We start from the raw sequence: 244,776 nt of genomic DNA on the forward strand, positions 1-244,776 counted from the left end.
AGATTCCCAGGCCTTGCTACTTTCAGAGAGTGAATGAACTTGTCTAGAATGAGTCTCTGAAATCCTTGTTTTTAAGAAGCACCCAGGTAATTATGATACAGGGGGTTCAAAAACTACACTTTGAGAAATACTGGCTTATACCAGATATACATTTTAACTAAGTCTTTTAAAAACATATTCAGAAATATTCATAGATTATAGAAAACTGTTTTAAATAATAGTATTATATATGGGTTAAGTAGAAAACATATTTTCTTTATTCAAATCATGTTGACTTTCAGTATATTTTGAAATGACACACAAAGTCATAGCAAAGCTATATTTTAATTTCATCACATTCCACTCTAAATTATTTACCATTTACCAAAAATAACTTTTTATAAAGCTTACTATTTTGTCTAATATTATACAGACTATCAATCTACACCTTTTTCTGTGTTTCTCTGAAAAATTAGAATAGCTTATGAGGATATTATACAAAACTAATTGGTATATTACACACCAAACATAAGTACAGATTCTGTACAATGCAATTGTATACATATATATTACAAGAGACTAAATGCCTTGTTAAAAGTAATAGTTTAAGAAATCTTTCATGGAAAAAATCTGCATCACAGACTGTGGTGGCTTAAGGATCAGCTGCTTTCCTCTCGTGAATTTCTTTCAAGTGGGCATTAACTGTCCATTTAGCTTGATTAACAGTTTTATCACGAGGCCAGCCTACAAAGTAAAATATATGTCAACAATAAATGTGAAACATGTAAGAATGTATAAACGACATACATGACAGTGGGTAGTTCCCTATCTATTTGAAAAGGAACTTTCTCCTCAGGAGGCAGCTTATCAAGAATAGAGGGTATTTACTCAGGCTTTTGAAGGGATTTAAGAAGCAACCTGCTGGATGCAACTAGTGGCTCAGATTAGAAACTGGTCAAGAAGAGGTAAAGGACTACCTAATACCTTGATAGAAGAGATAGGAATACTGACCAGAATTAAAGGAAATGGTAGAAAAAAAGAGTTTCATTGTTATAAGACTGAAATAAATTATTCAGATAATTTCTAAAGTTTCTGGCTTTGGGGCTGGCCCCGTGGCCGAGTGGTTAAGTTCGCGCGCTCCGCTGCAGGCTACCCAGTGTTTCGTTGGTTCGAATCCTGAGCACGGACATGGCACTGCTCATCAAGCCACGCTGAGGCAGCGTTCCACGTGCCACAACTAGAAGGACCCACAACGAAGAATATACAACTATGTACCGGGGGGCTTTGGGGAGAAAAAGGAAAAAAATAAAATCTTAAATAAATAAATAAATAAAGTTTCTGGCTTTGTTTGCTTAGGAAAGGCCTTTTTTCCTTGGTCTTAACTATTTCAATTTCATGTACTATTAGAGGTTTTCCTTTAAGTAAAATGGATTGCCATATTTTTAAAAAGAAACAACTTTACTAATACAGTACTTCATTATTAGAAGTCCAGAATAATTGATAATTACTTACCTGTTTTGTGTGTACTATAAAGCTCATTTTATTTTCCATACTGTGGATCTGAAAACACGTATCAGCATCTCCCAATTGCCACATAAAACAACCATACTTAAGGCTGAGAAGTAAAGCCTGCAACATAATTAGAAATCATTATATTGAAATATATATTAAAAACAACACCTATCTTCTCTTACTATCCACATTTACCTAGTCACGTCTAAACATAATAATTTTGAATGTTAGAATAAAACTTAATCAAAGCGCCCACACTAACCTCACAAAGCCCACAGTACAGAGCCACATATATGGTAGACTCTCAGGAGACCACCTTAAGCAATGATATTCTTTTTATCAGAGTGACAAAAATTTTTAAAGATACTCATTTTATGATGTGTATGTGTATGTATGTATACACACACACACAGACAAATATTTAGCCATGAGAAATAAGGAAATCCTGCCATTTGTGACAACATGGATGGACCTTGAGGGCATTATGCTAAGTGAAATAAGTCAGACAAAGAAAGGCAAATACTATAGGACATCACTTATATGTGGAATCTTTTTAAGCCAAACTCAGGGGCTGGTGGGTGGAGAAAATCAAGGAAACGCTGGTCAAAGAGTACAAACTTTCAGCTGTAAGATGAGTAAGTTCTGAGGATCTAACGCACAGCATGAGGATTATAGTTAATAATACTGTATTATATACTTGAAAGTTGCTAAGAGAGTAGATCTTAAATATTCTCACCACAAAAAAGAAATGGTAATTATGTGATGTGATGGATGGAGGTGTTAGTTAACGCCATGGTGGTAATCATTTTGCAATATATATAAGTGTATCCAATCAACGCATTGTACACCTTAAACTTACATGATGTTATATGTCAATTATATTTCAGTTAAAGCTGGGAGTAAAACGATGCCCATTCTATGAGTGACTTTCAAGAAAACGTAAATGTACTACAAGTTTTTACTTTCACCATGTTAAAAACAATTCCTTTTACTTTATTCAATACCTTTTGAATATTCACATAGGACTTTCAGATCTGAAATTTATGTAATAGGGGTAATATGTTGACTTAGGCAATTTCATCTCACTGAAAATAAGTACACTGATATACTTACTGTAAAAATAAGCAGAATTAAAAAAATTAATAATATATCCTTCATAAATTCAACAGAACTATTTAAAAAACAATGCTAGAGTAACCTATTCCTATACTTCTCTAACATAATGGTATATTTAAGTACACATTCAATATATCCTTTTGATTATTTTTTAAGTAATTCTTTCCTAGCAGTAACTTGTATTTTCTTGCCCTAAAAATATATTCTTTGTAAACATATATACAAAGAAAGTGTTCATGCTATCCTTTAAAATATGTATGTTTAGAAAATATTAGCTTTCTATGACTAGCAATTCTTAACATATTGATTATAAATAATAAACTAAGGATAAACCCAAAAGATAAAGGTTTAGGGCATTTTTTAAGTGAGGTTCTGTAAATGACACACTATAATTAATTCACATGATTGTATATCATGTATAATGGGAAACTAATAACATCTTGTTTAAAAATAGCTAGTTGGGGCTGGCCTGGTGGCCAAGTGGTTAAGTTCGTGCGCTCCGCTGCAGGCGGCCCACTGTTTCGTTGGTTCGAATCCTGGGCGTGGACATGGCACTGCTCATCAAACCACGCTGAGGCAGCGTTCCACATACCACAACTAGAAGGACCCACAACGAAGAATATACAACTATGTACCAGGGGTCTTTGGGGAGAAAAAGGAAAAAAAAAAAAAAATCTTTAAAAAAATAAAAATAAAAATAGCTAGTTATATTTATATTGTAAAATAAAATTCAGTAAAGAGGATATGCTAAAAGAGCTACTTACCAAGGTACACACTGAAACACTGAGTCAAGATATCGTTAATACCTTACACTGCCTATCTTTTGGATCAGTCACTTCAAATTTGATTAATCAAGAGGCAAGAAATAGTCTATTAATATGGCCTCAAAACAGTTTAATATACAGAAAAAATACATGTGTAGTAACAGCAACTTCTCAATTACACGGAGGCCAAATTACCCACAAAAGTAGAGGCCATAAGTTAAAAATAAAGATTTTATTGTTATAGGACAATATGCACAGAGGAAGGAATTCTTGAGAAATCTATAATAATGAAAACAGCTGAATGGAGCTGAAAAGCCAAAGAGTTTACCTGGTTGTTTTGAGAGATCAATCTGCTCCAGAAGGAAAAAGGAGCTCTCATTAGAAGGTAAAACCTACAAAGGGCAAGGTGCTTAATGCGGGAAGTCAAAAAACACAAGAGAAATGGCAGAGAGAGTTGAAAACGGAAAATCAGAGTCAGAAGCAGCATACAGCTGACCAGGAGAGACGAGAAATAGTGATGTTGACAAATGATCACGAAGAATGGCACTATGTGGGTATTTAAATAACCAGTTTTATTTCAGAAGGGCATTATGGTCAACATGAACTGATATCAGCAAAGAGTAATCTATTGCCTAGATGTGGCAGTGTTACCGTAAGGTTGAAGATACATCAACAAGTACAGTTCAATTATGAAGACTGCAATACTCTCACTATAGTAAAACAATGAACCACAACACAGCACATTTATCTATTCAGAAGTGTCTACATTGTGTGTAAGTAGAACAGACAAGTCTCTGATGAGCATATGAAATTGGCTGAGCTATATTTTCTGATGGTAACTTTCATTATTTCAAATAGAAACAAAATACAGAAGATAGAAGTAATTGAAAAAAAAAAACACAGCTGTATTCTATGGCTTTACCTGAGACTAATCTCTGAGGCTAATATATACCATGTAGAGTTTTAAATGCAAATGAAGGTATTTTGGCAGATGAAGATGTTTATTTAAGCAAGCTTGTCAAATTCAACCCTAACAGATCCTGGTGAATCTAAGACAACTGAGGACAAGCTGATTGTTCCCATCTCTGATGATCCAAAAATGTAATCATCTTAGAGCTTTTCACAGGTGCTATAAATTTATCAGTGGCTTACAGAGCACAAGATAATGAATATACGGACAAAAACTATCATTACCCTTGGGTTCAATCACCTTTTTATATATCTGAAGATAGCATTTTTATTTCTATTTCTAGAAATTGAACATCTTATCCTGAAAAAGCACACCATTAACTAACAATATTGTTATCATCCTCTACCTGTTACTGCTACCTCACTTACTTAATTCCTGGACTAGAATGTTATTCATAATATGAAATGTTATGAGATTTTGAACCATCATTTGAATATTACATAAAACTTTTTATTGTTGTCTAAACTTGGAATGCTACCAAAAGTCAGACATAAAATTTAGTTTAGAAAAATGGCTCAGTGTTATACCCACAGCAGCACCATTCAGTTCAATGAAGAAAGATTTGCAGATAAAGGTATAAAATGCTCTGAAACAACAGAGGAAAAATTTCTTAAAATGGTGAGAACTTCTCCTTCATTTCCTTTAAGAAACTTAGTACAACAGAAACAGAAAAGTGTTTACAAGCTAATAAGAAGTAGCCTATCTTGTGAGTGTGAAATACTTTAAATAGAAAATAGTAAGAAAACGACCCAAAGCAAGCTGACAACAGAGACTTCAAAAAATCAAGTTCCATGGTGCCGACCCCGTGGCCGACTGGTTAAGTTTGTGTGCTCTGCTTCAGCGGCCCAGGGTTTCGCCGGTTTGGATCCTGGGTGCGGACGTGGTGCCACTCATTAGGCCACGCTGAGGCAGCATCCCATATGCCACAACTAGCAGGACCCACAACTAGAATATACAACTATGTACTGGGGGGTATGTGGGGAGAAAAAGCAGGGCAAAAAACAAAAAGAAGATTGTCAACAGTTGTTGGCTCAGGTGCCAATCTTTAAAAAGAAAAAAAAATCAAGTTTCAAGTCAATTAGTGAAGTCAGTCCCTATTCAGCCCTATGTCCCTATACATTCTCTATCTCCATTAACAGGCATATCTAACAGCATGGTAAAACAACTGTGGCCCCTAAGGAGGATCCTGAGGTGTCATGAAATGTCAAACCTGCAACAGGAATACTTTCATAAAGACCTCTAAAAATGATGAAAATAATAACTAGGCTTATGGGGCTGGCCCGGTGGCATAGTGATTAAGTTCGCATGCTCTGCTTTGATGGCCTGGGGTTGGCAGGTTCAGATCCCGGGTGTGGACCTAGCACTGCTCGTCAACCCACACTGTGGCAGCATCCCACATCAAACAGAGGAAGTTTGGCACAGATGTTAGCAACTATCTTCCTCAAGCAAAAAGAGGAGGATTGGCAGCAGACGTTAGGTCAGAGCCAATCTTCCTTACCCCTCCCCCCCAAAAATTAAGCTTATGATGAAATTTCCTAATCTAAAATCCCTTTTTAAATGCAAAAGCTTAGTTACTTTAAGTGATTTGGAAAATGGTTTATTCTTGACAAATCTGAATGAACAAAATAGATTTGATTTTTTATTAGCTTATTACAAACTAGAAAGCTGTTTACCCTGTAAAATGTGCTAGATATGCTAAAAATAATTGATAACCCCATATTTTATATTATAGTGACTTTGATTAGAAAAAGGAGTACAACACAGTAACAAGCCTCTGACTGAAAAGTTCTGAAGTATTCTAATGGGTATTCACAATCCCTTCCACACTTCATCCTGCCCCCCAAAAGGTTCTTGTAACTAATTCTAATTTTCAAAATGAAGCCTTTGTGTCAGCTATTTATTGTATATTTGCATTTTTTTCATTTAAATCGAATTGATTTTTTTTCTTTTTTTTTTTTCCCTTTTTCTCCCCAAAGCCCCCCAGTACATAGTTGTATATTCTTTGTTGTGGGTCCTTCTAGTTGTAGCATGTGGGACGCTGCCTCAGCGTGGTTTGATGAGCAGTGCCATGTCCGTGCCCAGGATTCGAACCAACGAAACAGTGGGCCGCCTGCAGCGGAGCGCACGGACTTAACCACTCAGCCACGGGGCCAGTCCCTCGAATTGATTTTTAAAGTAAGTTATATAATCACAGTTAAAATTGTTTTTAAGTTGTAAAATGGTATATATGAAAAGTCTCCTTCCTACTCTGTTCCCAGTTACCTATTTCCCTTCTCTAAGGGCTTCAAGAGACATTTTATGCATACACAAGCAATACCTAATTATGTAAATACAGTCTTCACTCACCTCTATTTTTTTACTGAGGTATATTTTAACATATAACATTACATTAGTTTCAGGTGTACAACATGATGATTCACTATTTGTATACGCTGCAAAATGATCACCACAATAAGTCTCTAGTTAACATCTGTCACCATACATAGTTAAGAAAGTGTTGTGTGTGATGAGGAACTGTAAGATCTACTCTCTTAGTAACTTTCAAATATGCAATACAGTATTATTAACTATAGTCACCATACTGTACATTACATCCCCAGGACTTATTTATTTTATAACTGGAAGTTTGTACCTTTTGACCCCCTTCACCCATTTCACCCACCCCCTACTCTCTGCCTCTGGCAATCACCAATCTGTTCTCTGTATCTATGAGCTTAGTTTTTTTGTTTCTTTTTAAAGATTCTACATATAAGTGAGATTATATGGCATTTGTTTTTCTCTGTCTAACTTATACTACTTAGAATAATGCCCTCAGGGTCCATCCTTGTTGCAAATGGCAAGATTTCTTTCTTTTTTATGGCTGAACAATATTCCATTGCATATATATACACAGAGAATCTTTATCCATTCATCCACTGATGGACACTTAGGTTCTTTCCGTGTCTTGGCTATTGTAAATACTGCTGCAATAATCATGGTGGTGTATATATCTTTTTTAGTGTTTTCGTTTTCTTGGAATAACTTCTTCTCATTTTTATACAAATGGTAATATGTTATATATGGTTCGGCACTTTGCTTTTTCACTACATATACCTTGGGAGATCATTCTACACAAAAATATTCTTCATTCTTTTGTATGGCTGCAAGGTATTTCAATGTAGAAATGTATTATAATTAATATGTTAACTCCCTACTGATAACCATTTAGTTTTTGCCCCCCATCCACTGCTATTATAAATGAAACTGCAACGAATACTTTTGTATATAGGCCATTTCTAGATTTTTCATGTAGGTTGGTACCATTATTTAGATATTACATAATGTGACTGGTCAAAAACCAGGGGAAAAGCTGAAAATCTACCTTAGTTTCCATGTTTAGGAGATGAAGTCCTTTTATATTCACTCCTACATACACAGGGATGACTTTATGATTGCTGGGGCTTGCCTTTGTAAATATCTGTCCTGTGAAAAAAGCTGCTCCGTATGTAGGAATTTCCCAACAATTCTGTAAGAACATGCGCTGAAGGTGATGCATTTCTTTACTGACACCCTCACTTGTACTAAGATTCTAAAAACAAAGTAAAATAGAGATGTGAAAGGAGAACATACCTTTGACAGTCCAAATAGGTCAACTAGGCAGTTTTTAAAATCAAGGCTGCCCCCAAAGAAGAATAAAATTGTGTGACATTATCTCAAGAGCAATTTTAATTTTGAGATCTTATATAAAAGAAATATCAAGGGCTAAAAATACTGTCTATTCTATTAAGTTTTTTAAGTGCCTCTTGGACAGAAATAGTGTATTATTTCATATTTTTAAAATCTCTAGCCCTTACCATAATATCCAGCATATAGAAGGTCTGCAGCAAAAGATTCTACATTATTAAAAATAAAAATATCTTGCTACTTTGTTTCAGCTATGTGTGAACTAAAATAACCATTTTTAATTTCAAGACTATATATTTAATGTACCTATGTTTAAAATATTAATCATAGCAACACAATTTCAACAAGCCTATAAAATGTCTTTGTATTTCTATGAAATAGCTTACCTTGTATTCATGAAGTATTCGGTTTGTCCAGTGAGGTGCCTTACTTTTCAATTTGGTAACAGGTACAATAGATTTTAGATTTTCTTCACTGTAAGCAAACATGCCGACATCTTTTAAAACAATCATCTTTAGTAGCTAAAGTAATATAATCATTTAGACACAAATGGCTTTAAGGTAACATGATTTTTAGCTGAAAAATACTAGGTTGTAAAATATCAGAGAACTCTAAAAATTTAAAGCAAAAAGCCACAATGCTAACAATGCTCTACTTAGAGAAATATTTCTTCTTTCAATAATCACAAAATATTTTTGAAAATTGAAAACCACAAAAAATAAATTTCAGTGTTTTCTTTCAACATGAAACATGAAACTAGTTTTTGTGGTGGGATTCTTAAATGCATCTGCCTTACAAATAACATTTTTCTACTTATTCGGGCCAGGTTTTAGTGAACTTATTTAAACAAATAGTTAAGAAAGAGAAACTTTAAAAGTATAAGGTATGTCAAACTACAGTCAAATATAAGAAAAAGAATTTTGGAGAGAGTATAACTTAAAGAATGCTTTGCCATAGTTTTTTTTTTCTTTTCTCATTCCATGTCTTATATTATTTAATTCCAAACCAATGTATAAGTATTTCTTAATAACATATTTCTAAACTTTCTTGGTTAAACTAAATCTTGAACATAGCACAAGACCATGCATTATATTAAATACTTACTTTAGGAAACCTTGCTTGTGTTTCTTACTCTCATAATTTCCATAAACTATTTGCAACAGTAGACTTGCCAATGTTATTAGTTTGGCATCAGGAGCTGTATAAAAGCCCTTCAATAAATTATATCTGGCTTCGTCGAAGAGAATAAGAATAGCTAGTGGGTCTTCAATCTTAAAAAGAAAAAGTATAATGTGGTTATTAGGCTACAATTTCCTGTTACAAATGTACAACTTGTCATTATCTAACATGGAAAAGCAAAAGCTACATATTTATATAGAAATGAACTGTTATTGTTTTAGAGCAGGGATTGACAAATTTTTTTCTATTAAGGATCAGATAGTATTACTTTAAGCTTTGTGAGCCATTCAGTCTCTGTTACAACTACTCAACTCTGCTATTGTAGCGCAAATGCAGCCACAGACAATACATCAACAAATGGGTGTAGTGTTGTTCTACTAAAACTTTATATATGGATACTGAAACTTGAATTTCACAAAATTTTCATGACATGAAATACGGTTCTTTAGAACTTTTTCAACCATTAATAACTTACAGGATATACAAAAATAGGCAACAGGTCAGATATGGCAATAGGCCATGGTTTGCTAACCTCTGGTTTACAGTCTAATAAAATTATCATCAGTTTATGGATATGGATAATTTCTAGTACAATTTTACCTGAATTCTTTATATTCCTCAAACATTTTTCTATTATCTATGCTTCATACAATATAGTAGTGAACCTCAAAGAAGATAAAAGTGTATCAATTCCCAAAAGGGCACATGTAATTTAAAAAAAGCTTATTTTAAAACATTTTTTATTTGACTAAAAATACTTTGCACCTCCAAATAACATTAAAGGAGAGCATAAGGTTTTTTTTTAAGTTTTAAAAACTTTAAAGTTTCACTTCACGTGGTAAGATTAACAAAGTTTGAAAAATGCTAGCCTATAGAATATATTTCTACTTGGAAAAAAATCACCAATTATAGAGTTTCTGAATGAATACTTAAAGTATTTCTAAATATAATCCACAATGATCCAAATTCTTTATGGTAAAAGTTATTTTGACATACTAACTAAAATAATCTTATAATACTCCATATGATATAAAAAAACAGAAATAGGACTTCCTAGGGAAAAAAAAAGATGAGGGGATTGTTCTAGATTAAGAGACTAAAGAGATCAAATGCAAAGCATGAACCTTGACTACATCCTACAGATGGGCGCTACAAAAGACTTTGAAGCACTTGAAGGAAATCTGAATATGGATCTGATATTAGATGTTATTATGAAAATATTAATTTTATTAGGTTGGAAATGGTACTGTAGTATGTAGCTAAATCCTTGTTCTTAAGAGGTGCATGTCAAATAGGTAGGGATGAAGCGCCACGATGTCTGCAGCTCACTTTTAAATGGTTGACAAAGAGAAGGTGGAACAAATGTAGCAAAATGTTAACAATTAGCAAATTTAATGAATGGTGTATGGTATGAATTTTACTACTTTTTCAAGCTTCCTATGGGTTTTCAATTTTTCAAAATAAAATATTGGGAAAAAGAATGAAAGAACACCTATTTTTCTAAAAAAAAATTGACAGTGAATTTGAAGAATCTGAGAATAGTTATACTTCCTAATAGTATGTTCAGTGAATAGTCGTCAACAATTGTTATTTTTTAATGAAATCAGGCTATTTTCATCCTAAAAGAATGATGCCAACCAATAAATGCAATTTTTCTATTTCTCAGACAGTACAAATAGGAATTTCTTAATTACATAATGAGTGAAAGAACACTACTTTATCAGACTATCATGATATTCTGATTTACCTTAAGTACTTACTAAGCCTTGCTTCTTTATCACGTAAGCCCACTTTACAATACTTATAATTATGCAATTTATTGTCCAAGCAATATCATTATTGCTTTTTCTCTACTAGCCAACTTTTAAAATACTACTTGAGGTAGAGAAGGCAGAGAAGGAAGACAGACTGAGAACACAAATTATTTGCAGATTTCATGAACCTAGTACATTTTTTAAAACTGTGATAAAATACACTTAACAAAAAATTTGCGATTTTAACCATTTTTAAACATACAGTTCAGTGGCATTAATTACGTTCACAATGTTGTGCAACCACCACCATTATTTCCACAACTTTTGCATCACCCAAACAGAACTTCTATAACCATTAAGCAATAACTCCTCATTCTCTCTGCCGCCGCACCTGTGGTAACCACTAATCTACTCTGTCTTTACGAATTTGCCTGTTCTAGATATTTAATATAAGTAGAATCATACAGTATTTGTCTTTTTGTGTCTGGCTTATTTCACTTAGCATGTTTTCATTCATGTTATGGCATGTATCAGAACTTAATTCCTTTTTATGGCTGAATAATATTCCATCGTATGTATATCCTACATTTTGTTTATCCATTCATCTGCTGATGGACACTTAGTTTGTTTTCACTTTTTTGGCTATTATGAATAATGCTGCTATGAACAACGGCGTACAGGTATCTGTTTGACTTCTTGTTTTCAATTCTGTAGGTATATACCAAGGCATGGAACTGCTGGATCATAGGCTAATTCTATGTTTAGTTTTTTTGAACAACCAGTAAACTGTTTTCCACAGTGGTTGCATCACTTTAAACTCCTACCTTGCAATGTACAAGAGTTCCTATTTCTCTACATTCTCACCAATACTCGTCATTTTCCTTTATAAATTTTTATTATTACAGTCATCCTAGTAGGTGTGAAGCGGTTTCTCAAGTTTTGATGTGCTTTTCCCTAATGACTACTGATGTTGAGCATCTTTTCATGTACTTGTTGGCCATTTGTATATCTTCACTGGAGAAATGTGATTCAAATTCTTTGCCCAATTTAACTGGGTTGTCTTTTTGTTGTTAAGTTGCAGGAGTTCTTTATATATTTTGGGTAGTAAACCCTTATATGATTTGCAAATATTTTCTGCCATTCTATAGGTTGTCTTTTCACTTTCTTGATCATGTTCTTTGATTTACAAATGTTTTTAATTTTGATGAAGTTCAATTTATCTATTTTTTTTTATTCTTATGTTTTTGGTGTCATATATAAACATCCACTGCCAAATCTAGGGTGATGAAGATTTACCCATATGTTTTCTTGTAAGAGTTTTATGATTTTAGCTCCTACATTAAGGCTATTGATACATTGAGTTAATTTCTGTATATGTTGTGAGATCAGGGTCCAATTTCATGTACCATCTTTTGAAGACACTAGATATGGACTTGAGTATCCTCAGATTTTGGTATCTGTGGAGGGGTCCTGGAACTAATCCCCTGTGAATATTGAGGGACAACTATATTCTTTCTTCACTGGATGGACTTGAAACCTTTGTCAAAAAGCAACTGGCCATAGATACATGGGTTTATTTCAGGACTCTCAATTCTATTTTGTTGGTCTATATGTCTATCTTATGCCAGTACCACATTGTTTTCATTACTGTAGCTTTGCAGTAAGTTTGGAAATGGGGAAATGTGTATCCCTCAACTTTGTTCTTCTTTTTCAAGATTGTTTTGGCTATTCAAGGCCCTTTGCAATTCCATATGAATCTGAGGATTGCCCTTTCCATTTGTGCAAAAAAGACTGTTGGAATTTTGTTAGGGATTGCATTGAATTGGCAGATCACTTTGTTAGTACTGACATCTTAACAATATTAACTTATCCCTGAACATGGGATGTCTTTCCAGTTACTTAGGTCTTTAATTTCTCTCAGTAATGTTTTTGCAGTTTTCAATGTACAAGTCTTGCACCTCTTTTGTTAAATTTATTCCTAGATATTTTATGCTTTTAGACGCTATTTTAATGTATTTCTTAATTTCCTTTTTGGGATTGTTTGTTTCTAGTTTAGAAACAACTGATTTTTGTATTTTAACCTTATACTCTGCAACTTTGCTAAACCCATTTATGAGCTCTAGCAGCTTTCTTGTGGATTCTTTGGGATTTCTTATACATATAAGATTATGTCATTTGTGAACAAAGATAGTTTTATTTTTTCCTTTTCAATTTGGATGCCGTTTATTTCTTTTGTTCTTTCTTTTCTTTTTTTTTTTTTGGTCTAATTGCTCTGGCTAGAGCTTCCAGTAGTATATTAAATAGCAGTGGTAAAAGCAGGCATCCTTGTCTTGTTCCAGATCTTAGAAGGAAAGCTTTCAGTCTTTCACCATCAAGAACAATGGCACCATCAAGTACAATTTATGAAAAATGGTTTTTCATAAACGCCATTTATCATATTGAGGAAGTTTCTGTCTATTTCTAGTTTTCTGAGAGTTTTATCATGGAAAGGTATTGAATTTTGTCAAATGCCTTTTCTGTGTCAATTGAGATAATTGTGAGGTTTTTTCTCCTTCATTCTATTTACGTGATTCTAATACATTTTCTATGAATAACCAAGATCTTAGTTTTTGGTAAATTTCATACAAATTTTTATATAACTCCCAACGTATCTGACTGAGAGGATCATATCTATCTTTAGTTTCATAATATTAGAGGGACAATATGAATAGTCAGACAGAAAACATTTACCAAGTTTGGACATGGTCACTGACATTTTCATGCACTGAAATTTGCTTAACCTTGTCTGTTTAATATTTCCTTGAATAAAGAATCAGGAAATGCATTAGGTATTTTTCTTCACCAAAGTTATGAGATCTTGGAACTCCCCCCGACTCCCCTCCCAATTTTCACAGCTACCACTGTATTTAGATTCTCATACCTAGTCTAACTTGTAATATCTCCCTTGGGTTTCTTCTTTGTCCATTCAGCCTTCAGATGTCATTATCTCACCTCTCCTCTAACATTTACAGTAACTAAAATCCAAACATACTTGTTTGGAACAGATCCTTCCATGAAATGTAAATTCTATTCTCATTTGTTACTGTCTATATGATTCTTTGCTTGAGTTGAGAACAACTACTAACTGACTGTTGAGAATAACTTTTTATGTCCTTTTTGCAAATACAATCTTTTCTACCCAGAATGTTTTTTCTGTTTTCCCTCCAGACCAACATATCTCTTTGTTCCTTTGAAATTTACACAACTGATTAGCCCTTTATTAAGTTTATCTTTGACACTACACTTCCTTTAAAGCTATTCTAAAATTTTCTGTATAATCTGTCTCTTCTCTGCTTGCAAATTCTCTTTACGATCCATTCTTTATTTCTTTTATATTCTAAGACAATGGAGGTGGAAATGGAATAGCCAATCAGGGGCTCTGTAAGTAGACTGACTCAAACTCTACCACTTACACCACAGGGATGTCAGGATTGAATGGAACAACAGAAGTAAAATTCCTCTATACAGGAAGAGCACAATTTCTGCCTCTAGTGCCTACAACAGGAAATCAATAGATTCTGTACATTTAAATGACTACAAATAAGATTTCCAAGCAAACCTTTTTTTCAACTTCCAAAGGAAGTCTCACATCTCTTCTTAGGAAAAGCTGTGGTGTTTCCCTTTGAGGATCCAAATTAGTCAATTCAGCAAGTATTTCTGGCCAGTCACGAACATGTTGTAAGGGTTTATGATAAGGCTTGAGTTGAAGGCCTGAAAAACATCTTTCCTTTTATTAATGATAATGTAAAAATAAATCAATTACATCAACACAGAAACTCTGTATCAAACTCTCTGCACTTAGGTAACTGAGTACACACAAATTAAAGGTCTAAATTTAAAACAACATTAACTTTAGTTAATATTACTACCCAATTTGAGGTTAATTGCTTTTGTTTTTAAGAATATAAGAATTATGATGGGCCGGTCCCGTGGCTGAGTGGTTAAGTTCACACCCTTTGCTTCAGCGGCCCAGGGTTTCGCTGGGTCAGATCCTGGGTGTGGACATGGCACCACTCACCAGGCCATGTTGAGGTGATGTCCCATATGCCACAATTAGAATATACAGCTATGTACTGGGGGGATTTGTGGAGAAAAAGCAGAAAAAAATCTTTTTTTTATTATAAAAGTAAAAACTTAAAAACTTAAAAAATTAAAAAAAAGAATTATGAAAATAATTCTTAAATAAAATTTATTAAATGTATTTAAGATCCTTAATTCCACGATAGCCTATTTAACTATGATACAATTAGGAGAATTTGGTGTTTAAAAAAATACAATTAAACTATTAGATAACCAATCACAACTACCTCAATTAAATCCCTTATGTATCTGAAATTCTTTGTCTGAGAGACAAATCTATAGTGACATTAGGTTGGTTTTAAATAAAAATACCTGATAGAAAACTAATATAAAGAAAAAGAACATTTGCATTATTTTGAGGTGAGGTGAACAATGAAAATAAAGGCAAGTTGGACAACTACATTTAAGGGCATTCTTATCAAATTCCATTGCCAGAGAAGGAATGTTTTGGCTTTTACCACTTAAAACACTGTCTGAGGCAGGGGGTGGGGTAGGCCCAGAGGCTTACCTATTTCAGCAGTTTGAACACTAACAATTTACATAACAGAGAACATTATATCATTTCAAAACTTATAAGTCAATAGTAAACCGATGCTATACTTAGGTCTACCAACCCACTCTCAAAAAGGAATAATGAGGTTTACATAACAGAATAAGAACTTTCTTACTGAGGTTTTCTGAACAGATCCAAATAGTGAAATATTGTTGTGTTTCTTGAGAGAGACGCATTCCTTCCATTATCTGCTGCACTGTGGTATTATTTCCATGTTTCAGTTCGACAGAACGGTATGACCCATCCATTCTGTATATTCGAACTTTTTCATACTAGGACAATGATAATAAATTATGCACCCTGGTTAGAAATTATACATTCCAATCCAACAAAATGCTTTAATTTCATCTGCCTTATTATAGATTTCTAACATGGAAAATATCAGAAAAACTGTCTGAAATGACAATCTGCTGGCAATATTTTTAAAAATTTTACTTCTATTTTATATTTTCCAGTTTCCTCTGGATATACCATGGTCAAATAAGTTTGAGAAACTAAGGCAAATGGCTTTAAAAAAATATTCAACTGCAGAATCTTGTGGGAGGATATTTTAAAGCCATTAATGTACAATGTAAATATGATATGGGGGATACAGACTCGGTTAACTAAATCCGGCATTAGTAAAGTACCTCATAAGTCCAGTGGGCCACAAACTATACTGTAGAAACGTGTACCAGCAATAATTTGTCCTAAGAGGAAAGTGTGATGGAAGACTCTGCAGGTAAAAGCTATGGAACAATGGACCTTAAGCCAAGTTTTTTTCCTCCAGTTCAGAAAATTCCAGAGAGAAATGACATTCTCAATACATTTTTATTGTTATGGGAAGTAACTAATGCCTCTAAACTTCCAGAACAGTTCACTTTGGATAAAAGTACCTAATTCCTCTTACCATATACATTTACATATAAAACTTATGCCAGGAATAAAAATGTGTTCTAACTATACAGTTAGAAAATAAATTGCAATGAAGTATAACATAAAGGTGCCTGTACTGCTTATCTATTTCCTTGTGTTTGTCTTGTGCTCATGGAAAAGTGTTTTGACAAAATGTGTATGAGTGGGTAATTTTCCTTACCGGCAGAGATCATATATTTATTCTTTATCATTTAACACTTTCAGCATTTCATGGTGTTAAATTCACAGAAACACTCAACAAATACTTATTGTCTAGTTGATGGGAATGTTTGTAAAGGCTCAGACATAATATGGGCTGTATCTGTTGATATCAAGCTTTATCCTTCATCTGTTGATACAAATCCTTCTATCTGGTTTGCAAGTTTTCAAACAGTTTTTAAATTGATGACAGTTTTGTTGTCACTATAACTTTTAGGCATAACTGAGTTTATTCTAACTGTTAATACTTCTCTATCTTAATGTCACTGCTTATTATTTCAGACATAATTAGATGGAAAGGCCAGGTTGAACTGGCAGAATAAAAGAGCTAAGAAATCTCCTATTTTAACCCATTCACTTTCTTGAGCAGGAAAATGAATCTGTAATAGATAAGTTACTTGCTGAAACTAAATTAATGAATGATGTGTAACATTATTTACAAATATGAAATATTGCTTAGAAGGTCTAAGTAGAGAGATATGCTTCAATAAATAGATTACAATTTGTAATTAGCACATCAAGTATAGATATTATACTGGAAATTAGATAAATTTCAGGTGATTGAAAAATTTATTTATTTATGTAAGTTTTATTCTGTTATACAAAAACAAGTGTCCAAATGTTAGGGAGGATAACAAATTGAATACCTATAAAGTCTAACCATGAGTTTTACAAAAGCAGTAAAGAAGCTATCCATCCATGCATCCTTCTACTCTTGTCACAGATCTTCAAATTACTTATCAATTTAAATACGACGCTTGGCTTTATTTATGAAAATAATTCTTACTGGTTTGTTAATGGCTTCCTTCAATAATTTTGCAGCTTCTTCCCAATTATTTTGTTTGTTTTCTTCACAAATATTTAAAGGGGATCTTCCTTGTTGGTCTGTTATGTGCTGGAAATGTGGGGGCGGGGAAGGATAAAGAAAGATAGGCATTACACATAGACTGTGTTCTAAGGGAAAATATCATTCAATCAATCAAAGTTTCATAAACAGACTCGTCTAGTAGTAAGTAAATATTAACCCTACCTAGACATGCTATACTCAAAATAAACATGACGTGCCAAAGATGAAAGACTCAAAGCACTATTCAATGTGACTGTTTTTTTAAAAAGTTCTGATTATAGACACAACAAAGATTTTGTTAATGCTATTATTTTTCCATTTACAAAATACTTGTTAACACAAATTCTAGAAAATGGGTAGAACATCTTTTTCCTTCTTAAAAATATTTTTTAGGAAATACAATATAAAAGGAAAAGATGTTAAATTTTATGTACATTGTGGGATGGATGGTGGTGATGGCTGCACAACAATGTGAAGGTACTTAATAACACTGGACTTTACATCTAAAAATGGTTAAAATGGTACATTTTATGTGAGGTATATTTTACCACAATACAATAATTATGTACAAAAGCAAAGTTTATACACAAATATTATTTATTCTATATATTAAGTGAAATTTGTTTTTATTTTTCAGCTGCTCTCTTAAGTACATAATTTAACATTAAAAAAAAGAAAACCTGGAAAATCACTTACTCTGTCAACTTCTGGATGGTTTAGGAGAATCTGTACTATTTCAGCATGGCCTCCTCCAGCAGCAAAATGAAGAGGAGAACTAAGCTGCCCATTTAAAAGATTTGGATTGCACTTTCCTTTCTCTAATAATATGCGAGTGGCCTCAACTTTTCCATACCTATACAAAAGTAAACACACCTAAAAAAGTCATCTGAAATGTTTTAAACATCCAAACTTTAGGCAACATCTCAAAGAAATCTAAGATTTTTCCAGGGCAGAGAGCAAGGAATTAAGACATTGCTATAAATGTTTCCTGTGCCTAGGGATTTCTTATGAATTATTCAGTTCAGTTTGACTCTTTCTATTTCTGATCAACTGGGAGAAAATAAAATTTCAAATACAAGATAGAGCAGCTGATAGCAGATCACTGCACACAAAGCAAAAACTTATAAATTAGAGAGAGAAAATTTTTAGTCAGAAATATGCTCAGAATCAGAGAGTAACTCATAAAACTAACAATGCTTTTCACTTGGGCCTGTGATTTACAAAATAGGCCGAAGACATAATTCTATATGTAGCTGATACAGCAGTATCAGGCAACATGAGAGACACAAAGGTATGTGCTCTAATAAAGATATATAATGTAATTGGAGAAGTAAAACAAAAACATGGGATAGGGGCTGGCCCAGTGGTGTAGTGGTTAAGTTTGTGCGCTCTGCTTCAGTGCCCTGGGGTTTGCAGGTTCGGATCGTGGGCACAGACCTAGCACTGCTCATCAAGCCATGCTTTGGTGGCATCCCACATAAAGCAGAGGAGGATTGGGACAGATTTTAGCTCAGCAACAATCTTCCTCAAGCAAAAGGAGGAAGATAGGCAACAGCTCAGGGCCAATCTTCCTCACAAAAAAACCAAAAAAACCCCCATGGGATAAATTACACAGTGTTATAAAATTTAAGTAACAGTTTAGGATAACAATCAACAAAATAAGGCACTATATATTTGTCAAATCAAAATAGTATATATTAATGCTTTAAAAAAATGTCAGAAAAGGAAGATATGATTTCAGTCTAAAATGGTCCTGAAAAATGTTTTGATACAGAACAATCTGAACTGGATTTTAAATGGGAAGAAACTGAAGAGATGTCGAAGAGAGGTAAAATATTTTACGTAGTGGGAAAAGGAGTGTGCAAAGCAAGGACCAGGAGAACACAAAGCATGTGCCAGACAAAGTGAGTCCATCATACGGTTACAGCCAAAAACTTATGTGAGGCTGCAATCTGAAGCAATGGTGGAAAAGTAATTCATTGTTTGGAAATAAATGGGTGGGAAGGAGGAAGGGGAAAGGAAATTTGCTTTTAGATTTGGTGCATTTGAGGGGAAACAGCGCATCTTTAGACGTGATCCAATTCGCCCTCAACTTCCTTCCTTCCCCTTCACATACCCTGTGGTTTTCCTACGCCCTGAACCTGCCACTTATAGACTACCCCTTCTTATACGTGTGACATTTTGCTCGTGTTCTTTGCTATTCTTGAGACATCTTTTTCCTCCTCCTCATTTTGTCCAGGTTAAGCTCTATTATTTCTTTGGCATAGGTTAAATATCTACCTCCTCTATATTCCCACTACATTTTAGCTTCTTCTATGGGATTTACTTCATTTTACCTACTTTCATCCTTGTTTATATACATCTCTTCTCTATCAGCCTGAGAATTCCTTGAGAGTACAGACAGCGTATTTGCATTCTCCAAACTGCCATAAGCACAAAAATGAGTAACTAAGCTGTTCAGTAGGCAACTGAAAATGCAGCCATGGTACTCAGGAGGAAGGCAAAGGCTTGGGATATCTATCTGAGAATATACAAATTTATCTAACTGAAAAGAATACTGTTAAGGCTGGGAGAAAGGATGAAATCTTTCCGAGAGAGAATCTAGAGAAAGATGATCATCTTAGAACAATGAAATGCATCTTGAAAAACACTCTTTCAGGACAGGAAAAGATATTGAGGGGACAATTCAAATAATAATAAAAATAATTAATACAAACATACATTTTGTATGATGCTCTAAAGTTTTCAAGGTACTTTCTTTCTTTTTTTTTTTTTTTTTTTTGCTGAGGAAGATTCACCCTGAGCTAACATCTGTGCCAATCTTCTTTTATTTTATTTAGATGTAGGTCACCGCCACAGCATGTCTGCAGGTAACCAGGTACCAAACCTGGCCCTCTGAAGCAGAGTGTGCCAAACTTAACCACTAGGCCACAGGGCAGGCACTGTCAAGGTACTTTCTTAAATAATTATTTAATATAATCTTCACAGCAACTTATAAGGCAGGCAGAGGGATTTTTATTGCATGCATGAGAAAAATAAAGCTTGAACCAGTTAAGTCACTTGCCCAAGATCTCAAGGTTACTAGTCAGGGTTAGAATCTAGTTTTCTGAATCTTAGGATAGCAGTTTCCATACTATAACACATGCTTGGGTCACAGAATGGAGGCCAGTATTTCAATATTAATAATGATAAGGTAACAATAATATCCTGCATTTGTACTGACCTTCATGCCCTCCACTATGCCCTTTCAACTCCACTTTGTTCTTAGAACGAAAGGGTGGTCAATAGTATTAAATGCTGCAGAGCAGGGAAAGAGATTAAAAACTGAGAAAAGGTGAAGAAGTTTCATGAAGAGTGAAAAAGAAAGCAGTGAGTGTGGCCCACTCACCCTTGAAGTCTGGCTATGAAACAAAGGAAAGAAACAGAATAGTGGCTAGAAGAGGCAGCAGGTTCAAATTAAGGTTCTTTTCAAGGAGAGAGAGAACCATGTATGCTTGAAGGCAGGAAGAAAGAAATTGCAGAAAAGGAGAAAGTGAATTTAATGGGGAACAAAAGAAGTTTTACTTGTATACCCTACGATATAGGAGAGAGATGGGAACAAAAATTGATCATTGGGGTAGAGAAGAAGGACATTTCTGATGGCTTCAATTTTCTTTGACAACAAGGGGTAAAACTATCCGATGAGAATAGAGAAAGAAGTAGTGGGAGTTTAAGTGCTTAAGAGTAGAAAGGTCTAGAATAGCTTATAGGGGAGGACTAAAAGGCTCACAGGATGAATGAGACAAAGAGAACAGAGAGCTAACCTACAGTGAGGACCCAAATGAAATCAGATGGAATAATTTGTAGGGAGCCAAATGATCTTAGTTCCAAAACACTCTAACAATGATGTGAAGCCTAAAAGTACTATCACAGAGAGGACACTGACTTGAGAGAGGTGAGAAAACATGGGATGCCAATGAGGCATTTACTGAATGGCTGACAAGTTATCCATATGGAGAGAAAGCCAACTTAAACAGTTTTGGAAAATGGTGATTCTAGTAAAGAATAGATTTTAGGTACCTGGTTACGAATATGAGAATTTTAAAAGCTTGGAACAATCCTAGGAGTGATTTAATTAAGTGGTTCTCAAATAGTGGTCTGGGAACCCATGAGGATCCCTGAAATCTTTTCCAAGTGTCCTCCAGGTCAAACATATTTTCATAATAATACTAAGAAGTTATTTGCCCTTTCCATTCTCATTTTCTTCTAAGTGTACAGTGGAGTTTTGTAAAAGCTACATGACACGTAATACTGCAACAAATTAAAGGCAGAAGCAGACGTGAGAATCCAGCTATCTTCTATTTAGCTGGACAGCAAAGAGATTTGCAAGAATGTTAAAACAATGCTACTCTTCTGATTTTTTATTTTGGAAAATATGGTATATTTCATAAAATTGTATTTATGTTATTATTGTTTTATTTTTAAAAGAATTAATAAATACTTAAAAATATTTTTCAGTTTTAACTTCTAATCTGGTAAATAACATTAGGTATAATTCACATAAACAAAAGCCCTTTGGGATTTTTCACTTTTAAGAGTAAAAAAGGGTCCTGACACCAAAGTTTGAGAACCACTGATCTAATAAAACTCTCATTTTAAAGATGAGAAAACAGACCCAAACGGGTAAAACATCTTGTCTAAGTTTATAAACATAAGCTCCAAATCCCATCTCTTGATGAGACAGCCCAGTATCCCCCTCCTCAATCTTTGTACCAATTAGTAAATAAGAGTATATTTCCAAGATAAAGTAATTTAAGTTCTTACTAAATAGTTAAGTCAGTCTTCATTCACACCCACATCAGTCAAATGATCCATCTGATTAAAAGTACTGCAAGGTGATCCATACTACTCCTTGTGTATTAAACTTGGCTGTTACTTCCAGCTGACAGAAAATTAATTTTATCAAAACATAAAACTGTTTTCCTTGCTGTATTCTAATAATGAGGTTTTTCAAATAAAAATACTACAGATTAACCAATTTTAGATTTAGACATCAAAATGTTTAAATTTTTATAATACTTTAATAATAACAGCCAACATTTATTGAGTGCTTATTATGGTGTGAGGTACTCTCAAAGCATGTTCTCCCTTAATCTTAAGAAAAGTACTATTATTAAACCCGTCTTATAGATAAACAGACAGATCCTTAGAGACATTAAGTAACTTGCCAAAGGTCATACTTTTAGGAACTAACCGTTGAGACTGAAACTTAGGTACATTCCAAAACACATTAAATACTATGCCATACTTCTGTTTTTATGTAATAGGTAATTGAAAACATTACCATTCTTTTTTTTTTTTGAGGTAGATCAGCCCTGAGCTAACATCTGCCACAAATCCTCCTCTTTTTGTTGAGGAAGACTGGCCCTGAGCTAACATCTGTGCCCATCTTCCTTTACTTTATATGTGGGATGCCTGCCACTGGCATGGCTTGACAAGCAGTGCGTAGGTCCACACCCAGGATCCGAACCACCGAAGCAGGGGCCGCTGAAGCGGAACCTGTGAACGTAACTGCTAGTGCAACCGGGTCAGCCCCTATCATTCTTTTATTAGAGAAGAAAACAACCCGCTGCCTCTTTAAAAAGGGCAACAATATAGCCAATTGTAAACTTGGGATTCCTAAACTAAAATTCATTGCCTCTGTCTTTCCTAATTGCACAGGATCCTTTCCTGGATTCCTATATTCTCTTCCTCCTTTTGTTCAGCTCCAGGTAAGGCATGTGATTTCTTTTAGTACTGTTGCTGCTACCAGTAATGACTAGTAATCTGAAGAAACAATTATAAATTCAGTAAAAGATGATTTAGGTTAACTCTTTCCAAATCTGAATGTAAAAATTCCCTGTAGTGGAAAAACAATTAGAACACATTTATAGAATAAGACAGTATATTTTTAAGGAAGCAGCGCATTTTTAAGGAAGATAGATGTATATTAAAAGCAACTGTATTTCACTACTTGATCACAAATATTGGAATCAGTGAAATCGAAAGAATTTGAGCTGCAAAGAACTCTAGAAATGATCTAATTAATGTATTTTACATATAGAGTAAAAAAACTGAGATGCAGAGAGGTGAACTGAATACCTTGCTCAATGTCATGCAGCTAAAAAGTTGTGGACATTTAACAGGCAGTAAATAATGTAAGCACTTCTTAAAGTAGCCAAAGAACTTCACTTTAAATAATAAGTCAAAAGCAAATTTCCCACAAGAAATAATGGTAAATAACTTTATGTCCTTTCTAGAGGATGGGCTATAGCAAAGTTAACTGCCACTGTGAACACAAATTTAAGAACTCAGCCCAGCTGAGGGAGAGAGTTACCATTACACGAAAAGAGTAGGAGAGCAAGAACTACATTGGGCAACTAGTGGAAAGAGCTAACCCCAATCCTGTGAGCTAATCCTACTCATCTAAAAAGAAAATAGGGAGACTTTGATTTTAATAAAGGCTTTTGGAGGTTTCCTGATACCACAGCTTCCCAAAGAACTAAAAGGATATTTTTCTAACATGACGCAAGTTCAAACCATAAGTAGTTAACACATGTAAATTTTACAGTAAGGATAAACAAACATAACTCCATATAAAAACCATAGAAATTGCAAGGGTGAATAAGGAACCTTGTGCTGTGCAATGGCACTTGGTAGTCATTATCTATCCTACTGAATGATCTAGTTAGGCCTGAGATCACTAACAATTCTTTTCCCATGGGGCAGATCTTGCAATTCTGAATGGTGGCACATGTGTGGTAACCAGAGATCTAAACAGAAAGCTCATAAGGCAAACCATGGTAGAGAAAAAGGGCCGGGATGAGACTAGTTTTGAAAAGAAGCACTAACATTTAGAACTAAGGATTCATTCTTTCTAAAAAGAAAAGAATAAGTAATCTATTTACCAGCATGCATAATGAATAGGTGCCCAGTGGTCACTATCTAATTGGTTGACTGAAAATCTTTCATTGAGAAGACGGCTTAATAATTCTGAATCTCCTTCACAGGCACTTCGATGGAGAGGAAAATCATCTACCCACTGTCGTTCCCTAATCATTAAAAACAAAAAACAGCACTGTTGAAATTCACATTGTTTCAAAACAAACATGATATATTTATGAAAACTATGTATCACTGAACAGCTGAAAACTAAATCATTTATGTAATGCTTACATTGCATACTAATTGCACCTATCATTTTAAAGAATATTTCAACATTAGAATGCAAGTTTTAAAAAAGCAATGTGGAATAAAACCAAAATAGTACTTGTCTTCCGTGACACTGCTCATACTTCTCTGCCATTTTTCCTGTTTGGGAATTTGGATTTTTGAGTAGTCTGGAGCTCCTAGACCAAAGTATGGATTTATTACCACTTTATCTACCTAGAAAGGGAAAACAAACAAAACATAAACCCCTTAAGAGCTTTAGATACTTGACTGTAATATATACAAATAGAGCTAAAAGTAGATGTCATCTTCATGTTTACAATTAGTAATAGATGCATTTATCTCAGGAAACAAAATTACATTTGAGATGAAATATCTTTTGAAACCAAAATTCATTCAACTCTTACCCGGTTTGTATACTGAAGATCTGATCCAAACAAAGGGTTGTAAATACAGGTATCGGCTTTCTCCAGGGCTAACATTTTACTCTTTATTTCTAATGCACTATAGCCCATATGTAGCGAATTTTCTGTCTGACCTGATTCAGTGGCATATGCAGGGTTTATGACATTAGTTTTTATCCGCTCAAGAGGAGAGGGTCGGAATAAAGCTGGAATGAAGTGAGACTGTGCATGACGTTCATCTAACCATCTGCCAAAACAGAAAGAAGTAGCAGAAGTATTTGTTCAAAAGTGAAGATGAAAAAAGTAGACCTCTATCCAACTCTGATATGTGATATTTCTAATATTACATTCAGATTTTTACAATTTTAATTAGTGTTGGTTAAGTACTTCATTTACTATTGATAAATGTTTTGTTAATCGACAGAGAAAACTATTTTTAAAAATGCATATACCATTATAATAATAATAAAAACCCCTTTCAGAAAACATGAAGCACTTTTAAAATTTAAACCACTGAAATGTAGGTGATATTAGCCCTGTTGTTAGGGAAAGACAAAAAAGCATGATAGGTAAAACGACTTGTTCACTGATAAGTGTAACTCATACTAAATATAGTTTTATAACAAAGGAATCTTAATTCTTAAACCAGGGCAGTCTTAGTCAATTTTGAAGAATAAAATTAACATATTGAAAGCAAACTAGGACAATCTTGTCTTTGGAGTTTTTCATTTTTACATTATACTTCAAAAACTTACCACTTCTTAAAACAAATATTATTAATTTCATTATTTTCTTCCAAAAGTGTTTGTATTTATCAGAGCTAATCTCTACTATAAACAGGTATTTGATTTATTAAAAAATGTTTTTAATGGCAGTTCTTACTTATCCAAGGCTATCAACATCCTTGCTGTAAGTGTAGCAAAGTGAGTGCTGGATTCACTACAGACTCGCATAATATCTTGTAAGCAGTAAAAAATTGGGCATCCTGGAGTATATGTATATTTAGTATTATCTGAAAAAGAAAAATGAAGAATTATGCCATCATATAAAAGGTTTACAACTGCATATTTTTTATTTATAAGTATACAGTATGTTAAGAAAATTGTTAACTTTAACATAAATTGTTCTAGATTTGGAATTAGAAGACCTGGATTCAAGTGACGGCCAGCTCTGTGAACGAAGCATTTAGAATCTTGGAGGACCGCAGAAATTGTTTCCTCTTTCTCTTCCTCAACAATGTTGCAAAACTCTGATTAATAAGATTTCCCACGCCATTTAAAATACTAAACTTTTTAACTTAAGTATGGCTGGGGAAAAAATATATCTGCAATGCCAGAGCTGGCGAATAAAATACATGTAAGTACTGTGTAGCAGTTGATGGGCTGTCCACAGTGGGTCATTGACATGTCATCACTATTATTACTATGTTACATGAGGTCAGTATTCTATAGCTTCCAAAGTGATTTGAACATCTAATTCCTCACTGAATTCTTCCAGCATGATGAACCAAGTAGGAGCAGATACAGTCCTACAAATAAAGAGCTGAGGCTTAAAGAGGTGATTTGCCCAAGGGCACAAAATTAGTGGGCTTACAAGGTTTGCACTGAAACTCAGTATTTTTTCTATTATTCCATGGTGTCAAAGGCTCAAATTAAATTTTCATATTAGATTTAAGTTCTTTAAATATTACCAATCCTGTTGGGCAGAGTATTTTAGAACTATTATTGACACTTTCTTGTCTCAAATACAAGATAGGTACTCATTGTAATCTGCTAATTTTCCAAAATACTTAAATACCTATTTCTATTCTATCTATAGCATATCCTTTGAAAATCCCTCATTATAACTTGAAAACTTTTAGTTTCAGTTATGGCTTCCCTCCTCACTTCTTTATTCTGCTTTTAAAAATAGAAACAAAAACATTGCTGCTCAGTCCAGAAGCCTGAATATAGTTTGAAATCAAAACATGTTTGTTTAAGTAACAAACTTCTCCATCTCCATTAATTTAAAAACATGTATTTTACAACAGTATTATAGTAGTAACCACAATGCAAATTCCTGAGTTCCTCAGTAGACTTTAACTTAGCATTTAAGGTATATAAAGATTCATAAGATAAAACTCAGACCTTACCTTTGACAACTGATGGAACAATAAATAATGCCGCTTCTCTGCCCATCTTCTCCCCATCCAGAGGAAATTTCTTCATCAGTACCACTCGTTTTCCTAATCATTTTTTAAAAAGTCAGTAAAGATAAAAAATAATAGGCCTTTAAATCTTATAAATTACCTTCAGAATTAGAAAAAAATTTTAAAGGCAGTATTAATAGGAATTGAAACATAAAAAGTCAATTTTATTATATGCACTAATAAAAACTGGTAATTGTGATAATAATGCAAATCCTCATGTGGACAATCAACCAGTGGATTCATCGTCCTGGTCTTAACTTACTAGAAGAGAGGCTTCCTTTAGCAAGGAAAAACGAGCTGCTAAGGATTGACAGAGCAATTGAACACCAAGGCACCCTGCAGGGTCAAAAGGCATACACTTCCTCACTCAGCTGGAATGTAGATGGTAAGAATTTTACTATAGTTTAAGCTGGCTAAGGAGGGTGGTATATATGTTTCAAAGTCTTAAAGTTTAGTAGTTTTGCTTAACATTCAACCTCCGTCCTTAATTTCAGTTTTTATTAAAACCTGATTGGGCTACAAACTATTGCCTGAACTACAACCACCATTCTTAGTCTGTTTTTCCTGATTGGGCAGTAGAGGGCTATAAATAATAACCTATGAGCTTTGCACTCTAAAACCTCTCATCTTCTAGTGACTTTTGCCATGATTTTTATCAATCCTTCCAATCTCCCCGCCCAAAGAAAGAGAACCTTGTTCCTGACCCAGGTAAGAATACCTGGCTGCATACTTTCTGTGAACAGAAAGATAATACAAGAATTTCAAGTAGCTTCATTTATTCACGAAATGCTGGAGTCAATATTTGTGATTACTAGGGCCCATTATTATTACAGCCTCCAAACAATTATTTTACAAAATGGACACTTGTACAAAATATAAGCATTACATACAGAATAACATTCTAACAAATTTCAGACGCAATATTTCTTTTGTCTGGCTTGAGGTCTTATCCCACTTAATCTTTGCCTTGCTGCTTCCCCAAACCCAGTTCTGGTCCATTGTTTAACTGCCTACTTTGCAAATTACAGACGTAACTATGAGATCTGTTGCAGGGGAAAAATAAAAGCACTGACTATAAGTTGGGAAATGAGGGTTCTAGCCCTATTTCTTCTACTAATGGCAATATTTTAGCAGGTGACAACCTATGTCTGCATTTCCATTTTACAGATGTGAAAATGACCACATACCAACTCACAGGACCAATTTAAGAATTTCATGAATAAGTGTGGTAGTATTTTATAAACTATATATAGCACTGCACAAAAAAATAAGGCATAATGACTGCTATTATAAAGTAATTTGTGATTTTCATGTGATGTTTACTTAAGGAATCATACTACTCTATAAAAATATTTCATACATTTAGAAAACCTCAATTGAATAGGATAGTCAGGATATGGCATGGCTTATTAACAGAATTGTCTATTTAGTTAACTAAAACTTCTCTATTTTAATTTCTCTTATTAAAAGCTGCCTGAAAATATATTAGTACATTCTACTGTCTAAGTATACAAGGCATAATTGTGCTAGACATGTTTCAGGTGCCTATCCACTCATAGCTTCTCCTAACAGAAACTACCCAGCCTTCTGGGCCAGGGGACATTTTGTTAACACTGATAACGCCTCTATCCCCCTTCTGGGTAAATGGACAGAGTGTTAGACTTTGGCTCATCCACAGCAAATTACAACTTGTCTACCTCAGTTCAAATATGTGATTTGGGCTAATCAGATTTGTTTCAGGAATTTGATTCCACGATAAATCCCGCAAACTGTAACAATTAAGCAATATGATAAGTCTAGATAAAAATTTATCAGAAAAGTCCAAGGCTGAAGTAGAAAAGACTGACAAATTTGAGGCATCCAAAAGGAGCCTTTCACATGCCTTGATCACCCACAAGGATAGTGCCCTTTTTAGCTAAGATCAGTTTATTAAAACGTAAATCCAGGGGCTGGCCCCGTGGCCAAGTGGTTAAGTTGGCATGCTCCGCTTCGGGGGCCCAGGGTTTCGCTGGTTCGGATTCTGGGCACAGACGTGGCGGCACTCATCAGGCCATGCTGAGGCAGAGTCCCACACGCCACAGCTAGAAGGACCCACAACTAAAATATACAACTATGTACTGGGGGGATTTGGGGAGAAAAAGCAGAGGGGGAGAAAAAAAAGAGGAAGACTGGCAACAGTTGTTAGTTCAGGTGCCAATCTTTAAAAAAAAAAAAAAGCAAATACAATAATTAGGGAAAGGAGATTCTCTTTGTGGGTCTCAGAATGTGTATCAAAGATCTGTAAATTTACGCAGGAACTTCTTATAATCTTGAGTTACAATGTTTAGAATCCCAACCCACAAAAACCCTTCAAATTTTATTGGGGAGGTTAACTCTTGAGGAGGTAAAATATAGTGAATGATACCTCCAAAAGTTATGAAATACAAGCCTATAGGTCAGCCATCTCTGGAGAAGAAATACCCAAAATAACTAATAAATAAAATCACAGGATTCAGCTTATCTCTGCAACAAAAACAGTCTCTTCACTGAAACAGAAGAATTAGACAACTGATCTCCATAAAGATGAACAAACAGAAAAAACCCACTGAATAAGCTTTAAAAAACTAAAAAGTAGGAACAGAGAGGTATGCTCTACTTTACCAACAATAACAGTTTTCAACTGCTGTTGGACTGAAATTAGCTTTACCTTTTTAATTATAATGCCTGAATCTTGGACATAGTTTATAATTTCTGTAACTTCTAAGTGCTATCTGCTTCTTGTGAAGCTACGGCCTGAGAAACTGACATTAACTTTCATAGGCTATACATTATTTAATATTTTAAATGGGGCCTCAGCATTTCAGGCTTAATACTTCAACAACTCAGTTTGGCTCTTTGAAAAGGGTCTTGTTGGGGGCTGGCCTGGTGGCATAGTGGTTAAGTTCATGTGCTCTGCTTTGGCAGCCCAGGGTTCACAGGTTCAGATCCCAGGTGCGGACCTATGTACCAGTCATCAAGCCATCCTCTGGGAGCGTCCCACATACAAAATAGAGGAAGACTGCCACACACGTTAGCTCAGAGGCAATCTTCCTTAAGCAAAAAGAGGAAGATTGGCAACAGAAGTTAGCTCAAGGCCAATCTTTCACACCAAGAAAAAAATGGGTCTTCTTACTGTAACCAAAAGGAAAGAAAACCTCTGCTACCTGGTAACTTATAAGATTCTTTTTAATCCATGAATCTTAACATTACTTATTATGGAGAGAGGTTTATAGTTTCCTGTCCTAAAGTATAGAAATAAAAATACTAGTTCAAAGATACTTATCTAGGGAACTATATTTCTAGCTAAGGTAGTTTGTACTTTCTTTCAGTTTTTGAGCCACCCCTTGGTTTCCTCTCTCTATTGAACAAATCATTAACATTGTGACTTATTTAAATATTTTTCAACTTAAAAAAAATTATAGTCAAGGTACTTCTTGAAGAGGCATGGCTGCACCTTAAAAAAACCTCTGAATCTTTTTCAAGTGTTTTAAATGGTAAGAAACATAAAAAGAAATTGATTTTAATATATTTTTTAAAAGGTCTTTCTCCACAGGCATTTAAAGTGAACTGTGTTAAAAAAAGGAAAAGTTTCCTACCTCTAATACCCTGGTTTGCAGGAGAAATTGGTTTGGTGGTTTCTACTACATAATCCAATATGCCTTGCGTTATTTCACTGCTGCCTTGAAGTTTAGTTTCCAACAAAACTTTCTTTCTCTTTTTTTTCTGTCCTTCAATGGGAACTTCATGCAACAAAATCTTAGAGGAGAAAAATAAAATTAAGAGAAAGTTTGAAATAAAATTTATTTGCCCTAGAATACAGTAAGCCAGCAGTCTTTCTTAACCCCAGCTGCATATTAGAATAACCCAGGAAGCTTTTAAAACAGTATCAGTGCCTATTAAATCATCTCAGGCCCATTAAATCAGAATGTCTGGAGAGTGGGGTCCTGGTACAGGAAATTTTACAAGTTCCCCAAGTGATGTGACCATGCAGTCAAGACTGAGAACCAGTAAGCCAGAGCACTGCTGAAGCAGCAGCCTCCTGAGAACCCCTGCAGCATCCTTTAACAGGGTTCAGATAACTAACCTTAAAAAAAGCAAGTTAAGCAAAATGCTAGAGAGATTAGTTGGATTCAGGTTAAATTAGAGGTATTTATGATGCCTGGAATCTGTTGCATGGAAAAGATAACAATTCTGTTTTGGGCTGTTTTTTTGGGCCTCAATCACATTTACTAATATATGTAATATAATTCACGACTATAGAGAAGTAACTTAATTGCCTAAAACTTAAAGGTAAAAAGATAATTTAAATGAACTGTTAAAAATAGTTCTTTGGGAAAATAACCAAGAACAATGTTTAAATTGGAATTTTAAACAAGCTGGCTTTTGCAATGGTGTTTTCATTTTTGAGAGCCATTCATAAATTGTACTAAAACCTAAATCTATAAATTATAAGGAAAATTCAAACAAGTACCTTTTAATATCTAATAATTTATACCTATCAGTGAACAGAAAAATGGTCAAAAGGCATGCAGCAAAAACATCTCTGATGGGCAGAGATGTAGGATTATCTGTTCTGGCTTATCAAGATCTAGGTTGTCAACTACAATTTACAGGATATGATAAGACATATAAAATAAACGAAAATGATAATGGAGAATGACATTCAATAGTAGCAAATCAAATGTTAGTAAATTGTTCTCACTTCATATGACTTAGCTCTGTATTCCCGAGAATTGAGACTGGCAGTATTCTTTGGACGAATAACAGCAACGTATGCATCTTCTGTGTTTTCTGGATTTCCCATTGCTTTATAAAACAAACAAATCCCGTGAAAAATTGAAGGACATATAATCACTCTGAAAGACAATTTTTTAAAAATATTGATTTTTCTTAGACTACATACTACCAAAAGGCAAGTCAGATATGACTAATTGTATCTTACCATTGAATTAAACTTTAGCTTATAATTTAAGATTTCCTTGTAGTTCTTTTTTCCTCTTCTGTTAAAGATAAAATTTTTTTAATGGGGATATATACTTTCATAGGTCTCAATTGTGTAAGAACCTACCTTTTGGACTTAAAAAAAAGTGATACGATTGTAAAATATCCTGTAAATAGTAAGTAAATAATGACTTGAAATAGTGTTTCAGAATAATACACACTTATACAAAAACATTTGGTCATTTGATAAAAGCTTTCTGATGATGACTTAATATTTTCCACTTCCATTATCAATTCCCTAGATAATCCAAGTATATATATATACACACAGACAGACACATACATATATATGTGTGTATATATATATATATATACACTTTTTTCCCCAAACTAATTTTGTCTCCATTGGGCAATTTCCAACAAGTACCTGAATTTCAAGCACTCTCTTGGTTGTCAAATAGTTCTATCTCCTTGTTAAGTGCTATTATTAATTTTCTTCATGGCTCGACTAAAATGCAACTCTTTGTATTGAATATATTTTATTTATCTTTTTAAAAAAGCTTCCCCTCGTTTATATGCCAGAAAATTTCTAAAAGAACATCAAACAAGGAGTTTCTGTCCTGGCCATGTTGAGATGAACCTTCTCTAGTTTTTTAAAGGTCCATTAGGTATTAAAATGATCTTCACATTTAATGAGTTACTTATTGTCCCAACTCTGATAAAGAAAAAAGAGATCATTTTCAACAAAGGTTTCTGAATGTCATTTGAGAGGAGACAGAGGAATTTATTGTTTTCTCAATGGAATTAATAAAGTCATTTTGGAACCTTTAATTCACTACCCTATATAATAATAATAAATACATTATATAATCAGAAAGTTGCCTTAAAAAACAATTCTTTTAAAATCTAGTAACTTTTGGCATTTTAAGTAAATGTTAGCCTAAGAGTAAAACAACCATTAAAATTGTTTTAAATTATTTAAATAGTTTTAAAATTTATTTTAAATTATAAAAATTTTCACTGATTTAGATCCAGAGAAACTACAGATATTTCACGAGAGGAACTACAGTAAAACATCAGGATTGAGACACTTCATTTTGTGAAAAGTTTTGAGGATATATCATTCATTCTCACTCTATACCTCATGGAATTTTTTTCAGTTCAGTTTTTCCATAAGATCATACTTAAAACCCACCTCACACAACAGACCTTCCTATACTATGTCAAAAGGATGAGGCCTTTTTCTTCTCATAACTTCTATTCAGTAAATTACTTTTCACCTGAGATTAACAATGACTTCAATATAAAACCTCACAAATTAGGAAATGTATGGATGCCTCCTTGAAGAGTGCAAACCCCAAAAGAAAGATTACATTGTGAATACATTGTATAACACACATGGCACAATTATAGAAACCTTTTTCCTGGTAAGCACCTAAAAAGGAATCACGTAATTCTTAGTTTTCTGAGCACAATTTAAAGCAAATCAATTCCTGTGCTGATCAACTCATGTTAAGAAAATGTCTACTAGAAAAATACTTTAATTGTTAATACTCATCACTTCCCTAGAATATTTAGTATTACACAGTACACTCAACTTTTAAAAGATAAACAAATACGATGTAATAAAAAAAGACATAACCATGAGGTTAAAAAAAGTATTTTGTTTTTATACCACTTAATGTTAACATACCCCTTAAAGATTCTAAAAACTGATTTTCAAGAAACATTCTACTTGAATATTTGAAATATACATACTTCCAATGACATGAAAGAAGGAAACAAAGGCTTAAGTTAGGAAAAGAATAAAAGTTACTAATATATGAAGGCAAAACTGCTAAGGCAGAAACACATGCAAAGGGATTAGAAGAGAGTAACTTGAGCTAAAAAGAATAGAGAAAGGTATAATTAAAATTTGCAAAATATTTAAATCGAGTTTTAAATAAGAGTTCAAGTGACTAAATATAGGAAACGTGGCATTTTGTTGTATGGCTCATTCTATTCTGGAAAATGCTTATGCATAAAAGATAATATGCTGCCTAAGTAATGAGGTCTTACAAATATGTGGAAGTGGCTCTCAATTGGGCATCGTACCCACCTTGGATCATTTTAAATTTGTAGGGGCATTTCTGGTTGTCACTATGGGGAGGGGAGGTGTACAACTGCCATTTAATCTCCAATGGGGCAATTTTTAACATCTCTTTACTATGCTAGGCAGTCCTGTTTAACAAAATGCAAATATTGTCTTTAATAAGAAACATTTGCTATATAGAGCATAGATGGACAAACTTAAAAAGCCTTTTGCAATGGAGGCAAAGAGTAGATTCAGTATGTGAATATGAGTACCATAAATTTAGTACGCAGAGTCAAAGTTGACAAGATGATTTACTGGTTCACAAAGTACATGCTAATAGAAATTACCAACAATGATCAGAAAGTATATCTTCATAAATAAAAACAAAAAAAATGGAGCATCATCTTAGGGCTCTGTAAGATGTTCCTGAGATAGAGCATGATTCCTCGCCTTCCTCTATCCTTAAGCAATGTTTCTCAACCTTTTACAACCCATGCCAACTTTAAATAACCAAACCAAAGCAAAGAAACCTTACCATTTACACAGTTGAAAATCACTGACAAAATGTATTTTCTTTTTATCCCCACCAGCCAAAATGATTTTATCAAGTTGCCCTTAAGTTTTTATTGCTTTCACTTTCTAAATGACATTTAATATACTTTTAAAATAATATGAATAGCTAACACCCATACTGCTTACTATGTGCTAGACTGCTAAGTGCTTTACATGTATACTCCTTTTATTTCCCCCAAAACCTGATGAAGTAGGTATTATTACTGTTATCCTCATTTTACAGAAGAGAAGCTGAGGTAGAGAGTTGCTAAGTTACTTGCCCGTTCCCCATTCTCCCGGAACAATTCACTATTACAAAGCATTGTAACATTAAAGAGAAGAGACAGCAACTAAACATCAGTAAGAATTCCCCTACAGGGTTTTGTTCACCATAAAAATCTCCTCCTTTTGCTACTCAAATTGGTTTATGATAATAAAAGGAGAGGAAGGAATAATCAAGCAGAATAGAAAATAGCTATTGGTGCTACGTCTAACTCAGCTGGCTTTCTCCTTGTCCCTTCAACCAATTCTACCAATCATCACTTACCAGTACCAACAAGCATCACCAATAATTTTCAAACACTTTCTTTCTGTTGACATTCTATTCTGTACTTTAAGATATTTAATAATAGTCAAACAGCTTTTGAAGGCAATTATACTAAACTTGGCCAACAAAGAAGGAACTAAGTAATAGTATAATTGGGAATCAAATGAATTCCTACAGTGAACACCAAGTACATTCAATGAGGTTATTTGGGGGAGCATGATTTCATCCATAGTTTATCTAAACATGCTATACATCAGCTGCTACTCTAGTTCTACAACCCAATTCTAAGGAGAACCAACTAATACATTGACATGGGTTAAGGGGGAAAGATCATGGAATGAATTGTTTTTATATTGTTATGAAAACAGTTTTGAGTTTTTGTCACTTCCCCCAAATAAGATGAAGACATCAAAAAAGACTGGAGATGCAGAAAGAAGCATTTGCAAACCGAAATGGAAGACACACAAGCTCTCCGAGAGAGAGAAGGGAATGGAGGTGAGATCCTCAGGCAGGCTAGCTGTATCAAAGATTGCTGGTGAAACTAAATGGAGAAAAAACAGACAGACAGCCGAAAGCCTTAAATGATGGAAAGGGGTTGAGAGAGGAAAGGTGAGCTGGAATGACAAGCTGTGTATCGCTTTCCCTGAAATGACGACATTAAACACACTGTCTAGGTTTTTCCTCTGCCACCACCCATCAACGTGCACTACCGGAAAAGGACCGCCACGCCTCTTCGCTCAAAGCGCAGCCACCTAAAAAGTGGCTTTGGCTTCTTTGTAACTACTTGTAAGAAAAACACTCCTTGCCTGGAGAAGCTAGATGTGGAGACAGCTCGGCCTTCCACGTCTCTTCTTTTCTCTCGCTGCAGTCTGGATCTTGCTCCTCCTCGTTTCCCCTAAGGAAACCGGCGGTCTCACCCGAGCGGGCGGCCGAGCGCGTCCCGGGCCGCTACATTCAACTCACTGGGTGGGACAGTCACCTGGGGGGCGGAGGCCCATCACCGCTTTCTCATTCTTCCTTCCCTTCTCCTTCCCAGCGGCCGGGCCCAACTTCCTGTGACAGGAAAACCCACAGTTGCCACCAGAAGCCGCCCGGTGTGTTCGGCCGCGCTCCCCACCGCGCGCCCCGAGAGCTCAGGTCTCCGGCCTCGGAGAGCCTCTTGTTCACCGGCTCTTTACTGTCCTTCCTTCTTCTTGCACCTCGGCACCATACACCCCTCACGCTCTGCCGAAACCTGGGGATTCCAGGTCTTCAGAGGCCTTAGCTTTCCAGCCCGCCGCTACCGGGGCGAGGAAATCGCTTCCGGGTTCACACCCTTAGCAGCCTCGCGGTTGGCGGCAGAAGAGCTTCCGGGTCGGCGGCCGAACTGCTGCCGTTCCTGCTGCTTCTCGCTGGGGCTGCGGGGTGTCTGGGGCTGGTGGCGGGCTGTTCGGGGAGTGGGGTGGCGGCGGTGGGCGCGCCAGCGACTGAGCCGGAGGCAGGGGAGGGGGTGTGGGCGGCCCGGGCTGTGCGCGCGCGCGCCAGGCTGGAGCATGAGCCGGACTTGACCGCGAGGCGGAGGCAAGAGCCACCGCCCCCTCCTCCCCTCCCCCGAGTGAGGCGGCGCGGCGGCCGAAGAGGGATGGGGGGCGCCCGCCCAGTCTGAGCCTCGCGGCGGGCGCCTCTGGCTCACGCAGCGCTCCCCGCGGGCTTCCACTGCGCACTCTCGGCCCCAGCAGCCTCTGCCCTGCGGGCTCACCCGGGCCGGCGAGGAGGGGGCGTCCCCCCGGGTGGGTGGGGCGGGGAGGGTACCTGAGGTCACCGGCTCAGCGCAAAAGACGGGCGGCCACGACAGTGGCAGAAACTGCAGAGCTGCGAGATCCACCCGACCCTTACCCTCAGCTCGGGAAGTAACTGTAAGTCAGCTTCGCCGTACGGGTCTGTTTGAGGCTGTCTCAACCCATTTTGGGCTCCGAGTTCAGCGCTGCCTAGTTCACGCCCTCCTGGGTCTCCTACATATGTGCCTGCCTCATCTTGTGGAGGATTGTCCGTCTGTCTGCCGCCATCCCCGAATAGGCAACATCGTTTGTCTACCCCATGGGACTTGTCTCCCGGCAAATTTGCAAGCCTCCGGGTCTCCATGGGCGTCCCATCCTCCCCATCTGGATGCATCTCCTTGTCCCTCTGTCCTCAAAGGATCTGTGTCCTCCCTCTTTTTCTGTCTGTACCCCGGACCTCACAGCCTCCCCCGCCCATCCTTTGAGACGTGAAAAGCCAAGGGTTCTGCTGATCTCGAGGGCTAGAGAGTCTTGAGCGGATGGATGAAAGTACTCTGCAGGGCTGTGATGGGTGGGGATAGGTGCGGATGGCTCTAGTGAACCTTTATTTTTGCAGCTTCTGCCACCAAAACAAAAGAATGGGCCGCTCCCCTGGAGCTTCATTCCTCTCCCTGCCTAACCGTGTATAAGCTGTTTTCTGTACGTTGCTGTTTGAGTCGCAGGAAATTGTAACTAGAACTGTAATTAAGCATCTCCTGGGGAGGTTTTGAGAGTCTCACAAGCTCTATTCGCACGGAATGGCATTTTGAACAATCTTGTATTGAAATGAAGACCCATTCCAGAAGAGCTTTACTAAGAGATCTGAGAAATCAATGTGAAAACAAAAGTCTGATGTTTCAAATGTGTTTTGGATACCTTTATCCTAAATCCAAAATTTAGGTAATTTTTAGTGTTTTGGATTTACCTTTAGCTCTTAATTTACAAAATGTGTGTATGTGTATGATGTAAAAATCTTTGTGTTGGAAGATTTTGCTTTGTTAGTGGTAAAAAAAAACCCACACTAAAGTGATTTTTAAAGATCGCGTCAGATTATATTTGATAAAATGTAATTTTAAATCCTTAATTCCAGAGAGACTTTTTTTTTTTTTTTTTACTGATTTCCATCAACCACCTACGGATGTTACACACCTTGGTGCCTGTGACCTTCCTGCACTTAAAAAACCAACAAATTAACTGTGAATATCTTCAATGTGTATTTCCAGATTTTAAGAATTTTTTCTCGTTAAAATTTGGTTTTCTTTTTAAACTGCCACTGCAGAACTTTCCAGAAATTAGATTAAAAAATAATTGTAATGCTGTCAGTGACAGGACAGTAGCTCTTACATGCCTTCAGGTATTTGATACTTTTCAAGGCACTAGGAAGCAAATGATCATTTAAGAATAATTTTTACTCTGTGTATTGCAGCTTCTCTGTTATTATTGTAAACTATTCTGTAATGTAGACTGGTAGCCTTGGTCATTTTTTTTCTGAAACCACAAATATTGTCATTTTGTTAAAGGTAGATGTGTTTAATGATGATTTTTTTTGTTTTTAAAACCTCCTTCCAGCCATTGATTTGGGGCTATTATTTGATGTGTAACTTCACACTGTTCACAGATTTTAGTTTGAAGAGCCTCAGGAGATGTAGCTCCAGCTGTCTCTCGGAAATGTACTTTACTGGCTTGTTTCAGAAGCCAAGCACTTTATGGAGTTGCACGTATTAAGGATATGGTTTTTGCTTTTCGTAAAACTGATCAGTTTCCAAATGAAAGTAGGGTGCTGTAGTGAGGTGATGGGCAGTAATTGGAAAAGTCTTTAAAGTTTTAAATTCCATTGATTCTTATCTTTGGAGGTAGGATGGGGAAGATAGGACTGTATTTTCATATTGACCTTTTTCCTTTGCCCACTGCTGAGAATTTTGAGTTTTCAATATGAAAGCGTTCTGAAACCATGCAGACTATGCCATAAGTGTGGGCTCTAACAGGTGGCTGCTGAGACATGGGAGAGTTTTGTTAGCTACTCTTTTGTACTCCTGTAGCACTGCCCACTTTATTTTATTTTATTTTATTATTTTATTGAGGTCATATTGGCTTATAACATTGTGTAATTTCAGGTGTACTATTATATATCAGTTTCTGTATAGACAGTATTGTGCTAACCACCAATAGTCTAGTTTTTATTGGTCACCATACATATGTGCCCCTTTACCTCTTTTGCCCCTCCCACCCCCTTCCCTCTGGTAACCACTTATCTGTTCTCCTTATCCATGTGTTCATTTATCTTCCACATATGAGTGAAATCATGTGGTGTTTGGCTTTCTCTGTCTGGCTTATTTTGCTGAACGTAATACCCTCAAGGTCCATCCATGTTGTGCAAATGCACTGCTCACTTGAGGGAGTTGATTTTCTTTCTTTCCTCTTTCTTTTCTGAGGTGTGCCCTTGAATTTGTGAAAGTGAAATATACATACTTACAACTTTTAGGTAAAAGTTTAAGCTAATTTTTATATATAAATAGATGGAAGAACTATGAATTAAGTTTATCTGATAATCTCCTTGAATGGAAGTTAGGAAAGATTCCTCAGTGCTTTGGGTGCTTTTTATGTCTTTGAGGATGGACACAACATTTATTTAGAAGAAATTTAAAAATATTTCTAATATTAAACTTTATATATGACACATTTGTTCAAACAGATTTGAGACTGGTTCAGTCTTTATTAAAAACACAAGTTGGGGGGCCAGCCTGGTGGTACAGCGGTTAAGTTCGCACATTCCACTTCTGTGTCCTGGGGTTCACTGGTTTGGATACCGGCTGCAGACCTGTGCACCATTTATCAAGCCGTGCCAGTGGCAGGCATCCTACCTATAAAATAGAGGAAGATGGGCACGAATGTTAGCTCAGGGCCAGTCTTCCTCAGCAAAGAGAGGAGGATTGGCGGCAGATCTTAGCTCAGGGCTGATCTTACTCAAAAACCACCAGTCTGAGGGGAGTTTCTATGCATGGTTCTAAAAATGCTTAGGTCTTTTATTTCCTTTCTCAAAGAGCCTTGCTTAGGGAATAGTAATTTTTGGACTCTCAGTTTATTTTTCAGACAACCTCTTTTTTTTTCCCAGGTAACTTACTTTCAACCTTATTTCATTTCAGTAAACCTTTATTGAATGTCTGCCATGTATGCCAGGCACTGTGTTAGATTCTGGGACTACAAGGATAAATAAGTTAAGATTCCTTTACTCACTGAATTTTCCAGTTTAGGTATTAGACTGTGATTCAATCCATCTGCCTTTACAGACATCTTTAATAGGTTTTTAAGTCACTTGACCATATTTTAGGGTTTCACATCCTTTCTCTAAGAATAAACACAATAAATGCCATTTATTGAGTGCAAAATTTGTGCTAGCCATCATGCTAAGTGCTTCATATACATTATCTCATTTAATTCTTAGAACAGTCCTAAGAAATATTTTATCTTCATTTAAAACCATATAGATTCTAGTTTATAGTAATGCTGAATATTGTTTTACTTGTAATATGCTAAAAAAGATTTGACCTTAAGATTTCTCCTTAAAGAAATTGTAGGCAGAGTTATAACAGTTTTTCATTCTCTAATAATGCTTTGAATAGAAAGATTCTAATTTCGTAAGGTATTAGTATCTTTTGTTTTCTGAAGCAGATGAATTATATTCTATCCAAATGTAATTTTCAGTTGTGTTTAAACGTTTGAAAAGACAACTGAAGTTCATTATGGTTAACTGTAACATAGATCTTGAGGCATAAATAACTTTTTTTCATTCTGCTTCAGCAATGGGACCAAGAGCCTATTAAATGTACTAAAAATCTGTGTATTCTCTGGGAAGGATAGAGTATTGAGCTATATGAAATCCATTCAGCTTTTTAAAGTTTTGAGTTGAATTTTGACAACTAATGCCTTGGAGAGTTTTGGTTTCTGTAATGAAAATGTATTCCTGCAGATTTAAAAATGATCTTACTCATCTGTTAGGATATATGCTTTATCGGCAATCAGATAAGGGTCAATCTGATCATTTTCAGACCCTGTCACATTTTTTTAAAGATGATCATCCACTGTCAATTCTTTTTGCCAAAAGCCTGATTTGTATTCTAAACATTTTGTTCAGTTTTTTACCCAAACTGTCAATAGTTTGCCATTCTATAGGCTAAGGCCTTTCGCTACTGGTTACACACTTGTCTGTTTTTAGGACTGTAAAGCAGATAATTATTCCTCCTCCAAGTTCCCAAGAAGAGTAATCCTTGATATTTTTCTGTCCTCAGTCTGACATACGTGTTTTAACTTGACATAGACAGTTTTTCCCTTTCAGTATAGCAGAATCCTGATACTCAGGTCACTGTATTTTCTGAGTGGAACAATATTGGGAGTAGAATTCCTGTTCAACGACATGACAGTGACTAAATTATAAATTTGTTAGGTGCTGGGACCGAAAAGATAGTCAGTCAGCATTTCTTTCTTCATTGAACTGTAAAATGCCTATTTAAAATCCATGAAGAGACAGGAAAGTTCATTTAAAAACATTGAGATACTCTTCTCCAAATAGGCATAAAAACATTGCCCTCCTTGTTAATGTATCTCCTCAGAGTATTGTAAAGGAAGGTATGTAAATAAACATATTAGGCCAGGGTTTTCATTCTGCTTCCTGGCCTCAGACAATAGCTGATTATCATCTGCTCTAGCACTAGATGTTCTATATCACATACTTACTTCAGATTTTAAAAAATTACTTTGAAATAATTTTATACTTTCAGAAAAGATGCCAGAACAGTACAAAGAACTCCCATATCCCCTTTACTTAGATTATACCATTGTTGATATTTTACTGCATTTCTTCCGTCACCTGCCCTCTCTTTTTCTGTCTCCATGTATACATTACGTATGGGTATGTGTGTGTGTATAAATACTTGCATATATGTCCATGATAGTCTTTCTGAACCTTTTGGAGCAAGCTACAGACATGGTATCCCATCACTCGTAAACACTACAGTATCTATGTCTCAAAAACAAGGTACTGTCTTATATAACTAGCATATAACCCTCCAAATCATAAAATAAGTATAGGTACAACACTACTATCTAGTCCAAAGAACCTATTCATATTTCATCGACTATCCCAACAATATCTCTTTTCTGGTTCAGGATCCTATCCAGGAATACATGTTGTATTTAGTTGTCATGTCTCTTCAGATTTCTTCAGCCTCATTTTCCTTGTCTTTCTCTTGACAATTTTACATAGTACGGGCCCCACATTCTGTAGGATGACCCTCATCTTAGATCCATGTGATACTTCCTCATGACTCCAATCAGATTGTACATTCCTGGCAGGAATACCACAGAAATGGGGCTGTGCTCTTCTCAATGCACTGCATCCAGAGCATACAATATCACATCATGCTGCTTCTGGTGATTAACACCTTGATCATATTGATGTCCTTTTGATGTATTTTCTATTTGTGAGAGGTATTCCAAAATTATGACAGCATCCTGTTTCTCATCAAATCTCCACTTGCTAGCCGTAGTGTGGGTGTCAGTGATGACTCCCACCTGAATTAACCACTGTTATGATTATCAAATGATATTTCTCTATTTCGTTTATTCCTACTACATGTATTAGTTGGTATTTTATTGTAAGGCAGAACTTTCCTTTCTCCTCCATTTATTTATTTGTTTATTAAATCAGTAAGGACTCATGGATTTTGATTTTATTAAATGTGTTGTGATTTGTTACTATTATTTATTTTGCTGTTTAAATTGTCCCCAGTTTAGCCAGTGGGAGCCCCTTCAAGCTGGCTCCTATGCCTATTTACTGTGCTCCCATCTCATTCATGGTGCGTTTCTGGCAGAACATGCTGTTCCTGGTTCATTTTGTCCTTTGCCTGGTCTAGCCCTGGAATCAGCCATTTCTCCAAGGAGCCCTGTTTGATTTTTGTTGTTTGTTTTTGTAAAAGATGGTCTTTAAAAACAAAGATTTAGGGGTTTACTGTGCTCATTGCTAAAGAGATGTCATTGCTTATAGGAACTAGGAAATGTATAACTATATGAGTATGGTTTGTATACACACCCACACATATATATAATATGCAAACTCATATACATCCGTAACTATTTCTATACCTAGGTGTGTATATTATAAAACCATAAATTTGTTCCTGTACTTCCAATTCTGGTCCAATACTCCAGGGTTCTTTCTTGCCTTCCCCTTTTCTATGTTGATGAATTCCTTCTCTGGCACTAAGAAACTTGGCTTCACATTATCCTCAATATGGTTATCATTTGTCCAGTTGTTTCATTTACTTGCTCAGTGTGTTACCATTCTACCTGCCTTGTAGACCATCTCCTTCCTGTATCCCCTCCCATCCTGCATTGCTGACTGCTGGGCCTGCTGGCCTGTGCATCTTTTTGGATCCACAACTCTGCAATTGCTATCCCCACACAACGCCCCATTATCCTTGCCTCTGGGCCTATTGGCTCACACTTCTGCTGGCCTTCCTAACATGCCCTCAGATGCCCTGCGTCCTTAGCCAGCATGCTGATTACTTTGTGTGGCCCAGTATTTAATTAGTTAATTTTTAAGTATATTTCCAGGATTTACAAACATACATTTTAGTGATGAAATAGATACATAATTTCCTAGACACACATGATAATATACTGTACTAAATGTTCTATGTCTTGTTTTTTAACAGATATATCATATTTCATTGTGTGTGTATGTGCGTGTGTATACAGACAGACAGACAGAGACATATAGCCCCACCTCCCCGTGGTAGGGTAGAATTATTAACAACCATAAATTCTTCCCATCCTGGTATGCATTTCCCTTTGCATTGTGGTTTTGCTACTTCTCCCATCTAGAAGTAGAATCTGTTTCTCCATCTCTTGAGTCTTGGCTGGCCTTGTGATTTGCTTTGACCAGTGAATATGATGGAAGTAATGTGTGTGTTCTGGAGCTTAATCCTTAAGAGACCTTCAAGGAATGCTTTCCTGCAACTGCCATGTAAGGAAGGTGGTCTAGCTATAGGAAGGTGAGAGGTCTCTTGGAGGAGAACCAAGATGCCCCAGTCGACAGCCGGCATCAACCATCAGACGTGAAAGTGGTCTCTCTTGGACCTGCTAGCCCAGCTACCTTTTAGCTGGATGCATCCACAGAGGAGCCAGAGGTGAAACCAGCAAAGAAACTGCCCAGCCAGCCTACAGAATCGTGAGAAATAACATACTGTTTTGAGGCACTAAGTTTGGGGTGGTTTTTTCTGTAGCACTAGAAATAAGAAAACATATCTGTGTTCATTTTGGACATCTAGGTTGTCTCTAGTCTTCTATTATGAGCAATATTGCAGCGACTATCTTGTACATAATATATACCATTTTAATTTTAATAAATAATGCCAGATTATTTTCCAGAAATGTTGACACAATTCTTATTGCCATCTTTCATGTCTGAGAGTAAATATTTCCCCCACAAATTCACTGTCACTGATGTTTTTCTTTGACAGTAAAATGGGTAAAAAAAAGATTTTTCTGGTGCTTGATTCTGCACTTCTCTACTTGTGAAGCTGAGCGTCTTTCGTTATATTTGTTAGTCCTTTTGATTTTTCAGTTCTATGAGTTGCTTATTCATATTTTTACTGATTTTTTCCTGTTGAATTTTTTTCCTTTTCAATTTGTTGGTTCTCTTGGATATATTATGGTTATAATCCTTTAGCTTTGTTTACAAGTATGTTTTGTCAGTCTGTCTTTTGTTTTTTGTCTTAGTTTATGGTATCATTTACCATGCATTTTTCTTTTGGTATTTCATGTAATCATTTATGTCTTTTTCTTTGTGGCTTCTGATGTTCTTCTCTTGGGAATCTCTCTCTCCTAAGTTATACAAACTTTTTCCTAAATTTTCTTCTAACTTTGTACTATCCCTCCTATCAGTTAGGAATCATGTTCATTTGCTCTAGAAATCCAAAAAGAATGTTGTAAACAAATTAGGGGCTCATTTTCCTTAAGTAATGAGAAATTAGAGGTAGTCTATCTAGGGCTGGTATGCTGGCTCATTTGTCTTTCTGGTCAGTCTTCCGTAGCAGGTGCTTGTCATCTTTTGGTCCCAGGATGGCATTCCAGGCTGTGCAGCAGCTTCTCTCTATTTCTTCTTTCATCATCCATGGCTCTGCTTATTTTAACTAAGGATCATATCTTGTTTGGAGACTGTAACCTCTGGGGATGGGGCCAAGACAAAGCAGGTCCCCCATAATAGCAAGTTCTTGTGAAATATTTTTTCTGTTCTTTGAAAAAAATAATGCTGATTTTGCTTTCTGTGCCATAGTAAATGTGTGTGCAGAATAAGGCTCCAGAATCTTTTTCTTTAACCTATTAGGCAGCCATGGTTTTTTTCAAAGTTAAAAGTAAACAGGGAAATAAACATGATTATATTCTCAAATTGAGAACATAGGACTTTATGTTTAATAAATGATATTAGAGGTGTTTTATGTATCAGTAGCTATGGTAAGCAGTGGATATAAAACTGAATATGGGGTGATCCGTGTCCTCAGAAAGTTTACCAGAAAATTGGGAAGCAGATTAAACATTTCATTATTGTATTAGATGGTAAATTGAGTGTATTACCAAGTCAAGGAGGCAGGACATCTAACTGTGTTAGTTGAGGGTTGGGGAGCTGTGATCCAGGAACTTGATAGAGAAAATGACTTTTAAGCTAGTAGGAGTTAGCTGTTGAGGAGGAGCTTGTAGGGGGATGGGAAGAACATTCCAGGAGCTTTAGTAGTTCAGAGGTGGGTCTGAGTTTTGAGAGGTAGACTGTGATAAGATAAAGTCTGGTCTCGGCAAGGATTTTTCCTTAATTCGTGAAGGGCTGGGAACCTTGGGAGGGTTTTAAAATGGAATCGGACAAGATCAGATTTATCTTTTGATAAAGTTAAGCTAGTTGTAGTGGGCAAGGGGATGCATTTGGGGGTGGGATCTGGAAGCAAGAGCACCTAATAGGTAGAAAGTTTATCTGATGTATTAAAATCTATTCCATATTAGTTAAGTAAATATTTGTTGAACACCTATGTGAATATAATGTGGGGGGATAGAGAGATATATAAAACATAGTTCCCATTCTCAAGGAGTTTGTATTTTTAAATAATTAAAGACTAGATGTCAAGAATATGAGGCAGTATACTAATATTATGGCTTCTCTCCTATAAAATGAGGGCAAGTGAGGACTAGAATTAAAACTTGAACCCGGTAGATCTTCATGGCTCCAAATCTTATATTCTTTCCATGTATATTATACTTCCACAGCATTTATTCCCCCTTATCTTATTTAATTATCAGAATGTTGCTTGTAAGTTACCTCAGAACCTTTGTTAAATAGGATTAGAGTAAATTAAAATGATTATCAGCTTGGGACCCAAGTATTAAGGAGCTCCATTCTGGCTTTCTAGAGGCAGTCTCTGTATTAGATGGATTATAACAAGAAAGATAAATTTGGTCAGAAAAATTGCCACATTACCTGAATGAAACAGTTGTTGGAAACAGTCTTGAGATTAATTTCTGGGAAATTTAGTATTAAACTGATAGGACAGTAGAGGAAGAGACTGGCATGACATGCCATGTCGTTAGATGGTTGAATAGCATTCTTAGTAATGTTAACGGTCTTTTTTCATTAGTTAATATATAGAGCAAGGAATGAGAAAAGGGCATGCACTATTGCTAATAAATAAATAAAGCAGGGGCCAGCCCAGTGGCATAGTGGTTAAGTTCATGAGCTCTGCTTCGGCTTCCTGAGGTGCATGGGTTCAGATCTTGGGCGTGGACCTATGCACCGCGCATCAAGCCATGATGAGGTGGTGTCCCACATATAAAATGGAGGAGGATTGGCACAGATGTTAGCTCAGTGACAATCTTTTTCAAGCAAAAAGAGGAAGATTGGCAACAAATGTTAGCTCAGGGCCAGTCTTCCTCACTAAATAAATAAATAGAGAGAAAAAAAAAGCAATGGTGGTTTTTGATGATGCATTTATTTTTATTTCCAGAAAGCACTTGTAAATGTAAAGATTATTCTCTCTCTCTTTCAGTCTTTCTAATGCCTTACTTTACTTAAATATATTAAACTAGCTATTTCAACTCAGGCTAGATAAAGATAGCAGGAGATGATAATTTTATCCTTTGGTGTCTCTCTACTTCTATAAGGATATCCTTCCCATGCGATCTGTCCAGTCCTCAATTTTCTCACCTGCAAACTGATGCACTTGCATAAATAATATTCTGAGGATCCCTCTTGCTCTGAAATGTGACTTGACTTGATGTCCACAGAATTACTTAAAAAGTTAGGATATGTTATTCTGATTGGAAAATCATTACCTCTTCTATAATATAGGGAGGACTAGAAAGGAAGAATAAAGGTTGGGCTGATAACTTGGTATCATAGAATGAAGAAAAACAAGGGAACTTGGAGGGAGGGAGTACTTCTGATTTTTTAACTATTCAAAACTCTTTTAATGTGTAATGAATGCCAGATACATAAAGCAATCAAAAGTGAAAAATTATAAGATTCCTATGTTCAAGGCTTTTATAGTTTACTAGCTTTTTTCAACTGACGTTCCTTAAGAGGATTGAACCTTAATGTTCTAAGCTAGAGATTTTCAAAGGTTAGCACGTATTGGAATCACTGGGAGGGCTTGTTAATGCATGCATTGCTGGGCCCTACTCCCAGAGTTTCTGATCGCTAATTCTGGGGCAGAACTTGAGAGTTTTCATTTCTAGTAAGTTCCCAGGTGCTGCTAGTGTTGCTGGCATCTATTATGTGAATTATTTTATTTCTCTCTTATGCCTCTAGAACTGTACTAGTTGTATATAAGCATTGGGAGAATTTTAAAAATAGTTGCTCAAATCATTTTTCTATGTTCAGAGTTCTTTAGATGAGGAACTCTGATGAAGGGGATAATAAAATGAATGAAGTTAACTATAATTCCGAACCTTATCTCATAAAAGAAGGCAAAAACAAAGTTACACGGACATAGGAAGATTAATCTAGCAGGTGCAGGTGGATTGGAATGGGCAAAGACGGTGCAGGGCCATTTACTCAGGAGTTTCTCTCATCCACCTGCTATCTAGAATATGATTTAAAAGAGACCCCTCTTCATTTGGAATTTTGTGCTATCAAGCCTGCCGTCAACCACATGTCAAGAACCAGTTTTAAATATAGCACATACCATAATATCAGTGTGCCAATTTGTAACCTGAAAGTTGTATAGTTAAATATTTCACTTTCTCCGTGATTCCTCTCTCCATCTTCCTTATTCATACCCTTTACTCTTTGGTGTAGTTTGCATATACTTCTGTGTCCCTAATTGGATTTCTGGCTTCTAATTTTTGTATTCTGTTTAATATGTATATACTATATAATTTATAATTCAATAGTCTAGATTAGATATGGAGGAGAAAAATCTCAGCATTTTAAAATTGGAAAAATATGTGTGGAAAACTTTAGTGAGTTTGTATCTTAATGTTAAATAGGTTGTACAGAAAGTATACAATCTATACATTGTCAACTTTCAGATTGTTTCTGCAGCCCAGTCCTCTCTCCTCAGCTTCAGACTCATGTATCCTTTTGCCTACCTACCATCAATAGGTCTCTCAAATGTAACATGTTCAAATATAAGCAGATCTCCCCACTTCCCACTCAGACCTCATCTCCTGCAATCTTCCCCTCTCAGTAATGGTAACTCCATCCTTCCAGGTGCTCAGGCCAAGAACCTTAGAGTCATTCTTATCTTTTCTTTCTCTCTCACTCCTACTTCCAATCTGTCAGGAAATTCTGTCTGTTCTTACCTTCAGAGTATATCTAGGATGATTAAGTATTCACCACCTCCACTGCTACCTCCCAGGTCTAAGCTACCATCATCTTTTACTTAGATTACTGCAGCCACTTCCTAAATAGTCTCCCTGCTCCCAGCCTCACCACCACCCCCATTAGTCTTCTGAGACAGCCAGCTAGCGTGATCCTGTTAAATATAAGTGAGGTCATTTCATTCCTCTCCTAAAAACCTTTTAGTGGCTTCCCTTTTCACCTAGAATAAAAGCCTAGTGATTTATGGTGACCCTTCAAGACCCTAACAGTCTGCCTGCCCCATCACTTCTCTTGATTTCATGTCCTACTACTTTCTTCTCCAGTCTACACCACCATAACACTGGCCTCCTTTCTGTTCCTTGAACACATAGGGCATGCTCCTTTTCACTCACTGGCTGTTTCCTCTGCCTGGAATTCTCTTTTCCCTAGATGCCACATGGCTCACTTCTTCACCTCCTTTACTCAAGTGTCACCTTCCCTAATCACTCTAAGAAATTATGTTGTAAAACTCTAACCCCTTCCGGGCTTTATTATTATTATTTTTTTAAATAACATCTTACATTATTGAATACAGAGTGTAAACTCCATGGGGACAGGAATTTTAGTTAATTTTGTTCCTGCTGTATTCCCCTACACCTAGAACAATACCTGGCACATGCTAGGTGCTCAAAACAGATTTGCTGCATAAACTTATTATCTTTATCTGCCTAGAAGAATATGCCTTTCCTCTGAGAAGTACACCTGGAAACCATGTGCTTCTGGCATGGGCTACCAATCGTTGACTTCCAACGTTTTTCTGCTTCTCCCTTTTCTGAAAATGATATTTTCTAATTGTCTCTTGTTTCGATTTGAAATTACTGTTTGACTGATTTTTTATTGCAACATACTTCCCCTGACATAATTGTAGTTCCTAAGTTCACGTATTATTTTGGAAATAAGTAAGCATCCTTTAATTCTCTGTAAATTATATAAATTATTAATTGCTGTCATTGAATATAGTGTTTCCTAACAGTTATAGAATATTTTGGTATGCATCTTGCTTTTAGATGACTCTGTATCATGACTTATAACTGTATACCACAGCTTTTTTCATATTCTCCAAGAGAGGTCAATACCTATTCCCCCTTGTAAACCAGGATTGAGAATACTTCGCGCTGTTTTGATTTTTGAGTTTATAGGTTTGTGTTTTTGTTTAGCTGGTGCTTAATAAGTGCCTTAATTGGAGCAGTTAGGTCCCTTGCTCTCCTACTCATTTTCTCTGGGCCCAAGACGACTTGAATTTTATATACTTGCCATGGAAGTCATATGCTTTGGATTTTTCATTTCAGGTATTGTGCCCTATTGTCAGATCATGTTTTGAATCATATCCTAACATTTCAGTTTCAAAGAGAGTCAGTGCAACACTATGTTCATCCTGTTACCATTTCTTTCTTCAGGATGCAAGGAAGCATAGGTGGCTCAAATCTCAATTCTTCATGTCTTTTTTAGGTGTTAAAAGTTGTTATATTCCTATGTCATTTGTTACTTCATTAATAAACATGAAATATATAGTGAATTCAAAAACATTAAGTGAAATATGGGATTCAGGTTCTTGTTTCTGATGATGGAGAATTTCCAGTCTCATACTGGGTCTGTGACTTGGACAACAGATGATAGAAATGAGGAAGCCCTTAAGCTTAGTTATATTTTATTGCTATGGTAATGGAATGTACTTAATGCTAAAATTCAATATCAGTAGCTAAAGATATATAAAGTATAAATGAATTCGTTCTTCCAGATGCAGACCAGGACTTGAATGTCAATGTGTATAGTGATAGTAGGGGCTTTGCCGAGAAAACAGATAACTGCTACATGGCTTAAAACATCCTGTGGGGAAAAAAAGAATAGGTTCAAAGATATACATAAGTTTACCCATAACATTGGATAAACTAGAACCAATTTAATGTAAAGCAATAAAGAAAGGACGAAATGACTTCTGTATGTCAGAATTTGGTATTATTAAAATTATGTGTTCAAGGAATATTTAATTGAATGGGAAAGTTCTCATAATAAAAGTTAAGTACAAAAGAAAAAATTCACACTTTTAAATAGCATCGTCTAGTTCTGCACTTAAAAGAAGGCTCTATACATATAGAAAGAAAATTGTCAATATGGTAACAATGATTATTACAGGATTTGAGGATTATAGTTATCTTTTTATTTCCTCCTTTATGATATATTTTTTTTCCATTTTTTGTACTCTGTATATAATTCTATTAAGTATTTTTAAAAGAAGGAAAAAAGTTTTTGGGACTAGATATAGCTATGTGATTCTAGGCAAGTTAGTAATAACAATGATTATGGCTACATTATACTGAGTACCTACTATTTAAATATTGAATGTATTTTATATATTTTGTCACTCTATTTTATAATAGCCCAGCAGTGGAGGCTTAAATCTGCTTTTACTTATTGCAGAAAAGTCTCAAAAATTTTAAGTAGCTTGTAAGCTAGTAAATTTAGAGCCAGGATTCAAACCAAAGTTTGTCTTCAGGATTTTCTAAATATATCATAAAGCCTTTCCAAAATAATTAAACTCCCAAAGCCTGTGTTTCTTTACTGTAAAATGCAGGTGAGATTGTTGTGCAGATTAAATGACGGAAGGGACATAAACCACAGGATGAGATTTTTCCCATGAGCATCTCCTTGTAGATCAAGGCTTCTGGCATTTTTTCAGTCCACTCTGCACATGCATTGTTCAAGCTGTTGTTAAATATTTTCATTAACAACATTATCTGAAGTTTAACTCTATAATATTAAACCTGTAAGTTGCATTTCCTCAAAGATGAACAAAGTTAATCCATTGATTGAAATTTTGTTTATAGTTTTTATGTTTATACAGTACAATTTTGCAGTTATTTTTGGATGTTTCATTTTCATGAGGATCAGTGATAACTTTGTTAAAAGGGACAAAGCTTATGTTTCTCCCTTTCCTTAAAAGATGTTTCAAGAAACTTGATTTTTTGTTGAGTTTTGGAAGGACTTCTGTTCTTTGCCTGAGTTCAGAACCAGTTGAGAGAGGTCAAAACAGTAAGCATATCCAGTTTTTTTCTCCAGATTTACTAATATCCCTGGGGTACATAGAGGTCAGGAATATTATATGAATTGGACTCCTTGGAAATGGAAGAAAGCGTTAAGGATGAGGAAGTGATACTCAACACCTTTTTCAAGTTTCGTACTTTTGTTTAGAAGTTAGTGTAGAAAGGCTGCTGAAACGCCTAATTATAATGAATTGAGACCTAGCTGATAACTGTTCTTAGAGTCAGCAAAATACCTAGATAGATAGATTAGATACAGATTGCTTACTCTGATGTTCAGAGGTCAGAGTTCCGCTGTTGCCTGTGGGTACAATAAACACCTCCCAGGACAAGTATGACTTCACATATTATATTTGGGCTCTGTATTTTTCTGCTTGAATATCTTAATTTTGGATTTGGAAAATATGGACACTTTATCTGTGGGAAATACAAAGTATAAAACTATATTTGCCTACGAGTTTACAGTTTGGACAAAAAGCATTCCTTTAGACAGTGATCGTGTAGATTTTTTGGGTATGTTTTAGCTACTACATAGTATTCCATTGTATGATTAACCAGAATATATTTTATCTGTCCTACTGATGAATTTTTAGGTTATTCCACATTAAAAAACAACAGCTTCAAGGTAGTTTTTCTGGAAGAGAGATGGAGGGAAAGGACTGTGACAGAGGGAAAACCTAATTGTTATATTTTTAAAGAATAAAGAGATTAGAAACAATTATGGGGGAAAAGATGATGACATTATGGTTGTGAAGTAAATTAACATTAACAGTATCTTGTTTAAGATATCTTTGCTTACCCTACAGACTTGAAGATGTTCTGCCATGTTTTCTTCTGAAGGCATTATTGTTTTACCTTTCACACTTAGATCTGCAATTCATCTGGAGTTTGACTTTTGTGTGATATTTTAGGTAGAGTTCAAGATTCTTTTTTTCCCCCTTGTGGAACAATTAACTAAGCATTTATGGAGGAGATATCCTTTAGGGGAGGAGATTTTTTTAATGATGGAAAATAATAGAACATGTTTGCATGTTGATAGGTGATCGAGGTCTATATCGTTCCCTTGATTATAGGGTACTGGTGGCATAGGAATAGGATAAGGTTTATGAAAGAACATAGTTTTTGAAAAGGAAGGAAATGTTTTTGAAAAGGAAGGGATGCATAGCATAAAGCAAACATTTGCCTTTGCTTTGAAAGGGATGCACTCTCATTCTAATAGGAAGAAAAGAAGAGAAAAATTAATGCAAATACAAGTTGGTTTCTAAGCTTGACTATGAGAAGATGAAGAAGTTCCCTCTCTGTGCTTCTGTGTTTTTTTAATTTTGTTTTGTTTTTTGAGGGGGTTTTTTGTTTGTTTTTTTTAGGAAGATTAGCTCTGAGCTAACATCTGCTGCCAGTCCTCCTCTTTTTGCTAAGGAAGACTGGCCCTGAGCTAACATCCATGCCCATCTTCCTCTACTTTATACGTGGGACGCCTACCACAGCATGGCTTGCCAAGCAGTGCCATGCCTGCACCCAGGATCCAAACCGGCGAACCCCGGGCCGCCCAAAGCAGAATGTGTGCACTTAATTGCTGCACCACCGGGCCAGCCCCATGTGCTTCTGTTTTGTTCATGGGATAAGGGTGGGTTCTGAAAGGGTAGGTCTGGAAGGGAAGGGTTGTGAGGATTGAGAAGAAATTATAAAATATGAAGCCCAGTTCATTCATGTTTTTGCTTTCTGTCTCATACCTTCAAATTCTGTGAGAGAGAATCTGATTGGTTAAATTAGTCACTATCCAGTATGGAACCTTCTTTTTAATAGGTTTCTTTATAATAGGCTACTGGCTTGCCTGAAAGGTTCCCTTTGGATCAGATGTCCGTCCTTAGTCCAGGTATCTGCAGGCCAATGGTAACGGGGGTAATGCGTGGTATAAAACATGGTGACTTATACATGTCTGTCTTTGTTTGAAGGACACATTTCTTTCTTGGTGCCTCCAACAGAAGTCCTAGAATTAGGTCTTTGGTCCACTTTGCATGACATGAACCAATCACTGTTGTTAGGTGAGGAGAAAACACTGATTAGCCAGACTTGGGCCTTATGCCCACCCCTGTGGAGCCAGCCCTGTCTAAACCATGTCTTGATTGTGGTGGAAAGAGATTTCTCTAGAAATATTCGATTGCTCTTATCAGAGAAGGGTAAGTATCGGCTGCTGGGTAAGTAAAAATATATTGGAATATAATGAAGGAAGCATTTCTAGACCCTTGATCTTTAAAGGAGTATGAGTATCTTTTTGTAAAATCAGTAAATTAAACCCCGAATCAATCATGTTACAAATGGCTTTAATCTTCTTTCAGAATCTGTCTTTACTGTTAGTCAGTGTCCTTTGACTTAATAACAACACCACTACAATGAACTGTGGGTATTTCCTTCCAGCTTGCATCTCTTCCTTCTTTACCTAACATTAAGTTTTTGTTCAGTACATTTTGTTCAAGGGATTTAAGGGAAAAATACCCTTCATTATTAGAACAGCTTGTGGTGGGATGTTTAAGGAGGGCATTACTCTAAAGGGTAAATTATTCATCACAAGAAGATACTTTGCAGACATAGCAACGGACCACACAGTGTTTGCCAGACTTTTCTTAATGTTTGATTTGAAGCACAAAGAACCTTAGAAATTGTATCTTTCATCTTATAATGCAGTTGAGTGTATTATATAGTTCCTATAGGATAGGTTTACTTTCTTCTGAAATCTCTTTTATAACAACAGCACGTGTGACCCCGTTTTTTAGCTTGAATCAGTGAGATAGCATTGAGGGACAGGAAAATAATAAAATGTCCCCAGATTCTAAACCAGTTTCCTTAGGTTGAGGGCTATAGTTATTTAGCAGTAGAAGAGTTTGGTTATCATCAGATAAGCCTACGATTCTGAAATGATCTTTTACTTAGAAAAAGGAAGTAGAACCTGATAGAAATATGCATGTCTTTGTATTGTGATTTACTCCTTAAGTAAGAGAAAGGAAGTAGAACCACATAGAGAAGTATCTTTGTGTTTTGTGCTTTGCTTGTCACATAGTGATTGCTCAGTAACAGCATCTGAATTTGTGAAGAATAGGTGAATATGTGGGGTTTTTTTAAAGCTCTGTAGTGAAAATCTTTTTCTTGTTAAGATTTTATTTGCTAGGAGCCTGTAGCCCTAGTATGGACAAGAATATTGTGACTTTATTCTACATAAACCTAAGGCAGCTTGATTCATTGATACCTCCCAAGGTGTTAGCTGGCATTACCCAATATATACTGGGTACAGCAGCATTGTATCCTCTTCCTTTCCCATAATTGAAAGCATTCAACTATCTTTCTTGCCTGACTATCCACAATACAATTTCTACTCATTTTTAAGTACTTCACTTTTAACTGTGAATAGTGAGCGAGAAAGAGACTTGAGGAATGTATCTTGGGTGGTGCTAGCTAACACCTTGGAATGTGTCAATAGAGAGAGGCTGAAATGAACAAATAAATAAGGTGGGGGACACCCAGATGATTTTTTGACAATTCAGGGAGCAGAAGAAGTCTTTTAAATTTAACTTTTAAATTATCATATAGTAATATTGACTTTTTTTGGTATATAGTGCTACGAATGTTAACACATGTAGATTGGTATAACCGCCATTATAATCAGGATACAGAACAGTTCTGTCACCCCAAAAAATTCCTTTGTCCTGTTCCTTTATAGTCATACCTTCTCCTGTCTCCAGCCACTGGCAATCACTGATCTGTTCTCTACCACTATTGTTTGGTCTTTTCCAGAATGTCATGTGAATAGAATCATACTGTGTGTAACTCTTTGAGACTGGCTTCTTTTACTCAGCACAATGCCTTTGAAATTCATTTACTTTGTGGCATTTCCTTTGTTAGATATGTGATTTGCAAATATTTTCTCCTAGTCTATGGTTTGTCTTTTCAGTCTCTTAAGACTGATTTTGCAGAGCAAAGGTTTTTAATTTTAATAAAGTATAATTTATCAACTTTTTTCTTTTATAGATCATGCTTTTGGTAACATGTTAAGAATTCTCTGCCTACTCCCAGGTCATGAAGATTTTCTCCCATATTTTCTTCTTAAAGTTTTATAGTTTTTAGTTTCACTTTTAGGTCTATGAGCCATTTTTAGTTAATTTTTTTGTAAATTGTTCTTGCATCTTAAGTCATGATTCTTTTTTTTTCATGTACATGTCTAGTGTTCCACCACCATTTCTTTAAAAAAACCTCTTTTCTCTATTGAATTGCTTTTGCACCTTTATCAAAAATGAATTGATCGGGGCCGGCCCAGTGGCACAGTGGTTAAGTGCACATGTTCTGCTTTGACAGCCCAGGGTTTGCTAGTTCGAATCCCGGGTGCAGACATGGCACCGCTTGGCAAGCCATGCCGTGGTAGGCGTCCCACATATAAAGGAGAGGAAGATGGGCACAGATGTTAGCTCAGGGCCAGTCTTCCTCAGCAAAAAGGGGAGGATTGGCAGATGTTAACTCAGGGCTAGTCTTCCTCAAAAAAAAAAAAAAATGAATTGATCATATTTGTATGGGTCTATTTCTAGACTGTTTTCTGTTCCATGAATCTATGTTGTCTATCTCTTTGCCAATACCACACTGTTTTAATTATAGTAGCTTTAGAGTGAGTTTTAAAATCAATTAGTGTTTTTTCTCTAACTTTATTCTTCTTTTAAAAATTATTTTTAGTTATTCTAGTTCCTTTGCCTTTCCATATAAGTATTGGAATCAGCTTGTCTTTATCTGTAAAAATTCCTGCTAGAATTTTATTGTAATTGCATTAACTCCTTAATGCATTAATTTGAGGAGAATTGACAGCTCTATGTTGAGTCTACAAAGACTAATATCTTCATAGAGATGAAATGTTACATCCATGATCCAAAAGTAGAAAAGGAACTATAAGAAAGGATACTACAGGAAAAGGAACAACCCTATGATAAGGAAGAGCTGTGGAAATTAAAACATGATAGCTTAAATTTAAATACAGTAGAATAGTTGGAAGATAAAGTAAGGAAATCTCCATGAACGTAGAACAAAAAGGCAAAGAGATAGAAAATTAGAGAAAGATTAGGAAATTAGAGGATATAGTTAGGAGGTCCATTATCCAAAATAATAGGGGTTCTAGAAAGGGAGAACAGAGAAATGCAGAGGCAGAGATGATCAAAGAACCTGCCCTAGAACTGAATGTAGGAGATAGATCTCCACTTTGGAAAAGTGAATTAAAAAAAGAACCACACACTTTTATAGAAACAAAATAGAATGGTGTTTGCCAGGAGCTGAGGGGGGAGAGAAATGGGGAGATAGTGTTTAATGCACAGAGACTTTCAGTTTGGGAAAATAAAAAAATTCTGGAGATGGATGTTGGTGATAGTTGTACAACAATGTGAATATACTTAATGCCACTGAACTGTATACCTAAAAATGATTAAAACAGTAAATTTTATGTTATGTTGAAATTTTATGTTAAAGTCAAAAAGAACAAGAGAGGAGATAGCAGATGAAAGACTTCAAACAAGTTTTTAAAGCTGGAAAGCAAATATACAAAGGCAACTGATTTAGCAAAGCTAAAATATTTAAACAAAGTTCAAGCCTGTCGACGAAAATAATCCATAACCAATCTATAAATGAAAATTTGGGGTGAGTTTATTCTGAGCTAAAATCTGAGGACCATGGCCTGGGGCCTTTCTTCCCGAAGGAAGAAAGGGCACCAAAGAAGTGAGGTGTACAGAGTGGTTATATACCCCCAAAGAGGATGTTTCACATAGGATTGAAATGTCCCTTTTACAATAGTCGCGAGACTGCTTTGTTGGCACAGCGATTGATGGACACAGCAGGTAGGTCTGCTGTCTAGGTGGACACAGCAGGGTGGCAGGTCTGTTGTCTTGAGCTGGGTGGTCAAAGGTGAGCTGGGTGGTCAAAGGTGAGCACAGCAGTCAGTTCCTAGCCTAAGGAAAGATACTTATCCCTAAGGAAATGCCAATGTGGGGGGAAGTTGCACCTTTATCTTAAGGGCATTTGTTTCTTGCCATAGTAAATGTTTAAAGCAGAAATACAATGCATGCTCAATGGGTACGGTCAGGCCCTTTTGGGAAAAACAGTCAGGCCAAATTAGGTTTACACCAAATGGCTTCCTCATATACTCCAGTATATCCTATTGCTTGCCATTTCTATTTGTCAAACCTAATTCTACAACTGTGAAAGAAAAAAAAAAGCACGCTGATTTGTGCTAAAGAACACTGAAAAAATGCAGGAATTGGAGGCACAGGTGGTTTGGGTGAAGAAGTATGGGAGATAAGTAAAAACAACAGAGATTGAAAAATCTGGTGACTAAGATTGGCCAGATCCTCTGCCCCAGTCTGTGCGGCTGAGCTGTTGCTTCTCTTCTGTTCTGGCTAAAACAGGAAGTATATTATCAAGGCAAAGTGTGCCAGAAGCACGGGGACAGACAGCTGAGGGAAATGCTCCATTCTGGAAATGGGACTGGGTGAAAGTATACATACTAAATGGTGAGACCTCCCCCAGCTTCCTTCCTCCTCTTAGCCTAAAAGATTAGACCTAAACATTCTGCATTCGGGGTCCACAATGAAATTGCTTAGTCAGTTTCATGCTCCCGTGGAGCCTACTGGTTGCAAAGCCCTACTATTATAAATAAGGCCAAAATAAGCATCTTTGTGTACCTGTCAGGAGTTATCCTTGGACAACATCTGTTAATTTTTTTAACCATAACCCACAGTAAGGAGTCATTTTATATATCATAACCTGGTATACACACAGACTTACATGGTATATGTGTGTGTGTGTGTATGTATTATTTGAAACAAAAATTTCACAGAACTATGTAAACACAGTCTAATATTTTGTTGTTGTTGTTGAGGAAGATTAGCCCTGAGCTAACATCTGCTGCCGATCCTCCACTTTTGCAGAGAAAGATTGGCCCTGAGCTAACATCTGTACTCAGCTTCCTCTATTTTATATATGGGATGCCTGCCACAGCATGGGGCTTCATAAGCAGTGCATAGATCCGCACCTGGGATCCAAACCGGCAAACCCCTAGGGCACCAAAGCGGAGTATGCGAACTTAACTGCTGTGCCACTGGGCCAGACCCCAGTCTAATATTTTTATCTTATTAAAAGAAATAAGTTGGCCTTGTTACATTTTATTTAAATATAGAAGTAAATAAGTATATATAAAATATATATTAGATAAGAATATATATAGATGACTATATATAGAAGTAGAATTCCCAGGCCTACGATATATTCATCTTCAACATGAACAAATAGAAAATCACTTTACAAAATCATTGTTTCAATTATGTTTCCCACCAGGAATGTATAAGCATTTCATTTTGTGTTTCCAGTTCTTTTACCAACCTATTAAGTAGAAATGGCATCTATGGCAGACACTATGTATGCTGACACAATCTTATTTCTAAATCTTTTCTTTCTTCGTGTCTCAGCTAGGAAATCTTAAAAGGTAAAAACTCTATTCTCCAACTCTCCTTGCAGTTACAGGTAACTACATGATCTAATTCTGGCTAATGAGACATACCAAGCTTGCACTATGGAGCTGTAGCAGCCATTTTATGACCATATGGGGGAAAACTACAATCTAAGAATGGCAGAGTATAAAAATAGGAGGAGCTCAGGACACTGATGACATTGTGTAGTTTATATAAGAGCTCTGGGTTATCTCCTAGATTTATAGTTATGTGTTAAAAATAAGTCCTATTTAAGCCACATTTATAGGTTTTTTGGATTTACTCCTCTTGAAATGCTTGTTCATTCCTATAATAGTGGCTTAGACTAAGTTATGCTATAGAAAAAAATCACCACAAAATTTGTGGCATATAACCACAAACATTCACTTACATGTTAGCTTCAGATTTGTTCCATGTCTTCATTCTGGGACCTAAGCTGAAGGAGAAGCTGCTGCCTGGGTCTTGTGGCAATGAGAACAAGCAGTGGTAGAACCACATGATGGCTCTTAAAGCTTTGGTTCAGAAATAGCGTGATTTTATTTTTTTTTGAGGAAGGTTAGCCCTGAGCTAACATCTGCTGCCAATCCTCCTCTTTTTGCTGAGGAAGACTGGACCTGAGCTAACATCCATGCCCATCTTCCTCTGCTTTGTACGTGTGACGCCTACCACAGCATGGCTTGCCACGCGGTGCCGTGTGTGTGTGTGTGTGTGTGTGCCTGAGATCCAAACCGGTGAACCCTGGGTCGCCGAAGCGGAATGTGCAAACTTGACCGTTGCGCCACCGGCCTGGCCCCAGAAATGTTGTGCTTTATTTCCACTCACATTTCATAGGCCCAAGCAAGTCAAATGGCCAACACTGGTATAAGTCGGCAAAGAAGTATATCCTCCTATAGGGAGGGAGTGAACAATTGGGGATAACAATATAACCTATCACTGTATCCTTTTACTTTGTTCTTATCACTTTGTAGAAGTTCTTTATACATTCCCGATAGTAAACTTGTGAGTTTAACTTTTACACTTAGGTCTGGCATCCATCTTGAATTAATTTTTGCGTATGGTCTGAGGGTAGGGGTCAAGGTTCAGTTTTTTCCATATGGATATCCATTTATTCTGGTCTCATTTGATGAAAGGACTTAACTTCTTCCCCATTGGATTGCCTTGGCACCTTTGCTGAAAATCATAATGCTATTTAATCGTGAGTCTATTTCTGAGCATTTTATTCTGTTCTATTAATCTGTTTGTTGAACCTTATGCCAGTACCACAGTATCTTGATTAAGTTAAGCATTGAAACCAGGTAATGAAATTATCTGATCTTGTCCCCTTTTTTAAAATTGCTTAGGATATTCTAGGGCTCTTGCAATTCTATGTTTAGTCTTCCAATCTATGAATATGGTTTATTTCTCCATTTAGTTAGGTCTTCTATAATCCCAACAATATTTGTTTCAGCATGGAAGTCTTGTACACCTTGTGTTAAATTTATTTCTGTTATATTTTTGACATTAAATGGAAATAGAATTTTAAAACTTTATTTTCTAATTGCTTGCTACTAATTTATAAAAATAGTTGATTTTTGTTTATAATTTTTGATGATCTTTTAAGTTGTTTCCACTGTGTTGCTATAACAAACAATGCTGCAATGGATAATCTTGATCAAATTTATTCTAAATATATATTATTTAATATATAATCTAAATGTTGAATCCTGTAATTTATTACTTTCAAATACCACACTGATCATTAGATCTTGTTTTAAATAAATTTTTTTAGAATTTTTGAAAAATACCAAAAAGAATAAAGGAAGAATTCCAAGTACAATTGCATATTTCTGCCGCTCAGAGTTAACAGCATAATATATATTTCCTTAGTCTTTTTTCTATGGATGTGTATATTTTATTTTGTTGTAATTATATTCTATGTAATTTGATAATTACCTCATTTATTTATTATGAAAGCATTTTCCCACATAAAATAAAGTTTTAAAGATGATTTTTGTGACTGTATTCTAGCATTCTATTGAATGGATTTACCATAATTTACTTAATTGGAACCTAAACAGAGATTTGTTCATAGTTTCTTCAAAATCTAAAATTTGAAAGTAATTGAACTACTTGTAAATTGAGTGTTAGAATCCCTTTCTTTTTTCCATATATTTGAAAATAGACTAGAAGTATACTGTCCCCTTAAATTGAAAATTAATAAAATACTCTTTTCAGTTGACTTCTTTATGATGAAAGATATTCTTTTAAATCCAAACTCCTTGTGGTTTTATTTTGTATTATTTTTATTTATTTATGTATTTATTGCATTGTAGATATTTCTGATATTTTTCTTTTTTTGAAGGAAATGTTCTCTTATTTCTTGAGTTATGAACGTCTAGTATATAAATATCCATGCATAGTAATAATATCTTTAGCTGAGGTCCAGAAAGGAAATGAACCATTTTAAAATTATTTCTAAAATTAGTGAGTTTCATACAAAGAATTTAAAATGAAATTTTGGAAGAGGGGTCCATTTTATGTTTTGGGAATAGAAAAACAATGATGTTTTTGTTTGCCTCAATTGTATCTAGAGAATGATGGAGTCAAGTAAAGAACCAGGCATTGTTACTCCCTTGGTTTCTCTCTCACTAGACTATTTAGATAGGATTGTGACATCAGAAGTTAAGCAGTCACTCATCTGTGCATCTCTTGATCTTCAAATAGCTTATTGTGATTAAAAAGACTATGACCTCAGAAGGAGATTGGCTGTGTCCCTTTTTTTGTTCTCTCTGCTTCTCTCAGTATTGTCCTGTGTAATAGGTAGTGCTAATCACGTCCCAGTACCCAGAGATTGGATGTTTATCTGAAAATGTACCACAGTTTAAAACTCCTAAAATGGAAATTTGATTAGATTTTTAACATGCACTCACAGTTTCAGAAATTAGAAGAATCATACAATCTCATGCTTATTATAACTTATATACAACCTAGTAAAAAGACTGTAGTATTAACAATTAAAAGAATCCTTTATTTGCTAGCATAATTATGATACTAGTGGTGTATATTAGCATATACTGTTTAAAGTTATAGATTTTAAACACTCAAGTACTTATCAGTGTTATCTTTTATGATCTTTTTAATTTTTCCTGGAGCTGTCTTAATGACGATATAAATTCTAAGAATCATCATAAACTACCTCTCAAAGGTCATCTTTTAACAGGAAAACATGAGAAAACATTAGTTTGCATAAATATAATTTACTCCCTCTTAGTCTTGAAGTTCTATTGGGCAAAATGCACTGCATTGAAATTAGATCATCTTTTATTATTATTATTTTCTTTTCAAAGATTGGCCCTGAGCTAACATCTGTTGCCAATCTTTTTTTTTTTTTCCCCCTTCTCAAAGCCCCACAGTACATAGTTTGATATTCTACTTGTAGGTCCTTCTAGTTCTGCAATGTGGGACGCTGCCTCAACATGGCTTATCGAGCTGTGGGTAGGTCCATGTCCAGGATCCAAACCGGTGAAACCCTGGGCCACTGAAATGGAGCACTCAGCCGTGAGGCTGGCCCTGTAAAATTAGATTATCTTGACAAGTGGGGAACAACCATTTTAACAATATTGGATAATATTTTAAGCGTATTTGTTATTATTTTATGTGTAAATTTTTGTTTAAAATGAACTAATTTTAACCAAACATGTTTTTCAAGTGAAGTAAAATATCCCTTGAGTACAGAAACTGTATCACACAAACACACTGGTAGTGAACATGGGTTTGGATTGATTGTTCTGTGAGTTCCCTGTAAATTATAGAAATCTAATTTAATGTTATTCAGATTCTTTAACATAGTGGATATAAAAGGCTAACACAGATTTGTCCTGTTTTAAATTTTAGTGTGTCCCTGGCATATATTTCCTTTTGTTTTGTATTTGCTTTGGTTTAATGCACGTGGGTATTGATTTAGTTTAAGTAACTTTAGTTTTCAGGACTATTCAGAAATAAATTAGAAGGAGGTAATGATAAGACACTGCTTGAAAATTGTCCTACAACTTGGGTTTGGAGATTCATCACCTATCTAGTGGTCAGATTTTAATCTCTTTCAACTGTCTTAAAGTTATGAACCAATAAGCAAGCAGAAAAGAGTTTCTGGGGGTAAAAAAAGGGAAAGTACACATATTTGTTAAATGCCTTGTATGTTAGACACTGTGCTAAGTACTTTACTTGCAATCTTATTTCTCACAATAACTTATGCCCATTGTATGGTCAAGGAAACAAAGGCAGAGAGATTAAATAAAAATTAGAATTCAAGTCTTTCTTTTAAGACTTTGTTTTTTTAGAATGCTTTAGGCTTACATCAAAATTGAGAGGAATATACAGAGATTTCTGGTATCCCCTGCTCCTACACATGCATGGCCTCCCCCATTACCAACATCACTTACTAGAGTGGTACATGTGTTACAATTGATGAACCTGTATTAACATGTCATAAACACTTGAAGTCCATAGTTTGTAGGTAACTATAGGACTCATTCTTGGTATTGTACATTCTTTGTGTTTGAATAAATGTATAATGACATGTAACCATCATTATAATATCATACAGAGTATTTTCAGTGCCCTAAAAATCCTCTGTGCTCTGCCTCTTTATCCCTCCCATACCCCCAACTCCTGGCAACCACTGATCTTTTTACTGTTTCCAAGTTTTGCCTTTTCCAGAATGTCATATAGTTGGAATCATACAGTATGTAGTCTTCTCAGATTGGCTTCTTTTTTTTTTAGTAATCTGCACTTAAGGTTCTTCCATGTCTTTCCATTGTTTGATAGCTCATTTCTTTTTAGTACTGAATAATATTCCATTGTCTGCATGTACTACAGTTTATTTATTCATACACCTACTGAAGGTCATCTTATTTGCTCCCAAGTTTTAGCAATTATGAATGAAGCTGCTATAAACATCTGTTTTCAGGTTTTTGTGTGGAGATAAGTTTTCACTGCTTTGGGTAAATACCAAGGAGCTTGATTACTGCATTATATGATAAGAGTTTTGTAAGAAACTGCCAGAGTGTCTTCCAAAGTGTCTGTACCATTTTGTGATCCCACCAGCAATGAATGAGAATTCCTGTTGCTCCATATCCTTGCCAGCATTTGGTGTTGTCAGTGTTCCAGATTTTGGCCATTCTGATAGGTATGTAGTGGTATCTTATTATTATTTTAATTTGCATTTCCCTCATGATCTATGATGTGGAATATCTTTTAACGTACTTATTTATGGTTAAATATCTTCTTTGGTGAGATATCTGTTGAGGTCTTTAGGCCCCCCCCCCTTTTTTTTTTTGGCTGAGGAAGATTCACCCTGAACTAACATCTGTTGCCAATCATCCTCTTTTTCCTTAAGGAAGATTCACCCTAAGCTAACATCTGTGCCAGCCTTCTTCTGTTTTGTATCTGGGTCACCACCACAGCATGGCTGCCGATGAGTGGTGTAGGTCCACACCTGGGAACCTAAGCCTGGCCACCAAAGCGGAGCATGCCAAACTTAACCACTAGGCCACAGGGCCAGCTCCAGCACATTTAAAAAATCAGATTGATTTCTTACTGTTGAGTTTTAAGTGTTCTTTGTATATTTTGGATAACGGTCCCTTATCAGGCGTGTTTTGTAAATATTTTCTCTCCTTCTGTGGCTTATCTTCTCATTTTCTTGACATTGTTTTTCAGAGAGCAGAAGTTTTTGATTTTAATGAACTCCAGCTTATCCATTATTTCTTTCATGGATCGTGGCTTTGGCGTTGTATCTGAAAAGTTATTATCATACCCAAGGTCATCCAAGTTTTCTTCTATGTTATCTTCTGGAAGTTTTATAGTTTTGAGTTTTACGTTTAAGTCTGTGATGATTTGGAGTTAATTTTTGTGAAGGTTATAAGGTTTGTCTAGATTCGTTTTTTTTGCGTGTTGTTGTCCAGTTGTTCCAGCACCAGTTGTTGAAGAGACTATCTTTGCTACATTGTATTGCCTTTGCTTCTTTGCCAAAGATCATTTGACTATATTTATATGGATCTGTTTCTGGGTTTTCTATTCTGTTTTGTTCATCTATTGGTCTATTCTTTTGTCAATATCACTGTCTTGATTACCATAGCTTTATAGTTAGTCTTAAAGATGGGTAGCATCAATCCTCCAACTTTGTTCTTCTCCTTCAATATTGTGTTGGCTATTCTGGGACTTTTGCCTCTTCATATAAACTTTAGAATCACTTTGTCAATATCCACAAAATAACTTGCTGGGATTTTGATTGAGATTGTATTGAATCTATAGATTAAGTTGGGAAGAACTGATACTGTCTATGAATATGGACTATCTCACCATTTTTTTAGTTCTTGTTTGATTTTATTCATCAGTTTTGTAGTTTTTCTCATGTAGATCTTATACATATTTTATTAGATTTATACCTAAGTATTTCAATTTTTTGCATGCTTATTAAATGGTATTGTGTTTTTAATTTCAAATTTCACTTGTTCACTACTCGTATTTAGGAAAGTGGTTGACTTTTGTATATTAACCTTGTATCCTTCAAGCTTGCTATAATTGCTTATTAGTTCCAGGAGTTTTTTTGTCCATTCTTTCGGATTTCCTACCTAGATGATCATGTCATCTGCGCGCAAAGACAGTTTTTATTTCTTCCTTCCTGATCCGTATACTGTTTATTTCCTTTTCTTGTCTTATTTCATTAGCTAGAACTTCAAGTTGGGTATTGAAAAGGAGTAGAGAGATGGTCATCCTTACCTTGTACCTATTCTTAGTGGGAAAGCTTTGAGTTTCTCACCATGAACTTTGATGTTAGCTGTAGGTTTTTGGTAGATGTTCTTTATCAAATTGAGATAGTTCCTTTGTATTCCTAGTTTATTGAGAGTTTTTATCATGAATGAGTGTTGGATTTTGTCAAATGCTTTTTCTGCATCTATTGATAAGATCATGTGATTTTTCTTTTTTAGTTTGTTGATGTGATGGATTATGTTAATTGGTTTATGGATTACATTAATTGGGTTTTGAATGTTGAAACAATTTTAAAGCATTTTTGTTTTTAACATAAGATGAATGTATCGGGGTCCCTAGACAGCTCTCAGCTTCACTGATTTGCTAGGACGACTCACAGGACTAAATTGTACTCACAGTTAACATTTATTACTGCAAAAGGATTCAAAGCAAAATCAGCAAAGGGAAAAGGTGCATGGGGTGAAGCCCAGAGGAAACCAGGAGCAAGCTTCCGAGAGTCCTCTCCTCTTGGAGTCAAACAAGAAGTACCTAATTCCTTCAGCGTTGAATTGTAACATGTGTGAAATGTTGCCTACCAAGGAAGCTCACTAGAGACTCATTGCCCAACGTTTCACTGAAGGCTGATCATGTAGGCACCTTCTGCTTAGCATGTACCAAAATTCCAGACTCCCGGGAGGAAAGCAAGTGTTTAGCATATACTATCATGTTTGTACAAACACTCCTGTCAGTTAGGGAATGCTGGGAACCCTCCTTAAATTCAGGTTTCCAGATACCAACCAAGGGCCAGTGCCTGCAAGCAGGCCTTTCTAAAGATAGCAATCTCAAACCTGCTGTTAACTTTTTTCTACACAATTTCCACTTGGCCAGGGCATCTTGACACCTATGCCTTTTAGAGGTTCAGAATTTAGGCTGAACCTCTAAATGATTAAATTTCATTAACCATAAAGATCTATCTTAGAAAGTCAGCTGGCTTCCTTCTTAAGTTTCTGTATTTAAATTTATTTTTCATCTAGCCTGAGGCATCAATTCAGACACAGCACAAATCTGACTGATGAGTTGAAAGTGACCTAAATGCCTTTTAGGGCTGAAGCAATGTCCTAATAGCATACACACAAAAGAAGTACAATTCCAGAAGCTACACATAATACCCCTGGAAACAAATAATTCACAACAGTTAGGATACCCCATGTAGGACATATATTAGGCAGTACAGTTAACAGGGCTCCAATGAGACCTCCTACTGTGGGATATCCTACCCTATGGTTCCCAGTCCAGTCCAATTAATTCGGTCCAGTATTTGGTTTCAAGAATGCCTGAAGGCGGACAGTTCCAAACAGATTTGCTTGTCCATGACATCAGTTCATCTGCCTCACAAGTATGGACCACACCTAAACATGTTCTGGATGGAAAGGAACTGGGCCACCCTCGGCTGTCTCATCGTCAGGGCTATCAGGTGTGATCATAGCTTAGGAGTCAGTTTGAATACAAAATGCTCACAGCTTCTTGGAAAGGTAGCATGGGGAGTTTTCCTTCAGGAAGAGGACAGTACTTTCAAGAATAGTTCTGAAAAACAAAGATCATTAATACTCTTTCCCATGTTTCCCCAGGTGCCAGGTTTTTGTTTTGTCTCTGTTGTTAATGAAATTGGTATGTCCCATTTTAACAAACATAACTTTACATTTTTTCAATCATTCCCTATTCTTACCCAGATATTTTGTCCACAAGGTCTGGGTGCAAGTGGGACAAAACTGTTTTCATAGAAAAACATTTTTTATATAATTTGACCAGAAAGACACGTTATGTTCAGGAATTGGTCAGGATTAAATCCTGACTATTCAAAAAGTATCAAAATGGGTTTACGTAACTTGCCCCATCTTTTCTCCTGACTAAGTTTTTAGTGAGCAGCCTAGAAAAAATCAGTCCCCTTTTTTTGACAGCTGTATTTAATAATCAAAGTGACTCACTGAGGTGTGTCTACCAGGAGAAAGGTGAGGGAAGTACAGTCAAGCTATCCGTCCATTGTTGTAAATTCTAACTAATCTGGAAGCCTGAACACAAGTCAATAGCAGTGAGCCGTCCCCCAGAGGGAGTCCAGAATCTAGTCTGTCAGGAGGGGGTGAAGGGGTCACATTTCTGGTGATGTGCCCTCCCCCAATTTACAGCTTTTGGCAGGAATCACAAGATAGGAATGCAGTTAGCCTCTGCATCAGAAATATAGAGACGATCAGTAGCTTAAATTTAGATGGTCCCATTAGAGAATAAGCTGTTTCTTGTGGGCATGTGGATGTGACCCAGACAATCCAGGCAGCGTCCATTGATGTTTTCATAGTTTAGGGCCCTGCAGAGGGGTGTCCTAAATCTGTAATACTCCGAGTCAGAATTCTGTTCATTGAGCCTGTGTCTGCTTTCAGTTCAGTGGAGCTCGTGGTGAGGCTGAAATAGCCCATATCAGACAGTTTTGGGTTTTAACTTAGAGTCAGGCCCAGGTAATAAGGATGTGTGAATGCAGAACTGCAAAAAAGCTAGTAGCTAGTCTTTTGCAAAGCCAAGACTCTACAATGCAGAACTGCAAAAAAGCTAGTAGCTAGTCTTTTGCAAAGCCAAGACTCTACAAGGCCAGACAGCTGTGTTCCAAGTCCAAGTGACAAGCAGGGTTTTCTTAGCCCTTTTATCTTGTCAGTCTTAAGAGTCCAAATGGACCCTCTCAAAAATATGCACAGTGAAAATCATCAGCCTCTAAGAATCAGATATTTGATTTCATAAGAGCTCATTAGCAACTAAAAACTGCTTTTAAAACTCCAAAAGTGTACCTGCATCTAGAGATTGCCTCTTTTTTTATGTTGTTTCTTTTTTTGCAGAGGCTCCAATAGGCAAAACTCATCAGTAATAGAAACTTGCTCTGTTTCTAATATTCAAAGACTTTAAATTCCAATCTGCTCACCAACAGCAAAAAGCAAGGGAGTTTTGTCCCATTACCATTTTTTCTTTTCAGCTTTTCCTGATCAGGATAATCCCTCTAGCAATTATAAAATTACAAGCATATAACATTTTACATTAGTTTTATTTTTCATACATCCAGGTGTAGTAGCCACAAAATGCAAAAACATTTTTTGAAAATTTGCCTTTTTTTCTCATTGCAAATTTACTTAAATATTTCTAGAAGTGAATTTACTATTTACATGGTTAACATAGCTGTGTGTGTGTGTGTGTGTGTGTGTGTGTGTGTGTGTGTGTGTGTGTTGGGCTGCGGGTATATCCTGGCTGTAGTGCAAGAAAGTTAGGGTTGCTGCATCAGCAACTAGGTTAAAGAAACTGTTGGAAGTTATCCTCCTCTTCTTTTTCTCCCCCTTTGTGTTTATCTAAAGCTTTGCTCCAGTCCTGGGAGCTGATTTCACCTGTTTTCCTTCTCACTTGTAAAAGAGGACAAAGTAAACTTTTTAACATTTTGGCCCACCCAAAGCTCACCTTTGGGAATGTTTGAGCCCTCTATCCTCCCACCTGTAGGAAAGAACAAAAACCAAAGATATCACTTGGATATACTTACCCCCACCCACCTTTAACCAGTACAACCGAAAGCAGCCAAAGGATCAGCAAGCCAGTTCTCCTGGGAATGGGTCTATCATTTTCAAACTCCCTAGGCAACTTTTATCCCTCATAAAAGAAAGCAGCTCACCTGCTGTTTCATATTATGGATAACTCCATAGCTACCCAGGCACCAAAATTTCTTCATTCCCCACTTCCTCATTCTTTCATTTCCCAAACAATGCTTTCACCATATTTTAGTGAGTCTGGATAGTCTATCAAATCACACTTCTGACACCACTATGTTGTGGGGGGTGGTCCTCAAAATCACCCCTAATTTCAGTGATTCACTTGGAGGATTTACAAGATGCAACATGTACTTGTACTCACAGCCAAAATTTATTACAGCAAAAGGATATGAAGAAGATCAGCAAACGGAAAAGGTGGATGGGGCAAAGTTCAAAGGGAGCCAGACGCAAGTTTCTAAGAATCCTCTCCTCATAGAGTCAGACAGGATGTGCCTAATTCTACCAGCATCAAATTGTGACAATACATGTGAAATATTTTCTACAAATGAAGCTCACTAGAGACTCAGTACCCAAAATTTTTACTGAAAGTTGGCACGCTCTGCCTAGCATGTGCCAAAATTCCAGACTCCCAGAGGAAAAGCAAGTGTTTAGCACATATCACGTTGTGTGGGTACATTGAGCCACTCCTGTCAGTTAGGGAATGGTATGAACTCTCCTTAAATCCAGGTTTTCAGACACCAGGCAAGGGCCAATCTTGCAAGTAGGCCTTTCTAAGGAAAGTCATCTCAGGCCTGCAATGTTAACTCTTTTCTGCACAATAGGGTAGAACATCTTCAGACAAACAGGGCTGAAATTGTAGTATTGAATAAACTTAGTTAAACTTGATAAATTCCTTTAGGTTCAACAGGACAATGGATAAGAAACAATAAGAGCCTCTAGAAGCTAAATAGTATTATACCTTGACACATTATAATACTTCTAAATTTTTCCCCCAAGACAATAATAATTTTAAATGAGTACCTCACAATGAAGGATACAGCAAAGCCAGGAAGACTCACTGACTTTGAAACAGTGGGTGATAGAGAAGAGCCTTTTCCAATGAAGATAATCTAAAAACATTTTCATTATGGCAATTTTATATTTGTTCTTTGAGGTTAGTTTGAGAAAGCGAATTATTTTCTTTTAATATTATTTTGTAAACTTTTATTAAATTTGAATGTACATAATTGTTAGAGATTTGTTAGGTAGCAGTTCTATTCTCTGAAGTGTAAACACAAAATTTCTAATTACAATTCACTTTTAAAAAATTTCAAGCATTTCATACAGCTTACAAATAGTAAAAATTAATCATTACTTTTAAAAACAATATTTGGTTATAAATTTCTAAACTTCCATAAATAGTATATAATTTTTATCTTTTTAAAAATTGAGTGTACAGTTAAGTTTAGGAAGCCTTACTTTGAGGCTAAAGGTTTGCATTTTGGGGTATAAATAATTTTGTTTTTTTCTCAATTGCTTCAGCTTTGAGGCTTTGGTTTCGTAATACCAAGATAAAACATTACCAATTTAACATTTTCACTTATGTGTATGAAATAAGGACAATGCAGTATTCAAAAATTATGAAAGCAAATACTGCTGAATAGTCAGAGATGCCAAAGTTGCTGAAATTAAGCTATTCGCTGACAGCAGCATAGCATTAGAGCCTGAAATATTAATTTTTCAACACTGTATGAAATTCTGAATTCAAAATTTGAAAAGTACTTGTGAAGGGGCAATTAAAGTATAACACATAACATTTTGAGTAGTTGGAAAGTCAAATGTATGAAACCTGCATATTGCCTAAGAAGAATTTCAGCTATCTGAAAAATTTACTTGTGTGGTTAATTCTGAGTTCTGTCATCATTATAGATGATTATGTTTTAATTGGAAATAAAATAGGAATAATGTTTCATCTACAGTAGTTCTATCCCAAGTTTGGACAGTTTTCTACTTCTGAGCCTCATGTTAGCTATTTTCAGTGTTCATTTGCCAGTTTGGCAAGAAAACAATCAGCTGCTGCCCTTTGCAGCTTTTTTCATTCCTTCCTTTTCTAACTGCAGCATCCTTTTCCACACTGTGAAAGCTATATAGATATAAAAGATAGCCAAGAGCAGCCAGATTATATTGGATTATCTTTTTCTTGGTTGCTGAGAAGCTTCAGCAGCCAAACTGCCACTTAGAATACTTTAGTTCTATCATAATACGTATGTGTTTGTGTATCCATTTTATTTTGAATGCTACCATATTAAGACACTGTAATAACAGCAAAGTGAATTTTAATTCTGGAATGCTATTACAGGGAAGTTGCTTTCTTTGTGAAAAGATTTTTCTCAACTCAGATCATTTTCACAGTACTCTAATACTCGTGAGTTTTCCTGTAGACTGTGGTATTCACGAACTTCTTCCAGGGAGCCACTAAGAATAAAGCCACATTTGACTTAGACTTAATATGCAGTTAGGCAAGCTGAACCCTAAATCTCTTAAACCGTGCTTCATTTTTAGCAACATTTTAGAGTAAGACTTCTTGCTCCCTGCCAAAGTTACGTGAATGTGTGTGTCTCTGTGTGTTTTGCATTTATTCCCAATGTAAGATTCTGTCTCCTGCTCCTGGCTTTGTACTCAATTATGCATCCCTTTCACTTAGTATTTGTAAGTGCAGTTACATAGGAGAGACCTTTGTTAATATTGGCAGTGATCTAGAAAAATAGTGAAAATGGAATTAACCTTGCTTCAGAAGATAGGTGAAAAAAATATAATTTTTTAACTTGCCAAAGGTCAGACACCTAATAAGTGATAAAGTCTAGACTATGAGCTATATATCATTCCTGATACAGAATGTAGAGTTGATGACATTTTTCTTAAGGTTTCACTGTCTTTTAAAAAGAATGAATATGGAGTTCTTTGAAGGCAGCAAATGACTCTTTACCAATGGCTTGCAGATCCTGATGGGGAAGAGAGATAAAATTTAAGTACCAGCACATAGTTATTATATACTTTACCTAGATAATCATGGCAATCCTGCAGGTAGGACAATCCTTATCCCCATTTGACACAAGGAAATTGAGGTATGGAATTTAAATGATTTGTGCTAGAACAAGGAAGTAGTAGATGGGGGATTCCAACCCAAATTGTTCTACTATGTTATACTCCTTCCATCAAGTTAGGGGTTGGCAAACTATAGCCCATGGACCAAATCTCCCTGCCTATTTTTGTAAATGAAGTTTTATTGGAACACAATCCACATCCATTCTATTATATATTGCCTCTGGCTTTCAAGCTACGGTGGCAGAGATCATATGACTAACCAAGCCTAAAATGTTTAACATCTAGCCCTTTACAGAAAATTTGCCAGCATTTGCTGTAAACCCTACATTGCTTAGAGGTGCTGTGAACTGAGTGTGCATTCAGTAATATAAATTTCAGTCTTACTGAAGCATTAGACTTGGACAAGAGCAACAAAGAAGATTCTCCATAATCCAATGAGGAGGCAAAAGTATTGGCTAACAACAAGCCATGAATGTTCAAAAGCTTTTAGTGTTAAATTTGAAAAGATAGACTGGGGTGATTTAAATGTAGTCCTTTCTATTCCCATGATTTTATGCATTATAACTCATTAAAAATCAATACTTATAAAACATTGCAGTTTTCTTGTGAAGGTAAGTCTAAATTGCTTTTATTTTTGGTGAATGTAAATTAACATTTCAATAGTATATTTATGATGTTTAAACTATACCTCCAGTTTTGTTAATGTTTACACTCAGAAGTTTTTGTTTATTAGAAAGTATAATATAGCTTAAATTTTTAAAATTTGTTATAGTAATAGGATTAAGATCAAGGGGTGTATGTTGGAGGGTCAGGGGTGCACAGAGTCCAGCTGCTGCAGTGAGTAACCTTCCAGTAAGATTCCTTAGTAGACTTTCGCCAGTTTGACATCATATTTCTAAAGGCTTTCTTTATTGCCGGTCAATCAGATTCAGCCTTTTTATCTTAAGTCATTTTCCTGAGGAACTACAGCAATTTCGTCTTACTGTAGTACCTTCTCTTTTTTTTTTAACTTTTTTTTTTTTTTTGAGGAAGATCAGCCCTGAGCTAACTACTGCCCATCCTCCTCTTTTCCTTGAGGAAGACTGGCCCTGAGCTAACATCCATGCCCATCTTCCTCTACTCTATATGTGGGACGCCTACCACAGCATGGCTTTTGTCAAGCGGTGCCATGTCCGCACCCGGGATCCGAACTGGCAAACCCGGGCCGCCAAGAAGCAGAAGGTGCGAACTTAACTGCTGCGCCACCGGACCGGCCCCTGTAGTACCTTCTAATAATGCTTTTGTTGCTGTTGTTAGTTCCTAAAAACTGTGTGGACTTTTACAAACAGCAGTTCTCCAGTCTTTGACATCCCAGTTCTTAAAAGAAGAAAAGGTGGGGGAAAGTTGACATTAAGTTACTTAAAGTTTTTAAAATTTATGTTTTCTTAGCGTTATTTTTTGGGGCCATCTGTATCTCGTTTAATGCCCATGATATTCCAGCATCCATATGAGGTATGAAAGAATAGCAAATAAGTTTAATACAAGATTTCCATCATCATTTTATGGTCAATTCAGGGTAGGCTTTTTAGGTTATTTAGTGTAGAAGGCAGTTATTTATTTACAGCAAGCCATGAATGTTCAAGAGCTTTTATGGTTAAATCTGGGAGTATAGGCTGGGAGGATTTAAATGTAGTCCTTTCTATTCCTATGATTTTATGAATTATAATTAGTAAAAAATCAATACTATAAACATTTTTCATATAGAGAAGTATAAGGTATTTCTTATATTGATGAACTTTATAGTCTTAAGTGGAAGAGAAGTTATATTTTATCAGTTATGAGTTGTGGAACTTTATATACATTATCAAATTTAATCTTTACAATGGCCCTCTAAAATGAGTGTGATTTTCTTGGTGAGAAAACCAAGGTTGTCATTAATAGACTTGCCAAGATCCTAGGTCTGTCTAGCTTAAAAGCTCTTTCAACTCACTACACTCCATTGCATTAACCAGTCTGTCAGAGAGAACAGGATATATACATAACACTAAATTACAGTGGCCAAGATTAAAGTCAAAATAATAATCATGTTAATATCATATAATAATAATAATTCTCATCATTTCAGAAGTGGGAAATATCATTAAGAACCACGATGACCTGAAATTAAGTTGAGAAAGTTAAGACTGAAGCCATACTCTTAGGATGAGATTCTAAGGGTCAGCCCTACCTAGCTATCCAGCCTTACCTCTGCTTATTCTCCTATGCAAGTCCCCAGCTTCAGGCAAACTCATTGTTTTTAAAAACATTTTGGTACAGCCTTAGTTATGCACTTCCTAAGAGTTTGACTATATCCTGCCATCTGTAGGAAGCCATTGAGGATTTCATAGAAGGTAAATCCTAAAGATTACCACTACCCCTTTACCTACATACTTACATGATCAAATCCTGAACCCTATATCACTGAAGCTGACTATACACCCTAGGCTCTAGGTGAGGGCAAGGTATGCCTTTTTCCTTACTCCCCTCCAAATGAGGTGTTTTAATGTCATGGAAGCTTTAGCGACATGGCTGGACCTAAGTACTAGGGTTTGTACCTTTTGGTGGCAGGAATGCAGATAGGGCTTAGGTTCAGGCAGCTGGTCTAACCATTTTTCCCCCCTCTTCCTCTGTCTTTTCTCGCTGTCAGAGAACTCTAGGCTAGAGGGGCCTGTAGACCTTGTGATTTACACATGGCACAGCTTTAATACTCTGGGGTAAGAGATGCATAGGGGTTAGCAGTTTGGTACCAAAGTTAATAGTAAATAGCATTAATTTTTCTTGGAGTGTCCTTCCTACTTATACTCCAGTTAGAAACTGGCCTTCAAGGATTTGTGAATTTAGAATGTCGTTCTTATTTTATACCATTTGTTATTTTATTCTATTGAATAATTAACAAACCAGACTGCTATATTTCTACACTCTTTAAGGGTTTCTTTCAGGAAATACTGTTCAAAATATATCAACAATCCAAACACTTTTCATCACCTTAATTTCTAGAGTGCTGGTCCAAGAAACTGTCACCTGTTGCCCAGATTACCCTGGTAGCCTCCAGATTGGTCTCCCTCTTTCCATCTGTGCCTTCCCATAGTTTGTTCTCAACACAGGAGCTAGGAGAATCTTTTTTTTTTTTTTTAACCTTTTTATTTTGAAGTAATTTTAGACTTACAGAAAAGTTGCAAAAATAGTGCAAAGAGTTCCTGCCTACCCTTTACCCAGCTTGCCCTAATGTGAACATCTTGTATATCAAAACTAAGAAATTGAGTTTGGTACAATATTACTAACTAAACTATATGCTCTATTTAGGTTTCAGCAGTTTTCCATTAATAACTTTTTTTCTGTTCCAAAATCCAAACTAGGATCCCACATGGCATTTATTGTCACATCTCCTTAGTCTCCTCTAATCTGTGAACAGTTAGGTAGTCTCTTTGTGTCTTTCAAGGCCTTGACACTTCTGAAAAGTACTGGCCAGTCATTTTGTAGAGTGTCCCTCAATTTGTCTATTTTCTCATGTTTAGATTGATGTTATGCATATTTCTTGAGAATACTACAGAAGTGATGTACCCTTTTTTAGTGCATCAAATTGAGGAAATAAGGTCAATATTTTACTGTTGGTGTTAACCTTGATCGCTTGGTTAAGGTGGTATTTCCCTTGTTTCTCCACTGTAAAATTGCCATTTTTCACTTTGTAATTATTAAATATCTTGGGGGAGATACTTTGGGTCTATACAAATATCCCATTTTTCCTCAAACTTTTGCCCACTAATTTAAAAGTCTGTCTAGCTAACAAGTACAATAAGACAAGAAAAGAAATAAAAGGAATGCAGGTTTAAAAGGAAGAAATAAAACTACTTCTATTTGTAGAAGACATGAGTCTACTTTAGACAATCCAAAAAAATCTGCCAAAAAAACCTCCTAGAATAAGTGAATTTAGCAAATTTATAGTATACAAGGTCAATATACAATTTCAGTTGTTTTTCTATGTATTAGTAATGAACAACAGGAATTGAAATTTTTTTATAGTACCATTTATAGCAGCACCCTCAAAGAATAAATACTTAGGTATAAATCTAACAAAATATGTGTACCATTTGTATGATGCGACCTATAAAACGTTGATGAAAAAAATCAAAGTAGATGTAAATAAATGGAGAGAAATACCATATTCATGGATTGGGAGACTCACTATTGTTAAGATGTCAGTTCTACCAGTAATCAAGACAATATAGTATTGCTGAAAGAATAGACACAGAAAAATGGAACAGAATAGAGTCCAGAATTGGATGCACACAAATATAGTCCATTGGTTTTTGACAAAGGTACAAAGGCAATTTAATGGAGAAACGACACTCTTGAACAAGTGGTGGTGAAACTATTGGATGTTCATCCATAAAACATAATGGACCTCAATTTATACGTCAAACCTTATATAGAAATTAACTCAAAATGGATCACAGGCTTCAATAGAAAACCTAAAACTAAAAAACTTCTAGAAGAAAATATAGGAGAAAATTTCTATGACCTAGGTTAGGCAAAGAGTTTGACATATGACTCCAAAAGCACAATCTATAAATGGGAAAAAAAATGATAAATTTGACTTTATCAAAATTTAAAACTTTTGGTCTGTGAACAACACTATTAAGAGAATGAAAAGAGAAGCTACAGACTAGAAGAAATATTTGCAAATCGTATTTCCAGTGAAGGACTTTTTTACAGAATACAGTCATGTATCACTTAACAGGAATACATTCTGAGAAATGTATCATTAGGCGATTTTGTCATCGTTGAAGCATCATAGAGTGCACTTACACAAACCTAGATGGTATAGCCTACTACACATATAGGCTGTATGGAACTAATCTTATGGGACCTCTGCCATATATGTGGTTCGTTGTTGACCAAAACATTGTTATGTGATGAGCTCAAATTCAATAGTAACCCATCTTTAAAATTGGCAAAAGATCTAAACGGACGCTTTACAAATTAAGATATATTCATGGCAAATACACTTATGAAAACATGCTCAACATTGTTTGTCATTAGGGAAATGGAAATTAAAACTATTGTGAGGTACCACTACAGATTTATTAGAATTGCTACCAAAAAAGGAAAAAAACCCTGACAGTTCTAAATGCTGACCAAGATTCAGAGCAACTGTAACTCTCATATGTGGCTGAAAGGAATGAACTGGTGCATCTACTCTGGAAAACACTTCAGTGGTTTCTTATAAAGTTAAACATATAACTTACCACATGTCCCAGCAATTCTGCTCCTGGATGTTTACCCAAGAGAAATTAAAACATATTCACACGAAATCTGTATGTAAATGTTTTAGTGGCCTTATTAACAATTGCCAAATACTAGAAACAACCAACATGTCCTTTAATATGTGACTGGTGAGTCAAACAGTGGTCATCCATACAATGGATGGATACAATGGAGTAGTACTCAGCAATAAGAAGGATTGAACTATTGATTCATGCATTAACAAGGATAAACCTTAAATGCATTTTTCTAAAAATGCTAAAGCCTGAGAAAGATCTAGCTCAAAAACTTGTAATGGCTCCGTATTGCACACGGGATAAAATCAATGCCTTACAATGTTTCTCTCTTTACTTCCACTAGAATATAAACTTCATAGGTACAGTCATTTTCATTTGTTTATTTATATTTGTTGGCTGAAGGAAGGTATTAATACTGTTGGTTTACAGATGAGGACAAAACTCAAAGAGGTTAAGTTACTTGGTAAAACAGAAACAGAATCTGAGCACAGGTCTTTTCAACTCCTACTACACTTCTCCTTGCCATCACCCTTCTTGGCAACACCTTTGGCTTTGCATAGTTTAAGAATTAGTCCGTGATCCTCAACTCACTTGTGTATTATAATCTACTGGGAAGCTTTTAAAATTCTTACTCTGGCCTTGTTCTCCCTAGATGAGTTGAAATCACCTCCCCAGGTGATTCTGGTGCATAGTGACAAATGAAAATTATTACAGGTTAATAAATGCTTGTTGAATGAGAGAATGAACAGAGTCGATAGCTTCATATATTATTTGCCCACATGGTTTTTGTCCGCTGTAGTATATTGACTTTTCCTGGATTTTTTTCCTTCTATCTTTCTTTCTTTTTTTACTTTATCTCTTGAAAATTCTCTTAGAGTCTCTTTTTAAACCATCTTTTCCTTTTCTCTAAGTATTATTACAGTAACAATTAGAGCATTTCTGTGGACTTTGAGCTTTTGGAATCTTCATCCTAGAGAGACATCTCTCTGATTTCAACCTGGAGCTGGGCGGGGTTGGGACCTACTGTTTGAATGAACTTTCTACTTGTTTCTTTTCTGGCTAAAGAAAAGTTTACTTATGGGTTTAAGATTGTTATTTTTATCAATAGTGCAGACAGCTGCAGAAGGATGGATTGAGTGTGTGTGTGTAATATTGAATTTTCTTCTAGTTAATTGAAGAATGGGAGCCAATTATTTTGTTTAGGTCAACAACTTCAATCCATAATCATGACTTTAAAAATAATTTTGTGAAAACATAAATTAGGGGTTGGTTATTTATTTCTGAAGAACTTCATCTTCTGTAAAAGATTTCTGAGAGTAGTTTGTTAGTTTAAGTGCACTTGAGTTTTTGTTGCAGATTATTAACCTATGAATGGGAAAGTTGAGAGACAAAGATTTAAACCTAGAGTTATAGAGCCCTTCACAATTAAAAGTTAATTAGAAATTAGGGAAGGCTTTCTGGAGTCCATTGACAGGCTACATTTTTCTTATTTTTTTCATTAAATACGTATCAAATGCTGTGCTTTCCTAGTGAAAGATGATGAGGATTTGCCTAGATTTTCCTATAAAACTTAGAAGCCTAAAATAAGGAATTATTTTCACTTCTCTGATAATCCATCTGCTGCCTCATGAAGCGCTATGCATAGATTTATCTTGGAGTTGGAGAAATATTACTTAAGGGTTTGATTCAAACAAGGAGGGAACAATCACTTCAGGTTATACTAGCTGTGGCTATGAAGAAGCAAAAGGACACATCTGGCAAATTTCTAGGCAAGTCTTGTGAGACTAAATCTGAGGGGGAGTGGAGCTATGACTGTTTTAAGTGATGCATTTCCTGGTGACTCTCAGGCTTATTGAGCTTAAATTTTAAAAATGAAACAGACTTGAAAATAAAAGAGGACTACAAAGAGGTTTCTAGATGCCGTTATGCTTTTCAACATGAGTGACAGTGATATTTAATGCACATTTAGAGTATTATTGATTTTTTAAAGTATCTTGTTATTTTAAATAAGTACCCCAAGATATCATTGCTTTCTTAAATATTTCTTTTTTTACATGTTGGATAGAAGTTGTTTTTCTTATAGAACATTTCACTAAAGTAATGTAAATCAAAGAAAATGTGTTATGTGTTAATCTAACCTAAAACTCTGAAAATGTTTATGGTTTGAGCTACATGCTATCAGAGTAGAAAGATAACACCAAAACAACTGAAAGTTTCCAAATCCTTAGGAAAGACTCTTTCGAACCCCCATGATATCCTTTATATTTGGTTATAGATAAAAATATACAATAAACTTAGTGGAGTTCTCATTAGGGATAATAAACTCTTAAAATGCTTAAAGCAGTACAACAAAACACAAATTATTTCACTGAGAATAAACACATGGCTCTTAGATTCTGTGAAAAACAAAAGAAATAAATAAAATAACATCCAGTCTGTCCCTGAAAAATCTCCCAATGGCAATAGTATATTGTGATAAGTAAAGGGTGTGTGAGGGAGGGATTTACTCGTGTCATTCAAGATGGGATGATAAAGGAGTAGTACTTTAGCCTAAAGGTTCAGCAACCCTCTGGAAAGCTAAATAAAAATGTAAAAATTATGAGGAATGATCTAATTTGTGTATATAAATATTTGTAGTGTATATAGGTATACAAATATATTTACATATATTATAAACAGGGTGGTTATTTTTCAAAACGCTAATAGTAGTTATCTTCCAGTAAATAAACTATGGGTTTTTTGTCCTTTTTCTTTATTCATGTTTTCAAAAATTACTAGTATGCATATGTATTTGTATATTTAAAATAAAAAGTCAATAACAAAGAACCTTTAAAGGACCCAAATGGTGACCTCATTAACTATTGATGTGGGCCAGAAAATGTGCCTCTCTACTCTAAAAGAGGCTTAGCAGGTGTCTTACCCTGCCTGCTCACCTTTATCTCCAAGCTCAGTTATAACCATTTAGCTGGAGGGATCTAGGAGCTTTTTATGCAGTGATGTGCACCCATTGAAATCACCTAAGGAGCTTAAATACAAATGCCTGGGTGCCACCCCCTGGAGACTGATTTAATTGGTCTGAGATGTAGCTCAGCCAGTGGGACTCTGAAGTTCTCCCCGTTATTAAATGTATGGCCAAGGTTGAGAGCCTCTGTTTTACAGGAAGCTTAACTCTTTTGTTTTTCAGTCCTTTAATTTGTAATCTGTTGAGACTGTTACTACCCTGTACAAAACTTGTGTTGAACAAGTACATATTATTTTCAACTGTTTTTTTAAAGCTATATTTTAATGTCCAGCCTGCCAATGAGTTAATTGGATAACATGATAGACTCTTGTATTCTGCTTCCAAGTTTTCCTCCCTCTAGTCTGTCTTCCACACTGTCACAACAGTTAATTTCCTAAAGCATAAAGTAGTTATGACACTGCCCTGCATAAGAGCCTTTAATTATCCATTCTTTCCATGTTAAAGTATAAGTTTCTTAGTCTGGCCCCAACCTATTTTCAGTTTTATGTCCTATTAGTCCAACAGTAGAGACCCTGAACTCCATCTGTGCTCACCATTCCTTGAATAGGCCTTTTACTTCATACCTACCTTTGCATATGCTGTTTGCCTTGTCACTAATTTTGATCATAGTTCAAGAATAGATTCAGAAACATTAGGATGGAATGAAACTAGCATTTATTGAGCACATTAGCCAAAGAATGTGGTAGGTACGTTGAATAAAGTAGCACTGATAATCCTCACAGCCATCCCTAAGAAATGGTCATTTTCCTTTACTGTACAGATAGGAACCTGAGGCTTTTTTTTTTCCTGAGGAAGATTGGCCCTGACCAATCTTTTTGCTTGAGGAAGATTGGCCCTGAGCTAACATCTGTGCCAGTTTTCCTCTGTTTTGTATGTGGGTCGCCGCCACAGCATGACTGCCTACGAGTGGTCTAGGTCCGCACCTGGGAACCAAACCCAGGCCACTGAAGCAGCGGGTGCTGAACTTAACCACTAGGCCACTAAGCTGGTGCCATGGAACCTGAGGCTTTTGAAGGATAAATAACTTGCTCAAAATTACACAGCTAGTGTAGGCAAATATGACATTTCAAACTCCAGGTCCAGTGATTGTTTCCGTGTCCTTCCTCTGCCACCCACCTCACATTGCTTCAGTAGTAAATGCCCATATGATAATTATCATAACCTCTTTCCAAACATAATATGCATAAATGATGTTTTCAGCCTTGTTTTGAATGCTCTTTAGTAGAAGGAAATAAATTTAATGGTCTTAAGGTAGAATAATCACTATTTCCGTTGTTCGGTGTATAATCAGTTATAATCAGTTTTATCAGTTTGCTGTGACTATCTGATTAATCAGTGAGTTGTGTAGTCCTATATATTTACATTTGAAAAATCTTGCTCTGGTGTCCTTGTACGTACTGAGCAGTTTCACTTTTTCTTTACTATAATTTAACACCTATTCTGCTGTTTTTATTTGAGCAAAATTTCCTACATTTATCACTACCCCAAACTGGCTGAGTCAGATTTATACATAATTTATACAGAGATTTAAGTGTATTCAACCGTAAAATTCAGTGAAGCTAATTTCCTGTCCGTGTGAAGAGGAAAATTGAAAAGCCCATATATGTAAATAACTTTTATAGTGCAAAGTGCAGCCTGTGATTTCTTAACAGTCTCTGTGCAGGGAGATGTTACAGTTTAACAAGAAGTTAATGGGCAATGTTAAAAATTTGAGATGTTTTGGCTATTAAGATAAATTTGGTAAAATGTTATATAGTTGATCCCCTTAAATATGCTTCCTACATGTTATTAGTGTTCCTAGACATTGTTTCTTTAGGTTACGGCTTCATAATTATTGCTTTACAATCTAATTTGATAATTTTTCCTCCATTAGAATGTGAAACATGTTGCAGTAGCATTCAAGAAGTGGCTGAAGGGGGAAGGAAAAAAGTGCCACTGTCTATCAGAAAAAAACAAAACAAAACATGGGAAATACAACCACCAAATTCCGTAAAGCTCTCATCAATGGTGATGAAAACCTGGCCTGCCAAATATATGAAAACAACCCTCAGCTAAAAGAATCCCTTGATCCAAATACATCTTATGGGGAGCCTTACCAGCACAACACTCCGTTACACTACGCTGCCAGACATGGAATGAATAAGATACTAAGGTAAGTATTGCTGTCAAACAGTATAACAAATTAGTGAAAAGGGAAAAAAACCCTGATCTTTGAAAATATACTTAGATATGTGCATGTTACATGGTATTGTGGTGAATTAAACTTACCAAAACTGAATATGCCTAAATTATTAAGTATGATTTTTTAATTATGCCTAAATTAGACCAAAAGTTTTAATAATGAGATTGGTTCACGTATTCTTGTTGTGGTAAATGTATTTTGATCCTGAGTAAGTTTCATAGTATGAATTTTAGATAATAGTATAGTATTTAATTTACAACATTTTGATTCTAGAAAAGTACTTGTTAGCTAACAAGAAGTTTCAGGGAGTGGAGCCTACAGCGAAGTTCTAAACTCTGATTAGCTAGTTTAAATTGAAAAACAAATGTTTTTGCCTTATCTAGTCATGATCAGGTTTGAGTTTCTCTTAATGGGGTTCAGTTACCTGAAAAGACTTTTCTAAAAGCAAAACATTTACTTAAACTGAAAATACTAAGAAACTTTTAAAAAACTTCTTCAACAAGAAAACATTAGTGACAGTAAATATAGTTATATGAAGATTCTTACCTAATTACATGGGAGTTAAATTTGATAATTGCTAGCTTATAAAAGGAAAGAAGTAAAGGATAGAAAAGTAGTTCTAAACAGATTTAATTTTTAGAAGTAGATTATGCAGCTATGAAAGTCTGATGCTAGAAGAGAAAGAAAGAAACACTTCTTTGCTTACACAGTGAAATATAATTTTTAAATCACTATTCAGAGCTCTTTAGAACTTGACAAAAAACTGAACTGTCAACCTTTTTTATATTTCTTATACAATTGTTGTTCAAATTAAGCTGCTCTTTTTGGTGTTCCTGAAACATGCCGTGTGTGCTATGTTTGCCATGTCCCTGCTGCTCTCTCTACCAGGAGTGTCCCCCTTCCCCACTCCTCTCAGCTTTCTGTCTCATCTAAATCATACCCTTCCTTCAAGGTCCTGTCAAGGCTTTATCTGTCTCCTTAGCCTGTTACAACCGGTAGAAACCTCAATCTTTTTTTTAACTTCTATGGCTTTTTTTTGTTTGTTGATATTACTTGTATGGTGTACACTATTTCATTATATTTTATAATTTTGTGTATCTTCTCCCTGCCTACCTAAATTACAACTTTTTAAAGGTACCTTCTTTGTACTTTTACCATCTAGCATAGTATCTTACAAAAAGTAAACAGAAGTTTTATAAAATCATTCCACAAGTAAATATTTTTATGATCAGGATTTGTGAATGAGAAGAATTCCATAAATAATTTAGGTCATCCAGACCCATGACTTTATCAAGTAGGTATTTCTGTAACCTTTTAAAAATAAAATAAGTATTTCTTGACTTAAAAATAGGTATTTCTGTAACCTCTCTTTTTTGTATTTCTTTTATTTTCATTTCTCTAAAAATACCTACGTAAAAGCTACCTCCTACTCATCTTGTTTGAAATTTTATGTTTTTCTTTCCAAAACTGGGTCACCCAATGTTAATGACACTAGCATATTGTGCTGATGTGATAATGGCAAACAGATTGAGAGCTTATTATTTTCTAAGCACTATTAGCAGTGCGCTACATGCATTGTCTAATTTAATCCTCATTACAGTTCTGTGAGGTGGTTCGTTACCTTCATTTTAGAGAAAACTGAGACACAGAAAGGGTAAGCAACTTGTCAGAACTCTGCAGCCTGTAAGTGGCAAAGCTAATTGCCCAGGGGAGATGACTGACAGCTTTAGGCTTTTAACCACTGATCTGTATAGCTTCTTATCTCTACAGTCAGATAAATTTATGTGTCACGGCTACTTAAGCCACTTATTAGCAAGGCAAGTTACTTAGTCAATCTGGTTTCCTTATCTATAAACTAGGTATGTATCTCATAGAGTTTGTGGGACAATTACATTAATTAGTGTGTCTATTATGCTGCCTAGCATACAATATATACTCAATAACGTTACTACTTCTCACCTCTGTAACCCTAAATATCTTCAGATCATCCCTGACTTAATCTTCTCCTTTATCTAACCTGTTACTAACAGAGTTCACTAAGTCTTATCTCTTGGTTTTACTTCTTTCCATTCCCAAGCGTATTTCACTCTTATCAACCCCTGCTCCCAAATGGAAAATATCTGACTCCTAAATGTGCTTTTTGCAAATCTTTTGCTGTTCTAATCTCATGTCCAGATTAATCTTGCTGAAGTATAGCCTTTTTAGTGTTCTTTCTTTCATGAGAAACCTATAACAATACCCTATTGTATGCATTATTCTGTTTGGCTTTCAAAGCTCTCTTTACACGGCTCTCATTCTACCCAGTTAGGGGAATCTCTCCTTACTCTCTAACATGATCTTATCAGTCAGACTGGTTGATTAACTTCCCTGTTGCTTTCCCCACATTTAGAAATGCCACTCCCTTAGCTTTATTCTTGTTGCTCCTTGATTCTCAGATGTCTTCTCTCTTTTCTAATTCCCTGTCCTTTAAATCCTAACTTGGTTTCTGCCTTTTTTATGAATTCATTCTCAAGTACTGTGACCTACAGTATTCTTCCTGACATTTCTACAACTTAGATTTTAAACTGTCCTATCATTATTAAACTCATTACTAGATTGTAAATATCATAAATGCAATGCTGGACACTTACAAATGTTCTCAGTAGATTAACTATTGATTGCTTAAATCAATGAAGGCTTTCTTAATTTAAGTTGAACATTTTCAGTAACATTAAAAAACTGTTGCTTTTGCTTCCTAATATTGAACACTCCAATAATATTTAGTATCAGGTTTTGTTATATGATTAATTAAAAATTGCTTGCAATACCGAGTAAAATGTATTTGTATATTAATGTTACTAAGGTAGTATGTATATTTTAACATAAAAGAAACCAAGTAGCAAAATATTTTTTAACCATTTATAGTTTAGTTTTATAAATAAATTTTATAAAATTGGAAAACACCATATAAGAAGGTTACCTAGTCCAGTGATTCTTTAAGTATGTTCTGAGGACTCCTGGATCCTGAGATTCTTTCACGGGGTACATGAGGTTGAACTATGTTTATACTAACACTAAGATGTTATTTGCCTTTTTCACTGTGTTGACATTTGCAGTGATAGTGAAAAAACTGAGGATACAACTACTGATGCCTTTATATGAATCAAGGTGGTGGCACCAAACTTCACTAATAATCATTGTATTTGTCACTGCCAGGCACTTGCAGTTTAAAAAAAAAAGAAAGCCAATTTCACTTAAAAATATTCTTGACAAAGCAGTAAAAATTATTAGTTTTAATTAATCTCCATCCTTGGGTACACATCTTTTTAATATTGTATGTGACAAATGGAAAGAATGCATGAAGCACTTCTGCCATTGGTGTGGTATGGTGATAGCTTTGAAGAGGAGCACTTGTACTATTGTTTGAGTTGTGAATTGAACCACTTACTTTTCCTGAAACACCATTTTAAACTAACCACAAGAAAAAAATGGTTATTCAGACTGGGATACTTGGCAAACATTTTCTTGAAAATGAATTAAGTGAGCATATGAATCAAGGAAAAATTGACGGTATTTGTTGCTAATGATAAAATTTGAGCTTTGAAGTGAATATTAGGATTTTGGAAAACTCATATTCACTGCCTTCAGCTTGACAGCTTCCTAATACTTAGAGACTTTTCTGATAAGATTGGTGGTGATATAACCTAATGTGATTTTTTTTTTAATACTGTATAATGAAATGTGACAACATCTAGATCTGTGTTACTCAGTGAATCAGTATTTTTCAGAAGATCAGAATTTGATTTTTAAAAATTATGCCTGGGTAAAAGATTTATTCAAATTAGAAGGTAGACCAATGGATTTTAATGTAGTAGAATACAAAAAGTTCATTGATATAATTTCAGATTCTATGTTGCAACTAATGTTTAAGAAATGACCACTTGTTGAATTTTTGGTATAATATCAAATATGAATATTCACAATTATCTGAAAAGGGTATTTTATTATCATATAAAGGCTGGATTTTCTAATAAAAAAGACAATTTTCTTCATATATGTGAACAAAACAACATATCACAACAGATTGAATGCTTTGAGAATCCATCTGTCTTCTATTAGCCAGACATTAGAAGAAATTTGTAAACATGTAAAACAATGCCATTCTTCTCACTTAATTTGTTTTAAATATAGGTATTTTTCATTTTAAAATTTTGCAAGTGTTTAATATGTAATGGGTTTTTTTTTAATGAATAAACATTTTTAAAATTTCTGTTTTAATTTTTAATATGGTAAGTATCAGTATATGTAACCCACATAAACAAAAGCTCTTAGGAATCTTCAGTAATTTTTAAAGTTGTAAAAGGGTCCTGTGAGCAAAAAGTTTAAGAATTACTGATCTGGTCTTATGTTCCTTGTTCCTCTAAGCAGGAATATGTCTGTCTGTCACCATCTTATGGTTATCGTTCTACTGAATGAGAATTTAAAGACCCACAGAAAAGGTGACTGTATATTCTCTTTTAGTTACAGTTTGGACTACCATTATGATATATGAATACCAATATTTATACTTATATTTTTACTTTATACTTGACTTTTGACTTCAGCCTAAAGTGTTTGGGCATTTTCTTTTTTTTTCCTTAATTGTTTGGAGATCAATGGCTCATAACTTCTTTATTAAAGCCCTTAAAACCCTATACTAAACCCAGAAATTACTGTATTCCTCTTCTTTCCTAAGAATAAGCAACTCTAATTTCTTTAATTTGTGTATTCTTTTGTTTTTTAAAAATTTACTTAGTGCTTAGAAAATCACAAATAAAATTATTATTTTAACTGATTACTTGCTTTTGGAATTAAGAAACTACTCTTAACACTGTGTCATGTAGAATAAGGATAAATAGCATTTACTCATCAGTATTAAGTAAAATAGCAACTCTATTTTAACTATTTGTGTTTTAGATAGCTTCAGATATTTCACTGAATTTAACCTTGCTAAACTTTCTACCAAGTTGAAGGCCATTATTTTCTCATGCTGCCTCATGTAATCTGGGGTACCTCCCTGCTAGTTTCAGTATAGACACTGGCTCAGCTTGCCTAGATTCCTAATACATGACATATGTGGGTAGACCAAGGTAGATACACCTAGTCAAGGACCTTGTAGCCATGAAGTAAAGCACTCATTTGGAATAAGACCTTGGTTTTTATCCTTGTTTCCTTTAGCTTTCTGGTACCTGCTGCAGCAGCCATAACTTTCGTCTCTTCTTAGGGACAGTACTATAGTCAAAGAAGAGTAGTTGACAGTTTAGCAGCTAGTTTGCATCCATATCTCTCTGAACCAAATGCTGTGTGTTTACATTATACTACGTTACAGGGCCTCTTTGATGGGAAACTAAATCCATAGTCATAAATAGCTATTACTTAATGTAGCAAAAAGACTGCTAGACTTGAAATTCAGTGTGTTCTAGTTTGGGTATGCAATTCATTAGTTGTATCTTCTTGGGAAAGTCATGTATAAAATAGAGATTATAATACTTATTCCTTAGATTTTACAGAATAGCTTCTTTTGCTTATTTGGAAATAAAACGGGCCTGTCTTTTGGTATAAATAAAATATAAAATCTTTATTAGAGCATATATTAATTGCAGGCTTTGAGAATTAAAATAGAATTTCCAATTATTGATTTCTGTTTTTTGACTCTTTTATATTTCAGGAGTTATTAAGTTCTTTTAAGTGGATTGAAATTCAGTCCTCTCCCAACTCCTCTTGCGTGCAAACCCGTAGGGCAGGGACTTAATCTGTTTTCTTCACAATATGCCTAACTTCTGGAATAGTACCTGGCGAATAACGACTGCTCAATAAATATTTGTTGCATGATAGAGAAGATTGAAAACGAACTGAAGGTGTATGTACATGTTATTAACTGAGAATAAGAGTGTTATGGCAACAAATTGAGGCTCTGGGAGAGAAGACTTCTTTTGAAGGGAGCCCAGTTGAATGTGAGACAATGGTGGAATATGCAAGAGAAAGGGGCCTATAAGAAGTTAGGATATGGTGTAGAGGTCTGATTAGAAGTCAGACAGGGTGATAGAGCATTAAGAATTAACAGGAGTAATAGTAGAAGTCCTTTGAGAGAAACCATGATTCTGCCACCACTGCCTATCATTTGGCTTCTGATAATACTTTACAATTTACAAAGGGTATTCACAGAAAGCATTGAAAAATAAATGTCTTTGAGAATAGATGTGCTCTCTGAAAGGGAGGAATGTGTATGGAGAAGAAAATGGATTTAAGAACTGAATTTGGGGGCTGGCCTCGTGGCTGAGTGGTTAAGTTCGCGCGCTCCGCTGCAGGCGGCCCAGTGTTTCGTTGGTTCGAATCCTGGGCGCGGACATGGCACTACTCATCAAGCCACGCTGAGGCAGCGTCCCACATGCCACAACTAGAAGGACCGACAACGAAGAATATACAACTATGTACCGGGGGGCTTTGGGGAGAAAAAGGAAAAAAATAAAATCTTTAAAAAAAAAAAAAAAAAGAACTGAATATGCTTCCAATAACAGGGTAGGAAGTGGAGCCATCATCATGGGTAAAAGAAAAGTTGTACTGATAAAAACTGAGAGATATTGGAAAGGTGTGTAGTTATGGACACCAAGGTAATACAAAGAATAGAAACCATGTAAATGAATAGTCAGCAATTTCAGGTTAAAAGCAAAAATTAAGGACAATGAATAATTTAGCTCTTAGGAAATTCCTATTGAGGTGAGAGAAGACAGTTTCAGTACAATGATAAGAATAGGGTCATATCAAAGTGGAGATTGCATGTAGAAGAAATAGAGGTTATAAACCGACCATTTGAGGATTAACAGTGAAAGAATCTAAAAAAACAGATGGCTCCTGGATGGGTAATGAGGGTCAGATGAAAGGGAGTTGTTTTTTTTCAGGTTAATATTTTCCTTACTCCAATTCTTGCCAATTATCTCTTGTCCTTGTTCTAGAATTAACCTTATATGCATGTAGTAAAATATACTTCATATTTACTGACATACTTACAGAAAGGGGCCTATCTAAAACTTATGTATCAATTATATATTTTTTATTCTGTTTATGCAGTCATGTAAAGTACAGAAGACTCTACTTTTGAATTTAAACTTGCTAGAAAAGTAGTAGTATGAATCAATAAAATTAGAATATCCAGCTTTATAGTTTTAGCTCAAAATATTAAGGCAGGTAGGGCACTATGTTTAATAAATTTGAGTCTTTCCTGAATAAATGTGTATAAAGAAACTATTTTAATATTTTAATTTCAGAATAATAAGCTTTGCTTGGTTTGATTAATTAGAGCCTGGCAGATTAGATGTGAGAACATTTTCAGAATTATCTCACTATCTCTTCTTTGTATTGGGAAGGATCTAGAAATGTTTAATACGAGAGAGAGAGAGATCCCTCCGTGTCAACTGACATCCTCCCAACTTCATTAAATTCCATACTGAGAAGAACCTGAGGTTTCCTGAACAAACTAAAAGAGAGAATAAATGATATATTGGAAATGGGGATAGGAAAGGCTGGATAAATGTGGTTGCACAGAATTTTATAGAATCTGAATTAATTTTAATAATTTCTTCCTAAATTAAATTTTCAAAGAAATGATTTTTTTGTTGTTGTTAATAATAATATCTCTCAGAAGAGGTTTTAATCTTGAACACATTTTTAGAGTATGGTTTTAATTTTAGTTATCTGTTATAATCCACTGTAATTCAACCATTATGAACACAGGGAAATATGACTGGGAATTTTATCATCAGTTGTTGACGTAGGGAAAATATTTATTTTCACTTTTTTTAACTAATTAGCAAGATGATGATTATGTAAATATATAAAACTACCCATGTTCTGCCTCCCTTAAACAGCTGTTAGAATTATTCTCTTCCCTTCTAGTTTTAGCTATAAACATTCATAGATAGACTTTTTAATGACCTTATTATAATTTTCTATTATATAGATATACCATGATTTATGTTTCCCATTTCTCCTATAACCAGAGATTTAAGTGATTCCAAATTTTTCTATTCAAACTAACACTATTTATTGATTGTCACTGTTTTTATAGATTTTTCTTTTAAGTTATTTCCCTTAGGATAAATTCCCAGGAGTAGGTTTACTGGGTCAAAGGGTAGGAACCATATATGTTAGTTGTTAATGAGCTATTATGTAACTTGCCCAAAATTACACAGCTGAAAAGTGACAGAACTAGGATTGGAGCCTGGCATCCTATACGAGATGCCATGTTCTTGACTGGTCTACTATGCTGCTGGCTTGAGAGATCTAGAGTGCTGTCTTAGGAGATCTCCACTGCCATGTCACTGATCTAGATCATAAAAGCAATATGGATTCAGTTTATCAAAATTATACCAAGAATTTGCTAGTCTCTGACACTTCACTGGGGATTCAAGAAAGAACAGGATTGGGAGGGGGGGCACCAACAGGATGGTGTAGTGGTTAAGTTCAGCGTGCTCCACTTTGGCAGCTCAGGTTTACCAGTTCGAATCCCAGGCACAGACCCACACCATTCATCAAGCCATGCTGTGGTGGCAGCCCACATACAAAATAGAGGAAGATGGGCACAGATGTTAGCTCAGGGCCACTCTTCCTCAAGCAAAAAGAGGAAGATAGGCAATAGATGTTAGCTCAGGGCCACCCTTCCTCACCAAAACAACAAAAAAGATAGGACAGGCTATACACCCTGCCTTGGAAGCCTATAGCGAAGTGGGAGAAGGGAACAGATATGTAAGAAAGTAACTATGCTCAATCTAATGAGTTAGTATATAATTAGGATGCTATATGAAGACAAAGAAGGGAGTGACCAAACTGAACTGGCAGAGGAAACCTGGTGTAAAGAGGTTTCTAAATAGGATTGGGTTTGTGTAGATAGTCTGGGTCAGTTCCTAGAAAACCAAATTACAGAGCAATCAATGAAGAGCCTACACATGTACTGCAGGGATCAGAAGGCAATAAGGTTATGTGGGACAGTAGAGAAAATATGCGCGGTTAGGGCTTTCTGAGCAAATTTTACTGAAACTTGGGACCTGAGTTAAAAAACAAGCTTTGAAAGATAAACTATGACTGAATACAGATTGAGAACTCAGGAGTCCCAGGAGATAATATGTTTACATTTGAAGAGGAGTGAAGAGTGGATGAGACTTGAGACCATGAAGACATTCCATAAATTCTAAAATACAGAGATGCTAGTGTTTTCTTCCCCCTAAAAGACCTATTTTACATTCCAAAGGGTAAGAACCTGGGATTTTCTCTTGGGACAATTTGTTTACACTCTCAGGAGTAGGTTCTTTCCCCCACCCTCCCCACCCCCGCCTCCCCCTGGCATGTCTCCAGATGTGGGGAGGTCTGTTATACCAGCCTCCCAGAGTCTTATTTTTGGGCTTCCTTGCTATATCAACTTTCTATTGCTGCAATAACAAATTACCACAAGCTTAGTAACTTAAAACAACACAAATTTATTATCTTAAAGTTCTGGAGGTCAAAAACCTGAAATGGTTCCACTGGACTAAACTCAAGATTTTGATAGGGCTGCATTCCTTCTGAAGGCTTTAGGGTAGAATCCCTTCCCTTTCCCAGATTCCAAATTCTGCCTGCATTTCTTGGCTTGTGGCCCCTTCCTCCACCTTTAAAGGCCACAGCAGTCTCTCTCTGACTCTGACCCTTCTGTCTTCCTCTTGTAAGGACTCATGATTACATTGGGCCCACCTGGATAATCCAGGATAATTTCCCCATGTCAAGAACCTTAACTTAATCACATCAGCAAAGTCCGTTTTACCACATAAGGTAAGGTATTCATAGGTTCCAGGTATTAAGACATGGACCTCTTTGGGGTAGGGGCATTATTCTGCCTACCACACTCTCCTGCAGTGAAGACCCCAATACATAGAGGATGACGTCTGATCTGGCTCTGCTTGCATTACCCCAGTGGAAAGTTGGGATATGAGGAACGGCATGATTATTATAAGTAATGGTAATTCATTTGTTTCTGCTCCAGAGACTTCATGTCTACTTTCAGGACAATTCAAATAAATGTAGATGCTAAAACCTAATAGGTTGGTTTTGAATGACTGTACTGCTGAGCTCTCTAGAGTCTTGAATGATAAAAAAGGAAAGATCCACAATTGTTCTAAAAATTCTCTGGAACCTTCTACTGCCTTAGGACCTGTTCCTCAGTCTTTTTCTCATAAGAGCTTTCCAGCTTGGCTAACTCATTCAAATTGAAGAGTCTGTGCTAGTTCCTCTAAGGTCAGTATTTGCTGTCAGAGCTGTGTGTTCTAAGCTGAAATTAACCTAGGAGCAATCCAGATGTAACTAGGGTTTAGGGTTTGGCTCTGCTTTCTTCCTACTGCTGTTCTGAACTTAGACATAGGAGTGCTAATGATATCAGCCCTCCACGGTAAATATAGGCACTCATCTTCAGATATGGGACTTGTATGCCCATTTCATAGTGTATTTGTATGTTTTCTAGTATAGGGTGACTGTATTATAGTGGGGTGTTTTCCAACTCATTTTCCAATATCCTATTATAGTGACTGAATTGCTCAACTATTCATCCTATGACCCTAGCTCAAGGATATATTAGGAGCTGGGCACAAACCTCAGATCTGCATTTGGCAGTAGTTAAGGCAGCTCACCTAGACCTATCATTGGTAAAGGCTACCACCTTGGAATTAGATATTGGTCTTCTAGAACTAACCACAGCTTACTCCCCTCAAAAAGTATTAGACTGTGTAGGGGCTGGCTCCGTGGCCGAGTGCTTAAGTTTGCACACTCTGCCTCAGCGGCCCAGGGTCTCGCCGGTTCGGATCCTGGGTGCAGACGTGGCACCACTCATCAGGCCTTGTGAGGCGGCGTCCCCCATGCCACAACTAGAAGGACCCACAACTAAAAACATATGCAGCTATATACTGGGGGGATTTGGGGAGAAAAAAGCAGGAAAAAAGAAAAAGAAGATTGGCAACAGTTGTTAGCTCAGGTGCCAATCTTTAAAAAAAAAAAAGTGTTATACTGTGTAAATATATGCCTTGTTATTTCAAAGGCTAGCCTATGACTTTTAGTAGAGGAAATTTTCCTAGATTTAAAATTTAGTCCCAGACTCATGCATTACTTGCTGTGCTTATTAATTGTCACCATCCTTATCAAATAAATATGTATTTAAGAGAAACAGGGCAGAGCAATAAAGAAAAAAGAAAACAGTTGGTGTGGAATGTTTAAGAATGTACTCTAAGCATTTATGTTATTGACATGTTAGTCTCTAAGTTGGGCTCTAGTCTAGCCCTTTGTGTGTCTTTCCTTCCTCCTCCCTTCGTTTTCTCCTGTCTTCCTTTTTCTTCACTTTGCCTTCATTCTCCCTTCCCTTCCCTTTCTTTTCCCTTACTATCCCTTCTTCTCTAATCTTAGTAGCAAATACTATAGATATTCAACTTTGTTTTTCTTAGTAATACTATTCTAGAATGGAGTTTTTTATAACTGTAGGAATTATTCATTCAACCTATTGTGAAGCAATACTTCAGTAGAAAATGGATTGGCAGCTAAGAAGCAGGGTTTTTATTTTTAACTTTTTATTTTCTGTATATTCTTATTTCAAGGTAGGAAAAACTGGTTTTCATCCTTTCCTTTACCATTTTAGGACTTTTCTCTTTGGTAGAGATGGAAATCCAAATAAACGGAATGTGCACAATGAAACATCTATGCATTTGTTGTGTATGGGACCTCAAATTATGATATCTGAAGGAGCCCTTCATCCTCGCTTAGCACGCCCTGCAGAAGATGATTCCAGAAGAGCAGATTGTCTACAGATGATATTAAGATGGAAAGGAGCAAAACTTGACCAAGGCGAATATGAGAGAGCAGCTATTGATGCCATTGATAACAAAAAGAACACACCACTGCACTATGCTGCTGCCTCAGGGATGAGAACCTGCGTAGAGGTAAAGCTTCGTTCTTTTAATATTCTGCATGGTAAAATTTGTGTCTTGGTAATATGTAATAGTCAGTGTTTCTTTTGCTTATATCTTAACAGTTAATTTAACTAGTCATTTTTGTCCCTTTTGTGGTTCTAAACGAATTTGCACGCCTTTTAAATAAAGTCATTTCCTTGTTTTAGGGAAAGATTAAAGACAAACCCACAGTTAACCAGTCAACCTTGGGAATAAAATGAAATCATGAGCAGTTAAAAATTTGCTAGCACCCTTGAAGATAATAGTTGTCACTTAAACAAATACTGAGAGTAACAGTTTTAGCAGGATGTTGTTCCACGTTTCTCCTGAGTTTTAGTAGCCAATTTATAAAATTTATACATATTGGATATAGCAAATGTTAGCAAGTGGTACCTATAGCTATGTTATCTAGAATTGATCAGTTCCCTAAGCAAGGGATAAATATTACTCAATACATTTAGTGGAGTCTTTTAAAAAATATTTGGAATTTTAAAATGCTGTTTAATCTGCATTATAGTGCTCCTGAATACTAAGTTTGAATTTTTCCATATGTGTATTTCATGTATATACATATAACATCTAACAACAGGCTGAGATAAAATCAGCCGTGTAAGATAGGATCTTAACTAGCTAAGAAATCATTACTCTTTATAGTATCATCACTACTACACATACAACAGAACAGACTTGTCTCAGCTACATTCATGCCAATCCATATGTAATTCATAGTTCTTCTGTGTAGATGTATTTAAGTATAAGTGAGGAGCATTATAGATTGAATCACAGAGTATCTACGTTACCAAAAATGTAGACCTTTATTTGAAAAGCATTGATCTAATCAGATTAAAATATATACCTGAAACTTTAGTATTTCTTTAATGTTATTCATGTATATATACTTTATACTTCTGAATTGATAAACATACCAAAAATGTGAATGTCCTTCATTTACTTATGTTAAGAGATTACAGCCATTTGTGTTTCTTTCGTATATCTGAAGTCTCAATTCTTTTCACTTCTAGAACCCTTCTGATCTTATATTTTGTTTACAGCTATTATTCATGATACTTATTAATCTTTTAAAGTCTTTGTCATTTCATCTCTTGGGCTTGTGTCACCTTTGCCCACTAGTTAGTTAGCAACAATCATTAACTTGAAACTGTTTTTTTAAGGAATGCTTCCTAACATTGATTCACATTGTGGTGGAAGGATGTCCTAGGATTTCAGGGGGAGGGGAGCTAATGGCAGAATTCCTGAGGCTTTTTACACAAGCCTTTCTGTATGTTGTTTCATGCCCACCTCCTGCAAGAGAATCCCTGCTGCAGTGACTCACCAGTATTGATGGGACTGCATCATATTTCTCAAGCGAGTTAGCATAGAAAATAGCTTACTTTTGATAGTAGTAATAATGCTCTTAAATTGCTGCTTTAATAGCTTCCAAAATTTTTCTATAAGCATTGTAGGAGAAGAGGTAGTCAGTCATGTGATATGCTGCAGAAAGGTAAAGGAATTAGAAGACTGAGAAAGGCTTTTGGATTTGAAAGGTATTAATAACTTTTAGGAATATTGTTTTAGTGAAATGGTAAGGGTAGAAGTCAGATTGTTGGGAGTAATTGAGTCATTTGCTGAGGAAGTGGAGAGGCAGAGGGTGTCAGTCACTAATTTGAGAAATGTGGCTGAGAAAGAAAGGAAAGTATTAGGAAAGTAACTAGGACAACAGAACCCCAGTACCAGGAGCCACTGGAAAGGCAGAGTGAAGGTGGAGGGAGTGCTCAAGGTCTAACAGGAAACACAGATGATGAAATGGTAATTTTACAACTACAACAGACTTTAAGAATCATCTTTATTTTTTTATACATCTTTTACATCTTTTCTCAAAAATGAGGTATACCTCATTTTTAAAAAAAAATTTTTTTAATATTTTTAAATTTCTTTTTTTTCTTTTTTCTTTTTTCTTTTTTTTCCATGGAAGATTAGCCCTGAGCTAACATCTGCCAATCCTCCTCTTTTTTTCTGGGGAAGACTGGCCCTGGGCTAACCTCCGTGCCCATATTCCTCTACTGTATATTTGGGACGCCTACTCCAGCATGGCTTGCCAAGTGGTGCCATGTCCACACCTGGGATCCGAACCAGCGAACTGGGCCAGCGCTTACCTCATTTTTTTGCACCTCGTAGATACTGCACTTTTTGCAAATTGAAGGTTTGTGGCAACCCTGCGTCAAGCAAGTCTGTTGGAGCCGTTTTTCCAACAGCATTTGCTTTCTTTGTGTCTCTATGTCACATTTTGGTAATTCTTGCAATATTTCAAACTTTTTCATTATTATTATATTTGTTTTGGTGATCTGTGATCAATGATCTTTGATGTTACTATTGTAATTGTTTTGGGGAACCACGAACTGCATCCACTGAAGACAGCAAACTTAATCAATAAATGCTGTATGTGCTCTGACTGTTCCACTGGCTGTTTCCCCTTCTCTCTCCATCTCCTCGGGCCTCCTGTTTCCTGAGACACAACAATATTGAAATTAGCCCAGTTAATAGCCTTACAATGGCCTCTAAGTGTTCAAGTGAAAGGAAAGATCGAGCAGCTCTCCTTTAAATCAAAGCTGGAAATGATTAAGCTTACTAAGGAAAGTATGTCAGAAGCTGAGACAGGCTGAAAGCTAGGCCTCTTGTGCCAGCCAGCCAAGTTGTGAATGCAGAGGAAGAGTTCTTGAAAGAAATTAAAAGTGCTCCTCCAGTGAACACATGAATGATGAGAAAGTGAAACAGCCTTATTGCTGGAATGAAGAGTTTTGGTGCTCTGGCTAGAAGATCAAACCAGCCACAGCATACCATTAAGCCAAAGCCTAATCCAGAGCAAAGCCCTAACTCTCTTCAATTCTGTGAAGGCTGAGAGAGGTGAGGAAGCTGCAGAAGAAAAGTTTGAAGCTAGTAGAGGTTGGTTCATGAGGTTTTAGGAAAGAAGCTGTGTCCATAACATTAAAGTGCAAGGGGAAGCAGCAAGTGCTGATATAGAAGCTGTAGCAAGTTATCCAGATAATGATTAATAATTAATGAAGGTGGCTACACTAAACAACAGATTTTCAATGCAGATGAAACAGCCTTCTATTGAAAGAAGATGCCATCTAGGACTTTCATAGCTAGAGAGGAGAAGTCAATGCCTGGCTTCAGAGCTTCAAAGGACAGGCTGACTCTCTTGCTACGGGCTGATGCAGCTGGTGACTTTAAGTTGCAGCCAGTGCTCATTTTCTATTCCAAAAATCCTAGGATTGTTAAGAATTGTGCTAAATGTACTCTTCCTGTGCTGTAGATAGAACAACAAACCTGCGTGACAGCACATCTGTTTGAAACATGGTTTACTGAATATTTAAATTTCCAACCCACCGTTAAGACCTATTGCTCAGAATAAAATATTCCTTTCAAAATATTACTGCTCATTGACAATGCACCTGGTCACTCCATCTGATGGAAATGTACAATGAGAGTAATGTTGTTTTCACACCTGCTAACACAGCATCCATTATACAGCCCATGGATCAAGGAGTAATTTTGGTTTTCAAGTCTTATTTAAGAACTAAATTTCATAAGGCTGTAGCTGCCCTAGATAGTGATTACTCTGATGGATCTAGGCAAAGTAAATTGAAAACCTTCTAGAAAGTATTCACCATTCTAGATGCCTTTAAGAACATTCATGATTCATGGGAGAAAGTCAAAATAACAATACTAACAGGAGTTTGGAATAAGTTGATTCCAACCCTCATGGATGAGTTTGAGGGGGTTTAAGACTTCAATGGAAGAAGTAACTGCAGTTGTGGTGGAAATATCAAGAGAACTAGAATTGGAAGTGGAGCCTGAGGATTTGACTGAATTGCTGTAATCTGATGAAAAAACTTGAACAGATAAGAAGTTATTTCTGATGGATGAGTGAAGAAAGTAGTTTCTTGAGATGGAATCTGCTCCTGGTGAAGATGCTGTGAAGATTGTTGAAATGACAACAAAGGATTTAGAATATTATATAAACTTAGTTGATGAAGAAGCGGCAGGGTTTGAGAGGATTGACTCCAATTTTGAAAGAACTGGGGGTAAATGCTATCAAACAGCATCGCATGCTACAGAGAAATTGTTTGTGAAAGGAAGAGTCAATCTATGGGGCAAACTTCATTATTGTCCTATTTTAAGAAATTGCCACAGCCAACCAGCCTTTGGCAGCCACCATCCTGATTAGTCAGCAGCCATCAATGTGGAGGCAAGACCTTCTACCAGTAAAAAGATTACAACTGACTGAAGCCTCGCATGATGGTTAGCATTTTCTTTTTTTGCAAAAAAAGTATTTTTTAATTAAGGTATGTACATTGCCTTTTTAGGCATAATGCTATTGCACACTTAATAGACTACAGAATAGTGTAACTATAATTTTTACATGCTCTGGGATACCAAAACATTTGTGTGACTTGTGAATATTGCAATATTCACTTTATTGTAGTGGTCTGGAACCAAACCCACAATATCTCCGAGGTATGCCTGTATAAAGGCCTCATCTTACAGATAGATCTGTGTAGGCTGAGACGTAAGGAGGTTAATTGACTTGTCTAGAGTTACCAGCCATTTAGATTATGGATCAAAGAGGTGGGGAGGGATTTGTTTTGAATACTAGGGGCTGCCCTACCCCTCTTCCTCTGGGATTATGAATGGAAAGGAAGGCAAAATAGATGAACAAATGTGTTGAGATAGTGATAATTGGATGTTTCTTTTAAGGGAGAACATTTTCTGCACCATCAAGCGTGTGAGGCTAAAAAACACATTTGAGTAAAATATTTAGTCCTTCTTGCTTGAGAGTGAGGAAAATGATACTTAGTTGGGATGCTTTGGTTGAGGTATTTAAAAACTACCTCTTTAGGACCAGATGTAACTCCCTATTATGTAAAAACAAAATACCTGACTTTATGCAGCAATAATTTAACAGATATCTCCACCTAGTACATCTTTCACTTACTGATATTTCCAACCTTATGCCCCAAAGGTCAGCAAGCTGAAATAACTTTTTAAAAAAGTACTCCACCGATATCAGGCAGTAGTGCTATTAGCTAGTTTCTAGGCCAAAGGTAGCATACATGCTGATTTTCCTTGCCCAGACAAATGCTACAGATGTGGACCCTCCATTCCAATCACTGATTATGGGTTTCTGTATAGATGCCAGTGGCAGCAATGAGATACAGGTCTTTGTGGTCCCCTCACCCCTACTCACGTCAAATTCATTTGGGGCCTCCTTTCGAAGACAGATTACCAATCAAGGCAAGAAATCTCACCGAAGTTCTAAAACTGGTCAGCAGTGATTCTCAACAATGACTTCTCACATATCTCCTCTTCACACACTTTTTTTTTTTTTTCACCCCAAAGAATGCAGCCTACAGTCCGGCATATGCTTTTAAGAAGGTTCCCTTTGCCAGTATTCTGGAATGGCACAGTCTCTTAAATTTTGTTGTCTTTACTTTTGTTAAATAAAGATGATTTATCTTGTTTGCTAATATTTAGAATCTCTTCTGTGGTAATATCTGTTGTAAAAGTAAATCAAATCATGGCTTTGAAAGCTATCCCAGTGTGCATTTTAGAAATCATTTTCCACTACTCTGAATAAAGAACCAGAGAATAAAGTCAGCTCTCCCAGTTCTGTAGCAGTCAGAAGCAAATAGTTTATTTTGCATTTAGGTATTGGATAACCTGTGAAGCAGAAAGGCTAAAAACAGTAATAGACCTGCTATAGGTATGATAAGTCTGTGGACTTACCACAAATCCCCAGTATTGAGTAGATTAGGTAATTTAAATATAGCAATTCCCACAGCCACAGAGGTTGTACTCTATAGAGTCATCACTTGTCAAACTTCTATGTGGTAAGACTCTCCTAGAGGTCAGAATCAGATTCATATACAGAGGCCTGGAGTGGGAGGGAATCGGGTGGAAATGCTGAGATTCAGCATTTTCAACAAACTCCTCCCAGGTGATACTACTGGTCCTCAGACCACATTTTGATTAAAAAGGTTCTAGGTGTTAAATAGCAGCTGATATGACTTGCCGTCAGGCTCTAGAAGGTGGCTGCAACAGTGATTGCTTAGAGCTATGCTTAGCTGATTTTTTTCTGCAAAGAACCAGACGGGTATAAAGGATAAATATTTTGAGCTTTGTGGGCACAAGGCTATGTTTCATATTCTTCTTGATTTGTTTGTTTGCTTGTTTTTACAACTTGAAAAAAAATTTTGAACCGTCTTAGCTCTGGGGCAGACCCTTGGCCTAGAGCAAGAAACTGAAGTCATATCCCTTGGGCCTGCCAAGTTAGCCCATGGCTTCCAGGCCTGGCATTGATGTAAGTCCCTTATTTTGTCAGACCTCATGGGATGACCGTAGAGGAACCATAAGGATTCCACTTCCAAAAGCAATAAAGGAACTTTACAGGAAGATCTGTGTGTTTGTTGGAGGGAGGGGAGATAAAATTATTTTGGAAGAAAATAAAAAGCTACCATTTTGCTTAACCCCCATACAAAGTGTAAACTTCTAAAAAGGATTCACATTTAGATTATCAATAAGATCTAGGCAGAACTTTATGGGGGATCCAGCATGCATTTGGCTTCTTAAATTAGGTCATCCTATTCTGTGCATCGGTGCTATATTCAGTCATGGTTAAGAACTTGGTCAGACTTGTGTCTGAATCCCAGTTCTGCTGCTTGCCACTTGGTTAACCTTGGTCAAGTTACTTAAATTTTCTGAGACATCATAATATCCCTGTCACATGGGATTGTTAATGTTAAATAAGAATATGAATTTAAAGTACTTAGCATAGTGCTTGGCACTTAGAAAACCTTCAGTAAGTGGTGGCTGTTATTACGGTCATGACTGAATCCTATAAAAGAATCAGGTCTGTGACTAATTGTCAGGCTGTCCTTTACGGTTATCCTAAATTATGGCCCTCAAGACATTCATGTCGCTCCTAATGTCTCTGCAGAAATAATGGGGAAACTTGAACCTACAGCCCTTAGTAACAGCATATTTAACTTCTGTGCAACCAGCAGAAACCTCAGCAGTGAACAAGTCAAGTCACTATTCCGTGTATTTTTAAAGGTGGGATTTCTTTGGGTGAAATCCCACCTTTAGAAATTGAGAGATTGTTTGATACAGTGTCTTCTCAACATGGCTATCAATTAGCTATTCCCATCACTTATTTTGAGAAATATTGAAAATAGTTTTGCTTCATTGGCTTACTCATCCTGATTTCGTTTCAGTGTTTGACTGGATAATGAATGATACAAATGAAAACTTTTGTCAGCCATGTCAGCACATCCAGGTATTAGTGGTTAAAGTAACAGTATCAGCAATGTCCATCTTGTTTAAGAAAGATTTTTTTTTTTAACATTGGCACCTGAGCTAACTACTGTTGCCAGTCTTCTTCTTTTTTTTTTTCTTTCTGCTTTTTCTCCCCAAATGCCCCCAGTACATAGTTGTATGTTCCAGTTGTGGGTCCTTCTAGTTATGGCACGTGGGACGCCACCTCAGCGTGGCCTGACGAGTGGTGCCATGTCTGTGCCCAGGATCCAAACCAGCAAAACCCTGGGCCGCCACACTGGAGCACACAAACTTAACCACTCGGCCACAGGGCCAGCCCTTTGTTTAAGAAAGATTTATAGAAATTTATAAAATTTAAAGCATTGAATAACGAGAAAATTTTTAATTTTTAAGTAAAACTTTATTTTTGGGTTGGACTGAATGCTTAAGAATTTCTTTTTAAAGTTTAAAAAATTAGTTTTTTGTTGTTTTAAACCAAAGGAAATCATCTTAATACTGATAAACAAGAATTGCTAGTCTTACAATCAGAAGCCACTGGTATCTAAATAACTTTTATTGTCATTTCAAGTACATACTGTTGCGTTTTTTGTTGTGCTTACTTTATTATGTTTTTAATCTTTTAATATGTAGCATGAAATGTAATTTAAATCTGTGGTTACAAATTTTTGAAAAAAATCTTTTTTAGCTTTTAGTAAAACATGGAGGGGACTTGTTTGCTGAGAATGAGAATAAAGATACTCCTTGTGATTGTGCTGAAAAGCAACACCACAAAGATTTGGCCCTCAATCTGGAATCTCAAATGGTATTCTCACGAGATCCCGAAGCTGAAGAAATAGAAGCTGAATATGCTGCATTAGACAAACGAGAGGTAAGTTTTTTTTTACTAAATAAATTATGTAGATTTTATATTAAATTTCTTTTTCTTCTTCTTTAAAACCCAATTTGTGTGGTTTTTCTTGCAGTATGCTAAATATGCTCTCTTCTACATAGCCATAAGTATGAAAAATACATCTGGAAAACCTGGAGGTGGTGTCTATCCTCTGACATGTGTATGTTTACTTACATATAAATAGAGATGCTGATGTGTGATATGAGTCCTAAGCACTCCTGCTACTCCAAGCATCCAATCCTCCTGTTCCTCAGTCTCTCCCTGTCTTCTGGATTGCTTTTATCATCAAACATGCTTTGCTGACTCCTATCTTAAAAAACAAAAACAACAAAACAACCTCTCCATTGGCACTCTTCCCCAGCCCTGTTCCTGTCCCCCTTCAGTTGCAGCCTCATATCTCTGATCTTCACATGAGAAAAACAAAACTTGAGTTGTCTTTACATACCGACGTCCTCACCTTCCATTCTCTCTTTTAGCCCATTGCTCTGTGACTTTCTTCCCTTCTGCTGTGATGGAACTGCACTTGTCGTGGACATCAAGAGTCAGTATGTTGCCAAATCAAATAGGTACTTTTCTCTCCTCAGAATTCATTAGCAGCACTTGACACAATTGACCACTATCTTCTTAGAGAAACACTCTTCCCTTGGCTGAGGGGACATTACCCTCTGGTTATCCTTTAAGTCTTCCTCGTCTCAGTAAACATTACCTCCAACATTACTGAGTTGCTCAAGCATAAATGTGGCAAGGATTCTCAATTCCTCCCTTCCTTTTGCATCCAGAAAATCTGAGAATCCTGTCAATTTTTCCTCCAAAAATATAACCTAAATCCATTTATTCCCAATCTTTGCTACTATCTCTTTAGGCACTCTCCACCCTCACGTCTCTTCTGAGGTGCTGTAATAGTTTTCTAAATTGTTCCTTCCTTCTATTCTGGTCCCCTTAGAATCCATTTTGTACACAGAAGCCAGAGTGACATTTTAAAACTTAAATTAGATCATATCACTTAAATCACTCACTGACTTTTCATTGTGCTTAGAATAAAATCAGAACTATTTGTTCAGATATAAGACCTTGTATGGTCTCACTACTACCTACCTCTCCAACATCATCTCAAACCATTTTTCCCAGCACCTTTTCTCTAATTATAATACCTAAACTACACTAAGGCTTTTGCATTTGCTATTTCCTATGTCTGAAATCTCTCAGTTTTTTCTTGGTTGGCTCAATATCACTGCTTCAGAGAAGCAAACTTGGAACATTCTTTCTAAAACAGGTCCCTTTCCTTCCGTTACTCTTTAGCATAATATCTTGTTTGTTTTTCATAGCATTTATCACATGCTGTAATTATTTAGTTCATGTATTTGTTTACTTGCCTTTCTCTCCTATTAGATTGTCAACTCCATGAAGGCCAGCACCATAACTGCCTTATTAAACAGAGTATTTTCTTTTTTTTTTTTAAAGATTTTATTTTTTTTTCCTTTTTCTCCCCAAAGCCCCCCGGTACATAGTTGTATATTCTTCGTTGTGGGTCCTTCTAGTTGTGGCATGTGAGACGCTGCCTCAGCGTGGTTTGATGAGCAGTGCCATGTCCGCGCCCAGGATTCGAACCAACAAAACACTGGGCAGCCTGCAGCGGAGCGCGCGAACTTAACCACTCAGCCACGGGGCCAGCCCCCTCAACAGAGTATTTTCAATGTCTAATACACTGCTTGCACAGTGGGCATCCATAGATATTTCTTAAATAAAGGAATTATAAGACACAATAAATTTTTTTCTCTCAAAATGATTCTGATTCCTCAATGTTCAGTCCCAACTTGATTCCAAAAGCACTTATATAACTATTGTTTGAATGTGCTTAGAAAACTAATCATATTGTTTGTTTTATTTTTCCCATAAATGCCCAACAGTTTTTTTTTTTTTTTAAGATTTTATTTTTTCCTTTTTCTCCCCCAAGCCCCCCGTACATAGTTGTATATTCTTCGTTGTGGGTCCTTCTAGTTGTGGCATGTGGGACGCTGCCTCAGCGTGGTCTGATGAGCAGTGCCATGTCCGCGCCCAGGATTCGAACCAACGAAACACTGGGCCACCTGCAGCGGAGCGCACGAACTTAACCACTCGGCCACGGGGCCAGCCCCAATTCCCAACAGTTTTTGAGCTTCCATACTCACCAGATGGTCAAAAGAACTGAGTTTCTTGGAATTAAAAGGTTTATGTTTCTTGCGCCTTGTGTTTCTTTAGTTAGGTTACTTTACAGCAATGCTTATTCAGTTTTATCCAGATTAAGTACAGAGAGAGAGGGCCAGGTCCTACGCCCTTTCACATGGTTGTTGAATCTGCACAGTATCCTTGAATGGCAATTATGCTTCCTTCTTTTTTTTAAATAAGGAAAATAAACTAGAAAATTGTTGCATAATCAGCTAGGATCAAAGTGAGCTGGACCTGGTTCTTCTGACTTCACGTCTAAACATCTCTATTTGCTACTCTATACTATCTACCTTTTGACAATCTGTGATCTTGAGTCAGACATGGAAATTATTAATAGAATGATTAATATAATAATTTAGTCAGAAGACAACATTTGAACAATAATATTCTAGAAATAACGTTGATGTGATTAAATTGAAAGACATTTATGGCTGTTTAGGCTTTTTCTATAAGATACTATCTTAATTTGTAATTAAATCAGAACATAATAGTACTCATTATCAGTACATTTAAGATCTAAATGAACTTGGTATAACTAAAATAAACTATTATGTTCAGTTAAAACAAAAGTTACAGAACAGTTTGATATTAATTATATAGAAAAAACTACTATGTATTGGGAGAAGATTGAAGTATACCAAAATAATAATTGTGGTTATGGGCAGTTTTCTTTACTGTTATTATTTTTTCAAGTTTCATGCATTTCCTAAAATTTATAATGAATATTTATTGCTAAAAAATGTAAAAGTTTTCCGGGGCTGGTCCAGTGGCATAGTGGTTAAGTTTGCACACTCCACCTTGATGGCTTAAGGTTGGCAGGTTCAGATCCTGGGTGTGGATCTACACACCACTCATCAAGCCATGGTGTGGCAGCATCCCACATATAAAATAGAGGAAGACTAGCACAGATGTTAGCTCAGCAACAATCTTCCTCAAGCAAAAAGAGGAAGATTGGCAACAGATGTTAGCTCAGGGCCAATCCTCCTCACAAAAAAAAAAAAAGTAAAAACTTTTCTCCTTCCTGACTCTACCCCTGAGTGGTAACAGTTTCTTGTGTGAGCTACCAGACTTAAGCTAACATATATGCATATAGAATTTTTAATGCAAAAGTAAGGTCATATAGTACATCGAGTTCTGCTAAAATATTTTTTCAACTTAACAGTATATCATGAACATCTTTCTCAGGTCAGAACATATGATCTACATATTTTAACCACTTACCTATTGATGAACATTTAAATAATTTAGATATTTTTGCCATTAAAAACAAGGCTAAAGAGGATATTTATCTACTTGTTACTTATATATCTTTATCCAGTTGTGTCATTATTGTGGTTAAAAACATGGATCTGAAGCCAGACTGACTGAGTTCATGTCTTGGCCCCACAACTTACTATGTGACCTTGAGCAAGTTACTTAATCTTTCTGATTCACTGTCTTCCTTAAAATGCAGATAATAACGGTCCCTAATTCATAGGTTGTAGTGATCCTTAAATGAGTTAATAAATGTAAATACTTAGAACAGTGCCTGACTCATTACAAGTGTTATCTAAGTGTCTGCTGTTATAATCATAATGGTCATATCATCATTGTTATTGCATTTATATTCACATTTTTAAGGTTTAGTCCCTATAAATTTGTAGAAATTGGTTTGGTGGATCCTGAGATATATACATTTTAAACTTTAATAGATGCTGTTAAACTGTCCTGAAAGATTATATCACTTTTCTTTTCTTCCAGTAGTATATTAGAGAATTCCTTTCCTCACATTTTTGCTAGCATTGGATATTATCAGTGTTTTTATTTTTTGCCAGTTTGGAGAAATAAATGGTAGCTGTTTGAATTTATTTCTTTGATTATTCTTTGAAATGATTGTTCCTTTTTTCTATGGATTGTTTGTGTTTGCTTAATGTTTTCTGTGAGAACTTTGTGTATTTTTCTATATCCTAAGTTTTTCACTTTTAGAATATTCAGAGGTATAAATTTTTTTTCCTTTATGGCTTCTGAATTTGTGTTGCTAATATTATAATCATATGCCCCTGTATTTTTTCTAGATTTGTTTTTTTGTTTTTAATCTATATTGGATTTATTTTTGTTTACTAATTCACAATGTAAAAAACAATACTTTCGTAAATAAATACTTATACACAAATGTTTATGGCAGCGCTATTCACAGTAGCCAAAAGTTGAAAACAACCCAAATGTCTGTCAACAGGCGAATGGATAAATAAAATGTGAGGTACACACACAATGGAATATTACTCAGTCATAACATGGAATGAAGTACTAATATATGCTACAAATAGGATCAATCTCAAAAACATTATGCTAAGTGAAAGAAGGCAGACACAAAAGGTCACATATTGAATAACTTCAATTGTATGAAATATCCAGAATAAGTAAATCCATAGAGGCAGAAAGCACATTAGTGGTTGCCAGGGGCTGGGAGGAGGAGGGAATAGGGAGTGACTACTTAATGGATATGGGGTTTTCTTTTAGGGTGATGAGAATGTTTTGGAACTAGATACAGGTGGTGGTTGTCAACATTGTGAATGTACTAGAGGCCACTGAATACACTTTAAAATGGTTAATTTTAAGTTATGTGAGTTTTGTAACAATTTTAAAAAATTAAAACAAAAACAGTACTTTCTTTAAAATTCACTTTTTACCGTCTACTTTGACCCTGATCAACTTTTGGATTATTCTGCCTATGCTAGTAATTTTACATGGCCTGCTATGTAATTGTATTAAACTACATAATTACCTAATAAATATCTTATAAAATTTTATGTTCCCAAGGTGAGGTGTTTATTTTAGCTAAGTTTCTTGATTTGGTTAATGATCTGGAGAGTATAATATGATACCTCTGTAATTTCTTCATGACACATTTTAATTTAATCCTTTTCTCCAGATGATTAGTTTATAAATGAGTAATCCACTTCTTCATCCCATTGGTCAACCAAACTGAGTGAATATTTTGCCAGACACATAAAGAAATAAAAACAAGGTGATGTATTTTAGAGTGTTTGCTAGGAAGAGTATGCTTAATTTATCTAAACCTCCAAAGAGAGAACAGAGAAACTAGGGAGTATTGGGCCTGGTAGGGGTCAGGCTCTGTAGGAGTAGATTCTGTGACTACGTCTGGGTAAATGAAGGGAAATCTGAGCCATATGCTGCTATTAAAGCCATCTAAAGAACCCCTCCCTGCCCACGTCTACATGTCAGGAAGGCTCAAGGCTCTTTTTCTGGGAGAGAAACCATATACTGGACATTGCCTTAGCTGGCTACTCTAGTTAGCAGGTATAACCTACTCTGCAGGAGAAGCTGCTTTCTTCTTAGGTCAAAGTACATACAGATCAGGGTAGCCTAGGTCTTGATGCCCAGACAAGGACAGCTGAGTAAGGAGAGGGGAAACTGAAACAAAGGGAAGGGTCTGAGAATCCTAAAGACTTTCTCTAGCTATTCTTTCCCGCTCTCTCTCAGGCTAAGCTCAGGGATCAGCTAATGAGAGACTGGTATGAAGAGGCATTGAAATATGCTCTCCTTTCCCTGAGTGTCTTTCACGTCTTTTAAATTTTTAACAATCACTGATATATTTGAAGAAATAAATATCTTTTTTTCATTTTTTAACTATGAACATGTTTTACCTATATAATTAGGGGAAAGCTATTTTCATTGTGGAAAAAATAAAAACAAATTCTTCTTTCATACCTTCTTTGTCACAGTCTTTTCTGAAACAGATTTTGAAGATATTATCCCTTTATATGTGACATCACGGTGGTGCAGTTTGTATGCTGGGCTGTTCCCTATTTCTTCACTGGCATTTTGGTAGCAATAGTATGCACTGAAGCAAAAGAGGCACTTTCATTCACTGTTTCTTTTTAAATTAGTTTCCTTTTTCTTTCTTTGTATCACTACTGACTGCTTTGAAGGTTATTGCTGGTTTGTGTTTAATCTGAAAATAGAAGCAGTTTAGCTTTGCAACAGGAAAGAGAAAGGCACCTTCATTTTAATCCTTCCTGCAGAGGAGAGGGTTAGTGCCCACTTGGGACTGAGCAATGTATTGAAATGCTTTACATGACCTAATTATAGTTCTGTTGCAGAGATTTGGAGTGAATTTGTTATGTGTTCATGAAGGCAGTATGTCTTTCTCCTTCAAGAACTATTTTTCTTCAAGTGTAACCTCCTTAAGTTTAAAACTGTGCATTTTTTAAAAACTTAATCTGTGCAGATTGCTTTATATTATCCCTTTCTCAATATATCTAAAATCAGATCTTGTTTGACTCGACATGAATGAGGTAGAATGATGGTTAATCTAAAAAAGAACATTTAGGAAATAATACCAGGAAATATACAGTTGCCATCATTGATAATATAAAGAAATATTCACTCTCATTGCTGAGGCAGGAGAAGTACCTGGAGTCTCAAGTCTGAACTTGGAGCACTAGAACTAGAAGCAATGTTAAACGTAGGGTGTAACTTCTATACTGGAGTGAGCACTACAAATTTAACCATAAAGGGTTTGTTAGGTTTTTGTAGGGAAAGTGTGGTTCATAAATTAGCTTAAAAGCAAACTGTACATGGTGATTTCAGAGGCTTTTGAAAGGATAGTTTGGATTAAATTGCATTCTTTTTTTTTTTTTTTTAGTTAATGATATTCATATATATGTAGTTACGGTTAAATTTTTATTTCTTTTTCTAATTAAATTCATAGAATATGGGTCTATGTAGAGATTCCTGGTAGTATAGCTGAATGCATATATAGGTACAATAGGCTATTAATGCAGTGTGACATGAAATTCATTTAGCATAAGTCTTCACCATCATTTTGAAAAGGAACAGCACTGCTGTTTCCTGGACTGATTGAGTGTGTGCTCCACCATTGTTGAAATCTCTTTAACGTTCCCAGTGATTTTTCTTTTATTTTTTAATTAATTTTTTTCTGTAAAACATACTCTTTATAAAAAGAAGCAGAATGAAAATTTAAAATATTCATTATTCTACCACTAATAAATAATACTTGTAATATTTTGCAAGATCGCCTTCTGTTTTTCATCACTGATGATACTGTATATTTTATATCCTGTAAGGATTTTTTTCCTTAACACTTCTTGATATTTACAAACTTGTTGTGGAAGTCATTTTAAAGGACTGCTGACTATTCTAACATGTAGATGTCCTATAACTCCCCTAATGTACGTTTTGGTTACTTGCGTTTTGTCACTTTTATAAGTAACGTTGCAAAAGACCCATTTTGTCCACATTTGTGATTATACCTTAGGACAGATTCCTACAAGTAAAATTATTAGGTCAAAAGATGAATGTTTTAAAGGTTCATGATATATGATGCTTGGTTGTTAAATGGTGTGCCAATTTTTATCTTTACCCGTAGTATATCAAGGAGCCATCTCACTACAGCCTTACCATATTGAGTTTGGGTTTGTTTTTAACCTTGGGCAATTTGCTAGGTAAAGAGTTTGTATTTTAAGGATGTTTGTGTTTTTATAACTTAATTTTTTAAATTTACTGATTGTCACAAATTCCAGATATATTAAAAGTAATACACTTTTTATGTTTAAATCTTGGCATATTTTTACACAGTCAAGTCTGTCAGTGTTTTCTGTCGTTAATACACTCTTTGCTTATCTATGCATCCCTGCCAGAAGACAGCTAAGGATCAGGAAATTTACCATGTCAACTGAGAGAAATTATCCCTGGTGAATAAAGTCCCAGTCGTATGGGGTTAAGTAAGAATTGATGAAATGGTTTCCATGATACCAAAAAGACAAAGCAAGAAATAAAGATAATATCTAATTCTAAAGTATCTGTAAAATCAACTGCAATAGATGAGGTTTGCTATCTGCCCAGAGCTGTCTGGAGACTGACAGATGCTACCAGAGGACAGCCTCACTGGTGGTTGTTCTGATAAGTACTTGGGGATTTCTGCTGCCTTTTAAGCAATAGCCTTTAGTTCTCTGCTTAGTGCGGTAAGCTGGTTACATCTGTTTAAAGGATTAAAATAGGTATGTGTATCAATATTAATAATAAAAACGCAATATTGAATAAAAATAAAGAAAAGCAAATTGCCTAGTGAGATATATATATAATGTTATGCCAGAAAATCATGACAGCTATAAATCAAATTCACGATAGTGATTGCCATAAGTGAGGATGGAGAAAATTAGAGGAATGTAATGGGGAAAACATGTCACAGGTTATTTTTAGCTTTTAGAAAGTTTTGCTTCCTTTGTTTCATTTTGTTTAAAAAAAGACTTGAAACAATTATGGCAAAAACGTTATCAATAATTGTTTCTGGATAGTGAGACACTTGCAATTTTATTCTTTATGTTTTCTGATGAAAGCAGAAAAAATGATAAAAGATAAGAGAATTAAAAATCTGAGGTGATACAGTACCCGTATGACTAAGAAGCATTAACGAACATTTGAATAAACAGATAATATGTTTATGAGTAAGAAGTCTGAGTAGTATGGCATGGTCCACTTCTCTCCAAATTGATTAGTAAGTATCATATAATCCCACTAGCAATCCAAATTGGATCTTCATAAGTATAAAATGTTTTATGGTTCAGTGATTAAAACTGTGCCTAAATGAACACACATAGATACACACACAAATAATTTACGAAAAGACAAGACTGAATAAAAATACTTGAGAACTTTAATCATGATTATTGCTCAGTGGTGGGATTATAGGTTTTTATTTCTAATACTTTTTTATATTATACAGATTTTTTAAACTGAAGTATAAAATGGTCTTGTCATTATAGACTTGTGAGGTACGCAAGCCCTGGTATCTACTTTCCAGCTTAAAAAAGACTTGTGAAAGAACAGTTTGCAGTCTATGGTAGTGGCGCATACAAAGCCTTTCAAAGTTTAATAACCACACTGAAACTGGAAGATTAAATAAATGATAATCAGACATATTTATTTATGGTCATTTAGAACTTCCTAAGAGTATAATAGCTAATTTAACTTTATTTTTCTTCTTTTCAAAGCCATATGAAGGATTAAGACCTCAGGATCTACGTAAATTGAAAGATATGCTTATTGTGGAAACCGCAGACATGCTTCAGGCTCCATTATTCACTGCTGAAGCTTTACTTCGAGCTCATGGTAATGAAAGAAATGTCTTATGCTTCTGATAACATGAGTGCCTTTTGAAACTTTTCGGAGTTAAAAGATGGCTATTTTATTATTTCAATATAAAATAAAGTAGTTTGGTGAACAAGGCAAAGGGGTTTTTTTGTGCAGAGGCTGCTGCGTACTCAGCATCCTTATAACATTTTGTATTTTGAGGAATAAACTGGCTATAAATCATAGAAGAGAAATAGGAAATTTCTTTTTAAAAATCAAGGTTGTAAATCAGCTTATACATTGTCTAATTTTAGCAATGTGTGTGATTCGAGCAGGGTTGAGAATTGGAATCCATAGTCCTAGTCCTGGTTTTGACAATAATTTTTACTAAAGTCAATTAACTACCTAGCAATTATGTTATCAGTATTGTCACATGTATTTACTTTATATAAAAGCTGTTTCTCACCATGAAATGCACACAGTGAAATTATAGAGTCAACACAGGAATGTTCTATCCCACTTAAGGTTTCTTTTTTGAGGACATTACCAACTCTGCTTAGGAAAAGTACTCAGCTTGTTGTAAGTTGTCTGTGGTACTTAAGGCAGCTGTTCTGAGAGTTGTCACATGCTGAGCTGAACCCTCTCATTGCACACTTGGTATTTGACAGTTTGGCTGGTTTCAAAGACAAGTTTTTTCTGATTTAAAAATTATTTTTAAAAAGAGGAAGGTAAGTGGCTATTCTAGTCCGGTCATTGAGGTTACCTGTCTATTTTCACTATAAATCTATAACTCCATATTTCATCATCCTTTGATCAGCACTGTGAATAATTTGGTATATAACCCTCTAGAATCACTGCCTTTAATATTGATATTTCCCAGGGTTCTATACTTGACACTCTTTTCCACTTTATACACCGGTGGCTCTTAAATTTTAGTATAAATAAGAATTGCCTGGGAAACTAACCAGAGATTCCTATGGCTGCTTCCAGAGATTCTAAGTCATTAGGTGAGGGATGAGGCATAGAAAGAGATATTGTAAACAAGCCTACCAAGTGGACCACTCTCTGAGAAACATTGCTGTGCACATTTATGTACTGAAACCAGTGGTTTCAAAAACCACCTAAATAGTAGTGTATCTGTAGATACACTGACTTTAATAAAGCATTTGAGGTTATTGTTCTAAATGTCTATTTAACATTTTCTCCTCAGTCTAGGTGTCCACACCCAAACTCATCATTTCTCCCACTGTTTTGATACTTGGGCATCAATGGTTATCTAATTAGCCTAGCCAAAAACTGGAAAGCTGTATTTTACTCCTCCATCTCTACTACATTTGACCACACTCTCATCATTTCTCTTCCTAAATATCTCTTATCCTCCCCCACCCTCTCTAGCTCTTTCCATTCCCTCTGCCACTGACTTAAATTCAGGCTGTTGTTATTTTTCATCTAAATTGTAGTCTCCTGAGTCTAGTCTCCAGTGTTGCCATTCCTCTTTCACTCTATTAATTTTTCATATTGCCATTAGGCCATTTTTTTTAAATGCGTATTTGAGCATGCCACTCCCTGCTGAAAACTGTTCACTGGCTCTCCACAGACTTAAAACCATCCAACTCTTTAGTACACCTTCATGATCGAGGCTTCTTCACCTGAGCCGTCAATCACCTGTTCCAGGAAACCTGTTCTCAGTATGTGTTCCCAAGTCTACAGTGAGACCCTTCCTGTCTATTCCTGTTATATCCCATACATATATGTGTCATACACTTAAAATACAATATTGTAATAATCTGTTTATTTGCTTTTCCTCTTCATTAACCTAGAAGCTCTTAGAGGACAGCTTTTTTGGGGTGTTTTTTGTTTGTTTCTACAATATCTGACATACATTAAGCCCTCAGAAAATAGTTACAGAAAGAATAGATAATATACCTGAAATCTTTATATATTTTTTGAAAACTCACCTTTTTATTATAAAACTGTATCTCTCCATTGTCGTCTTTATAAACTTTGAAGTAAATCCTTTGGAAAAAAATTTAGACCTGGGTCAAAAATGAAACTAAGGAATTCAGAACAGCTTTATAGAATTTAAAGATAAAATATTTTCTTTTTAGCCAGTAATAATGCTTAACAATCATAATATAAAAACTGTAAAGAAACACAAAATACCTTAAATTGTGTTTCTTTAGGGTAAGGTTCACAGCACAAGAAAGTATACCCTACTCTTTGCTTGAGATTTTACATACAGAGAGTACATTTAAATATAACATAGAACTGGCAGAAAAGTGGAAGCTGTTCATCATTGGGAACCATGACAGTGCATTAGTCAGGGTAGGCTAACTGCTGAAACGAAAGTGTAGGCTCAAACACAGTAAACATTTATTAGTCATTTAATAGTCCAAAGCTTTTCCATTAAAGTTAGGAGTAGGACAGGCACTCTGCTCCACACAGTTATTCAAGGTGGGGCCGGCCTGGTGGCACAGCGGTTAAGTGCGCACGTTCCCCTTCTTGGCAGCCTGGGGTTCGCCGGTTCGGATCCCGGGTGCATACATGGCACTTCTTGGCAAGCCATGCTGTGGTAGGCGTCCCACATATAAAGTAGAGGAAGATGGGCACAGATGTTAGCTCAGGGCCAGGCTTCCTCAGCAAAAAAAGAAGAGGACTGGGGGTAGTTGGCTCAGGGCTAATCTTCCTCGGGGAAAAAAAAAAAGGTCCCTGAGACTCTGCCATCTTAAAATGGCTTCTGAGGTTGCCCTAGGGATTATCTCCATTCCAGCCAACCAGTCAGAAAGGGAAAAGAGCATGGAGAAATAAGTGTGGGAAGTTTTTTGAGCCAGTCCTGGAAATGGCATATGTATCACTCCTACACATATTCCATTGGCCAGAATTCAGCTACATGCCCACCTTTAACTGTAAGCAACAGTTCTACACTGCAGCATTTTTGTGTAATTAAAGCCATTTCTGCTACAGGTATCTACATTCAGCTAGATGATATAATGTATAATGACTCTCAGTTAGAATATTATATAGAATCTAAGGCTAACTTTACCGGTAATTTTATTGTAATTGAAAGGAACATGTTTAGGCTGGCCCTGTGGCCAAGTGGTTAAGTTCACGTGGTCTACTTCAGCAGCCTGGGGTTTTGCTGGTTCGGATCCTGGGTGCAGACATGGCACCACTCATCAGGCCATGCCGAGACGGCATCCCACATAGCTCAACTAGAAGGACCTACAACTAAAATACACAACTAGGTACTTGAGGGATTTGGGGAGAAGAAGAAAAAGGAAAAAAAAAAAGAAGATTGACAACAGTTGTTAGCTGAGGTGCCAATCTTTAAGGAAATAAAGGGAACATTTTTATCTCTACTTGTTTGTATATGTTTAATCAAGAATTATTAAATGGTCAACTCTATTTTTACTCCATTGATACTTCCCTAAGTTACTTCTTTCACATAATAGGGATCAGTTCTAATAAGGTCATATCTAATTGAATTTTCCTACTTGGCATTTGTCTATTATGTGATAAATTTTTTTTTTTTGGTGAGGAAGATTATCTCCGAGCTAACATCCATTGCCAGTCTTCCTATTTTTGCTTGAGGAAGGTTGTCCCTGAGCTAACGTCTGTGCCAGTCTTCCTCTATTTTGTATGTGGGATGCCACCACAGCATGGCTTGATGAGCAGTGTGTAGGTCCACGCCCAGGATCTGAACTTGCAAACCCCAGGCTGCCGAAGCAGAGAGCACGAACTTAACTACCTCACCACTGGGCCAGCCCCAATGTGATAGCTTTTTTGATAACTGAAGAGTTCTATATTTCATTTCCCTATTAAGAAATAAATAGAGGCTAATGCAGGTTTTCAAATGGACATCTCTTGTATATTGTTTAGGTAATATCAGTGACATTTGATAATCAAATAAGATTTGCAGAGATAAATGATGTTAGTAAATAAAATAGTGCACAGAGCTACGGTTTACACGAATTGCTCTCAAACTAGGATAGGCTCTGTTTCAGAGCTATTAAACTGAACTATTTGGAAGATTTATAGATTGTATCCTTGGTAACATGTATTCAGCTTTACACAGGAAAATAAATTTGAGTATTATATTATCTGTTGTCAAATTTAGTCCCAAAGTAATGAAGTTGATCTGGATTAAGCAGAAGACAGAAATGTTTGGCAGTATTTACTAAGTAGTAATTGAATTTTGAGGAACGCTCTGTTAGGAATACAAAGGTCATTCTCTGAGTATTTCCTCAGTAACAAAAGTAATTTATATAATTGAATGCTACCTAATGAGAAAATAAGTAAAATTTACAAAATAATAAGACCAAAGCTAATTGGCTTATGCTTAGAATAAATTTATATTGAAGTATTTTTTAAGCTCCTTTGGAGACTAATTGTCTTCTTTGGGCAATCAAACATCAGTGATCCACATCTTCTCACTCTGCTCTCTTTCTAGAAAATGATATCTTCTTTCAAGGCTTTTCTAGGTATAGATTTCTCCCTCTGAACTAGACCTCTTTCTGAACTCTTATGTATAACTGCCTATTTGAAAGCACCTCTAAGATATCTCAAAAGCACCTGAAACATCATGTATAAGACTGAAATCATGCTCTTCCCTGTACCTGATTCTCTAGTATTCCCTATTTGCATAGATGGCAGAACCAACTAACCAACTGGGTAAACCTGAGATACTAACTTTGACATTTCCTCTCCTTCAGACCCTATATCCTGTTGTCACCAAATTGTCTATTTCACCTCCCAAATCTTAAACTTCTCCCTTTCTCTTCATCTCTGCTGCAACCAACCATCTGGCCCTAGCTGCCATCATCTCTCATGTATATTACCCAATAGCTTGCTATGTGGTCTACCTTCCCTCCACTCTTGCCGTATCCAGTTTTTTTGTGTATTTGTTTTTCCATACTGTACTCAGAATGATCTTTTCAAATCTAATCATGACAACCTGTCCTTCCTAACCCCAAGTCCAGCTTTTCACTGATTTCCTATCACTCCTAAGCTGATGATAGAAGTGTTATTAAAAAGTTCTGCGTGGTCTAGCCCCTGCCTGTTTCTTCAGCCTCATCTCACACAGTGCTTCCCCTTTGGTCTCCGTGCTCCAGCTGCGTTGATCATTTTAATTTCACAAGGATGCCACGTTCCCTGCTGCCACAAGGCCTTTGAACATACCATGTACCATCTGTTTAGAATGTCTTTTCCTCTCTCTTTTACCAAGTTAATGCCCACTCATCCTTCAGAGGTCTGTTCCTGGCTGTATCCTCAGTCACCCTCTCTGACCTCCCTGACTGGGATTCTCTTCATGGTGCTTCTGACAGTGATGATTTTTTTTTTTTTTTTTGAAAGATTGGCACCTGAGTTAACAACTGTTGCCAATCTTCTTTTTTTTTTTTTTTCTGCTTTTTCTCCCTAACTCCCCCCAGTATATAGTTGCATATTTTTTTAGTTGTGGGTCCTTCCTAGTTGTGGCATATGGGACACTGCCTCAACATGGCCTGATGAGTGGTGCCATGTCCGCGCCCAGGATCTGAACCGGCGAAACCCTGGGCCGCCAAAGTGGAGCTCGTGAACTTAACCACTTGGCTGCAGGACCAGCCCCCAGATGACTTGTTTTTTCTGTGTTGATTTTACTTAATGTCTTTCTCCTTTCTAGAGCGTAAGTTCCATGAAGGCAGGAACCGTGCCTAGTTTTTCCTCCCATTGTATCGCTACTGCCTGACATAGTACATGCCACATAAAAGGCATTCAGTAAATATTTGCTAAATGAATGATGTGATAGAATCCAAACAGAAATTGTGCTGAAAAATATTTGTAGTAGATAAGACTAAAATTTAGCATATTTAATATCTGTGTATGCAAATTATAATAGTTCTCTTTTTCCTTTATTGAAAAGTGACATAATGGAGTCTTTTAAAAAATAATCATACTGTTCTAAGAAAAGTATTTTAACTTTCTAAGTGAGTAATAATGACCTATTAAAACACTGAGGTCCATTTAGCAACATTTCCTGGAATGTACTCAAATGCAGTTTTTTTCAGTTGTTGAATTTTTCTTCCTCTTTGTAATCTGACCCCTATTTCCAATCTTATTATTTTTTTTAAAGATTTTATTTTTTCCTTTTTCTCCCCAAAGCCCCCTGGTACATAGTTGTATATTCTTCGTTGTGGGTCCTTCTAGTTGTGGTATGTGGGATGCTGCCTCAGCGTGGTTGGATGAGCAGTGCCACGTCCGCACCCAGGATTCGAACCAACGAAACACTGGGCCGCCTGCAGTGGAGCACGCGAACTTAACTACTCAGCCACGGGGCCAGCCCCCCAATCTTATTTTTTATCCCCCCAAACCACAGCATGATATTCTGTAACTTTACAGAACTATCACACCTAGCAAAATAATTGGATATTTTAGTTTATTGTTTTTAAAGAGTTAGGTTTTTATGGCTCTGGACTTTATAATAACATGCTTCACTTGGCTATTTTAAAAGTGTTCATAGGAGATAATCTTTTTTTTTTTTAAGATTGACACCTGAACTAACAACTGTTGTCAATCTTTTTTTTTCTACTTTATCTCCCCAAATCTCCCCGGTACATAGTTGTATATCTTAGTTGCAGGTCCTTCTGGTTGTGGCTTGTGGGACACCGCCTCAACGTGGCCTGACGAGCAGTGCCATGTCCGTGCCCAGGATCTGAACTTGCGAAACCCTGGGCCACCACAGCGGAGCTTGTGAACTTAACCACTCGGCCATGGGGCCAGCCCTCTTTTTTAGTTATACCAGATTCGAGCTTACTTAATACAGAATTTATACTAATTCACCAAAACTGTATTTATAACTATAATCCCTTCAGAAGTTCCTTCTGTTTTCAAGCTGCTTACCAAATGATTTTTAGGACTTCTTGTTGGCATTTTGACATGTTTATAGTGAGCTGTGTAATCATTTTACAACTTGAAACCAGTGAGGCCAATTGCAAAATTACATATTTTTTGAAAGAGTAAAATGGCTAAATCAAACTTATGCCAACAAAAATTTATCAAATTCTAAAAGTGATGTGTGAGCCACATCTTTTGATGATTGGTAGAAATGACTGGAAGTTTTGATGGTATTGTTAGATATTGACAGGGTTATAAGCCTCAGTAGATTATAAAAGTTTAAATTTCCTTTAAAAATATTAATATATGACATACCTGAATATCATTTGCAATGACTACCTTGACATTTAAATAACTTTTCTTCCTTAGATGACCTATATTTCTTTAATTCATCCTCACTTTCTTTTGTTACTAACAAGCTCTTAAAACGTCGCCATAGAGGCTTGCCCCATGGCCGAGTGGTTAAGTTCATGCTCTCCGATTTGGTGGCCCAGGGTTTCGCCGGTTCGGATCCTGGGCACGGACATGGCACCGCTCATCAGGCCACGCTGAGGCAGCGTCCCACATGCCACAACTAGAAGGACTCACAACTAAAAATATATACAACTATATAGCAGGGGGCTTTGGGGAGAAGAAGGAAAAATAAAAAATCTTTAAAAAAAATCACCATATTTTCTCTTTTTTGAGAGATATCTATTTCATTTTTCTTAAAGACTGGGACAGGGAGAAATTACTTGAAGCTTGGATGTCCAACCCAGAGAACTGCTGCCAACGATCAGGTGTTCAAATGCCAACTCCACCACCAAGTGGGTATAATGCCTGGGACACACTCCCTTCTCCAAGAACTCCAAGGACTACACGCTCTTCTGTCACCTCTCCAGATGAAATCAGTTTATCTCCTGGGGATTTGGACACCAGTTTGGTATGGTTTGGTATTCAATGTACTGCTCATGGTTTTGTGTTTAGTCTTTTAGCTTTTGAATTATTTAATATTGTTTCATGGAATCTCTAGTCATGTTCTTGTAATTGAATCCTATACCCTTCTTAATGGGTTCAATTATTTCATGCTTTGGTAAATATTCATTATCACAGAATATTTTTGTGATCTCTGAATTACAGATTGAAAAACAAAAGGTTTTCTTTTCTCATTTCAAAACAGAAAACATAAAAGACTTTGAGAAAACCATCTACTATATTTTCACTTAAAAGCTCCACTTGCTGGGGCCGGCCCGGTGGCGCAGCGATTAAGGTCACACATTCTGCTTCGGCAGCCTGGGGTTCACTGGTTCAGATCCCAGGTGCAGACCTGTGCACCAGTTGTCAAGCCATGCCTGTGGCCGGTGTCCCACATATAAAGTAGAGGAAGGTGGGCACAGATTTTAGCTCACGGCCAGTCTTCCTCAGCAAAAAGAGGAGGGTTGGTGGCTGTTAGCTCAGGGCTAATCTTCCTCAAAAAAAAAAAAAGAGAGAAAGAAAAAAGCTCCACTTGCTTAGGAGCCGGCCCAGTGGTGTAGTGGTTAAGTTTGCATGCTCTGCTTTGGCAGCCCAGGGTTCATGGGTTAGGATCCTGGGTGTGGACCTACACACCACTCATCAAGCCATGCTGTGGTGGCATCCCACATACAAGATAGAGGAAGATGGGCACAGATGTTAGCTCAGGGACAATCTTCCTCACCCAAAAAAAAAAAAAAAAAGCTCCAGTTGCTTAAAGTTTTAAACACACCACACTGAAATGTTAAAAGTTAAGTTTGTAATAGGCACTTTAAACCAAACATACGAAACTGTGTTTTTTGTTTTCTTGTAGGCATTTATAATATATTGATAGTTATGGATTTGGTTCAGTAAACCTTCCGGAGTTTGTCATCTAGATACATTTCTAGAATAAATGTTTGTTTTTTCCTGAGAAACAATACTACTGTTTTCTGCATTTTTAATTGGCATACCATTGGTGTACTGTTATAGGAAATCTTGGCGTTTCTTGAATGATTCAGCCACTCATATGAAAGCACTCCAGGTTTTGTCTAGGCCTTCTTGGAAAACAATTCTACTTCTGTAGTTCGTGTCTGTACCATTATAATGTTTGCTTCTAGTAAGTCATTGTTGAGAAAATACAGTGTTTTGTAGCAGAGTTCCCTGGGTAGAAATCCTTAAATTGCTGCTCTGAATATCCTGAGTTGCTGTAATGAAAAAACAAAGTTACCCTGTTTCTGTAGATCTTCTGAGGGGAGTAGAGAGTGAAGGACTGATATTGGAAGTGGTTATTTTGCAACAGGCAATTTGATCTTGACCTGAATAGATTGTAATGATTTGTTTCTTGTACTTCCTTTTCCAAATGTGTAGTTGCTTATTAATTTAATGCATAAATTTGGAATTTAAGTGTTTGACTTTTACATTAAAACATTTAAATCCCACAACAGTTTATAATGAGGTAGGCATGATATTTATTATTCAAAGGTAGGCACACTAACTTTAACTTCCTTTATAAGTATGAAACACTTTTTATAATTACTACACTAGTTTTTTGCCTTAAACTAATGAACAAATGAATATATTGTTTTCTCTCCAAAGTGTGGCTTTGTTTAAATCATTGTTCTTCTTCATCTCCAGTGTGACATTTGTATGTGCAGCATTTCTGTATTTGAAGACCCAGTGGATATGCCCTGTGGACATGACTTTTGTAGAGGATGTTGGGAGTCGTGAGTATATGTGCACCTTAGTATTTCTTACTGCATCACAGCACCCTAATTTGGTAATAAAATTGCTTGCTTTCAATATTTAATGATATGGATTATGTATATTGGTTTCAGAGTTAGACTGAAATATATTATACTTTACTACTAAGGAAGAATTTTGCTTTTCTTATTTTGACATCTTCTAATCTATTAACTTAGTTAAATTATTTAATTTAGTAATTAATGTTATTTGGCTTAATATAAGATACTTTTGGGAACAAAGCAGGTATACGTAAATAAGTTCTCCTAGTATCTTAATTTATATTACATCTAATGTAAATTTTAAGCCTATACCTAAATATCAAGAATCAGTTTCTTACAGCCAAAGAATTTTTAAGCATTTGTTTTTATGCTGTCTCTGAACTTTTTGTGACAAGCAAATAGCCTTGAAAATCTGTAAAATATGGACATTTAATATTTCTTTTTAATCAGTTCAGTTAGATGTCTCTCCCAGGCATCATTGAGTATATATTACAAATGGAAAATTTATTTTGCTTCTCATGTTTATCTCCAGTCTCCTTCCCATTACCTTGCCAAGATTTATACTTTCTTATTATCCATTAACTTTGCTCTAATGTTACGCTTTTCGAGAGAGCTTTATAAAGAAAATGAAGACTGAGCAATACAATATCATGTTATCTCTAGAGACACATAAATGTACTGATTGATGACCTAAGCAAAGCATGTCATTATTATTTAAGGAAATCTTAAAAATCAGAAGTTTTCAAACTGTTCTTTTTCATGGAGTACTGGATCCAAGTGTAGGAAGCTGGGGAGCACAGTGTTGGCTGAGAGAGCAAGAACTGGAGCAGATTTTCTCTTGTGTTTGTAAACAGCTTTGTTGGAGTATAATTGACATGCAATAAACCACATATTTAAGATAAATAATTTGATAAGCTTTGACATATATACACCCATGAAACTATTACCACAATCAAGATGATGAATATATCCATCACCCCCAAAAGTTTCCTCATTTCTCCTTGAAATTCCTCCCACCCTTGTCTTTCTGCATCTCTCTTATCTTCCCACCACCATCCCCTCCCTCCAATCTGTAGGCAACCACTGATCTTTCTGTCACCCAGGTTTTATTTTGAGTACATTTTCTTTCTCTGTTTTACAAATCGGGGTATGAGACAAGATTTCATTTCGAGGAGCAAAAAATTACTGCTTTAAAAAATCAGGACAAATAAGAATATCTGGTCATTCTTTTTAAGACATAGACTAGAGACGACTCTGTCTAATTAGATAGGATCAAATCAGTACAGCTGATAGAGGTAAACTACAGCTGAAAGAAGCAAGGGGCAGAGCTCACAATCCAAAGCAAACTTTGACCTAGTTCTGGATGCAGAAAATCTTCCACAGGTACAGTACTTTGTTTAGCTTAAAATTGTTAATTGTATATTTTTGTGAACTGTATTGTATTATTTGGGTGCTGTCAAATTTGCTACTGTTGACCTTGGTTTCTGTGTGAAAACCGAGCACCCCAGAGATTTACTTGAATTTTTTTGAACTTCTTTACCTACCTCACCAAACTCCTGTCACAGGACTAGCCTTAAGAAGTTTATGGTAAGGGGCTGGCCCCGTGGCCGAGTGGTTAAGTTCGCGCGCTCTGCTGCAGGCGGCCCAGTGTTTCGTTGGTTCGAATCCTGGGCGCGGACATGGCACTGCTCATCAGACCACGCTGAGGCAGCGTCCCACATGCCACAACTAGAAGAACCCACAACGAAGAATACACAACTATGTACCGGGGGGGCTTTGGGGAGAAAAAGGAAAAAATAAAATCTTTAAAAAAAAAAAAAAAAAGAAGTTTATGGTAAGATTTAAATTTGAAAGATCTAATAATTGTTTCCCATGGTACCTTATCAGCCTACCTAGGATTCTCCTCCCTACTCCTGCCGGGTAGTTCTTGTCAAATCAAGCACCAGTAAAACAGCTTCCAGGTTGGGTGATTCATTTGTTGATAAAACTGTTTTTAAATTAATTGCAGTCCTCTCTGAGGCATATAGAAAAGAAACTCCTCTGTCTTAAGGAGCAAGGAAGAATTTTTAAGGGTCCTTAGATAGTTCAAAAATCAGTTTATCTTACTCTTCCCTACCCCCTTATCCCTCAGTCCAGCCAGATGCTTTGAAGCATCTATGCCCAGGGCTTAAATGAAAGAGAAATTACTATTTTCTACCTCACATAGAATATCCTTCCTGCTGCTTATTACTTGTTGATTTAGGTAAGTGGTACCTCACTGTGCCTCAATTTCTTAATCTATAAAATGGTGATAATAATAAGTACTTCATAGGATTATTATTAGTTTATTATTAAATGACTTAATATATATCAAATGCTTAGAACAGGGCCTGGCACATAGTAACCACTCAATAAATGTTAGTTATTATCATCTCCCTAAGCATGGTAATAAGCAAGAGAACCGATCTACGATATAACCTGTAAAGCTGACCTACAAGATAAAGATATAGGTGAAGTTTGCCCCATACTTCTCTCTTTTACTAACAGTCATCAACTTCATGTTCTGCTTATAAATTTAGTGGGAAATTATATCTTGATGAGGATTAATAGCATGGCTATTATATAGAGAAATGATCCTATCTTCAATGAGATCTCAGTTCTGTCATTTAATTGGCAGAGGTAATTACATCTGCTGTGATGTATTTAGAATACATAAAACATATAGTAAATAAATCATATTGTAACTATGTCTAAGCAAACTGCACTTTGACAGGGGAGTATAAGTATTAAGATAAATTATATCCAACTTCCCAGGGAACCTCTTCATAGCTAAAAGAAAGAGGATCCTGTTATGTGAAAAAGGGAACTCTACAGTTAGCAGTTCTCTAACTTTTAGTCTCAAGACCACTTTACTGTCTTAAAAATTGTTGAGGAACAACAAAAATGGCTTCAGTAAGTTAGAAGCCCATTTCTCTCTCAAGAAATGAGAGTTGGGGAGTAAGGCTTTGGCAAAATGGCGGGGTGAGCTGACCCGGGACTCTCTCCCCTCCAAACTACAACAAAGGATTGGAAAAAACTGAATTTCAGCTAATAAACCTAATGCCAGACCATCAGAGACCTACAGCACCAAAAAGACAGAGGATGGAGAGGCTGCAGCCGGCCTCGGAAGAGCTGGAACGGGGTAAGAGAGAACTTCTCTCCCTTTCCTAGGGACTGGGATCGCTGCCGCGGGTGCGGGAAGGAGCGGGGGAGGGGCCGCATGACCAGGGGATCATCCATGACTCCCGCCGCCGGTACAGTGGAAACCCGCTGACAGGGGAGAGCTTCCGTGCGCGGGGACCCCATAAAGCCAGGACCCCGGGAGACCAGATAACAGAACTGATCTGAATCCAGATTGGCATGTGAGAAAAACAGCCCCTCCCCCCCAGCAAACCGTGCTGGGCGCCGCCATCTTGCCCGAAGGCAGAGAGCTCAGAACATGCAGTTCTCGACCCCCATCTAGTGGCAACAGGCTGTAACTGCAACCAAATTCTACCATCATGTGAAAAAACCGCTCCTCTACAATCCAGCAGTTTATAAAAGCTCCAGACCAAAAGGAAAACAATAAAAACATGGAATTAAGTCCTGAGGACTTGGAAATAGGTAAACTAAGTGATAAGGAGTTCGGAGTAGCTATAATCAGAAAACTCAGTGAGCTAGAGAGAAAGATAGAGAAACAAGCCAATGAGTTCTGGAGTTACTTCACAAAAGAGATTGAAACTATAAAGAAGAATCAAACAGAATTACTAGAGATGAAAAACACAATGGACCAGATAAAACAGAATACAGATTCCCTGAATGCCCGTGTAGACACCATAGAGGAGCAAATTAGCATAATCGAAGATAGACAGGCTGAATGGCTCCAGACAGAGGAAGAAAGAGAACTAAGAATTAAAAAGAATGAGGAAAATCTCCGAGAGATAGCGGATTCAATGAGGAGAAAGAATTTAAGGATCATAGGAATTCCCGAGAATGTGGAAAAGGAAAATGGAGTAGAAAATGTGCTTAATGAAATTATAGAAGAGACACTTCCCAAATCTGGGGATTGAGGGAGAAATGTGTGTAGAGGAAGCTTTCAGATCTCCTAGATTTGTCAATGCAAAAAGATCTACTGCAAGGCATGTAGTAGTAAAAATGGCAAAAAGGAAAGACAAAGAAAGAATACTCAGGGCAGCAAGGCAGAAGAAAATAACCTACAAAGGAACTCCTTTCAGACTTTCAGCAGATTTCTCTACAGAAACCTTACAAGCTAGGAGAGAAGGGAGTAACATATTCAAAACTTTAAAAGATAAAAATCTTCAGCCAAGAATACTCTATCCAGCAAGAATATCCTTCAGATATGAGGGAGAAATTAAATCTTTTCCAGACAAACAAAAGTTAAGGGAATTTGTAACCAAAAGTCCTCCACTACAAGAAATCCTCAAGAAGGCTCTCATACATGAAAAAAGAAAAAAGGGAGAAAAGGGTCACAAACCACAGAGTAGGAAGACAGATAGATAGGACCAGAATAGGATAGCAAATATTCAACTACAGCATTAGGACAAAGGTAAGGAAACTACCAAAGCAAAGACGATCTTATCACTCTAACTACAAACTCATAATGTGAGTTAGAATAAGAAATGAAAATAATAATTTAGGAGGGGAAGAGCAAAGGGACTAAATCAGTCTAGGCCAAGTAAGTAAGAGACCACCAGAGAATAGATTATATTATACACGAGATTCTAAATACAAATTTAAGGGTAGCCACTAAACTAAAAACAGAACAGAGCCACAAGACATAAATAAGGAAAAATCTAAGAAACCCAGCATAAGAAATTGCAATATTAAATGAGTAGGCTAAGGCACACAGGAAAAGAAACGCAGGAAAACAGGATAATGAGCAACAGATTGACAGCATTAAGTCCACATGTATCAATAATACTCTCAATGTAAACGGATTGAACTCTCCAATGAAAAGACACAGAGTGGCAAAATGGATTAAAGAACAAGAGCCAACAATTTGTTGCCTCCAGGAAACACACCTCAACCCCAAGGACAAACACAGGCTCAGAGTGAAGGGGTGGAGGAGAATACTTCAAGCTAATAGCAAGCAAAAGAAAGCACGTGTTGCAATTCTTAAATCAGACAAGACGGATTTCAAAATAAGGCAGGTAAAGAGAGACACAGAGGGACAATATATAATGATCAAAGGGACACTTCATCAAGAAATAACACTTATAAATATCTATGCACCCAACATAAGAGCACCAAGGTTCATAAAGCAACTATTAACAGACGTAAAGGAAGATTGTTAAAAACAACACAATAATAGTAGGGAACCTCAACACCCCACTCACATTAATGGACAGATCATCCAGACAGAAAATCAACAAGGAAATAGGGGAGCTAAACGGAAAACTACAACAATTGGACTTAATAGACATATATAGATCACTTCACCCTAAAACAGCAGAATACACATTCTTCTCAAGTGCACATGGAACATTCTCAAGGATAGACCATATGTTGGGAAACAAGGCAAGCCTCTACAAATTTAAAAAAATTGAAGTAATAACAAGCATCTTCACTGATCATAATGCTATAAGGCTAGAAATTAATTACAAGAAAAAAATTGTTGAGGACGTCAAAGCACTTCGTTTTATATGGGTGGTATCTATCCATATATACTATATTAGAAATTAACACTGTAAAAATTTAATATTTGTTTATTCATTTTAAAATAACAGTAAGAAACTCATTATATGTTAACATTTACTGTGAACAATAACTATTTCCAGTAAAAAAATTAGTAGTGGTATTGTTTTACATTTTTGCAAATCTCCTTAGTATATGGCTTAATAGAAGCCATATTCTTATGTCTCCTTCTGCATTCGGTCCATTATGATATATTGTTCTGGTTGACATCTATAAAGAAAATCTGACCTCACACAGATGTGTATATGGAAAAGAGAAAAGTATATTAACAGCCTATTCAGATAAGTGTGGATACTCTTTGATATACATCAAAACTCAACAAGTGATAGTTTTCTTAATCGTTAGTTGCAGTGTAAAATCTGAAACCATATCAATAGACTTTTTGTACTCTTTACATTAAAATCCATTGGTCTATCCTGCACTTTTACTGGATCTTTTACCCATGCATGGTCTTGTAACATCATTTTGAAAATATTGGCTCAATGGGTTACGTAGATCTTCCAATGTTAATGTATTTCACATACATATTGTAGTAAAAAAAAATCACATTAGTTAATATCACCACCAGTGTCATCAGAAAAGTCTCTAAATATTGGGAAGCTGAGAAGGTCACAATAGCAGATAAGAGTTTTTCAAAATTCTACTTTCTACTTGAAGGCTTGAATTTTATCATTGGCAACAAATACCATCAACTTTTTTCCTTGATGTGGCAGGCTCACTTAATGCATTTGTTTAAAAAGTTTACCATATACCCAAGTCTGAATAATCATTGTTTATAGTTGTTCTTTCAAATAAAAATAATGTCCCATGATAAAAGCAGGCAAGTCTACTTGTAGCTTGAACAATTAATTTCCTGAGACAACTATCATGCCTTGGTATGCAGCAGAAGGTCATTATGCTTGCTTCTCATTTCTTTGCACAGAATACCCAAAAAATGGGTACCCATGGGTTAAGATTTAATAAAATAAATAATCAGTAAAATTTATTAATAATCCATAATTAATAATGTTTATTACTCCCTCAAGGACCTTCTTAAATGCAACTGGCTTTTTGTTTGTTGTTTGTGTGTGTGTGTTTTTTTGAAGATGATTGGCCCTGAGCTAACATCCATGCCCACCTTCCTTTATTTTATATGTGGGATGCCTGCCACAGCATGGCTTGACAAGCAGTGGGTAGGTCCGCACCTGAGATTCGAACCAGCCAACACCGGGCCACCTAAGCGGATCTGTGAGCTTAACCCCTGTGCCACTGGGCTGGCTCCTGGCTTTTTTTTTTTTAACCACAAGTGTGGAGCTGTGAAGAATATAAAATCTACTTGGCTACAAAATGCCACTGCCATGATTCATGCTAAGGCAGCTGCAGTTTTAACCAAAAAACAACCAAAGTCTTAATACTCAACCATTATGAAAATAGTTTTGTCCTCATAAACCCCCTGGAAAGTCTCAGGAACCCTCACAGCTCTGCAGATCACACTTTGAGAACTGCTACTCTATAGCATTTCCCCTGAATGCTTCATCCATGTTTACTTCTGCCAAATTGTTTCTCCTGACACAGAGTAATACAAGTAATTTTTTTAACTGGTGACTAAGGTACAGAATGCCCTTCTATTGGGATAAATCAGAGTTTTGTGAATAGTGTGTGGTTTTTAAATCATATTGAAAATAGAGGGGAACATTTTAAACATGTTGAATTTAAAATGCCTATGGGATATTTAAATGAAAATATTGTGTGTGTAATCAAAATCTATAGCTAAGGAGGGAGATCTGGGTTTTAAATTTCAGAGTCATTGACATACAGGTGGTAGTTTAAGTTAGGCATATTTAGGTCACCCAGGGGAATTGTATGGAATGGGAAGGGAAGAGTTTGGGCATGAAAACTCTAGGGAACAGTAAAATATAAGTGATCAGAAGAGTAAAAGGCATAGCGAAAAAGATGAACAAGGAACAACCAGAGGGAAGAAGGATGCCGGGGAAAAAATAAGTCCTAGAAGCCAGAGGGAAGAGAGAATCTGAAAGAAGGAACTGTTCATCAGTGTAGGATACTCTAGAGAAATGAAAGGAAAGTAAAAACTGAGAAACCTTGAATAATTTGGGCTAATGAGTAATCTTAATGGCTTTGTAGAAAGCCAGCCATTCAATGAAGAGTTGATAGAAGCCAGAGTGTTACAGGTTGAGAAGTGAATGGGATGGACTTGGGGAAGGAATGACAAATCATTGTTTTGTCAGGAAACTTTGATGTGAAAGAAAAGGAAAGTGGAACTAAAACGTGTTATGTGATTGAGAAGGGTTTTCAGGATGGGAAAAACTTGAGCATGTTTATTGTGCCAAGGATGAGAGCCATTAGAGAGAGAGAGTAGGTTAACGGATAGTGTGAGTCCCAGAGCTGGCCTGAGGATTTGAGGAATAGCCTGGGGCTAAAGGAGGAAGCCCTCTGACTGAAGTGACAGGGAAGAAGGCAAAAATAGCTAATATGGCTAGATTTGAGGTGTGGTAAGGAGGATGTTAAGAGAGGCTCTGTTTTCTCTGAAGTGCCCAGATGAGATTGTGGAGGAAAAAGATGGAGTAAAGGCAGCAGATCTGATGAGATCTCAATAAGCTTGATATTTTTTTATTTTATTTTATTTTTTTAAATGTAGAAACCCATTCTTTTTTTTTTTTTTTTAAAGATTTTATTTTTTTCCTTTTTCTCCCCAAAGCCCCCCGGTACATAGTTGCATATTCTTAGCTGTGGGTCCCTCCAGTTGTGGCATGTGGGACGCCGCCCCAGCGTGGTTTGACGAGCAGTGCCATGTCTGCGCCCAGGATTCGAACCGACGAAACACTGGGCCGCCTGCAGCGGAGCGCGCGAACCCAACCACTCGGCCACGGGGCCAGCCCCTATAAGCTTGATATTTTTAAGTGCAATTAAATTAAGAGACTGGAGAACTAAAGGAAAAAGATATTGTAGGCAGTGGAATAATCAAACTGTTTATGGTGATGACTCAAGAATGGTGATTTAATTGCCTGATTTTCCGTTTATCTTCTCTAGGTTTAAGTGTTAAATCTACACTTCAAAAGTTTGTTTCTTGTTTTTCCATAGGCAATATTAATAATAATAACAATAAAACCCATGCTGAAATTTACGAATTCTTATTCTGTGCCAGCCACCTTGCAGATATTTCAAAAACATGATACCATATAATCTGTATAACAACCCTGAGAAGTGCGTATTATTATCTCCATTTTACAGATAGTCAAACTGAGGCACAGAGCAGTTAAATAAATTGATTAGTATTATATAACTTGTTAGGGCAGATCTGGTATTCTCTAACTCAAATTCTGCTCTTAACCTCTTAATTCACCTTGGTCAAGATTCCTGCCACCTTCTAGGATACCTTTCTCCTACTACCTCGACTAGGGTACCTAGAGTAGTACATGAAACTCATTTTAATATTCATCTAAATGAAATATAAGCATAAAACCTTTTCTTCACAAAAGCATGCTATATTCCACTGCAACCCCAAAATCTGTTAAATTATCTGTGGTTTAATTCTGTTCAATTGCTCCCTTTTATTTGAAGGTGGAGAATATTGAGAATTGAATATGACATTTCTAAACCACTCATTTCTGAATTTTTAATATTAAATAAATCTATTGTTTCAACTTTTTAGAGAGGATAAAGCAAACCATGAACATATAAAACATATAAATATATGTATATATGTTTGTATATATATAAAATTAATGTTGGACAGGTAGTAATTGTTGAATAGTTTGTGAATTATATAAATCAGTGTATTACAGTGATATTCCACACTCTGTTCAGTGATGTTATTTTAACTATACTCTAACAAAATTCAGCATAAAGAAAAAATTCTTAGAATATGCAAATAAATTATATCTTTATGTTTTTTCTGTCTATTGATCATTTTAATAGGTTTTTGAATCTGAAAATTCAAGAAGGTGAAGCTCACAACATTTTCTGCCCTGCATATGATTGCTTCCAACTTGTGCCTGTGGATATCATAGAAAGTGTAGTTTCTAAGGAGATGGACAAACGATACCTACAGTTTGATATTAAGGTATGCTGCCAATTACCTGTCTGATTTCCATAATTTTGATTTAATTAAACCTATATAACAGATTTTAATTTTTTTGTTTTATTTTTGAAAACACTAAAATAATAGACTCTGACTTTTGTGTCTCAGGAAAACTGCATAAAGGAATGTGGCATTAATTAAAGTTTTAAGCTAAAGTGTTATTTTATAATCATGATAGAAGTGAAAGTGAAAAGCTAAAGTAGTAGTTTACCAAAAAAATAAAACTATTGCTCAGAACTATTTACTGATCGCCTATTGCACTTTTATAACTGATTGATAGGATAATGTTCAAAGTACATAGTAGGTGTTTTAAGTTTTCCAAGAGATTATATTTTACTCTCCTAAATTAAATATTTAGCTTTAAAGATTATCAATTTGAAAATTTATGTATTTTTTTAATTTCAAATAATAGTTTCATATAATGATTACAATGTTTATTTCATCTTTTTTCCTATCTTCATTTTCATTCAGAAGTTATTCAGAAGCATATGCAAGTTACTTTTTTGTGTGACTTAACAGTTACATTTTAACTGCCTTCTACAGCTTTTTGTAGTTTAAACCTTAATATATGGACTTTTTTTTTTTATTGAGGTCATAATAGTTTATAACATTGCAAAATTTCAGTTGTACATTATTATTTGTCAGTCACCATATAAATGTGCTCCTTCACTCCTTGTGCCCACCCCTTAACCCCCTTCCCCCTGGTAACCAATAATCTGTTCTCATTGTTCATGTATTTGTTTATCTTCCACATATGAGTGAAATCATATAGTGTTTGTCTTTCTCTGTCTGGCTTATTTCACTTAACATCTTACCCTCAATCCATCCATGTTGTTGCAAAAAGGATGATTTTATCTTTTTTTTATGACTGAGTAGTATTCCATTGTCTGTGTACACCACATCTTCTTTAACCAATTATCAGTTGATAATCGGGTTGCTTCCATGTCTTGGCTATTGTGAATAATGCAGCAATGAACACAAGGGTTCATAAGTCTCTTTGAATCATTGATTTCAAGTTCTTTGGATAAATACCCAGTAGTGGGATAGCTGGGTCATATGATATTTCTATTTTTAATTTTTTGAGAAATCTCCATACTGTTTTCCATAGTGGCTGCACCAGTTTGTATTCCCACCGGTAGCGTATGAGGGTTCCCTTTTCTCCACAACCTCTCTGACACTTGTTATTTTTTGTCTTGGTGATTATAGCCATTCAAGCGGGTGTAAGGTGATATCCAAGTCTAGTTTTGATTTGCATTTCCCTGATGATTAGTGATGTTGAACATCTTTTCATGTGTCTATGGGCCATCTGTGTATCTTCTTTAGAAAAATGTCTGTTCATATCCTCTGCCCATTTTTTTATCAAGTTGTTTGTTTTTTGTTGTTGAGTTGTGTGAGCTCTTTATGTATTATGGAGATTAACCCTTTGTTGGATATATGATTTGCCAGTATTTTCTCCCAGTTGGTGGGTTATCTTTTCATTTTGTTCCTGGATTACTTTGCCTTGCAGAAGGTCTTTAGCTTGATGAAGTCCCACTTGCTTATTTTTTCTTTTGTTTCCCTTGTCCGAGTAGACAACATATTCAAAAAGATCCTTTTAAGACTGATGTCCAAGAGTATACTGCCTATATTTTCATCTAGCAGTTTTAGTTTCTGGTCTTACCTTCAAGTCTTTAAGCCATTTTGAGCTTATTTTTGTGTATGGTGAAAGATAATTGTCTACTTTCATTCTTTTGCATGTGGCCGTCCAGTTTTCCCAATGCCATTTGTTGAAGAGACTCTCCTTTCTCCATTGTATGTTCTTAGTTCCTTTGTCAAAGATTAGCTGTCCGTAGATGTGTAGTTTTATTTCTGGGCTTTCAGTTCTGTTCCATTCATTGGTGTGCCTGTTTTTTGTGCCAGTACCGTGCTGTTTGGATTACTATAGCTTTGTAGTATATTTTGAAGTCAGGGGTTGTGATGCTTCCAGCTTTATTCTTTTTTCTCAGGATTGCTTTAGCTGTTTGGAGTCTTTTGTTGTCCCATATGAATTTTAGGATTCTTTGTTCTGTTTCCATGAAGAATGTCACTGTGATTCTGATTGAGATTGCATTGAATCTGTAGACTGCTTTAGGTAGTATGGACATTTTAACTATGTTTATTCTTCCAGTCCATGTGCATGGAATATCTTTCCATTTCTTTCTCTTCCTTTTTTTTCTTTTTAGTGAGGAAGATTGACCCTAAACTAACATCTGTTGCCAATCTTCCTTTTTTTTTTTCTCCCCAAAGCCCTACTATATAGTTGTATATCCTAGTTGTAGGTCATTCTAGTTCCTCTATGTGGGATGCCACCAGAGCATGGCCTGATATGTGGTGCATAGATCCACGCCCAGGATCCAAACTGGCGAACTTCAGACCACCAGAGTGGAATGTGCAAACTTAACCACTTGACCACAGGGCTGGCCCCTCTTTCCATTTCTTTATGTCATCATCAATTTCTTTTAGTGATGTCTTATAGTTTTCATTGTATAGGTCTTTTACCTCCTTGTGAAATATAAATATAAACATAAATATAGAAGATCACATCCTTACTAAGGTAATTACCAGTTTTTTCCTTCTTTTTAAGTTGTTTTGTACTTTCTGGTGCTATTTTAAGTATTTCTTGAGACTGACTACTACTTATTTTTTATTTTGCTCTTCTTTTGCTTTAAAGTAAATTGACATAGGGGTATACTCTATATTCGAATTTGGAATTAAAGTATTTTCTGTTGTGTTTTGTTATTGATGTTTAAACAGGCCTTTGTTGAAAATAATCCTGCCATTAAATGGTGTCCCACTCCAGGCTGTGAAAGAGCAGTCAGACTAACAAAACAAGGGTCAAATACATCTGGGTCTGATACACTGAGCTTCCCCTTGCTCAGAGCTCCGGCTGTGGACTGTGGAAAAGGACACCTCTTCTGCTGGTCAGTACAAGACAAGTTGGAATCAGCCTAATCACCTTTCTAACAGTTTTTAAAGCGACTTTGTACTTTGAATCAGACCTTTAAATTGTAGTATGTTTGATGTCATTCTTATTAATTAAAAAAATGTATAAGTAGTAATGGTCTATATTTATTGTGTGCTTGATGTGTGCCAGGTACTATGCCAAATATTTTCATATATTGAATTTTCCCAACAAGGTTATGAGTTGAGTACTGTTATTATCCCATTTTTACAGATAAGGAAACTCAGGCACGGAGAAGTTGCCCAGGGTTATGCAGCTAGGGAATGGTGGAAATGGGATTAGAACCTAGCTCTTTTTGATTCCAGTGCCCACGCACTTAAACTTTAATACCAAATTGCTTACTATAGATTAGAAAATGTTTAGAGTTTACTCTTTTTTTTTTAAATAGAAGATTCTAGCAGTGATTCTTAACCAGGGATACCCAAAACTACTAAGACAGCTTTTCTAGATTTTCATCATAGGCCCCAACAAGTGAGATTTTGATTGAGTAGGTTTTGGATTGGAGCTCCCCCAAAAAAAGCTCTTAGGTGATTCTAATGCACAGTCCTAGATAGTAACCAATTGTGTGTCTTGTGTTTTGTTTAATTTCTGGCGTCTGATAAGTACTCACTAGGTATGAACTGATGATCAATCAGTAGTGGATAGGCTTTGTAACTGTGTATAATCGTTTGACTGTATGTTTGTCTGCCGTCAGCATTCTGCTTTACTCAGAGTAGATTCAATGATAATTAACTGTTTTGTTTTAGTTGATTAAATGATCAGAAAAAGAAATAATATTTCTTCTGCTTTTTGCTCATTTCCAGATTAATCGCATATGCAAGGATATACTTTAAATGAATAAAAATCTATACTCTTTACTTACCTACTTATCAGAAACTAAATCAAATTGTAGCACTGCCAGATAGTAAAAAGGCATAGTCGTGGAACTATCCCTACCTTGCAATACCTATTTCTTACGCTCATCATCATTATCATTATTAGGTAAAGATATTTCTTCAACTGCCAACCTATATGTAGCACTGAGCTCTAGGTCAGATGTCAGCAAACAACCGTCCAAACCAGTTTTTGAAAATAAAGTTTTATTGGAACACAGCCACACCCATTCATGCCAATTTGTTTACCTATTGTCTATGGCTACTTTCAGGATACCACAACGTTGATTAGTTACGAAAGAGACTGTATGGCCCTCAAAACCCAAAATACTTACTATCCTGGCCCTTTACAGAAAAAATTTGCTAGGCTTCTGTGCTAGGTGCTTGAATTTAGTGATTAATGAACAGAAAACCGTGTTTACTACTTTCATGGCTAAATCACACTCAGCAAGAAAATACTGAATAATAGATTATATCCACATACCTTAATTTTTCAAAACATTTAAAAGACAAATTCCTAGTTTTTAGTTTTACATGTTTTACTATTTGCTGGTTGGTTCCTGACTCCACCTCACTACCCCACCAGAAGAGATAAGGATCCAGCTACAGAATTGAAAAGTGAGTTAATGAATACACGTGAGCTTAATTGTCACTAAATAAATGGCACTTAGATGAATATGAACCTACTTTACCATAGAGTAAGAATCTTAAAGTAAGAAAATAAAGGCTCTTCCTCTTCTGAGTTAGTGTGGTGTTTCTTGAGAAAGTAAAGCTCTAGTGCCCTAACCACCCCATTGCATGCATCCAGTACATCTAGAATGGTACTAATTATGTACTATCCTTGGGGAAACTGAGAAAAGTTATCACATAAACCATTTTCTGAGTTGTCTGCTTTATGTAAGAGGCCAAAAAGGCTGATTTAGAGGATTGGTGGAGAGGCTACAAAAATGGAAAATATAAATTAGTAAAATGTTTATAAGGTAAGATAGAATTTGCTGGGATCAGAGAATAATAAAGTTTTGAAGGGAAAATAAAAACCTGTGATTGGCATTATCTCCTTAAGCTCTATGGTTTCTGTGGTCTAGCTTTTACTAGTTTTTACTATAGATTAGCTTTGACTTTCTTGTATTTTTCCTCACCTATCTTTGTATACTGCAAGTAGTTAAGTTTGATTTGACTGAAGATAAGGAAACTAATGGAAAAACCTACTAATATAGGGTAGACTCTAAAAGCTATATTTGTCTATACATATGTATGATGCTATTAACTGTACATTTCTAGACCAATGTTTGGAGAAATATGTCAGCTTACTCTTTCTCACACCTCCAAAATATTAGGCTGGTTATACTCGAGATCCATTGAAGACTATATGCCAAGATCACATGCTGTACTTTAAATTTTATCCTAGTTCAAGGGATCTGTGAATGGCCACATGGATTCAAGGTCACATTTGGTAATTATTTAGTCTTTCTCCTACTCATGAGGGTAATAGAGAACTTGGCAAATAGAATCATCATGTTCTGGGCATAGTAATTCAGGGAAAGAGAATTTGACTTAAATGAAATAGGAATGGATTTCAGTGACAGGCAGTCTCAGATTTAAGTACTTCAGCTTAACCTTGTTACCTTTCAGTTTTGATATTCATTAAGCTATAGGATTGGTATATGTAGGTATATGATATTGTAGATTCTAGGATTTTTACATCATCTGCTTCACCTCTCTAGGCATTAATTTACAATCTCTGTTTTTACATTCTTAGCTTACTACTCTTATTCTTATAGTATAAGAGCTTTGCCTATTATCAGAAATTGTAAAAATTTTCTAAAAAGAAATTTTAAGTAGAATTCTGCTGCCCTTATCTAGTGTTTAAAAGAGAAACAAAATCTGCTTCATGCAAAAGGAAGCTTTGCAAGAGAGATCTTTATAAGATAAAGGCATGTGATTCTGGGTTTGCTTCTCTCTCTCCCCAAAAAACTCAGAAATATTCTCTAAAAATGATTACAAAAGCCACAGGAGAGAGCAATGATAATTTCTTCTTTTTAAGAACTGCATGTGACAGAATCAGTTGAGAGCCACCCCCAAGGTTTGTCTGTCTGAATATAACTGAACATATTCCTTGTTAGTAGGGAAGGCAGGAGTAGGCATCTCTCTTCCCACCACAGGATAGACCTTTCTGTTCTCAGTTGTTTATCAACCAGTTCTGTGCCTTTAGTAACTGAACCTAGGATGCTTTCTCCCCCTAGCCTGTATAATTACAATTTGTCTGATCTTGATAGTATTATCCCTAGACAGTGTTCAAAACCTGGACTCTCACTTGAGCCAATGATCTTTCCCTTCTGTTTTTCTTTTTATTAAGTAGAACATGCCACTGTGTAACTTCACTGCCCTCAGAGCTGACACAAAGTCTTTCTTCTCTGAAGAAACTTTTTAGAGATTTGTTGTCAGAAATATTTCTTGGCCACCAAAATCCTAATTTATGAGAAGAAGACCTCAAATTTAACCTGGTATAGTGGTCATTTCTCTCCTGTATCACCTCAGTGTGCCCCCTTGGTCCCTTTAATCACCAATATCTCCATTGGAAACTGAGAAACTTACTTGAAATTGATCTTTTCTAAATCCATAGATAGTCAAACATATTTTAGAGTTATTTACTGAAGTTGACTGGCAAGAATATTCTAAATAATAATATGGTGGGGTTTTTAATATATCACCCAGCTGTGGAGCATTTATTTACTGAAACTACACAAACAAGCCTTTAAAATAGTGTCAACACCACCACGAAACAAGTTTGAACCCTTGATAGGATGGTTTGCATTACAGTGATGCACCTGGTGAGAAATCACAGTTATCAGGTTTCTAGTCCACTTAAGTTTCCAGTGAATCAGAGCACCGTGTGCAGACTTGTCAAATATTTGAGGAAACTTTGAAAGTCAATGTCTTTGCATTAAAATTGTCATCAATTCATTCTGTTTTCCTCCAATACCCACAATAAGGATTTTGATAACACCTACTCCCTTGTTAGGATCATGAATCTTGATTGAGTTAAAGCAGTAGTTTCATGCTTCATCTCCTCCACAGACTTCACAGGCAAAGTGACTCTCTAAGAGTCCTCTGGGCAAAACAAATGAAGTTGTCCTTCTTTTTGGATTTAATACTTGAGTCTCATCATCTCTTGCAAAATCAGAGTCTCAGACCCTTAGCTAAATAGCCCTGGTTCTGGGAAAAAAAGTGGTTTTTTCCAGAAAAAAAGAATTCTCCCAACTAGCAGAACATTCCCCAGCTCTTCCTCGGCCCAGAAATGAAAACATGTTGCTATTTATTTGATAAATATCAATCCTAAGGCCCTGTTTAAATATCATGTCTACTCTATACAACGTAGCATATCCATCTAAATAAATACTGCTTGAGAGTTCAGTTTATCAAGTTTCAATAGAGCACAAGATTGACATTAATCTGGAGACCCACAGGACCTGCTTTTGAGACTTAGCTCTGCCACTAACTAACTACCTGTGTGACTTGGTGATAAGCATCCTCTCTTACAATAACGGTAACCCAGTAGAAGCCATCGTATCTGAGACAGTCAGCATAAAATGTGCTAGTTCCAAAGACATACTTTTTGGCTTCAAATCTTAGCTCATCCACTTGCTACTTTGCAGATTACTTAACCTCTCTGTGCATGTAAAATGGGGATAAATAGTACCAATTTCAAAGAGTTGTCACGTAGATTAAATGAATCAGTACGTGTAAGGTAAGGTATTTAGATCATTGCCTGGTATACTCAAAAATGTTAACTTTAAAAAAAATTTTTTTGGTTGATTTGTTAATTAGGGGAGAAAGCTAAAGAGGAGAATCAAAATGAGCATTTCTACTTATTCACTCAGGAGTGCTCATTAACAAAGTTCTAAAATGGCAGTGAACTGAAATTGCTGACTTCTTAATAGGAATTTCTTCTGTCAAGTAATGAAACATTAGTAGATTTTTCCTTTTCCAGAATGCTTTGGAGCCACTGTATATTCCTGCCAACAGTTGTGCGTATTGACACATTTTCAAGGAAAGAGCCATCCCTTGATCTCTTGATATTAATTAACTATCATATTTGGACAGGGTTGATTTTAGGTTAGACAACCGTTTTTTTTTTTCTTTGTAATTTCTTACCAGGCACTTTTTTTCCCTGAATGAACCCCCTCTATTGGTGTCGATAAATTTCAGTTGACTATGTGCCAAAATTACTCTCCCCATTTACTTGTTTTTAGTGACATTTTGAGATGCAGTCTCTACAACAGATACCAGGTCTGTCAGAATACTTGTCATCAGTCATTGGTGTCTTGGTTAAAACTTTATTCAGGAATTGAGCTTTCCAGTATTTATAGAACATTCCAGTATCTTCATTACTTCACTTGGAATAACCTCTCTCCCTACACATTCTATAATCCAGATTATCAATCACCTCTTATGTCTCATATCATAGTTATTACCATACTTTGAAGAAGTTTGGACTTATTTTCTCAGATGCCTTAGTTTTCGAGGATACTTACTAGTATTAAATGGCAACCTCTACCTCTCTTTCTAATTTATAGTTCTTTCTCTGGCTTCTCCTTTAGTTATAAGCTTCTCCTTTTTATACTCACTCTTAGCATTGCATTGGAAACTAGTGGAAACTGAGCCAACCAGTTATAACACCCAGAAGTGATCCTACTGATGGGGCTAGCACCTGAGGAGGCAGCAGGTCTATGGCCTCCTGTGAGGTTCTGGAAAAGAAAATCTTCTGTTGCTGTCTAATGCAACAACCTCAGTGAACCAAGCACACTGATAAGCAATTATGGCCTTTTGAATGGCATTTATTTTTTCAGACTCTATTTGAAAACATTGGGGTTTTTTTCCTCCATGATTATTTTCTTGCTTCTGTCAGAAAATGTTGACAGCACAGCCGGTCATACTGGGATTGGTTCTACTAGGGAAAAAAATACTGAATACACCATTTAATCTCCAAGGGGGAAAAATCTTAAACTTAATGGAAATAATTTATTTTATTGACTTCATTTTTTTTGTTTTAGGTACTGCCAATATATAAGGCTATTTTGTACCTTAATTTTTTTTGAGAGCCATGAGAAATATAGATTCTATATTCTTACATGTATTCTCAAGCACCATATGGAAACACTGTTCCTAGATCTGTAGCATATTTCTTACTCTGGTGTCTGCTAGTATATGTGCCAAATTAAAATTAACAGTTATCACAGATATCCCTTACTTTTCTGGAAAGCAGAGTTGATTTTAATGTGTGCTAAAGTGAATCTGATATATCTACTTACATTTTTAATCAACCCAATATTTTTTTAATGACTGTTAAGTTACCACTGAGTTGCTAAGGAACTCTATAAAACTGCAGTTATGGAAAAAATTTCCCAAATGCCAGATTTGGTCACGTCAGGAATTTAAGGAAATTAATTTACTCTTTCAAGATAACTGGTACTTTTTTTTTTCCTTTAAACCATTTGTAAGTATACAATTCAGTGGTATTAAGTACATTCATAATGTTATACAGCTATCACCCCTATCCATTTTCAGAACTTTTTCATCATCCCAAATAGAAACTCTTTGACCATTGAGGAATAATTCCCCATCTTTCCTCCCCTCAGCCACTGGTAGTCACCATTCTACTTTCCGTCTCTCTGAGTTCCCCTATTCTAGATATTTAATATAAGTGGAATCATCTAATATTTGTCCTTTTGTGTCTGGCTTATTTCACTTAGCATAATCTCTCAAGATTCATCCATGTTGTAGCATGTATCAGAATTTCATTTTTTTATGGCTAATTCCATTGTGTGTGCATATACCATGTTTTGTTTATCTATTCATCTGTCACTGGACACTTGGGTTATTCCCATCTTTTGACTATTGTGAATAATGCTGTTATGAACATTAGTGTAAAAGTTTGAGTCCTTTCTTTCAATTCTTTTAGATATATATGTAGGTGTAGAATTGCTAGCTTGTGTGATAATTCTGTGTTTAACATTTTGAGGAACCACCAAACTGCTTTCCATAGCAGCTGTGTTGTTTTACATTCCTGCCAGAAATGCACAAGGGTTCCAATTTTTCCACATCCTCCCCAACACTTATTTTCCATTTTTTTAATAGTAGCCATCCTAATGGGTATGAAGTAGAATTGATGCATTCTTAACGTAGTCAGATGTTACTTCTTAGTTTATAAGACTACTGAGTCTGTAGGTGTGTCTTCTTGACAACTTAAACTTTGCAAATATGATCTTTGTTTAAAATAACACATGATAATGGATAATGATGATGGTGATGGCACCTACAGATTAGGTTTTTCTCCCCCATAATGATATTCTATTAACTGTAATAATTAGCTTTGTACTACAGAATATAGCATCATACTGAATTAAAATAATTTGTAAAGTCTTTAGGCCCTTTTTAATGTTTCATTTTTATATAGCTATAGAAAGAACATAAAATTAGGTTACAAATGATAAATTGACATGTTTTTATTTATTTGAATCAAAATTTGCCGAATTCCAATGAAACAGAAAATTGGAATTTGTGAAACTCAAAAGTAAATTAGATTGCCCTGGCTATTACTTGGGGATTCAGAGGTAAAAGTAATGACAAGAAGGGGTTGTAAAACAATATTTCTCAAACTTTATCTTTCTTTTTTTTTTTTAAGATTTTATTTTTCCTTTTTCTCCCCAAAGCCCCCCCGGTACATAGTTGTATTTTTTCTTTTTAGTTGTGGGTCCTTCTAGTTGTGTCATGTGGGACACCGCCTCAGCATGGCCTGACGAGTGGTGCCATGTCCGCACCCAGGATCCAAACCAGCAAAACCCTGGGCCGCCGAAGTGGAGCATGTGAACTTAACCACTTGGCCATGGGGCCAGCCCCTCTCAAACTTTAAAATGCAGAAGAGTCATGTGGTAATTTTGATAAAATGCAGGTTCTAGTCAAAGGTCTCATGGGGCCTGCTCTTCTGCATGTTTAAACAAGCTCCAGAGTAATGGCAATGCTGCTAGCCACACTTTGAGTTGCAAGAATTTAAAGTATTAATGAGAACAGAAGCTAATTGGTAAAAATATTTTACAGCTCTTAAGGCATGCAAAACTAAATTATCAATATTAAATAATCTATTTGGAACTTTTTAAAATGTATAAATGAATGTACTGATTTAAAAAAACCTGATTTGGTAGTATCAAGCTTTGGAATCATGTTTTCAGTTCCTCTATTGAAATGCTTCATCTTTCAGTAGTCACTGTGCCTCAGTTTTCTCAACTTTGAAACTGGCAGAGTACTTCCCATCTATTCTTTTACCTTGATGTTGATGAAGAATATTTTAAAATTGCCTTTTCTGTGTTTTCTTCTTTAGGGAGTGCCTTGGTGAAGCACATGAGCCTTGTGACTGCCAAACGTGGAAAAACTGGTTGCAAAAAATAACTGAAATGAAACCAGAAGAACGTAAGAAGAATTTTAGATAGCTATGCTACGTATTTTCTAATAGCATGCAAAATATAATGTGGTCATATTTCTTAGAGTCTTCACTTAAGAAGTTCTCAGGTTTGTTAATGCTAGGCTCCTCTGTTTAAAATCACCCCTCTAAGCAACATCCTTTTGGAGATCACGGGGGTTTTGCAAGGGGGAATCATAGACAGGTTCCATGTTTCTGACTGACTTGTTTTCTAGCCTAAGATAAACCCAGTAAACAGGGGTCACATTTAAGCCCCACTCCTACAGCTCTTCCCTTTTATCCTTGGCTGGCCCACCTAGCTTTTCTGTACTTTATGGGAAGAAATGTATGATCTGTAGTGGGAGGAAGCTTCTTATTTCCCTGGAAGCTTCCAGAGGAGGATGAGACAAGTTAATTTCTTGCTATTATGTGGTTCCGTAGATTTACTTATATTGAATGCCATGTCTGTAACTATTTTTACTGAGACTTCTGCAAGTACATTATCTCTGTTAATCCTCACAGAAATGCTATGAGATTGATGTTAATAATCCCTTTTTACAGATGAGGAAGCTAACACTTAGGTTGGATTGAGTGATACAGGGCATGTGCCTGGTAAACAGAATGGGTTTGAATTAACCTTCCTAATAGCAATTCCTGCATTTATCAAGTAACCATATCTGCTTTGCAATAATTTCTCATCCCCTGAAGTGTTTTATGACTGCTGTTTTCTTTCAAGTTAATATAAATCAAAATTAGTTTAGTTTTTTTAACTTTTAGATAATGGATTTAGTTTGAGATATTGCAAATCAGGATTGAGAATTCACTCAATGAATCTACACTTATTATGAGCAAAGCAAGTAAGAAAGATGATGCCGGCCTTCAAAGAGTGCAGAGGCTAGAAGGGAAGCAGTCAGATCTTTACACTGTCTTATGATAACTAATATAGTTGGGTAAAGATGAGAGTACAAAAACAAAAACTAAATCAGGTCGGGAGGGTGTGTCAGAGAATCCTCCTGAAAGCAGTAAGCTATGAATTGGGTTTTAGCATATCTGCAGAGGCAAGGATGTAGCAGGTATTCCTGTCAGCAGCTGAAGTGACACTGGGAGTGATTGGCTGGCAGGTGTGAGACCTTAAAGACTTGCGTTATATCGGGCAATATACTGTTATCTGGGAGCTGATCCTCAGCATTTTAGATTCACGAGATTCATTTTGTGCACTGACTCAGGGTAGTTCAGATCCATGAGGAAGAGACTGCTGTGTAAATCAGAATACCAGTTTATTAATTGATAATGAGGGAGGTACCTTTCACGTGATCAGAAACTTCACGTTCCTTATCCAGGAGCAAAGGGAATAGATAATCTTAGGATATTTTATGACAAGGTCTGATTAAATACTTCTCACTTATAAATTCATCATTTAACCAATAATATTTTTTTCAGAGTATCTGCTAAGTGCGAGGTACTTCCCAAATCAAAAACACCTGTATAGATTGTTCTTGTTCCCCAGGTTCATTGTGTCTCTCTTGAATGCCCGGCATAGCTTGCCATTGCTCTCTTGACACCCACACATTTTCCCTATTTCCCTGATGTGTATTGGTCTGTATATGTGTGTGAGTTTCATAAATAGATTAATCTCATTATCCTGTAACTCCTTTGAACATGGTAAGACAATTAGATTTTGCTTTTTTTCCCCTGCTTCTCACACCTAGAAATATCTATATTTCTGTTAGAGAAGCTTGCTATTGCCCACCTACCTACATTGCTTTATACATTTCTATGGAGCTTAAAGTCAAGGTCCATGGGAAAAATTTGCAAGAGAATAGGCTGGAAAGGTGGGTGTTGCCAGATTGTGAGAGTTCTTGCCAAATTATCTGAGTTTATCCTATTAACAGCATAAGCTATAGAATGCATTTTTTAAGTAGGGAAGTGGCATGAACAGAGATGTTTTTATGCAGATAACTGATGATTAGGCAGGGTAGACTGAAGGAGAAACAGACCAGAAGTAGGAAGAGGAATTTTTAGTTTGGATGGGAAAGTAGATCATGATGTCATTGGTCAACTTGGGAAATTCAAAAGTAGAAGTAACTTTCAGGGGAAAATAATGAATTTTGTTGTGGACATTTGAATTTGAGGTAGTTGCAGGATGTGTGTGGAGATGTCTAGTGGGAATTTAGAAGTATTTGTCTGCAACTCAGAGAAGATACTGAGAAAACTTAGGAGTAACTTGTTGCTTTTAAACGATATCTTCATTATGTATTTAACATTTATTGAGTGCTATTTTATGTTAGAATACAGAAATAAGAGGCCCTGTATGCTCTTGAAATGTACGTTTTAGAGATGGACACAGCTATATAGAAAACTACGAAACAAGAGGATTATAAATGCTATGAGAGAACAATGTGCCTGTTTCACATTGTAAGGGAGGGGAGGGACAAAGGAGGAAGAGATCAGTTCTCTCCAAGAGAGGGTTAGGAAAAGCTTCTTCAAAGAATTGATGCATAAGCTGCATTTTGAAAGCTGATCTTCTTCACAGAGACCAGAATAGGAAGGACATTCCAGGCCTAGGGTGAAGCAGGGCTGTGAAGCAGCATGGCATATTCAAGGACTGTAAATAAGTCAGTACACCCAGGGTAAAGGAAGGTGCAGAAAGAGATGAGACTTCACAGGCAGAAGTCCAAATCGTGTGTCAAGGGTGGGGGTTCTATTCAGTGCTGGGAGATCTGACTTTATCTTGAAAAACTGAAAAGGAATTTTTAGTAGGAGAGTGATGACTGAAGATGCTTACTTAAAAGGTCACTCAGGCGGAAGTATGGATGATGAATTAAGGTCTATTCAGATAATATGTAAGAACACCGTTTCTGAGACAACTTCAGAATGTCCAGATGAGAGGACATGAGGACTTGAACAAGACAGAGGCAGTGCAGATGGGAGAGGAGAGATGATACAGGAGAGTTAAGATGTAATTTTATTAAGTTGTATATCGAGTATACTTACCGGTTGCCTAGATAATGCACCACAAGAAGTAATTAGTACAGTATATGATTTAATTCTTGAGTAGAAAATGGCCAGAGTGTCTGATTTTGAGATATAAAGCAAGTATTTTGAAATGGATGATTATTTTTAGTTATCCCTTATCGTTATAAAATTGGATCAATCATTCTGTACCCACTAGTAAGTTTTTACCAGGGAAGGAGAGGGAAAACGACCTGGCTAGTAAGCACAAATTATTGGTGGGACTGTGACAGAATATCCTTGCATATGGTAATGATCCTGATAATGAGGACAGAAAAGAAATAGAAGAACTAGAAAATGGTATATATGGTGTATACATGGTTACTTCTAGCGGCCAGAGATAGGGAGACATCAGTTAAAAACTGAAGAGCAGAGCACTCTCAGAGTCCCAAATAGGATTTTAATTCAGAAAGATGGAAGAACTCTAGAAAACTGGACAGGAGGCAGTGAGTGAGGACACCTGAGAAGAGGTCTGCCAGAGAAGGAGCCAAAGGCAAGACTGCAGGGAAAATTCCCAGTTGCTGTGGAAAACCTAGGAGTGTTCTCACTGTCTTCCATACTGAAAGGTGGTGACCTGTCGACTACTATTAATGGCCACTTAAGTTTGTGAAATTTAGAGTGAGGCTTAAAGCAAACAAGAATAGGCCAACTGTCATACTTAAGTAGAACATAATCATTAAACCTACAAAAGTGATATTTCAAAGAAGAAAAGTATGATTAAATGCTTTGTTGAGTTTGCGTATTACTTTGGCTCATAGTCACGTATCTTTGGCATAAGCATTTTCAACCAATCTTCTAGATTCATAAGATAGTTTCTCCCTTATGCCCAGTTTTCAGTCTTTGAATTATGAGACTCAAAAGGAGTGACAAAATCTGGTTAATGAGAAAAAGTATTAGAAAATATAATGAGGTCAGTTCAAAGAATTATTTCCATATAAAGGTTCAATACTGTTTTTAAGCACTAAAACTGCCTCTCTTGTGTCTAATCAGAGCAGGAGGAAGGAATGATTGTATTTTCTGTGAAATGGTGGTTAATTTATGAAATTTTCAGACCAGTTTTTCATGGTACATACTCAGTAAATGGTTGTTGAATAGAATTCAAATAGTCTTTTTAAGAATTCAGTCTTTAAAAGCAACTTTGTTTTCACTTGCATACATGTTGACTCTACTAATAGAGCTTAGATTCTGTTATACTCTAATACCTGACTAAGTGAAGTTAACATTTCTTACAAAGAGACCTAAACAAATTAGATTATTAAGGAAAGAAGATCAAGATACAATAGACATATAACTGAAGTGAAGGGAAGAATCTGGAACTCAGTAGGGGTGAAAAAGATTCATCAGGTAAATTGAAGGCAGATAAGGTATTGCAGATATTAAGAACAGATGTATGAAATGTTCATGTTCAGAACACTGGAAGTGAAGACATTTTTTCCAGCACAAGTTTTTGTTGTAGTAATCGTTATTTTCTGAGCATGATTTACTTCATGCAATCCACTAGCATGCAGTTAGAAACTAGCTTTCTCTTAAAGGGTGGGAGGGAAAAAAACTGTGATGTTGCAGGCCACACAGCTGCTTTGTTTTAGTGGCTTTGTGCTTTATTTATTATAACAATGGACAATAAAGGTCATAAGAATATGTGAGAGCCTCTGAGCTAAAAATAATGTTGATGCTGAAGGGAGGAGAAAGGCCACTACTTTCAAATAAAAATTAGACTAAATTGTATTTAGTGATTAGGTTTTATAGCAATAAATACTGTTTGTAAACAGCATTATTGCCACAGCTTGATCTTATTAGCCATATATATAGTAAATTCCTTCTGAAATTCTTGTTCTCCACCAAATTATCTCAAAATTCTCTCTGCTGACACACTAAACAAACAATCTTCTACCAAATGGGTTTAGAACTGTAGTGGCATCTGCTCAGTTCATTACTGCTATTGTTTCTCTCTGCTAGTAGAATTGAAGACCAGTACTTTACAGTCCAGCAGTAGCTGCTGTTCTGTTGTTGACACAGACTTAAGTAGGTAGGCACCTGGGGTTCCTTGCAGCACGATGGCCCCATTCCTCCACTGCTAGACTCCATTAAAGGGCCACTCCTGGTGCTCAGCTCTTCCAGTTCATATACAGAGCCACTTCCCAGGGGTCAGTCAGCCCAAACCTTTGACCCCCTTCCCTCTCCAGGGATTTATATCTGGGAGTTGGGTAACTTTTCCTTTTAAACTTTAAAACTCAAAGAGTCTGATTTCTCAGCTTCTTTCTACTGAGGGCTAACCCCTTTCCCACCCTTCTGAGAGGACTGGCACATAATCAAGCCCTTGATTGAATGGGCCACTTTCAATTATTCCAAAGTGATTTTCGGACATGTCTTTCAGTAAAGAAAACATAGGGCTTCCCTGTGCACTTAGAGATAAAAAAGAAAAGAAAATGGGCCAGCTCGAGGGTGTAGTGGTTAAGTTCGTGCACTCTGCTTCGGTGGCCCAAGGTTCACAGGTTCGGATCCCGGATGCGGACCTAGCACTGCTCATCAAGCCTCACTCTGGAGGCATCCCACATAAAACAGAGGAAGACTGCCACAGATGTTAGCTCAGTGACACAATGTTCCTCAAGCAAAAAGAGGAAGATTGGCAATGGATGTTAGCTCAGAGCCAATCTTCCTCACAAAAAAAAAGAAAGAAAACAAAACAAAACAAAGTTGGTTACTGACATTCTTGCAGGAAAAAATAACTTTTTCTTTTTCTGCGAAAGATTCACCCTGAGCTAACATCTGTTACCAATCTTCCTCTTTTTTTTACCCCCCCAAAGCCCCAATACGTAGTTGTATATTCTAGTTGTAAGTCCTTCTAGTTCTTCTATGTGAGTCGCCACCACAACATGGCTACTCATTGACGAGTGGTGTGGCTTTGTGCCTGGGAACCGAATCCAGGCCACTGAAGTGGAGCGCGCCAAACTTCAACAACTAGGCCATTAGGACTGGCTCAATAATTTTTTAATTGTGCATCTAGAACTCTCTCCAGCCCCTAACTCTCTCCACTGGGGGCCAGGGGGAAGTTTATAGAATGTAAAATTTAGAATCTTTAAAAACCATGGCATTCCTTAAGATTACAGATCTCAAATTGTAGTAGCATAAATTGAGTTTAAAATGATGAAGAGTATGAGGATAGTGTGGGGATAGAGGGTGGGAAAAGCTTAGCAAGTAGAAAGTAGTCAAATCATGAAGGGCTTTGTAATTTTTGCTAAAGCAATTTGATTTTATCTTGTAGTCCATTGTAGTCATTGGGGAGCAGCTAAAGGATTTAAAGGACGTTTGTATTTTAAAAAGATCACTATGGGGCTGGCCCCATGGTCGAGTGGTTAAGTTCGTGAGCTCTGCTGCAGGCGGCCCAGTGTTTCGTTGGTTCGAATCCTGGGCGCGGACATGGCACTGCTCATCAAACCACGCTGAGGCAGAGTCCCACATGCCACAACTAGAAGGACCCACAACAAAGAATATACAACTATGTACCGGGGGGCTTTGGGGAGAAAAAGGAAAAGAATAAAATCTTTAAAAAGATCACTATGGGCTGTAGAGTGGTGGTTGGGGCAGGGAGAAGCAGCTGGGGAGATAGGTTGGTTTCCTATGTTGTAATCGTCTAGGCAAGAGGTTTGGAGAACCCCTAGCTAAATCAATAAGAAGTGGGAATGGAGAGGAGATAGATATGAAAGAGAAAGAGTTAGATCAATGGAATGCAGTGGGTGAAGGAAAGAGGAGAGTGTCCAAGATTATCCTGTTCCTGCATTGACTCTGGGTAGAGGATCATATCATTTACCAGGGTGAGATAGAGGAAGGAGCAGGTTTAAAAGTGATTAGTTTTAGACATGTCACATTGGATTCATTTTTAGTTTATCTGAAATAATCTTGGGTAAGAAGTTGATATTTCAATATAATCTTCCTGTTTTTTTACTGTGATGAAGAGTTTCTGGTAATTATGTTTGCAGCCGGCCTATTTAAGAAATTATTGTCTAGGGGCCAACTCAGTGGTGTAGTGGTTAAGTTCATGCCCTCCTCTTCAGCGGCCCTAGGTTTGCCAGTTCAGATCCTGGGCATGGACCTACACACCGCTCATCAAGCCATGCTGTGGCAGCATCCCACATAGAGCAACTAGAAGCACTTACAGCTAAGATACACAACTATGTACTGGGGTTTTGGGGAGAAAAAAGAAAAAAAAGAGGAAGATTGGCAACAGATATTAGCTTAGGGCAATCTTCCTCAACAAAAAATCATACAAGAAATTATTGTCTAAAGTAACCATTCTTTCTATAATTTTCTTTGATGCAATAGTTATTTTAAACAGAGAATAATACAATGCTTTTTTTCTTTACTGTGCTTTTTTTCTTCCCCAGTTTATTTGGACACAACTTCAGGGAGAAATCTTTAAATCATATTTCTTAAATAGCATTTTGGAATATAGTTCCTTATCCTATAATTATGCTATTCAGAATGAAGCGGTTTAAAAACTTTGCCATAGATCCTAGTAGGCAAATAAATATATGATTAAAATTGAGAGACAACCTGCAAAGAAAACTTTCAGGTTTTTTCCACCTGCAATTGTACACTAAATCATTTATTTTTGTGTTTGTTCTTAATATCCCAAAGTTGTAGGAGTTAGTGAAGCTTATGAGGATGCTGCCAATTGTCTCTGGTTGTTAACTAACTCCAAGCCTTGTGCTAACTGTAAGTCTCCAATACAGAAGAATGAGGGGTGCAATCACATGCAGTGTGCTAAGGTAAGAAGTTTAAGAGGAGTGTGCATGCTTTGCAGATGGAATCTTAATTTGATTGTTAATCCAAAGAAGAAATGCTAAAGGCATAAAGTCTTGTTGAGTTTCAGGTGAATTCTAGAAGATTGCATTCTGCATTCTTTGTTGAATAACATAAATGTTGATTTATATTACTAAATTTGACACTCATAGTGAATGTTAAAAATAAGGGTAAGAGTTCAATGGTATTTGGCCAGAAGATCAGAAATGCCTGAGTCCTTCATTGCCAGTCACCTCCTCCATTGAGGACGCTGAGAGAGTTTTGTGTATATATAAATAATAATGTTAAACGATTAAGCACTACTCTATATAGATCTCTTGCAAAGCTGGTTTTGGAGCACACAGCACAGACTCAAGGCCCAAGCCAGGCCCCAGGCAATCTCCCTAAGTCCAAACCTAAATCTTAGAGTCTACTTGTAGGTGTCTATAATAAAGGTACCCAAAGCACTGGGCAAACTTTAGGTCAGCTAATGAAACCATCAATTCAATAAGTAATACATTACTATATTGAAAATGAAAATACCAACGAAGATCTATGTGGCTGAAAAATAACTAATATAAATAACTACTGTTAGACGACTACCCTCTTGACTTAGTTGCATAGAAATAAACTACCATATTTAACACCAATATTCTGGAATTAGGTTAATAGTATTTTATTAATCCACACCTACATTTATAAACATTTTTGTTTTAAAATTGTAATGATATTCCAATTTTTTCCCTTTTCATTGGAAGTGCCATCTATATATAAAAAATAATTATTTGAACCAGCCCTGATGGCCTAGTGATTAAAGTTTGGCACACTCTGTTTCAGCGGTCCAGGTTCAGTTCTCAGGTGCAGAACCACACCACTTGTCTGTCAGTAGCCATGCTGTGGTGGCAGCTTATATAGAAGAACTAGAAGGACTTACAATTAGAGTATAAAACTATGTACTGGAGGTTTGGGGAGGGGAAAACAAAAGAGAGGAAAATTGGCAACAGATGTTAGCTCTGGGTGAATCTTTCCTAGCAAAAAAATAAGGATAATTTAAAAAGTAATAATACAAAAGAGTGACATCAGTATCATGGCGGCATGAGCTCGTCCCTTAGTCTCTCCCCGCTAAGATACAACAAAAAGAACATTCATAAACCGATGGAGGACATTCACACAACACAATAGATGTCTAAGAGATTCCCACAACCATACATCTGAAGGTGAGAGTGCTGGACCCCACCAGGAGGCAGTGAAAAGAGGTAAGTGGATCTCTCTCTCTTGAGCAGCAGCAATCTAGGGTGCAGGACTTTGTGTGGCAGCCAGCCCGCAATCCTGAGACGAGACGGGGGAAAAAGGCAGCCCTCTACTGGAACGCTTGCTGTCAGAGTTGCCTCTCAGCCTGTGGGAATGCTCCACACCAAGGCAGTTAAGCAATTGCAAGGGTATCCACACCAAGCTGAGCAGCCCAGGTGGACAGATCATGCGTGCAGAGCAGGGGCGCAGGATCGCACATGTGAAAGAACCCCTGCCCCCATCCTTCCTGGTGCACCAGCTCAGCAGATTGGCCAGAGCAGAGCATCCCCACCAGAGCATCTGTGCCTACATGTGTAAAGCAGTAGCAGCCAGTGGGCAAACACAGACAGGCCTTGTCAGCCCAGCTTCTAATGGATAGGCACATCTGCCAAGGGTCACAGAGGGCTCAGAAAATACAGCTCCTGCCCCCCTGAGTGGTGACAGGTGGAATCTGTGACCAGATGCTACCACTATGCAATGGCACAAGTCCACCCTATCAAATAGCTAAAGAGGTATATTAAGACCCCAAACCAGAAGGAAAAAGTACCCAGAAATCAATCCTGAAGTCACAGAAATTTACAATCTAAATGACAGAGAATTCAAAATAGTTACCATAAAGAAACTCAGTGAGTTACAAGAAAACTCAGAAAGACAGTTTAATGATCTCAGGAATAAAACTAATGAACAGAGGGAGTTCTTCACAAAAGAGATTGAAACTATTTTAAAAACCCTAGAAATGTTGGAGATGAAAAACACAATAGCTGAGATAAAGAAAAATCCTTAAACAACAGAGCTGAAATACGGAGGATAGAATCAGTAATTTAGAGGACAGAAACATAGAAATGCTGCAGATGGAGGAGGAGAGAGAACTAAGACTAAAACGAAATGAAATTCTCTGAGAAATATCCAACTCAATTAGGAAATGCAACATAAGGGTTATAGGTATTACAGAAGGAGAAAGGAGCAGAGAGCTTCTTCAAGGAAATAATAGCTGAGAAGTTCCCAAACCTGCAGAAGGAGCTGGAATTACATGTAAATGAAGCTAATAGAACTCCTCATTACATCAATGTAAAAGACCTTCTCTAAGGCATATAGTAGTAAAACTGGCAAAAGTGAATAACAAAGAATATTAAGGACAGCAAGACAGAAGAAAATAACCTACAAAAGAACTCCTATCAGGCTTTCAGCGGATTTCTCAGCAGAAACCTTACAGGCTAGGAGAGAGTGGAATGATATATTCAAAATTCTGCAAGACAAAAACTTTCAGCCAAGAATAGTCCATCCAGTGAAACTGTCCTTCAGATATGATGGAGAAATAAAAAGTTTCCCAGATGAAAGCTGAGAGAGTTCATTGCCACAAGAGCCCCCCTACAAGAGATGATCAAGAAGGCCCTTATACCTAAAATGATAATAATTACTATTATCATTGAAAATTATTGAGAGAAGGACAATGTAATTTTTCCAATTTAGGATGTGAAGGAGATCACATAGTTAGGAAGATTCCAATAAGTATTATTTGAGTTTTAACCTTGAAACTAATGATCATTATTGTTATGACTTAAAAAATAATGGCAGTTACCAGATGATTTTTATAAGTTTATGTTACTATAAATTAACATAAGTGAATTGGTTTAGCGAGACAGTAATAATGATTTCCTATGAGACAAGAGGAAAACCCTACTACAGTGTTCTGAGCAAAATGCTCAAAAATGCTTATTAGCTGATCAGGCCAAAATTATTTGATTTATTTGTGGTCTTATCTTCAATATCTATATTAGTTTGATTTGTAAAGAAATACAAGTTGACGATAAAAATCAGCAGTTCGGCTACTAGCAAAAGCAGGATCCAACATTACCTTTAGGTATTTCCTTCATAGCACCTACCAGTAGTAAATACTTGATAAATATGTATTTAGTGAATGAATATTTTCATGAATTACTCAGGCTCGTGATATGAGGTAATTTATATTAAACAGATTTTGGTTAAGCTTCGGTTGCATTTAAAAGAAACATTTACGTATGTACCATGTAAATGTAGTAGTCTTGTGTAATATACCATTTGAAGTAAAGTAATTCTTATAACATAGAAGACACCTAGAAAGTAATGACCTTGCTACAGAAAAATGTTATACTTTTAGAGGTTTTTTTTAAATGTGAAGGTGGAACAACAGGTCATGTGTAATTGAATCCATATTGTATCATAATGACTAAATCTTAATATACTTTTATAATGCCTCAGTGTTGATTATGATTCAGTACACATTTTTTACTTTCTGGAATCAAATTGTTAAACATTTTTAAAGAATGACAAATTTGGCCCTATAAAAATAAGTTCATTTATTTCAAAACACTGTTTATTCTATTCATTTTCCTTTAGATAATTTTCAGGAGACTATTTAAATTGTGTATTCATATGCATTTTAAATCACTTAGTAATTTTCTTCATCTGACTCTGTATAAAACTGTATGCTTCAGCTAAAAAATAAAAATAATTAAAGTTCTATATTCTTTTTCTTATCATAGAATGTAAAATCTGACTGTTTTGTAGAAATTTTTGCTACTAATTCTGAGAAATAAATAGAGCTGTACTGAAGGGTGCTTGTATCAAATCAGGCACAAAGTTTGCTTATACCAGGCAACAAAAGAACTTGCATACTGTCAGAGCCTTGAAACAAGCCCACAATTTATCGTGGAAGGACATGTTTGTGAAAGGATAGATGAGCACAGAGACTTTAATTCAGCTCTCTGTCCATGACATATCAGGTAGAAAAAAAATCAGTAAAGATATAGAAGACAACATAATTACTAAAGTGTATCTGATTGCTGTATCTTCATACTCTGTATCCTGAAAATATGGATTATACCATCTTTTCAAGTACCCATGGAGCATTCACAAAAAAGTGACCATTGATCATCAAAGAAAATCTCAGTAATACTCCAGAAAATAGAAAATAGTATATGCAACATTCTCTGGTCATAATGGAATAAAATAAAACTATTGATAAAATTACAAAAGGCCTTTTTATTTGGAAATTTTAAATCTTTCAAACAACTCTTAAAAAAAAGTAAAAATGGAAATTAAAGAATTTCTAGAAAACTAGGATAATAAAAATACTATTTTATCAGAACCTGACGGTTATAGCTAACACAGTGCTCAGAAACATGCATAGCTTTATTCACTTAAAACATTACAAAATAAGGAATGAATTAAGGATATGACTCAAAAAATTAGAAAAACAAAATAAATTTGAAGAGAGCCAGAGGAAGGATTTAAAAATAAAAATCAGTGAGTAAAAACTGAAAAACAGTCCAACTAATAAACAAATCCAAAAAGTGGTTTTCTGAAGGAAACGTAAGATAAATCACTAAGCCTATATAAAAAACAAATGGGGGTAAGAGAGTTCAAATGCACAAAGAAATAATGGGAATAAACAAAGCAAACTAAACTAATAATAGCAGATAACTTTGCTCAATTCTTGCAGATAAATTTGAGCTTGTATTTGAAATGGATTGATTTTCTAAGAAAATATAATACATTAAAACTGACCCTAGAAGAGATATCCAGACAAATCTATTTTCACAAAAGAAAGACAGTATTTCAATGATCTCCCCTATTTAAAGCATTAGACCCTGACAGTTTCACAATAGAATTTTATCAAGCCTTTAAAGAATAGGTAATTCCAGTGTGATTTTAAACTTTCTGGGAGTAAAAGAAAAAAGGGAAACTTTCAAAGTACAGTATCATTATAAAATGAATACAATCCTGATACCAGCACTTGACAAGATTTTAAAAATTAAAAGAAAACTGTTGATCAGTCTTACTTATGAATAACAATGCATAAGTCCTAAATAAGATATTAGAGGAGGAAACCCACAAATGTTAACAAATGTAATACAACAGAGTACATTAAAAGAGAATTGACTGTCTATTATGCCTCAATTAAAAAAAATCTTTTTAATGAAAAAAGAGTAATTGATCATGTCCAACATATTGCAGGAATACAAGAATGGTTTGCTATTTAAAAAGCTATTGCTGTACCTCATCTTGTTAGTAGATCCAGGGAGATAAATCATATCTGTTTTCTGTAAATGCTAAAAAGGCATTTGGCAAAAAATCAACAACCATTGTTTATAAGACACTCAAAGAAATAGGAATAAATGAAATCTTCCTAGTATGATAAAAAGAAATCTGCTTCAGTCCAAAAGTTAGCATGATATTTAGTGGGGAAACTCGAGGTACTCTCACTAAAATCAAGAACAAGTATGCTGTCCATCACAAATATTATTAACATTGGAGTAGATAGACCAGTCAACATAATTAGACACTAGAAAAAAATTAAAGATGTAAAAATTAGAAATGAAGTGATAAAATTATCATTTTTTGCAGATAGCATGATTGTATACCTATAAAACCCACAAGAATCAATTGAAAAACTACTACAAACAACAAGAGTTCAATTAACTACTAAAGTACAAAATTAATATGCAGAAAGTAATAGCCTTCATGCATACCAACAACATCCAGATAGAGTATATACTGAAAAAGAAGACCCCATTTATCTAGAAAGAAACTTAAGAAATGTACAAGACTTATATGAAGAAAATTTTAAGACCCCTATCTGTAGGACACAAAAGATGACAAATGAAGTTCTTGGATAGAAAGAGTCCATCAAAAATACCAGCAGGTTTTGTTTTTGTATCTAGATAAGCTAATTCAAATACACATGGAAAAATAAAACCAGAATAGCTAGAAAATATCTGGAAAAGAACAGTGGGGAGGAACTAGACTTGTCAAATAGTAAGCCATATTATAAAGTCTCAGTGATTAAAACAGCATGGTACTGGCACATGAATCTACAGATCAATGAAACAGAATAGAAAGAAAGCCCAGAAAATAGACACACATACGTGGGAATTTAGTAGATGGTAAAGGAGGCACCTCCAGCTCTATGTTGAGAAACACGGACTGTTCAATAAATGATATTGAGGCAACTGGCCAGCTGCGTGGAAAAAAATAAAGTTGAAATCATACTGCATACTCTATACCCAGGTAAATTCCGAACAGTTCAAAGATTTAAATGTTTTAAAAATAAAACAAACCATAAATGTACCAGAAGAAAACATAGACTTGGACTGGGAAGATCTTTCTGACTCAAAATCCATAAGCATAAAAACAAGGATGTATTTTCATACTGGAATGCTCTTATTTTTGGCATTGTCTGCTAATTATGGTAATAAAGTGAAAATTTCTAAAATATAAGAAACAGGTTTTATGTCAGCTGTTCTACTTAGAGACCTTTTAAACTTGTTCCCAGTTTCAAAACCAATTTCTCAAAGTCACCAGAAGTATTCAAATAGTCTGGTGGAGCTTTATTGACCAAAGTAAATTTACCGTGCACTTGAAAAATGAAACATTTGTCAGTATCTGTTATTATGATTTGGAAAGAATATCGTATTGATATTTTTAAAGATTCCTTGAGATTACTTCATAATATTGTGATTTACATTTTAATTTATCCTGATAAACAATAATTTTGAACTACCCCACATCTTTTCCATAGTGCAGTTAAAGTCTCCGGAGGAAACATGAAAAGGGGCTTGCCTTTAAGATTTGTTCCTGGTCACACAGGCAGGATTGTTTAATCTCTGCAGATTGGTTGACTAGAAATTAGAAAATAATTTGCATATTAACACAGGGAGATGTTTGCATGGGTGTTTTCTTTTGAAGTGCAAGTATGACTTTTGCTGGATTTGCCTAGAAGAATGGAAAAAACATAGTTCTTCCACGGGAGGTTATTACCGATGTACTCGCTACGAAGTCATTCAGCATGTGGAGGAGCAATCCAAGGAAATGACTGTGGAGGTAAAGAGAACTATTTCAGCCAAGACCTGGGGCTGAGCTACCTAATACCGTTGGAAGTATTTTGCATTTTTCCTTTTCCCATCTTCATCGCGATGAGGCATTAAATTGAATACACTTTCGAGTAGGCTTTAATTTAAACAAAATAGCTCTATAAACTTGAGAGCTTTTTTCTTTTTAATTTTCCTTTTTCTATATTACTGAAGATAAGTCTATATCCAACCTGCCTCTGTAATGACTTAAAAACAATTTTAACATAATGTCAACAATACAATATTATAACATATAATAAGTGTCTTAGTGTGCTGGGCTGCCATAACAAAATCCCATAGACTGGGCAGCTTAAACAACAGAGATTTATTTCTCACTGTTCTGGAGGCTGGAAGTCCAAGATTAAGATTCCTGCCAATTCATTTTCTGGTGATAACACTCATCCTGGCTTTCAGACAGCTGTCTTTTTGCTATGTCCTCACATGGCGGCGGGAGAGAGAGAGAGCTCTAGTGTCTCTTCTTATAAGGGCACTGGCGAGCTCTATTGGATTAGGGCCCCTCCCTAATAAACTTGTTTCACCTTTGTCACCTCATAGGCCCTGTCTCCAAATATAGTCACATTGGTGCTTAGGGCTTCGACATATGAATTTGGGGGGAGACAATTCAGTCCATAGCAATAAGCAATATAATAAAACATTGAATGTCTGATAAACATAGAGCTTGAGAGGCATCTTTGCCTTACACTCTGTGATTGTGGATTCAATGGTTTGTCACAGAGAATACAAATACAAGACTTTGTTCTAGGAGGCTTTAAAATATATTGGTTATTATTTTCTCTCAATAAAATAATAGCAAGTCTGTATGCATTATTACCTAGTACTAATAAAATTTTTAAGTGAGTAAAAAAAACCAATTTTAATAGCTAATACTTTTATTTGTAGAAGTCATTTGTGGACTTTTGTTTCCTAGGCTGAGAAAAAACACAAACGATTTCAGGAACTTGACAGATTTATGCACTATTATACAAGATTTAAAAACCATGAGCATAGCTATCAGGTATGTCCCAAATCATTTCAAATGGTCTAAATTATACCATTGTGAATAAATAAAGAGTATGATATAAATTACTTATTTCTGTTCCTTTAGTTAGAACAACGCCTTCTTAAAACAGCCAAAGAAAAGATGGAGCAATTGAGTAGAGCTCTCAAAGAAAGTAAGTTGTAAGTGGTATGTGTGATAATTAATATAAAATAGCCTTCCATGCTTAAGTCACTTTATTGGGAGAAGGTTAAGACCCTTAATGGATATACATTATCTCCATTAGCTCATCCTGGTACTGTGTGGAGTTCTCTGAAGCCCAGAGTGCAGCTTAGCATTTGAGGCCTCTGTGATTAGATTTTCTACCCAGCTTACCTCGTCTGCTCCACTGAGTACATCCTACACTGATGGCAGATAAACACACATTATGGTTTGCTTACTCTGTGCCACTGCTGATGTTCTACAATGTTGGAGAAAGTGAGTGGGACCTAAAAGGCATCCCTGACTAGTCAAAGGAGCACATGCCACCCAACTGTCATGTGACTGAATCCCCAAAGATTCTTGAGAAAATTTAGCAGAGAGCCTAATTGAGTGGAAGGCAAGTATGGTTTGGGGAGATGTCATCTCGCTGGTAAATAATGGACGTAGGAGTCAAAAAACAAAGACATGAGATAGGGCTAACTTATGGATCCTAAATGAAACTTTGAAAAGAACGTTCGTAAAAATGGATTGAGTATTGGCTGCACCATTAGCATATACTATCTCGTAGTGACCACACAGAGTACAGGTTCTGTATGTTCATTTCAAAAGTCACATTTTAAAAATAATCATAGATAAGGTTTTAAGCCTAAAAGTGCAATCAATTATACCTGGGTTTGCTCTAGTTTATAAAAGTAGTGAGTAGTAACACCCTTTTCATGAGGATAATTCCCTAATTAAGACAGTAACTCTAAGTTAAATCAGAGTGGGAGAACAAGTGTCAATAGCAGCTTAGTCTCCTTGTTAATTGTTAGTTCTTAGACTTTAGTAATGACATAACTATATCACGCCAATATCACACTCTTGAAGTATTGTCCACAGTACAAACTGAAAGGAAAAACCCCTCACGTGTTCTGCGCTTCTTCAGCGGGTTTTTGTCTCTCTCCTCACTGATGTGTCCCTAGTGCTTAGAACAGCGCCCGGCACATAGTAAACCTGCAGTAGATTTGTGTAGATGTGAATTGCTGTTTCTGTTCAACCTTCTGGAGGTTCTAGACAGCATAGTAAGATATGAAAAAAAATGAAAAGGTATAATTGAAAAGCAAGAAACGAAACTTCACACACTTCTCACACGTATCATAATGAGGGAGGCAGTGTTTGTTTTGTTTTGTTTTTCTTTTTTTATATCTTCTTAGTTCAAATACCTACACTAGGGTAGGTATTTGGAGATGGTCTGTATGTGTGTGTGTACAATACGCATGTAATTTCTTTCTACAGGCATGCAGAATAATCTTATTTTCAAAAGTACTTACGAATTTAGATTCTACTGCTCAATTTCTGTTTATTTGCAGTCAAGGAAAGGGCTAGAATGTTAAAATGATATTTTGGGAAGGCACAGCCTCAGATATTAAGGCAATTTCTTCTTCCCTCCTCCTCACTCTTCCTCTCTTTCTCTCCCTGAAGTTTTTTATTTACTAACATTAGTTGTCCAGTAATTCCCCAGAATGTTGTATCTTTTTCCTTACAATGTTGTTTTTGCAGAGGCATAATTATAATTAGCCTTTTTTTTTTTTTTAGCAAGGCATTTGTTCTGATTCTTTTTCAACAAAATTCTGGTAAGGATAAGCTGAAAAACTTAGTAAACCATGGAAACTTTGAGTTAACCTACAGCTAGATTTGTTTGCCACCAGCGTGAGAACAGAACCCAGGATCAGTGTATGCGTTCCTTCATGACTGCCATCAGTGCTCCTGGGCTACTGCAGCGTGTGCTTTGTTTATAAATGCATACAAGTCACACATGGTGTTTTATGTAGGTTTTTAGTCTAGTACAAGTAAATACTATCATATAGCTACTTCAAACAGTTCCTTCTTGTTTTGTGTGTGTGTGTGTGTGTTTTTGAGAAAACTTAGTTGTTTACTGGGCCTGCCCTGGTGGCCTAGTGTTTAAGTTCTGTTAAGTTGTTGGTGGCCCACATACTAAAACACAGAGGAAAATTGGCATGGATGTTAGCTCAGGGCGAATCTTCCTCAGCAAAAAAAAGAAGAAAATTTAGTTGTTTAAGTAATTTTATAATAGCATTTTTGCCAAAAAATTTTTTTCATTGTGCCTGATTTACTTTAACTTTATAGCTGAAGGAGGCTGTCCAGATACCACTTTCATTGAAGATGCGGTTCACGTGCTCTTAAAAACTCGACGCATTCTCAAGTGTTCTTATCCATATGGATTTTTCTTAGAACCTAAAAGCACAAAGAAAGAAATTTTTGAACTCATGCAAGTAAGATATCTTTTTTAAGTATATTTAAATACAGTTATTATGAAAAACAGATTTCCTCCTTTTTCAACCACTTTAAGTTTTATCTTAGTTGAGTATGATTAGTAAACAATTTTGTTTTCATTTCTAGCATGGTTTTTAAATAAAGGAAAAGTTGCCAATAATAAACAGAAATTTTTTTTATGTTTAAATTTGTCACTCTGCTTATCTGAATGAGTTCTGAGCTATGCACACGTTTCTTACCACATTTCTTCAAACTGGTTTGAGCTTGAAATCTGGCCTAGTTCTGATCATGTAATTAGGAATTCAAAGATGAAACAAACCACGTTACATACTAGATGGAAAAGATGCTATTTACCAGTTTATTTTAAAAGTACAATGGAAAAAGTTACAGTATTTAAAAAACAAACACACCTAAGCCAACTGACATCACTGTAGCTGACCAAGTTCATTGGACATTTCTCTTTTTTTAAAGCCAACAAACTTTCTTCTCTTGCTACAATTTTCATGTTATCCTGTTGAACTGCCCTCTACTAATTTTATATCCTACATTTCTTTCAATGCTGAATGTTCATTTTCTCCATGAAGCCTTCCAGACCTAACCCCAAATCACAGGGCTCTTGCTTTGCCTCAGATTCCTTCAGCACTTACATATAGTCTGCACCACGGGGCCATGCATTGGCATGGACAGTGCCTTGAAATTCATTAGTTTTTTTTCATGTAGACAAATTATAAATTCCTTATAGGCAGCTGGTATACACACTACTTTATAATCCGTAACAACTACGTTGCTATAAATGACTTTTGAATGAGTGCTATTTCCCTAAAACGTCCAAAATAGAAACATATGTTAAATAGGAAGTTATTTCAAAATTTGGATTAATTTCTGACTTCAAAAGAGTTAGATTTAACTGAGAAACCAGGTAGACACTAGATTTGCTATTAACTAACCCACTTAGCCTATAATCTTTCTTCCCCCTCCCATCTTCTTAACATAGACAGACCTAGAAATGGTCACTGAAGACCTTGCCCAAAAAGTCAATAGGCCTTACCTTCGCACACCTCGCCACAAGATCATCAAAGCGGCATGCCTTGTACAGCAGAAGAGGCAAGAATTTCTGGCATCTGTGGCTCGGGGAGTTGCTCCTGCAGACTCACCAGAAGCTCCAAGGCGCAGGTAAAAAGGATGCATGTTATGGAAATCATTCTAGCTCCAGCCACAGATGCCAGCAGGTTTATTTTGTATTCAACTGGGGTTGATAATCCTGGAAGTTACTTATACTTAAAATACGGATAGCTAATAAAAGTGTGTTAACTTGTTTTTGGTGATTCTTTTTCACCCTGTACTATTTCTATTTTTCTTGTTGTTTTTTGTTTGTCATTGTATAGTTTCTCAGACTAAATTAGGCTAGATTAATTTCATACTTCAATGAACTCAAATTCAAAGAGTATTTTAATGTATCATTTCAAATATGTAATGTGTAGTGATATGATAGTCATAAACAGCTTATGATGTAGACTTTGGGAACCTTGCCAACTTGTTATGGTCATATTTGTATTTTTGTGGAAAGCAGTTGTGAAGAAATTAGAAATATTATTAGTAAAGTTATGTGTGATCCATATTCATCCATTAAAGAACAGTTAAGTTTTAGTTGTTTTATTTCAGATACTTATGTTACTTCTGCCATTATAAATTGAAGCATTTTTTTCTTATTCATAATAATTGTAGGCATTAGAAATTCCGTTGACACTATTTTTGCATAAACACGTAACATAAAAATAGAAACAATCATAAAATACTCTGATATAGCATTTTGATTTTTATTTTTCCACCATTTTACACAAACATAAAGCAACTTAGAATTTGAAAGAAATAACAGAAGTATCATTTTAATTATGTTCAGTAGTTGATCCACTTTGGTTGAGCAAGCTCCAAGGAGAGGAATTGAGTACTGTGCAAAGGGAAGGGTCTGCTTGTATGTGCTCTGTAGGACTGATGATAAATCAAACGGTATGTCTCATTTCTTTGTAGCTTTGCTGGTGGAACATGGGATTGGGAATATTTAGGATTTGCATCACCTGAGGTAATTGTTTTGTGAGGTTTTTTGTTTTGTTTTATATTTTTCCTTAGTGCAATCCTGCTTGCATTTGCACCTTTACCTATTCTAAATCCTCCTGAGATTGTCAGCAATGTTTTCTCTTTCTTTTATAATAAAAATGCCACAGTGAGCCTCCAGTTAGCTATTTATGGTGTTGCGTTACATCACATTATTAAATGCATCCTGCCATTTTACCATTTTTTTATTTATTAGAAATGCATTTCTAGTTGTAATATTGATCCAGTCTTAATCTATTAAAAACCTACATAATGTTTTTTTAAAGTCATTGCATAAACTGAGAGAATTGATTCATAATCAATTGCTAAAGTGGAAATTTGACATTAATAATATTAATGCAGAAAGAAGTGCTTGGCTTAGTTGCTTTCTGCATCTCTTTAAGATTTTCACACTCTTCCTGGCTTTTTGTTGTGGTGGTTGTTACTGATAGACCATTTTAAAATACAGAACGTCTAAAATACTAACACTGCAAATAAGAGTTGTCACAAATAAAAATGAGAGAGAGTGAAAATCTTAATCACATTGCTATTTTCTGAGATTTAAATTGCCACCGTCACTGTTGAGTCTAAATGGTTTTAGCAGTTCTCTCTACTTCCGTCTCTCCTTCCTTGCTCTTTGTAAAACAGTATACCATCTGATGCTTATATTATGATAACCATTTAACTTAATTCTTGGAGGGGGGTAGAACAAACAAACCTTTGTTTATCATTGATAACCCATTTGTTTACCTGCCACTAAAAGACAGTGAGATTGATTTTTGTCTAGAAATGACTGTGGCTTATTTAAATCGTATAACTTTCTCTTTTCAGCTGCTGAGGATACTTGCAATCACCTTGTGTCCTTTTGTATTGGTAGATATATCCGAGAAAATACTGACTTGAGAAAGCAATTTGTGCTTAGAGCTCGAGCTCTGATATGGAAATTTTAAGTTCACTTAAACTACAAAAAATTTTAATATACTAATGAAATTTCTATTGTAAAACAAATTATGAACGTTTTCTTTACCTAATCCTGTGCTTATTATTTCTATGTTGTATAATTACAGCTTTGGGGAGATTGTGGAAATTTTCCACCTAAAAGGAGAAAATAAACAAGCTTCAATTATCAAAAAAAGTGTACTAAAGGTTTCAGTATTTCAAGATAGAAACACAATTTAGCAAAAATAAAACCTTTACCAGAGTATTCACTATCATGTATGCATCGTTTTGTGACTTTCTGGCTCTGACAGTAACTTTAGGAATCCTGAAATATTTGTCCTTGAATATCGAGGGCCTGCTAATATGACTGACACAGATTTATTTTGTAAAAAAGGAAGACTTGGCACCTCACATGTAAATATATATATATCTATATAAAACATTATTGAGCTCTTGTTCTCCAGAGATTGAGAATCGTGAAAGTATAAATAACATTTCCTTCTTAAATTTATTTTTTATGAGTTAATAAGGCTTACAAGAATCATTTAACTCACTTTTACTTTTCTCTTCTTTAAAGTCCTAGCATGTTGAAACACTAAGCTTTTATGTAAACGTTTTTGCAAGTCTAAAGAATTACCACACAGTGTGAAACTTTAAAATTCTGCATGTATGTGACTATCAAGTAACTGCCAAAGTTATATCTTTAAAACTTAGCTCTTGGCCTTCATATAGACTCTGTATAAAATAATGTTGCTAAACTCCAACAGACTTTTAGGTTGAATTTATATTTTTTCAGTAGAGTTAATTCTATGTTACGCTGTTTTAGTTAAATTGAACGAGTCAGTTACAAGCAGTAGTATTTGTTTTGTAGCACTTTAGAGGCAGTGGTGCCCAGAGGAAAGAGCATGCTCTAAAAGTCTAAGGGACCCCTGAGTTCAAAGTCGAGCTCTGTAACTTATTAGACCTTCGGCTGTGTTCTTCCTTAGTTTCTCATCTTTAAAATGTGGGTGGTGCTATCTACCCCATGGAAGTTCTGGAAGGATTAAAACATCTCTTTAAGTCACTGATAAAACTGCACAGACAAAATGCTCAGTTATTATTTAAAACAGAAAAACTCCTCGCAGCCTTTTTCCCTATGAATCATAGAACTGCTCAATGTTCTCCGTAGCCTTCGTGCTCTCAAATCATTAGGAGTATCCCTACTAAAGCCTGTTCGTATGCTTACTTGAAGATGTTAGGAATCCTTGGAAAGTTTCAGATAAGTTTAGTTTTATGAGAACAATTTTTTAAAGCCTGTTGCATCCTGAGAGAAGGCCATTTGAGTTTTCTATCAGAATAATTATAAATATAACAAGTTTCTTTTACAGTTGTTTTTAAGCCATTTACTTTTCTTAAATTGGAAATATGTATGTTTTATGATCAGTAATAGTTTATTTAATTCAGAATAACTTTCTACCTTCATCAAGTATACAAAGTAATCAAATTCTCCCTAAGTATAAGTCTTGAACTGAAATAAAATTTTTGCGACATCTTTGTCTGAGAAATGTGGTGGTCCCCAGTGGTCCAGTGAGCCGTGATGACGTATAACAGTCATCCAGTTTTGGAACATGGGCCTCCAGGAAAAGAGGAAATGATACCCAAGCTCAGCCAGAAATTTTAAAGAGCCTAAATAATTCCTCCAAGCGCTTGTAGTATCTTTCATTTACTGGGTTCTAATCAGGTATGGAATGCCTCCACTCTTATTAGAGTCCAACTGCTTACAGATGGAGTTTAAATAAATTTAACCAGAGTGGTATCATGTGAAAGTTTTATTTGTGATATAAAACTTGGCTTCATTTATTCCACTCCTTTCACAATATAAGCATATTGAGTATTCTGGGGTAACTGGGATAATCATAAACCTGAGTATCTTAGTATTTTGTCACTGAAAGATTCTATAATGATTCTCAAAATTAACGTTTTTGTGCTAGTGTCATGCACACTGGCCTCTGTTATATCACTAAAATCTGGAAAAGTACATTTGTATCCAGGTAATAGCAGGTAGTCCCAGGTTCTGCCTCTGGTAATAGCACACCCACTTTAAACTGTTATCACAAACGTAAAATAGACTCAGGACATCTGCCCAAACCTATGTTCCTCCCATATGCTAAGTAGAAAACACCTCTCCTGGCTGTGTTATAGATATCCCCACATATTAGCTAATATAGAAAAGAAGCCAAGTATCATCTTATTTTAAAGCTAACCTCACATACTTCTTTTAATCTAGTCATTTGACTTGTGAGTATGGTATGTGGGGAAAAGTATAAAATCTAACAACCTAGGAAGTACTTAACAGTGTGTGCTTTTCTTTTTTCTTTTTTCTTTCTGTTACATATATCACAGTCACTTTTTTAACCAGAACTCCAGGGAAAGCCTAATGTATATTAATAAAATCACTATGGTGTTAGTTATAATATTAGATAACAAGACCCAGGCATATGAAATAAGGCTTGGTCATGATCTAGCATTAGAGCTTGCAAGTATTCCCAGTTTACCCGGGCAATGGTAATGATTACTTAAAATTGTTCTTTTTCCATTTTACTTTTTCTGTTTCCTTGGCATGGCAAAACCTGAAGTTTCTTTTCTAAAGCCAAGTGATTTTATAATATGTATATAAAATCATACATTTTTTTTCCTGGAAAAAAAGTGTGTTGTTTTATTTGCATTAAAAAAAATTGCATGCTCTCCTGTATTTTATAACCTTTGGTTTATGCAGGAATATGCTGAATTTCAGTATCGGAGGAGGCACAGACAGCAGCGCCGTCGAGGAGACGTGCACAGTCTGCTCAGTAATCCTCCAGACCCTGATGAGCCAAGTGAAAGCACTTTAGGTAAGCTCTTGAGTTGGGTATGTTTTACTCTCTTAGTTCTCTTGAATTTAATCTTGAAACTCGCTAATCCAAATGTTTGTGAAAGAGCTTGTAATTTAGATATACAATCAATATGCAGATGCTTCTAATGTCACAGACTACAGAAAACCAGGGGTTTAAGGACATAGGCTGTGGAGTCAGACAGACCTGGGTTCATGACCCCATCTTTTCCGCATATCAGGGTGACACTTTAGTCAAGTCACTTGACCTCTTCAAGTTTCTGTCTCCTAATTCTAAAGATGCAATAATGATAGTGCCACTTTGTGAGCTCGTTGTATGCATAAATGAGATAATGCATGTAAAACACTTAAGTACTAGTAGCACGTAGTAAGCATTCAATTAACCGTAACTGTTGATTGCTGTTATTGTGTTCCTGGAATATTTTTATCCTAGGCTCGGTTCTCCTATAAACATTCTCTAAAAGAGAGAAAATTTCTGGTATTAGAGGAAAATTAATTATGAACCTTTAAATGTTAAACTGTTAATTGAAAATCTTCAGACTATAATGTCAGCAGATGATCTCTAATAAATCAGAATCAACAGGCCTAAACATTTGCTCTTCAGGCTATTCTAACTTCTAAATTCTTTAGTTTTAAGAACTCTGAAAAGTAAAACACCTTTATTTGTTATTACTTTGGGAAAAAAAGAGGAGTGGATGGTAGCACTTGCATTTATGAATAGAACCATATATGATTCAAGCAAAAATACAAAGAACAATCATGGATTTGAAGTAATAGTATTAGATATATATCATTGCTTATGGTGAGACAAATATGGATGAGAAATCTCTGAAAGATTAAGTGAACGTGTGAACATGGCTTTTCACCAGCACTAAAAGAGAAGTTGCCAAGTCAAATAAAAAGATGTATGAAATCTTGTGTGACTAAATTGTCTCTGGTACCACTTGCTTTGAAACAGATATCCCAGAAGGCCACAGTGGCCGCAGGCCTGGCCCCGCCGTGGTAAGTTCCGCGTCTATGAGTGTGCTGCACAGCTCGTCCCTGCGCGACTACACCCCTGCCAGTCGCTCTGAGAACCAAGACTCTCTTCAGGTAGCCTTCCTGGGCAGCCTCATTGCCCTTGCTTTTGCTCTTTCTGTTTAGCCCGGTTTCCTGTTTTCACTCTTATTACTTTCCTTTTTCTTCCTTCCATTCTAAAATCTTTGTTTTAGAGATATACTACAAGAAAAGATTCCTATATTTCAGATTTATCTTAAGGAATTTCTTTTCCCCTTTATCATGGGCAAAGAGAAAATTAAAATAAGATTTGAGTAGGTAAAATAATTTTTCTGTATAAACAGAGATAACATTGATTATCTATTTGGTAAAGGAACAGTGGTAAACCTCATTGGGTTAGATCACTTTTCCTTTTACATTTTAAAGTAGTTTTCCTTTCTGTTGCTCCCAGGCCCTGAGTTCCTTGGATGAAGATGATCCCAATATACTTCTCGCAATACAATTATCACTGCAAGAATCTGGGCTGGCCATCGATGAAGAAAGTAGAGACTTCCTCAGTAATGAAGCATCCTTAGGAGCAATAGGCACTTCTTTACCTTCCAGGCTGGACTCTGTCCCCAGGAACACAGATAGCCCTCGGGCTGCGTTGAGCAGCTCTGAACTCTTGGAACTTGGTGACAGCCTCATGAGACTAGGAGCAGAAAGTGACCCATTTTCAACTGACACCCCGAGTTCACACCCTCTCAGTGAGGCAAGAAGTGAATTCTGTCCCTCGTCCAGTGACCTTGACTCAGCCGGCCAGGATGCCAACATCAATGACAATCTCCTTGGCAATATCATGGCTTGGTTTCACGACATGAATCCTCAGAGTATTGCCCTGATTCCTCCAGCAAGTACAGAAATCAGTGCAGATTCCCAGCACCCCTATGTCAAAGATGGGTCAGAAGGGGTGAGAGGAATGGAACTGGTGCCACCAGAGGAAGATGCAATGTTTGAAGATGCTGTGATCAGTAAAGGTAGAGGATCCCAAATAGAAGAGGAAAATCCTTTGGAAGAGAATATTCTGGCTGGGGAAGCAGCATCACAAGCTGGCGAAAGTGGTAATGAGGCAGCTGATAAGGGGGATGGTTCAGATGTTTCAAGTCAAACACCTCAAACCTCAAGTGAGTGGCTTGAACAAGTACATTTAGTGTGAACTGCACACCTCTGGGCTCTAAATGAATCGCAGGTACAGGTGGTATGCTAGTGGAGTATGCTTTACAGAAACTTGATCCACTTAATTCCAACTCAGAAACCACTGACATTAGGCTCGAATATGAAGGAGTGAGTTCCCTTGAATAGTAGCTTCATTTCTAAGTTTAACCTTACAGGGAATTTCTTTTGTATTTAATTGGATAACTTTTCCCCTTTTTGCTGACAAAAAGAAGAGCGAGAGAGAGAAACACAAATGAAATAAATAGGTTAGATTCTACATTCTTTAGAAATGCAATCTTCTGTTTAGCCTAAGGTCAGCAATACTTAAATTGAACATTTAAATTAAAGGCTTACTCCCTAATCCTTGGGTGGTATTTCCTTTTTTAAAAAAAGTTTCTTCATTTTGGAAGTTATTTTGGACAGATGTAATAACATTTAGTCCTCAGTCTTTCTGTTCTTCCATAACTGCCCTCCCTTCTGTCTGAGCAGTGTGGATTGAGGTATTCAAGGCTTCTCTTTAGTGCTGCATCTACTACAATGTAATTAGTTTTAATTTTCACATGAATCAAAAATTTCTTTTTATGTCTATTTACAGTCCACTTGTGCCAAACTCTGACTCGTGCGCTGGCTAATGAGGCATTTAGGTGTGCGGTGTCCTAGAGGGCCCCAGAGCAGTTCCAGCCTTCTCTGGAGGAAAACGTGCCACTTGGTAGCAGTGATATTCCAGAATTTAATGGGCTTTTGTTGCCATGGAGACTGCATTTAAATAAATGTAGCCTGTAGCTTAAGTTAACTAAACCTAATGCTGCTGTTAAAAACAGTTTATTTTAATATTAAAATACAGTTGATTAGCAACAGCGGTGCTGTATTTTAAGAGACACTTTATTGGAAGTGCAATCATAGTTCTTTGTTTTCACAATTTTACAGTGCATTCTAATTACTAATGGGTGCAATTACTTTTAATGGTAAGTGTTTTATAAAATAGAAAAAAATTGGAGTTTCATGAGTTATAGTAAATCCCACAATTATTGAAAAAGTCAATAAAACATCCTGCGCAACATGTTACCGTGCCTTTGCCTAACCTACATGGATAGTTGCCAGTTAAATAAGTGAGTAATTCAAATTTCAGTGTTTCTTCTGAAGTAACTATGCTATAAATTGCAAAGACCTCCATAAAACCACCCATGGCCTTGCCTTTACAGTAAATATAACAACTAAATGTTCAATCGGTTTGTTTGCCTAAATAGCACATGCTGACATGTGTTTGTTCTATTGCACAATATTCATTTGCTGTGTGATTACTGTTTAGTGTTGAAAAAAATCAACTTTCTAGTTATCAGTGTCTTACTGTGAAGAAAATACTGGTCTTAGTTGTAATTAAGATACAATGGTACAGTGTGTAATTAAAACTAGAGTAAACTGTTGGAATGGCTGTTTTACTTACATATTATCAAAACTAGCATAATATAAAGCAAAATAGATATGCAACACTCCACTTAATGTTTTGCCAGATTCTTACCAGAAATCTACAGATACCAAAATTTCAGTACCGAGTTTGTACAGGCAAGTCCTGGGCTGGGTAAAAGGTTATATTAGTATTGATATCCTTAAGTTGCAATTACAGTTTTCAATTACTTTTTTTTTCCCAAATCCTGCTTTTGAAATATTCTTGTACTTCAAATTCATATGGCTAGGACATTATATTAGAGCATTTAATATTTCCCTGGTTCCCCTAGGATAAACTATGTGGGAATTGTTCCTATGCCATGGATATCAAAGGTCCACATTAGTTTTTATTTCCCCAATTATCAGAAATATTGATATCAACCCCTATTAAAATTAGTTGGGGAAAATACTAACTTTATCTACAGTGTATTACTGTATATTAAGCTGAAATAGTCCATTAAAGGATTTTTTTACAAATTTATTTTGGATTAAAAATATCAACACCAATTAGTTTTTAGACCAAGTTGTAATTTTTCAATAGAAAGAGTCTTTGTATCGCATTGAGGCATCTTGCAAAGCTGCAATAAGGTGAGAAAGTGTGCTCTGTGTGGAGATAGTGTCCGGGGTGGGTCTGGTTCCTCGCACCTTGTGCAGTACCCTTGTTTCTGTGGTGTTCTCTCCTGAGCATGAAAAGTGATCATTATCCAATTTGTATTTCCTTGGTACATATTTTAAAAACAACACAGTCATTGACTTTACAATTCAGAAATAAAGTTTGGCAAAGCCTATTTTGTAAACAAGTTAATTTTATAATGTTAAAGAAAAAATTCCTCTAACCTTGACTTGTTATTTGCACTTTCATAGTCTATACTTGATACATTCCCACTTTATATACAGTAGGATTCTACAAACGTGTAGATGTTTGGCCAAATGAATGCTGTTAATAATATGTAAAATTCTTTGATTAAACATTTATTACTTAAACTACTTCACTTTTGTCTCATTACATTATAGACTTTAACCAAGTCAGGAAGGTGATTTTCTTCAATTTAAATTCCCTCCAATATGATGGGATTAATTTGGTTCTTACACGTAATTGACTAGTACTTAATATTTTTTACAGTAGCCCACTTACTGAGCATTTTATACTTCAAAGATGAACCCAAAACACTGCATGACAATGTGTTAAAACATTGTGACTTCAATGCTCATTTTATTTTCATCACTGTAGCTTTCAGGAGAAAAGTGTTAAGATTTTTCCTTGAAATCTCTAATAAAAACGTACAGAACAAGATAGAATTTTAAGATATTTTGTGAAATTCCTTAGGACTGGAAAATTTTTTATGCTATATGAATAGAAATGCCTGCCTCGCCACCATTTTATTATTCTGCCCCTTCTGAGTTACCAAAACAGCCCTTGGCATCTGAAATTCAGTGCACACACAAGGTCCAGGCCACCAGCTGGGGCTTCGTGGGGTTTGCCGGTGATAACCACTTAAAGTCATGTCGTTTTATTTGTGCCTTTCATTATATGGATCTGAAGCTGAACCACCAAAATCCATATGTGAATTATTCTTTAAATGTTATTGTTTATTGCAGCCACTGATCTCATTTTGTTCTCTTTTTAGTCCTCAAATATTGTTGCCTACCTGTCATAAATTAAAATCTGAGACTCATTGAAGTTTGGTCATAATTTTAAAAAATAGTTATAGTGTGTCTTTCAAGAGTAAAATCTTGGCATCGAAATATTACATGGTAATACAAATTTGAGGGGTTTTTTTTAAGGCTGAAATAAAAACTCCATAGGAAAAAAATGTTTGTGTGCTCAGCTCTTGGGCTGAGTAGTACTTTCGTCTCAGCCCTGGGCTGTGGGCCTAATTACAGGTCTCTCCTTAGCAACAGTGTGTTACTGCCTTGTCAGTTGTTATGACTTTCTCCCCAGAATAGTAGATTTCTTTCTAGAAAGAAGTAAGTGGCTCTTTCTAGATTATTACCTGACTATCCTTATTTCAGGAACTGGCAGTAGATATACTTCTTAACGAAAGATGGGCCAGAAAAGTTTCCTTTAACTCTCTGTTCCACTTAGGACTAACAGGTGGCCAACAACCTCAGTGGTGGCCAAACTTTTGAAGGAATTATTCTTCTTCAGTCTTTAAAACTATAATTTGATGGGGCCGGTCCCGTGGCCAAGTGGTTAAGTTCGTGTGCTCTGTTTCAGCGGCCCAGGGTTTCGCCGGTTCAGATCCTGGGCGCGGACATGGCACTACTCATCCAACCACGCTGAGGCAGCGTCCCGAATGCCACAACTAGAAGGACCCACAACTAAAAATACACAACTATGGACCAGGGAGCTGTGGGGAGAAAAAGGAAAAATAAAATCTTAAAAAAAAATAAAGGCAATGATTCTAAAGTTTAAAAAAAAAAAAAAACTACAATTTGAAAATGTTCTTGATCAGGCTATACATCGTCTCGTAGACAGCTGTAGCCAGCTGACGAGGTGTCAGTTTTACAGGCAGGCTGAGAGATATATTCATCAAACAGCGAACAAAACACAATATAGAAAAGGGTAATTGTTGGATGAGGCAGTCCTGTTCTCTTGGGCCTCTTCTGCACCTACCCATCTTGCTGCGTGTGCCATGACTGCAAGGCCTGACAACAGTTTTGCCTGGGCCATTTCTCAGGATTTATGTAGCTAGTAACCTTGAGGACAAGTAGCAGCCTTGCTATAATAGCATTAGATTCCTCACTTCAACACCAACTCACTGCGTACGTGGCATTCATCTGGGCCCATTGTGTTGGCCCTGTGGAAGTGGGACAAGGGCAACTGGCACAAATATGCTGATGTTCATTCTGCATGTTGTGCTACGAGTAGTAAAGTCCTTTACCTCTGACCCAGGAGTCTCATGTCTTCGTCAGCATCCATGAAACTATGACAGGCTAACTTACTGGTTTGTAAGTAGGGTAAAATCAAATCCCAACATCTTTGGCAGCAAGGATGGAATGCTGACAGAGACATGATTTTCTGCAAGAGGAACTGTGGGCCAGGAATATAAGACCCGCTGGAATCTACCTGGAAGTGAATGCTCTCACCCAAGTGATAGGTAAAGGATGGGGGAAAGTCAGGGTTCCCACTGTCCTACCTATTACTGAACTGGAGTTGAGCTCATGTTTAGAGGTTTGGCAGTAAGAGGTAGGATTGAAACCACTTGTCCAAATGGTGCCTTGATTGTTGGTAACTCCCGCAGGCACGCAGAGGAAGGAATGTTTTCATGGCAAGGAGTCATCAATTCCTAGGGCCCTACCTGACAAAGGCAGTATGGCTGCAGCTGCTGAATCAAAGAGTCTCCAAATGTAAAATAAATGGTATCAGCAATAAGAATCTTGCTGTTTGATTGACAGCTTTGAGTAGACTGAAAACATTGGGTTGGGCTGCAAGCAATCACAGCACTGTTCAAACACAAAAGTGAATGCAAAGCCTTGCTTAAGAGGGCAGAGCAGCCTGCCCTCACCGCCCTGGGCCCTGCCTTAGCCAGCAGTGAGGACGAGGTGCTGCATGTAGGAGTGTCAGAAGGTGCCAAAGACTGCGGGGTAAAACGTGGTGGTGTGCATGAAGAAGAAAGAAGGCCCTGGGCCTTGGGTCTCTCTCGACGCTGACAGGCATCACCACTGCCATGGTAGAGGTAGTTGTGCCAGTGAAGCAAGGGGCTAAAGGAGAAAAAAGGCCAACAATTAAGTTTCCTCCCAGCAGGCTAGCCTCCACCACCTCCTGGCTCCTCACCCTCTTGGTTGGGGGTTAGGGTGATTTGCCACCTGCTGTAGCTCCTCACACACGTTGTGGACTCCTCCGTTAGGAAAAGCATTTGGACACTCTGTAATGAGGAAGGGAGGCTTCCCTTGTGGGTGGGTCCCTTCCAGTGATTCAGTGTAACGTGTGGCGTCCAAATCCAAATGTCAATGGAATTGATGTGTTATGTGCTACAAGTACCTGTCTCACAACTATCAGTGGGGGTTCTCCCGCTCAGGGACTGCCATATAGAGAGAAGTGAGAGTGGGGCATAAATTGCTCTCCAACCTGCCTCCTTGTCCCATCTGTGGTAGTCCAGCAGAAACAATAGAGAATCCCAGGAGGAGAAAGTGAAATCACTCCTTTTGTTAAAGATTTAACGGCAGCCAGAATACTCAGGCCTTTTCCCAGCACACCATCGCCACCTGCCTGACACAGCTGCCAGTACACCCTTTTTGGAGAAAGAACTATTAACCTGCTCCTAGACGTCTTGAAGCTGAGTGCCTGACCCACGAAGGCCTTGTGACTCGCTGGTGTGACATCTTCACTTTGGGGTAGGTTAACTGGAACTGGGGAATTATTACAGGCCCAACAGACTTTGCAAGTCAAGCAGAAATGTTATATTTGAGACTGCAGCTGGCCTGACCATAGCTGTAAGTATCTTAACTTTACATGAGAAATTAGTGGCTACCCCTTTGGGGGATATTTTGTGCCCAACTTCACTGCCTGAGCCAAAGCCACTGGCTTAGTGGGGGTCTCAGTTCACAGAATGCCTGGGCTTGGTTCAACTGCTTGGCAGCAATTTCTACCAAGTCTCAGAAAAACCATCTTGTAGCTATAGATAAGATAATGCTAAAATTTATAATGCAAGGCAAAGGAACTAAAATAGCTAAAACTATTTTGAAAAAGAAAAAGCAGGAAGAATCATTCCATTCAGTTGCAAAACTAGAGTAATCAAGACTGTTTGATATGAGGGGAGGGATAGACACACAGACCAATAGAAGAGAACAGAGAATTAAATGTAGCCCCACACAAATACCATCCACTGATTGTGAAAAGGTGCAAAAGCAATAGAATGGAGGAAGAATAGTCTTCAAGAAACGGTGCTGGGACAGTGGGTTTATAAGACTGGCAAAAATATGAGCCTCCGCCTAAACCTCACGCTATATAAAACTTAAAATGGATCATAGATTAAACATAAAATATAAAACTTCTAGAAAAAAACATAATAGATAATTTTCAAGATCTAGGTTAGGCAAAGAATTCTTACACTTGATACCAAAAGCATGATCCATAGAAGAAAAAATTGATAAATTGGACTTCATCAAAATTTACAACTTTGCTCTGCAAAAGACCTTATGAAGAAAATGAAAAGATAAGCTACAGACTGGGAGAGAATGTTTGCAAACCACATATATAGAATGTATAAAGAACTCTCAAAACTCAACAGTAAAAAGACAATCCAACGTACAAAGGATAAAAGACATGAAGAAACATTTCACTGAAGAAGATATATGACTAACAAACACATGAAAAGATGTTCAACATCACTATGCATCAGGAAATGCAAATTAAGATTACAATAAGACACACCACACATCTATCAGAATGGCTAAAATAAATAGTATCAACACCAAATGCTGATGAGGATGCAGAGAAACGATCACTCATACATTGCTGGTGGGAATGTAAAATGGTACAGCCACCCTGGAAAATAGTTGGATAGTTCTTTAAAAACTAAGCATATACTTACCATGTGACCCAGCACTTGCACTCCTGGACATTTATCACAGAGAAGTGAAAACTCAGGTCCACGTTAAAAACCTGTGCACAATTGTTCATAGCAGCTGTATTTTTAATGGCCAAAAACTGGATTCCACCAAAGTGCCCTATGGTAGGTGAATGGTTAACTGTGGTGTATCCATGCAATGGAATACTACTCAGCAATACAAGGGAACAAACTATTGACACAACTTGCAACAACTTGGATGGATCTCAAGGGCATTATGCTGAGTGAAAAAAGCCAACCTCAAAATGTCACATGCTGTATGATTCCATTTATATAACATTTTTGAAACGACAAAGTAATAGAGATGGAAACATATTAGTGGCTACCAGGGGTTAGGGATGCTGGGAGGCAGGGAGATATGTGTGTGACTATAAAGGGGTCGCACAAGGGACATCTTGGTGGTGATGGAATAATCTATATCTTGGTTAAAATGGTGGCTACATGAATCTACACATGTGATAAAATGACAGAACTATACATACATATTGTACCAATGTCAGTTTCCTGATTTTGATATTGTGCATTGTGTAGGAGATAACCATCATCAGAGGTTATGCCCACCATTGGGACATTACTAATAGTAATAGGAGATTATTAACACAATAAAAAAAACTCTACTGAAGTAGTGGAGATAGGATAATCTGAAACAATGGGTAATCCAAATGGCGTATGTGACTATAGTGCTTGTAGTTAAATTCAAATGTCTTAGTTGAGACCTGTAAATTCAGTAAAATCTAGAAATGAAGCTCTATGATAAACAATTCTAGAGAGACCAGAAGAGTTCTTCTAATTTCCCCATCCTCCCCGCTGCACATTCATCCATGCTGGAAATGGCCCTTTCTTATCTTCATGCCAGACACTGAAGTGGTTCGAACTCAAAAGGCTTCCCTGGGAGCAAATAGATTGCTTGAGATAGAATTTCCATAAATAATTATGTACAGTAAATTCTGTAGAACTTGAGAGTAAAATTTGCTAGAGTTGCCAAGTGTTGTATTTGTGAAAGAAGATAAATAGACAGATGTGCTCCCTACATCTATCCATTATACATAGCAGAATTCTCATAAATTCAACTATGCTTATCCGGCGGCTACCAAAAACAGACTTCCTGAAACAATTTGATAGCTTTTATACTTTGATAAAAATTAATTCAAACACACTGTGCTTGTCAACTCATCTATTAGGACCTTACCATTTCAATCATGTAAATCAGGGGTTGGCAAACTTTTTCTGTAAAAGACCAGATAGTGAATAGTTTAGAGTTTGCAGGCCATACAGCCTCTGTTGCTACTCTTCCATTCTGCTGTTGCAGCACAAAAGCATCCATAGACAATAAGTAAATGAATAGCTGTGGCTGTGTTTTAATAAAACTTTATTTATAAAAACAGACTGGATTTGACCCAGGGGCCTTAGTTTGCTGACCCCTGGTATAAATCAATTAGTCATATGTATAGTGTTTGTATTAGAATTGGTACCAGGGCAGTTACTATCTTGATAATATTCTCCCTGTAAGCATTTCCTCCAAAGCATGCTTCCTACATTTTCCCCCATAGGATAAAGCCTGAATTCCTGAGCCTGAAAGTTGAGGTTCTTTTTTTTTTTTCCTTGAGAAAGATTAGCCCTGAGCTAACATCTGCTGCCAATCGTCCTCTTTTTGCTGAGGAAGACTGGCCCTGAGCTAACATCCGTGCCCATCTTCCTCTACTTTATATGTGGGACACCTACCACAGCATGGCTTGCCAAGAGGTGCTATGTCCACACCCGGGGTCCGAACCGGGGAACCCCAGGCCGCTGAAGCAGAACGTGCGAACTTAACGGCTGTACCATCGGGCTGGACCCAAAGTTGAGGTTCTTTATCACATGACACAACCATTTCTCCACATAAATCCTTCTCTAGTTCCCTTCCTAGACCACCTGAAGCACACCAGGAGTGGGGTCACTTCATGCCTTTGTTCATCCTGCAGACGTGACTTATATTCTTCCTACAGAAGCAAGCAGCAGAGAGTGGCTGGGCCAACACTTGGAATTAGAAACAGGTGAGGCAGGGTTGTAGCCATAGGTTTGTTTGGCCATATGGATTTAAAAGCTTGAGCTTTTACATCTCTTGAAAATTTTTCTCATCAAGCATTTCACACCAACATGTTGTGAGCCTCCAAGAGGGATATAGAGATCCATCCAGTCTGTGACCTTCAGGAATGTAATCAAGCCAGTTATAGAAGACATAAGATATGAAATAAGTCACTGAAAAATGTTATAGGACTTCTTGTTGATTAATGGGTATGGAGTTTCAGTTCTGTAAGATGAAAAATTCTGGAGATTGCACAATAATGCGAATGTACTTTAATGAAATGTATACTTAAAAATGGTTAAGATGGTAAATTTTATGTTATGTATATTTTATCACAATTAAAGACAAAATGATTTTTTAAATATTATGAGACTTCAAAGGAGGTCAGTTATCCCAGACAATCAGAAGAAGTAGTCTCTGAGTTAAGCTCAGATGTATAGGTGGGGCAGTAACAACAGCAGCTAATGCTCTGTGCCAAGCCCTTCCTGTATAGTGACTCTGCTAATACTCTCTGACCCCTCCTCCGCTCTGACCTCTGAAAGCCAGGAGAAAGGCAGAATTCTTTGGTTTATCTTACTCTTAAAAAATAGTCAGATGCCAAAATATTCCCACAGAATGTCGAAATCAAGAGAAGAGAAAGGAGTAAACACAGGTTTCTGTAATCAATTTTATTTATGTAGAGTGATGTAGTTTACAGCTTTAAAGAGCCCCTGGAAAACTTCAACAAAGTATTGGGCATCTTACAAACGTTTTTAAGTATGTAATTATGGTACTCATCTTTTGAATTTATAAAAATCAGAAATGTCCCCCAGAAAGTTTTGAGGTGTGACAATGGAACTAAAAACATAACAGCTACAGCTACCATTTACTGAATGCTTGGTTTCACTTGAGAAAACAAATAAGTATTTTCAAACATTTTTTAAAATAAGAGGGCTTACAAAGTGGTAACCTCTGCATGTCCAAGCCTGGTGACACTTCACAGTGTCCCTCTCTCCCCCCCAACACAAGCCAGCCTTGGCCGCTTGACTACCGTAGCAGTCCAATCAGTTCCAATATAAAAAGCAAAAGGTTGATTATGTCCAAGTAGATGTTCAGGGCAGCAAAAACATACTCTTCAGGGTCCAGGTCAGAATGATGATGTTGCCCTCCCACCATGAGCTGCACATCCATCACCATGTACTTAGAGAAAAGAAAGAAGAATTACCTACTTAAATTGTATATTCCTAGCAAATAAGTGTCCTAAATTACTGGAAAAATTATTTTAGCATCAATAAATATATTGCAGAAAATCAGCTTGTGGCTATATCTGTTATTCTTACAGCCTCAGTCATTCACGATGTCCCCAAGTTTGTACTTTATCTATTAAAGCAAGTACTTCATCCTCCCGAAGCTGGCGGGGAGAGGGGGGCAGGGGACGTGGATGACAAATCTATGAGCCTTCCTCTCACAGGTAAGGTGATGTATTTGAAGGCAGATGGGAAAGTGGGAGAGTAAGATGAACTGGGATCCAGTTGTCTCCCCCCAACCTCAGGGTAAGAGGGCTCAGGACACCACCCAAGATACAACCAGCCCACAGGGAACCCCAGTTGGGATTCTGACCCCTGGAAGCGTTTGGGAGTGTGGCACCCCACCTCACCCCCACAACTCTGGTAGTTAAGTCTCCTCTCTCTCACCACCCCCTGAAAAATTTTCACTTTCCCTCTCCTGCTGTTTGTTTTGTGTTGGGTAGACCTGCCTGAGTCTAGAATAGTGTTCCTCTGCCTCCAAACTGGCAACAGAAACACCAACATACTTTTGCATGGAAACTAACTATGCCTAAAGCAGGACATAAGAGCTACAACAGCCAGCATCAACACACAAAGGCTGAGATCATAAGAGTAAAGGAAAATGAGTGTGAATCAGTTCCTTTCATAACAGGAGAAGAAATAAGAAAACTGAAATATACATAGTTAACCTCCTGGTCTAAATTTTTCTAACATTTGAAAAATAAGACATAATTTTAACAACAAAAAGGAACATGATGAAGTAAAATGTGGAAATTCTTTAAGCTTGGTGATAATACATGAGGTTCATTACACCATTCTCTCTACTTCTGGGTATGTTTGGAAATGTCAAAAATAAATAATTAAAAAAGTAAAACCCTAAGAGATGTGACATGATAAAAGTATATAATGGAATACCATGCAGCTTTCAAATAGAATTAATCAGTTCCCTGCTGCTAATATGTGGAGACCACTATTTTTAAGTGAAAAAGCAAAATCAGAACACTGTATATAATATAACTATATTTATATAAAAAAAGATATATATGTGTGTGAATAGCTTCGAACACAATATCAAAGGAGAAGAATAAAGTTGGAGGACTGTTGCTACCCGACTTCAAGACTTACTATACAGTGTTAATATCAAGAAAGTGTGGTATTGGTGAAAGAATAGACAAACAGATCAATGGAACAGAACAGAGAGCCCGAAATTGACTCACATAAATATAGTCAATTGATCTTTGACAAAGGATCAAAGGCAATACAACGCAGCAAAGACAATCTCTTCAACAAACAGTGCTGGAAAAACTGGACGTCCACATGCAAAAAAGTGACAATCTTACACCCATCACAAAAATTAACTCAAAGTGGATCATGGACTCAAATGTGAAACACACAACTATAAAAAATCCTGGAAGATAACATAGGAGAAAACCTAGATGACCTTGGGTATGGCAATGACTTTTAGATACAATAACAAAGGCAGGATCCATGAAAGAAATAATGGATAAGCTGGACTTCATGAAAATTAAAAACTTCTTAATGTCAAGAGAATGAGAAGACAAGCCACAGACTGGGAGAAAATATTAGTAAAAGACACATCTGATAAAGGACTGTTATCCAAAATATACAGTGAACTCTTCAAACTTGACAATAAGAAAACAAACAACTGAATTAAAAAATGGTCAAAAGAACTTAACATACATCTCACCAAAGATATATAGATGGCGAATAAGCACATTAATAGATACTCCACATCATATGTCATGAGGGAAATGGAAATTAAAATAACAATAAGATACCACTACCCACCTATTAGATTGGCCAAAATCTGGAACACTGACAACACCAAATGCTGGCAGGGATGTGGAGGAACAGGAACTTTCATTCACTGCTGGTAGGAATGCAAAATGATACAGACACTTTGGAAGATGGTGGGGCAGTTTCTTACAAAAAATAAATATACTTTTACCATATGATCCAGCAGTCACGCTCTTTGGAATTTACCCAAAGGAGTGAAAACTTTTGTCCACACAAAAACCTGCACATGGGTGTTTATAACAGCTTTATTTATAACTGCTAAAACTTGGGAGCAAACAAGATGCCCTTCAGTAGGTGAATGGATCCATAAATTGTGGTACATCCAGACTAGGGACTAAAAAGAAATGAGCTATAAAGCCATGAAAAGACATGAAGGAAGCTTAAGTGCACATTAAGCGCCAATCTGAAAAGACTACATACTGTGTGATTCCAACTCTATGACATTCTGGAAAAGGCAAAGCTTGGAAACAGTAAAAAGATCAGCAATCGGAAAACTAATAGAAATAATTAACAACTACAGTAAAGTTGTAGGGTACAGAATCAACTTACAAAAATCAGTTGCCTTTCTATACTCCAATAACGAACTTACAGAAAGAGAACTCAGGAATACAATTCTATTTGCAATCACAACTAAAAGAATAAAGTTCCTAGGAATAAATTTAACCAAGGAGGTAAAAGACTTATACAACGAAAACTATAAGACATTACTGAAAGAAATTGATAATGACATAAAGAGATGGAAAGAGATTCCTCACTCATGGATTGGAAGAATAAACATGGTTAAAATGCCCATACTACCCAAAGCAATCCACAGATTCGATGCAATCCCAATCAGAATCTCAATGACCTTCTTCACAGAAATAGAGCAAAGAATCCTAAAATTCATATAGGGCAACCAAAGACCCCGAATTGAAGGCAATCCTGATAAAAAAGAACAAAGCTCGAGGTATCACAATCCCTGACTTCAAAATGTACTACAGGGGCCAGCCAGGTGGCTGAGTGGTTAAGTTCACGCGCTCCACTTGGGTTGCCCAGGGTTTCACTGGTTCGGATCCTGGGTGTGAACATGGCACTGCTCATAAGGCCATGCTGAGGCGGTGTCCCACATGCCACAACTAGAAAGACCCACAACTAAAATATACAACTATGTACTGGGGGGATTTGGGGAGAAAAAGCAGGAAAAAAAAGAAGATTGGCAACAATTTTAGCTCAGATGCCAATCTTAAAAAAAAAAAAAAAGTACTACAAAGCCATAGTGATCAAAACGGCATGGTACTGGTACAAAAACAAGCACACAGATCAATAGAACAGAACTGAAAGCCCACAAAGAAAACCACAAACTACGGACAGCTAATCTTTGACAACAGTGCCAAGAACACACACTGGAGAAAAGACAGTCTCTTCAATAAATGGTGTTGGGAAAACTGGACAGCCACATGCCAAAGAATGAAGGTAGACCACTATCTCATGCCATACACAAAAATAAACTCACAATGGATCAAAGATATGTCCTGAAACTATAAAACTCCTGGAAGATAATATCGGTAGCACACTCTTTGCCATCGAACTAAAAAGGACCTTTTCAGATACCATGTCTTCTCAGACGAGGGAAACAAAAGAAAAAATAAACAAGTGGGAATTCATCAGACTAAAGACCTTCTGCAAGACAAAAGAAACCAGAATCAAAGCAACGAGACAACCCACCAATTGGGAGAAAATATTCGCAAATCATATATCCAACAAGGGGTTAATCTCCAATAATATATAAGGAACACACACAACTGAACAATAAAAAAACAAACAACCTAATCAAAAAATGGGCAGAGGAGGTGAACAGACATTTTTCCAAAGAAGATAGACAGATGGCCAACGAGCACATGAAAAGATGTTCAGCATCACTAATCATCAGGGAAATACAATTCAAAACTACACTAAGATACCACCTTACCCCTGTTAAAATGGCTATAATCACTAAGACTAAAAATAACAAATGTTGGAGAGGGTGTTTTGAAAATGGAACCCTCATACACTGCTGGTGGGAATGCAAACTGGTGCAGCCACTATGGAAAACAATATGGACGTTCCTCAGAAAACTAAAACTAGAACTACCATACGACCCAGCTATCCCACTACTGAGTATCTACCCAAACAACTTGAAATCAACAATCCAAAGTAACACATGCACCCCTATGTTCACTGCAGCACTGTTCACAATAGCCAGGACATGGAAGCAATCCAAGCGCCCATCGACTGATGGATAGATAAAGAAGATGTGGTATATATACAATGGAATACTACTCAGCCATAAAAACAGACAAATTCATCCCATTTGCAATAACATGGAGGGACCTAGAGGGAATTATGCTAAGCGAAATAAGCCAGTCTGAGAAAGACAAACACCAGATGATTTCACTCACATGTGGAATATGAACAAACACATGGACAAAGAAAACAGTTCAGTGGTTACCAGGGGAAGGGGGTGGGGGACAGGCACAGGGGGTGAAGGGGAGCACTTAGGTGGTGACAGTCAAGAAATAATGTACAACTGAAATCTCACATTGATGTAAACTATTATGAACTCAATAAAAAAATTAAAAATTTAAAAAAAATCAGCAGGCCAGATTGGAGAGTACAGGAGGGATGAACAGGCAGAGCACAGAGGATTTTTAGAGCAGTGAAAATATTCCGTGTGATAGTATAATGATGGTTACATATCATTATACATTTGTCCAAACACAAAGAATGTACAACAACAAGAGTGAACCCTAATGTCAACTATGGACTTTAGGTGATTATGACATGTCAATGTAGGTTCATCCTTGGTAACAAAGGTACCACTCTGGTGAGTGATGTTGACAATGGGAGAGGCCATACATGTGTAGGGGCAGGGGGTATATGGGAAATCTCTGTACCTTCCTCTTGATTTTACTGTGAACTTAAAAGTGCTCTAAAAAATTGTCTTTACAAAAAAAAGAAGAAGGAGGAGGAGAAGCAAGTCACCTGGAGGGCTTTCCAGTGAATTACTGACTTTACCTAACTCCAGACCTAGCACAAGGGCCTAGGGGCGCTGTCAATGCATACACCATACTCTTTGTCAAAGGGAGGGAGACATGGACTTACGAGTGAGAAGACCACAGTTCCCAGTCCGGCATACAACAGCTGTGCCCACTGCAAAGAAAGGGAACAACTGTATATTAAGGACAAAATTTGAAATAATGAAAGGGCTCACTTAGTTTGCTGCTGTTAGATAAGGACACAATATTAAGCAAGTCAAATCTGTGGAGGAATTCATCCTTTTTGAACACAGTCATGAACAGCATCCACTCAATTCCATTCGGCAAGCAAATGAAAACTAGCCTTGCATATGCCAAATAAGGTTCATCAAGTAAGTGCTAAACATCTCATGAACAGTAGGGCAAGTAGAATGTACTAGATATGCTCCACTTTTTGCCCCATCCACATAGCCCTTCTAGAGAATCTGTCCTACCGTCAGCCCTTGGAACAGGTAGCTCTGGGAACACAGTGACGCTCACGCTCCCTTGCTAGAGCTGATTGACAAGAGGTAGAAAACGTCCATTTCAACAGCAGCGAATCTCTTGACTGAACAGGAACCTCTTATATGTGACCAGGATCAAACAGATGTGCCAGGCCAGTCAGAAATCAATTCTCAGGATAGAGGGATCCAAGCAGCAGAGGCTGTTGAACCATTAGCTAATGCTGGAGCTATTACTGTACAAGCAGAGGTGGCCAATCAACTCCGCCCAAGAGAGGAAGGCACATTTCCATTTCTGTGAATCCTGGCTCTTCTTCCCATCTAGGAGTTCCATGAGAGTCTCTGGGTCTTTGCCTCAACCTCGTCTGAGCAGTCTCTGTTCCTTGCAACCAAAACAGCCCTGATCAGACTATGGGACTGGTCTAAGTGTCAAAGGGTTTGGCTCTACATGGAGAGAGTATAAGGAAGTGTGTATAACATCTCAGAAAAATAATGGTATTCACTCTTCAGGATAAGAAAGCTGGTTCTAGAAGGATGGGCAGAACGCTCTAACCAGCAAAGGCTGTTGGTGAAGGCAGGAAATTGGGAGTCAGTGACACAGTGAGGAAGGCACAGTGTTTCCAGACTAAGCTAATAGAAAGAAAACATCTGATTCCTGGAGTCTGAAGAATCTAAAACTTGCCAAAGTCAAACAAGCATGTATACTTAGGACAACAGTCTGCCGAAGTCTTCCATTTAAACATATGTGTAAGATTATAAATTGCAGATATTTGTGAAAGAAAATTTAGAATGGAGTTTGTCGTCTAGTAGGAAACACAGTTTCTTAACTGTCGTAAGTGGTGTTGTAAAGATCTATGGAACCCACTTAATAAATACTTGTATTATTACTACCAATATCTGTGCTACCATCAATAACAATAAATGGAGAGATGTGGCCTTTTAAGGCATATCTTTGTGATGTTTTTGAGTTTATCTCTAAAATATAGATGCTACCTCCTTAGCAATTCAGGTAGAACTGATGGTTATATGTCTGGAGATCATTTAACAAGTCCACTTATTGCTAGAGAAACTCTTTGATTCAGCGATTGGACCAAGTTGGCCTTCGGGCTTTAGTCAAATGGTCACAGGCCCTGGGAGTGGTCAGTGGACCTGGCCTCCAGTAGGGTCTCCAGACAGGAGCCATTCACAGCTCAAAAACAGGGCCAGATCCTCTGCCTCTACCTCTCCACGCCCTTGCAGCCTCAATTCAGATATGGTGCCATGTGGTGAAAAGAGCATGGGCACCGGAGTCACCCAGATCTGGCTTGGATCCCACCCCTACCAGTTATTCCCTGTGTGAACTCAGATGAATTATTTAATTTCTCTGAACCTGTTTTCTTATCTATAAAATAGATGAGATATGTACTTGTCAGGAATGTTGTGAGAATTAAATTTTATGCTTATGTGAAAAACACATAAGCCTATGTCTGATATCTAGTAAGGAGTCAATGAATATATTAAAGCAATACAAAAAAAGAAAAAGAAAAAAAGCTGGAAGGAACCTCCTCTAGGCTGCTGTCAGAAAAGTCTCAACAAGCCTATCTTTCCACTCCCGTTACTGCGAACAAGCAGCTCCCATGTGGAGAAGGAATCTGACCTGCCCTGTGCGTAGGTTCCCCCAAAAGCCTCTTACGGAAGGACAGCTGTAGTCTAGGGTAGGAGCTCAATCTTCCTGCCCCAGACCTCCTCTCCGTGGCACCCCCAACCACAACACCCTGGGCAGCCACAACGGCGGAGCTCACAGACTTCCAGCTACCAGGAAGAGAGTGGAACTGACCAAGAGCCCCGGCAGCTGTGCGGTGCAACCCACTGCAGTTTAATCCTGGGCCACACTTCCCCTCCTCAGGATTGGTGGGAGCAGCAGGGCCCTTCCTAGGAAACACGGGACTTCTGTGAATGTTTGACTTTAGCTCAAGGACACCCTGGAGGCCTTGCTGAACTTTCCTTACACAGCACCATGTCTAGAATATTCCCACCTGACCTTCCTTCCCTCTCCTTCACTTGGGGTCAGGTATGCCATCTGGTGTGACAGCTCTCCCAGCCTTCATCACTCCTGCTTTTCTCATAGACATGTCTCCTAAAGTCCTTGCACATTTTACCCATCTCAATGTCTGCTTCTCAGAGAATCCAGACTAAGACAACCAGCACGTCACTCTGTATTTCCAACAATTCTCTGAGGTTTCCAAATGAGATCCCACTTACATATGATCGTATGAAGATTAAGAAAATTCCAAAGATTAAAAGTACGAAGAGTAAAACGAACAGCACTCCGTTTAGCAAGGTGAAATCCCACTGAGGAAATATAAACAACACACAACAACTCAATTATCATCTTTAAGGAATTTCAGGATGTTTAGAGATGCATCTTATACCCCACAGACAGAAACCGAACCATTTGCTAATAATTTACCCTGGCCAATTCTGAGAACCATAGAAATCCATTGGCCCCAACCACTGAAAAATGCTACATAAAAAGTGTTGTACTGACTGGACTTGCTTCAGGAGAGGGAAGATGGTGGGAGTATGGATGAAATAAGAGTCACGAATTGATAATTTTTGAAAGTGGGTAACGGGTAAATGGGGGTTCATTATATTATTGTATTTTTATATTTATATGAAATTTCCTCTAATACTAAAGGTACCTTAAATAAACAGGATGCAAATTTGTATGTATAGTATTATCATAATTATTCATATTTTTAAAAGTATGTGCATGGAATACATTAGTGGAGTGAAATAGACCAAGATGTTAACTGGGTACCATTTTCATGTTTATATGCATATATTTTAATAAAAATATATATACTAAGCTTTCCAAAATTACTGTTAATGATTCTTTTGTAATTTTTAAATTTATTAATATGCTTTTGGGTTTTGCCTTTATAAATCAGTGACCAAATCAGTGTGGGGGAGATTGGGATTTTTTAAAGAAAGGGGAGTATTCATCTTCTGACCTGAGAAAATTTGGATTATGCAGCAAAAGAAGAGCTTTGAATTTAAGATATTTTCTTGCAAGGGAATTTTCCTAATTCCTCTATTTCCCCCCTCACTCCTTACCCTTAACACACCCAGAGAATCATCTAAAGTACTAAGCAGCCAGGTGTGTTTCTCAGACCAGCAGCATCAGCACCACCTGGGAAATGCAGAGTACTGGGCCCTGCCCCAGACCTTCTGAAGCAACAGCTCCGGGATGGAGCCAGCAATCTGTTTCCACAAGCCCTCCAGGTGATTCTGACGCCTGCTAAAAAAGTCTGTCTAGAGCTATGCTTTCAATACATGAGGTTACTGAGCTCTTGAAATGTGGCTAGTTGGAATCGAGATGTGCTCTAAGTATAAAATACACACTGGATTTGAATTTTAGTTAGAAAAAAATATAAACTATCTCAATATTTTTGTTATATTGATTACATGTTGAAATGATAATACTTCACATATATTGGTTTAAATAAAATATATTATTAAAATTAATTTCACCTGTTTCTTTTCACTTTTTTAACGTGGTTACTAGGAAAGTCAGAAGCCAGAAGGCGAGGAGGCCATGGAGGTGAGGCCCACAGGCCAGAAGAGAGCAGAGGCAGGAGGGAGGAGAATGGGTCAGCAGGGGCAAAGGAACATATCCACACACTCCTGTACAGGAAACAGAAATCTGTTTCGATAATACGTACTTTTGTTTGAAGAGCAAATAAAGTGAGCGATAACGTCAACAGAGCAGTTGCTGCCGTTGCCCATAACACTTCCTCGGCATTATAGAAACTAAAACCAGAGACTGCAATTAGCATTCACATACATTCAAAGCAAAGCACACACAAAAAAAGGAAACGTGTATCAAAGACTTACACTGTCACGGCTCCTAGCAGCAGACCTTGAAGAACTGTCTAAAAACAAAATTCACAAGAAATCAGAAGCCTGATTCCCGAGGCCCAGAATCTGGAGGAGATGATTTGATGTGTGTGTGTTTTTGCAGGGTCTAGGGAGCAAGGGGGAGTATGCAAAACCCCAGTGCACAAAGTGACAGGGCAATTGATTATGGGAAATAAATAGGAGGACTAAACATTTCCTTAACCTTCCCCCTGAGACTAACAGGAGAAAATTCTTTTATTAGTAAAAATTTCTCAGAACACAACGGTAACTTTCAACATATTTAGTGAGTTAAATATATATTAATTAGGAACATGGAAATCAAGGTAAATATTTATCTGTAGACCGCATTGCCATTAATCAAATGGGGCCGTCCACACAGATTGTATCAGAGCAGGATATGCTATTTCTACTAATGCCTCACCAGCAGTTTCAGTCCCGTCCTCTCCCATAGTGCTTGGGTGAGAATCAAATACTTCAGACCTCAGAGGTGGGATGAGGATTGCGACTTTCTCAGGACCAGGGGATGGGGCTGGAGGGCATCTACCTACAGAGCATGGAGCTGCACCTGTAGGGGCCAATCCAGGGCTCAGAAGAGGGCTCTGCTGGGGCTGTGTTGGGGCTGGAGGTTTCCCATGGAGCCAGGGATGGGGCAGTGTGAGAGAGAGGCAGGGGCTGAGAGCCAGTGGGCAGTCAAGCCAGAGGATGAGACCAAAAAAGGCAACGAGGATGTGCCCAGGCCCGCAGGCTCCAGGACAGCCGGCAGGCTGTGTGAGAACTACAGTTAGCAGTGGCTACAGGGCCTGAGGACATTCCCCTGCTGGTAGGATGCTCCATCAGAGGCAAATCCAGAGACTCAGCTGATCCGCTGGTTCACAGCAAGAGCCAGGAAAGAATCCTCCAGTCTCAGGGAGTAACAATGAGGACACATCCTAACTGCAGTGCTAGGACTGCTAGAGGGGCTTTGAGCTTCTCCAGTCGGCCGATGAGGTACAATCAGATCAGAGACCAGAAAAGAACTGGAGTACCGAGAGTGCTAGATTGCCTCTCTGGATTTCCCAAACCCAGTGGGTAATTGCCTGATTCTCTCGTTCGTTAAACTTACCAGAGTAAGCTGGTTTTATTTCCATTATAGGTTTAAAAAAAAACGGAATAGATTTCTATGTACACATGACATTTTAATAATGTGCTTGCTTCCGACCTTCCTCTCAAGATTAATCTTCTTCTTCTTCTACTTGCTCAATTGTGTCATATTTCTCCATCTTCAGCAGCACATGAAAGAAGTGTATGTGTGTGTGTGTGTGTGTGAAAGAGAGAGAGACAATGGAGAGGGGGAATGAGGGGGAGAGGGGATGATTTCAAGCTGGAAGCCACCCTTCCGTTTGCTGAAGGGTAGGAGAGGCGTAACCAGAGGCCTCAAAAGTCAAACCTGCCTGATGGCGTCAAGAGCTCAGAACACAGGCTCAAGAGGGCAAAATTCTACAGGACAAAAGCTGTCTTCAGTATGTGAGTGTTTTCCCTTTTTCCCTCAACTCCTTTTCTGAAATGGTTTTCTCCATATGTTTCTTGACACTTGGGCAAGACATAAAATCTAGAAAATATAGCTAATTCTTTGCCCCTCTATAATATTTCTTCTCTTAACCTGTTACCTACTTTGGGATAAAGAGAAAAACGTCAGAGCTGAAAGCTTCCTTTGAGACCAATAAATTTGATCTCTTCTTGTAATAAACTTTAAAACCATTGAAAAGTTTAAAAATTCAAAATTTTCTGGAAAAACACCCCCACACACACACCCCTGCCCCATGGCCACTGCTCCAGGATTCCTAGTATCTTCCTATGTCTGGCTCTTAGCCCCCACTCCTCCTGAGTGTGCTCTATGCTGTCAGTACAGCAACTGCGAGACCCCACTTACTCACCTGGGCAACGAGCAGGATATCCATGCCAACTAAGCAAGGCCCCTCAATGCTCTGGAAGCTGAGGAAATGCCTAACTGTGGGCATGAGAGAGACAGTCTTCTCCAGCCTCAGGAGGAAACTATTCTTCCCAACACGTAAATTACCCTGGACGCTGCACTGCGTGGATGCTGAGAATCTCCTCACTGGTCATGTGTTCTTGCTCGGTTTGACCACCAGGAGGCGCAGATCCAAATCTAGGCTCATCACACTCAAGTGCATAGGACCATGCATTTTGTACGCTTATCAATCGCTGGCTTTATTTTCCTACCCTTATTTTTTATTCCATCAAATTCCTCCACAAATTGATCTTATACTTTTATATTGTGGGCATTTTTATAAGCTATCTCGAATGTGATATGGAACCAGAAGAGGAATAAATTAATCGGTAAGTAAATCTTCACATGAAAGGGTGGTCAAAAGCGCTTGGGAGGAAACGCGAACTCTCCCAGAGAGAATCATTTGCCGACTCACTGAATCACACTGAGACTGTTCTCGATTTTCCCAAGAGGAACAAATGCTTACTATCAGTGAGTTTCAGAGAGACTGCTGGCTCCAGGAGGCAAGAGGTTTGGCCTGACTGGGAAGCGGAAAGAAGAGTCAGAAAAATGGGGAATGATTATTCTGTTATTGGGTCTCTGAGGAGGAGCCCTGTGACCTTCCAGGAAGCAGAGTCCTGAGTCGGGAAAGGAGTAAAATGATAGAAATTTAGGCTTTATTCAGGTTTTAAAAATCTAGGAGCTCCAGGTACTCCTGAAAGCTGGCGAGATCTTGGAGTCCTTGTGGGCGGCACAGAAACGAAGCCGCTGCAAGAATGTGAGCCGCACAGTTTTCTGTGGCCCAGAGCAGCTCTGATCCACAGAGGAAGGGCCCATGTGGTGAGGCCTTGTGAGTGGAAGCCCACAAGGAGGTTGGCAACTAGGAGCCGGATCTTGCATAAAAGGCTATGGCCAAGGAATAGAAGCCCTCCAGCCCCCAACACTCTGGCGCTGAAAAAGCCCGATTGAAGAAAGATGCAAGGCAGGGAAATGAGGAGAACCTGAACTGAGATGGCTTCTGCTCCCAGTGAGAGGTGAAATAGAAATAAAATACATTTTATAAAAATAAAGAAAACTGCATTTCTTGCACAAGAGTTTGTGAGCTAAATGTGGACCCACACAACAAAAATGTGTTTGTTGTTTCTGGCAGAGGCCCAGTTACAGTTAGGCTAACTGTTTCTGAAATGGAGCCCAGACTCAGGAGTGGGTTCTCCCCTGTGGCCTCTGAGAGGCACGGGTGCCAGCACGAAGGAGTAGCCCAGGGTCCCCAAATTCTCTAGCTTATTAAAAGGGTGTGGATACTATCTCATAAGTAAGTTTATGACTTCATTACAACCAGAATTCAGCCAAGAGAACATCTCACAAATAATTTCTAACTGTATTATTCCTCAGGAAGATTCTCCACAATAAAAGGAATGGATTTAATAATGTGACAAAAATATATTTCAGAGGTGAGCTACAATGAGTGCTGACAGGGTTTACTTACAAATACTCCCAGGAGAATGTAATTTCCAGGCACCTGACGGCGGATTTTCCCACAGCAAGCAAGTATAATAAGTACAACAAAAAATGCTGGCCTGAGGATAATTTAAAACCACGTGTTATTTGTTTCCAGTGCTTATAGCATCAGATATAGGTAGGTAGATAGTGATATATATCATTATATGATATTATCTGCTAATAAGTATTATAAAGTAAACAAAAATGTAGATTATTACCTTTACCTTATTTCTTTTTCACCTTTTAAAACTAACTTTTTTCATTGCCATCCACAGACAGCTTGTAGGTTCTTTTTTTAAATTTTTATTTGGAAATAATTGTAGATTCACAGAAAGTTGCAAAGAGACAGAGAGGTCTCTAATACCCTTTACTCAGTTTCCCCCAATGGTTCCATCTTACATATTTATAGCATAATACCAAACCAGTAATTTGACATGTACAGCGTGTATATATAATGCTGTGTCATAGAACTGTGACACAAATCTATGTGCAGATATGTGTAACCAGCGCCACAATCAAGATTCGGAACTATCCCATCATTAAAGCATCAGCAAAGAGCCACCTCGTGCCGTCCCTTTACAGTCACACACACGCACACACACACGCAACCACTAATTTGCTTGTTTTCTATCTCTATAATTTTGTCATTTCAAGAATATTATAGTTTTGCCTAATTTTACCTAGTTAAAATCAATAGCTAGTAGAAAAACCACTTTTTATTAAATCCAATAATACTTACAAGATTGCATAGGTGAACCAGGCATGGTTGCGCACCCAAACTCTTAAAGCCTTCCTGATTAAAAAAAATCAATATAGTTTTACACAATAAGTAGTTTATTTTGCTAACGAATGTAATATTTAAGGAGAAGTAAAACAATGTCATGAGAAGAAAGGGAGAAATCCTAATGATTGATGATGACAGATGAGGAGTGAAACAGTTAAACATATAACTATCTCTTGCTCCTTAAAATAGATTCATAAAAAGATACAGTCATAAGTGGTGAGTCATATTTGGATAATGCAGATGTCCTAGTGAAATTTTTTTAATTAAAAAAATACTGAGATTGGGTATGTGTACAAAGCAAAAGAAATCAACTTCTCATATATTTGTTTTGTAAATATAGATTTTCATATGAGGGGTTTAAGCAGTGATGGCTCATAATCCCTGAGATAATTTCTGCATTTAACAGTGTTCCAGCCTCCAAGGGCTCCATAATCTCACCTTTTTTTCTCTATCCAGTTTTATCTGTGGAATAGCTCAGGGAAATTTAAAAAAAAAAAATAGTGCCCAAAATAAGAGTAAGAAAATAAGTTCTTGGTTTAGGAAGTTGAAGTAAAATTCTCAAAATCCACCAACACTTTAGTCTAGGAGTTGCCTCAGAAAAACAAAGCTATAGAAATATCGTGTCCTATGAGTGGTTCAGAAAAAAATAAATGCTTTTTTAATGATCAATATTAAATAGAGCTGATTCAATAAGAATTAATGTAAACAACTTAATATTTAATTTACATCAGTAATAAAGACTTACCAGAAAACAAACACGCTGGTAATTGCCACAGTGACCACCAACTGAGCTGACAGGATGAGGAACACTTTTACAATGAAAGCTGAGGAGACAAAAAACATTTTTATAACACAATAGTCAAAAGTAAAAATATAAATGTAATTACCTATTGTTGATACTTGACGAAATAAATTTTTCCTCTGATTTTTTGAGGATGGGAAAAAGAGTGTTAGTTTAAAGTCAGCAAATAGGATGACAGCAAAAATACAGCTCTGCAGAACTTCTGGAAAATACTCAGTCCGTATTGCCAGACGTGTTTTACCGGAGATCTGAGGGTTTATCCACGGAAGCCCCAAAATTTTAAAGACAAACTCAGAGATTGAATTCTTTATTATGCACACCCCATCCTCCTTAGGACCAACAGTGATCTGAAAGTCTTGGGATATCACAGGCCCACCATCAGGGACCCAGTTACACCCCTGCACAGAAGGGAGAACAGCGACGTCTCAGGGACTGCTCGTGGCCAGGGCGTTTACCCCTCTGGGAATGGACTTGGGCTGCGGGGGGTTTACAGAGCTTTCCCACCACTTTTCTCTTCAGCCTTACCTGCCTTTAGCAGCTCCTTTCCCTTCTACTTGTGCAGAAACTAGATCACCTCATGAATTGTAAGTAAGACTAAGGAGTTCCAAGTGAATGGCGTGCCGAAGCAGAGTGCAGAGTATGTTCGCATCTCTTTTCGCTTACTTCCTACTTCACAGGTTTTCCTGAGGCCCTCTGAATATGGTGCTGGTAATGACAATTTATTTTTTTGTGGCTTTATCCCAAATTTGAAAGGAAAAAAAAAATAAAGAATGCTGTTTAAAGTGGACTTACAGGATCATCAGCTATGTCCTTTTGCTGGTCTGTTTCTGTGCATAGGAAGGGTGACAACAAAGAAAGGGGACTGAGCTATCTTAATCAAAATACCAGAACATATGTACCCTAATGTATGCTGCCTACATTACAATATTCATTTAGCTAACATTACTTTCACATCTACTATGTGTTGGGGACTGTGAGGGAATAAATTAAATGTGGCTCAACGTCATAAGACTAGACATATAATAGATCAAAGGAGTTGAATTGAGAGCCCAGAAATAATCGCTTATATTTATGGTCAACTGATTTTTAACAAATGTGCTAGAACAATTCAATGGAGAAAGAATAGTCTTTTCAACAAATGGTGCTGGACAACTGGACATACACATACAAAAGGATGAATTTGGACCCCTTCTTCATGTCATACATACACAAAAATTAATTAATTAGTTTAAAATGGACTATAGACATAAACATAAGAAATAAAACTCTTGGAAGAAAGCATAGGTGTAAATCTTTGTGACACAGATTAGGCAATGATTTTTTTAGATATGACATCTAAAACATAGCAAAAATGAAAAAAAAACAGATAAATTGGATTTTATCAAAAGTAAAAGCTTTGTGCTTCAAATGACATCATCAAGAAAGTGAAAGAAATCCCACAAACTGGGAGAAAATATTTGCAAATCATGTATCTGATAAGGGACTTGTATCTAGAATACATAAAGAACACTTACAATTCAATAACACGAAGACAATTAACAATTAAAAATTGGCAAAGCTTGGGTAGTGCCCTCCCACATTGACACTGGGTTTGGCCACATGACTTCTGTTGGTTAGTGAGACATTACTATGTGTGCTGCAAGCAGAGGCTTGATAAACCACTTGCACATTGGGGCTTGCCCACATGGTATATTTCTTCTTGGGACCCAGCTGCCATGTGATGAGAAGCTCAAGCCACAAGGAGAGAACCAACAACCAACACCAGCCGCCAGCTGTGTCAGGCAGTCATAATGTCCACTGCAGCCTCAGCCACCGTCTGATTACAACTACATGAGAGCCCTCAATCAAGACAGTATAAGAACTGCCCAGCTGAGCCCAGTCAACCCACAGAATCATGAGAGATAATAAAATGGTTGTTATTTTCTAAAAAGTGAGCAAAGGATTTGAATAGACACTTCTCCAAAGAAGGTATGCAAATGGCCAATAAGCATGTGAAAAGATGCTCAACATCATTAGTCATTAGGGAAATGTAAATCAAAACTACAATGATATGTCAATTCACAGACACTACAATGGCTATAATAAAACAGACAAAAACAAGTGTTGATTAGGATGTGGAGAAACAGGAACCCTCATACACTGTTGACTGGAATGCAAAATGGTACAGGCACTTTCCAAGTTTGGCAGTTCCTGAAAATGTTAAACAGGGTTTACCATTTGGCTCAGCAATTCCTAGGTATTCACCCAAAAGAAAAGATATCTGTCTACACAAAAGCTCATATATGAATGTGGATCACAGCATTATTCATAAGAACCCAAAAGTAAAAACAACCCAAATGTCTGTCAACTGATGATTGGATAAACAAAATGTGTTCTATCCAGGCAACGGATAAGGCCATAAGAAGGAATGAAGTACCAACACATGGGTTACAATGTGGGTTAACCTTGAAAACGTTATGCTAAGTAAAAGAAGGCAATCACAAAAGACCACATATTGTATGATTCCATTTATATGGGATATTCAGAATAGGCAAATCGATAGAGACAGAAAGTAGATTAGTGGTTCCCAGAGGCTGTGGGGACGAGAGGATGGAGAGTGACAGATAAAGGGTATGAGTTTCTTTTAGTAGTAATGGTTGCACAACTCTGTAAATATACTAAAAACCATTGAATTGTACACTTTAAAAGGAGTGAATTTTATGATATGTAAATTTTATCTCTATAAAGCTGCTTTAAAAAATTGTAGCCCCTCCCCAGCCCTGTAACTCTTGATCCATTATCCTGCTATACTTTTCCTTTTTTTCCATAGCACTTCTATCTTTCTATGTACTATATAATTTTTTAAGTATATAATTGTTTTTAAGTATATAATTTTTTAAAGGGGAGGGCCTAGCCTCTGCCATCCAGGAGAGGCAGATAAAATAACTAACTCTAATGGTAGTGAGGAAGCTTTACATATGTTTTCAAGTATAACCCTTTATGCTTCATTTCCTCATCTGTAAAATGACACTACCACTACTTCATTGAGAGGGTTATTGTAAGGACTAAACGCAGCGATGAGGGCTTGGCACCTGTGGTGGAGGTGGCTAGTTGCTTGGTGACATCTATTTTCCTCACCTTCCTCACCATCTAAACTAGATCTTGTTAAAGGTGGCAATGGATCCAAGTGAAAAACTACAGATAGAGGTGGCCACATGCCCCAGGTAGGGTAAATGACATGTAATTGGAAACCCCTGGGTGTAGTTTCTGGGAAAGCCTCTGAAAAGAGGTCAGGTTTGGCTGATTCTTAGGACATCTATCCATGAGTGGCGCCCCCTGGAGTTGTCAGGGCAGCAGACCAGCCTTGGCCTTCCTTTGCCTTTGCCTTTGCCTTTGCCTTTTCCTGCCTGGAATGTTAGAACTTCAAAAGGCATCTTTCCAGCCACAAGCTGGAGGGTGAGGGTCACAGGGAAACTGTAATGGGATTTAAAGCTCATAGTCCACCTTCAAGTTGTCCAAGCCCTAAGAAGGTCTAAGCGGGGCGGAGTAGTCACTGGGTACCTGTGGCATTTGCCTTGAACTGCCTACCTTCAAACTTCATATTTCATGAAAGAATAAAAAACTTCTCATTTATTTAAGCCACAGTTCTTTAGGTTTCTGTTACTCACAGCTGAATATATTTTCTATACAGAATGAATATGTAGGGCATTGAATTAATATTCTTTAAAACTTAAGCCAATATTATGGTATCACCTTGTATGTAGGTAAGAACATTCTACAATCAATGACTAATCTGTATTTCCTAAGAAAACCACAAGTCATTCACCACAATATATTTAGTATGAATTTCTGAATGCCCTGGACAACTTGGGGGCCACCTATTATAGAACCCTACATCATGTTTCATGGTAAAGTATGACTGGGAAAAACTAAAAGTAAATTAAATCTTTCTGACAATCCATTCTGTGGAAACATTTTAAGAGAACATTTGCTTTTCTCTTCCAAAAAGGTATTTCTTTATTCTCACCTCTGCGGACTGATGAGTCTGAGAATGGGCCGGCTGCAGCATTGTTGTCATCTTGGGTGGTCTCCTCTGAAATTTCTACCACATATGAATCCCCTTGGCTACTAGTCTTTGAGTGTGGATGCCCACGAGATATTTTTGGCTCAGATGAAGGTGAAGTTCTGTGACCAGATTTGCTCTTGGTTTTATGATCTGCTGTTTTCCGGACCAGCTGTTGATGATCTCCAGAACTGAAGTCTATTGGCTCACTGATCCCCAAGTCCATTTTCCTGGAGAGGGAAAGCTGTTATTCAGGTCCTTATGATCATGCAACTACCACCTTAGCATCCTCATAACATTCAGATGATTTTTTCTTAGTTTTAACTCCCTTGGCTCAGTACTTATCAAGTCAGTGCTTAATAAATATTTGTTGAATCAATGGTGAACAAATACTTTTAAGATGAGGCCTATAGATAAAAATAAGTTGCATTCCATTATAAAATTAATATGTTTATAAATACATTCAGCAAGGAGTTACATTCCCTCTTATGTGCCAGGTGTGGAGCTGTTCTCATCTCCTCTGTCCTCAAAGAGCTTACACTTTGGAAGAGAAGATAATCAAACTAGCAATAATATGAAAGACAATATAAGCAGGACCAGGAATAATGGAGGATGATACAAGAGCTCCTAATGAAGTCTGGAAGAAGACGCAGGGAGTAGAAGAGGCTGTCAAAAGCAACCAGAGAAAGTGAGGTTTAAGCCCAGACTGGAAGATGAGTTGGAGCTGGTCAAGTAAAGAGGTGGGGAAAGGTTTTTCCAGGCAAAGGAATCAGCCTGGACCAGCACTGGAGAAAGGAAGCAGAGAAGGTAGGTCCCAGAAACAGAAGGAAATTCATGTGGCTGGAGCAGGGAGTTCTAAAGGGAGAGTAGAATGAGGTTAGACAGAGGGAAAGTAGGGGCAGGTCCCTGAGGGGCTGGAAAGCCAAGTTCATCCTGAAGGCCATGGCTGTGATAGGAAGAATAATGGTCCCCCAAAGATATCTGCATTCCAATCCCTGGAACCCATGGATATGTTACCTTACTTGGCAAAAGGAACATTGCAGGTGTGATTAAGTTAAGGACTCTGAGGTGGGGAGATGATCCTGGATTATCTGGGTGGGCCCAATCAAATCACAGGCATCCTTATGATCATACTTAAGAGAGAGCCAGGAGGATCAGAGTCAGAGAAAGAGATGTGACAGCAGAAGCAGAGGTCAGAGTGATACAGCTGCTGCCTTTGAAGATAGAGGAAAGAGCCTGAGAGGAGGAACACAGGTGGCCGCTAGAAACTGGAAGAGGCAAGGAAACACATCCTCCCTCAGAGACTCCAGAAAGGCACGCAGACCCCTGACACCTTGATTTTGGCACAGTAAATGCGATTTTGGACTTCTGACTTACAGAACTGTAAAATGATAAATTTGTGTTGTTTTAAGTCATTATGTTTGAGTAATTTGTTACAGCAGCAATAAATAACTAATACAATGGGAAATCACTGAAGGTTTTCCAGCAGGGGACCTTGGGGATCGGACTAGAAAGATTACACACACAGTGTGTAAGGCACAGTGTGGAGAATAGGCCGAGTAAGCAAAAGTGGAAGCAGAGACGAGAAATCCAGATACGAGATGATGGTGGGCTTTGCCACAGTGCTTTGCAGCGAACACAGTTCCTAGAAAACCAGCACTAAATGGACCAAAAATGGCAAAAGAAAAGGCCCCTATTAACCTCAAGGGAGTTGAAGACTAAGGCAGACCGCTGCTGCTGTCTTCCTGTCCCACAGAGAGAGCCATGTGGGAGTCTGAGAAGGAGATTGCTGAGATGGCAAGGGCCTAGACAAACCGAAGACCAACAGGAATGGTAAATGGGAGGTCTGCACAAAATACCAGGCTCTTGGAGAGGCAGACACCATCTTATAAAGATATTGTTTCTCCTCAAATTAAATCTAAATTTTACAAAACTCATTGAGATTTTTTTCAGTATTTAAAAATATAACTCTAAAGTTCATCAGAATGAGTGAATGTGTGAGGATAATCAAGAAAAAAACTGAAAGAGGATTATGGTCAGGGGAGAGTGATTTACCTTATCAGAAATCAAATATCATAAAGCTGTATAATTAAAAGTGCAGTGCTAGCATGGCAATAGATAAACAGATTAATGGGATGGAAGAGATTCAAGACATAGACTCATGTATAGTGGCCGGCCCCATGGCCAAATGGTTAAGTTCACACACTCTGCTTCGGTGGCCCAGATTTTGCTGGTGTGGACCTGGCACTGCTCAGTAGACCATGCTGAGGTGGCATCCCACATAGCACAACCAGAAGGACTACAACTAGAATATACAACTATGTACTGGGGGGCTTTAGGGAGAAGAAAAAAAAAAGAAGAAGATTGGCAACAGATGTTAGCTCAGGTGCCAATCTTAAAAAGAAAGGAAAAGAAATAGACTCATGTATATATGAGAATTTAATACTTGATAAAGGTGGCATTTCAAATTATTGTCCCATGGTGTTGGAACAATTAGCTATGCTTGGAAAACAAAGTTTAATTGCTTTTTCACATCTTTTACAAAAATACATTCCAGATGAATTAAAGATATTACCATAAATAATAATACCAATAGATATTCCACAATAAAATATCAATGAATATTTGTGTAGAGCCTTTGTGAGAATGCTACCATAAAAGAAATGCTGGACAGATTTGGGGTAGGGGAACACTTTAAATATCATTACAAGAAGATATCAATAAATCTGAAATGCAAAAGTGTAAAAATAAAATTTACAATATTTACTATACTGTACAAAGAACTTTTAACAAGGAAAAGATGAATAACTCAATAGAAAGATGAGAAAAGAACATAAATAGGCAATTCACAAAGGAAATTTAAATGGTCAATAAACTTAGGAGATGATACCTCACAAATAACCAAGGAAATGCAAGTAAAAATAATCATGAAATGTCATTCTTTTCTTTTTTGCATAAAAGACTGATAAAAACTGAAAAGAAAATTCTCAAAGTTGCAAGGGTGTAGAGAAATGGGTAACTTGGGCCACATGGACTTGTGGGGGCCCTAGATAAGTTGCCTTCATGGGTTGCTTCTCCATAAGAAAATTTGAAAAAGTATATTTTATGGCTTCGTAGGTATAAAAAAATATAACCCAGACTGAATTCATTGTATATTATATATTCATTATTATTATATTCATTTTTTTCTCCTGATTTTATAAGAAATTAAAGTATTTTCATGACTCCTAAAACTATTGTGGTCCAGAGGCAATGTACCTAGTGGCTAAGTCAGACCTGAGACAACCTCACAAGAGCTGGCAAGTGTGTAATCTTTTTTTGGTGAGTAATTGGAAGCATCTGTCAAATTCAAAACGTGCATAACTTTAGACCCAACAGTTACATTTGTAGGAATTCATGTCATAAAAATACCCATACAAATAGGCAATGACGTACGTACAAGGAAATTCATTACATCATTCATTGTTTGTAGCTGTAAAAAAATTTAAAAAGGCTAAATATCCAACATCAGGGGAATGGTTAAATTAGTTTTGGCAAAGAAAAGCAGATATATATATATGGATTGATGTGATAAGTCCACTCCAGTATGCTTCTGAACAAAAAAAATCAGATTAGAGTGTAATATTTAGTAAGATCACGCTCATATTTTATACACACACACATTTCCAGAGACTGAAGAGATATATCACAAACTGTTGATATGGTTATCTCTAACACAGCAGAGTTGGGGAATACACTCTGAATTGTATTAATTTTTATAATGAGCATTTATTATTTATATAAAGTAAGATATTTACATTTTGAAGAGAAAAAGAAGTATTTCCCTTTTTGGTAAAGTCTGGAGCTCCTCTGAAGAAAGCAGTCTTCACGTACAGCTGAAAAGCACTAAAAGATGCTCAAATAACCAAGTTGGTTTCTTCCACAGCTGTCCTGCAAATCAAAAGAGAGAGAGGCAACAAAATTTTCAAAGCACTCAAAACCAAAAACCAACCAGCAAAAATCAAAGGCAGCTGAGTTTTCCTCATGAAACTATAGTTGGCTGGTGCCTGGATCACAAAATGAGGCTTTCACCTGGTCCTCAAAAAGCTTCCCTGGCTCCTAAGCCAGCAGCCATCTGAGAGGCAGGCAGGTGCTGGAACTGAGAAGCAAAGTTCTGAGTGACAGTTAAAGGAGTGGCAGTTGGAGCATGGGGTGGGCTGAGGACCCCACTGCCTAGGAGAGGGGCTCTGAGTCAAGTCAATCTGCCGAGCCTCATAATGGCCAAATAGTCATGGCCAATGTGCTCTGTGCTGAGCCTCAGGGAGGCCTGAGACTGAATCCCCTGAACCTCCAAAACTGATTCCATGTCAGGGAGTGTCCTGAAGCCTTAATAAAGGCTTCTGGAGGACATGGTGTCCTTCCCACCATGTCATCCCCTCCTCCCAAGCAGGAGGAAGACGCTTACTAAACTCCACCAGGGACTTTGCACAATTGTTTCAAATAAGTAAGACTTGTTTATGATAAAGCAAGCATTGGTTTTTCTGGTGGATGATGATGTTGGTGCCTGCTTGGTACAGGGAGATGCCTACCCCAGGCTGTAGGCCAATCAGAAGCCAAGGAGGCCTAGCTCAGGCTGCTTGGTGAGAGAATTCAGATGACAAAGTAGGGGGACAGTGAGAGGGGAATGGGAGCAGACACTCGTCCTGAATGGAGACTGTTGCTGAGAAAAGGCTGATTGATAAATAAACACATTCATTAAACTTCTAATTAGTGCATGTCTACTGTGTGCAAGGCATAGAGAAGTAGAAGAAACACAGAGAGGAAAAAGGCAAACTTCTTTTCCTCAACATGCTCCTAGTCCAGTGGAGGAGACACGGGTACAAAGGTGTACCCTGAGGTAGGAGGGAGGAGCCATAGCAGGGAACAGCTATCTAGAGTTAGGGGGTTGGATAAAGGAGATGTGACTTCTGGCACAGAGGCTTCCTGGAGGAAGTGATACCTGAGCTGATTCTGGAAAGATGGGAACGGTCCAGTGTGAAGTGTTTGGAGGAAGCATATTCCAGGCAAAGAGAACACCCAGATCCAAGCAGGTGGGACCCAGGTGGCACACACAAAATGGAAAGTAGTTCCATGAGTTTATAACATAGAAGACCCCAGTACAGTGGGACATAGAGAACTCAAGATGCCCCTCCTAAGGATAAAAAAGGAAAAGGTCATAGAGTGACGTCAGCATCATGGCAGAATGAGCTCTTCCCTTGGACTCTCCTCTCTAAGATACAACCCAAAGGACATTCATACACCAACAGAGGACATATACACATCACAAAAGATGTCTGAGAGACCCAGGCAGCAATATGCCTAAAGGTGGTGGTGGGGCTGGATCCTCCGGAGGAAATGGAAGCTGACCAGCAGGAGCTCCATGGAAAGAGATGGGCCATAGCAGCAGAAAGTGTGCAGGTGAAAAGGGCATCCCATCCCTGCCTAGTACTCCAGCCCCAGAATCATCTGGAGCACAATGCAGTGAGCAAGGCAGTGGCAGCTGGGGAAAGGGAAAGTGCACAGTCCTTCAATCACCCAGAGCTCCATACAGAGAGACAAGCAGGGGCTAGGGGAAGTACTAGTGAAGGAGAGTACCCCTCCCCCTGCCCTGTGCTCCAGATCTGCCATAGATCAGTCACTCAGAGAGAAAAGCAGTCAGTGGCCGGAGCTGGGGAGACCCTGCTCATGCCAGGCCCAGAATACACAGTGCCTGATCCCCACTCAGTGGTGGTACGTGGCAGCTGCAACCAGATAAGAGCACCATGAGCAAGCAAAAATCCACTCCATCAAGCAGTATGAGTAGGTATATTAAATCTCCAGACCAGAAGGAAACTGACAAGTACCCAGAAACCAACCCTAAAGACACAGAAATCCATAACCTAAACAACAAAGAATCCAAAACAGCTATCATTAAAAAGTCAATGAGTTAGAAGAAAACACAGAAAGATTAATTAACGAATTCAGGAGCTTCTTCACAAAGGAGATCGAAACTATAAAGAAGAACTGATCAGAATTGTTGGAGATGAAAACCACAATGGATGAAATAAAGAAAAATCTGGATTCCCTAAACAACAGAGCTGACAATATGGAGGAGAGAATCATCCAGTAAGAGGACCGTAAGTACTATAGAAATGTTTCAGAGGGAGGAGAAGAGAGAACTAAGACTAAAAAGAAGTGATGAAGCTCTTAGAGAAGTATCTGACTCAATCAGGAAATGCAACATAACAATTATAGGTATTCAAGAGGGGTAAGAGAAGGAGAATGGAGCAGAAAGCTTGTTCAAAGAAATAATAGCTGAGAACTTCCCAAATTTGGAGAGGAAGCTGGAAATCCATGTGAAAGAGGCCTCCAGATCGCCTAACCTTGTCAATGTAAAAAGGCCCACTCCAAGGCATATAGTAGTGAAATGAAAAAGTAAAGGACAAGAAAATATACTAGGGGCATTTAGGCAGAAGAAAATAACTTACAAAGGAATCCCTGTTAGGCTTTCAGTGGGTTTCTCAGCAGGAACCTTACAGGCTAGGAGAGAGTGGAGTGATATATTCAAAATCCTGAAAGACAAAAACTTTCAGCCAAGAATACTCTATCCAGTGAAAATCTCCTCCAGATATGATGGAGAAATAGAAACTTTCCCAGATAAACAAAAGGTAAGGGAGTTCATTGCCACAAGACCAACCCCCTACAAGAAATCCTCAAGAAGGCCCTGATACCTGAAAAAAAAAAATAGGAAAGGGGCTACAAAGCCCTGAGCAAGAAGATGAATAGGTAGGCAATAATCAGAAAACAGCAGCTCTCTATCAGATCAGGTTAGTATATACTTAACTTTAACATCAGGAATAAAGAAAAGGAGAACACTAAAACTAAAATGATCTCATCATTTTAACCACAAATTCACAACACAAGATGAAAAATGATAGGACAAAAATAACTTAAAAGGGGAAGAGGAAAGGGACGGAATCAGTATAATCTAAGGAAATAAGAGGCTATCAGAAAAAAGACTATCTCAACTACGAGATATCTTTATACGAACCTAAGGGTAACCACTAAACAAATAATTAGAATAGAGACATTTAACAATAAACAAGGAGAAAATGAAGAAAACCAACAGAGAACTACCTAATGAAATTGGTAGTCTGAAATACACAGGACGAGAAAAAAAGGAAATGCAGAAGAACTGGGAAACATGCAATAAGATGGCAGTATTAAGCCCTTATATAACAATAATCACTCTAAATGTAAATGTATTGAATTCTCCAGTCAAAAGACACAGAGTGGCAGGATGCATTAAAGAACAAGACCTAACAATATGAGGCCTCCAGGAAACACATCACAGCTCTAGAGACAAACATACGCTCAGAGTGAAGGGATGGAAGACAATACTCCAAGCTAATGGCAAACAAAAGAAAGCAGGTCTTGCCATATTTATATTAGACAAAGTAGACTTTAAGATAAAACTGGTAAAGAGAGACACACAGGGGTAGTATATAATGATAAAAGGGAGTCTCCACCAAGAAGACATAACACTTATAAACGTGTATGTACTCAACACCGGAGCACCAAAGTAAATAAAGGAACTATTAACAAACCTAAAAGGAGATATCAGTGACAACACAGTAACAGTAGGGGACCTCAACTTCCCACTTACATCAATGGATAGATCATCCAGACAAAAATTCAACAAGGAGATAGTGGACTTAAATGAAAAACTGGACCAGATAAACTTAATAGATATATAGAGAGCACCCCATCCAAAACCAGCAGAATATACATTCTTTTCAAGGGCACATAGAACATTCTCAAGGATAGACCATATACTGGGAAAGAAGGCAAACCTCAATAAATTTAAGAAGATTGAAATCATATCTACTATCTTTTCCGACCATAATGCCATGAAACTAGAAATCAACTACAAGAAAAAACCTGGAAAAGGAACAAAAATGTGGAGACTAAACAACATGCTACTGAACAACCAATGGGTCAATGAAGAAATAAAGGGATAGATCAAAAATTATTGGGAGACAAACGAGAATAAAAACACACCACACCATAGCTTATGACCCAGCCATCCCACTACTGGGTATCTATCCTAAGAACCTGAAATCAGCAATTCCAAGAGTCCCATGCACTCCTATGTTCATCGCAGCATTATTTACAATAGCCAAGACATGGAACCAACCTAAGTGCCCAGCAACTGATGATTGGATAAAGAAGATATGGTATATATACACAATGGAATACTACTCAGCCAGAAAAAATAACAAAATCATCCTATTCACAACAACATGGATGGACCTTGAGGGTATTGTGTTAAGCGAAATAAGCCAGACAGAGAAAGAGGAACTCTGTATGACTCCACTCATAGGTGGAAGTTAACATATAGACAAGAAGAACTGATCAGTGGTTACCAGGGGAAAGGGGGGGGTGGGGGGAGGGCACAAAGGGTGAAGTGGTGTACCCACAACATGACTAACAATAATAATGTACAACTGAAATTTCACAAGGTTGTAAACTATCATAATCTTAATTTAAAAAAAAAACACACCATACCAACACTTATGGGATGCAGCCAAAGGGGTCCTAACAGGGAAATATAAAGCAATACAGGCCCACATTAACAAACAATAAAAATTTCAAATCAACAATCTTAAACTATACCAACAGAATTAGAAAAAGAAGAACAAACAAAGCCCAAACTCAGCAAAAAGAGGGAAATAATAAAAATTAGAGCAGGAATAGGCTAAGTTCCCACCCCACCTCCTGCCACCCCAGGTGCATGGGCAAAAGTGGGGCAAAGGGATTCCAGAGCCTGTGCCCTACACCACCTGCTCAGGGCAGGGCTGCCACTGAAATGCTCTGTTAAGATCTCCATAAGCCCAAGTGACGTCAGCGTCATGGCAGAGTGAGCTTTCCTGGGACTGTCTCCCCTCCAACATACAACAAAAAGGAGCAACCATATTCCAACAGAAAATATCCTAATAGCACAGTAATCCTCAGAGAGTCACAGCAGCCAAATGATGGAGGGCAGAGAGGCTGGAGCCCCCCTCAGAGGTGGAACTGGATAAGAGAGAACTGCACTCCCTCCCCTAAAGACTGGGATTGCTGCCGCAGGAGGCTCCATGAGGGAAGGAGTAGGGGAGGGATTGCGCATCTGCAGGATCACCCAGGACTCCCTAGCGCCCTTGCAGCCTAGAAGGAAGCCCTCTAACGGGGCGAAAGCTTTCAAGCTTTCATCAAGCCAAGACTCCAGGAGACCAGATAGCAAGAGCTGATCAGGAAACCTGGGTCCCAGTGCAAGAGAAAGCGTCTCCCTCGACCTGCCCTGTGCTGCGCCATCTCAGCTGAAGGTGAAGGGCTCAGAATACACGGATCTCAACCCCCATTTAGTGGCAATTGGCTGTAACTGCAACCAAATAATATTACAATGTGGAAAAATCGTATTTCCAGCATCAGGCAATTCATCAAATCTCCAGGACAGAGGGAAAACAAAAAATACCCAGAATTATGTCCTGAGGACTCAGAAATAAGTAAACTAGATGACAATGAAATTAGAATGTCTATCATCAAGAAACTCAATGAGGTAAAAGAAAATATAGAGAAAAATTCAACGAGTTCAGGAGCTACTTCACAAAAGAGATTGAAACTATAAAGAAGAATCAATCAGAAATATTAGAGATGAAAGACACAATGGAAGAGATAAAACAAAATATGGATTCCCTGAATGCTCGTGTGGACACCATAGAGGAGCGAGTCAGCATAATCAAAGATAGACATGTTGAATGGCTCCAGACAGAGGAGGAGAGAGAATTAAGACTAAAAAGAAACGAAGAAAATCTCTGAGAAATAGCCGACTCAATGAGGATATGCAACATAAGAATTATAGGTATCCAAGAAGATGAAGAGAAGGAGAATGGAGCAGAAAGTGTGCTCAAAGAAATAATAGCAGAGAACTTCCCAAATCTAGGGAATGAGAGAGAAATGCATGTGGAGGAAGTTTTCAGATCTCCTAGATTTTTCAATGTAAAAAGACCTACTGCAAGGCATATAGTAGTAAAACTGGCAAAAATGAATGACAAAGAAAGAATACTCAGGGCAGCAAGGCAGAAGAAAATAACCTAGAAAGGAACCCCTATCAGTCTTTCAGCAGGTTTCTCTGCAGAAACCATACAAGCTAGGAAAGAATAGAATGACATATTCAAAACATTAAAAGATAAAAATCTTCAGCCAAGAATACTCTATCCAGCAAAAATATCCTTCAGATATGAGAGAGAAATTAAATCTTTCCCAAACAAACAAAAGCGAAGGGACTTTCTAGCCATAAGACACCCCCCTACAAGAAATCCTCAAGAAGGTCCTCATACCCGAAAAAAGAAAAAAAATGGAGAAAGGGGTCATGAAACACAGAGTAAGGAGACAAATAGAATCAGAATAGGATAGCAAATATTCAAATATAGCATTAGGAAAAAGGGAAGGAAAACACCAAAAACAAAGACAGTCTTGTCACTTTAACCACAAACTCACAAGACAAGTTGGAATAAGATATGGAAATAATAACTTAGGAGGGGAGGAGCAAAGGGACTGAATCAGTTTAGACTAAGGAAATAAGAGGCCATCAGAAAATGGACTATGTTATGCATGAGACTCTGAATACAAACTTCAGGGTAGCCACTAAACTAAAAAATAGAACAGAGACACAAAAAATAAATAAGGAAAAACTAAGAAACACAGCATAAGACCTGCATAAGTGAATGGGTAGACCAAAACACACAGGACGAGAAACAAAGGAAATGCAGGAAAACCGGAAAATGAGTGACAGAACGACAGCACTAAGCCCTCATACATCAATAATCACCCTCAATGTAAACGGACTGAACTCGCCAATAAAAAGACACAGAGTGGCAAGATGGATTAAAGAATAAAATCCAAAAATTTGTTGCCTCCAGGAAACACATCTCAGCTCCAATGACAAATACAGGCTCAGAGTGAAGGGGTGGAAGACAATACTCCAAGCTAACAGCAAACAAAAGAAAGCAGGTGTTGCAATACTTATATCAGACAAAGCAGATTTCATGATAAGGCAGGTAAAGAGAGATAATGAGGGGTAGTATATAATGATCAAAGGGACACTCCACCAAGAAGAAATAATGCTTATAAATATCTACGCTCCCAACACAGGAGCACCAAAGTTCATAAAGCAACTATTAACAAACCTAAAAGAAGATATCAAAAATAACACAATAATAGTAGGGGACCTCAACACCCCACTCACATCATTGGGCAGATCATCCAGACAGAAAATCAACAAGGAAATAGTGGAATTAAACGAAAAGCTAAAACAGTTGGACTTAGTATACATATATAGAACACTCCATCCCAAAACAGCAGAATACATATTCTTCTCAAGTGCACACAGAACATTCTCAAGGATAGACCATATGTTGGGAAACAAGGCAAGCCTCTATAAATTTGAAAAGATTGAAATAATAACAAGCATCTTCTCTGATCATAATGCTATAAAGCTAGAAATTAATTACAAGAAAAAAAGCTGAGAAAGGGGCAAAGATGTAGAGAGTAAACAATATGCTATTGAACATGCAATGGATCACTGAAGAAATTAAAGAAGAAATCAAAAAATATCTGGAGAAAAATGAAAATGATAACATGCCATGCCAACTCATTGGGATACAGCAAAATCTGTATTAAGAGGGAAATTCATCACAATACAGGCACACCTTAACAAACAAGAAAAATCCCAAATAAGCAATCTCAAATTACACCTAACTGAATTAGAGAAAGAAGAGCAAACAAAGCCCAAAGTCAACAGAAGGAGAGAAATAACAAAAATCAGAACAGAAATAAATTCTATCAAAACAAAAAAGTCGGTAGAAAGGATCAATGAAACAAAGAGCTGGTTCTTTGAGAAGATAAATAAAATTAACAAACCCCTAGCCAGACTTACAAAGAAAAAAAGAGAGAAAGCTCAAATAAACATAATCAGAAATGAAAGAAGAGAAATAACAACAGACTCCACAGAAATACAACAGATTATAAGAGAATACTATGAAAAACTACATGCTAACAAAATGGATAACCTAGAGGAAATGGATAAATTCCTAGACTCTTACAAACCTCCCAAAGCTCACTCAAGAAGAAGCAGACAATCTGAACAGACCAATCACAAGGAAAGAGATTGAAACAGCAATCAAAAGCATCCAAAAGAATAAAACCCCAGGAGCAGACAGCTTTCCTGGGGAATTCTACCAAGCATTCAGAGAGGATTTAATACCTATCCTTTTCAAGCTATTCCAAATAATTAGGGAGGATGGAACACTTCCTAACACATTTTACGAGGCCAATATCACGCTGATACCAAAGCCTGACAAGGACAGCACGAAAAAGGAGAACTAAAGGCCAATATTGCTGATGAACATAGATGCAAAAATCCTCAACAAAATTTTGGTAACTCAAATTCAGCAATACATCAAAAGGATCATACATCATGATCAAGTGGGCTTCATACCAGAGACACAGGGATGGTTCAACATTCGCAAATCAATCAACGTGATACACCACATCAACAAACAGAAGAATAAAAACCACATGATCATCTCAATAGATGCAGAGAAAGCATTTGACAAGATCCAACACACATTTATGATAAAAAAAAAAAAAAACTCTGAACAAAATGGGGATAGAAGGAAATTACCTCAACATAATAAAGGCCATATATGACAAACCCACAGCCAACATCATACTCAAGGGGCAAAAACTGAGCACCAGCCCCCTGAAAACAGGAATGAGACAAGGATGCCCTCTATCACCACTCTTATTTAACATAGTACTGGAGGTTTTGGCCAGAGCAATTAGGCAAGAGAAAGGAATAAAAGGAATCCAAATAGGGAGGGAAGAAGTGAAACTCTTGCTGTTTGCAGATGACATGATCTTATATATAGAAAATCCCAAAGAAGCCATTGGAAAACTTTTAGAAATAATCAACAACTACAGCAAAGTTGCAGGGTACAAAATCAACTTACATAAATCAGTAACATTTCTGTACTCTAATAACGAACTAACAGAAAAAGAACTCAAGAACACAATACCATTCACAATCGCAACAGAAAGAATAAAATACCTTGGGGTGAATTTAACTAAGGAAGTGAAAGACCCATTCAACATAAACTACAAGACTTTCCTGAAAGAAATTGATGATGACATACAGAGATGGAAAGGCATTCCATGAACTTGGATTGGAAGAATAAACATAGTTAAAATGTCCATACTACCTAAAGCAATCTACAGATTCAATGCAATCCCAATCAGAATCCCAATGACATTCTTTACAGAAATTGAACAAAGAATCCTAAAATTCATATGGGGCAACCAAACACTCCGAATTGCTAAAGCAATCCTGAGAAAGAAGAACAAACCCGGAGACATCACAATCCCTGACTTCAAAACATACTACAAAGCAACAGTAATCAAAACAGCATGGTACTGGTACAAAAACAGGTGCACAGATCAATGGAACAGAATTGAAAGCCCAGAAACAAAACCACACATCTATAGACAGCTAATCTTCGACACAGGAGCTGAGGGCATATAATGGAAAAAAGAAATTCTTTTCAACAAATAGTGCTGGGAAAACTGGAAAGCCACATGTAAAAGAATGAAAATTGACCATTCTTTTTCACTGTTCACAAAAATAAACTCAAAATGGATCAAAGACCTAAAGGTAAGACCTGAAACCATAAGGCTTCTAGAAGAAAATATAGGCAGTATACTCTTTGACATCAGGATCTGTCCAGACACCATGTCTTCTCAGACAAGGGAAACATAGAACGAATAAACAAATGGGACTTCATCAGACTAAAGAGCTTCTTCAAGGCAAGGGAACAACCCACTAATTGGGAAAAAATATTTGCAAGTCATATATCCAACAAAGGGTTAATCTCCATAATATATAAAGAACTCACACAACTTAACAACAAAAAATCAAACAACCCGATCAAAAAATGGGCAGGAGATATGAACAGACATTTCTCCAAAGAAGATATACAGATGGCCAACAGGCACATGAAACGATGTTCACCATCACTCATCATCAGGGAAATGAAAATCAAAACTACACTAAGATATCACCTTACACCCATTAGAATGACAAAAATAACTAAACAAAAAGTAACAAATGTTGGAGAGGTTGTGGAGAAAAAGGAACCCTCATACACTGCTGGTGGGAATGCAAACTGGTGCAGCCACTATGGAAAACAGTATGGAGATGTCTCAAAAAACTAAAAATAGAAATACCACATGACCCAGCCATCCCACTACTGGGTATCTATCCAAAGAACTTGAAGTCAGCAATTCCAAAAGTCCCATGCACCCCTATGTTCATTGCAGCATTATTTACAATAGCCAAGACAAGGAAGCAACCTAAGTGCCCATCAAATGATGATTGGATAAAGAAGATATGGTATATATATACAAAACAACATTACTCAGCCATAAAAAAAGACATAATCATCCCATTCACAGACACATGGATGGACCTTGAGGGCAGCATGTTAACTGAAATAAGCCAGACAGCGAAAGACAAACACCGTATGATTTCACTCATATGTAGAATATAAACAAATTTACAGACAAAGAGAACAATTTAGTGGTTACCAGGGGGAAGGGGGGGAGGGTGGGCACCAGGGGTGCAGGGGCACATTTATATGGTGTTTGACAAATATTAATGTACAACTGAAATGTCACAATGTTATAAACTATTTAGACCACACTAAAAAATTTTTTTAAAATAAAAAAGGAAAAGGTCAGCAAGAAATGTCTGGCTTGGCTCTCTCCCCTCTTTCACAGGTGTCGCTCGTTCTATGTCCACTCCACACACTCTCTCTCTCTCTCTAGTTCATTAATGTTAATAGGCAACATGAATTAATTACATTTTTTCCAAGATTATGTGTCAGGGGGTTATAACTAATGACTTAACCAATCTGGTCAAAAGAAATGCTTCTTCCTCCTCCTCCTTTCTTACCAGCCTCAGAGTGGACATTAATCAGGCACTTACCAGATGTAAGTTGTTTACAACCTCACGTACACTAACTCACCGAATCCTCACATCAATCCTATGAGGTGTGGTCTCTCGTTACCCTCATTTGACAGGGAAGTATGCCCCTGAGACATACCGGACAAGGGTACGAGTGGTCAAGGAATCCTCCACTGGTCATACTCACCAAGACACAAAATGTGGGCTGTAGTATCTCTTTGAAACCATCCTGAGATGTATTTTATGCATCTGCTTTTTTTTAATTTTAAGAGTTTTAATTAATGAACCATGCAACACCTATATCATGCAAATTAGACTGCATGCGGAACTGATAATCCCCTGGGAACTCAGCTTTATTCCTTTCCCTTAGCGTTAATTTTAAGACCTCAGGAGGTATTTATTTCTGTCTTCACAGCTCTCCCTTGTCTCTCTCTCTCTCTCTCTCTCTCTCTCTCTCTCTCTCTCACACACACACACACACAGACAGACATACACCACCGGCAGAATTTTCTCAGATGTCCCCATAGGTACCAAATTGTCTCTACATGCTCCAGTTGAACCCTTCCCTTGGGTCCAGGTTGTGTATCTCTCTCTTTGTTTCAATCTGAGCTCTCCCCTGGCACCTCAGGGAGCCCTGGCCTGGCCAACTGTGGCTCATGCTCTTCCTGAGGCACCATTTGGGTGGCAGCCTTCATTGACAGTGCCTTCCTGCATTGTTGTCTGGTTTCTCTCACCTCTTGATTTGACCCCTCAATCACCTTCCCTGCATAGCAGTCCTGTTTGTCCTCACAGCATCCTGCTCTCTTAACACTGTAGTACATCTACACAGGAGTTTTGTGATACGATAGCTTTGCTGCTTGGAGTAGAAGCCACACTTATTGACTGAGAACTGCGTGCCAAGCACAGTAACTGATCCCATTTTCACACAGCCCTGAGGCGGGCAATACCGTCCGCGCTTTACAGACAAGGAACTGAGCTGCAGAGAGGAGGTCTGGTTGCCAGTCCTTGAACTTGGTTCTGTCCATTGTGCACCACGACCTCCAGTTGGGAGAGGATTTTTAGGCCCAAAAACACAGCCTGTATTTCCTTCTTTTCCATTTGATTACTTCCTCTTCTTCTTTTTTTTTTTTTAAATGAAAGTAACACATGATGTGGTGAAAATTTTTCAAACAATAAAAAAGGGTGCAAAATGCAAGTCTCCCCACCACCTCTGTTAGCATCAATCGTCAACAGATTGCTGTCTAAACAACTAAAAAAAGTATGCATCACACACACATAGCTTTCAAATTTACACAAAGTGATCATATTCTATACTCTGTTCTATAAATTGCTTTTTCTCTCTTAATTATATCTAAGATCTTTTCACATCAGCACGTAGAAGAGACTCAAATAGTTTCCTGTGTCACTCAGAATAAAATCCAAAGTCCTTACTTTGGCTGACAAAGATATTAGCCTGACAAAGGAAAATTATAAGCCTATCTCACTCATGAATATAGATGCAAAAATCTTTTTTTTTTCTTTAAAGATTGGCACCTGAGCTAACAACTGTTGCCAATCTTTTTTTTTTTTTTTCTGCTTTAACTCCTCAAACCCCCCAGTACATAGTTGTATGTGTTAGTTGCAGGCCCTTCTAGTTGTGGGATGTGGGACTCCACCTCAGCATGGTCTGACGAGTGGTGCCATGTCTGCGCCCAGGATGCGAACCCTGGGCCGCCGCAGTGGAGCGTGTGAACTTAACCACTCGGCCACGGAGCCGGCCCCCAGATGCAAAAATCTTAAGCAAAATAGTAGTAAACTAAATCCAGTAATATGTGAAAAGGACAATACATCCTGACCAAACTGGATTCATTCCAGGAGTTGCCATGTTAACTTTAAAATTCAGAAATCTATCTGTGTAATCCACACATGAATAGATAAAGAAGCAGCAGCATTACGATCATCTTGTACAGAAAATCGTTTGATAAAATTCTACACATTCATGATGAAAATAGGAATATAAGGGAAGTTCCTTAACCTGACAAAGGGAATCTACAAAATTTATGGTGTTAGAAGTCAGTATAGGGGTTATCTCTGGAGAAAGGGCAAGAGGGGGCCTTTTGTGGTAGTAAGGTTTTATCTCTTGATTTGGTTGCCTGAGTGTGGCTATACATGCATGAGTTGGATACTTTACAATATGCGTATCATACTTCATTTTTAAAGGTTGTGAAAAAAAATTTACAGGGAAAAAAATGTAGTTCTTCCTCATTATCTGAAAATGGTAGAGGGTGTGACCAGGGGTTGTGGGAACTGTCCAGGACAAAAGACAGCGGTGGGATGAGGCGGAATGGAGAAAACAGGGTGTTGGGTGGTTATACATGTGGATATTGACAGGACCCAGGATGGTGTCCTGTGGTGGAGAGGAAGCTGATAAGCCTGGGGCCAAAGTTTTTAGTGAATGAGAGGGAGTAATTTGGAGATGAGGTAGAGAAAGAAGTAGACATTACTAAACTGGAGAGATACATTATGGAGCATGGAATTTAGTACCTAAATTCCCCTCAGAGTGCATTGTTCCAAAATGAGGAGACAATTCTCTTCATCTGTTCTCCTCAACCATTTTAACGGTTGGCCTTAATCCCCATAACCGTCCTGGAAAGTAGTTAATATTATTTTGTTTTACTATTGGGAAAACCTAGACTCAGAGTGAGGACGACTGAGCCACAGCACAGGCCAGACAGCTGCTCCAAAGCCCTGTCAGATGTGCCGCCGAGAGCAGCAGCCATGTCAGCAGCCAGGCCAAATCACAGTCCCTCCGTTGATCACCAGTTAACAGTAAGATAGGGATACTACCCTGTTCCAGGGCTATTAGAGCACCAAATGAGATTTTGTGACACGACAGTCATTCAATACATTTTTCTTCTTCCTCTCCCCTGGCACGCCACCAACATATTCATCGAGATCTCTCCAAGCATATCAAGTCCAGAAAACCCAGGATCATGAAGACAGGTATGCAACCAGCGCTCTACCAAGTGAGGCTGAGGAGGAGACTCATTTCCCTGGTAGGCCTGTACTGACTAGCAGCCATAATATAGCGGAGCTGGCTGCTCATAATGCCCTTGTCCTAGGCCAGCTGTTCTCGAATGTGGTCCAGGGAGGTCACACGACCCTTTCTGGGGGTCCTTGGAGTCAAAACTGTTTTCCAACAAAGCCAAATCAGTTATTTGCCTTTTCCACCCTCACTCTCTCACTGGCATTCTGTTCAGAGGCCACAACACATATGACGACATCACCCAATGGCTAATGAATGTGTGCTTGACATCTTAGGCTTTAAAAAGTCTGTTTCAACTCCTAACACATAAATGAGCACGGATATAAACACACGTATTTAGGGGTATAAATTATAATTTTTAAGAGTGTAAAGGCATCTCGGGTAGCAGTGCCAGATTTAGTAAGTAAAAATACTGGACGCCTAGCTAAATTTGAATTTCAGACAAACAATGAATGTTGTATAGGATACACTCATACTAAAAAATTATTCGTTGCTTATGTGAAATCCAAATTTAACCGGGCGTCCTGCATTTCACCTGCCAACCCCGAGCCTACGGCCAAAAAGCTTGCGAAGCAAGCCCCTACGCGCCAGCAGCTGAAACGCAGCGCTCTCCTAGAAATTCCGGGTGGGGCACTTCCGGTCAGGCGGGCTGGCCCCGCCCATCGCCGGAAGCCTCCTCAGGGCCGCGGCTCTGCTTCCCTCCCAGGCCAGGCCCCGCCCCAGCCCCGCCAGCCGGCGCTTCGGGCCGCCCCGGGCTGGTGCGGAGCGGGAAAGGCATCCTGCCTCCAGGGGGCAGCGGCCGCAGCCGGGTCCCTGCGTGGGCAGCTCGGCGCCCGCGCCCTCGCCGCTCTTCCTGTCGCTGGGGGTGGCGGGCCGGCCAGTGGGCGGCCAGGGCCGGCGGTCGCCATTCCCGTGTCGCTGCGCCCGCGGGGGCCGCCCGAGCCGGCCACGATGCCACTGGGCCTGAAGCCCACCTGCAGCGTCTGCAAGACCACGTCCTCCTCCATGTGGAAGAAGGGCCCGCAGGGGGAGATCCTCTGCCACCACTGCACGGGCCGGGGCGGCGCGGGCGGCGGGGGCGCCGGCTCGGGGGCGGCCGGCGGGACGGGGGGCAGCGGCGGCGGCGGCGGCTTCGGCGCGGCGACCTTCGCCAGCACCTCGGCCGCCCCTCCGCAGAGCAACGGGGGCGGGGGCGGCAAGCAGGTGAGCTCCTCCGGCCCCTCCCGCCGGCGGAGGCCGACCGGGCGCGCGGCGGGCGGAGGCCGGGCGGGCAGGGGGCTCCGGCGCGGCCCTCCCAGCATCACGGTGCCTTTGCTGGGCCAGGCCGCCGCCTGCCACCCCCTGAGAAGATCGTCGTTGGTTTGTCCCATTCTAAGCAGCTCTTCTAGTGAGAAATTGAACGTCTAGAGAAGCAAAAAAAAACCCTTCCGAAATCCCCCCTTGTAATAATATTTTGGATGGCACCCAGACATCTTAGTATAGACACGTATACGCAGAGGCGTAAACAGGGTCTCGCTACTGGACCTCTTTCCCTGTTAATAAACTTTGGTCATTATGTCATGTTATTAAGTAAGATTATCATGTCATTATTTTCAGTGGCAGCATAAGTATTCCGGTGTAGGGGGCTGCATACCTACCCCTTTCTCCCGCGTTGAAGAGTTGACCTAAGTTTTCTGTTAGAAACAGAACATGACCAGTCCTTGCCTTGGCCTAGCCTTATTCCTACTCCTGCCCCTTGCCCTGTTGTAGGTAGCTCACACCTTTTTGGAGGCTTCAGAGGTGCTCGCAAGAGCCGTCCCTGTTTTAATTAGCTCAGTTCATGTGATTACCAGGCATAAAAAGAAAATACGCACTCTTAAACTTAGTTTTTTAAATGTCCGTGTAAAGTGCATACTCCGGGATCCTTGTAAGATGGTAATATCGGGACAGCAACGGTTCTATACTTTTTATTTCTTTCTCTTTTTCTTTAATTGTTTATATAACAGAGTAAGCAGGAAATTCACAGGAGGTCTGCTCGGCTCAGAAACACTAAATACAAATCTGCTCCAGCTGCTGAAAAGAAAGTTTCCACTAAAGGAAAAGGGAGAAGACATATTTTTAAATTAAAAAATGTAAGATGATTGTGGACAGTGTCTTTTACTGTAATGGCGTTGTGTGTGTAGTGTGTCCTGCCGCCGCCTTCGTCTCTCACGGTTGCAGTCTGACTGCTCTGGGGAGCGGGCCAGACTTTCCAAAAGGGACTGAGCTCTGTTGCCGGATGGTTATTGTTCTTTCTCGTTTTTTAGCTTTTATTTTTTCCTCTGGAAAATATAAAATATGAGCCTAAAAGAAACGTAAACCTTGAGCACATTTTATTGGGTTCTGTATGCAAAGGATGAGGTGGGATTATGGTTCTTGGCATGGCCAGGTACACTAGGAAAACTTTTTATTCATTCTTTAAAGATCTAAGTAAATAATAATACTGGATCTCATTCATTTCCATATTTGTTTGTAATTATAGCCCCAAGACAAATGTACTGACTTACGATGATATATTTGATGAATATGAATCAAAAATTTTGCTAAACCTTTATCTCTTCTTCTGCTGTAAGAAAAATAGATTGTTGGGGAAAAAAAGAATAGATTTTTGGAAGACTTGTGCTGGAGGTAGTTGAAAGCACTTTTTTGTTGCAGTAAATTCTCATTACTTTTGTAAATACAAGGCGACAATGGTCAAACGCAATGGACAATGGATTATGGACTATTTTTTGAAACCTCAGTATGGTATTCTTTCCTTTCAGAACAGAAATGCTTTACTTATCAGTAAAGGCCTTTTTGAAGTTGGGCGTATCCATTTATAAAACACCAAGGGGCCCTGCAGTATATTCTCTTGCAGATTCTGGATTCTTATTGAGAATAGTTGCCCCTAACTTATTTAAAAGTTTTATAATTTAGTTTTCTTAAAATGAGGCATAATCGCCTAGACAAAACATGTTAAGTAAATATTCATTTGATTATAGGTGTATTAGTTAAACACATGTTTTCCTCTTAAATTTGGTGGAATATGTTCTCTGCAATTATTTCAATATCAATTTCTCTAGCAACCCCTTTCTTCAAGCATGATACCAGAACACCTTGGAGAGGCCTAGTTTCTGTGTTGTGGCATGAAAGTGCGTTTTGCAACTTCAGAAGGGATTTCAATGATGGTTGGATGGTGGCAAATTACTTAGCACTCCCAAGGAAGTTTCTTTTAGCCTTAGTTCAGGCTTGCTAGAAAATTAGTTCTGATGATATTGAGTATCAGGGCTAGTTTCATAGTTAAGGTAAGATGGAAAATGTCTGCAAGGAGGCATTTTTTCACTTTGTGTCCACCTGCACATTCTTTATTCCTTCTACTTCTGTCATGCTCAGGCTATTAGAGAGAGTATGTTTTTATAACTAGAATGTTCATGTGTAATACAGCTCTGAGAGGGCTTCAGTTAGATCTCAGCAGCATGATCAGAAGCTTATCCTTTGGTTCTCAGCAATTTCTAAGCTAATGGTAGCAGAAATAGCAGTGGAAATATTCAGACTGTGTTTTGCCACAACATTGAGAAAATCGTTTATCTTTTTATTGCAGTTCTTGTCAAATTTAGTACTTCTCAAACTATAGAACTCTCATATATGGCTGGAAAAAGGCCTGTACACACATATGCGCTCCAAAGGTGCTAATATTTTTACTTTTTTTTTTATAGCCCATCAAAGCTCCTGAGTCAGTTTCCACCATAATCACTGCAGAATCAATCTTCTACAAGGTAAGCATCTATAGAGTTACTGAAGGAAGACTTGGGCCTATTGTATAATGTGCTACTAAAATGTTGGGTTAGTCTAAAGGTCTCTGCTACTCCACGTAAGGTGTGATTGTGTTTTCCGTTCCCTTCTAAGGTATTTTCCCCCATACGTGGCTATTATAAAATATCTCATCCAGAGCTAAGGTGGGAGGGGAAGTTGCCTACTGAAATATGATATGAGGATCTTAAGTATTTTTTAATGTAGGTTATGGGAAGTGTTTTTAAAATGCTAATCTGTGGTGTGGAGCCATGAAAGAGCGAGCCATCCTAGTCACTGTGACGCACTGAAGGGTGAGGAGGACAGAGGTGGGATTTGAACTAGTAGAGGATGTAGATCGTGGCGTCTAGTGGGTAGAGTTTGGACAGAGATTCTAAAATGCCTTTCAGTAGAAGTGAGAGGAATAAGGGCATCTGATCCCTCAGTGAGAGAGGTGACAAATTGTGGTTTTTGAACCAGAAGCCTTAGGAAAGCAGTTGGAACATAGAAGACCTCCAGGTCCTGGCAGGCCAGACATAGGTATCAACTGTTAAACACTGGTGTTTTGGGGTCTGAACTGTCGCTTAAGGGGCAGTTTTGTGAGTTAGGGCCTTATACCTGACCTAAGTGGACCAAACACTGGGAAACACAGGTGACTACACTCCCTAAGTGTACCTTTTTTGTGTCAGCCCAGAATCTGTATAGTCTAAAACAGTCTATACACAGGTGTTTTTCCAGCATTTCATACATTGTTAATAATAAATAAAATAGCTAAAATTTAGTAGGTACTTGCAGTGCATCAGGCACTGAATTGAGCATTTCACGTGCTTTATTTGATTCATTCCACTCCTTGAAGTGGGCACTGTTGTCCCCGTTTTATGGATGAAGAATTGAGGCACAGAGAGGTTAATTGACTTCTCCAAGATCACATAGCTGACAAGTGATAGAGCGAGGCAGTCAGATGCCAGAGCCCAAACCCAGAGCCTAGCTCCTGGCTCCTCTGCCTGGGCAAGTGGCTGTGTGACTGGGCTAGGACCAACTTCTCCAATGTTTCTTCATCTATAAAATAGGGATTGTAAACAGAAACTACCTCATTAGGTCAAGTGAGATCATGTATGGTAAGCACCTAGCCAAGTAAGCACTCAATGAATAGTAGAAATGATCATAATCACATTTTTAAATTTGTGCATTACCTTCACAGCTGAACATACAGTTTACAGATTAAGTCCAGGAGCAACTAGACTTAAGCTCAGGATTTAGTGTACTCATGATTTCCAGCCATGTCTCAACAGAAAGGCGTGTGGGACCTGTTATTGCAAGTATCAGTACTTTCTCATTGCTGTGTACCACCCATGTTTATTAAACAATAAGGACAAAATGCAATAAAATATTTCAAGTAATGCTGCAGATACCCAGTATTGTAGAGCCTGTCACAGCGGTGCCACTGCAGGCAGCACCGTGGTGGGCAAGTTTAAGAGGTCCTTGCCAGCTGCTGAACTAGAGCCCAGATCAGGCAAGCACGAGGGAGCTGAGTGGAAGCTACTGGGTATGGTGGCCAAGAATATGGGCACTCAAGACCCAGAATGGTTAAGTGATCTCCCTGCAGCACTTCTGTGGCAAAACAGCTTCACGAACTCAGGTCTGGTTACCCCTAATCCATGTTCTTCACTATTCAGAGTGGAGCCCCTCCCTCTCTGCCAGAAACCCTGAAACCTCCCTGCGTTGAGGGGACTCCTTAGATCAAGTGCCTAGTTCTGTTTGGTGTTACATATATATATATACAGCACAACACTTATTAATAATCACCTGCTATGTGCCAGCCTTTGATTGCCCTTGGAATCTTTCACTAAGTCATTGTGCTTGCCTCGTAGTTCTGCTTTCACACTATTACGTCTTTTGGATTAATGTTCATTCAGCATATATTCACGTGCTTATGACAAGCAAGGCCCTGTTTTTTGTGTGTCAGAAAATAAGTATGATCATTTGCAATTTGGGAATAATGATTATACATGTAGACAAAGCAAGCCATAAATGCAAACTATTTATATGATAAATAACTTAGAACTTTGGAGTAGTGGCTCGAAGGACCAGCTGATGATGGATATGAACTAGCAAGTAAGTAGTGGATTTTGGCCCACAGTGACTACACCTGACTACACCTGATCCAGATGCAACAGTCACCCTTAGACATGTGGGTAAAAGGTCCACCAGGAGAAACTCCTGGTCTATTAGGCATTCATGTCACAGCTCAATTACTGGAAATATTTCTTCAGAATCATTCTTATCGTTGAGGTGCACACCCCAGCAGCTTTACCTGCTGTCGAGGCCCTGTTTTGAGGGAAGCAGCAATGAATCACACCTGGTTCCTACAGTGAAGGACAGTATGGCCTACTGAGAACTGCACCCACCTAAGGAAGTGCTGAGTGTCATAAAGATTTGGACACGCGACATAAACACAGGACATGGACAGATTAAGTAGTTGGGTATGAAGTAGAACAGGGATAGGACCAGAAGCCTTGAATGCTGGAAATATCAGAAATTGTCTTGTGGGAGGATATAAAAGTGAACGGGAGGGAAAAGACAGGCACCCGTGAGAGTGGGGAAAGTTTCAGTAAACTGAGGGTAAACCTCTCCTGAACACTGGTTATAATCAAAAGAGTTTCTGTCATTTCGTTTGGTTTGAATTTATGGTATCTGTTTCCTTGAATGGATGGTTGAGGGGGTAGGCATGTAGTGTACATTCTCACCATGTAAGCCCTGCTTTTCAAGACAGTACAGAGACAGACCACTGAGCTGTAGGAGCCTCGGCTGCAGCTCTGCCTTGCGCAGCTTTCGGCAAGTCACTTCACCTTTCTACAGCTCAATGGCTCTGCCAAAAATGTAGGGATAGTACCGTTGTGATATAAATCAAAGTATTTTGATAAACAAATGTTTTCTCTGGATGCAAGTTGTCATGTGCATGTGTGTGAGTGGGTGTAAAATTTTTTTGGTTCAGAAGTGAAAGCTTTAGAATTGGCATCAACCATATAAACATTGATACATTAGACCATCTTGCAGACCTTTTATTGATCATATAATTGCTTTCGTGTTAAGGGAGTTTCAGTTCATGGCTGAGATGCTGTTCTATTTTTATTTTAAATATGAGATTATCTTGTTTCCCCCAGGGAGTATATTACCAAATTGGAGATGTTGTTTCTGTGATTGATGAACAAGATGGAAAACCCTACTATGCTCAGATCAGGGGTTTTATCCAGGACCAGTATTGTGAGAAGAGCGCAGCACTGACGTGGCTCATTCCCACTCTCTCAAGCCCCAGGGACCAGTTTGATCCTGCATCCTACATCATAGGTGAGTTTGAAAATGATCCACGTCCTTGAACCCAGTTAATTCTCCTTTATTATGTAAAGGAATGTATTAGTCTGCCTGGGCTGCCATAACAAAATACCATAGGCTGAGCGGCTTAAACAACAGAAGTTTCTTTTCTCACAGTTCTGAAGGCTGGAAGTTCAAGATCAGCATGCTGTCAGGGTCACTTTCTGGTGAGAGCTCTTCCTGGCTCGTAGACAGCCACCTTCTGGTTGGGTCCTCACGTGGCCTTCCCTCTGTGGTGCACACTCCTGGCGTCTCTTCCTCTTCTTATAAGGGCACCAATCCTATTGGATTAGGGCCCCACTCTTATGATCTCATTTAACCCTAATTACCTCTTTAAAGGCCCTATCTCCGAATACTATCACATTGCGGGTTAGAGCTTCAACATATGAATTTGGGGGAATACAATTCAGTCCATAACAAAGAAGCTTAAGTATCCTTAAGTACAAAAAAGTAGAGAGCTTTCTATAAAATATGAAATAAAATATGAAATATAAAATATGAAAGATATTTTATATAGCTGGAGTTTGAGTGCTATCAGTTATTTTGAATTAGGGCAATATGCACCCACTACAAAGCTTTGTGGATAAGATTTTTCTGAGTGACCCAAAGCTAACTCTATTAAAAGAATTTATTGCTCAGGAACTAGGTTATTTAGGTAACACATAACAATCTACTCAAAAATAATTTCTATAGGAATATCACGGTTATTTCTAAAATCTTAAAAATTCTCAATATGTGTCCCTCTGTGTGTCACATACATCATCCTAGACCATTTCTAACACATCATCGTTGACAGTTGAAATGGCAGCCACGATACTCATTGATTTCAAGGCTGACAAAAGAAGTGGTACTAATGGTTCTTGACGTAGACGCATAAGAAGTTACTGATAAATACGATTTTGAAAGAGTTCACAGTTTTTGAATTACAACCCTTCCGCAATAGGCATGAGTTACTTTTGCATTCTGAGGAAAAAAACATATAAAAGGTTTTTTTCAGAGAGAACTCAGGGACAAATAAAGTAGCGCTCTTCTTCTCACTTACATGTCAATTTTGATACATGACCAAACAGTTTTAGTCTTCTACTTGTATTTAGAAGAGTGGACTTTCATTTCCATGATCTGTCGGACAGGATTCTCAGCAGAGGCAGTGATGTGACAGAGTCACCTCCGGGGCTCCTCTCCCACCTCCTCCTGCTGATCCTCAGAATCTAGAGGAGGCAGCATAGGATGGAGCTTCAGAGGACAAACTCGAGCCAGACTATCTATCTGGGTTCACAGCACAGCCACTTACCAGCTCTGTGATCTTGGGCAAGTTCCTTAATCTCTCTTGCCTCATTTCCTCAAATGTAAAATGGGAATAATAATCGTATAATAATCAGAGGGTCGTTGTGAGGATTCAGAGTATTGGTATATGTAAAGTACTTAGAACAGTGCGGGCATATAATATACGCTATATAAGGCTAAATATTAGTTTTAGAATCCTTTCTATGTTGAATCACTGTTTTGGGGAGAATGCTGTATTCCTTAAGCAGTTAAAGTAGACAAAAATGATGGAGAGTACCTTCAGAATAATACATTTCAAGGGCAAATGTCAAGTCACCACTAGAGTAGTTTCTCCTAGTGTCTAGGAATTTTAACATTTTATGAAAATGACATGGTGTTCAAAAATGTGTTTAACTTTTCCATTGATATGTTCAAAAATGTGTTTAATCTTTCCATTGGCTGCCTTTTAGGACCAGAGGAGGACCTTCCAAGGAAGATGGAATACTTGGAATTTGTTTGTCATGCCCCTTCTGAATATTTCAAGTCACGTTCATCTCCATTTCCCACAGTTCCCACCAGACCAGAGAAGGGCTACATATGGACTCACGTTGGACCTACTCCTGCAATAACTATTAAGGAAACAGTTTCCAACCATTTGTAGTTTAAAAAGTAAAACTCGATTTCCAGTTATCTTGTATTCATACTAATACAAGATATGCCATATTTCTTTAATGAAATTCTTGGAAAAATGACTAAAAAGGTTTTCCCCTACTACCCAGTAACCATTAGCTTGTTTGTTACTAGTCATTTAGAAAATTAAAAGAGATAGAAAAGAATTAAATATATTTTAAAGTTCAATATTACATTCTATATGTGTATCTTCCCAGGTAAAGGCTGTAATTTTCAGAGAGACCACTAGGAACAGGGAGTTTCTATTCTTCTCCATATCTCATTTCTAGAAAATCATAAAGTGGATTGTATTTTTCTACAAGAACAAAATATTAATTAAGGTTTGGATTTCTGACCAAGGGCTGAATCAAATAAAATGTAGCTATGACCAACAGTATCTATCACAAAGCTACACAAGCTGTTTTCTCACCAGGAAGATGCTGTGACAGGCTGTTGGCTGTTTTAACCTTAAGAAAAGTGCCCAGGCTTTTTAAAACTTTCGTCTAATTCCTCTGTAGCAAACAGGGATTCAGACTTAGTCAGTTGATCTTAATAGAGCCACTCTCCACTGTTCTCACTACCTTGTCAATCAAAATGAGGCTTCCAGTCAAACCGTGAGAATTTATAGTGCTGACAGTCAACTTCACTGAAAACACACAGGAAACCTGTGCTGTTCAGACATCCCACTTGACAGCTTCTTGACTACCGTTTGAATAACCATTGGGCAGTCATAAAAATGATTAATAGGTCATTAGCATTGATATCTAAGAAAACGTCTAGCCCAAAGTCAAAGCATCTGCTATAGATGCTTAACAATAGGCCTAAAACCATGTCTTGGACTTTAAAGGCCATTTCTTTGCTAAATTGTCCAAAATTCGGGTACAGGTTTTACTTCAAGTGCAGGTCAGCTAAGTCAGGGAGCAACAATGTAAAGGTGGGAAGAAGTGGGGATGTACACACTTGCCTCTTCTTCTGTCCTGACTCAATCAGCATTCTTCAAACCCGGGAAAATTTGTCAGAATCTAATTTAATTATACTGATTTTGAGCTGTAGCAAATTTAACTGTTACCATTTTTCTACCAGTTACAGGTTGTATGTTGGAAAGAAGCAACTATAGATAGATCTATGTACATAGTTATCTCTCTTTTCACAAAAGTTATAGTAAAATGGATTGTAAATAACATTGTAAATAACTAAATGCTAATTTAATATTCAAAATTTTGTATTAAAATGTATTTTCCGCAATGTATTTACTTTGGATTTATTTATTTCATTTAAACAATAAATAGGGCTTTCTACCCAAAAATGGTACAAATAGAAAACACCAGTGTTGTAGTACTCATAATTTGGAGTGACAGATTCATCTTCAATATGTAATAGATTTTAGGAAAATCAAAGAATGGCTGATTGATAAATGAACACTTAATGTAAGATACTTCCTAAAATGAGGAAATATTTAAAAACCAGTGTATATATCGACCATTGTTTATAAATTGGTAGGTACCTGTGTAGTATCCTTTAAAATAAAGAAGGAATTTTCACTTTCCTCCTCAGCAAATACCAATGGCTCCTATTGCTTACAGGGTAGAGTCATACCTTTTCTCCTGTTGTGGAAGGTCTGCCCTGGTATGGCCCCAGTCTGTATTCCAAGCCTTGTCTCCCCCTTCTCACCACCGCTAACATGTTTTCCCCCATACCCTCCTTGTTCCCCTGGCTCGGAATCCTTTTTCATACTGTTTCCTGCAACTCCAACAAAGGCCTTTCTTCAGGTCCTCAAATTCTGTCTCCCTGTGAGACCTTTCCAGATTCCCGCAGCTCCTTGAAGTCCATCTCTGTCCTCCTCTGTTGTTGCATTTAAGCTTCTACTTCTCTTGCCCCACCCCTACTGCTGTGTTCTCTGGAGGGCAGAGATGGTGTGTTTTATTTACTCATCTGTGTAGTTCCCACAGCACCTAACCTGGCCCTTGTTTATGGGAGATGCTGTTAACTAAGATGCCTGTTGATATTTTACTTAGTACTAGTTCATACTAACTTTGACTTAAACTTCAAATTCTCTTGTGAACAGTCAACTCAAGTAGAATTTCAAATTGTTCTATTCTCGATTCGTATTAGATTGTTTTTAAGATTATTTTAACAGGATTTTTTTAAGATGAGCTTTAAATAGTTCTCTTACACAAATAAATCTTAACATGAGTACCTGAAAAAATTGTCCCAAGCCATTTAGTTTCTTGGCTGTGAAAGGCTTTTCCAGGACTAATAAGTTTTCCATCAAGAAGTCTGAATCACAATTCCGTTTCAGCCATAAGTAGGTGAAATCATAAGAACAATGGAGTGATATATATATATATATATATATATAATTATTTTATGTATGTGTGCATGTGTATATGCACATAGACATAGATACATTACACATACTCAGAAGTTCTGCCATGGTCCAGAAAAGGGAGGGGCACTTTGTGGATTTTGTTTTGTGCCCTGGGCTTGCTTTGGGAACTGCTTTTTACTTCACACCAGATGTGTGAATCATACATTTAGTAGGAGGCTGTACCTCCTACACACAAAAAGTAAAAGCCAAGAGGTCAACTCCAGGGAGAAACCTGCATGACAAATGAGAGGCGTGCTTAAATAAGTTGTAGTGCATTTGTGTGCATTTTTCTTCTTTATAAACTTTTCAGTATTTTCCAACTTTTCTACAATGAGCATACATAACACAGACACACGTATTTGTTTGCATACTGCCCAACTGGTGATGAGGGACGACCGTTTTTTAGTCCATGCATATACAAAACATTTAATAAATAGTAATTCTTAAACCTTTGCAAGGTAGATGAATGTTACATGCCGAGGAAATAAATTCAGTGATTTAGTTAATTTCCTACGTTCACAAAGTGATTCTGTGGCAGAACCCAGGAGTGACCTCCTTCAGCTTCATCAGCTCCGGGGTCAGGTGCACGTTGAGCTCAGTGATGACAGGCGCCAGCTTCTCTGGCAGGGCACCTACATCATCCAAGTTGGAGGCTTGGTGAAGGTGAGAGACTGAGGCAGGTTCAAGTTTGTCCGATTCTTCTCCACTTAAAGTCCATCTTCCCTTCCAGGCTGCCTGCCCTGCTGATTTTGGACCCCAGCACCAGACACAGAAGCAAAAGCTTTACACAGGCTGTTCAACAGGCTCTCCCGATTGTGTAAGGTACAATCTCTGTCATAGATCCTTTATTCTACATCATTCCTAGTGGTTCTCTTTCTCTGATCAAATCCTGACTGATACAGTTACTGAGACACTGAAGGATAAGACAGGAACTGTTTTTCATGTAAGCTATTTAGAATTATTTGACCTTTTTTTTAAAAACTATATGTATTACTTTGATAAATTTTAACTGAAAAGCAATGAAGGAGATCACGTAGGGAAAGATGAACAGATTAGATTATAAAAAATTTTAATTTCTTTCTGTCAAAAAAAGTATACAAAATTTAAAAACCAAACAACTCTCTTCTCTTCCCTTCTTCTTTTTTTCTGTTAAAGAAGTAGGAATCATTAACAAGTATTTTTTGTTCAACATGACAGACTGACATGAAGTAATTACTCAACCACAAGCAGAAAAGCTACAATCATAACCTCAGCTTCTTGTAACACTGTCATTATTTCGAATTACCCTAACTCCTGTGTTCCACCTGTTTAGCTGAAGCTGGGTAGAACGCAGTTTGTAACAAAAACACCTACATACATTAAATACTTCTCCCCATGGATAAGGAAGTTGTGAGCAAAAAAGACAGTAACTTTAGAATAAAGGGTGAAGATGCTATGGGGGAAATATAATTTTAAAAAAACAAAATCTTCTCTCAATCCAGAAATCCTCTCCATAAAGATAGGAGAGAAAGAAAACACTTTTTATTATTGACTGAACATTAAACCAGAAAGTGAGGCTCATCACAGGCAGTTGGCTAAGAGATTGCCAAGACAGAAAGAAATCTCACTCTTATATAGCCAAGCAGATACAACCCATTACATACACGTTCTCCAGATAAACAGTAACTAGTTCTCAGCTAAGAGAATTTGACATCACCATTAGTCACATGCAGTTCTTCCTAACTGTACCTGGTAATTGGGGTGATCATGTATGTTACCCAATTGACTTTATCCAGAGGGGGTGAAAAACAAATTTATACCTTTAGGACAGGAAGTACTTTTACAACTTGGAGCACTGAAGTCAGGCTCCTACCCTCCCACAGAAACTGGGGGATAGTGGCACTATCTCCTGATGTTTATATTTCAGAGATGGCTCCCAGCTCCTTGAGAAAGACATTCCTAGTTCACAAAGCTGACAAAGGCTTATTTAGTTTCCAAAAAGATACTTTTCAAAAAGACAGAGAAAATAATTCCACTTGCAAGTTTTCTAAGGTAAATATTCTGACCAAAAGGGTGGGGAGGGAAATCTCTTCCCTTATTTTCAACAGGGGGAATGAAGCCTCTTATTTTAAATTCGTATTTGTCCTCACGGCACCCTAAATTTGGAAGAGAGAGGAAGTGGGCAGCTTTTTGATTCAGGCCCTCTTGTCACAGCTGCTATTAGAACACGGTACCTGTGTGAGAGTTTTAATATGGCGGCCATTTCACAGCTTGGTGGTGGGCTGGATTCCATTCTCAACTCACCCAGGAACCTTTGGGCAGGGATTAACCTACACAACCATACTTCTTGGTCCTCATGGTTGTGGCTCTCTCAACAGGTCTAAGAGGTTCTGGACGTACAGACAAAGGCCAAAAACGTAATCCTATGCTGGAGGGAAATTCATTTTCTATTAATCATCCTCCAAGAACACTTGTCAGTGCTTTGTACCCAGCAGGTTCACAAACATTATCTCGTTTAATTATCTCTGCTTTATATTTCAATAATTAACCATACGGATTTTGAACATACTTTTAGATTTCACTACCCTGCCTCACCTTTACACCAGTGAATCACAAACACGTTAGAATCACCTTTGGAGGGTTAGAGAAGAAAAAAAAAAAACACCAAAGAACTGCTGTGAAGGTCCCACAAGCAACCAGTTAAATCAGAATCTTGGGAGTGAGGCTGGGGCCTAAATTCCAAAGAATCTGGTAAAATTTAAAAATACAAAAAATGTTTAAAGTTCCAGGGATGATTCTAATGGTGAAGCCAGAAATGAGAACCACTATTTCAGCTAGTTCCCTCTTAGCATAGAAAATTCAGCTGATAAAAGGCTTCAATTTCTACAAAGTGAGAAAGAGCTCTCATAGCATCTTGCTTTTGGGCAACTGAGGAGTTTAATCAAAGGCCTGTTTATACCAACTGGCCCTGATAAAGGTAATGGTATATGAGGACCCATAAAATGGAGGCCAGCCCATGTCACAAATCTAAACCTAAGTCAGCTTGCACTTACTGGAAACACGTGTCAAGGAAACCTAACACACACAAATAACAATCCTCCAGCTCAGCTTTGGCTCTTATCTGACCCTAGAAAACAGGACCTTCTGCCTTATAAGGAAACCCCCGACCTCCTAGCCAATCACGAGTTTCCACGTTGCCTCTTCTAAGGCGCTATATAACTCAGTGCTGCCCAACATCCCTGGGAAGAGTGCTCCCCCGATTCCATGGATCGTTTTCCCTTGAACAAAAGACCTCAAACTCCTTACTACGTTGTTTTAGTTTTGTCATTTGACAGTTTTCGCAATGAGATGGGACCCGAAGTCAGCTGCCGCAGTGTCAGGACGGCGTCCAGACGCTGCTGAAGGTACCCACCGAGTCCTATGGGTTGCTGCCCCTTGGGCCGCTCTCAGGGATCTGGGATGAGCTGCTCTCTAAGCTTCCCTTGGTTGGAGCTCCGCTTATTTTGCGTTACGAGCTCTTCAAGTTTGTTTGTCTTAGTCCTTCCAGATGGAAAAACTGAGGTATGAGAGATTCCAGATTTTTCACCTTGTGACCTGGTGGGCCACAACATTTGGGTTTGTGGCTGACCTCATCTACAAGGTAAGTGCCTTCAGGTGGTCCTGACAAGTCTCAGGAACTGTGCACAGGCAGCCAGAAACATGTCTGGTTGAATTAGGATTATTTCAGCAAGAGAAAAATAACAGGAACTCCTCAGTCTTAAAGAGTGCAAGATGGCAGCTGTTAGGGGACTCACAAAAACCTCCCGGTAAGTCCACAGCATAAACCATTGGGGGACTTGGGGAAATAGATTAAAACAAGAAATCTGGACTGTTTTGACCAATGGCATGCCAAAATCTAAGTAGGTAAAAGTTGGACTATTAAAAGCCACTATAAAGAAATTTTCTCGTGAAAAGAATAATAGATCTATTGCTAAGAGGAATCTTGGAAGCCAAAGCTGCAAAATTGCTGGGCGCAGGTCAAGCACTTAAAAGCTGTAAGAGGGCTCACCATCTAACTCTGAGATTCCCCTGCTAGGATAAGGTGGCCACCGAAGAGATAAATTGACACTAGGTCACCTGCCAACCTCAAGAAAATTTCTGATACCGAGGTACATTGTAAAACACTACAAAATCCCCAGCCCTGTGCTACATCCCTTTGAGGTATTAATTTGCCTCTGAGAGACCCAAGGCTTAGCTAAAGCGATGGGATCCTCAAGGTTCCAAGACTGAGCGCCCCACCTTTCAGTACACCTGCCTACTTTATGTGTAAGAGCTGTGGTCCCAGAATGGATAGATGTCTACAAAAATGACAACGTCGTACTAAGACAACCTAGAATTACAAAGGCCACTATAGAGAATGTTCCAATTCGACAAAATCATTCTCTTAAGAAGTGCCCTTGAAAGCAAGGGTTTCCAAATCGAACAAACAATGGAACACCTATTTTCTTTTTCTTTTTTCATTTTCTATATTCCCTTTTTAATTTTTTTATTGAGGTATAGTTGACATACTATATTCGTTTCAGATGTACAATGTAATGATTTAATATTTGTGTACATTGTAAAGTGATCAACACAATGTCTAGTGAACATCCATCACCTTACATAGTTAAAAAAGATTTTTTTTCTTATGGTGAAAACTTAAGATCTACTCTCTTAGCAACTTTCCAATACACAATACAGTATTAACTATAGTCCCCATGCTGGACATTACTTCCCCAGGACTTATTAATTTTATAACTGGAAGTTTGTACCTTTTGACCACCTTCACGCATTTCTCCTACCCCCTAATCCCACCCCTACCTCTGGCAACCACCAATCTATTCTCTGTATCTATAAGCTTGAGTTTGGGAGGGGAGGGGTACTGTTTTGGTTTTTTTAGATTCCACATGTAAGTGAGATCAGACGGTATTTGTCTTTATTTGCCTTATTTCACTTAGCATAATGCCCTTGAGGTTTGTTAATGTTGTTGAAAATGACAAGGTTTTATTCCTTTTTTCTGGGTGAATAATATTCCACTGTGTATACATTTACCCCACACTTTCTTTATTGATTCATTCATTGAAGGACACAGGTTGTCCCCACGTCTTGGCTATTGTAAATAATGCTGTAGTGGACATAGGGATGCAGATATCTTTTCAATTCAGTGTTTTCATTTTTTTCAGATAAATACCCAGAAGTGGAATTGCTAGATCATATGGTAGTTCTATTTTTAATTTTTTGAGGAACTTCCATACCGTTTTCCATACTGGCTGCACCAATTTACACTCCCACCAACAGTATGCAAGGCTTCCCTTTTCTCCACATCCACATCAACAGTTATTTGTCTTTTTGATAATAGCCATTCTAACAGGTGCGGTGTGATGTCTCATTGTCATTTTGATTTGCATTTCTCTGATGATTAGTGATGTTGAACATCTTTTCATGTACCTGTTAGCCATCTGTATGTCTTCTGTGGAAAAATATCTATTTAGATCCTCTGCCGTTTTTTAAATTGGATTGTTTGTTTTGCTATTGAGTTGTTTGAGTTCTTTATATAATTTGGATGCTAACCCCTTATCAGATATATGATTTGTGAATATTGTCTCCCATTTGGTAGGTTGCCCTTTCATTTTTTTTTTATTTTCTTTGCTGTGCAGAAGCTTTTTAGTTTGATGTGATCCCACTTGTTTGTTTCTGCTTTTGTTGCTTTTCCTTTTGGTGTCAGATGCAAAACATCATCACCAAGACCAACGTACAGAAGCTTACAGCCTTTGTTTTCTTCTAGAAGTTTTATAGTTTCAGGTCTTATGTTCAAGTCTTTAATCCATTTTCAGTTGATTTTTATGTATGGTGTAAGATAGGGGTCCAGTTTCATTCTTTGCATGTGGCTGTCCAGTTTTACCACCACCGTTTATTGAAGACACTATCCTTTTCCCATTTTATATTCTTGTCTCCTTTGTTGTCAATTTAATTGGCCATATATACATGAGTTTAATTCTGGGTTCCCTGTTTTGTTCCATTGATCTATGTGTCTGTTTTGATGCCAGTACTATTTTGATTACTATCACTTTTTAATATAGTTTGAAATCAGGAAGTATGATGCCTCTAGCTTTGTTCTTTCTGAAAATTGCTTTTGCTATTTGGGGTCTTTTGTGGTTCCATACAAATTTTAGGATTGTTTGTTCTGTTTATGTGAAAAGTGCCATTGGACCTTTAATATGGATTGCCTTGTATCTATAGATTGTTTCGGATATCTGGACATTTTAACAATATTCTTCCAATCCATGAGCATGGAATATCTTTTTGTTTATTTGTGTCTTCTCAAGGTACTATCTTAACTGAGTTTAACACAATTCAGTTACGGGCGTCAGACATCTTGCACATGAAGTTGGTCTTAGTGTTCTCCTTGACCAACACAGAAATAGGACTAGGTGGGCAGAGTAGAACAGCTGTAGGGCCATGGCTTTTGGACTCAGACAACCAGGGTTAAATGCAAGGTTGTTGAAATAATACTGGACAAGTTACATACCTTCCCAGATAGTTGAGGGGATTAAACATGATGATATGTGTAAGGTGCTTAGGTGCAGGGCCTGGCATATGGCAAATGCTCAGTAATGTTGCTGGTTGTCATTACATTTTAGAAAGTCCAGTTAAGTGCAATATAGAGAATGGATTTTAAATAGAGAATGGAATATTTGGTGATGCCATTCAATACAATTGGTGACCATTCAAGTTAGGCTGGCCCTGTGCTTATTACTCACAGGTCAAAAAAAAAGCATAAAATAGGAAACTCTGCTATGCTCCATAGGTTTGTTTGGAGAGTTTCTTTCAGATAGTGGTGATGACTTGCAATGTCAATCTCACTTTCTCTTTACTCCCCCTCAGGATCAATGTGCACTGATCATTTCATAAGATACAGGAGTGTGTCCTTCACAGCCTCTGGCCTCCCCCTCCATCAGATGCCAAGAGACTCCCAGAGAGGAAGAATTCCAACCCCACCTCTGCTGTGCTGGGTCAGTGGCCTCTGGGCTCATCCTCTTTTGAAACCAAGGCTCTCTGGCACTGCTAGTCACCACTACAAATGTTTCTGAGCTCCAGAAGGAGGCAGTGATGGGAGGCCATTGTGCAGGCTGGATCTGTATCCAAAAAACCAAGGCCTTGCCCTAAAACTTTAGAAATGTGCTTCAGACTTTCACCATCCTCAAATCATAGTAAAACTTATTAAAAGTTTTACTGATCAGTTGAACTGACTGATCTTCAGATGTTGTCACCTGACTATACTTGTACGTTTTGTCAGTGTTTCCTTGGAAGGGATAAGATGTCAACTCAAAGGTTAAGGACTACTTGCTGAACTTACATGTGGGATGATATTAAAATTCTGCAATCCCTTTACAACTAAGAAAGGTGAACTAATTAGATAATTGATTCAAATACTTTTGTGATGGGATTGATTTAATGATGAATCCACTTATACGTATTTACTAGAAAATACCGAAAGTTTTCCAAGTGCTACTGAATAAATAAAATTGCATGAAAGACAAAAAGAAAGGTTCTACCAACTGCAGAATTTTAGAACACCTTTGTAACACTCAGGCATGATGAACATCGATGCAAAAATTCTCAACAAAATACTAGCAAATTGAATACAATACAGTAAATAGATCATATACCACGATCAAGTGGGATTTATTCCCCAGATGTAGGGACAGTTCAACATCTGAAAATCAATCAATGTGGTATACCACATCAACAAAATGAAGAATAAAAATCACATGATCATCTCAATAGATACAGAGAAAGCATTTGACAAGATACAGCATCCATTTTTGATAAAAATGTGTATTTTGAGTAAAATGGGTATAGAAGGAAAATACCTCAACATAATAAAGGCCATATATGACTAACCCACAGCAAATATCATTCTCAATGGAGAAAAACTGAAAGCTATCCTTCTAAGAACAAGAACCAGACAAGGATGCCCACTGTCACCACTCTTATTTAGCATAGTATTGGAAGTCCTAGCCAGAGCAATAAGGCAAGAAAAGGAAATAAAAGGGATCCACATTGGAAAATAAGAAGTGAAATTGTCACTCTTTGCAGACAACATGATTTTATGTCTAGAAAACCCTAAAGATGCCACTCAAAGACTTTTAGAAATAATAAAGGAATACAGTCAAGTCGTGGGGTACAAAATCAATGTACAAAAATCAGTTGCATTTCTATACACTAACAACAAAGTAGCAGAAAGAGAAATTAAGAATACAATCCCATTTACAATTGCAACAAAAAGAATAAAATACCCAGGAATAAACTTAACCAAAGAGGTGAAAGATCTGTACACCGAAAACTATAAGACATTGTTGAAAGAAATCAAAGAAGACACAAAGAAATGGAAAGATATTCCCTGCTCTTGGATTGGAAGAATTAGCATCGTTAAAATGTCCATACTTCCTAAAGCAAACTATAGATTCAACGCAATCCCTATCAAAGTTCCAACAACATTTTTTATAGAAATAGAACAAAGAATCCTAACATTTATATGGAATAACAAAAGACCCCTAATAGCCAAAGGATTCCTGAGAAAAAAGAACAAAGCTGGAGGTATCACACTCCCTGATTTCAAATTATACTACAAAGCTATAGTAACCAAAACAGCATTGGCACAAAAACAGACACACAGATCAATGGAACAAAATTGAGAGCCCAGAAGTAAACCCACACGTTTATGGACAGCTAATATTCGACAAGGGAGCCAAGAGCATACGATGGAGAAAGGAGAAATGGTGTCTGGAAAACTGAACAGCTACATGCAAAAGAATGAAAGTAGACCATTCCCTTACACCATGCACAGAAATCAACTCAAAATGGATTAAAGACTTGAATGTAAGACTCGAAACCGTGAGACTTCTAGAAGAAAACATAGGCAGCACGCTCTTTGACATAGGTGTGAGCAGCATATTTTCAAGTCCCATGTCTGACCGGGCAAGGGAAACAAAAGAAAAAATGAACAAATGGGACTACATCAAACTAAAAATCTTCTGCACAGCAAAGGAAAACATCAACAAAACGAAAAGACAACCTAACAATTGGGAGAAGATATTTGCAAACCATATATCAGATAAGGGGTTAATATCCAAAATATACAAAGAACTAATACAGCTCAACAACAAAAAACCAATAATCCAATTAGAAAATGGGCAAAAGATCTGAACAGAGATTTCTCCAAAGAAGATATACAGATGGCCAACAGGCATATGAAAAGATGCTCAACATCATTAGCTATCAGGGAAATGCAAATCAAAACTACAATGAGGTATCACCTCACTCCGGTCAGAATGGCTATAATTAACAAGACAGGAAACAAAAAATGTTGGAGAGGATGTGGAGAGAAGGGAACCCTTGTTCACTGCTGGTGGCAGTGCAAACTGGTGCAGTCACTATGGAAAGCAGTATGGTATATCCTCAGAAAATTAAGAATAGATCTACCATAGGCAGTACACTCTTTGACATCAGTATTAAAAGGATCTTTTCGGACACCATGCCTTCTCAGAGAAGGGAAACAATAGAAAGAATAAACAAATGGGACTTCATCAGATTAAAGAGCTTCTTCAAGGCAAATGAAAACAGGATTGAAACAAAAAAACAACCCACTAACTGGGAAAAAATATTTGCAAGTCATATATCTGACAAAGGCTTAATATCCTTAATATATAAAGAACTCTCGCAACTCAACCAAAACATCAAACAACCCAATCAAAAAATGGGCTGGAGACATGAACAGACATTTCTTCAAAGAAGATATACTGATGGCCACTAGGCACATGAAAAGATGCTCATATCGCTGATCATCAGGGAAATGCAAATCAAAACTACACTAAGATATCACCTTACACCCATTAGAATGACAAAAATATCTAAAACTAATAGCAACAAATGTTGGAGAGGTTGTGGAGAAAAAGGAACCCTCATACACTGCTGGTGGGAATGCAAACTGGTGCAGCCACTATGGAAAACAGTATGGAGATTCCTCAAAAAACTAAAAATAGAACTACCATACGATCCAGCCATCCCACTACTGGGTATTTATCCAAAGAGCCTGAAGTCAGCAATCCCAAAAGTCCTGTGCACCCCAGTGTTTATTGCAGCACTGTTTACAATAGCCAAGACGTGGAAGCAACCTAAGTGCCCATCAACAGACGAAAGGATAAAGAAGATGTGGTACATATATACAATGGAATACTACTCAGCTGCAAAACAGAACAAAATCATTCCATTTGCAATAACATGGATGGACCTTGAGGGAATTATGTTAAGTGAAATAAGCCAGCGAGAGAAAGATAATCTGTGTATGACTCCACTCATATGAGGAATTTAAAACTATGGACCAAGAACAGTTTAGTGGATACCAGGGGAAAGGTGGGGTGGGGGGTGGGCACAAAGGGTGAAGTGGTGCACCTACAACATGACTGACAAACATTAATGTACAATTGAAATTTCACAAGATTGTAACCTATCAATAACTCAATAAAAAAAAAATTTAAAAAATTTAAAAAAAAAGAATAGATCTACCATATGATCCAGCTATCCCACTGCTGGGTATTTATCCAAAGAACTTGAAAACACAAAGGCATAAAGATACTTGCACCCCTATGTTCATTGCAGCATTATACACAATAGCCAAGACTTGGAAGCAACCTAGGTGCCCATCAAGGGACGAATGGATAAAGAAGATGTGGTATTTATACATGATGGACTACTACTCAGCCATAAGAAATGATGAAATCCGGCCATTTGTGACAACATGGATGGACCTTGAGGGTATTATGCTGAGTGAAATAAGTCAGAGGGAGAAAGTCATATACCATACGATCTCAATCATAAGTAGAAGATAAAAACAAAACAAAAAAAAACACATAGCCTTGGAGATTGGATTGGTGGTTACCGTAGGGGGAGGGAGGAGGGCAGAAGGGGTGATTAGGCTCACATGGGAGGGGATGGAATATAATTAGTTTTCAGGTGGTGAACATGATGTAATGTACGCAGAATTCGAAATATGATGTACATCCGAAAATTTTAAAAAATGGAAAAAAAAAGAAAGGTGAACTAATTAGATAATTGATCCAAATAATTTTGTGATGGGATTGATTTAATGATGAATCCACTTATATGTATTTACTGGAAAATACGAAAGTTTTCCAAATGCTACTGAATAAGTAAAATTGCAGGAAAGACAAAAAAAAAGGTTCTACCAACTGCAGAATTTTAGAACACCTTTGTAACACTCGGGCAGGCTTCTGCTTAGATGGGTTGTACTTCACCGAGAAAGCAGTAGGTTTAAAGTCGGGTTTTTTTTTTGGTGTGTGTTCAAGATGTGTATGTGATCATAAGATGTAAAGCAATTCTATATTCTAGTACTTTAGACCAGTGTTTAATTTGCAAGTCTCAACCCATTTATAGGTCAAAACTGCCATTATCTGTATGAAATAGAATAGAATAAAAGAAAATAGATTGTATCAGAGAACGTCATACGTGGTAAGAGTAGGTATGGTTTTGTGAAACTTGTGTCTCAGCCATGTGCATGTGTGGACTTGGTCATGATGGAAAATGCGTTACTCTGGGTTGTGGTTAAAATATTTTGAAAACCAGTGGTTTAGATCCCAGCATTTTCACTTGTGTGAAGAAGCTGTAGCATTTTAACTGACAATGATTCCTACAAAATACCTGAGTAATAGGCTGGAACAAATGTCTAGGCCAAAACACCTCATTTAAATTTTCTAAAACTCTGGGCAAAATTTCTGTGTCAATATATGGTTGATGGTATTTGTTATCCTGGAATATTTCTTTTCTTTTAGTTGTTTATTTGTTTGATTCTTGGAAACTTCCTGGGAGGTTAAGTCCTATACCAGTTTTACAAAAAAAAAGTCCGGTTGCCTAGGAAATGAGTAAACTCCATGGCATAATGCCATTGTCCAGTGTTTTACATTTTATATTTTTATTTTTCCTTCTTTATACTTATGAGCATCGAGTAATTTACTGTAGGAATGCAAAATGCCCATTTGAGAATCCATGCTTCTAAACCTATTGTAGATGGCCAATTTCCATTGCTTTTAGAGTCAAAACTGATTCCAAATCAATTATATATGCTCCAATCTAAAAAAAAGTCAAGGTCTAAAATATTAGATTTTGTTTTTTCTTCCCTCCTTCCTTATTTTTTCAAAAGAGGATTATTCCAGTTTCAATTGAGAAGACTGATTCATTCACAAATACTTATTATTTTTTTGAGTGATCACTAGTACAAGGTATTGTTCTAGATTTCAGCAGTGAACAATGTGCACACAACCTGGCCCTTTGTGGAATTTTCGATACAGCGTGGAGATAACTGTATATGGTTTAACAAAAAAATCCTGCAAGTTAATCATTGGCGCTCACACTCAGTGTTCTCCAAGTCAGACTCTTAATAGATGACTAGATCTCAGGTTAGGGATTATTAATACTGATTAGGGAAATATCAAAGGGTGATAAGACTGCCAGTCAATATCTGAAATAAAAAATATTTAAGGCTGAATTTTTTTGTTTACTATAGTAACTATGAGCTCTGCCGGTCAGAGCAGAGCAGACTGCTGATCTTACACAGGGTTTTCCAGAAGATGAAAGTTCAGAAATGGGCAGACTTTGAGAGGTATGAATGGGATAATATCAGGTGAGACTGGTATTGACTGGTTGGCTCTCAGAGTGGGAGCCCCTTTAAGCCAGTTCCCATGTCACCCAAAGGCTGGGGACGAGACCCCACTAGTCTTTGAGCATCGCTTTGCTGTGTAGCCCCAATAAGCTTTCAAATTTCTTTATGCTTGAAAAGGCCAGAGGTGGTTTCTGCTACTTACAACTAAAAACCTTGATGGAGGAGCCAGCCCAGTGGTGCAGTGGTTAAGTTTGCGCATTCTGCTTCAGCGGCCCAGGGTTTGCTGGTTCAGATCCCGGGTGCAGACCTACGCAGTGCTCATCAAGCCATGCTGTGGCAGGCGTCCAACATATAAAGTACAGGAAGATGGGCATGGATGCTAGCTCAGGGCCAGTCTTCCTCAGCAAAAAAAGAGGAGGATTGGCAGCAGAGGTTAGCTCAGGGCCAATCTTCCTCAAAACAAAACAAAACCTTGTTGGATATGGAAATCACTGCCAGAAGTGGTACTGATTTTCAAGAAAGTAAGAGGAAATATGGGACTGATTATCTGCTCTAATAAAGGCTGAGGGCAAGGAAAGTCTAATTTGTTTTAAGGGATATGAATTTGGCAGCCCACGGCTTGCAGCGGCAATATAGCTAACTAAAATATCACAAGCCATTCCCAGGAATGAAGTGCCCACTGAAGGGGTTGCTGCTGTAGAATAGTATGGAACACACAAGGTTTTCAAGTGGGGAAGTGACTAAAGCACTAGAGAGCTTAAAGAGAAAGACAAGCGCAGATGGTTATATTTTCAGCTCAAGGCACAGGCTGAAAATTAGGGATTGTATGACTGCGAAAAAAATCCCATGACTGCTGAAAGAGCCATGAGGCTGAGAGCTGAAAATCAAACGTGGTTTGATCCCAGAGCTTACTGGATTACATCATCCATTGAATTCATCACCATATCAGATCTCTTACGGAAAAGTTAAGGCATTGGTTGGAAAAGAGTGAGCCCCTGATAATTGGGATGGGGACATACGGAAGGATCTGGATTCCCTTGAATCCCCACCCACTTTGAATCTTTTGTGATAGTGAAGCAGCTCCTTGTCCATTGCTTGAAGCCCCTGAAATGCCCACGTCCAGGGGGCTCAGTCTTGAAAAGGAAGCTCATCCTTGCATTCTAACTCTCCTGTCCATTGTCAGATCCCAACACGCCCCAGGGAGCGAATAAAAAGTCAAACCAGAAGAAGGCTTAGACAACAAAAGAACTACAATGTTTTGCTTTTTCATGCAAAATCTGAAGACAAGTGTGAGTGCTAGGCTAAGTAGGAAGAACATAATTATTGGTCAGATTGATGTATTAATACACTTTTTAAAAAATTAATGCCCTTAGTTTTTTATTCAGTGCGCTGCTTCAGCATCTGGGAGTGTTCTAACAAATTCCATGGTTGGGTAATTGGAAAGTGGACTCAGTGACTCACACTGAATAAAGTGGAGATGTCTGAAATATCTTGGTATAATACAAAGAAAGAAATCTAAAGACTTTGTGAGACAGGCATGTTGAATGAATGAATCACATTCAACTCACCAACTTACCATCACCCAATTCTGTCCCCCAGGATAGTGGGGGTGTCAGAAAATACTCCTTCAATAGGCTTTAAGAAAAACGTTGGAATGTGTTAGGATTGGTTTTGGCTGTAATAGGAACCCTACTCAGAGAAGTAAACAAGGCGTTTTTCTGTCTTGGGCATAAAAAGTCTAGAAGTAGGACACCCAGGGCTAGCATGTCAGCTCAGTGCTGCCTAACTAATTGTGGGGTCCTCACGACCAAAATAGATGGTGAAAGATCCTACTTCATTCTTACAATTTAAAAATCTCCCTGTCAGTAGAAAATGGAGGCCTGATTTGAGTCACCACAACATGGTCATGGCCCCTGACCCATTCTCAGGTCTAAGTCAGACCAAGAATTAAGGAGAAGCCAGATATCCAGGAAAAGGGTCCTGCATTAACATCATGAGTACTTGCTATGGCTCTTCTTTCCTCCAAGTCTTCCCTAAAAAACCCAAAGCCATTCACCAGGCCATTTCCCAGGTGTCCTGAGAAATAACCAGACATTCTAGGGATTATCAGAGACACTGGGGCTGCCAATGTTAATCCTTGGAGACCCAGAACTCCACTGTGACCTACCCAGCAGGGCACAGGCAGTACTGCTGCGCTCAGGGAAGAGTCCTGACCACCAACGGAGACGGGAAATCCTCCAAGCGAGCAGATTTTCTGAGCAACATGACTCTTCCATTTTGCCAGGAGGCAGAGATATCTGGCATAGAAATCTATGCTCATTCATAGACAGTGACTAATAACCAGATGATCAGATTTGGAAAGAGCACGACCAGAGAAGCGGCCATGAGATCTCGGAATGGACTCAGAGAGCGAGAATGTTTGTGTCCTGTGTGAATGCTCAGCTAAACGTCCTCAGTGCTTTTAATAATCAGGTGTTCTAGATGACCTCTCTAAGGACGTCAGCCGTCTTCTCCAGCCACCTAGTGCTTAACAGATTATGTACAAAGGGGCCACAGTGGCAGGGATGGGAGTCTGTGTGGCCTCTACAATGTGGATCTCCCCTCACCAACGCTGGCCCAACTCTCCATCCTTCTGGACAGCCTTCTTCTCAGCGAAGTGACCAACCACCTGGGTACATGCCCGGGGAGACCAGCCCGTGCCTAGTGGAAAGATGATTACATTTGTCCTCTTCTATCAGAGAGGAGGCAGCAATTTGTCTTCCCTGGAGGGGACACATTCTGGAATTGGATTTGCTTTGTCTGTCCCCCAAACTTCCACCAACACCATCTTTCACTGACTCACAACATGCTTTGACATTGTTATGCTCTCTCGGACAACACTTGCTTCTGATCACAAACCTCACTTTACAGTGAAGAGTAAGGTGGTGGGCTACCTATGCAATTCACTGGACTTAATGTAAACACTCATCACCCTGAAATAGCCGGCCTTCTGGGGAGACAACTTTGTGAGGTTGGAGTGCTGTTCTGCAAGATGCAGTACATTTCGTATATGCTGTGAACCAGTGACCAGGGCCTTAATACAAGGATCTGGAAACAAGGTGCAAGGAGGAACGGCACTCCTCGGTTAATACCTAGTGACCCCCAAATCTTTGCTGCTTCCCTGCAATTCTGGGCTTTGCTGATTTAGTTTAGCAAAGGAGGAATGCTTCTATGAGGGGAACAGAGTGATGACTGCAATGGTTTGGCAGGGTTATGATGTTGGCTGAGTGAATACCCAGTTGCTGCTACACAGTGGGGGATGGGAGAAGTGTGGACGGAACCTTGTGGTAATACTGAATACTTATGGTAAAACTTAACAGAAGACTTCTGCGATGTTAGGCAGGTCACTGATGGCTCAGACAGGAATGAAGGTTTAGACCATCCATCTAGTAAAGAACTCTAATCCGCTGAGGTACTGGCTTAGGTAAGAGGAACGTGGAATAAGTAATGGAAGAGAAAAATAAAAAATACTGGCCATGCTGGGGCTGGCCCCGTGGCTGAGTGGTTAAGTTCGCGCGCTCCGCTGCAGGCG

At 37.3% G+C, this 244,776-nt stretch overlaps 4 protein-coding genes across 8 annotated transcripts; 2 read left to right on the forward strand and 2 right to left on the reverse strand.

Annotated features, from left to right (window-relative positions):
* Nucleotides 1-359: 359 nt before the first annotated feature.
* On the reverse strand, nucleotides 360-36,834 carry KRIT1 (KRIT1 ankyrin repeat containing). Of its 2 annotated transcripts, none has more exons than XM_014842941.3 (17): nucleotides 36,288-36,834; nucleotides 32,070-32,173; nucleotides 30,964-31,123; nucleotides 27,293-27,385; nucleotides 26,044-26,173; nucleotides 25,165-25,408; nucleotides 24,858-24,973; nucleotides 24,496-24,639; nucleotides 18,266-18,422; nucleotides 17,510-17,617; nucleotides 15,725-15,881; nucleotides 14,536-14,687; nucleotides 9,109-9,275; nucleotides 8,391-8,478; nucleotides 7,703-7,909; nucleotides 1,492-1,608; nucleotides 360-723 (listed from the first exon to the last, which is right to left on the reverse strand). In XM_014842941.3, exons 2-17 carry the CDS (start codon nucleotides 32,169-32,171, stop codon nucleotides 667-669), a joined length of 2,199 nt encoding a protein of 732 aa, XP_014698427.1. In that variant the 5' UTR covers nucleotides 32,172-32,173; nucleotides 36,288-36,834; the 3' UTR covers nucleotides 360-666. The 2 variants fall into 2 exon arrangements, with proteins under 2 accessions (XP_014698427.1, XP_014698428.1); XM_014842942.3 differs by having other exon boundaries at nucleotides 32,070-32,223.
* A 406-nt stretch (nucleotides 36,835-37,240) lies between these two features.
* On the forward strand, nucleotides 37,241-172,747 carry ANKIB1 (ankyrin repeat and IBR domain containing 1). 4 transcript variants are annotated; one of them, XM_070508332.1, is made up of 21 exons: nucleotides 37,265-37,376; nucleotides 64,665-64,883; nucleotides 83,294-83,572; nucleotides 95,265-95,565; nucleotides 103,595-103,777; nucleotides 113,020-113,137; nucleotides 120,682-120,890; nucleotides 122,576-122,664; nucleotides 132,310-132,454; nucleotides 135,245-135,411; nucleotides 143,703-143,791; nucleotides 151,428-151,558; nucleotides 158,589-158,723; nucleotides 159,681-159,767; nucleotides 159,858-159,924; nucleotides 162,078-162,223; nucleotides 163,219-163,397; nucleotides 164,253-164,304; nucleotides 168,010-168,124; nucleotides 169,082-169,215; nucleotides 169,571-172,747. In XM_070508332.1, the coding sequence occupies exons 3-21, from the start codon at nucleotides 83,385-83,387 to the stop codon at nucleotides 170,312-170,314; spliced, it is 3,279 nt and encodes a 1,092-aa protein (XP_070364433.1). In that variant the 5' UTR covers nucleotides 37,265-37,376; nucleotides 64,665-64,883; nucleotides 83,294-83,384; the 3' UTR covers nucleotides 170,315-172,747. The 4 variants fall into 4 exon arrangements, with proteins under 4 accessions (XP_014698430.1, XP_014698431.1, XP_070364433.1 ...); XM_070508341.1 differs by lacking the exon at nucleotides 64,665-64,883 and adding an exon at nucleotides 74,183-74,322 and having other exon boundaries at nucleotides 37,278-37,376; XM_014842944.3 differs by lacking the exon at nucleotides 64,665-64,883 and having other exon boundaries at nucleotides 37,241-37,376.
* A 7,043-nt stretch (nucleotides 172,748-179,790) lies between these two features.
* On the reverse strand, nucleotides 179,791-199,214 carry LOC106832253 (protein lifeguard 1). Its single transcript, XM_014842946.3, has 9 exons — nucleotides 198,953-199,214; nucleotides 194,890-194,968; nucleotides 194,100-194,153; nucleotides 193,347-193,437; nucleotides 189,850-189,887; nucleotides 189,678-189,765; nucleotides 188,215-188,304; nucleotides 185,601-185,648; nucleotides 179,791-180,576 (listed from the first exon to the last, which is right to left on the reverse strand). The coding sequence occupies exons 1-9, from the start codon at nucleotides 199,212-199,214 to the stop codon at nucleotides 180,424-180,426; spliced, it is 903 nt and encodes a 300-aa protein (XP_014698432.2). The 3' UTR covers nucleotides 179,791-180,423.
* An 18,561-nt stretch (nucleotides 199,215-217,775) lies between these two features.
* On the forward strand, nucleotides 217,776-227,406 carry GATAD1 (GATA zinc finger domain containing 1). The gene is made up of 5 exons (XM_044767330.2): nucleotides 217,776-218,274; nucleotides 219,057-219,182; nucleotides 220,785-220,844; nucleotides 224,022-224,205; nucleotides 225,963-227,406. Exons 1-5 carry the CDS (start codon nucleotides 218,023-218,025, stop codon nucleotides 226,151-226,153), a joined length of 813 nt encoding a protein of 270 aa, XP_044623265.1. The 5' UTR covers nucleotides 217,776-218,022; the 3' UTR covers nucleotides 226,154-227,406.
* The last annotated feature ends 17,370 nt before the right edge of the window (nucleotides 227,407-244,776 follow it).

The sequence above is a fragment of the Equus asinus genome, chromosome 1 (genome assembly GCF_041296235.1).
Source record: "Equus asinus isolate D_3611 breed Donkey chromosome 1, EquAss-T2T_v2, whole genome shotgun sequence".
Lineage (NCBI taxonomy): Eukaryota > Metazoa > Chordata > Mammalia > Perissodactyla > Equidae > Equus > Equus asinus.

Coding starts and splice junctions, on each gene's coding strand:
- KRIT1 (XM_014842941.3), bottom strand. CDS start 32,171: ATGGGAAATCCAGAAAACACAGAAGATGCATACGTTGCTGTTATTCGT. Junction 17,618..18,265: donor ACCATCCAGAAGTTGACAGA/GTAAGTGATTTT, acceptor CCACATTTCCAG/CACATAACAGACCAACAAGG. Junction 8,479..9,108: donor CACAAGCAAGGTTTCCTAAA/GTAAGTATTTAA, acceptor GTTTGCTTACAG/TGAAGAAAATCTAAAATCTA.
- ANKIB1 (XM_014842944.3), top strand. CDS start 83,385: ATGGGAAATACAACCACCAAATTCCGTAAAGCTCTCATCAATGGTGAT. Junction 132,455..135,244: donor ACCTACAGTTTGATATTAAG/GTATGCTGCCAA, acceptor ATGTTTAAACAG/GCCTTTGTTGAAAATAATCC. Junction 163,398..164,252: donor CCAGAAGCTCCAAGGCGCAG/GTAAAAAGGATG, acceptor ATTTCTTTGTAG/CTTTGCTGGTGGAACATGGG.
- LOC106832253 (XM_014842946.3), bottom strand. CDS start 199,214: ATGGACTTGGGGATCAGTGAGCCAATAGACTTCAGTTCTGGAGATCAT. Junction 193,438..194,099: donor TGGTTCACCTATGCAATCTT/GTAAGTATTATT, acceptor AATTATCCTCAG/GCCAGCATTTTTTGTTGTAC. Junction 188,305..189,677: donor TATTTGCTCTTCAAACAAAA/GTACGTATTATC, acceptor ATATTTCCTCAG/TGGGATTTCACCTTGCTAAA.
- GATAD1 (XM_044767330.2), top strand. CDS start 218,023: ATGCCACTGGGCCTGAAGCCCACCTGCAGCGTCTGCAAGACCACGTCC. Junction 219,183..220,784: donor ATATTTTTAAATTAAAAAAT/GTAAGATGATTG, acceptor TTTTTTTTATAG/CCCATCAAAGCTCCTGAGTC. Junction 224,206..225,962: donor TCCTGCATCCTACATCATAG/GTGAGTTTGAAA, acceptor GCTGCCTTTTAG/GACCAGAGGAGGACCTTCCA.